Source organism: Cupressus sempervirens, chromosome 4 (genome assembly GCF_028749045.1).
Source record: "Cupressus sempervirens isolate cs-2001-9-10 chromosome 4, ASM2874904v1, whole genome shotgun sequence".
Lineage (NCBI taxonomy): Eukaryota > Viridiplantae > Streptophyta > Pinopsida > Cupressales > Cupressaceae > Cupressus > Cupressus sempervirens.
The window spans coordinates 470,774,299-471,062,656 of NC_143121.1; the positions used below are offsets into that span (position 1 = coordinate 470,774,299).

At 34.7% G+C, this 288,358-nt stretch overlaps 1 protein-coding gene and 1 pseudogene across 1 annotated transcript; one reads left to right on the plus strand and one right to left on the minus strand.

Annotated features, from left to right (window-relative positions):
- Nucleotides 1–135,098: 135,098 nt before the first annotated feature.
- On the minus strand, nt 135,099–135,746 carry LOC149562008 (uncharacterized). The gene has a single exon (XM_089825548.1). It carries the CDS (start codon nt 135,654–135,656, stop codon nt 135,483–135,485), a length of 174 nt encoding a protein of 57 aa, XP_089681674.1. The 5' UTR covers nt 135,657–135,746; the 3' UTR covers nt 135,099–135,482.
- Nucleotides 135,747–174,587: 38,841 nt separating this feature from the next.
- LOC149562009 (U-box domain-containing protein 24-like) lies at nt 174,588–176,083 on the plus strand (annotated as a pseudogene).
- The last annotated feature ends 112,275 nt before the right edge of the window (nt 176,084–288,358 follow it).

Below are 288,358 nucleotides of genomic sequence, written 5' to 3' on the forward strand. Positions count from 1 at the left end.
ACTCAGAATTCCATTTTGCGATGAGCAAAAACTTCAATTCTCTCTCATTCTCATGTTCAGATAGAGGAGGAGAGTATTCATGTTGGGAGATTTTCATCATTTTAAAACAATATATAATTTTATTTAGCAATTGGGTCTATACATAGTGTTCTAAAATGAAGCATTTTAATAACCACATCTCTTAGTTAGATAATGCAATGAGGCTCAATATACTAGGATAACAAATACAATGAGAGAAACACATCCATTGATAGTATAATAACCCAATCAAAAGAGCTAACACACATTTTATAAAAAAGAGACATAAAATGTTAATCCTACCTAATGTGGATAGTTTATGGCACGTAAAAGTGGAGACAAAGATATCGAGGGAGGGAAGAAAGAGGAAAATAGATAGGAGGGTAAAGAGAGAGGGAAAAGGTCTCTTTGAATGATCATTGATAATGTATGAAAGGTGTAATTTGTTCCCTTTCTTTATCAATAAGGATAAGCATTAATCTAATGCAATAAAGGAAGAAAAATTTTGAATTGTAATAGATGTGTAAATTGTATTTCAGTCATATATTCAATATTTGAGGTGGGGATAACGTTTTGAGGAATTTGGGTGAAAAAACCATATGCCTTGTTTATGCTTCCACATTTTGTATGCATTCTATTGACAAATTCAAGGGTAAGTATGATAATAGAACTAGTAGACAATACTATAATTGAAAATATTCCATGACAAACTACTTTTTACCATTATTGGGGACAATGATTAAGGGTGTTAATAGTTTCAATAGAAATCTTTCTCCATAATTTAGGAACCTCACTAATATATAGTATATAGATTGTGTCTACATTTATTTGGAATTTTTATACAAGTTATAATTTTACATTTTATATATATATATATATATATATATATATATATATATATATATATATATATATATATATATAGATGGTATGGTTGATTGTGTAGGTGACTATAGTGGTTGTTATTTATTTGATAGATTCAAATAATTTTAGCAATATGAGTTCATAATCTTCCAAATTAGTTGCAACTTATCTAAGCATTTTTGAGCAAATGATAAATACATTGAGTTGTATTTCTCTCTTATTGTTGAGGGAAGCTATAACATTACTAATTCATTACTTTGGGATGCGTGAAAATTTATTTCTTATAGATGCTCTCAACATTACTAATTCATTACCTTGAAATGAGTGAAGATTTAATTATTATTAGTCTTTGGTAATTATTCTAATATGATGACTTTCTTTAGATTATGCTTATGTTCAAAATGGTTGGTGAATTAGCTTGTAAACATGTTGAAAATTTGATTTGTGTAGTGCATACACACATTCTTATTGAAGCTTACAAAAAATTTGGACATATTTTTTAGGCATGTGAATTTTTAGTTAAATTGAAGAGTTAAATTTATCATATATATATTTTACAATAAAACTAGTGGGAGAATATATATAACATAATAAAGTTTTCATCGTTTAATCTAAAAACATAGTCTGCAAGGAACATTTACTATTGAAGTTGATGAAAGTTCAACCCCACAACTTCCAAGAATCATTGTGCATGTAAACACTTTTTACAGAAAGAGAGGAGAAAAGTTATGGAGGCTCAAACTCGGAGATCCACAGAAGATGAGATATTCTTGATGTGCAAAAAAGAATTGCAAATTATATTGAATGAGTGGATTTTATAAAGAGAGATCAATCCTTATGAAAGGGGATCAAAACCCTAAAACATAACTAACCTAGGTTGCATGATAATAATTAATGAAATAATTAATTATTATATGCCTAAATTTTAGATTAAGAAAATTAGAGATAATAAGTGACTTAATAATTAAATTAAATATTTAAATTAATAATACAATATATTATTACTACTACACCCCACCCCCCTTAAGATAAATTTAGGAAGTAGCTAAAACCTAAAAATTGTTGTTGAAAGAAAAAGCAAAAGGATCCTAGAAACAGAGGCTTAATCAGGTACCCAACCACAACAAAATATTTGTAAAGAGGAGAAATAACCCTACTCCAAGAAGAGATGGAAATATTTTTTTAGAAGATAGGAACAAAAGGATGATCAGGTAGAACACCACTCAAGCATGAAGCTACAAACATTGTCCAATTCTTGATTTGAAGAATCCCTACTAAATAGAACATGGCTAGGTAGAGAAGACTAAGTCTAAAGAGTTGATCAATCAAAGATGGAAGATATCTCTATGGACTCCAATTATAGGAATGGAAGAGTATCTATATGGTAAACTATCCATCTCACCAAAATGCATAGGTATCTAGCCATTGCAATCTCCTAGAACATAGGATCAAATATTGAATACATAGCTCACACTATTGAATCAAGAAAGAAATAGAACTAACATAACCCCTATATAATGTTGAGAGGTGAGACAAGAATGTTGAAACTAAATGCAATATCTCTTGTAGAAAGAATAGCTAGGAAAATTTAGAGCACAAAAGAAGTTCAAATGCCTATAATGGAATGTATCATCAACACATCATGAGGCTAATTTTGTGGATGCAACACTCACTTTACTAAGAAAGATGGAAAAAATAGTCAACATGAAACACCCAAAGGCAATTTATCTTAGTGTGTTTGCAAAAATGCTACAAAAAGATGTCAAAAAATATTAGAAGAGATATAAGGCTAATACAACAAATAGTACAGCCCATGAAAAATTATCTGAAGTAACAAAATTGATCCTCAAACCTAAAACAACAAAGATATCAACTAGAATGGAAAAATGCAAAAAATTAGATAGAATGTTCTTGGAGTAGGATCTAGAAAATAACTAGCATCACTGGAAATATTATAGAAATAAATTTCCAATGATATAATTTTTTTGAAAATCAAAGTCTAGATGCTCAAGATATGTCTCACGGAGTGCAAAATAGAACCCCTCAATTTAATTTCATAAATAGGCAACCAAATAGCATCAAAATTCTAAATAACCTACACCATGATGATGGGCTCAGAAAGATATTTCCAACAATATAATATTTTTCAAAAAATGCCTCTGGATACCCAAGATATGGCCAAAAAACCATCAATATCTTTTTAGAACAAAATAAATCAAACACATGATGGTTTGAAGGTTATTAGATTTTGGATCCAATACTAATGAGATCATCACATGTGCCTTGCTAACATCAATTATTAAAACATTTAGAATAACTGAGAGGGTTGAATTAGTCATCTTTGGGTCTAGATGTATAAATTCAACTTTTAAAAACTTTATAAAACTCAAAACAAACTCATAAACAATTCGCCAAATAAAACTATTCATCCCTATTCAACTCATTCATTCCATTTTAGTTTTTTTTTCTATGTGTGCCAACTAGCAAAAACTTATCATAGCTAACAATAAACTTCAAACTTTAAATATTAAGTAGCATAAACATGTTACAAACATCTACACAAATGTTTGACACTAGGATTTAACATGGAAAACTAATTTGCAAAAAAACACCAAGTAACATGCTACCACTTTTTCACTCTTCTCAAGTGAGCTCCATTAGGAGCCAACCCTCTTAGAGGTTACAAAACACATTGTTAGGTGTGAAATACCTTGTTAGGATTAGCCTTGTTAAATAACTTTAGAAAATTCCCTTATAATGCCACATTGCTAAAGGATTTATAAATGACAGTTATGCCAACCTTGATTAAAGGATTTTCTAGTGCTATAATGGTTAGAAAGTAGCAATAATTTTTGATTTAATAACATAAAATTCACCTTGAAAATTCAAATATCCATTCAACTCAATCCTATTTCATTGAATGGACTCCATCATTCTCATCAACTCTGATCTTCTTGGCAACTCTTCAAGCAATGCCACAACTCACAAAATTTGCACTTCTCTTTTGTAAGTCTAGTCTTTGATTGTCTCCACAAATTCCATTCCAACAACAACATAAAACATCTCAATAATATTTTTTATCCCTTTAACTATGTGCTCTGTATGTAAGCTATAGAATCAACAGACCACCTCCTCTTAAACTACCCTTTTGCCCAAGATTGTTGGCATTTTGTCCTTGATTAGCTTAATTTCCATATGCCATTACCTAACTCTCTATGGGATTTATTCCAACCATGGCCAATCTTATAATCTAAATCAATGTTTTCATGTCTTTGGAAGTGCATCCTTGCATCTATAGTATGGGCAATTTGGTGGGAAAGAAATAAGAAAATTTTTAGATAGACGTCATCTCCAATACCTCAATTTTTGGAAGGATTAGAGAGATCAATTGTTGAGCTTGTTAATGCTTCAGTAAGTAAATATAAGGGTAAACATGTTTTTTCTCCTTGGGATGGCTTTATTATTCAACAGTGGAAGGGTTTACTTTTCCCTCATCTTCCTGCTCCATTGTGTCCATCCAAGATAACTCTTACCTGTGCCCAAACCAAGTGGATTCCTCCAAGTGAGGGTTATTTCAAACTCAATTTTGATGGGGCCTCTAGAGGAAATCTAGGCAACTCTAGCTATGGAATAGTCATTAGAGATTTTAAAGGTCATGTGATTGTAGAAAAATCATCTTCTCTCCCGTAGTGTACTAATAACAAAGCTGAGGCCTTGAGCTTGCTTTTTGGTTTGGATCTTGCAAAATCACTTTCTATATCTAAGCTACATGTTGAAGGGGATTCATTAATTATTATTAATGCATGTATTAAATTTCATGTATTTAATTGGTCCATATAATATATATTACATCAAGTATGGTCTCTTCTTGATTCAATCTCTGACTGTTACATCATGCATACTTATAGAGAAGGCAATCTTTTAACTGATTGTCTAGCTAATTTGGGTACTGATAGGGTTTATATTAACTCTTTTCTTTCCCCATCTAACCTCCTTTATCTCCCCAACTTGGTTAATATTATGACAAAATAATATTTTTAGAATAAGGTTGAGTCCTCCTCATTTTTTATTTGATAACTAACCATGACTTCTCTATGATTTTGCATGTTTTTACTTTTATGGATCTCACTTGTTCTTTTGAGATATTATATGCAAGTTAGGGTCTTAAATTAGACTTACATTAGATGGCTTTCTAATATCATGGTCTTAATTGAAGTTTTGAATGTAGCTTAGGGATGGTAATCTCTATGACATTTTTCGCTGGGCTCTGAGTCTATCTCTAGCACCAATCAATGAATTGTATTCATACGAGTTTTGAGCTCTTTGTAATTACTATATTCTTGATTTGAGAATCTCTAGGACAAGATTCATTAGTGTTGATAGATATCTCTCTTGATGCAATATTTCTTCTTCTATATTCTTTTTTGTATCAGGCAATGACCAAAAATTTTCTTTTCTAGTTCTTTTCTCCGGGAGCTCTTTTGAACCAGTTATTGTTAATATAAATATAATGTTTCACCAAAAAAAAAACATCTCAAAGACCTCCTTAAATAGGTAGCTTTGGTTTTTTTCTACTTAAACATAACCATAGATCTTAGGGTTACAATTAGATTCAACAGGTTCAATGAATCTATCCATCTTTTTTCTTCTTCATTCTTGACACTTCTTGAAACTTCTCATGAAATCTAAGCCTTTGATACTTAAAAATTTATTTTCATGCATTAAATAGTCTAGCTTATCACATTTTAATCATTTCAAGAATTCAACTATGTCAGACTCAAATCTTGATTCTTTCACAAACTATTATTTTCTTGACACTTAGCCATAACTAGCTTCATCATCTCAATCATCATTGGATCACTCAAACACCAGTATACTATCTTACTTAGCTTACACTATACAACTTGGTCACTACTATCACTCAACATTCTTTGTTACTTAGTCATTACTAATACTTAGCTAACATTGTTATGCTCGGCAATGCTTGAGTTCCTTAATCTTCTTCAAAAACTCGGTTAAGCTTACTAGCTTGGTTTCTTCAATCAAATCTTCTCCTTCTCAACTAATATTTCTTCCTTTCTTAGCATGATGAAGAAACAATATGTTATCTTTTCAAGTACTAACTTATCAAGTGCTTATTGTAATTCCATCTCACTCACTCATCTCAATTCAACATGTCACTAGGTCATCTCATGATATCTTCTTTTCAAATCCTCTTCATCAATCAAATGATGTGGAACTCTACATTGTTATTAAATGTCTTACTAGTAAGGTTTGACATCAATGACAACATAAAATTTTTCCAACTCATTTTCAACAATCTCTTGATGTGTGCTTCCAACAATCTCCCCCTTTGGCATTGATTGAAACACCTTCCAAGTTACCATACAATCCAAAAAGTAATTATCTCCCTCATTGTTTAATAGGTATATCTTCATTAATATCTATAGCTTCATTATAATTCTCATCTAGCATCTATGACATGCTCCCTCATACATATATCAACTTCATTCTCTCATGCATCTTATGTGTCACTCCCTCTTGTTTCATACATCATGTATCTCCTTCTATGTCATCTCCCTCATCAGCTTGTTGTTGTGGTTCCACAACACATGCCCCGTTCCCTCAAAATGGGGACCCCCTACTTTTTGCAGGCCCTCAAACTCATAGTTTAGGATATGAAGAAAGTGTTAGAGTCAAAAAAAAATCAAAAACAATAAAAAATTTTAAAAATAAAATTAAAAAAAAGTGTGTCACCTGCGAGGTGTGCATTGCGCACCTGTGGACCTGTGCGTGCACGATCGGGGGTTATAAAACCCCCGCACCACATTTTAACTCATTATCTTTTTTTATTTTTATTTCTATTACTCACTAGCATTGTGCAAGGTAAGTGCACTTACTTTCTAATCGCGCGCTATGCCCAAATTTTTTTGCCAGTGCACTTCGCAAGTTACCATGCATTCGCACCATATTGCAACCCGCACAATGTGCCACCATGCGACCCGTATGCCCATGCCAAAACATGACCCATGTGCCTACACCTGGGCAGGTCTATAAAATCCCCATTGCCCAAGTCTTTTTTTATCTTTCTTTTTATGTTTGCATTTTCATTTTCTACCAATCCGTGCTCAAGGTAAGCGCACCTCATTATATGCTCTCCATGCCATGCTTGTACATGCTTTGCACCATGCTTAATTGCACCTAGCACTATGTTTGTGCATGCCTTGTGCTACGCTCACACGTGCCTCATGTTGCACTTGTGTGAGCTCTTTGTGTGGCACTCACACGCTTTGACCTTGTTGTGCACATGCGCCTATGCTTAGCGCAATCCATGCAACACCCAAAACAAAACATCATCCACCCATGCACGCCGCCTCTAAGAGCTAAAACCCCAAAAAAAAAATTAAATAATTTTTAAATAATAATAATAAATAATAAAATAAAATAAAAAAGACGCATTTTTTTCATCAACACTCAATTAGACATGAATTAAATGTTTTCTTTGTGATTAGTTTTTATTTTTGAGCTAATAAACATTTTTTCTCATGACGTGTAGAGATATAATGGCATCCACATCCGAAGAGAAAATGGCACCCAAGCCTATTATGTTCAAATTCCAAGGTGTGTTGTCAAAGTTGAGATTTCATAATGATCATGCAGAAATTAGAGATACCAACTTGGGACACACAAACTGGGGAGAATTCCTCAAAATCTATAACAAGCCCACTAAAAGGTCATCTTTGGTATCTACCTTGATTTGTTTCAGGTTAGTGAGCGCAGCTTCACATCCAATATCAATGTTGTCAGTGGAATTGATTATGACTTTAGCACAACACTTTATCCCTAATGAGAGGGTGGTTAAGAGCATGATAGGAGAAGTTGTATTAGATTTATGACCTGAAAACATTGAGGGGGTCTTCCACCTCCCAAGGGTAGATCAATTCATCACACTCTCCTATGAAGTAGTAGAAAGATGATATAGGGAACACCAGAAAAAGGTGATGGAAATCATCCAATCCTTCTACCTCAATGAGAAGACTCCTTCAGGAAAGATCATAGGGAAGGTAGACATGACTAGGGGATACATGAATGAAGATATTGGTTATTCCATCATCCTTTTAAGCAGAGTCATGGGCTTACTAGCAACTAGCCACCTCAGCACCTTCATGGTCAACTTCATTGAGACAATCAAGACGGTGAGGTTTCCACTAGATTGGGCCCCCACACTAAGTGAAAACTTGTGTGAGCAATTGGGGGTGGTTAAGTAGAAGAAGAAGTTCTATATGACTTCTTACATGATATATCTACTTGTAGCAAGGGCACCAAACTACATCAGTTTGTACAAGAGAGGCAATATGCAAGATCCTAATGCCTAGCCCTACATCATCTACCCTCAACTAGTGAGGAAGAAGCTCTCGGTGCAAAGAAAGGAGTATAGAATCATGAATGATGCATTCATTTTTGTGGTCATATGATTCATAGAGGGAGATTATGCAAAGAGGTTATTCGATGAGGCAAAAGCACAACTAATAGCTCTCGGGGCCTACTTCATCCAATTCAAGACATTCACATATTTGTAGGTAGTTGGTGCCACTATCAACCCCAAGAAGCTCCCTTGATATCCAAGTGACAAGCTAGTGCTATTAGAGATTTTCCAAAAGATTTAATCTACATATGAGAGGGTGAAGAGACAAAGGAGACTTTGTTGGACATGGCCCCTTGTCATTGGACCATATCAGGTCAAACAAAAGAAAGATATTCCATCCTTTGAGTGGGAATGGGAGAATTATCCCCTTAAAGAGTACAAATCCCCTATGCTCTATTTTGATAATATTGAGAGAGTGGAGAGTTTGGCTGGTAAGGAGTTCCATCATGAAGATGCCATAGAGGATAATTGGATGAATTCCACAAACTACTATGATGTTCGCATAAGAGACTATTGTAGGATGACTTTGTATGTAGTAGAGAAGGCTTTAAGCTTAACATTCCAGAGAAAATAAGGCAACAGGATTCGCGGGAGCTGTTGCACCCCCTATTCAACTTGAAAAAAATAGGAGAGAGGCCCATCATGAACGTTGAGCTTGACAGGGAGGAGGGTGATGATATTAATCATCGAGAAAGGCACATAGTCAGAATGACCAAGGATTGGATCAAGAAGCCCTTTCAACTTGATCTAATACCAAACATTGTTATCTTTCATGCTCAAGCCCAACCTGAGAGAGGTAGAGGGAGGAATGTTACAATTCCTACCTTTGTAGCCCAGTCTCCCATCAGGCTAGAGACACTATACCAACTTGACCGCTCAGTTGGATACTATCATCCTCTAGAGAGGAAAGGAAGGAACAAGAGGAAGAGGACCTCCCCTCAGAGGATTCAAGTAGAGAAGGGTGAGGTGCAAGTACCTTCCCAGCAATAGGAAGATGTACAAGAGTTTGAGGATACTGGAGCTACTCAAGTCCAGGATGACCCTCAATTCCCTCCCTTTGTGCCTAGTTAATCAAAAGAGGGAGAGAGTCAGAAAGTTCCTATTCCTCCTTCACAAGAAGAGCCAACATCCTCTTCTACCTCCACAAAACCAAAGAGGATCAAGATCTGAATGAAGAAAGGCAAAGGGTGACTAGGAGAGTGGTGCCTTTACTATCTATTCCTGAGACCATTTTGCAAGGGGAAGAGGAGGAAGAAGAGGAGATAGATGAAGAAGAGTAGCTACCCTTGCAAAAGAGAACCCAGCTAGCTAGAGCCACTGAGCAAGAAAGGAGAAGAAGTATCATGGGTACATCACCATCCACCCCAATAAAACCCCTAGAAGTCTCTTCTTTGGAAGATGAAGTACAATAGTGGGTGGATGAGCCAATTGAAGAGGGTGATAACATTTTCAAAATGTTAGATTTTGAATTTATGCATGTTGGTATAGAACTAGTTGGGGATACAATCAAGGATACTCCTATAGGTGAACCTCAACAAGAAGATTAGATGTAGATGTTTCCAAATTCACAGGGTCCTGATCTTAACCCCTCATCTCCACCACAAGTCATGGTGGTAGATAAGGGTTTGGTTACTCCTTTACTCCAAAGTTCAAAAGAGAAACAAATTCAGAAGGAACTATCACAAGGAGAGGAACTAGAACAAAGGGCCACTGATGAAGTGTTAAGGGAGGAACAAATGGTGGAATATTCTCAACCACCTTCTCAAGACACTGAGGTACAAACTACTAGGTCCACTAAAATAGAGGTTGAAGAAGAGGAGCCCTTGCAATAGGAGACAACTCCAAGGAGGAGTGATAAGGGGAAGTAGGTAGTAGAACACACCCCTTTGTCTTTGAAAAGAAGGTCTTCAGATGATTGCATCCCAAGGTGGCTCCAAAAGGAAGTAATGAGGAGTACTAGACATAAATTTTGTGCTTCAAAGGAAGATATTTTTGAGATTGCTGAGATTTTCAATAAACCTGAGTCCCCATCACATGAGGCAATACCATTGGTATTTGTCACTAGTACACAGAACCATGGTTTGTTTGCACAAGTGGCCATTCCTCTTGAATAAACGAATGTAGAAATCCTTGGTCCCAAATATTATCAACTCAAAGAGACCTTGCTTGGGAGACCTACACGGGACACAACCTGATTAATGGTGACCATGGGAATTAAAGAAGTCTTAAAGAGAATGGGGCAGGATGAGGTCAAACTCTAGACACTTTGAAGGTAGATCGAGATCCTAAAAGGATATTTGGCCAAAGTGGTTGGTTCTCTTGATCCTAAGCACCCCAAAGACACATTGAACAATTTTCTTAGAGAAGGGGGAGCTATGCATATGGATCCATTTTTGAAATCCTATCAATAGTGGTGGGAAAGTTTTGAGGAGAAAGGTATTTTTATTATCAAGGGAAATTTGAAGTTACTACATGCTATGTAGGAGAACGTGAATAAAATATTAGCAATTTTGAAGTAGGACTTCAGTATTATGGATGAAGTAATGGCCTAGAGTAAGGATTTACAAACTCTACAAGCCATAAAGGGACAAAGGTACTAGATTTTGATTGATGTATATATAGGAGAAGAGTTAGATATGATTGGTGATTGGATAGATAAAATAGTAGATAGCAATAAAGTAATGAAAACATTACATGAAGAGATTTATTGGTTGAAGGACCAAGCCAAAGAGTGAATTTTGGGAGCAAAGAAAGACTATAGTGATGCATGCTTGGATATTTTTGAAGATGAGGAATGAGAAAAATTGTTACCTATAGAGACAGTGGTAGAGAATTTTAGAAATATTTTTGAAGAAGTTTCTACTAATGAAGACATCCAACAGGCCTTTAGGACTAAAGAAGCATTGTTAGAATTTTATACTAAACTTGGCAATTTTTTTGATACCCAAATTGAGGTAGAAAATTATAGACAAAAGGTCAAAGACAAATATGAGGCTTTGGATTTACCAGATGCAGCTAAAATTATAGAGATTATAGAGAAGTTCAAGGGCAAACATCCAAACGTAGCTTTGGGATGAAGAAGAACAAAACCTAGATGCCAAAATTTTAATTTTGACACTTAGTAAGATTTTGAGATTTTGGACCATTTTGAGGTGTGCAGCTCTATAGGTACATAGCTTTGTAGGTCCACAGCTTCGAAGGTGTGCATTTTTGGAAAAGTTCTATAGACAGTCAATTGCCAGTTCTAAAAATAGAGCTTCCCATGCATCAAAAATGCATTTTGATGGAAGTTTAATTCCTAAAAATGCTCAACGAAGGATTTGCTTCCATTTTTGGTGCTCCCAGACACTTCCATTATGACTCAGAGTTTTCTGTCTCATAATTCTTTATTTTTAAACATGTAAAAGGCTCATGCATCTAATTAATAAAAAAAATATGGATGGAGTCTTGTCTAGCACTAGTTAGGTAGTTAATTTGTATATAATTAGTTTTTTTTATTAAATTAAAAGAATTTTATTGCATGAAGATATATCTCACCTCAGCACAAATTGAGGAGACGATTTCTTATAAATACCCCATTGTAATATGTAATGAGGGTCATCATTATTTTGCAATAAAATTATGCTTTTGGTGCTCGCATTTGGAGTGTAGTAATTCTTGCCTAAATTTGTCATTGTTTCGTGGATTTATTTTCATGAAATTGTGATTGAGCCAAAGCTTTATTGCTTTAGTTTCTGGTTGTGCATTTCATTATTTCTGGTGTTTGTTATGGTATTGATGAATTCTACTGTGTAACTAGCTTGAGAAGAAATCATCAAACTGTGCTTACATAACTTTTTGTCTCACATAAGCGCACTTTTCGTGACCTTGCAATTTGATGAAGGGTGAAACATCATATACTTATTAAGTTTCTCACTGATGATTGCATTAGTGGAATCGGGGATGTGCTACTCCTCCTTTATTGGTTATTTATTTATCTCTTTGAAATCTTAATTCATAGACGTGTTGTTCTCCATGTTTTATGTCTATTAGGAATTTTCAATTTCATCTTACTTTCAAGATTTGTTATTTGCTTTGCTAACCCACTTGTTAGAATAGAAGTTCATACTAGTTGTATTGCTAGCTTGCATTCATTAGAAAAACCATAAAAAAATACAAAAAATAGTTCTCTTGCATGTTTTATTTTGAAGCAGTGTGAAAATTCTTCATCTCATTCTGAAATCAAAATGCACTAGCAAAGGCCTCCTTGTGAACAATCACATTTATCTTCAATTGAATGGATTCTAGTAGGTCGCAAGATCAACCCAAAACCTTGGAGTTTATTCACAAAATTAGCTTTTCAAGAGAGAAGTTCACAATAATTCCTATCATTTAGCATTGTGCATAATGATAGCTCAACAGAAGTGGTGCTCGAAGGAGGGCGACACTTTTGATTCTCGAAAAAGGAAGGAAAATTTGTCAAAGTTTTGAAATTCTGCACTTTTTTGCAAAATTTTGCACTTCTCACAAGTTCAAAAAATTTCCTAAGTTTTATGAAATTTAGATGTGAAGGTGCATAGCTCGATAGCTCTGTAGGTCTATAGGTATGTAGATCCGTAGCTACGTAAGTGCGCAAGTGTGCAAAACTCTGTGGTGCGCAAAATTTAGTGAGGTGAGAAAGTGTGCTTTTGTATAGGTGCACTTTTTTCAAAATTGATGAAAACTAGAGGGTTCCGATCCAAAATCCCCTTTTTAGCTAGTATTAAGGTCTTCATCGAGGGCACACATGTTTCTTGAGCTTACCCACTTTTGTAAACCATGCAGTGATAAGGGAGTACCCCAAATCCAACCACTTCCATTCAAACTTTCATCATCTTCTTTAACTCCACCTCCACTCCAACCACCTGGCAAACCACCACATACTCCCATAGTTCCACCTCCACAACAGCCACCTTTAGGCCCACCAAATCCTTCAATGACCTTCTTTACAAATGTAGTAGACTCACCAATAAACTTGAGAGGTGTACTCCATGACCTCCCTAAGAATCCCAAGAAATTTTGTCCAAGGTTCATCTATGGAGAAACTCAAATTACTGAAGACCACATCAAAGTGTTCAAAGAAATTTGCAACCAAAATCAAATTTCCAATGAGGATGTGATCCTTCATTTGTTCCCCTACTCTTTGGGGGAAGTTGCTTATAATTGGTACATCAATTTGCCACCTGGATGTATTAGAGATTGGAATACTTTCAAAAAATTGTTCTAGAATAGTTCAAAACATTCATCAACCCAACCTTGATGCATCAACAATTCATATCAATCAAAAGGGACCTAGCTGAGATAGTTTCCCATTTCAACCATCACTTCTATATGGCATATCGCAAGCTAGAGGCACCTTACACTATACCAATTGAAGTAGCTATTCAGATTTATCTGAATGCCATGGATCCTCTTACATTGATCTTTCTAAGAAGGCTTCTTGCAATAGATATCGATACATTAGAAAAGGTTTTTGCAGAAGCAATAACTTTTACCAAGCAAGCCAATCCTAATAGAGGAGGATTGATGCTCCCACCTCAAGCTATCATAGCAATGCCAACATACCCAATTGGAGTACCTACTATTCCTGGTCTATTCATACTAGTGAATTTGGTTCCACTATAGAAAGTACCTGCTCCACAGAACCTAACATTGACTTACCTGGGGTATAAGCCCCCCAAGACCACTTTCTTTGACAAGAAGGCAATGGTTCCTACCGAAAAAAATAATAACTTCATTTTAGAATTTGATTAGATGAAAAAAACTATCACAAATGAACAATGAATTGACTCATCTTAGGTTGTCACAAGGATAGAATAAATTTCAAAGAAACAATGTCGGTCCTTACAACAATAACTATGGCTAAAGTTACAACAGGAACTTTAACAGAAACACAACAATGCAGGAAATAATAATGGGAAAAATAACTTCAATCCCCCTAATCGCAACAATGGCTTTTAGAGATAGAATTGATAGTGGAACATGTGCCCAAATAATGGAAGTATTCCTATTGAAAATAACAACAACAACATTCAGTATGTGGATGTCAATCAATATGACGATGGTCATAATGCACCTAGCAATGACATTTCATGCTATAATGGGAATCCAAAAATGGATCAAAGCTCTCAAGAAAGTGATAATTCTACTCCCATGCAATTTAATGCCATGTTGTTGGAATCCTATGACCCCACGCAAAAGCTACAGGTAGAACAATCAGTCAGTGAAGAATTCTCATTTCCATTCACCCAAGAACTTGACTTTCAGCATGAAGAAATGTTTTCGTTTTGTAGCAATAATTAGAATACATACAACCTGAGAAGTAAAAAGGAACATTTGACAGATGGAATTCCTCTAGCACTACAACCAACTCCTCCCAATCCAAGGGCAAGTAACAACCCAGCACCAATTAAACCACCAACTAGGGGCCAACAAAATTAGAACTAGGCCAATGTGCCAACAATACTGAAAAACCCTGCTTGGTCTACTAAAAGATACAATGCGATGGAAGACTTGAAATGAACAAAAGCCAATATGTCTATGTTTGACATGTTGCAAAACTATCTACAACAACGAGAGATGCTCATGAAGACTCTAAACCATATGAAGACTTTCCATAGTGTGACTACCACCCCTCAAAAGGTGGTGTCACAACAAGTTAACATTGTGGAGGCATTGCCCAACATGTTTAAAGACAATCTAGAGGTACCCCCATTTTTTCTCAGTATAAGGATATATGAGAAAAATATTCATAATTTCCTTATTGATTCAGGAGCTTCATGTAATGTCATGTCATTATCCATAGCACAAAAGCTAGGGGTTACCCCTCAACCCACTAACCAGGTAGTGATATAGTTGAACAAAACAAAGGTCAAAGTCATAGGTGTATTGAAAGATGTGTGGATATAGTTGACAGTCGATCCCTAGATTCAAGATTTCATTGATATTGATGTGTTTTATATTCCAAAGACATACAGATTGCTCCTTAGTAGAGAATGGACAAAGTGTCTAAGGGGGTGGTTTTCCATAGATTTCAACCAGCTTTGGTTTCCATGGAAAGGTTTGAATAATCAAATCAAGATAGATGCAAAGCCCAAGTTGAAAAAGATGATCACTGATTAAAATGCCCCTAATGAGGTAGCCTTCTTGCAAATAGATTTAGGTTCGTCTAAGGTCATGGTTTTCAATACTATGTCAATCGGGAAACCAAATGACCAAGATATGGACTCCACAATTTTAGCCTTGAAAGATGAGGTTGTAACACAATTCATAGACTAGATGAAGGCTAACCTACAATGTTTAGGAGAAGATCCCAGTCCCAATATTCTCCTCCTTCTAGGATTTTGTTATTTGCATAAAGTTAGTCATTTTGAGTTCAAATGTTCAACATGTCAAGAAGGAGTTGCTAGAGTGTTGACCCAAATGGTCAAAGTAAAGAAAGTTAATGATCCCCAAAAGGAACCTATTGATAATTATACTCCTAAATATGTGTCTAATATTGTTGAAGAGATTGAAGGGGAAACTAAATATTTGAATGCGTCATATAGTGATACCTCTTCAGATAGTTATGGCTTGTCTTCTCTTCCACCTGGAATGGTCAGAGTAAAAAGAAGAAGAAGGTATATAAAAGGTTAGGGATGGATTTTAGTGGTCATTTTCCCACTGCCAAAATTTGGAGAAATTCAAGAAATAATAGGTGAAATTTAAGACAAACAAGAAAAACACACACCTCCTCTATCAGGTATTCATAACAAAGAATCATCAAGTCTGCCTCCTAGAAAATTATTGTGGGTTCCTAAGAAACAATCCTTTAAAACTCAAATAAAAGAGAGATTAAGAACAAATAAGCACAAGGTCAGAAAACCAAAGAAAATTCAATTTGGACTCTCTGCTTTGATAGTTCCAAGTGTAAATTAGGAGCTGGTGGAGGTATCAAGCTAGTTCTCCCAAAAGGTAAGTCTTTCTACTCAACATACTGATTGCAATTCAGATGCACCAACAATGTTGCAGAATACAAAGCCCTAATTTGAGGACTTCTCTTTGCACTTGAGAAAGGAGTTACAACTCTCATCATCAAAGGAGATTCTCAATTGGTCATTTGACAGGTAAAATATTTGTACTCTTGCAATGGTAAGAGATTGATTGCTTATAGTAAAAGGGTATGAGACTTGTTAGATGACTTCCAAGCTTTGAACATAAATTCTATTCCAAGAAGAAAGAACATGGTAGTTGATGCCCTTACTATCTCAGCGAGTGTATTGCAACCCATTGAAGGAACAAAGTTGAAATGGTTTTCTATTGAACTGGTTGCTACTCCATCTATTCCAAACAATATCATGAACTTTCAAGTTTTTTAGGATGATCAACACATACTAGAGTTTATCATGTGGAGTGGTCACTTTAAGGGATAAGAAATAAATGACAACCCTGATGATGAACTAGAGGATCCTGAAATTCAAGATGAAGATGGAATATTGAACTTGAAGACCAATACTATTCCAAAGGGGATGGTTGAATTGGAACATATCTTTGATTGTGATGAATTGGTGCTCAACAAAAGAATTCTAGAAAAGAAGGTGACTAACGAATGCAATTCATACAATTTAGGAACAGAAGATGATCCCAAGAAGCTAAAGATTGGGAAAGTATGTAATTTGTAGGAAAGGGAAGACATGCTCAAATTATTCACTGAATATAAGGATGTCATTGCTTGGAGCTATGAAGATATGAAGACGTATGATCCTCAAATCATTAGACATGATATTCCCCTCAAACCAGATGCCAAACCTTTCTGATAAAAGCAAAGACCAGTTAATCCCATCCTCAAACCTCTAATACTGAAGGAAGTCAAGAAATTGTTGGATGCGAAGATTATCTTCCCTGTACATCACTCCACTTGGGTGGCTAATCTAGTTCTTGTAAAAAAATAGATTAGAGAGATTTGACTTTGTGTAGATTTTTGCAATTTGAATTTAGCCTCCCAGAAGGACAATTACCCATCTCCCTTGTTGGATGAGGTCTTACAAATTGTGATAGGTTAAAAAATGATGTCTTTCTTGGATGGATATTTTGGTTACAATCAGGTCATGGTTGAAGAGGAAGATAGACTAAAGACCGCCTTTATGACCAAATGGGGAACCTTCACCTACAGGAGAATGCCATTTGGATTGATTAATGAGGAAGCTACATTTCAATGTGCCATGGATGAAGCATTTAAGGGATTAATCAATAGATGCATAGTTATTTACATGGATGATTTGACTATCTTTTCAAAAGATCAAACTACACATATTGTTGACTTAAGATAGGTGTTCAATAGGTGTCATAAATATGGCATATCTCTCAATCCCAAAAAGTGTTCATTTGGGGCCACTAAAGGAAAACTCCTAGGTCATATCATTTTAGAAGCTGGCATCTCCATTGATCTTTATAGAGTTGAGGTGATTTTAAAGTTGTCACCCCTGAATAGTCAAAAGGAATTCAAGTCTTTCTTTGGGAAGATAAATTTGGTTCAAAAATTCATAAGTGGATTTGTAGAGATTGTCCATCCACTTAATAATTTTCTTAAGAAAGGAGCTAAAATGGAATGGGCCCCCGAAGTTAAGAGATAATTTGAGTATATTAAGGAAGCCATTTCCATGGCTCTGGTATTGGTTAGTCTCAATTACAACCTTCCCTTCAAGATATATTCCTTTGCTTCAGAACATTTGTGCATAGGGATTTTGACCCAAAAGAAGGAAAAGGAAGATGAAAGACCTATTGCTTTTATGAGTTTCCTGCTAAGGAATGCCAAGTTGAATTATTCTAACCTTAACAAACAATCTTTTTCTTTGGTTAAAGCAGTGAAGAAATTTCACCATTGCATACTAAGAAGTAAGGTGTATGCTATTGTACCTGACCTACCAGTAAAGACATTGTTGATGCAACATAAACTTGGTGAAAGATAGGGAAAGTGGATGGCAATGCTTCAAGAGTTTGACCTTGAGATCCAACCTATGAAATTAGTCAGAGTTTAAGGATTGTCAAGAATGATAGCTGATAACCAAGATGAGAATGAAAAGGAGTTTAGATTTGATCGAGAAATAGATGATGAAGACCAGAAGAAAATGATAGTATCTCAAATCAATATTGGCCAAGGTGTGGTGACAAACATTTGGTACTAGGATATCGTGTATAATCTCCTACATAATCAATGCCCAAGTTGGATGAATAGTTCATAGTGCAGAGGATTTAAAATGAAATGTGAGTCCTATATACTACAAGACAACAAGTTGTACAAAAGGAACTATGAAGGGATTTACTTAAAATGCCTAGTACATGAAGAAGTGAAAGAAGTGCTAGAACAATTTCATGACAAATATGGTATAGGGCATGGTTCAGCAAAAGTGACATCTCATATGATTTTGAGACCAAGATATTTTTGGCCCACATTGTTTAAGGACACTTTTGAGCATGTTTGCTCTTGTCATGTCTATCAAACAAGTGCTAACAAAGAAAGACACCCAGAAATGTTGTTACAACCTATGTATGAGATACATCCTTTTGCAAAGTGGGGGCTGGATTTCATTGGTCTGGTTGACCCACCATCATTGACTGGACACACCTACATTGTTACAGCCATTGATTATTGCACAAGATGGATAGAAGTAGAAACTTACAAGAATTGCACTAAAAAGTGGTGATAGACTTCTTGGAGGAGCACATTGTCTCCAAGTTTGGAATGTCATTTGCTCTTGTGTGTGACAATGGGTCTGCTTTCACATCAATATTTTTGACTCAATGGAAATTTGAGAATAAAGTTATCATCAAATTCTCTTCAAATTACTACCTACAAGGAAATGGAGTAGCAGAATTTATGAGAAAAAACATGATCATAGTAATAAAGCGATTGTTGAAGGAGGACCCCAGAGATTGGCATATGCAATTGAAATATGTCTTATGGACGGATCAAGTAAGGGTCAGGAATGCTTTGGGGACTTCCCTATATTTACTTTTCTATGGATAGGAGCTAGTATTTCCACTTAACCTTAGAATTCATGTTCTGAAGTTCATGAGTGGATATGCTAAAGATGATAATAGAGTACAAATTAGATTGACGAACCTTTTAGAGATGGATGAAAAATGTACAGCTACACTGGAGCACATGGCTAAACATCAAGCTGTCAGGAAGAGATGGTTGGACAATAGGGTCATGATAAATTCATTTAGGATTTTGACCTTGTTCTATTATGGGATAAGGCAAAAGAAAAGCTGAGAAGTCATACCAAGTTTCAACACTTGTGGAGGGTCCTTATCAGATTATGAAAATTCTCAAAGAAAATACTTTTAGGCTTAGTTCCTTACAGGGGGGATTTCTTCCCTTGCCCATAAATGGGAAATTTTTGAAGCATTATTTTGAAGCCTAAAAGGAACAAAAAATTAGTTAGATTTTATTTCTGCATTTACCTTAGATTTTTATTTCTGCGTGTTTTTTTTTGCAAGTGTGTTTTGCTTTCATGTTGTGTGTTTGCTTTTTGTCACGTGTTACTTTTTGAAGTTGTGTCAGTCCCAAGGGGTAAGGTGTACTTGAGATTTTATCTTGAGATATTTCATTAACCACTCTTTGGTTCTGATTTTGGGGAGAGGTATTTCTTTGTCAAAATATCTGGATGATTGTGTGTTTTATACCAACTAAGCAACGGATATTCCTTGTGGAAATAGGAAACTCTCAGTCCTGAGTTCAAGATTCCTAAACCAATGAGCTCTCAATGCTCTGCAAACTTAATAATTGATCATCTTGTTTGTTGTCCAATTAAGGTTGAAGGTAATAAGGGATGATTCAAATTCCAAGTGGTTCATACAAGAGGGGTCTTCTCAAAGGGTTACTAAGATCTTTGTTTTGCATGAGAGCTTCTAAAAGTTCTAAAAGACAAATGGAAGGGATGTTCACAAAAGGTCAAATCCAAGAAATGACATCGATGTCCTGGCTACACAGTATAAGCATAGTCAAGATATAGAATTCAAAACAAAAAAAAAGATGGTGTTAAGACTGAAGGATTTTAAAGAATTGGAATGGCAAAATGATACGATTTGAAAATGGAATATCTTTGTAGCCAAAATGTTGTTCATCAAAGAGTGACACTGTGAATCACATGGAAAAATTATTAAAAAAATTTCAAAAGTGTAAGAGAAGGTGACATCCCACTAAGAGCCCTTAAACTGATTCTCTCATCTAGTCAAACAAGTGATCAATGAATAACTTTCGTGAAGATTCTTAATGAATGAACTAGGGGGAGTGCAAGATTGTATACGAGTTGTCCAAAAACTTTGATAGGTGGCATCCTAAGATGTTGAAGAGAATGAATACACTAATCACACACTGAGCTTGAAGGTTTTGAATACTAGAATTTTGATTGTAAAGTCATCCAAAATATGCTCAAAGTGTTCAAAGTTTGATTGGTATTTGACATGTGCTGAGAGGGTGTTTGCTGATGAAGAAATGCCTTCATCATTTTCTTCCTTTTTTTGGGGCTATTTATTATGGTTCCACAACACACACCCTATTCCCTCAAAATGGGGACCCCCTACTTTTTTTGGGCCCTCAAACTCACAGTTTGGGATCCAAAGAAAGTGTTAGAGTCAAAAAAAAAATTTAAAAATCAAAAAATTAAAAAATTTAAAAAAATTAGAAAAAGAAAATTTTGAAATTAAAAAAAAAATGTGTACCACCCACGAGGTGCACACTGTGCACCTACACACCCCACACATGGCTAAGGGTTATAAATCTCCCCCCCCCTCCCCACCCCACCACCCCCCATGCCACATTTTAACTCATTATCTTTTTTCATTTTCATTTCTATCACTCACCAGCATTGTGCAAGGTAAGTGCACTTCACTTTCTAATCACATGTTGTACCCAAACTTTTTCAACCATGCACTTCACAAGTTACTACATGCCCTTACCACAGCACAACCCACATGATGTGTTGTCACACTACTTGCACACCTGTTCCATAACATGATCTGTGCACCAACATGCTGTAGTGTGATCCACGTGCCTGCACATCACGGGGCGTCGCACACCTACACATGGTCAGGGCTATAAAATATCGTCTATCCAAGTCTTATTTTATCTTTTTTTTATTGCATTTACATTTTCATTTTTTTCTGATCCATGCTCAAGGTAAGCACACCTCATTGTATGGTTGTTGTGCCACACTCACATATCATTTGCACTGCACCTTGCACATGCTTTGCATTGAGCTTGAGTGCACCTAGTGTTGTGCTTACGTATGTCATGTGTTGTGCTCGTGTGCACCTCACACTGTGCTTACACATGCCTTATGCATTGCACTTGTGCACTTTGACCTCATCATGCACATGTTCCTATGCTTAGCATAGTTTGCATAGCACCCAAAACAAAACACCACGCACCCACGCACACTACCTCCGAGAGCCAAAAACCCTAAAAAATAAAAAATGAAAAATAAAAATATAATTAAAATAATAAAAAATAATTAAATAAATATAATATAAAATAAAATTAAAAAGATGCATTTTTTTCATCAACACTCAATTAGAAATGAATTAAATGTTTTATTTGTGATTAGTTTTTATTTTTGAGCTAATAAATATTTTTTCTCATGATGTGCAAAGATATAATGGCATCCACATCCGAAGACAAAATGGTACCCATGCCCATCATGTTCAAATTCCAAGGTGTGGCATCAAAGTCAAGATTTTATGATGATCATGCAGAAATTAGAGATACCAACTTGGGACACAAAGACTTGGGAGAATTCCTCAAAATCTACAAGCCCACTAAAAGGTTAGCTATGGTATCCACCTTGATTCATTCTGGGTTAGTGAGCACAGCTTCACATCCAATATTAGTGCAGTTAGCAGAATTGATTATGACTTTAGCACAACACTTTGTCCTTGATGAGAGAGTGGTTAAGAACATGACATGAGAAGTTGTATTAGATTTACAACCCAACAAGATTGAGAGGATCTTCCTCCTCCTAAGGGCAGATCAATTCATCAGACTCTCCTATGAAGTAGTAGAAAGATGGTACAGGGAACACCAGAAAGAGGCAATGGAGATCATCCAATACTACTACCTCATTGAGAAGACTCCTTCAGGAAGGATCATAGGAAAGGTAGACATGACTAGAGGATACATGAAGGAAGATATTAGCTATCCCATCATCCTTTTAAGTAGATTCATGGGCTTACTAGAAGCTGGCCACCTCAGCACCTTCATGGTCAACTTCATTAAGACAATCAAGATGGTGAGGATGCCACTAGATTGGGCCACCACACTAGGTGAAAACTTGTGTAAGAAATTGGGGATGGTTAAGGAGAAGAAAAAGTTCTATATGACTTCTTACATGATATATCTACTTGTGGCAAGGGAAACAAACTACCCTAGTTTGTACAAGAGAGGAAATATGCAGGATCTTAATTCCTGGCCCTACATTGTCTACCTTAGCTGGTGAGGAAGAAGCTCTTGATGCAAAGCAAAGAGTATAGAATCATGAATGACACATTCATTTTTGTAGTCATCCAATTCATAGAGGGAGATTATGCAAAGAGGTTATCCGATGAGGCAAAAGCACAAATAATAGCTCTTGGGGCCTACTTCATCCAATTCAAGACATTCACATATCTGCAAGTAGTTGGTGCCACTATCAACCTCAAGAAGCTCCCTAGATATCCAAGTGACAAGCTGGTGCTATTGGAAATTTCCTAATAGATTGAGTCTACATATGAGAGGGTGAAGAGATAGAAGGTCGAATAGAAGCAAGATATTTTTTCCTTTGAGTGGGAATGGGAGAATTATCCCCTTGAAGAGTACAACTCCCCTAGGCTCTATTTTGATAATATCGGGAGAGTAGAGAGTTTGGCTGGCAAGGAGTTCCATCATGAAGATGCCATAGAGGATCATTGGATGAATGCCACAAATGACTATGATGTTCACATAAGGGACTATAGTAGGATGACTTTGTATCTAGTAGAGAAGGCTCTTAAGCTTAACACTCTAGATGAAATAAGGCACAAAGATTCACAGGATCTATTATACCCCCTATTCAACTTAGAAAAAATAGGAGATAGGCCCATCATGAACATCGAGGTTGATAGGGAGGAGGGTTATGATATTAATCATCAAGCAAGCATGTAGTTAGAATGACCAAGGATTGGATCAAGAAGCCCTTTCAACTTGATCCAATACCTAACACTATTATCCTTCATGCTCAAGCCCTCCCTAAGAGAGGTAGAGGGAGGAAAGTTACAATTCTTACCTTTGTGGCCCAATCTCCCATTAGGCTAGAGAGTGTATACCAACTTGATCACCTACTTGGATACTATCATCCTTTAGAGAGGAAAGGAAAGAAAAAGAGGAAGAGGACCTCCCCTTAGAGGATTCAAGCATAGCAAGGTGAATCACAAGTACCTTCCCAGCAACAAGAAGATGTACAAGGGTCTGAGGATACTAGAGCTACTCAAGTCCAGGATGACCCTCAATTGCCTCCCTTTGTGCCTAGCCAATCACAAAAGGGAGAGAGTTAGCAAGTTTCCATTCCTCCTTCATAAGAAGAGCTAGCATCCCCTTCTGCCTCCACAAAACCAAAGAGGATCAAGATCTAAATGAAGAAAAGGAAAAGGGTGACTATGAGAATGGTGCCTTTTCCATCTATTCCTGAGACCATTTTGAAAGGGGAAGAGGAGGAAGAAGCTGAGATAGATGAAGAAGAGTAGCTACCCTTGCAGAGGAGAACTCGGCTAGCTAGAGCCACTAAGTAAGAAAGGAGAAGAAGTATCATAGGTACATTGACATCCACCTCAATAGAACCCTTGGAAGTCTCTTCTTTGGAAGATGAAGTACAAAAGTGGGTGGATGAGAAAATTGAAGAGGGTGATGACATTTTCAAAATGTTAGATTTTGATTTTATGCCCATTACTATAGGACTAGTTGGGGATAAGATCAAGGATACTCCTACAGGTAAACCTCAACAAGAAGACTAAATGTAGATGCCACTGAATTCATAGGGTCCTAATCTTACCCCCCATCTCCACCACAATTCATAGTAGTATATAAGGGTTCAGTTACTCCTCCACCCCAAAGTTCAGAAGAGGAATAGATTCAAAAGGAACTATCATAGGGAGAGGAACCGAAACAAAGGGCCACCAAAGAAGTGTCAAGGGAGGAACAAATGGTGGAATATTCTCAACCATCTTCCTAAGACATTGAGGTACAAACTATTGGGTCCACTAAAATAAAGGCTACAGAAGAGGAGCCCTTGCAATAGGAGACAACTCTGAGGAGGAGCAATAAGGGGAAGGAGGTAGTATAACACACCCCTTTGTCTTTGAGAAGAAGGTCTTAAAATGATTGCATCCCAAGGTAGCTCTAAAAGGAAGTAATGAGGAGTACTAGACCTAGATTCCATGCTTCATAGGAAGACATTTTTGAGATTGTGGAGATTTTGAATAAACCCAAGTCCCCATCACATGAGGCAATACCGTTGGCATTTGTCACTAGTACATGGAACCAAGAGTTGTTTGCACAAGTGGTCATTCCTCCTAAAGACACAAATGTAGAAAGCCTTGGTCCCAAAGATTATCAACTCAAAGAGACCTTGCTTGGGAGACCTACATGGGACATAGCCCAATTACTAGTGACCATGGGAATTAAAGAAACTCTTTCTCACATTGAAATGAAACTCTAAGTCATCTTTAGTGAATCATAACAACAATGTAAAATGGATCTTAACATATATGTCCTAAGTGAAAATCACTGATGTACAGATCGATTAACTAGTAGCTTTAGATCAAGTTAAACATAGTGATGTTCCTAGCAATATTTCTTTATCACATTATGAGAGGTTTGGGTGATTTTCTAGGTCTAACTCCACAGACTATTAGAATGTTTCAATCATTATGTTGTAATAATTTAGAACTAGTTTCAAACATATCCATATACCCGATTATCATCACAAACTATGATCATAGTTGTTCTTAGTAGGTTGAATTTTATTTTATCCTTCCTAATAGCCTAGTAGATCATCCATAGTGTTTCATGGTCAAGTTCTTGTCTTGAACATTTTAAATCTCATTTCCATGTGGTCTTATCTTATCGACCTAATGTTACTAGATAGAGTGTCAAAATCTACATTAGTCTCCTATAGGATCCCTTAAATTATTATTAGTAAAAAAACAAAATGTAAATCGTAACTCACTTAACTCCTAACCATATTTATTTCATCTGAATCTAGAATAGGGTGCTAGTGTGGGCCTTACAAGGTGTTCCAACTGGTCTTGAATTTTCCATACCAAAAAAAAATTAGTATCTCCTTGATATACTTTGATTGTATAATGTGTATTCCACCTTTCTTTTGATAATCTTGAAACCAACAAAGAATTTTATTTCTCCAAACATTGATATCTAAAACTCTTTCTTTATTTTATTTGTTAAAGATTTACACAATGAATCTAGTCCTCCAAATATGATATCATCGAAAAAAAATTCAGCTAATAGTATATTGCTCTCAGATTCACTCTTTAAGTACAAACTAATATTATCATTAGTTCTTGGGAAACCAATCTATATCAAGTATGTATATAGTCTCTCATATCATGCTCTAGAGGCTTGTTTCAAATCATGCAAATATTTTCATATCGTATTTCTCTTGCTAGGCCCAAAAAAACCTATAGGTTGTTCAATGTAGACTTCTTCCTCAATTATACCATTAAAAAATGAAAACCTCACACCCATTTGATAAATTTTGAAACCTTTGTAAGAATCATATGCAAGAAATGTTCACACTCCTTCCAATCTTGCAACTAGAGATAATGTCTCTCCATAGTCAATTCCTTCCTCTTATGCATATCCATTACAAACTAGTCTTGTCTTGTTCCTTGTAAATTTTCCTTTCTCATTCAACTTGTTTCTAAATACCCAATTTTTTAAATCATATTCTTATCCTTTGGTCTAGGTACTAGTTTCCATGTCTTTTTCTTTTCAATTTGGTCAATATTTATTTTCAAGTGCATCATTGACTGCTTTGGGCTCAAAATTACACAAAAAATATGTATCACTCTTCAATCTATTTCTTGTCATGACTCTTGAATCTTTATCTCCAATGATTTGGTCTAGTGTATGATCTCTTCTTACAAATTTTTCTAGGATAGGTTCAGACCTTCTTACTTTTTGTGGTAGTTTAGTTGGTCCAACATGTTCAATATTTTCAAATTCCTCAAGCTATATATTTGGATGTATCTTAGGTTCTTCCATCTGATTGTGGATAGTCTCTATCTATAACTTGTCTTTAACATTCTGACGCTCAGAAGGTTGTTGATGCTTGGAAACACTCTTCTATTGAAACTCAACAATATTCTCAATTTGCAACACTTCAGCTAGTTTCTCATGTTCATGTATGGTACTAGGTTATACTTCATAGACATACACCAAATTTCTATAATCTTCAAATTCCTTCTTGCATTCCACTTAATTCTTCTCTACAAATTCATCAACTCTAACATTTGCACTTTCTATAATTTTGTTAGTGTTAGAATTTCAACACTTATATGCCTTTCTCTTAGTGGAGTATCCTAAGAATATACCCTCATCACTTTTTGCATAAATTTTTCCTTTTCTAGTATCTTTCAAAATATAACACTTTCTTCCAAATTCTTTGAAGTAATTCACATTAGGTGGATTACCATACCAAAGTTTAAAAGGTGTTTTATCAGTACCTTTCTTGATTCACACTTAGTTCATAGTATAAATAGTAGTACCTATAGCTTCTCTTTAGAATTTATGAACAACATTCTTCTACATCATCATTTATCTTTCACAATCCATAATAGATTTATTCCTTATTTCAGCTATGCTATTCTATGGTGGAGTTCTCAGTGCTGACATCATCCTTTGGATTTCTCTATCACTGTAGAATATATTGAACTCTTTGTAAATGAACTCTCCTCCTCTATCAAATATCAAGCATTTTAGGTTCTTACAAGTTTCCTTTTCAAATCTAGCCAAATAACACTTAAACATTTGAAAAGCATCATATTTTTCTTTAAGAAACATCACAGTCACCATCCTAGAGTAGTCATCAATAAATAAGATAAAAAATTTATCACCATAGTTTCTTTTCACTCCTATAGGACCACATAAATTAGTATGAATTAATTCTAAAACATCATTATAAGAATAGACTTTACTCTTGAAACTAGATTTTTCCAGTTTTGCTATTTTGTAATTTTTGCACATCTCCTTGTCGGGTTTTCTCAATTTTGTTAATCATCTTGCTCTCTTCTTTTTACTAATCTCAACAAGATTATCAAAGTTCACATGACACAAACTCCTATTTCATAGCTAAGAATCTTAAAATGGTGCAAATAGACATGTGTCATTAGATAGGTCTAGATAGAAAAAATCACCTCTGGTTTTCTTTCCACCTCCAATTAGTTCAACATTAGCATCATAGATTTTTCTTTCCTATTCTGAGACTCAACTCTATAACCTAAACTATTCAATTTTCTCACACTCAACAAGTTATATTTTAGACCATCAACCCAATAAGCATTATCACATTTGATCTTATCATTTAGTATAATTGATCATTTACCTTCCAGATATCATTATATAATATTTCCAAAATTATTACTACTTCTTTGGATCCTTCTTTTGTAGACATGTGGGAGTGGATGTTTAATAAGATTAATGGTAAACATATGAGATGGCAGACTCACTCTCTATCATTGGCAGGGAGAGTTCAGGTGGTTTAGAAGGTCCTCTCTTCTCATCATTTTTTTTTGCCTCAGCCTAGTTGTTTACTAAGACTCGATTTAGGATGATTGAAAAAATCCTCAGAGACTTCTTATGATCAGATGTATTGGGGTCCAAAAAGAGACATTGTGTTAAGTGGGATTGGTATTGTCTACCCAAATAGTTGGGTGGTCTAGGGATTAAGGATATTAAAACTCAAGGCATTGCTCTTGTAGCGAAGTGGATATTCAAAGCATTTTGGGGAAATGAACCTTGGAAAGTTCTGGTGAGAAATAATGTTGAAAGGTCAGTTATTAAAAAAGGTAAAAAATGGGATAAAATTCGTTTTTGGGATATTATTATGGGACATTTTAAGATGAAAGTGTTTGGATCTAAAGTATTCTCCTCTTTGTGGTCTACATGGACACAAGTGAGGGAGCTTATATCATGTAGGAATGCCAATAGAGTCCTCCTAACTACATTATTATTGATAGGTCAATCTGGTGGTGATTGTATTTGAATAATAAGCCTCTTTCTCTTCCTCAAAGTTGTTTAGCTAAAAAATGGAATGAGAAATATATCTCTCTTATCAGTGATTTGATGGTTAATGATACGCTTGGGTCATGGGATGAGATTTCTAGAAAGTTTGACATTCCAAACTCTCAAAGGAAGACATATACTCTTTTGTACAAAGCTTTATGCAAGGAGAAAGGTGGGAATTTTATAGATAGCAATTCTTTCATCAGAAATACAAAATGGAATGATGGTACTAGTATTGGTAATACTTGTATTAAGAAGACTTGTGATATGTTTAAAAAAGATCAATTTGTGTTACAATGTATAGTTAATTGTTGGGGTCTTAAATGTCCTTTCTCAAATTGGCATTTTTTCTTTGATTACTTTTGGAAAGGTCCATGTGAGCCTAAGGTTATTCATTTTAGATGGTTTTTATTGCTTAAGAAGCTTGCTATAGGGTCAATTTTGTCTTCCATTAAAGTCGATCTTGTGATTTGCAATTTGTGTAATAAACCTGAGAGCTTTGAACATGTTTTTTGTTAATGTATTTTTGCTTCTAAAGTTTGGGCCATTTTTTTTGGATATCCTATTGATTGGAAAAAGAACAATGGTTTTTCTTGGTTTGAAATCTTGGCTGGTTATGTGAAATCTTTTGACTTATCTCTTAATAGATTTTGGTTTTCTCTTACTGGTGAAGTGCTATGGTTTCTTTGGAAGGAAAGGAACAAGGAGATATTTTGAATTGTGAGAAGGGCCCCTATTGAGTTTAATCTTAAACTCACACATTTTTACATCATGTCATAGGTTTCTCCTTGCTTGGAGATTACAAAGCCCAGATTCATGAAGTTGATGCATGATGGCATGTTGTTGGTTTACAAAGATGAAGTTAAAGCTACTCATTACATTGAAAGATATCAAAATTTCCTTACACAGGTAGAAATTGAAGATCTAAGCAAACTCATGGAAAAGTGTCATCTGGATGCTAATAAGGAGATAATTACATGTGTTGGAACTTCTTCAGGACATATTCAGGAGACTAATCAGCCAGAGCATGTGTCTTAGAATGTATAAATTTATAGTCCATGTATTGTCTTTTAAGAAATAGTGGTATATCATATATGGTCCTGGTTGTTCATATTAGAAATTCTATGTAAGGTCTTTTAGTTGGGCAACTCCTCTCTCCAATTTAATATAAGTATTGAGGGTTGGCTATTTTTCAAAGTTACAAAGTGTTTTGGATGTTATTTAAACTTTTTTAATATAAAAATTATTACTACTTCCACTATAATGTACCAACTTTTCAAACTTACTTGTATCACCAGTCATATGATGTGAGCATCCACCATAAATTGTCCATATATCATACTTACTCACATGTGAGATTAAAGAAGTTTTCTAATTCATTTCATCTTCATTGGATTCATCTTTCATAGCAACATAGACAACTTCATCATTTTTAGTAGGATCACTTTCAGTAGTTTCTTTAGCAATGTAATAGGATTTCTTACATTTTCCCTTGTAGTCTTTATTAACTCAACTTTCCTTGGTACTTGTTTTCCTTACCTTCATCCTCGTCTTCTCTATCAAGACACCTTGTTTCAATATGACCAACTTTTTAACATGTAAAACATATAATAGGAAGTCTACCTTTGTATTTTTCCTTTCCTCTTGGTAGCATTTTACCCAATAATGCCTCACATTCATCAAGCTCATCATTTGGTTCACCATCACTATTCACATGTTTTCTTTTCTTCTTTCTTCTAGATCCATCAAGAGTCAACTTTTCTTTGAAAGCATTTTCAACATTAGTAGGTGTATAATCATCAAAATTAACCCAACCCAAAAGTTGTGAGTCTACCAGCTGGACTATCCAATGTCTAATCATTATTAGGTGTACATCTTAGTTCTTGTATTACAGAAACTCTAATAGCATAAATATGAAGTAAAGTTCTCAATACCTTTCTAATCACTATCTCCTCAAATATGATACCACCAACTCTCCTAATAGAATTCACCACCTTGTTAATTCTTCCAACACATTGTGCTACATTTTCACCTTCTTTCATCTTATGTCATCAAACTTTTCTCTCAAGCTTTATGCCTTGCCTCTCAACACATTTTTGTCTCTTCCATGGATAATTTTCAAAATTTTCTATATCTTATTTGCATTAACACATTCTTTCACTTCATTAAATTGAAAATATCTTGGGGATGGTGTTAGATCAATCATCATTTGGTTATGATCATGCTTCTCTTTCATCTACTCAAGTGTCGTAGGTCTAGGAACAACAATATACTCATTCTCCAAATAGTAGAGTGCGAAATATCCAATACCAGATCAATACATTTCATCAACCTTTTCCATGCTGAGAGAGAAGTCCTTTCTCAACTTGGGTATCTCTCTCTTATACATCTTTATCTTTATCTTTAGTCCTTCAAAATTTTCACAATACCAATTGTTAAAATATTTAGAGCAACTGAGAGGGGAGGTTGAATTAGTTATCCTTAGGTCTATATGTATAAATTCAACTTTCAAAAACTTTAGTAAACTCATAAAGAATTCACCAAATAAAAAAATTCATCACTATTTAACTTATTCATTCAATTTTAACGTTATGTTTAGTGTGTGCTGACTAGAAGAAACTTATCATAGTTAACAATAAACTTCAAACATTAAATAGTAAGTAGCATAAACACATAACAAACATCCACACAAATGTTTGACACTAGGATTAAACATGGAAACCCAATTTGGGAAAAACCACCAAGTAACATGCTACCACTTTTTTACTCTTTTGAAGTGAGCTCAGTTAGGAGTCAACCCCATTAAAGGTTACAAAATACATTGTTAGGTGTGGCCCTATTAAATAATTTAATCACCCTATTAGGAGTGGCCTTGTTAGAGGACTATAAAAAATTCCCTTAGAATGACATCTTGTTAAAGTATTTACAATGACTATTAGGTCAACCTTGATTAAAGGTTTTTCTACTACCACAATGGTTAGAAAGTAATAGCAATGTTTTATCAAATAACATACAACTCACTTTGCAAATTTAGATATCGATTCGGCTCAATCCTATTTCATTGACTAGAGTCCATCATTCTCATTAACTCTGATCTTCTTGGCAACTCTTCAAGTAATCCCATAACTCACAAAGTTTGCACTTCTCTTTTGCAATTATGTTCTCAACTTGTCTCCACAAATTCCAATCCAACAACAACATAAAAAATCTCGAGAACCTCCTTAAATAGCTAGCTTTGATCCTTTTTCCAAATTGAACAAATTGTAGATGAAAATAAGGGGTTTGGGACACCATGAATCCAACAGTAAGGTTTGTTTGGGCTTAAAGTGCACCAAAAAAAGTGACCCCCAAGATCCAATACAAAAAACCTCTCAAAAATAATAGATCTAAAAACTAAAGCCAACCCTCTCATAAAGAGAACAAAGGCATGAAAGTGTAAATCTTTGATACCATGTTGAAGTTAATGAAAGCTCAACCCCACAACTCCCAAGAATCGCTGCATGCAAAAACATATTATAGAATGAGAGGAGCAAAGCTATGGAGGCTCTAATTTAGGATCCACAAAAGATGAGACATTCTTGATGTGCAAAAATTAATTACAATTTGTATTGAATGAATGAATGTTACAAAGAGAGATCAATCCTTATAAAAGGATATCGAAACCCTAAAAGGTAACGAACCTAGTTGCATGATAATAATTAATAAAATAATTTATATGATTAAAGTTTAGCTTAAGAAAACTAGAGATAATAATTAAATCAAAATGATTTAATTAATAATAAAATATTTTATTACTCTTATAGTTATGATTGTAATAAATGAAAGATTAATATGAACTTTAAATGAAAAGATCTAGTTACATTAAGGAAAAGTAGTATTTTTATGATAGGGACTACTAAAGAATCATGCCTACCATCAAATTTGGTAATGATTCATTAATAATATCTTAAAGATGATTTAAGCTCATAAGAAAATTACTAACTATAAAAAAATTTATAAATATCAAAATCAAAAAATAAGTGCTCTTAGTCATGAAGTAGCAGAGAAATAAATTAATTATAAAATAAAGGATGTGTATAAATTTGAGAGAAAAAATATTGTTCCATTAGAAGTGATGGAAAATTTACAATATTAATATAGTTAAAATTTTATTAGAGAAATTTAGCCTTTTAAAATATGGGAAACTTTCAATATACCATTCATTTATAGATTAACTATTCCACACCAAACAAACAAAAAAATAAACAAATAAAATTTATAAAATTATTAAACATTAAATAATGGTTAGATTAATTATGTATAATATTTAATTAAATAAATTAAACAAAATGCAACCACTAAATACATTTAAAAATTGAGGAGCATAGTCTACTCCTAGAGTGCACACATATTCGACTATAGAAGGAGTTGTCCAATTTGAGTCCAAGGTAAAATTGTTGAGAATAGATTGAAAAGATCATTGTTGAGAGAGATTGTTGAAGAAGACTATGTGTTTCAGTCATTGTTTTGTCATAGATGTCAAACCTTCTATTTGTTGGTAAGACAACTGCTTATAAGATTCAAGTACAATCACTTATTTGATTGATGAAGAGGATTTGGTCAAAAGATGTAACAATAGCACCTAGAGGAAAGGTTGAGCTATAATTATGTAATGAAGTACAAGAATCAATTAAGAAAGTGATGACATGATGTATTGATAATCTACTTAAGGTTACAAAGGCTAGTTACACTAAGAAAGTCTAGAAGAACAAGTTACACAAAATTTGTCTACCAAGCTTGATCAAGTGGATAGTAGTGTCAAGCAAAGATAAAGCAAGGTGAGCACAAAAATAGTTGGAACCAAGTAAATGCTTAATCTAGTGTATGTTAAGAAAAAAAATGGATGTTGAGTAAAGTTTAGTTGATGTTGAGAACCATTTAACTTTAGTTTGTGCTGAGTAATTTTAGAATGGATGTCGAGCAACATAGCATGTGTCAAGCATCAAAAGCTTGATAATGTCGAGTTGCTACATTATTTAAAAGATCATGGATTTGATGAATCTAAGCTAAAAAGTAAGTTTTCTTGGATTGTGTGAACCAAGTGGAAGATAAGGTTGATGAGCTAGTGGCACATAATTCAAGGTAAACTATTTTTAGGAAAATTCAAAGTGGATTCTAAGAGAAATTTCTAGAAGAGATATGAGATATGGGGTAGATACATTTATCCTACCTAATCCATCCAAACCCTAAATTGGACAATGGAGAATGAGCGGAAAAATATCTTAATTTCCTATTTATGGGAATGGTTTTTCATGAAGCAATGTTGTCATGTGTGAGAACCTAAGGGAGACAAGGAATCAAGGGTTTTATTTCATCAAGTGGCCTAAGAGAAGAGTCCACAATGGCATGTTAAGCAAGAAGGCTTAAGGAGATGAATGCTTGAAGGGTGAACAAGCTATCAAAGCTACAAAATATGAAGGTCAAGTAGAAATAAAGATTAAACAATGATCTATAATCTACAAATGAAGTTATAAGTTGTATCAAATCAAAACCTTACTATTAATCTCTAACAATTGTATCAGTCTAGGGTAAATCCTTTGGATTAAGGTTGAACTAACAATCATTCGTAAATCTTTTAGTCAGGTGACATTCCAAGTGAATGGTCTAAAGCCCTCTAACAAGGCTTACTTTTAATAGGGTGATTGAAATCCTTTATCAGGGTCACATTCAATAATGTGTATTATAAGCTTTAACAGGGTTGGCCTTTCACATGGCATCACTTCAAAAGAGTGAAAAGAGTAGCATGTTATTGGTGGTTTATCCCAAATTAGGTTTCCACATAAATCATTGTGTCAAGTGTGTTGATGAATATGTTATGTTTCATGCTTTACATTTCTACAAGTTTTAAGTGATTGCATAATCTTATGGATGCATGCATGAGCATAAATGTTTTATGGGTTCATTAAGATATGAAAAGTTTTATTTATACATTTGGACCTGGGATAACTAATTCACCACCCCCCCCCCCCCCCCCCCCCCAATCTATTCTAAACCATTCCAACAAAAAATTGGAAGCACAAATGTTTGGTAGCTAACCCATTATTGATATAGGTGATGAATTTTTTTTGCACATTTAAGTCCATGAGAACTTCCTAGTACTATTCATACACAACATTTCATCCCTTCAATGATGTCATATTCCATCATTGACTTATAACATCAAAAATACAACTAAAACTCTTTTTAACTTGATGGATACAAATGTAGATATATATTCACAATCAACATTTAAATATTGTAATGGGTTATAGGGTTTTCAAGGTAATTGTTCTGCATGTAAAGAATATGTGGGAATAAAGGATATGCACAACTATCATTTTCAATGAGGAACACATTGTGTAGTATAAAATTTAAAAATAGACAGTAAAAGTAGGACAACATCTATGAAGCCAAGTTAGGCTCTTTGGATATGAATGTTTATGGTATATGTGGCTCAAGGGATTAAAATTAGTCTCTTTATTGTTATTTTTTTTCATCTTTTAGGTAGATTATAACCAAGAAAATGGTGCAAATACAACACAATTTGGATATTTTTAATAATCCAAATTAAAAAGATGTTGCACACTCTCTTTTTGTAGGCATTAAGAAATATTCCTCTTTGGAATGATTATTTTTGTAGATAGTTGAATTTTGGATGATGTTACCAGTGTTTTTCCAATTTAATCATATTTTTGTAATGAATTCATATTGATTTTCCATTAGTGAGGAAGTGAATGGAAAAATACAAATACATTGAGAATTTAATATGGTTTTGCTTATGGTACCTATGGACAAAGCTCCAAGTGAAGAATTATATCAGTTTCCATGGCCTACAAACTTATGGTGCTCAAATTGTGCCCTACTCTACTTAGGATTATTTAGTAGGGGATATTTGGATATCTTTAAAAAAAAAAAAAAAAAAAATTATTGGAATTTTAAAGCCACCTATTATGGAGCTACATTGATTATTTTCTTAATAAATTTTAAATTCTTAAAGCTAATATACCCAATAATGGAAATTTTTACAATTTTGGTGTATGGTGTTGGATAAAATTGCTAATTGTGTATTGTCTTTGATGATTACACAAATGTCATATCAGCCATCAGACAGAGTCTACCGAGCTCATATGGTTAGCAAAGCAATTTACAGTGTCTACTGAACGTTCCTGAACATTACACAGTAAGTTAGCTCTTACCGAGCTCACTCGGGCATCAAAGGATCTTGTAGTAGAAAGTTAATGTTAACCGAGCTCCCAAGGTTAACAAAGGGAAAGTCAATGTTTACCAAGTTCAATGTCTACCGAGTTCACTCAGTCATTGAAGAGAAAGTTAGATTTTATCGAGCTCACTCGATAAGCGAAGGAAGGTTAGCTTTAACCGAGCTCACTCGGTAAGCAAAGGAAGGTCAGTGTTTATCGAGTTAACTCGATCTCCGAAGGAAGTTGCAAGGTTTGTAGTGTTTACGGAGCTTCACTTGGTTAACACTGGGGAAACCATTTTAGAGTAGTGGTCACCGAGCTAGGTCGAGCAGCGAAGAATTTTATTGTTCTAAAGAATTAAGTTTAATTGTTTTGTGCAGCTGACTGATTTAATGTTTTCATTTGTTGTAACTTGTAATTGAGCCGACTTGACAATCTATAAGGTATATATGAAATGTCAAGATGTGAATTCATAAGATGTAAGAGTGTGGATGAATAAGAGTGTGAATGTATGGATATGGAATGAGCGAATATTGAATATATGAGTGAATGTTGAAGAAGGATTAGATATGCTTATGGAGCTGCAAAGTTATATTCGATTAGTGAGGATCTAGTGAAGCAAAACAGAGATCTTTATTCAGCAAAGATAAGTTGCATATATTTCATATCACTTCATTGTTTCTTTCTAATCATTGTAACATTGATTCAAAACCTCTTAACAGAGTTGGTTTGGCAGCCATTTTGTAAATCCTCTAACAAGGTGACAATTTAGTTGAATTGTTTTAAAGACCTCTGACAAGGCCACTTCTAATAGGGTGATTAAATCCTCTAATAGGGTCACACCTAATAGTGTGTTTTGTAACCTTTAACAGGGTTGGCTCCTAACAGGGCTCACTTCAGAAGAGTGAAAATTGGTATCTAGTTACTTGGTGGTTTTTCCCAAATTGGATTTCCACATTAAATCTGGTGTCTCTTGTGTTCACGTTATTTCTTTATGCATGCATGTTAATCACTTTAAATGCTCAATAAGTTAACAGAACATCTATCAAGTATTAGCATTCATTTGTGTGGTTACCGAGTATCAGCAACAACTATATTTTAAGACATCTTAGGATCTATGGATTTATTTTTGTGGTAACTGATTCACCCCTCCCCTCTCAGTTACTCCATCTCTATTTCCAACATATGGGTGAATGTGTTTTACCTAAAATTATGAATGTTCGATCTTATTTTTATGATACAACTAATAACATTTGTAATTAGATATTATAAGAGTGTATTCAGTTAAAATTTATTTCTTACATGCTTTCAGGGAAGAAGTCACCAATCACCCAATATAATTTGCAAGGTGATTGTATGAAGTGTAGAACTAAAGCATGTGTAAATTATTTTTTAATATGAAACATTGAGATGAAATTAATTAATATTAGTTATGATTGCATCTCAAAAAAATAGAGAAAATTGCATGTGAATAATTGTAGTATCTTTTCAGTTGAATCTAAGATCTTTTATGTGCAAAATGAATCATCTTTTCTAGTCTTTTAAGACATACATCAGTAGAAAGGAATGTATATTCAACTACTTTATATTTTTATAGATACATACCCTTATATTTCTCATGAGAGTACATGAAAACATAATTTGACTTCTTTAACTATTCCATGGAATCAAAATTTTGTCGCGTGAGTTTCTTCCCTACAAACTCTTAGTTCAACATTTCTTGTATCTACAATCCTAAAATATAAGCTATAAATTTAGGATTTTTTCTTTCTCTTTTAGATCATCTTTCTTTCAAAATTATATTGACCAATAATACAATTTGGAGAAGATGAGACTAAACTCATTCTATCCACAAAATCCTCCAACTTCCTATTAGATGTTTTTGTTGGTTAGTTTTCTGAATATTATGAACATTTATCTATTTTCCAGCATAGATTTACTTTTGGACTTTATTACTATATTTATGTAATTTGTTGCTTACTAGGTTTTGTGTTCCTATAAAAAAAAATTTACCTTTATGCAAAAAGAGTGTCAATATAAAAATGTATAGTTGGACTTGAGTTCAAATATAGTGAAAAGAGGAAACATGAAGAATGTAGATTACTGAGATTTGAAATGTAAGATCTTAGTGTTATATAGAAATGGAATTCCATTTCTAGTGCTATATAGAAATAGAATTCAATTTCTAGTTCAAGATTTTATTCTTTCCATGTAGTAATAAGCCTTTTATTAAAATATTTTTATTTAGATGTCCATTGCCTCCAAGACTTTATTAGGTAGTTGGGCATATTTTGTTTCCTCTATCTAGTCAATCTTGGATTGCATGGAACTCATATGTTTAACATGTATCTAACATCTAACCTAAGTTTTTTAGTTGTAATTACCCTTGTAGACATGTGTACAAAATTTGGACATAGATAAGACAAAAAAGTATCCCTAAAAGAAATGCAATATGTAAAGGATTGTGATCAGTATAGGATATGATTGTGATCACTATAGGATATGGACAAAATGACAATGAGAAACATTTAGATACTTCTAATAAAATTCAAATAGCATGTGTGAATCCAAATTATTTCCCAAGATGATTTTAGGTTCATTTGTAGAAGTTAACTCGGGAAGGTCCTCCAGCAACCATAAGGTTGTAAGGATGAAAAACTAGTTTAAATAAAAATGTGTAGAGAAGGCCAAGGGTATTGGGGTTTTCTAATTACAACCCATTTTTGGGAAATAACGTTGTTAGCATAAATGTTCATAGTATGCTTATGGGGGAGTATCCTAGTAGTGTATGAGATATGATTTAGAGGCAGTGTGTTGCACTCATCACAGATTTTTTCATTGATGTCAACATACCTATTATTCTATGAAGACTAGCATAGAAACAAACATATATTGGTTCTACATAGTTCATGTAATGCCCCACCCAAAGATCCTTGGAAACAAGGGTGAAATACAAGCCAAAATATTTTTTTGTACAAGTATGAATGCACATGGCAACATCATACAGGGATCACAACGATCGCAATAGAAGACTTCACCACAATCTCGGCAACCACCGAATCTCTGAATGCCACTACCAAACTGACACAAGCAAACAAAAGCCAACAATGACCATGCACATGATGAGGGCTCAAAGAAACAACCACTCATCAACAAAACACCAAGCTAGGGAAAATGCATAATCTTAAAATTTGGCTAAGCCTGAAATCCTAAAGCCCTAAAAATTGGCTAAGTCTAGATTTCTAAAGCCCTGAATTTTCCTAGAATTTTTATCTTATCTTGGAGAGGTCTAAAACCTATCTCAAAATATTTGTCACATATATTAAAATATATCTTAAGAATAAGTTTACATATATTTAATTGACATATTTAAGTATAAGGAATTAAATATATGTCAATTAAATATATGTCAACTTATATTAAATATATGTCAACTTATACTTAAACGATATATTTTAAACCCCTTAGAAAGATTGTTTTGAACTGGAAAGGTGTGAAATCCAATAAGGTATCCAAAACCAACTTTCAAACCTTCCTCGACCAAGCCTAACTGCCCCTTGTTTCTCACACGAGAAAGTGCATGGCTTTGTGTGAAGATTCGCAGCACACCACGTGAGGACTTGCATTCTCATGCCAGGAACTACCTTTCCACATGAGTGTGACAACAAAAAAGACTAAAAAGCATAAAAACATGAAAACCTCCACACCAAGGATTATCGAATCTGCGTAAATCAAGGAATGAACACTCGAGTGCAAAAACATCGAGAAAGAAGAACATCTATCCATCTAAACCATAGGAGTAAAGAACATACTGAAAGAAACATCACAGTGTATAGAAATACCTCTCAAAAACTAAACAACCAAACTAAGTATGTGGTTCCTCCCAACCATAAATAGCATCATAAGACCATCATGGATCCTAGTCATCCCCTGTACATAACATCCCAAGCCACCAATCAGATCGTCAATACTATCATAATAGGGGTGTCACTACTAAACATGCTACCAACATAAGCATAAGGAAATCTAACATGCTAGTAGTAAAGCATCAGATAATCCTACAAGTAGAGAATATCACCTATCACATGTTGATCATCATAATAAGGAAATCTAACATGCTAAGCCAATGAGCAATAGATAATCCAATACAGCAATTCATATCTTCTATTCATATGCTAAACATCATAATATGGGAATGCATTAAATAAACTAACATCATCTAAACATGATATCCAAGCATTCCAATGAAAGCATAAATCACAAGAAAGCATACTCTGAAACCCGAAGCATCAAGTGAGAACATCCAACAACGATCGCACTAGGACAAGATCGTCTCTGTACACCAATCCCTAGTAGTGGTGAATGTAGCTACACCTCCCAACCACGTGGAACCCATAGGTGCACACCCACCATTCTGATGGAGATAATGATCCAACCACAAACACACAAAACAACATCCATGGCTAACACTCATGTTAGACAATATGATGGCTATAACTAAGAACCTAAGACAATGCAAGGAGTACAGGTCCTAGTCAGACACTCAATAGGCTACTAAGTAGGGGCTGACATCATGGAGAGTTACTTGGCATCAACAAGCCCAAACTCAAATTGTGCAGATTCAGCATCCCTCAACGGAATGGCTCAGCACAGCATTTTATTATCTTAAGTTTTATTACCACTCACACATTTTATTTAGTTATCACTTATTTAAAAACTTCTTCAGTCAAATAGGAAATGGACACCAGAATGCATGATAGAAGCCCCCTCCATATGCTAACCTAACCTACCCATGCTCATCCTATGACAAGTACCCATGGGCATGCATATTCCCAACCCAACCCCAATGATCATAACTTATGAGAAATCCATGAAAGATCAAGCCTTGCAAGTCACCCAAAAAATGTATGCGCACGTACTTGTGTGTGGCGCACCACCATCATGAAGATCATAACACAATGACTAGATGAGGACACAATGCAAAAGATCACTCAACCAAAAAAAATTCAGAAGGATGGATTCTCCACGAATCCCAAAGACAATAAAACCACACAGCATGAAATCACTCAATTGGCCTCAATCTAAGAGTATGGATTCTACATGAATCCCAATGATGTGGAAAGACCAGACATTATGAACTCACTCAACCAACCTCAATCCAAGAGCATGGATTCTACATGAATCCTAGTGTCCATAAAGAAATAACAAGGGTCCAAAAGAAACCATAACAATAGGTATAAAAATCACTCAACTAAACACAACTTCGGGAGTACGAATGTGACATGCATCCCAATGCAACATAAAAGTACAATAGTGGTCTGACTAATATCCAAATGGATAATCCAAGTCCACGACCCACATTGTGCCAAGAAAACTTGAGAAAATAAGGTGGCATGCAAAATGAGGTAAAAACCCCAAATTTTGGAAAAACTTCAAAATTAAAACCCATTTGGCCTTTGGGTACAAAAACCCTAAAAATCCAAAAATAAACAAGTTCAGACACTATATGCAAAAATGGCCAGCATAATGACACAAAACCCAAAAGTCTCATCCCAAAAAATAGGGAAATGTTCATACCCAACCAATTGGGTAGAACCAACAAATAGAAATAGAGGGGAACACTAGTTCTCAGCCTCCTAACAAATGGTTACCAAAAACAAAAGCTGAAAAGGAGCTGAAACCATAAAACAAGAAAGTCCTACCTCACAGCCAAAAGGGCAAAATGGGAACCTAAACCATAAAATAAATAGCCCACAAAAGTATCTGAAAATTGTGGCAATCCAAGGTTTCCCTGAGCTAGATCCAATGAGCTCAACCTCACAACAATCCCACACCCATAGCTCCCACAACGAACAAAACAGTAAATCCTCATGAAGAGGATTTAGGGTTTTACTCTCCTACTTTCTAATTCAAAAGTGAGAAGTGAGGAATTAAATTCTCTTTTGGATATTTATTCACTTTTCAAGTGAATAATCAATTAGGGAAAATAACTAGCCAACCTAGTTAAACCCTGAATTGACCCAAACGAAAATAGGCTATTACTAGAAATAGGAATTCATTTATGGAAAAGCTGCTAGAAATTAAAATAAATCAATTAAAAAGCTTGCAAACCTAAAATCACAGAAATCTCCTTAACAACTTTCATGACAATGTGAAACTCTAAATGCACAGACACGTTCACTAGTCTAATCACATAATGCAAATGAGTTTGGGTTTAATAATCACCGAAAGGTCTAATTTAAACAATTAAAAATAAGGATACATCAACCATACAATGATGACATTGGTAAAATATGAATGGCTGCACCATTAACTCTATGTGTCATTGCTAGGGATATAAATCCTGCACACTAACCAACACAATCAAGTGCAATTGCATATAATAACATAGTCAAAGCAATAAATGCATTAAATCACCTAATTTAACCATTTATTTAATTATATTAAAATAATCTATTTACATCACTCACATTCGCATAAAGCATAAGAACATAGGAATGAAGTAAATAACCATAGCATTAAATCTATCACATAACATAATCAATGATATGTCCAAATACTAGATAACCAGATATCATCATAAAACACACTATCATCTCAAAATGGAATTATCATGAAAAATGATCAAATGAACAACATAGAAGTCTAAAATCTATGATACTGAAATCCAAATATAACATAAGTAACAAATATATCTTAGATCGAAATATAATAGGAAAATGTCCATAGCACATAACCAAATAATCCAACATGGACAATCCATTTCTAATCATATAAGAATTTAATAAAGGTTGATTAAACAACATAAAAAGGCACTTAAAACACATAAGCAAACATAGTCACAAACATGACTAACCACTACTACAGGAGCCTAGTCCAGTGTAGCATGGTAATAGTACACAATGCAATCTCTGCACACCTCTCAAGGTAATCATGGAACAACCTCATGATACTACATCAATCCTTGTAACCACTGGCACAAACCTCAATGAACCATAAATCACAACATAATCTCGTAAATCAGCCAAAGCATAATCAAAGCAATTGATGCAAAACATAAATCCAATCACCTCAATGGTGTAGACCACTCATGGTCCCAATCATGATCCATCACAACAAAAGATCAACAAGATTGCATCCATCAGGATGACTTACAAAAGTCGAATGGGAGAGGCACTACAGTTCAAGGATTGAAGATCAGCTCAACTCGATGAGGTGTCTCATCTACTTATAAATTGAACAAAGACATCCCACTTCTAAGTAAACCCATTTGGGGCTATTTATTTAGATCATTAGCATTTGAGATATCTCTTAATAGGCATAATCCTAGTGAGTTAACTTGTGACAACTTCTCCCTTGTTCATGTGAGTATTCTTCAATTTTTCTCTTAGAATCAACTTCCTATTGGTGGTAGCATTCTGGTACGGATTCAAAATGACATCCTATGTCTACTTTGTTGTATTTAACTCCACTATATGTGGAATAATATGGTCCTTAAATCCATCAAGGATTATCCTTCTCATCTTTGAATCTTCCTTCTTCTATATTGAAAGTTGTGTTAGATATATAGGTACAACTATAGCACTCATAACATAATCCTTGATACCATTCTCTTCCAACAATAAATAAATTATGGCCTTCCACACACCAAAATTTGAGGCACCATCCAATCTATCCTAATCTCTCAAACTAATTGAAGCCATCTCAAGTAATAAAAGAAAAAATAATTTCAAAGAGATCAAACTAGGTTTTATAAACCTTTGATTTTCTTTCCTAGGGAAAACCTTTTCTATGCTTAACACAACTCTGATACTTTTTGTATAGTCATTGATTATCAATCTCCTATCTATTGGCATAAGTAATTTACAATTTGTTAATGGAATAAGAAAATTTGTGTAATGTATTTTCAATGAGTTATATTATTTTTCATTGATGTCAAAAGGGTGACATATTATTTCATGTTGTTACTATATCTTTAGTAAGTCTATAGGTTGGAACATTGAGGAGCCGAGGAGAAAATTGGGAAGGCACCTTATTGGGTAATAGATGGAATGATCAATGGAAGCAAGTTTAAGTGATTAATTATCTTATCACATTATTAGAGACATTTGGCTTATTAGTGAAGTTATCTTTTATTAGTAAAGCAAGAAAGTCAAGTCAAGTTTTAGGTTATGTAATGTAAGATTGATCAAGAAGTTCCTACATGAATGGAGATATGTCTTTGTGACCATCAAATTTAGGTTTAGAGTTAGTGAAGTATAAGAGGGCAAGAAATGAGGGGAGAGAGAGAGAGAGAGAGAGAGAGAGAGAGAGAGAGAGAGAGAGAGAGAGAGAGAGAATAGAAACTAGAAGTGGACTAGAGCTATCAGATCATAGTAAGGAAAAAGGATAATAGTGAATGGTATGTTGTTATATTATAGAAATTCATTAGATCTCATGTAGTAAGATAGTACAAATTGAAAATCACTTTTATTTCAGTCACTTTCTTACCATTGTGTTAGTATAAATCCTTTAGAAGATTGACCTTAATCAGTCTTTCATAAAACCTCTAGCAAGGTGACATTATTAGATTAGAGTGTTGAAATCCTTCAACAAGGCTACTCCTAGAAGAGTAAATATCCTAATCGATATAGAGGAAAATCCTGTAACAAGGTACACTTAAAAGTGTTTTGTAACCCTTAATTGAGAAAGCTCCTAACAAAGTGTATTCCAAAATAGTACAATATTTTTTATCATTGTTCTCATACTATTTTTATCACACAAATAGATTTTCCACAAGATAAATCTTGGTGTTATTATTGTGTGGATGATTATACTATTAATATTGGTTTAAATGTTCACTTAACTATTAACAAAACTATAGGCACAATTGAATTTTATAGGTAAATTGATTGAAATTTAAAAGAGAAAAAGAAATTATTAATTTTGAAAATAATCAATAGTATTTGAGCTAAGAAACTATGAAAATAGTCAACCAACTGGAAAAATCACACTTCAAGCTTCAGAAAGTGAGGACAGACAATAAAGAAGAAGATATGTAGATGACATTTAATATGAAGGTTTAGTAGTAGAAGAAAAATATATAGAAGAAGCAAAATCCATGATTACAAAATGATTACCCAAAGGAAAAGGTATATACAAAGGAAAGAGTTCTATTGCATGCTAGAATTGTAGACAAATTAGTCAGTTTTTACAAATGTATCCTAGAAAATTGAAGAAAGAACAAAGCAGAGAGAAGAAAAACTAGTACAGAAAGATAAAACACTTTTGATAGAAGGGAAAGAATGCATGTTATATAGTTGAGGATGAAGATAATGAAGATGATGGAGATGAAGATGATGAGGAGATAATTTTTGTAGTTGTAAAAGAATAACCATTCATTAACAGTGAAGTTATCAAAGAAAAAAAGGAATTAATCTCACATATGGACAAAAATAATGATCATAACATTAACATTTGATGCACTCATCACATTACTAGATACAAAGACAAATTTGCATCTATGGAGTTATGTGACGAAGGATCAGTAAAATTTGGAAACAGATCACCCTGCACAATCAAAGGAAAAGGTACAATAAATCTACTTGATGATATTGTGTGTAATGAAATCTATTATGATGATAGTTTATAGTAAAATATTTTGACTATTTCTCAATTAAACAACAAAGGCTATGATTTTTAGTTTAGTAATGGGAAATGAAAAATATTTGAATAGAATGGAAAATGACTTGCTATCAGTGAATAGACAAAAGGAGATATTTTCAAGTGGCAACATCACAAGTTCATTTCCTAATTGCTAAATTTGAAGAAAGTTGGTTATGAAACAAGGTATTATATCATGTAAACTTTGACAATCTAGAAAATGTAAGCAAGAAGAAAAGTGTAAGAGGAATGCTAATACTAAACAAACTAGATAATGTTGTATATAAAAAATATCAATTTGGAAAAATGACTTGTTCAAGATTTTCAAGTAAATGAATACTCAACACAAAACCTATTGGATTTAGTCCACGTAGATCTTTGTGGAGCTATTGGTCTTAAGAACTATCATGGAGATAAATTCTTTATAATATTTTTTGATGACTATTCAAGGATGATGTCTAACATTTTTTTTAAAGAAAAAACATAATCATTTGATATGTTCAGAAAGTACAAAGATAGAGTGGAAAATGAAACTAGAAAAACATTAAAATGTCTTAGAAAAAATAGAGGAGGTGAGTTCACATCAAATGAATTCAGTTAGTATTGTGAAGAAATGGAATCAAAAGATAGTTGACAATACTAAGAACACCTCAACAAAATGGTAGTGTGGAAAGAAGGAATAGATCAATTGTTGAATGTGCAAGAATATTGCTAAGTCAGAATAATGTATCCTATAAATTTGGAGAGGATTTATGAGCACAAAATCCTATACTCTTAACAGCTTTTACAACTTAGAAAAGGATTAAACAAGACCCCATATGAAATTAGGTATGGAAGAACACCTAATGTAAGCTATTTTTGAATATTTAGTAGTAAATTATATATCAAGAAAGATGAATGGAATGGAAAGTTTGACACCAAAAGTGAAGAAGGAATATTTTGTGTTAATCAACCAAAAGAAAAGCATACAAGTGTCCAAAATTGAAGACAAATAAAATCATTGAAAGCACAAATGTGAAGATAGATGAATTTTCTAAATAGAATGAAGAAAATGGAAAAAGGAAGCTAGAGGAATAAAATAAGTTGATATACTTTGAACCTTAGAAAATAGGAACATAGAAAACAACTGTAGGGATCAATAAGAACCTATCAACAACACCTATCAATAGAATTAAACTAAAGAGAAGAATTTAAATAAAGAGACTATTAGACTAAAGAGTATAAGAATCAATCATAGCCTATCAAACATAATTAGAGATGGAAATGAAGGAGTATTGATCAGAAGTTAACTAAGAGAAAGGAATTCTACATGTTTGATATTGGAGAGAGAACCCAACATGATGAGAGATTCTTTGAAAGATGAAGATTATAAACAAGTTATGAAGGAAGAATGATCAAATTGAGAAGAATGGAACTTTGTCACTAGTTCCTAGACATAAGGACAAGAATGTTATTTTAATTAAGTGGGTGTTTAGAAATAAATTAAATGAAAGTGGAGAAGTGATTAGAAATAAAGCAAGATTAGTTTGCAAAGGTTATGCATAGGCAAAAGGATTGGATTATAGAGAGACATTTGCACCAGTTGCCATATTAGAATGAGTAAGAATATTACTAGCATATGAAACTTATAAAGACTTTAAATTTGATCAAATGGATTTGAAATCAGCATTTTTGAATAGAGTGTTAGAGGAAGAAGTCTACATTAAAAAACCAAAAGGTTTTTCTATAGAACAAGAAAAAGATCTAGTGTGTAGATTGCACAAAGCTTTATATGGACTTAAATAAGCACTAAGAGCATGGTATGAAAGGATACACTCTTATTTGATCATAATAGGATATTTTAGAACAAGCAATAATTAAAATTTTGATCATAAGACTAAAAGTTGAGATAGGGTCTTAATTGTTGAAATCTTTGTGGATGATAGAATATTTGAAGGAGATGAAGCATTAAGTGAGTCATTTACAAAAGAGATGAAGAAATAATTTTAAATGTCTATGATTGGAGAAATAAAATTTTCCATTGGACTTCAAGTACAATAAATGAAAAATGGTATTTACATTACTTAGTCAAATTACATAAAAGAAATGTGGAAGAATCTAAACCAGTGAGTACACCAATGGTTATCAGTGGTAAACTATCAAAATAAGATGAATCCAAGGAGGTGAATGAAACATTATATAGATTAATGATTGGGAAGATATAGTAGTAGACCAAACATAGCTCAAGTATTAGGAATTTTTTCAAGATTCTCATCACAACCTAAGGAATTACATTTGATAGTAGTTAAAAGGATATTTCAATATCTAAAAGGTACTCAAGATTTTGGTTTAAGGTATGAAAAGAAAGGAGAACTTTACCTTAAAGTCGATACAAATGAATTCTAGGGAGGCAATATTGATGATAGGAAAAGCACAAGTGTTGGAGGATTTTTCTTGGGAGAAAGATTAGTTTCATTAACTAGCAAGAAGCAGAACTACATATCATAATTGACCATAAAAACAAAGTATGTGGCAACTGTAATTAGTTGTCAACAAGTTGTATGGATAAAGAAAATTTTAGAAGGGATACAAGAACCAGTTGAAAAACCTATTTTTATACATTGTGAAAACACTAGCGTTATCAACATATTAAAGAATCCAATAATGCACTCAAAATTAAAGAACATAGCAATACAGTATCATTTTCTGAGAGAGAAAGTATAGAATAAATAATTTATAGTTGAATATATTTCAACTAAGGAACAAGTTATTGATATACTTACAAAGCCTTTTCCAAGAGAAATTTTTGATCACTTGAAGACAAAGCTAGGGTTTCTACCCCTATCAAAAATAAAAAAAGAAGATGTCATGTGCATCAGTTCATGAAAAGCCTAATAGAATATTTTTTGCATGGATAGACGTAGACAAGGGTTTCTCATGAGTGAGGTAGTCTAGAAAAGGAAATTAAATGAACATCATAATCAAAGTAAGCTTAGTAAAAGGTATAACACCTTTGGATTTTTTTCAAAGGGGGAGAGATTTGGTAATCAGGGGAATAGATATGAGAAGTAATAAAGAGACAAAAAGTTGAAAGAAGAATCCAAAAATATAGATCATATTGAATGGGGTAGATCAGTTTAGTGGCATTGGACTATATTGTTTATTCTTAGTTTTCCATCAATGCCAAAGGGGGAGATTATTGCCATGATTTATTTACAATTTTTTGATGGAATAAGAAATTTTTTGCATTGTATCCTTCATCAATTATACTATTTTTCATTGATGTCAAAGGGGTGACATTTTATTTCATCTTGTTACCATATCTTTAACAAGTCTATGGGTTGGAACACTGAGGAACCAAGGAGAGAATGGGGAAGGCATCTTATCAAGTGGCACCTAAAATGATCAACAAAAGAAATTTTAAGTTATGGATTATCTTATTAGATTATCAAAGATGTATGGCTTATTGGTGATGTTATTTTTTATCAGTAAAGCAAGAAAGTCAAGTCAAGTTTTAGGTTATGTAATGTAAGATTGATCAAGAAGTTTCCACATGAATGGAGAGATATCTTTGTGATTGTTAGATCTAGGTTTAGGTTTTGTGAAGTATAAGAGGAAAAGAAATGAGAAGGAAGAGAGAGAGAAGAGAATAGTAGTTTGAAGTGGGGAAAAGCTATTAGAGCATAGTGTGTTGAAGGAAAAAGGAAAATAATGAATGGTGTGTTTTCATATTGAAGAGCTTCATTAGATCTAATATAGAAAGATAGTATAAATCATAACCACTTTTTATTTTTGTTACTTTCTTACCATTGTGGCAGTCTAAATCCCTTAAAAGGGTGACCTTAATTGGCCTATTGTAAAACCTCTAACAAGGTAACATTCTTAGATTAGAGTGTTGAAAGCCATTAACAAGGTTACTCTTAGATGAGTAAAGATCCTAAAAAATTAGGAGGAAAATCCTATAACAAGGTACACTTAATAGTATTTTGTAACCATTAATTGGGAAAACTCCTAAGAGAGTGTATTCCATAAGAGTACAATATTTCTGAGTATTGTTCTCACACTATAGATTTCACCCAAAATTGGTTTCCATGAGATAAATCTTTGTGTTATTATTGTGTGGATGATTATATTGTAAATTTTGGTTTAAATGTTCACTTAATTGATAACAATCCTATTGGTAAACTATTCAAAAGTTAAAAGAGGGAAAAAATTGTTAATTTGGAGATTATTAACCCCCACCCCTTCTCTCAGTAATGTATCCTATACCTACATTATCTTATAAATATTATTTTACTATCAAAAATTAATTTGTAGCTAATATTGAAAAATAACATAACTGTAATTTTGAAAATAAAAAAGTATTGAAAGGAATATGTAATACAATGACACAAAATTTTGGGAAAAACTCTCCTTGGAAAACCCCCTAAGGGAAAACTAGTTCTATGGATGAGAAATAGATTAAGCTTTAGAAAGTTAAGAGTTATAAAATTCATTGCCTCTTATTGATAGAAATTTGATTTTCTTCCAATTCCTCATGTCAATATTCTCCCATTGTTATCCCCAATACTATCACTGCACCCTTTCTAACACTGCAAGACTATTTGACATTATTGTGAATTCATTTGTTAGCATTGCAAGAGATTCTACAAGTTATATTGTCCAAATTTCCACCAACCCCATTTTATATGACTTATTGGAAAATCAACATCTAAGATATTAAAAAACTATTTAACAAACCCTAAAAAAATAGTTTCTAGTTATTGACAAAAGGAGTTAATTAATAAATAATTGTCTTTACTCTAATAAATTTGTTTAGAAAGTTATTATTTACTAATTATTATAGAATAGACTAAAAATTGTCCAAGCTACCAAAACTAACATCCTTGTCTACTTCAACTATGGGAAGATCTTCACTATGCTAAGCTGAAGGGAGTACATTGGTTAACTAGACATTGTGGGATCCACAATTTACTGCTTGATTTGGCCATAAATGTGTTGAGACAAAATAAGTGCATTTTTTCTATTGAAGAATACTTGAAAGATTAAATTTTTTCCTAATGTAGGATTTTATTAGGAAAGAAATATACAAACAATGATGACATCTCAGAGACCCATCATGTTTATCTTTGCACATTCTTGTTGTCATAAAAATGGGGAATCACAAACACTTTAGTAGACTTGTTCATTGCTATGAGAGGATTACATGTTCTAAACTTGAGATAGACACAAATATCTTTATTTATTGAGAGCATTGAACATATGAAACTCCTCTCAAGGTGTTGAATATAGAGCATACATAAATCTTTGGGGTACCAAAGTGTGTGAGACATTTGAGAAGTCTCTTGTTTCTAACTCTGCAAATAGTTGGATGCAAGGAATTTCTAGTATGAATAAGTGAACTTAAATTCCTTGAGCATTTTTAATGTAATAATTGTGGTCACATGTGAAGGGTAATATCATAGATGGTCTCTTTGAGGGTATTGAGATCTAATCAGTTGTATCTCTCTTCTAAAGATTAGGGGGAATCCATGAGGTTAAAATATCTTTCCAAGATGGCTCATCTTCAAGAACTTTGAATAGTTGTTAGAGATGAAATGGAGTGGGAAGGGTTTTAAGAAGGGATCCTTCCACAACTAGTGAAGATGCATCATCTAGACATCTTCATTCAAGGATTAATATGATGGAAGCTTCAAAAGAATATGATAGCCATGAAATATTTGGAAAGTCTTAGACTAAAGAGGTTTATTCTTCCAAATTATATTTTTGGTCTAGGAAATCTCAAGGTACTCAATGTATATTAGTGTTATGGTAGAGATTATTCAGAGTGGGAAAGAATGCCCAACCTAGTGATTTTGAGGGTGTGTTTTAATGGAAGGTGTAGATAATTGCCAAAGTCATTTGGAAATTTTGGAGGGTTTCCAAAAATTTATGTATTGATAATAGAAGAGTTCAATGAATTGGAGGAGGGATCCATGGCATGTATTCAGGAGCTGCTTCTATTTTGATGTTTCAAAGTAAAGAAAATGGGAGGGGAATTAGAGAACTTGAAAAGACTCAAGATCTTCTATTATAAATATTTAGGGACCACTACAAATGAGGAAAAAATTCAAGGAAGGTGGAGAATATTGGAATAAAATCAAATCCAAATATTTTGAGGTAAATATTGTAACATAGGGTTGAAATATGCTTTTAAGTTGTAAACATTGCATTTATGTTGATAGCCATTTTCTTGTATATAATTCTTCCACTATATATTTTCTTACACTATTTTACCAAGCATATCTTTATTTATCAAAAATATATCCCTTTGACTCGTATTTCATAAAAAACCATTTAGTCATGGATAAAGACCAACCTTATGACAATGAATGTCTAGTAAGTAATTAATGTAATACCAAGAAGTGAGTCAACTAAGTCAAGGGTTGAATCCATAGATTAACTATTAAGTATAGAAGATTATTTATGTCACCTATTACCTACTCTATTTATTGCTAACGAGAGACATGATCAATACTTTTGGAAAGAGTTTGAACACTCATAATTGGTATATCATACATATTTGTATATCACCACTACCCACAACTTCAGGATATCATTTTCATAATATATAGTGTTGACCAATTCACTTACCATGTGTTGAGTTAGAACAATTAGTTAGATAATGATAAAATACCATATCCTAGATTAAAATAAATATAGAGAGAGAAAATGAGTCACTCCATAGCCCATAGTATATCTCACATTATGATGGAGCCTATTGGAATAATCATTTCAAATCCCTAACTACCATATTTACTAAAGTATTCAAATAATATGAGGTATATTATAGAATCTTCTTACATTTTGAAATCAAGCATAGAGTTGATGCCTACTTCCTAACCATATAGGATCTTGTGGATATGATGATTGACATTTTGGAAAGGGAAAAAAATTATATGAAATTACTTTTAAACTATTTGATGGAGAAAGAAAAAGATATGGCCTAGATGGCAAGTAGAAATGAAAACCATTGTCCCCTTTAGCCATAAGCATCACATTTTGGGAAAACTATTATGATGAAAATGAACACAAAAAGAAAATTCATAAGGAAATTTGTATAACAAAACAATATGCTTCATACACATAAAGATACTTTAGAAGCTTAGGTCATTGAGATGACTTCACTTGCTATGAATAGTATAAAATATTTAATGAAACTATCTTGGGTATTAGGGGACACAAATTTGAATTATTTTCATTATAAATATAAACAAAAGAATGTGCAATGAGAAAATAAATGGATAAACATGGTGTGCATTCCCCTACCTAATATCTCGCATTTACTCTACCATGGCTACAAAAGATGAAGACCACAAGAAAATATTACATGTATTATAATTCAAAACATGCCTTCTTATGTATTTATCTATGATAGTATTAAACATAATCATGAAAGACATGTTATGTGATTATAAGTATGCATGTGTACACAAAATTTTCTATTATGAATGGAAACTCATAATATGGTATATCATACATATAAAAAAAATTAATTAGTGAAAATGGATGTTTAAGGAGCCCTAAAACACTTTACAATTAGGTTTGAGTGGCAACCTAAAAACCTTGAAACTAAAGATAATCAAGACCACATACTAGATGAAACAAGTGTTAGATCATGGTGATTGATTAGAAAAGTACTGTACATACTTCATAAATTCTTTGGGGCTGAAAAAAATTGGGCCCTATTTCATCGAGATTTTGGGCCAACATTAATTATTAATTATAACCCAAGCGGTAAAAATATTTGTATAAAAGGGCTTAAGGTTAGGGATTGTTTTGTTGTTGTGATGCAAAAATTGGTTCTTGCAGTGGTATTGAGATGTAAGGGATTACGAAATGTAATCAGGCTATAATCACTGGATTGTAATAATATCAGACTTGCTATTTGGTAGACGTAGCCCAAGGATTGGGTGAACCACATTAAATCTTGGTGTCTTGTGTTATTTTCTGTGTGATCTATTATTTTTTGATATTGTTTATATTTGCATGTAATTGTTGTTTTTGTCTATGGTTTAATCCTAACAAAAAGATAGGACAAGACAAAACAACGTTGAGAAAAAATGGGAGACCAACAAGACAAGTTGCAATACATATAGTTACTACAATGTTTATGATTATCTTTCTTATGATTTTATTCTCTTTTATCATTCAATTTTTAACTTTTTAAAATAGACTAATTCAAATGATGGAATATTGATTGTAAGTTTTTTTTCTTGATTCCTAATGAATTTTGATGAACGATATAATTATTTCATATGTTACTTAATGTTGATTGAATGATTGTGGAATCCATAGATAGATGAGTGATGATTGAGGTATTGAGTAGGTGTTAATTTGATGTATTATTGAGTGATGATATAAAATGATCCTTCAATAATTTCTCTTATGTATTATTCATAGAATGGGCCCCACCATTCATACAATTTAGTTAGTACTTTTCATTTTGGCCTTTCATAGTAATGTTATATTATTTCCCAACTTTATATCCCTTGGGTGCCCTGCTCAAATGGAACCTTTTTCTCTTTCTATCTTTCAATGTGGCCCATAATCAGATCTCTTTATTATATTTTCCCATTGTGATGGTTATACTCTCACACATTTCTCATCCTTCAAAATAGTGGCAGCCCTTTCTCATTCTAGATTACCTATTGGAAGTTACTTCCTAACCATTATCCCCTTCTTCTTACTGCATTCCTCAATTCATGCACTCCATTTTATGTAGACAACAACTTCCATATATCTCAGTAATATCAATTACTATGACTACCTTATTTATGATGATAATTTATACCATGCTTTCTATAAGAGATAATGCACATTATCACATTGATTACTCATTTATAGGAAACGTGTTGAATGGCCTTAATTTGACATAAGTCCAACCTTATTCATTAACCTCTTTATTGTGTATTGCACACTTAAGTGACTATTTAGGGAAGACATATAAAACTAGAGAGAACAATAAAGATATTAGCTTATTCAACTAATGCTTAACACTCATGGCTCCATAACAATCATTGGTTCAACTGATAGAAAAAAATAAGATTTTTTAATTTGGCAATATACTTCTTACTAAGGAATCTTATAAAATGATCTACAATAATAGTTTACAACTAGTTGATGAAGTGAGGATATAAATGATCTCAATGGGAAGTAGAAAGATGAATATGTGTCATGTTTAGGCACAACCCTCATTTCAAGAACAATATTATAATAAATATAAAATTAAAAAGACAACATAAAAAATACTTTCTTTTTTTAAAATACAAAGTTACCTTTTTTACACAAAGACACTTCAGAAGGTAAGGTATGTTAGATAACTAGGGCGGGGGGGGGTTGGTCGAGGGTGAAATAGTTATAATCAGTTATACTACAAGCCTTTAAAACATTTTTCATAAAACTTAAACTCTTTAACCTTTTAGATCATTGTCTTGGTAAACATATCAAACATTCAACTTTATTTCACCAATAAACTATTAACTTAATATATCGAATATCAAAGTAAACTTTCCATATTATACCAAGTTACAACAATAAATAGTAAAAATGAAATAACATGAAACATAATAAGCATTCCCACAATTTTGACACAAGTATTTAGCATGGAAACCCTATTATGAGAAAAATCACCTCAGATTGGCAACCAAAAAATTTCACTCTTTTGAAGTGAGTTCTGTTAGGAGCCTACCTTATATTAAAGGTTACAAACACATTGTCAAATATGAACTTGTTAGAGGATTTTCACCAAAGATCATCTAGACCTTATCACTCCTAAAATGTCTATAGATTGGCCTAATCTAAAGGACTTACAAAATATTCAACTCATTGTCACCACACACTAGATTTACAATTAAGACTATTAGGTCCACTCAGTTTAGATTTTTTCTGCTACAATGATTAGAGAGAAATAGTGAAGTGATCTGTTAGAATTTGTACTACCTTTTCTTGTTTAGATATTTATTTTTTTCTATTTCTTTCCTATGTTTTTCCTTATGTTTCCTCTTGGAAAATCCACTCAATAACACATCAACTTAGCACTTCTCTTGCTTGATCTGCACAATGTAGTTCTGCTCTATTAGCCTCTGGCTATCAACTGTAATCACCAAAAATGAACAAGATGTTCATCCCTTAAATAAAAAACATTTTTCCACTTCATCATATATTTCCATATTTTTTTTCTTAATCACAATCACCTGGTCTCCATCCATCTCAAGTTCATTGAATCTAGACACTCTGGTAACATGCCTTCACCTAAAAATTTTGCTTCTTTTGAATTTATTAAATCTCCTTCATCATATCTTCTTTGAATTTCTCTAGTCATTGATCTCATAACTAATTGCGTCCTTATCCTTGAAACTTCTTGAACAAACTCTTTTATTTTCATCAAATGTCATCCTCGGATTAAATATTTTCTAAAAAAAAATTCCTTTTCATGCTCGGTTAACACTATACTTCACTCAACCAATACTAGGCTCAGTTAATATTATCCATCCTTCACTTCTCCACTAGGTACTCAGTGCCAATTGTAGCCTCTCAATTAATACTAGGATTCTTCATTCACCAACCAAACTGTCTTGCTTATACATGATCTTAGTCACTTCTTCAAATCATGTAGAACAATCAAACCAGCAGTATATTGTCAGAGACTAACTCATTAAGTGCCCACTGAGTACCAAGCACTTATCATCACTTACATCACCATTGTACTTTCTTCAAATCCTCTTAATCAATCAAATGATATGACACTACTAAATTAGCATAATGTCTCACTAGTTAAGGCTTGAAATCAATAACAACATAATAACTGATATGACTCTTTCACATACATTAACAACATTATTGCTTGGGGTTAACAAGGTCATTGGCATGACTTTAGATTAATGTTATGATTTATTCAAAATATATGATGGACCTATCTTTGTTATGTGTAGTTAGAGTTGGTATAGTGAGAATTAGAAAGATAAATATAAGGTCATGTAAGGATTCACTATATGGATAAAAAAAAATTTCCTTCCAATCATGGAAGGTTTTGGAATCCTATTGCTAAAGACATGTAGTGTTTTGATCATGTAAACTACAAATTTTCCTACGTACAAGACATGCAACACACCAATTCCATAAAACCCTAATCTATAAATGTATGAACAAAATTTATGTTTAAATAGAGTTATAACTCAAAAAAGAGGAATGGTTAAAACCTTATTATTTTTAACAATTTTATTAGTCTAATGTGTTGTCAATTACCCACAATATATAGCTTGCGGCATATGTACAATATATTGTGGGTTTTTTGTTTGCCGCTAAAACTCTTATGTATTTTTCCATCAATGACAATACCATAGTATTTTCATTTCATTTCCTAAGCATTATGTGAAGACATTTGATTTTTGTGTGCCCTCAATTATGTTTATTGTCAAAGGCATTGGATTCTTCACTTAAATTGGGTCAAATTTGATAACCATAAAATAGTGGCTAGAACCAATGATATTAACACTTTTATCATTTTTGACAAATATATAGACAAAAAATAATAAAATATTTTTTTCTTATTCATTCTTTATAGCACTTCTTTCTCTAATTGTCTTGTCATGTCTCCCTCAACAAAACAAACATTGTTTGTTTTCACTCAAAGTGTAAACCAAAAAATAAAAATTCTTTTATACTCTCTCAATACAATTGAATAAGAATGAGTAAGAGTAACAATAAAAAAATTATTATTCATTTTAATAATTATACAATAATTATTATTTTTAATTATTTTCTCTTTTTTTTTTTAGAATACAACTTGACTCAAACTACCTACAAAATTTGTGCAACATATATAGACTGTCATAGTTTTCCTGTAACAATTAGTTTTTTGGGTGGTTAGTGTTTTTTAATCATTTTCATCATGTCACCTACCAAGATCCATCATTCTATATCAAGCCATCACATCAACAGTAGTTCAAAGTTCCTAGCAATTATATGACATCAAATGTGTTCCTATATCATGGAATGTCCACTCAAAATTTTACCTTTATTTTTTCTTGTTACCCCACCCTTATGACCAAATGGCTTAAACATAAGATATTGAGACTTGATTCTCAGGCTAAAAGTGTTAAATAAACAAAGTTGGCTTAGTTTTTCCAATATTATTATTTTTCTTTAGTGTGTGATGTTTAAGGGTGGCCCCTTATGACAACTTGATTTCACATCTTTCTTTTTATTCACAAATTACACCGCTCATTGGGGTTTATCAAAGATGTCAGTGTTTGTTTAGCTTTCATATTTGCTTTATTTCTTGTATTCGTCAAAATGATCTAACTAGTGAGATGTAGACAACACAAAATGCATTGCAAGTAAAGAATACATCACTTGAATTTTTTTTAGAGAAAGAATTGAGGAAAAGGGAACATAGATTCATATGAGGAAAAGTTGAGGAAGGATCACATGTCTAATCAATTTAATGCTTTCTTCTTCAACTTTGAATTGGTGAAGCTATTCTCTTTAGTTTTTATATTGTTTATTTATCTTATTCATTTCTCCTTGAAAAATTCTAACTTGTGTACACTTAGGTACCAAGAAAAGCATCACAACTAAAGAATAGTTAACAAAAAATTCAAAAATATAAAGGGAAGAAGAGAATAGTGAACAATATTTCCTTGAATACTTTTTAAATGCTCATTCTTACATCAAATCCAAGCTTATCAAATCTAGTATTTTTTTTTTTCTATGTACCAAGTGACTTTATTTTTGCTAGTATTTAGACGAATTTGTTTTATGTGCATAGAAGCTTGAGAGGAAATTTTTAGTTCAATCTCATTTTTTTAAGATGGCCTTTGTAATTGGAGAAGCTCTTTTGGGAAAATTTTGTGAGATGGTCCTTTTGAAGTCCATTAGGACAATGATAGAGGTAGCCAATCTATCATGGCTCGACTTGATAGACTCCTATTATCTAGTACATTTACTGACTTTTGGACTTTGTTGAGTAAGTTGGATACATCTCGACTTAGGTCATTCTAATTTGAAGTTTTATTAGACATGATAATTGATAATTAAATGATTTATTTTGACTTATAATCTTGTGTTATCATGTTGTTATGATAATGATTTATTTAGTTATCCATATACATTTTGATAATAATGATGTAAATATTCTATGAAGTGAAGAATTTTGCATAACTATTTGATTAAATAAAATTATAATATGGTTTTATGGACTTACTAATGAGAATATCTAGTGGTTTGAGATGTTTTATAGGCTAAAGGTGGAGGTTTGGTTGAGGTAGAGGAGGATAGCTCCTCAAGGGGATGAGATCAAAAATGTATTGTTGCACATACCACTTAGTTGTCAAAGTTTTATATTTAACTTCAGTTCCTAATTATGTGTGTGCAAATGCAAATTTATTTTATTATATTAAGTAATCTTAATTATTGTCTCTTCATAATACAAATTTATGTTAATATTAAATGGTATTTCATTTTCATCGATTGAGAAGAGGTTGCTACTATAGATGCATACTTTTTAAATGCTCATCCTTACATCAAAGCCAAGATTATCAAGTTTAATATGTTGTTTAATATACATTTTCAAAAAGAGGGGATTTTGGGTTTGAAAAGAACAACACAAAGAATTGGAAAAGGTTTCTAGGAAAATGAAAGAAAACATAATAGAGGTTTCTTCTGGCTAAGTACATAGATAATTTGGAGGCTACCATAAAAAAAAATTTAGACTTGGCAACACATCAAGAAGAGCTAGAAATGTTAATGGGAAAATTAATCTAAGTTCCTCTTCAATTTATTTGAGATTAAAGAAAAAAGTCTGTATTTATTATTAATTTCCTTGTCATTATATTTTCCAAGTTTCTTGAATCACAATCTAATGACAAAACCTATTATACATACTCCAACTTCATTAGGAAGGGAGCATTTCTCTAATAGAGCTCTTGTTTACAAAGACTTATTTCTTTGTCATTTTTATCTATGGAAAAATTAATTATAAGCATACTTGGTATTTTTTTTAAGGAAAACAAGCTTGAAGGGGATCTAAAACCCTTTGACATTCCCAACTCATCAAAAGATAGACATTGAAACCCTAAGACAAAACAAACCTAAAAAGATAGGTCAAGTATGAAAGAAGATCTATCCCACTGACAAGAAAACAAAAGGACATGTTTTGAGAACATGGATCTGTACCCCAAAAACTCAACCTAACAATAATAAAAAGTGAGACTATCTAGCACCTATTGCCCAAGGGAAAGAAACAACATCAGCCTTAAGATTTCCCCTTAGATCCCAACTTGTGAGATCTAAGGGACATGTCAAAAGGAAGAGATGGTTTCCTAGAATTTTTATCTTTGATAGTAACCCATCCATCTTCCACCTTAGGTGCCTTGGCATATTAAGCCAAAAAATCTTTAGATGCAACAAAAGAAGAGCCCACCCCAATAGAAAAAAATTTCCCATCACAAGAGTTAGTAGCCTCCCTAGGGGAGCTAGTGACAACTGAGTCCACAAAATAATCCGCAACCACAAGGGTAGACCTAGCAATCTAAACTGCAATGATTGGTTGATATAATTCCACCCACCTCCCTCCCCCCCCATGCCAAAATTGAGCCATCAAGCTTAGTAGAAGAAGAGGGCACCTTTGGTAAACCCAAACTAGCACTGGCAAGACTAGCAGGAACACTACTAGCAATAGCACTCTAACCAGGATTAGCAACCATCAACTAAGCTTGAGAAGGGTCAATGTTACTTTCCTGACACTAAACAACAGTCGTGTCATCTATGGAATCTCACCCTTGAAGTGTAGATTTCTTGACCACTGAATAATGTTGCACTGAAACTCCGTGCCACTATGAGGAGGGTTTCTTGGACATCCCACACTTAGCTACAACATGTTCAATCCTATAACATTTTCTACATCTGAAAGGAAGCCCTTCATAATCCAAAGATTGGATCCAAGATCCAAATGGAGTTCAAAGTTTAATCTTAACTGGAAGACAATTAGAAGCATCAATATCAACAAGAATCCTTGCAAAGGTTGAATGCAAGATATCAGAAGAATTAGATTACACTATTAGGAACTCACCCAAGGCCTCACCAATACTCTCAAAAATAGAATCCTATCAGAGATGAAGAGGGAGGTTGGGGAAACATACCTAGATAGGCATTTTGCAAAAAGATTCAGAAGTAGGGTTGAAGGCCTTGTACCATATTTTTACCATAAGAGGGAAAAAAAATATCCCATGTGAAGAAATGATCACATAGAATAGTTTTCCTATCATCGGAATTATCAAATGTGGCAATAAAAAAGCCTTTCACCAGGGGGAAGATCCGGATAGATTTAGTGAGAAAAGTGGTTCCAAGTTTTTGACAATCCAAGCATGAAGCTCCTTAAGAGAAAACCTAAAACCATTGAAATGAAAAATAAATACATCCTTTTCTAGAGCCTCTTCCCTTTGCATAATCTCAAAAATAGTTTCATCATCCAAATCAACAAAAATAGATTTTTGAGTAGGAAAGGGTTTGGACACTGGTAGCTTAGTTCCAACCCCAAAACCCACAACTTTACAAATAGCCTCAAGATAGGAGGACCCATTGGTACCCCCCAAACCCCCCACAACAACTTCCTTCCAAGCCCTAGCCTCATAGGAGATTGCATCATCTATAGCAGAAGCCAACAGAGAAAGACTAGAAAAAGGAAAGCCCTTACTAGAACCCTCAACCGTTGAAGGAGGATAGATCAGGTGATAGTCATCCACCATAGTCCCTATAGAGGTAGACTTGGTCCTACTTGCAATGTCATTAGCGATCACAATAGCAAAAACCCCAATCTTATCTGGGTTGAACAATGAATTAACAACAACATGCAACATGCACGGCTAAGCTCGAGCACATGTAGGGATTTTTGAAATGGCCATGTGTGGGTGTGGATAGTGGCAGTGTGATCCTCAATTTGTTAGATGCTCCCTAATCTTAGAAACAATAATGTTATAATCTTGTTTGGTTGTTGGAATTAACAAATATTGCATTTGTCTTATATCCACAATTTGTCAAATGTTATATTTTTTAATTTGAAATTGGGTTTTGTTGAGCGGGAAAAATAAAATATTCAAATTTGACTTAATTCTAATTCCACCTCTTGAGATGGAATGAACAAATCCTCATTTCAAACCATAATTGGAATTTGAAACTTATATTCCAATTCTGATTTAACACATCTGTACTAAGAATTTTTTTTAATTAGAATCTTTTCTTACTAATTTCAATTCAATTCCCCAAACAAACAAGCCTTAAAAGTTTAATAGATTTCATGAAAGTTATAAATCTAAAAATGATTCTTCCCAATGACTTAAAATTGAAGTAAATGTTTATTTGTTTTTCTTTTTATAAATGCCATTGTGAAGGGTTGTGTTTGCACATTTAAATTTTGTTTATTATTTTTGAAATAAACGATATTAGGAACTTATATGTTTAAAAAGTGGATTCTACAGCTATTAGAAATTCTTATTTTTCAAACCCATAAGAAGCAAATGAAATACATTGGTATTGATGGTTTGAGTGTGAGTTTTAGTAATGAACAAAATACTTATTTTAAAAAGTGGATACCACTGAGTATGGGGGTTGATCATCAACCATATTTTTTTCTTTTTTCTTTTTTTCTTTTTGGACCTAGATGGAAAATAATGTTGATTGGTTAACTTCAGTCTTATTTTTGTTTGAGCCTTTCTAAACTCTTTTTACTTACATTAGAATACATTAAAAAAAATTGAGTGGTAGGAAAATATCTTGTAAGGATATTTAAGAATGTTGGTAGTTTTTTTTTAAATCAGTAGTAAGGTCCTTTGCAATTAATAGAAATTATGGTATTGAGTAACTTGAATGGCTCTTGTTGGAAAAAAAACATTGAATGTTGTGTAGATATAGATTAGTTATATGGAAAATAAATTTCAAACCTTTACATTTTCATCTTATATTAGAGAAAGGATACAAACTTCTTCTAATGTTTTTGGAAGATATAGGTATGAGAAAGATATATCTTTTCATCATATCCTTGTTGAGAAAAGATAGGTTCTTATATTTTGTAAATATTTTTTCTTTCTTTTTCTTAGCGTGGCTATGAGAAAGGAAACTTTAGGAAATGGTGCTAAAAATGGATTGGGTATGAAAGGGTAAAATTGATGTTTTTTAAGTGCTAGTCAAAGTTGGGTACTTAATTACTTTGGCAAAAATATTTATTGCATGTGTTTCTTTAAATATGTTAGTTATTATTTTAAATATTTCTATCACATTTGTGTTTAATTCTACTTAGACATGTGTAAAGTAGATGGTCAAATAGGCACACCAAATTCCTTCTGATCCACCAATACCAAGTTGCTAGGCTTATCAAGTAGGTAGGTGCACTCTTCATTTTAAGATGAGCCCTAGGAGAGCTAACCAATATATGGTTGGCCAGAAAAAATGGCTAAATAACAGTCTCAACTCATATTTGTAGATGGACAGGCACATTTGATGGCTTAGGAGATAGGGTTATGCATATGGGAAGTTCTCTAATGACATTATTGTATCACATTTTAGTTTGACCTTCATGATCTTGTATTTGTTGTAGGTATAGTAATCTATGTTGTACTTTTGTGATGTATTGATGCATGACAAGTCGGTCGCTATCCTTTGTGGTATTTGTTACTTTCATTGTATATTTTAGAATTTGTATGTTTGACTTCACATGGTTATCTATTTGACTTGGTCATTGTTTTATCATTAGATAGTTTGGTCAAATTATTGTATTTAATTTTATGAATAGAATATAATTTTAAGTTGTCTAGTCTTAGCAATAAATTGGCTTTAACTTATGTGTTTGACTATGAAAATATTATAGCTCTATACTTATGTGGAATTTGTATGAGAATTTTGATATTTACATATTGCATTAGATTTATGTTTAAATTCTAGGTCCTTGGTCTAATATTCTTAATTTTGGTATGTATGCTTGGTGCAAGATTTAATCACTCATCATAATGACCAAAAATAGCAACTGGGTGAAAACTAGTATTGAACAAAATAATGAGCCTTATATATGGCTAGATTATATATTGGCCCTTTTGATTGAAAAAGGAAACCTTTTATAGAGATAATGTAATCATATGGATCATCTTGAGGATGATTTAGTAGATACACAAAATGAGGAATCTTAGAGGATCAGTAGTTGGAAGCTTAGAGGAAAGAAGAGAAGGATAGGAGGAATAAGGAACCATTGAAAAGAGATGTTGATCATAGAGCTATTGATGTAGCTAATAACATGGTAGAATTACAAAAGAGATGAGAAAAGACCTCAAGGAGGTAATTCCTTCTACCTTTAGACCATTGGTGATGATGTTGAGGCATGGATTATAACAATGGAGAAGTATTTTCATGTTCAAAATCATTATTTTGAGTGTATGGCTATGTGGGGTACTTTTTGGTTGATTGGAGAAGGCATGAGATGGTTAGATAACAAGATGGAAAGGTAGATACTACAACCTATAGATATTACATGGAGAATTTCTTGGTATTATTCTATTAGACGTGGTTACCATACTTATTTTATGATTAGAAGGTGGTTGAATTTTAGAACATAGTTCAAGGTGTGCTGAGTGTTATTTAGTATCATAAGAAGTTGTGATTTGGTTAATTATGTACCTTAGCACCAATAGGATAAGTGATTTAGAACTCACAAGTTAATTCTTGGGTTGCATTTAGAGATTGGTTCAAAAGTTGATATGCATTAACCCGAGACCATGGACTTTGCTTTTAGAAATGCCCTAAGATAGGAACAATAATTATTGTAGGTACCTATAATAAGGATAACTCAAAGAAAAAAATGCTTCCTAAGTTTCAAGAGGAATTTTCAAATAGAAAATAGAAGGATGTTAAGTGTCAACATGTTTAGAGTGTGAGGCGAAGAAGTTGAGGTAATATTGGAAGGGACTCTAACAATAAGACTCTGATCAAGCCTAAGGGAAAATAGGGAACACAAGATGGTTTTTTTACTTGTGGAGGTGACCAATATGCTAGTGCATTTCTTTAATGTACAACCCATGGTACAGAGATGAGAAAGATCCACAAACTCAACATCAAATTCATATCGCAGTTGACCAAGCAAGTAGGTTTCTAGACCACACAGGTATTCAAATGGTTGGTATGATATTTGGTCATAATGTTTCCATTTTGATAGATATAGGAGCTATTGAATGATTTATAGATCCTCTAGTTGTATATCATTTACCATTTAGACTAGGTTATATGTCAGAACCATAACTGGTAGAACATAGAGTAGGGCTCAGGGTGGAGTAGTTTTTAGCTTGTAGTAAGTTGGAACTCCCAAATTTTCAAACACAACTAAACATCTAGGTATCCCCTTTGGGATCCTATGATGTCATTTTGGACATCAATTCATTGAATGAGCATAGAGGAATTATAGTAAACTATAAAGATAAGGATGTTAAATGTCGAGATGATATAGGTAAGCCTACAATAGTTTGGGGTGTGAAAATCCGTATTCAGATAAGATAGATTTATTCTAGCAACTAAAAAGGGAAAAGAGGAAGGGGTGCATGATGTATGTTTCATATGTAAAGGATCTTGATATTCCTCTTAGTATAGAAGATTATTCTATCTAATAGGAATTCCATGATGTCTTTCTAGAGGAATTATCTAAATTGCCTCCAAAGAGAGAGTTTGACTTCTTTATTGATTTGATGTCTGAAAGTAAGCCTCAATCCAAGTCTCTATACCAAATTATTACTACTGAGATGTATGTACTAAAGGTGTTGTTGTAGGAACTTTTAGATGAAGGGTTCATATGCCCTATTATATCACAATGGAGGGTCCCAATGATCTTTGTGAAGAAGGAAGATACGTTATGAGTGTACATTAATTACAGAATAGTCAGTCAGGTAACCTTCAAGAAAAAATACCCTCTTCCATGAATAGATGAGTTGTTAGATCAAATGAAGGGAGAAATAGTGTTATTAAGATTGATTTGAGATCTAGGTATCATCAATGTTGGATCAAGGAATAAGACATACCCAAAACTACTTTTAGGACAAGGTATGGGCATTATAAATTTTTTGTCTTACCATTTATTTTAACTAATACTCTGTAATGCCTAAAAATCATACACCTCATGTTAAATAAAAAATTTTATTGGATAAAATTATCACTTAATAAACTATTAATTAAATATTTTTCTCACAAATTTTTTAGACTATTATAACTCACATTGCTCTAACTTGTTACTAATAGTTTTCCTACTTGTAGTAGAGAATGCCAAACTCAAAAATTTAGAACCATAATATGATCATAAAATATTCAATATACTTGAACTATTGAAAATTAAATTTTAAAGGAGAAAGATCTACATTCTTAGGAGACATAAGCTATCCTTTATACCAAGTATAAATGTGATAGTTTTTTTTTGTTTGGTTTGATTAAGGTTTCACTATAATGTACATTAAATGAATTGTGTCCTACTCAAGCTTGTCTATTAGATTTATCTTTATCGAAAAAGAAGCATGCATCACATTACTAGATGCATTATAACAATATTCACCTGTTAAATTTAATATGATAAATAAAGGACTTATATGCTTAACTACTACCCATGCAAATTAGACACATTCAACTAATTAAACTTTTCCAAGTGTTGATTATATTTATTCATTAGAATAATGTTATCAAATAGAGAATGTGTTCTTGGAATAAAACACAACACATTTAGTTACTCTAGAATACTCATGCGATAGAAATAGTTTGATCACAAGGGTCCTTTATTTGAGAGTAGCAACCAGCGTAATACTAATATTAGAGTTAAAATTTAAATTTATAATATTTTTTAAGTAATGAGTAAGAAGTTAAAAAAGTTGAGACCAAATAATAATCATCAAAAGATTTAATATTATTAGTTTTAATTATTTTATGGAATATAGAATAAAATAAATTTTCATTCTACTTTTATGATATTTATGATAAATCTAGAGCATAATTTAATTACTAAAATTAGTAAATGAAGATAAAATGTAATAAATCTTCATTATATATTTGTGGGCAAAAATCTCTTCATAAAATGGAAAGTTTTCTTAGCTATTTATATAATAAACAAAGTGGATCTTCTATCTATTATTTTTGTTTTCATTTTAAAGAGAAGATCATGATTTATATATATCTTGTCTATTTTATAAAGTAAACAAAATATAGCATCTTTCTATTAATTAGAATAGAAAATATGTTTTTCTATTATTTTAACTTTAGAAAAACATCTCACGCTAATCTCTATCCAAAATGCTAAAGAGAAAACAAAGTCAAACTTTTTTTTTGCTAGATTCAAGAGAATGTAGTGATTTTTTTTTCCAAATTTGTTGTTGTTTTGGACTACAAACTATGCAGATCATGAAGATCAAAATTTTGAAAAAAAATATATGATGTTTTTTATTTTTTTTAAATTGATCAATTGTACAATTTAGATGGAAGATAGCCACGTCTATTAGTTATTACTGTGAGAAATGAAATCACAAACCTTAAAATTTCACTCAACACATGAAGGTGTTGAGTGATAGTTTTGTTGGGCAACCAAAGGGTGCTGAGTGACAGGAGGGTGCTAAGTTAGCTTGACACAAGAGGAAGTTGAGTGACCTCGACACTCAAAGGGAAACTCAGTACAAAGGAATGCCGAGTGAGCTCAACAACAAGCAATGCCAAGTGAGCTCGATAACCACTACAAAGTGGTCCTCAGTGGAAGTGGATGCCGAGTGAGCTTAGTAATAATTGCAAAGAGAAAACTCAATCAAAGACAAGACCGAGTGACTAGACTTAAAACCTAGATATTTTCACCATTAAAAATAGAGGACCGAAGTATGAAGCTTTCAACAATAAACTTCTCAAATATAATAAATAAATGAAGAATAATAGATTCAAGTATGCTTGCTTACTTTCTATTCAACTTTGATTAAAACTATTACAAAATTTAGGAGCATTTGGCTTCAACTAGAAAACCCTAAAATAACCTTGAAATCTTCAAATTTAAACTTACAAGTTACAGCTCTAACGATTGCATACAAAAAAGCTTGGAGCAATCACTGCTTCAAAGGACAAATGCAATAAACAACTAACTTACAAAATGACAAGAGAAGAAACATGTGTAACTACAGGCATGAAACAAACTTCCTTCTGTCTTTTAAATGACTAGATATGTTGATCAATTTCTTTCTTCTTCCTTCTTTTCTCTTCTCTGCAACACTCTGATCTGTTGAGCTTCTACTTCTTCAATTGAATGAATGAGACTAATTCATTCCTTTTGTCTCTTGCCAAAAAAAATTTCCCCTCTTTTCCAAATTTGAAAAACTCACCTACCCGCATTAAATTTTTTGATCATTCTGTTGGTTGTTAGGGTGGTAGGTGGGCGTTTGGCTCTAGGGACAAACAACTACAGCATTTAATATTTGAACACTCCCCATTTGTCCTAAGCCAAACAAACAAGGATCACTACTGATCCAAATCAACTACACCAAGACTCTCTCTTAGGTATAAAAAAGTTCCAATGCCTAAGGGCTTTGTAAAAATGTCTGGTAGTTGTTGCTCAGACTTGCAAAATTCCATTTTGATATCCCCATTCTCCACCAACTCTCTGATGAAGTGATATCTAATCTCAATATGCTTGCTTCTCCCATGGAAGAGTGGATTCTTGGACAGTGCAATTGATGAGCTCTTGTCACAATAAATTGTGGTTCCAACCTCTTGCCTTTCATTCAAATTTGTCAAGATCCTCCTTAAGCAAATAGCTTGACATGCTACTACATTTGCTTCTATCTATTTAGCCTCTACTTTAGATTGAGCAACAATAGGTTACTTCTTGGATACCCATGAAATAGCACCCGATCCCACATGGAACATGTATCTGTAAGTGCTCTTCCTATCATCTAAGCTTCCAGCCCAATCACTACCTGTATAACCAACCAATTTGAAATCATTTGTTGCAGTATACAAAATTCCAAATCCCTTGATACCATTCACATACCTTAGGATCCTCTTTCCCACTTGCCAATGGAAATCCTTTGGTGTTTCCATAAATTTGGAAATCAAACTTACTGCATGCATTATGTCTAGTCGAGTTGCAGTTAAATACATCAAGCTTCCAACCATACTCTTGTATAGTGTTGGATTCACACTTTTGCTACGATCTTCCTCGCTCAACTTCAAGCCTACTGTTGTTGGTGTTGGGGTTGCCTTACTATTGTACATTTTGAATCTCTCCAAGATCTGCCTTGCATATTTTTCTTGAGAGATGAAGATGCCATCATGCATTTGTTTTACTTCTATGCCTAGAAAATACTTCAAGAGACCTAGGTCTATCATTTCAAACTCATTTTTCATAGTCTGTTTGAACTCATCAATTAGGAAATTGTCATTTTTGGTGAAAATTAAATCATCAACATACAAGACAACAATAAACACATTACCATTTTCTACCTTAATGTAAAGTGTGGGCTCACCCTTGCTTTTGCTCAAGCCATTGCTCATCAAATATGAGTCAATCCTATTGTACCATGCCCTCGGAGCTTGCTTGAGCCCATAAAGAGCTCTTTTCAATCTATACAGCTTGTGTTCTTCACCTACAAGTTCATAACTAGGTGGCTACTCCACATAAACTTCTTCCTTCAATACACCATTTAGGAAGGTAGACTTCACATCCATTTGATATACCTTCCATTTGTGTTGGGCTACAATAGCTATGACAACACACACGGTTTCCATTCTTGCAACTAGGGCATATGTCTCATCATAATCTCTGCCATACTGCTACTTGTACCCCTTAACCATTAAACATGCCTTATGCCTATCTATTTTTCCTTCAGCATTGCACTTGGTCTTATAAACCCATTTCACTCCAATTACTTGTTTCTTGGAAGGCAATATAGTTAACTCCCATGTCTCATTTCTTTCAATAGCATCTATTTCCTCATCCATGGCATTAGACCATTTCTCCTCTTTCACAGCTTTCTCAAAATAAATTGGGTCACTATGAGAAAATAATGCAAAATTTACACTCTCATCATAATCTTCATCATGAGAAGAAGGTGGAGAAGTGTTGGCTGTTGACTGGGGTAGGGCCCTATCCCTAGCCTATGATTGATGTTTGATCTTTACTGATATTTTTCCCTATTCTATTTGAATTGCTGATTGTTGGACAAAGTTTGTGTGGGTTCTAGCTTTTGGAAATCTTCTGTAGTAGATTTTGGATTGGGGTTTTTATTTTTTACATAGTAGAGCCTGGGATTTCTTCTTCTTTGGTGAGAACAAATGGTTCTTCTCCAACTATGCATGCAATGAGATCTGAATTGTTTTATTCAAGGGAGAGCTCCAAGTTGAAAAAAGTTAATGGTTGTTTTCCACGTAGCCATGATCGCCATGTTTTGGTTATTCCTCCAATGGCTATAATGGAGGACATTGGATATTGGACCAAGCATGATTTGATATGCAAATTTCTTGGAATCCAGATTTCCCTATCCACTCTTGAGGCATGGATCCACCACTCATGGCAGGTGGAAGGCAATATGGAGATTATGTTGGCAGGGAATAGTTATTTTTTTGTTGTATTCTCTTGCATGTCTAATCGTGATCATGTTTTTGAAGGAGGCCCTTATTTCTACAACCATGTGGGGTTATTTCTCAAACCCTGGCATTCAAGATTTAATAATGTTGAGGATCTCCCTTCAATAGTGCTAGTTTGGGTTTGCATGCCTCGCCTTCCCCTGGAATTTTGGTGTGAAGACATCCTCTGGCAAATTGTTGCTTTGTCGGGAAAGTCGACTATGATTGCACATCAATCCCTTGATAAAAAGGTTATTTCTTATGCTAGAATTTATGTCAAAATTAATTTGAATAACCCATTACTAGATTCTTTGGAAATTTTTCTTGGGGCTTTTTTTTGGGTGCTGCAGTTAGATTATGAATTCCTCCCTTTCAGCTGTCAGATTTGTCATGAGTATGGTCATTTTCAGTGCTAGTACCCCTCTAACTTGACTTCCAAAGGAGTGGATGATTCTACAGCCGGCAATGCTAGTGGTTTGGTAGATACTACAGGGAAAGGACAATCTCAAATGGCTAATACTACCAAGGGGAAGAGTCTGCAAGATGCTTTAGGAAAGGGTAAGGCTCAAATGCAGGATAAGAATAGATTTACCCATGCTCGCCCTCGAGCTAAGGGGCATGGTCAAAAGAGGCCTTTGAAAGAAAGAATATCTTATTCATGTTTTAATCACTTTGAGATGCTAGATAGTATGGTTCTAGAGGAGGGTATTCCTCCTCCTATCTCTTCTGACCCAATTTTCCCAAATGAGGGATTTGTACCTAATGATGCTTGTGGGGCCTCCCAAGTTGTGGTATATCAGAACTGTGAGGTCCTTGTAGCTCTTGTGTCAGTGGCTCTAGTGACACTTGCAATGTTGGAGGATAATGACATTGTTCTGGCTGACTTGGTTAATGATGTGCTACCATCAGGTAAGGGTAAGGGATCTCCTCTCCCCTTGGGGTTGATGCACAGACCCTTTAAGTGGGTTTCTTTTACTCCCCCTCTAAGGAGTGGGCACGAAACAAACCAAGAGAAGATTAAACTCACAAGAGATATATTGATTGAGTCTAGGTCAGTGAAACCTATGGATGCTCATTTTCCCCATTCTACTCAATCATGATTATTCTCTCATTGAATGTTAGGGGGTTGAATAGAATCCCTAGACAAAAGGCTATTCAAAATTTGGTGGTTGATCATTGTCCTAATGTTTTTTGTATCCAAGAGACTAAGCTTTCTGTGGAGTCTATGGTCCAACATGCTTCTAGTATTTGGTATCATGGCCAATGCCAGTGTGTTGGGGCTATGGGTAGTGCTGGTGATTTGGCTATCTTTTGGGATCCACAAAAAATTTCTCCCCTTGGCTGGGTGTCTTCTCACTTAGCTCTCTCTATGGTGGCCTCTACTTTAGACTCAAGAGAGGTAATCATGGTTACTAATGTGTATGCACCTATTGATCTTGTGGGAAACGAGGAACTTTGGAGGCATATTCAATATGTTATAAATTTTCACCCTTATCAACCTGAGGTGTTAGCAGGGGATTTCAATTTAGTTTTAAGTCTGGAGGAGAAACAAGGTGGGTTGGCTAGACTGAGGCCTTCTTCTACTCTTCTTCAGTAGCACATATCTCTTTTGCATCTCTCTGATGTTAAGCCTTCTAATGGTCTCTATACTTGGAATAATTGAAGGTCTGGGGTTGATTCTATCTCGAAACATCTACACAGATTTCTTGTTTCTTGCTTCTAGATTAGTGGTACCCTTAATCTCTCTTAAAAAATCCTTGATTGGAGTGGTTCTGATCATTGGCCAATCAATTTTTTTTCTATTGGGGCTTTTATTCCAAAGCATCCTCCTTATAAGTTCTAGTTGATGTGGCTTCATGACTCCTCTCTTCATGATTTTGTTTTATGTTGGTGGAAAGAAGGCACTCCTACATATGGTACTGCTATGTTCTCATTTTCTAAAAGGCTTCAATATGTTAAAAGGCAACTCAAGATATGGAATAGACAATGTTTTGGAAACCTTCACTCTATGAAGAGGCTTTCTCAAGAAGATCTTGATGTCATCACAAGGTAGATTAGAGATCGAGGTTTCTCAGAGGATCTTGGAAGGGTTGAATCCCTTGCTTCTAAATCTCGAGAAGAATGGGAACTTCGAGACGAAATTTTTTTGAAGCAAAAGGCTAGAATTGATTGGCTCCAAGAAGGTGATCAAAACACTGCCTTTTTCCATAACAGAGTGCAATCTTGCCAGAATCAGAGCAATATCTCTTCTTTGGTTAATTCTCAAGGTATTCAACTGAGTTCCTTGCTAGCTTTGTTCCAAGAGGCTACTTGGTAATTTTGTACCCTCTTCTCTAAGGACTCTCCTCTTGTTGATAATGAATAAAATATTATTTTGTCTTGTATTCCTTCCCTTATCACTTAGGAAATGAATGATTATCTCATGCATCCAATATCTTTGGAAGAGCTAGAGGAGGTGGTCTTTGGCATGCCTAAGGGGAAGGCTCCTGGTTCTAATGGCTTTCTAGTTGAGTTCTTTTAGGAATTTTGGGACATCATTAATCATGATTTGTTGGATGTGGTTAGGGAATCCTATTCTAGCAAGCAGATGCTTCGAGCTTTGAATTCTACTTTCTTGACTCTTATTCCTAAGAGAGAGGTTGCTAATCAATTGGAGTTTTTTAGACCAATTGCCTTATGTAATGCGGTTTACAAAGTTATTACTAAGTTTATTGCTGAGAGAACTAAAAAGTGGCTTCCCATTATTATCTCAAAAGAACAAGGTGGTTTTGTTGCTAGACAACAAATTTTGGATGGGGTGGTTATTACTATTGAGGCTATTCACTCTATGGCAACTTCAAGTGAGAGAGAAATGTTTGTTAAGTTGGATATGGCTAAGGCCTATGATAGAGTTAAATGGAGTTTCCCAAGGAGCATTCTTCTTTCTTTTGGATTTAGTTCTGACTGGGTGAGTTGGACTATGAGTTGTGTTACTTCTGCCTCTTTTTCTGTTCTTCTTAATGGTCAACCTTCTTAGCTATTTGGTGCCTCTAGAGGCCTCTACCAAGGTGACCCCTCTCCCCATATCTATTCATCATCAAGGTTGAGGGCTTGGGTAGATTCATTAAGTATCAGTGTCCTAGAATTCTATTCAGGGGTGGTGGTGGGGTAATGGTTTACCTTCTCTTTCCCATCTTCAATTTGTTGATGATTCTACTCTTGTGGGTCTTGTTAGGATCAAGGATGTTGAAGCCTTTTGACATAATTTGGACATTTATTTTGCAGATTTAGGCCAAAAAGTTAATGAGCAAAAATCTTCCATTTACTTTTTTAACACTCCTGATTCTATTAAGCATAGGATTGTTGGTATCCTACAGTTTCAGATTGGGTCACTTCCTTTGACTTATCTTGGCATTCCTATTGCTATTTCTAGGTAGCCATGTCTCTTCTGGAAAAAATTGATTACCAAGATTTAGGATAAGGTAAATCATTAGACTCATAGATGGCTTTCTACTACTACTCAGGTTACTCTTCTTCAATCTATTATCCAAGCTCTTCCTACTTATAGAAGCATGGTTCAGGCTACTCCTATTTACTTTCTCAAGGAGTTTGATGTTCTTTCTTGGCAATTCCTTTGGAGTGGTAATTTGCATAGTATTAAATGGAGCTTGATTAGTTGGGAGACTATTTGTAGGCCTAAAAAGGAGGGTGGTCTTGGTCTTCAATCAGCTCTCTTGAGTAGTCAAGCATTGCCTGCTAAACTTTATTGGTAATGGTGCTCTGGGCAACATCAACTTTGAGATCGTATTATCATTCATGAATATTTTCATGGTGCTGATCCTTGCTCTATTTCTACGCTTCCTCTTAAAGGTCATGGCTCAATGGTTTGGCATACTCTAAAGATAGGTGCAGTGTTAGTCAAGAGGGGTTTGTTCTGGATATGTAAAGGAGGTTCTAAGGCTTTGTTTTGGTCTAATGCTTGGGATGGATTCCCATCCATATTATCCATGTACCCTCATCTTTAGATTCTTTGTGACTCTTTTCATGCTACTAGATGGGATAAAGTGGCTCATTACAAGACTCCTTATCAATTGGGACCTGTTGTTGGTTATAGATGGAAGCATTCTTCTGAGTGGCCTCCTAGAGGCACAGACATGGATTGTTAGGAGCTTTCTCAGATTCTAGCCTCTAGAGTGTGTTCCTCTTTGCTAGGTCCAGATGTTTTGGCTTGGGGAGGTACCTTGTCTGGTAAATATCATGTCTCTATTGGGTATCAAGAGATAACTAGACAATTATTTGGGGATGTTGAGGTCCCATAGTGGAAGCAAGTCTGGAATAAAGTTTCTTGGTCCTAATGCAATTTTTCATGTGGCTAGTGGCTCACAATTTCTTTCTTACATGGGATAATCTTTGTAAACATGGATTTTAGGGCCCCTCTTATTGTGTTTTGTGTAGTAATGGGGAGGAGTTTGTCTCCCTTCTTTTATTCCATTGCTCCTATTCTATTCAGCTATGGTACCTTTGGTGGAGTGCTTGGGGTTACTCTTGTAGGCATGCTTCCTCTTTGCCTAAGTTTTGGGCCCACTTGGGTAATGCTCCCTCCAAGTCTTCTCCTCTCCATGCTACTTGGATTGCTGGCCCATCATTCATTCTTTGGCATATCTAGCTAGAGAGGAATCATCAAATATTCTAAGATGTTTGGCTTGCTATTTTGCATCTTTGGTGGAAGATCTCACATTCTCTTCAGGAAACTATATGAGTGAAGTGTGAGCTAGATGGGGGTATGGATCCAGTTGATCTTGCTATAAGCAATCACCTCAATTTTCATCTTTAGGATGGGGCTACAGCTCAAAGGTTTCCTTCTGTGTCCAAGTAGCCACAGCATCAAAGGAAAGTTTAGGTGAATTGGGATGGGCATTGGAATCCTCCTCCCTATGGAGTTCTAAAAATTAACGTTGATGGTTCTTCTCAAGGGAATCTAGGCCTTGCTTGTATTGGGGGAGTGGCTTGATGCAATTCTGGTGATGTTAAATTCTTTTTCTCAGTTCATAAGGGTGATTACACTAACAATCTCATGGAAGCTTAGGCTATTTTATATGTTGTCAAATAGTGTTGCTTGCAGGGATGCAGTAATATTATTTGTGAGTCTGATTCCCAAGTGGTGCCAAACTTTCTTTCCTCATAGGAGCTTGAGGATGTTAGTTGGCAGCTGGCCATTGTTGTTAATTAGATTATTCTCTTTTCTACCTCTTTTCAGTTCATTAGGTTCACTTATATTCCTCATGAATGGAATAGAGTTGTTAATTGTTTAGCCAAATGGGCTTCTAGTCATGATTCGGGTTGGAATATTAGGGATAGGGGGCAACTTTCCTTTGAGATGGTGCAAGAATTTGATGATCTTGTTGCTCAAGATCGAGCTCCTTGTTGAGCTATCCTTGTTGTATTTCTTTTTGTCTTAATAAATTTGTACCCCTCTTTTTCCATAATCTTCATCATACCTTTCATCTTGGTATATCTCCCTTAGACTCTTGGTCTTTCTTGGAAATAGGGAGGTGAGAATGCAATTTGAATTTTTAGTATTGTTGCTACTACTATTTTGCATAGTAGCTTAGGGCTGTCTTGAATGCTTGGCATGTTAAGGGTTGCTTCCCTTTTTGGCTTTGTGTGCACTCTATATTTGCTACTCCATCTTCTTACTAATCACTAATGTCATCTTCTTCCTCTTCAATAGTAGGCATTTTACTTGAAGTGCTTGAGGATTCATCTACTGAACCATCCCATGACTAATTTTCAAGAAACTCCACATCTCTTGAAATGATGATCTTCTTGTTAATTGGATCATATAGCCTATAGGCCTTTGATTCATAGTTGTACCCTATGAAGATTCATTTCACACCTTTTTCATCTAGCTTTTGCCTTTGTTCCTTAGGCACATGTGCATATGCTACAGATCCAAACACTCTCAAGTGTTCAACTGTCCATCTATTCCTTGACCAAACCTCAAGAGGTATCTTGTCACGAACTAATTTTGTAGGACACTTGTTGATCAAATATATTGTTGTTGCTATAGCCTCTCCCCAATATTTAGTTAGGAGCCCTTTTGCTTTCATCATGCTCCTTGCCAATTCAACAATGGTCCTATTTTTCCTCTTAGCCACTCCATTTTGTTGTGGAGTAAAACTAGTTGTAAGCTCTTTTCTTATGCCATTTTTCCTGCAAAAATTTACAAACATATTGGAGGTATACTCCCCTCCTCTATTTGATCTATTGACTTTAATATAGTGTCCACATTCCTTTTTAGCCGAGGCTTTCAATTCAACAAATTTTTCAAAAGATTCAAATTTATTCTTTAAGAAATACACCCATGTCCTATGACTAAAATCATCTATGAATGTCATAAAATATGTACTGCCCCCAATAGAAGTAGTTTGCATAGGGCCTACCAGATCAAAATGCACCAATTCTAATGGTGCTCTAGCCCTTCTAGAATTTTCAAAATTAAAGAGAAGCCTATGTTGCTTACCCAATATGCAAGCCTCACACTTGTCATATGAATTTACAATGCTTGGCAAACCATCTACCATTCTTTTCTTGGACAACAAATTTAAACCAACAAAACCAAGATGTCCATACCCAAGATGTCAAAGCTTGTAGGTGTCTTTAATCACACTCCTAAGATTTGATTGATGGTGTACTACTGTACATGCATGCTTGGGAGGTGTAGCATTGACTTGAGAAGAGAAACATGTCTCTATTCTCAACAGAAACATTTGGTTCTTTGTCATTTGGACTACTACAAGTAATCTATAACTCCCATCCTTCTCATGAATGACACACTTGTCATTTTCCATCAGCACTTTGTATCCATTTTGAATGAGTTGTCCAACACTCATCAAGTTATACTTCATACCAGGGGCAAAATACACATTTTTTATTTCCTTCTTCTCACCTTGCTTGGTGTAGACCATAATAGATCCTTTTCTCACTATGGGAATGGTTCCATTATTTCCCATTTTAATTTCAGACTTAAAAGTCTTATCAATGAAAGAGAATAAACTTTCATTACCACTCATGTGGTTGCTACAACCACTCTCCAAGTACCATACCTCAGGGGTTCCTTCTTCACCAATGTTACACATGATGAAGGTTGTGGGATTGATTGCATTTCCCAGGTTCACATCAGCCACATTAACATTCTACTTTGACTGATCACCCTGTTTCTTCAAGCATTCACTTGCATAATGCCCATATTTATGATAGTAGTAGCATTTAACATTACTTTTATTGGAGTTGTAATTCTTCTTACCTCCTCTAGAGTTGTTTTGAGAGGTGTTTGCTCCCTCTTGGTTGCTTGCTCTTCCTGAGCTTTTTGCACCAACATTGCTTTGACCATTCCTTCCATGACCTCTATTTCTTGAGCCTCTACCAAATTCATTTCTTCCTCTCCCCCTACCTCTTGAATTCTCTTGAGCCTTAAAGGATTGCTCTTGGGATGTAGTTGCTGACTTATTTATCTGGTACTCATGGGTTTGAAGAGTTCTCATCAACTCATCCATGGTCAATGTGGTGAGGTCCTTTTCTTTCTCTATGGTCATGACAAGATTGTCATATTTATGAGGCAAACTCCTTAGTATCTTTTCTACAATTCTCTGCACATCATATTCTTCTCCATTTGATTTGAGCTAGTTTATCAAAGTGGAGATTCATGAGTTGAACTCTACAATAAGTTCATTGTCCCTCATATGAAGGTTCTCAAACTCTCTTCTAACCATCTGTAGCTTTACTACTCTAACCTTATCAATTCTCTTGAAGTTCGTATCAAGGATATCCCATGCTTCCTTTGCATAATTTTTTGCTGCAATCTTGGGAAAAACTATCTCTGTCATTGTTGTCTCAATCAAACTTAATGCCTTAGCATCCTTTCTCCTTGACTACTTCAATTGATTATTTTGATTGTTGGTAAGGGTAGCATACTAAGTTGGGTCTATCATATCATTGAACCCATTAATCACAAACTCCCATAAATCATTTGCAACCATTATGGTTTTCATCTTCTTTTCCCATGTATCATAATTTTTTTCATTAAAGGATGGTGGCTACTGCCATATCTTTCCTACATCTCTTGCCATGTCAAATATCCCAAAAAAAAAAATTCCCTAACTCACTATGGATGTGGGGCCTCAAGGCTCTAATACCATGTGAGAAATAAAATCACAAACCTTAAAAAATTTCTCGGCACATGAAGGTGTCAAGTGACAATTTTTCTTGGTAACCAAAGGGTGTCGAGTGATAGGAGGGTGTCAAGTGAGCTTGGCACAAGAAGAAGCCAAGTAAACTTGGCACTCAAAGGGAAACTCAGCACAAATGAATGATAAGTGAGCTCAGTAGCAAGCAATGTTGAGTGAGCTTGGTAACAACTACAAAGTGGTGCTTGGAAGAAGTGGATGTCAAGTGAGCTTGGCAATAACTGTAGAGAAAAAAATCAATCAAAGAAAAGATCGAGTGACCAAACTTACAACCTAGATATTTTCACCATTAAAACCAGAGAGCCGAAGTATGAAGCTTTCAATAATAAACTTCTCAAATACAATAAATAGAGGAAGAAAAATAGATTCAAGTATGCATGGTTTCTCTCTATTCAACTTTGATTAAAACTATTACAAAATATGGGAGCATTTGGCTTCAACTAGAAAACCCTAAAATAACCCTAAAATCTTTAAACTTTAAACTTACAACTTACAGCTCTAATGGTTGCATACAACAAAGCCTGGAGCAATCACTGCTTCATAGGACAAATGTAATAAACAACTAACTCACAGAATGATAAGAGAAGAAACATGTGCAACTGTAGGCATGAAACAAACTTCATTCTATCATTTGAACAACTAGATCTGCTAATCGATTTCTTTCTTCTTCCTTCTCTACTCTTCTTTGCAACACTCTAAGCTTCTACTTCTTCAACTAAATGAATGAGACTAATTCATTCCTTTTGTCTCTTGCCAAAAAAATTTCCCCCTCTTTTCCAAATTTGAAAAACTCACCTACTTGCATTAAATTTTCTAGTCATTTTGATGGTCATCAGGGTGGTAGGTAGGCATTTGGCTCTAGGGACAAATGACTGTAGCATTTAATATTTCAACAATTACTATACTTTTAAGAATTTATAATCACTGTTCAAAATATTTTTTTGTTCTTGTTTTTTATGTAGAATTATGGGAATTAGATTCTATGATGGCACACTACACTATGAATTTTCATTGACAAAAAATTATTCTTCCATTTTGCAGTCACATCTCCAAGGTTTTTAGTTTTAGTTTCTCTTCTTTCACTGGATATCAAATCTTTGTTGATGTGATTTGGTATTTTATAAAATGATTGTTTTATGCTCTAAATACAAAGAAAGAAAATGGTCCACTCAAAATTAATTAGTCAAATGCAAGTACATCAAGTAGAATGGATAAATGTACCAATTGTTCAATCATTTGAGAGGGTAGAGGGTCAAAGAAATCCTCACAAGCCTAAATTGCTTTAGCTCTGATATTGTCAATGTCAGACATTTAATGCATTTTGATTACTTTATAGGCATCAAATTCTAAATGGCATCCTCATTCTACAGTCAATCCAACTATGTACCCTATCCTTCAATGATTATTTAAGAAGAAACAATAATCTTCTAATTATATAAGTAAATTGTAATACAGATTTGAAATATAGATATGCACAACTCATTCATGCTTAGCCAAAAAAATATGTTGTGAGTGTAACAGGTTTAAAATAAATAAACCATCCCTTCATCACATGACTTCAAATAACTTGGTTTTGTGAACATAGAAGTTTTTCAAGACCTTCTCTAAGAATTGGCTAGCTTCCATAGTGTTATATTACATTTTGTGCATTTATTGGAAGAGCCAAAATTGTTTTAGCAGTAGGCTAACTAAAGTAATGAACATGATATGGAATCATAAGGCTAGACTATCATGTGAGACATGAGGTCATAAAGAAACACTTCTATTAATGATATCATTACAAATTATTAATGATATGGTATTATTGTAGATCTAATGGAAATATATTGTAGCTCCATAAATCCTATGCATGTATTCTAGATCCTCAATGTAGCTAAGACAGTGTGATCTCTGATTCTAGAATATTGTTTGTATTAGTTCTTTCATATTTTTCATCTTATGAATGTAGATTAACAACACAATATTTTTATGATGCATTTTTAGATGTGTGTGGACTCTTAATACATTCCCTTTTGAGATTAAGTTAGTAGTGAGTATGAGTCTTGTTGCAAAAGAGTAAAACTTTTGATCCATCACATTCTTACTACATCATTAACCTTTAAAAGGGAATTCCATTTCCTTCATGTTATGCATGATATTGGAAGAAATAAACTTCAATATCTCTCAATAAATATTTTTAACCAAATTTATTGAAATCCCTCTCTCTTTCCATTTCAAATCTACTTGACAAGACAATAGGGGAATAATATACAAATAATGTATGGTCATTGAAATATCATAGATCCTTACTTGATTTGTTTCTTCCTAAAATTATAAAAGTTAAGTTTGTCTATTCAAAATACTCATATGAACATAGATGAAGAATATAAATCATAAAATCATTAAAATTAAAGCTTTCCTTTTATCCCAAAGCAATACTTATATGAAAATACATTGAAAGATTGTTTAATATATGTTTTAAAGTAAGTGTACATAATTGTGGAAGTAAACATGAAAGAAATCGTGTTATCCTCTCATCCAAATGGCGTCATGAGACCTCAAGGGTCCTAGCCAACCCCCAAGAAAGTAAAGATATGGTGCACCATTATGATTAATGGTGACAAATTACTTATCCATATCACATTTACTCATATCACAATAATAGTTCTATCATTCTCTTTAAGAAACTATGTTTAGAAATAAAACATGAACATGAAATACATGCCAAACCTTAAGCATCAATAATAGTTCTATCATTCTCTTTAAGAAACTATGTTTAGAAATTAAACATGAACATGAAATATATGCCAAACCTTAAGCATCTAAAGAGACAAAAAACTTATCTTTCTATAAGCATTAGCTTGAGCTCCATATCAAAATGCAAGAATTTTTCATTCCTCTCCACTCTCTATCTCACCTTCCTCCACAAGCCATAAGTTCTCCAAAGGGAGAATGGGGAATGGCCTTATCTTCAATCTTTATAGGATATATAGGAATCACTTCCCTAAAACACTTTCCCCAACATCCTATCTCATCATCTTCAAGTCCTAAGAACAATATCACATGTTATAAAGGTCCTCCAACCCAAAGGTATTGACCCTAGGGACCTATTTTTGCACAAGGATTGATAAAATTGACCAAACAACACCATTTAATGACACATGCAAAGGTCCATAAGAGTTTCAATCTAACCCAAGGGTTTCAAATCCCTAACCTCTCTTACAATGATTCTCAATAAAAATAAATTTGACCCTTTATAATAACCCCTGAAAAGTGATAAATATATTCTTTATTCCCAACTATAGCATTTGATTTACTCCTACAACTTCATAATCTTCCTCATAGGGTATCATTTTCTCTCCTTCACTTGATCTATAAAGCATATTTCCTACACTGTAAAACCATAATTGTAATTAGATTATCATACAATAAGTCATATTATTTATTTATCCAAAATTCAATAATCATAAAAAAAAATTGATCGGTAATAGATATATATTATTAAATGGAAAGAGAAATTACATGAATATCATAGCCTTGCCTAAGGCCATAAAATACCTAGCATAGCCTCTTCAAACCCAAAAATCCATAGCACCCTTATGGTGCCTACCTAAACACAAAAACAATTCCAAGCATACTATCAAAAGAATTCCAATGCTACCAAAAACCTCCTACTCATAAGTACATGCAACCATATCATGCTTTTCTAAATTTCTTTCCCTTTGTATGTAAACATAGAGTCATATCAAAAGACACCATCTTTTCCTTCCTTCTCTTCTTGCCTTTAACAATGTGCCAACCCTCTTCCATCTAAGTTGCATCTGTATGCCAATCCATAGAAGAATCATAAGTTTTCTCCTCTGTAAAATCATCCTAGGCTTGCTCATCTATACATTCATTTTGTTCTTGGGAGAGACATCTTTCTACTTCAAAGTCATCCAAATCATGTGTCCCAACTGGAGATTTTTTTTCTCTTTTCCAACTGAAGTAGCAACCCCATCATTCTCCACTACCTCATCATCATTTCTCTCATTGCTAATGTTCTTGGATTTCTATTCAATCATCACCTTTGGCGGCATTTATTTTTTCTCCCTATAGACAACTTGTGTGAAGCTCATTTGATGTTCTTCCCTCTTTTCCATTGTATAGTGTTGGGCTTCAGCATCCTTCCATGATGTTTTTGGTTTCCAAACTCTTCCCTTGTTGCATTTGGTTGCAACATGTCTAATCTAAAAATAAATCCTACATCTGAAGGGGATCCCTTCATAATCCATTGGTTAGATCCAACTACCTTTTGACATCTTAATCATAATCTAATCTAGGAGCATCGCCACACTTTCTATTTCCACAAGAATTTGAGCATAGGTAGAGTGAAGAAGATTTGATAATCATTTGTCAATCGACATTAGAAGTTTTCCAAAAGAATCCCCTACTACTTCAAGACAAGAATCAAACCAAAGATGTAAGGGTAAATTGGGTAGCCTCACCCATATAGGAAATTTCTCAAAAACTTCCTTAGCTAGATTGAAATCAAGATACCATGGTTTTAGCTTCAAAGGAAATTTGTTTTCCCAACACCATTGGTAATCACACAAGATCCTATTTTTATCTTACGTGCAAGTTCAAAAACAATAGTAAAAAAACCTTTGGATGCATGGTAGATCTACACATAACCTTCCATAATCGATTTCCATTATTCTGAGATCCATTTGTGAAGATATTTCAAGCTTGGCCAAAAGCCTTTGAATCTCCCAATCAAACCAAGCTCAACAAAAAAACCCATATTGTGAACAATCTCTTCCTCCAACTCTGCCTCCAACACTATAGAGCAAGTCATTTGTGATGGAGAGATGGATTTCAAAGTATGTACTTCCTACCACACCTTGGTTAATCCCACACTTTGGTCATATTTTTGGACACCATCCATGTTCATCTTTGGCTCTAATGGACGAGACCTAACTTCTATCCTAGTTGTCGCACGAGATGGACCACCATCCACAAAACCATTAAACTTTGGGCATTTCATCCTCCATCAAAGATGCTCAATATCTAGACCAATTGCAGTGGGATTGTAGGAAATGAACCTACTACTACTATCAAATCATCATGGACTGCCTCCATGACAGGTGTACCATTCACAAAAAAAGGAGAAACCCTAGCCTCCATTCATCCTCTATAGTTGTGTGCCATAAAGAGACATGTGGTGGGAATGAGTTCAATAATCATAATGATGAATTATGTATTCACTTGTTTAACACAATTTCATATTATAATCATATCAATATTCCATATGTACATATATGATCATTGATTAATATTTTTCAATAAAACATATGGGAAAATTAGACATTGTGTATATCATAGTCAAAGATACATACACATGGACATAGAGAGTACATCCAATGAAATAGTCTTGTCACCATTATATTACCATTTCACTATGATATATATTAAATTAGGTCAAAAATTAGTACTTAATGAAGTGGGGTCTTACATTCCCTTCCCCTTATCTTTGAATACCTCCTAGAAGTCAACCAAATTTAGGGGATTAATTCCCCTCCTAAGATCTTACTTGAATCATTAGTTTTTTTGTTAATTTTTAATCTCATGCAATGTAGAAATCAAACTATGCTAAATATTAAGAATTTTTCTTCATTGACTTAAAATCACTTCAAAAAAATAGAAATAAGACCTTGAACAATGAAATAATTTACTCAAATATTAAAATATATTTTATGTTTTGTTGTGGTTTCACAATGTACGCCCCATTTCACTGAGAATTTGGGTCCCTAGTATAGGGCCTTAGTCCTTTTTAGGGTTTCTTATGGCATATTTATCTCATTTGTGTCTTTGTATGAAAACCTAGATGCTGGAAACCTTATTTCTAAGGGAGAAAATCAAGCTTGCATGTTGAGAGGCACACCAACGCACCTAGTGCACCTCACCAGGTGCACCAATGCACTAGTCATTTAGGGAAAAGTGTACATTCCTCTTGGAATGTACACAACAGTGCACCTACGCACCCCTCAAAAGGTGCACACCTTTTTTTTATTAAACATTACAAAAAAACTCATAAAAAACCTAAGCTAAGCCTTCATCTAGTATAAGGTCCACAAATGCACACCTATCTAAGGTGTGTAGCTACACACCTTACTTAGGATAAACATCCCTCTATGTCTTAAAGGTGTGCACATAGTGCACCTAGCACACTCCATGAGGTGTGTTAGATGTGCATCCTTATTTTTAAGAGCTTTGTTAATGAAAAGCACACCTCAAAGGTGTGCCAAGTGTGCTCTTTTTTGTTTATCAAAGGTTTGAATGAGGTTTTTTGCATGTTTTGTGATGCTTTTGCATACTTGGTTTTTTTTTCATAATTAGGGTTTGTTTAAGGTTTGATTTTCAACTCTTTCAACTAATGTTTGGTTCTTTGTGCAGATAAAAATGAATCCTTAACTTGTCAAGGTCATGTAATTTTTTACCTAGAGCTCAAAATTCAAAACCATTTACACTGTTGGAAAGCAGAACTAAAAATCTAATTTTGTTCCTAAAATAGTAATCCTTTAGTTACCTAGTTTTTGGGACTGATGAAAGTTTCAACTTGAAATTTTAAGCAAAAGACCTTCGAAAAAGCCAGTTAAAAAGACCTAGAAAATCTTGTGGAAAAGTTTCAAACATTTGATTGTTCTAAATAATCTAGATCACCTCGTCTCTGACTCGGAAGGATTGGGTTGTCAAAGAGAAGAAAGAATCAAGCAATTTACACTAAAGATCAAAGATACAGAGGTTAGAGACATGAACCAGAATAGGTTCTTCATCTTATGCAACTATTAATGACAAGATTACACACAGGTGCCTTAGGATTTTAGAAGCAGAAAGACTTCAAGTCTATGAAATTTTTTAGCGATGAAGAGGGTATAAATCACCAAAAGGATCAAAGTAAGTACATAGAAGTAATCTAAAATCCTATTTGAGCAAAACCCAAAAACCATTTTCAAAATTGAGAACTTTGATTTTTGGTGAAATTAGCACCTTGCATAAATTTTTTCCGAGGTGTGTTGGTGTGTTGGTGCATAGGTGCACTTTTCAAAGGTTTGCTGGAAGTTTTTGAAGAATTTAGAGGTGTGCCCATAGTTAACTACCAGTTCTAAATTTAGAGCTTTCCATGCATCAAAAATGCATTCCAATGGCAGTTTAAGTCCTACAAACATCCAAAGAAGGTTGAGCTTCTATTTTTGGCATCTCTAGAAACTCCTACATTGTCTGATAGCTTTCTTCTTTTTATTTTCTCATGCTTTCTTTTTTTTAAGAGATGTAAAGACTTGTGCACCCATTAATGATATAAACAAGGGTGGAGTCCTACTTAGCATGAATTAGAGAGTTAGTTTGTACATAAATAGATTTGTTTTATTAGTTGTAAGCATATGTTCACATAAAGGGATCTCTCACTCTCAACACAAATTGAGGAGAATATTTCTTATAAATTCAAGAATATAATATCTATTCCAAGTGGGCTGCCATTATTTTGATACAATAATATATGCTATTGGTGCTCGTATTTGGACTGTAGTGATTCTTGCATAAGTGTGTTATATTTTGTGAATGTATGTTCACAGAATGTAATTGAGCCAATAGTTTTATTATGTTATTCTACTTGTGTGATCTTTTAATTCTAGTGTTTTCTATGGATCTACGAATTTTACTGACATACTTAGTTTGAGAAGAGATCGCCATATTGTTCCTACATAGCTTTTCGTCTCGCATGGGAACACTTTTTGTGGCCTTGTGATCTGATGAAAAGTGAAACATCTTACAGTTACTAAATTCCCATTGATGATTGCATTAATGGAATTAAGGAAGCACTGCTCCTATTTTCATTCATTACCTACTAATATTTTCAAAGGCTTAACTTGCAAACATGTTGTTTCTATGGCTTATGTCCATTAGGGATTTACTTTTCAATTCATTTGCTTAAACTTCTTGTTACCCTATCTTTATTATTCTCTTTGCTAACACTTGATTAAATTATGAATGCATATAGTTGCATTGTTAGATTACATTCATTTAAAAAATAGAAAATACAAAAGCATATCTTTTTTGTTGTTAATTTTGAAATAGCAAGCAGATTGGTCATCTTATCCAAAATTGGTTTGAACCAACAAAGGCCTCTATGTGAACAAACACATTTATCTTCAATGAAGCAGATTCTAGTAGGTCGCAAGATTGCTTGAAACCTTGGAGTTGATCCCAAAGTAGCTTTTCAAGAGAGGAGTTTGAAAGGATTCCTATCGTTAAGAATCATGCAAAATGATAGCTCAACATGTTTCAACCCGTAACATAAGAAGTATGGTCATTCCAAGTAATATCATCCTAAGCATCAATGTGTGAAATAAGGTTACATAAGAGCATACTAATATATGGATATATCTTCCATTGTACATTTAGTATATCTCATTTCTAACTAAACTTCACTATTTATGTTGCAACATTTGAAATTCTAATATCATCATTTATTGATTCAAGATTAGGCTATATAATATGTGTCACATTTTTTATGTCTTAATTTATGCTTATTCCACATTATATTTTTTAACTACATCATAAGATTTTTGCAATATTGTTACAATAAATTAACACAAAACAATACAGCACAAGTCAAAGAGGCTTATAAGGATGGACTTTTATAGTGTTGATGTCATAGGAAAGGATGGTGTAATGAGGAAAAAGGTTCCTTATAAAAAAAAAAAATTTAAAGATTCCTTAAACACATTTTCTACCCTATACAACCTACCAAGAACATTTTTGCCAACAAATTTCAACAATAAGAGTGTAATGCCCCACTCGGGAACCCAAGAGAAATAAACTTAACATGTCACAATGTTTACTGAACTATTTTTTTAAGTTTAAACAACATCAAGATAACATTAATGCAGAAGCAATATGAACATACACATCAAACACACATAAGCAATTATAGATATGGTTTCAATTCCTCGAGGGTTCCTTCATGTTGAGTTACATTAAGAAATTTATATTAATTAGTTTAAGTTTCAAGTACAATGTCTCATGATCATAAAGAAATAATAGATACATAATCACATAAGTATAACTAATACAATGAAAGTACATCCAATAAATAACATCCACTACACATGTCACAAGGTATGTTCAGAATAGACACAATACATTAGAATACATGATCACATATATACATCAACTAAAAAGAAGTCTCTGAGATAAGAAATAAGAATGATAAAGGTACATCTTCTTCATTGAACAACCAACAGTTGGAAATGTGAGGAGGGGCCAAATGGTAAGAAGACATGACCTCTCAACTACATACTTACCTAATTAGGCTTCCACTCCTAGCATGTAGGGAAGATAATGAACGATCCACAAACAGCTAATCAAAATTAAAATCATTCCTAGGACAAGAATCCGAAAAGCCAAAACTACCTCAAAGGTAACACATAATACTTAAGAATCGTTTAAAACTACAGGTTTCAAGTCCTTGTAAAACCTAGTGGAACATAATGGTTTATCATTTATTTTCTTGTTAAGGGTTTTGCGTCCCCTTCAAAACTTGTTTTTACCTTAATCTAAAACACACACTACTTAAGAAGATAAGATTGACAAAGTGCAAGGTAGGAGAATCCCCAAAGGAGATGTCCTAGTGCCCACCTATATAACCACACAATAGCAAGAAGCAACAGTGCAAGATCTGATACCAAATACAATAATTTATTCATAAAATATAACTGATTACATGTAATATGCCTAGTAGTAAGGCCTTTCGAGTTAGGGCCAAATGCAAATAGAAATTAAAAAATCTATTCTGCAAGATCTAACAAGATCCAACTTACAAACCAATCTTAGCTAGTCCAAATATACAACTAGATAAGAACACCAAGAAGAATCCACACGTGTACCCTTAGGTTCACCAAGAGATCCTCTATTTCCTAAGCTGCAGCTCTAGCTCTTCAAATTCACATCCTTCATTCCATCCCAAATCAATCACTAAAAGACTCCACAAGACCCCTAATTATACCAATCTAAGCCAAAATCTTTCCTAGCAATTATAAATTATATAAAACTTAACATTAAATACTTGAAGAGCCCCAAGTCAGCCTGCAACACCAATATACTGTCTAGAAATTGATATCTAAGAAAAATTGCAATATCTCCTAGCTTCAATTGAACTAGAACTTGTGCTTTGAACCAAAGGTAGAGCTTTAGGTCCTCTACAACCCCTTAAATGCATAAAGGCTTATTCCTTAAGGATAAGTGGTCATCCATCCTAAAATTTAAGCATAGAAAACTATCACACAAAACTGCCAAAAATTGATACTCCAAGAGAATTGTCATATCTCCCAACTTATGAGGAATTAGAACTTGCGCCTTGGAAAATAGATTTTAATCTAGGCCCTATTCAATCCTTGAATATGAAGCATCTTATTAATTATGAAAAATTAGTTAAACATTCTACAACACACACCCAGAAACCAGAAAAACACAGTTCCAGTAGCAAGGTAAAAATAGTTCAGACTTCAACTCTATCCATCCAATCTCTATGCATTCATGAGAAAAGGTACTCCAAAGTCTTTTCAATATCTAAAAGTTAAAATGGAAAATAAGAATCTTAGTTCTTCATCTCATCAAAGGGACAAAAAGCTATGGAAAAAGAAGTTCACACATGCAGATCAGAAGGAGGGGTCTCAAAAGAATAGTAAGAATGTTGCTACTCTAAAGATTGATGAGAAGAAAGGAGATCCTAAGAAAAAACCATCCACAATTTCTCAAAAAGATAATGTTGTTTTTCCTAGACCTAATATCTTGGATCAAGATCCTAAATCTATAGTTGAGGAAGAATCTGCAAAGATTAAGGATATTCCAGTAAGAGCAGGCTTAAAAATTCTTGTTAAGCCCATTAATAGTCAAGAGAATGTGGATACTCATGTTCTTGTAGGGTCTTATGTCTTACAGTAGAGTAAGCCAGTGGAAGTAGAAGGGATTGATGTTATTCAAGTGATTAAGTAGATGGAAGAAATAGTGGTTATCCCTACAAATTTTGGGAGGGAAGAGAGGGAGGCTATAGAATTCAGGGTCAAAAATTTCTTTGAAGGCTATGGTGGCTTTTGACTCAATAGCTCTTCAGATTGAGAAGGGTAATCATGTTGAGTGGGAGGATATTCCTAGTACCCCAAGGAAAGTAACTATTTCTAGGTCACTGGATACTAAATTGGAGAAAAAAAACCTCTTCATCTCCAAAGCCTAAGAAGAGAAACATTAGAGAGCCTTCTTTGGCTTTGCTAGTTAAGACTAGAAGTAGTAGCAAATCAAATGTGGAAATAGTAGCAAGAAGAGGTAGAAGGTCTGAAAAGCAAGCTAGAGAGGAGGAGACCAGAAGATGTCTGGAAAACAAGCATTAGAGAACTCTTTTGGAGTGTTCTACTATTGTCAAATGAAGATTATTTCATGGAATATAAGGGGACTAAAAAGTGCCCACAAACAAGAAATTATAAGGAACATGATCAGAGATCAGAGACCAGATATAATGATGATCCAAGAAACAAAGATGAAGAAGGAGAGTTTGGAGAACATTAAATTTAGTAACATCATGAGTGGTGAAGCTTCACACTTAGAGGGTGCATCTGGAGGACTGCTAACATTATATAATAATAAGCATTTTAGATTTGAACCAAAATATAATGATGGTAACATTCTCTTTTGTAGAGTCTATCATATGCATTCTAATGAAAGCTAGTTTTTTCTAAATTTATATGCTCCTAACAACAAAAGAGAAAGAAAAAATTATTGGTCTAAAGTAGGAGAGCTGGTGTAGACTAGTAGCTTAAGGAAAGGTATTATAATGGGAGATTTCAATACTCCACTTGTGGATGAGGAGAAGATGGGTGATTTGGCATTGGATTGGGATAGTAAATAGGACCTCTCTAGTTTTATAAATGGCTTGGCTTTTTTGGATTTGGATCTTATGGGAGGTGTCTTTACTTGGTCTAACAAAAGAATTAGACAAGAGTGTATTCAGGTCAGATTGGACAGAGCATTAATTTCTCCTGATTGGTTGTAGTCTTTTTCTTATAAGTTATCTTTGCTTCCTAGAGTTGGCTTTGATCACTCTCCTATTTCCCTTTCAATTGTTCCTATTGAACCAAGAAAGAATTTTCCTTTTAAGTTTGAAAAAATGTGGACTTCTCACCCAGATCTATTAGAAAAAGTGAAATTCTGGTGGGGATTGATGTGGAAGGTACTGCAATGTTCAGAGTTACTAGAAAGGTGAGTAATGTGAAGAGGATGATTAAAGTATGGAACAAAATGAACTTTGGTCATATCTTTCATGATAAGAAGGATTTTTTTGACAAATTAACTTCAATTCAAGACAATATTCAGTAGGAAGGCTATCATGAGTTAAATGGGGAGGTTGAGTTGACTATTCTTTCAGATTTGCATAATATCATCAGTAAGGAGGAAAAGTTTTGGAGACAAAGATCAAGGATAAATTGGCTCAAGGATGGAGATCAGAATACAAAGTTTTTTCACCTTTCCACTCTTAAGCATAGAGCTAATAATAGAATCTTGAGAATCAAGAAGGGGTAGGTTTTGTTATCTAAAGATAATAATATCTCTATTGAGGTGGTGTCATTCTTCTCTTCTCTTCTGTCTTGGGACCCCTTGTTATTAAGGGTGGACCAAGATGATATTGTTTCATGTATTCCTCAGATTATCCAAGCCCACCAGAACAAAATGCTTCAAGCTATTTCTAATGCTCTAGAAGTTAGAGAAGCTCATTTTTCCTTGCCTACTGATAAATCTCCAAGCCCAAATGGGTTTCCTACCTTCTTTTTTCAAATGTACTGGCAAGTGGTTATGGAAGATGTGGTGAAAGCTATTCAGGAGTTCTTTGGAGCTAGAAGTATTCTTAAGGAGATAAATTCCACTTTCTTGGTCCTTATTCTTAAATCTCCTGGGGCTAATTCTTTAGATAACTTCAAACCTATTAGTTTATGCAACTCTTTTTATAAGATTATCTTGAAGGAGCTAACTTCTAGGATGCTAAAAATTCTCCCTCTAATTATATCACAGCAAAAAACTAGCTTTGTCCTTGGAAGACAGATCTTAGATTCAATAATGATGGTTCATGAAGTTATTCATTCTATGGAAGCTGGTAAATGTGAAGATATGCTACTAAAACTAGATCTCTCTAAAGCCTATGATCAGGTTGACTGGTCTTTTCTTGGTTTGGTCCTTCAGGCCTTTGGATTCAATCAAAAAGTCTGTAAGATTATCTCTCGGCTTGTTTCAACCTCTTCTCTTTTTGTTTTGGTTAATGGAGCTCCTTTATACTTCTTTAAACCTTCTAGAGGTCTTAGACAGGGAGGCCCCGTCTCACCTATTCTTTTCATTGTATTGGCTGAATGTATTGGTAGACTTATTGAGCGCAAAAAGAAAGACAATAGTCTCAAGGGGATCAAGCCTTCCTCTAAGTGTGACCCTTTCTCCAACTAGCAATTTTTGGATGATACAATAATGAGGGGGAGGCTTTTTGTTAAGGAGGCTAAGGCTATAAGGGAGATCCTTGATATTTACACCAAAGGTTCGGGACAGCCGAATAATTGGGATAAGAGCTCGATATTCTTTGTTAATGCCCCAAAATCTAGACAAAGAAAAAATGCTAGGATCCTTGGCTGTAGAGTGGGAAAGCTTCCCTCTTCCCACCTTGGGCTCCCTTCAGGCTCTTCTCCCCTTAATTCCTTTTGGAATGGGATATTGGATAGGTTTAGTAAAAAGCTGGTTGGTTGGAAAGGTGCTTCGCTCAGCCAAGCAGGTAAATGTCAATTGGTCAAATCTACTCTACAGAACATACGTATATATGCTTTGAGCCTTTTTGGGATTCTAGTGAGATTTTTTGAGAAAATAGAAAAAATTTAGAGAGACTTTTAATGGACTAGCCTTGAAGGGAGAAAAAGGTATCCTCTTGTTTCTTGGGAGAATGTTTGTCTCCCAAAGAGGTATGGAGGTCTTGGCATTAGGAAGTTAACCCACCTCAATAAGGCTCTTCTGGCTAAGCAATTATGGTGTATTTTCAACAGCACTGGAGAATGGAGAGATATCTTGGTAAATAAATACATCAGAAGGCATTCTCTTCATTTTATTCTTAACAATGAGGACATTCCCAAAGGGTTGATCATTTGGAATGGTATTGTGAAGGCCAGGGATCTAGCAAGGGCCAAAGTTTCATGGAAGTTGGGCAATGGGGAGGATATCCAGTTCTAGTCTAATAGTTGGTTATTTCAAGGTCCCCTTATTAACAATCCTATTTATGAAGTTTTGGTGAATGAATGTATGTGACAATTTGGGTTGAAAGTTAGCAATTATAGGATTGGCCAGGGATGGAGAGATCTTTCCCTAATATCTGAGGATCTAAAATGAATTATGATAATGTTAAACTCTATGGTTCTAAGTAACAAGAGAGATGAAGTGATTTAGGGGGATAATCCCAATGGTAGTTATTATGTTGCTTCAGGCTATAACTCTCTTTAGTGTTTAAGAGAGAAAACCCCTTGGGCAAATTCTTGGCTCCTTGGTCTTATTCCTAAGATCAATATCTTTTATTGGCTTGCCCTTCAGAATAAAATTCTCACTCAAGATAATCTTATAAAAAGAGGACATGTTATGCCAAATAGATGTATTTTATGTAAAAACTAGCTGGATTCAGGAAACGATTTGTTCATTCATTGTGTTTATTCTAGGGAGGTTTGGGAGTTCCTAACCTAGGATTTAGAGGTTAGCTGGTATATGCTAGACAATCTTCTAGACTTTTTCAGTCAATGGAAAAGTCTATTTAATTCTTTTGTTTTGCAAGAATTAAGCACCTAGGTTCTACCTCACTTTTGTTGGAGTATCTAGAAGGAAAGGAACAATAAAATTTTCAGAGATAGAGAGGAGACAAATTTTTTTCTCGAGAGGAAGATTTATAAAAATATTAAGGAAAATTATCAAGTTAAGAAGGGGGGAGATATTGAAGTTGGTGGCAAAAAGATGGAGAAGGAAAAAGACAGGAAGCCAAATGGCTTCTTCCCTCGGAGGGATGGTATAAAGCCAACTTTGACAGTGCCTCAAAGGGAAATCCTAGCCCTTCAAGAAGTGATGGAATAATAAGAAATAACTTTGGTGAGGGAGTCATGGCTTTTTCTCTTCCGCTGGGAATTTAAACCAATCATTTTGTTGAAGCCAGAGTAGCGTACCATGTGGTTGAACTGGCTTTTGAAGTTGGAATAACTAAGCTTTGGTTAGAGGGGGACTCTAATAATATTGTTAATTGTATAAATGGAAAAACTCTTCCATCATGGTCAACTGCCAATTTAATTAAAGAGACACGTGACGCACTAGCTAAATTTGAAATTGTCCATGCCACACATGTCTTTAGGGAAGCAAATCCTATTGCAGATTAGTTTGTCGACAGAGGTGTGGGAGATGACAAGTTGATTATATGGCAATCGGGAAAGAATATTCTAGTAGAAGCCAAGACCCTTATCAACTTGGAAAAAATCTAGGGGTGTACGATGGAGATCTAATTGCAATTATGACTATTAATGGAATTTGGCGAATGAGTACGAGTCATAAAGGCTTTTTTGGATATCACAAGTAGCTGAGGTTATCTTTGTCTTTTTGACACATTTTGTGGGTCAAAATTTTCATTTACTGCCTGTGTTTTTGTAAGGTAATTTATTTTGGCACTCTTTAAAGGAACAAAGCCAAAATTTTGTCTGTGAAGGAGTTGCAGAGCTCGGAGTATATGAGAATTGTAGGAGCTAAAAGTGAAGAGATGGTGGGAGAACACTGCAGAAAGGAGCCGATGGCATAAGTGGAGAAATGGAGAAATAGGGGAAAAGTATGGAAAAAGCTGGAAAAGGGGGGTGTTGCAAATTACATTACAAAACTTCATGGGTTTGATCCTTAGGTCACCAACAGCATGGTGAAATCATGGAAGAATGACAAGGTTAAGGTAAATGATGTCTCATTTATGATCACAGAGGAGGTTGTCACTGCAATTACTGAGATTCTGATGGAGGGTTTCAAGTTTTTTAGGGATAAAAAACTCTCTACCAATGGAATGAAGGATTTTGTGAAGAGCACTGAAGAAATGAATGAACTGGTTAAAAGCGAGACATTTTATGTAACAGAATCCATCAAGAAGCTCTGGAGGTATGTTTTGCATGCTATCATTGAATATATTACTCTGGATCCTAGGTTTGATCAAGTAAGAATCCATCATTTCATTCTTCTAAATCATTTTCGTCATGATAGTAAAATTTATTTCTCTTACTATTTATTTAACTCCATGAGTAAGGCAATTTCTAGTTTTAAGAAGAAACCAACTATCAACCCTGCTCTACATGAGGGATTGTTATTGCTAATCCATGAGCACTTCAAAGCTTAGACAGTTAGCAATAATCCCTCACTAGAAGTAGAAGCTGACAATAGAGCTCCAACTACTCTTCTGATTCTAATGACATTTAGAGAATAATCTCATATGGTGAGGGGAATGATTCTTCTAGAAAGAAAATTAAGGGTCAAGTTAAGAATTTTCCCTCTGTAATAACCCCAAGAAGAAATATTCCAAGGGACCATTTCCAAATCTATGGTAAAGATGAGATGGATTATAATGAGGATAAGGAGGACATGGCTTCATATAATGAGGGTAAGGAGAAGGAAGAGGAGAATATGGAAGAACATGCAGGGAAGAAACAGAAGAGGGATGGTACGGATGATGAGAGGGTTTTGAATTAGGGGTCAAATGTTATGGTTTTCCCTCTCTCCCTTGTCCATCCCCAATCTCAGCTTGAGGAGAAGGAAAAGGCTGATATAGGTGGTAAAGAGGGGGAAGTGCTTGTCAAAGATAGGAGAAAAGCTTGGAGGAATTTCAATGTTAGGACTACAAAGATGCAAATTTTTAGAGAAGCTATGAATCCTTAGATTTTGTTGGCTAACTAGGAACAACTCCAACTTGAAGAGGTCATTGACCTAGCTATTTTGGTTATCACTATTAATGCTAGGGAGACGAAAATGAATCTTTTGAACAATGCTCGTAACAGCATGATTGATAATTTTAGATCAATCAAGTGGTTATACCATGAGCTTGAAGAGGTTAGAGAGAAGGTTGGTTAGTTGGAGGGCAACATGAAGAATACAGATAATGAGAACCAGGAGGAACAGGAGGAAAGAGTCAGTCTAGCAAAGAAGAGAATAAAGAATTTGGAAAACTACAATCATAACTTGGCTAATCAGATGATTTCTCTCCTCAGTTAGATCAATGACAACTTTCTCTCCTTAACCAGTGTGCTTAAAGACAGAGGCTTGCTAGCTAGTGAGGATGGTAAGGATAGAGGAAGAGCCAAGTCTAATGAAGATATGGCTATTGATATCACCTATACCAGTTTGGACCAGGATACGTAGAAATCCCAAGAGTAGATGGTTGAGGAGAACCAGAAGATTTATGAGGTAGCCCAGGCCATACAAGATCTCGAGAGGAAGAATGAAGAGTAGCCCTCTTGTTCTGTCTTTTTTTTTTTTTGTTGTACCTTTTTTGGCTTTTGGTCTTGGCTTTTGCTAAGTTCTGTTAAAAGACAGTTTGTTTTTCTAGCCTTTCTTTTGGCCTCTATTGTTGGATGGGCCTTGTACTTATTATCAGTCGTTAGACTTGCTTTTTATCTAGTTGGGCTTCTATTGGTTTTTTTTATCCATGTTTATGTAGCTACTTTTGGGTTTCAGGGTCCCTATAAAACCTATTGATCTTATCAAAAACACATCCCTAACCATGAAAACATAACTCCACCAAAATCCAAGCTCGATGCCCCTCAACACTTAACCAAAATTCCTCCAAACATGTAGGATTACAGGCAAGCCTAGGATGCTCCTACATCAAAAACCCCAGGTTCAAAAAGATGTTTTAGTAACTGGAAGAACATCTTCTATGATTTAGCACATAAATCTCAAACTATTTCTTCACATACATCTCCTCCAAGTCTTCAAATTGCACACACTTTCCCTTGTTTTTTGGTTTCTTCTTCACATCCACCATAGGTGTTCCATAGGTCTACTTTCCATGCTGATATCTAGCCTTCTTAGAATCCACCAACTCAACTTGGCTACCAATACTCAGGTTCCTCCTACTAAGCTCTTCATTCTATAAAGGAATTATGGAAAACTTCCTACCACCTTTCTCAATAGTAAACACAATCATGCACAACTCTACAATCATACTACCAAGGTCTACCAAGTAACACATTATAATTGTTCATATCCATAATATTACACAACACTTGATCCTTATATTGCCCAATCTAGAAATCAACAAGGCATTGCTCCCTCACTTCCAAAGCATACTCACCTTGCAAATAGCCAATCCTATAAGGATAAGGATGTCTCACTCTCTTCAAACCAAGTTTCTGAATCATCTCTTCAACAAAAAGGTCATCAATACTATTTCCATTCACAATCACCTTACAGACTTCCACTAGACTTACAACAAGTCCTGAACAAACTAATCCTCTAAGAAGAATCCAATGTCCTCTCACCAATCAGTACTCGTCGAGCCAAAAAACTCTCTCCTTGCTCAGGCTGACTATCCTGGACCACAACCTCATTCACAATATTAGTTGTCCTCCCAATCAAACATTCAAAAGATCTACGCCCTTCTTGACCATACTTAATATAATTACCTTTGAACCCACCTCCACCTATCCTTCTTTTTTGTTCAATAGATTTTGGTTCACCTTCTATTTTTGGTTTAGCTTGTGCTAAACTATCTTACTTCTCCTTCCCTTGGGAACTACCTTGATTCTTCCTCTTTAGCTTCTCTTCTACTCTCAAAGCATACTGACAAGCATCCTAACTGAAGAAATATTCAGCATACCAACCTCATCCTAAATATTGAATCTCAAACCATTAATATACCGTGCAATCTTCTCCTTTGACAATTCTCTATAACCAAACCGAATAATCAACTTGTAGAACTCCTCTATATAATCCTTCATGGTCATATCTTTCAATTTTAGATTCTACAACTTCTTAAACAACTCAAGTTCATAATTATTAGGAATGAACTTAGCCTTCAACTTAGTCACCATCAATTTCCATTTTGTGATCTTCATTTCACCTCCCTCTTCTTTGTCTCTTTGCAGTTCCTTCCACCAAAGAGTAGCATGTCCCTTCAACTTAGTTTGTGCCAACCTTACTCTAAGTGGATCCTCAATATCCTCAAGCTCAAAGTAGTCTTCCAATTCACCAATCTAATCAATCAGGTCTTCGAGATTCAGAGTACGTGAAAAATTAGAAACCTCCATCTTATGGTTTAGCTTCAACTAAGATCCAGGTTGAGCAATCTGTCTGACCCTATTTCCCATAGGTCTCTCCACACGATCAATTATATCCTTACCACTTGATCCAAAAAATTCAAATTATTTAGCAACATCTTCATAACCATCTTCAGTACCCACATGTCTAGGTACACCACCTAAAGCACTTACAATTTCAGCAATCATGTCACTCTTCATCAATGCAATCTCATATCTGAATTTTGCTCTCATCTTCTCTAAGATCTGTTCTTCTACAGCGTCACTAAGATCATCAATCACCCTAGGTTCCAATATTCTTAGAGGCATCTTCCAAAATTTTATCAAACCCTAAGAAAAAAATCCACCAACAGATCAAGATCAACTCAGATCTACTTCTCCAAGCCAAGTCTTGGTGCAAACTGCCTCAACTTAGGCGATTTGTCTACACACTCAGGAACAACCTTCACTCTAATACCACTTGACACAATGCAAGGTAGGAGAATCCCCAAAGGAGATTTCCTAGCCCCCATCTATATAACCACATAGAAAAAACACAATAGTAAGAAGCAATAATGCAAGATTTGATACCGAATACAATAATTTGTTCATAAAATATAACTGATTACATGTAATATGCCCAGTTGTAAGGCTTTCTGGATTAGGTCCAAATACAAATAGCAATTATAAAATCAGTTCTACAAGATCAAACTTACAAATCAATCTCATCTAGTCCAAATACACAACTGGATAAGAACACCAAGAAGAATCTACACTTGTACCCTCAAGTCCACCAAGAGATCCTCTAGTTCCTAAGTCGTAGCTCTAGCTCTTCAAATTCACATCTATCCTTCATTTCATCCCAACTCAATGACTAAAAGACTCCAAAATACCCCTACTTATACCAATCTAAGCCACAAGTCGGCATAGAAATTACAAATTAAATAAAACTTAACATTAAATACTTGAAGAGCCACAAGTTGGCCTGCAACAGTAATTAAATGTCCAAAAATTGATATCTAAGAAAAATTGTGATATCTCCTAACTCCAATTGAATTAGAACTTGTGCTTCAAACTAAAGTTATAAATTTAGGTCCTCTACAAACCCTTAAATTTTCAAAGGCTAATTCCTTAAGTATAAGTGTGCATCTATCCCAAAAGTTGAGCACAGGAAACTATCACACAAAACTGCCATAAATTGATACTTCGAGAGAATTGTCATATCTCCCAACTTATGAGTAATTAGAACTTGTGCCTTGGAAAATAGATTTTAATCTAGGAACTATTAAATCCCTAAAGTTTTAAGCCTCTCATTAATTGTGAAAAATTAGTTACATAGTCTACAACAGGAACCTAGAAACCAAAAAAACACAATTCCAACAGCAAGGTAAAAATAGTTCAGACTTCAACTCAATCCATCTGATCTCTATGCATTCATGAGGAAAGGTACTCCAATGTGTCTCCAAAACATCTCTAAATATGAAAACATAACTCCACCAAAATCCAAGATCGATGCTCCTCAACACTTAACCAAAATTCCTCCAAACATGCCGGATTGCAGGCAAGCCTAGGATGTTCCTCCATCAAAGATACTCCAAAAGAAAGAACACTCAATTCAATACCAACACTGCATAAAAAGAATTATACATATATCAAGAATCGATCAAATCACCAAAATCATAAGATAAATTCAATGAAAGATATCCACCTCAATTCAAGAACCACATGACAAAAGTACAATATCCATAAACCACCAATCACCATCAATGAAAGTAAATAACCACATTAAATACATCGAACAATAAGTACACCACCAATAAAAACACCACTAGAGGAAAATACAAAAAATAAAAAGGAGACTTAGGCTACATTCTAGGGAGTGTCATTGCATGGTCAAACTACTTGAGTCACCCTAGACTGGCCTCTCAATAGACCCCAGACCCTCAAGCATTGAGTTACTCTAGACTGGTTACTCTAAACCTTGGACCCTCAACACAACACATGTGGAACCAAAATATCCTCTCATAAAGACAAGGGAAACCATTCATAATTTCATCCTATTCCCATCCTTAGTCTATACAAGCACTCAAGACATGGGTGAGGCAATATCTCTAACTTATCCTTTTAGTGTGTTTCCCAAAACATTAATTACTAGATTATCACTTATTACATAACTTACAATAGGTTGCCCTAGCACTAACCGCTTCGGGTCCTAGACCCATACTATAAGCCACTCCCAAAGACATGTACCTTGACAACCTCTCCTAAGAACATAAAACATAGTTGTGTCCCATACCACAACACCCATAATGATTGAACTTGGTTCTTTAATAGGCAACCTAAAAATAAGTTGGTTCTCCCAACCTAAGTAAACAATAATTACTCATCAAAATAAATCTCATGAACATAAGTCTCATTTCAAGCATAAAATGCATCATGACATCCAATCATGTACACATAATATTAGAAAATACAAAAGCCTTTGGTGTACGTCCTATTAGGCCAACTAACCAACTCAAACCATTTACGAAATAAACCAATAAACTAACACAAAGAATACAAAGTTCAATCACATGTTTTTGACAAACCAATCTCAAAGTTTAGCTAAGGCATCAAACATAGCTCTTCATAAGATGATAAAACAATAATATTTTGTATAAGAAACTTCTTGTTCATAAGCCCGTAAATGCAAATATAAACAACTCAATTAAAAAAAACAACAACAACTAACAAATATCATGAAATTTATTACAATTTCAAACAATTTTAAAAGTATTAAATATAATTTTAAAACTTAATATTATAACCAAACCTATTATAAATTAGATAATAATATATAAGAAATATCATTTATTTATAAAGACAAAAACTCATTTATAACTAACTAAATATAACTAATTAAAGCACCCAAATAATAATAACACCATTAAAAAAAAAACCAAACCCTTTATGGTTCACATGCCCATCTAAACCTTAACTCTCTTTTTATAAAAGAGAGACTATCACCATCTCCCACTCCCCCTCATTTACAAATAAATTAGTAAAAAGGTAAAGGTTGCATTTAATGCGAGCCTAATATAGGGTTTTTCTTAAAGCATGTCGAATGTTGATCACTAAAAGGTGTGACGTGTTAGCGCATGTCCCACTCTCGCCCACCCATGATTTTTTTGGTGTTGTTATTTTATTTTTTATAAAAATAAAATTTAATTTCTTATTATTATTTTTATAAAAAAATTTATGAAATTTTTTTTAAAACAATTTGTATAGCTACGAATTTGAGCATAATTTCTAGCAAGTTAAATTTATTTATTTTTATTTTTAAATACTAATGAGTAGATTTTCAAAACAACAAATTGTAAGATAGATCTAAATTTGATCCCAATCAAACCTAGTCAGAAAAATTCATTTTCTCTCTAAATTTTTTCTATAGAAACTATTAAATTTTTTAACTCCATTCATACAGATCTTGGAAAATAATCTAGAATAAAAATTAGGATTCAAGCACCTAGAAAACATGAAGCAAATAGATCATTTGAAATAAAATTTTCAACCTTGGTTTTTCAAACCCTACCTCATGCGAATGCTAATAATCTGGCAACTTATTGAAAAACTTTGCTGAGATGAAACCCTTCAAGCTACCATAAGTTTCTTCTTCTCCCAAATCTAAAATTTGCTCCCCAAAAACATGTGTATGTAATACTGATCCTTAAAAACTCTAATATAGAACTCTAATTACCTTTTAGGGTTTCTATCTTCACAACTCTAAAATTATAACTGTCTTATTTAATTATTCCTTTCATGCACACTTAATTCACTTTTTAATTGAAAATGTTATTTTATTTATTTCTCCACTTTTGTTATTTAAAGTAAAAACATAAAAAGACATTTATTTATTTTTTAATTAATAAAGATAACTTAAGCCCATTATTTAAATGCCACTAAATTGTTTTAAATATTTATTAATTAAATAATAATGCTACATGATATTTAATATTTAAATTTTCAAAAAAAATTAATGTAAATTTCTAAATCAAGATTTTAAATTAAATCTTTTAATTTAACAGAAAATCCATTAAATCCCAATAATTTTAAAGATGTGAGATCAGCCTATTTTAACATTCTTTTTACTTTTAAATTAAATAACATCTAAAAATCTAATATCAATGATCGATCCAAGAATCATAAATAACTAATCTATCAGGAAAATCACCAAGTCAAACCTCAAGAAATGCATAAGGAAAATCAACCAAAGCAAGAATCAACCACATATGCACAAAATACTCATGGATTTTTAAAATGCTAGACAGTTTGTTACGAGTCCTTGCAAGACAAGTATTTAGACTATATCTAGGATTGGATCTGATCATTATCTTCACATTCTCACCATTTGAGTATTTGTAATAGTGCATGCTCATCCTGGCAATTCAAGAAAGTTGATGCCCAATTTCTGTATCCTACATAAAAGACGAGATGTACACATATATAAATATATCTAAATCAAATAGGCAATGGCCAAAAAAAAGATTTGAAAAATATGCACACCATACACATGCAAGTATGGGGTAAGTATCATAATAATCACAAGTAAAGCATCAAATGCTCAGATAAAATAATGCATCGTTATGAATATGAAGTAATCAAAATTAAAGCAATCTGACATTTCTATGAAAGAAATTGCATTTATTAACTACGAATCATTAAATAATCATTAATGCACTAGTAAACATTGTTGATCTCAGAATTATTTTGAGTTGTGAGTGTCTATACACTTAACTCATTTACTTAGTTCATGCCAAACAAGTAACATATGCTAAGCACAACATATAAGTTAGAGCATGTTGAGTAAATAATGAGTGTTGATTCACTCAAGTGTTGAGTTGACAATATGTGTTGAATGATTTAGGAGCCGAGCAAGTAGTGCACGTTGACTCATTCAGATGTTGAGTGATAGTATTTAAGTCAATATGTGCTAAGCACTAGGGACTTTAGTTGTCGAGTAACACAATTTTTTCATAGTTGTTTGTATTGGCACAAACTACTATGTAAACCATTTTTTAGCCAACTTAAAGATCAAATTACAATATTTTGCTGATAAGGATGAATCTTGAGTTGGAATCCCAGTGTATTACATGCACCCAATCAGGTAAAGGGAAGATTTAAGTAGCAATATGGATGAATCACAGTCATTGATTCATACCTAACCATAAGTCACCTAGGTCTTCTTAAGAAAGAAAAACCCTAAACTTTCTATGAGCATGAAATAGAATGAATGAATGATCAAGGAGAGCTTTGCATGCACAAACTAGGACATTAATGGTGACCAAAGTATCATGATCTAAATTGTATTACAAAATCACTTAAAGGAGAAAGAGGAAGGAAATAGTAAACAATAGAGAGACATTTGATCAAGAAGGATCAAGTACACAACATGATAGAGGTGATCTATCATCAAGCATAACAATGCTAATCATAGGATCAATGTTGAAACATCCTAATAGGTGAATCAATTAAATCTCTTAATAGAGTAGTCCTAACAGGCTGTATTCAAATCCTCTAACAAGGTGCTTACTTAATTCTGAGTTGAAGTCCTTTAACTAGGAACACTTCTAACAAGTTGTTAAAATCCTTTAACAATGTAAGACCTAACAGTCTTTCTAAGCCTTTAACAGGGTAGACCTTTCATAGGATAGATCATATTTCATGGTCAAACGTTGTAACCTTCATTGGATACACATTATTACTGTAGTAGTGAAGATTTGTGGGTGTCATCCCCACCATAGTTTTACGTTCTCATTGGAGGGTTTCTAGGTAATCATATCTTGTGTCATATATGTGTGAATACGTACTTACATGCTTTAGATACATATGCTTTACATGGTATTTCAGTTTACTTGTTATGGATGTGTGGTGAATATAATCAAGAGGTATGTGAGATTGATATTTAAAAAGGATGTATCATACATCAATTCCAAGGATTTGTTTCCAAAAAGATTACATAAGTATGAATAAAGATGCAAAGTGTTATTAGGAATCAAAGAAAAATCTTTAAGTTTTCTCAGTTTTTCATGTTATTGTCGATGCATGAAAAGTTTCCTATGGTTGCCAAGTGAAATGCAAGTGGATGTTGGGCTAACAAATTGGCTAGTTGATGTCGAGTGAATGGAAAGGCAAGTGGATGCCGAGTGGGCCATAAATTAGTTGATGTCAAGCTTACAGTTTTGTAAGCACTTAGCATTAATTGTAGTGTTTTAAAGGGCTATTTGATCAATTTCTTCTCATTTAACATCATTTGAATTTGAGAGAAAGAAAGAAGAGTTAAAGGTTGTTGAAATTTGATTGAAAAGATCATTATTGAAGAAGGGAGATTGTTGATAAAGAATGTTTTCAATCATTGTTTTGTCATTGATGTCGAACCTGCTATTTGTTGGAATGACAATTGCTTATAAGATCCAAGTACTATCACTTAGTTGATTGATGAAGAGGATTTAATCAATAAGATGTAACAAAAGCACCTAAGGGAAAGGTTGAGTTATGGTTTTGTAATGAAGTACAAAGATCAATTAAGACAATGGTAAAATGATGTATTGATAATACACTTGAAGATATAGAGGTTGGCTACACTTAGAAACTCTAGAAGAATAAGTTATAACAAAGTTGTCTACAAAGCTTGACTAAATTCATTAGTGGGTGCCAAGTAAGTTAGTTCATGTCGAGCAGATTATTAGTAAGTGTCAAGTAAATGCAAAACCTAGTGTGTGCCGAGTGAAATAGAAGGTATTGAGCAAGTTCAACTACTGATCTAGTCAAAATGTAATAGGTGTCAAGCATCAATAAAACTTAGTTGATGCTGAGTGAATCCACAGTAGGTGTCGAGTAACATAATATGTGTCGAGCATCAGAAAGTCAATAGTGTCGAGCTATTGCATTATTTGAAAAGTCAAAGATTTGTCAGATCTGAGCCAAGAAGTTTGTTACCTTGAATTTTGTGAACCAGATGGATGATAAGGATGTTGAGCTTGCAGTACAAAATTCTAGTTTAACCATTTTTAGGTGAATATAGGTGGATTCCACATGATGTTTCTTGAAGAAACAAGAGTGGAAAGATTAGAGCAGGAAAAGTATTCCAAACTCCTACTTAAGGAGTTATAGGTCAAGAAGCAAAGAGAGATGGGAGAGAGAGTGTGGTGTCAAGGAAAAGGCATTGAGAGGGAGGAACAAAATATTGAAACTCTACTTTGATAAGTGGCCACAGAAGTGATTGCATTGGCACAACGAGCAAGGAGAATCAAAGAGACAAAGCTTGAAAGGAGGTCAAGTTGTTAGAGCTACAGAGACTGAAAGCCAAGAAAATTTGTGAATTGAATTGAGATCTAAAATCTACAAGTTATGTTGTAAGTTATATCAGATCAAAAGCCTCTATTGTTACTCTCTAGCAATTGTATCAGTTAGGGAAAAATCCTATGGACTTAGGCTAGTCTAACAACCATTAAGAAATATTTTAACAAGGTGACATTCCAAGTGAATATTCTAAAGTTCTTTAACTAGGCTCACTCCTAACATGGTGGTTGAAATCTCTTAACCAAGTCAAATTTAACAGTGTGTTTTGTAGCCTTTAACAGGGCAAGCCTTTCACAGGGCATCACTTCAGAAGAGTGAAAAACAAGGTAGCATGTTATTGGTAGTTTTTCTCAAATTAGGTTTCCACATAAATCATTGTGTCATGTATTGAATTTTTCATGTCTTATTCCTGCATGTTAATTTATCAGTAACTTGTTAAGAAGAATGTTTAGCTTGAATGCATGGTTAGTTTAAATGGGCTCACTATACTTAGTGAAAAAGTTTTATTAGGACATTTGGACCTTGAATAATTGATTCACACCCCCCCCCCCCCCCCCTCTCTCAATTATTCTAAAGCATTTCTAACAATTGGTATCAGAGCCATTTGTTGATTTGGTTTAAAGGTACTAGAAGCAGAAAGATCAAGATGTCTAAGAGAGATGTTCCCAAGCTCAAAAAAGATAACCTCACTCCATGAAAAAGTTTAATGAAGTTGTACCTTAGATCAATAGGTGATTATGCACAAACCTCAATCATAGTGGAACATGTTGATCTAGCCGGTGTCCCTATTGCAAAAGATATGAACAAAAAGGAGCACAATCAAGCAATGTTGGAGATTGCCTCTGCTCTCAACTATGCTAAATTTGATGACATCAAGGGATGTACCTCTACATTCAAGATGTGGAAAACATTGACAAATATTTATGGATGAGATTAGAACATCCAAATAGCTAAAGCAGAAAGCCTCAGAGGAAACTTTGATGACATGAAAATGGAGGAAGGTGAGAACATTGCTCAATATGCCTCTAGAATAAAGGAAGTAGTAAGTGCAATAAGAAGTGTGACTATTCATTTAGAAGATGAAACTATTATTAGCAAATTTTTAAGAATGTTGCTCCCCATCTATGCTATTAGAGTATCAACCATCCAAGAGTTGAGATGCATACCAGGAAACAAACTAACTCTTGAAGGAATAATGGGAAGACTTACTGCATTTGAGTTATCCAACTTTGATAACTACAGACCTGAGCATCTTGAATCTACTTTCAAGGCCAAGTTGTTGTTGAATGACACTAAAGAGGTGAAATAAAAGAAGAAGAAAAGTAAGATAAAATATGCATCCAGTAACAGCAACACAGATGAAGATGTGGAACAATTGGAAGCATTGTTGGCTAGAAGATTTCACAAAGGAAAAGGTAAATTCAAAAGTAAGCTTCCTATCATTTGTTTTAATTGCAATGAAGTAGGACATATTGTTGCAAAGTGCACATAGAAAAAGAACTACAGAGAAGGCAACAAGTACAAGAATAGAAGAGAAGATGATAGCAGATATTACAAAGACAAAGGCAAAAAGTGCTACATTGTTGAAGAAGAGAATTCTGATGAAAATGATGATGAGGTAGTCTATGTAGCTATGAAGGATGAGTCAGATGAAGATAAGGCAACAAAATTGGTAACCTATGTAAACAAGAATGATAGGTGGATCATAGATAGTGGATGCTCACATCACATGACAGGAGACAAAAATAAGTTTGTTACCTTAACTTAGTAGATGGAAATAGTGTTAGATTTGGAAATGGTGCTCCATGTCTAATCAAAGGAAAAGGTTCCATTAAACTTACAAAGAAAATTTCATGTGATAATACATATTATGTTGAAGGATTGAACTACATATTGTTGAGTGTGTCATAGTTAGGCAATGTAGGATGCAAAGTAGGATTTGTAAACAAAACTACCAAAATCTATTACACTGATGGAAATCTGATAGGAAAAGGAGACCAAACTAGGAGTAATATTCTATTTTACCTAGATATGGAAGATGTTGCCTATCTTATTGTAAGATTTGATGATGTGTGGCTATGGCATAAAAGGGTATGTCATGTCAACTTTGATAATTTGATTAGCATCAACAGAATGAAGAAAGTTAGAGGATTGCCTGAACTAAAGAAGCCTAACAATACAATGTACAAATAGTGTCAGCTAAGAAATATGACCAAGTCAAGTTTCAAAAGAAAAACCTATACTTCCAAAGAATTATTAGAGTTAGTCCATGTTGATTTATGTGGGCCAATAGAAGTGCAAAGTTACAAAGGAGACAAATAAATAATGTTTTTGGTTAATGACTACTCTAAGATGATGGTTTTCATGTTCATAAAACAATAATCTAATGCATTTCAAATTTTTAAGTGGTATTTGGCCAAGGTTGAGAAAGAAATAGGAAAGAGTCTGAAGTGCCTAAGATCAGACAAAGGAGAAGAGTTCACATCAAAAGAATATGAGAAATTATGCAATGATAAAAGAATTAAGAGACAAACATCAGCAGCTAGAACTCCCCCACAAAATGGAATTGGAGAGACGAGGAATAGATTAGTGATGGACTATGCCAGAATATTAATGATGGAGAAGAATGTTCCTCTAAAGTATTGGAGAGAAGCTATCAGTATAGTTGTCTACACCTGGAATTGAGTACAAATCAAGAAAGGTAAAAATGCAACACCTTTTGAATTATGGTATAGTCACTCACCCAATGTAAAACATTTCAAAGTGTTTGGTTGTAAGTGTTATATTCTTAAAGAATCTAGAAATAGCAAGTTTGATGCAAAGAGTGATGAAGGTATATTCCTTGGATACTCCACTAGAAGTGAAGCATATAAATGTTTAAATACTAACCCTAACAAAATTGTGGAGAATGCAAATGTAAACTTTGATGAGCATACAGAAGTTCAAGTTGATGAATCCATCAAGAAACCAGAAGAGTACATATCCTTTGTATTTTTCTATGAAGGAATGCCTGCTAAAGAAGATGTTACCAATCAAGTTGGGAATCAGCAACAAGTTTTAGTATCTACCAAGTCACAACTAATGAATGTCGAGTTACATTCAAAAGCCAAGTTGCAGAATGAAGATAATGCATATTATGACTCTGAAATTAGTACACATGAAAGAGATGATGAGCTACCTGAAAGAGATGTGCATAGTGACTCTGAATCTAAAAGACCATACATGAAAACAAGGAGAAAACAAAGGCTATCAAAGTATGTGAGAAGACATCACCCTGCTAAAAAAATCATTAGTGACAAGGAAGCCAGACCAATGACAAGAAATGGACTAAGAAATGAATCATGTCTACTAAGCAAGATTGAACCCACAATAGTGAAAGATGCACTACAAAATGAAGATTGGTGTAAAGTTATGGAAGAGGAGATTGAGAAAATAGAAAAGAACAAAACTTGGACTTTAGTTCCAAGACCAACTAATAAGAATCTGATTGGTACCAAGTGGGTATTTCAGAACAAGCTAGATGAGAATGGCAAGATCGCAAGAAATAAGGCTAGACTAGTCTGTAAAGGTTATGCTCAAGAAGAAGGATTGAACTATGGGAAAATATTTGCCCCTATTGCAAGGATCCAAAGGAGTAAGAACTCTACTTGCATATGCTTCTTACAAAGGTTTTTAAGTCTACCAAATGGATGTAAAGTCTACTTTTCTGAATGGCATACTGGAAGAGGAAGTCTACATAGAACAAGGAGAGGGATTTTTTGATGACAACAACAAGGATATGGTTTGCAAACTACATAAAGCACTCTATGGTTTGAAACAAGCACCTAGAGCTTGGTATGAGAGACTTCACAAATAACTTGTGAAGATAAGATTTGAGAGAACAAATGACAATAGCAACTTGTATATCAAGAAAAAAAAAGGTAAAGACATTTTGATATCTAAAATCTTTGTTGATGATATAATATTTGGAGGAAAAGATGCACTATGCAAAGATTTTCTTGATCAGATGAAACATGAATTTGAGATGTCAATGTTTGGGGAAATCAAATTCTTTGTTGGATTTTAAGTACATCAATTGAAACATGGCATATTTGTGACCCAATCAAAATATATCAAGGAGATACTCAAAACATTTGGCTTAGAGGATTCAAAACCAATCAGTACACCAATGATAACAGGACATAATTTATCCAAGAATGATGAATCGGCTGAAGTAAACCAAACAATGTACAGATCAATGATTGGAAAGTTATAGTATGTTGTAGACAACAGACTAGACATTGCATTATCTATTGGAATAGTGGCAAGATTTTATACAAACCCAAGAGAAAATCATCTTATGGCAGTAAAAAGAATAATGAGGTACCAAAAGGAACAGATGACTTTACCTTATACTACAAGAGGATTGAAAAGTTCAAATTGAATGCCTACACTGATGCAGATTGGGGAGGTAATATAGATGATAGAAAAAGCACTAGTGGAGGAGCACTCTTCTTAGGTAGAAGATTAGTCACTTGGACTAGCAAAAAGCAAAGTTGTACCTTACAATTCATAGTTGAAGCTAAGTATGTCGTTGCTACCATAAACTGTACAAATATTGTATGGATCAAGCACCTATTGAAAGGAATGAAGGAAGAAATAACTGAGCCTGTGATACTCTATTGTGATAACACAAGTTCCATCAACATATCAAAGAATCCTATGATGCATGCCAAAACAAAGCACATTGCAATTAAGTATCACTATGTAAGAGAACTAGTGGAAGACAAACAAGTAAAGATAGAATATGTCAACTCAAAGGAACAAATTGCTGACATCTTCACAAAACCATTACCTAAAGATGTGTTTGAGTATCTTAGAGGTAAGTTAGGGGTAATACCCTTACCCAAGGTTGTTTGAGTAACAGCAAGAATGCCCTACATCAAATGAGTGATTGTTGAAATGACATAAATTGATGCAGAGGATACTTACTTTAGGTTTTGCCTGAAGTAATTAAAATACTAAAATTCCAAACAAGTCACAGGCAAGGTGATAAAGGGAGAAATTAGAGTTCCTACAAATGCTACGCTTGCATAAATAACATATCTTTTGGCATTGTTGTCAAAGAGGGAGAAATAGCATAAACTGATCAAATCTACAAAATCAAATGTGATAGCAGAAAGGAAGGAGAAAGAAAATAGCAGCTAAGAGAGAGAAAATAGCACAAATAGAAAATTAGGATGACAAGATCAGAGAGGGAGTAGAAAAAAAAAGGAGAAGATAGTGTATCAGCAAAAGAGATATCCCTAAAACTTTGAAAGAGGGAGTTACAGAATTCAGAGCGAGTCATAAGAAATTCAAAGTTGCTGATAGAATGAATAATTTTGGATACAAAGTTTTCTTTTTGGCATTTGACTTACTGTTCTAACCTAGTTAGCATTTTGATAACTTGGTTGATCAGTTTGGTTTGCCATCAATACCAAAGAGGGAGATTGTTGAAATCTGATTGAAAAGATCATTATTGAAGAAGGGAGATTGTTGATAAATAATGTTTTCAATCATTGTTTTGTCGTTGATGTCAAACCTGCTATTTGCTGGAATGACGAGTGCTTATAAGATCCAAGTACTATCACTTAGTTGATTGATGAAGAGGATTTAATCAATAAGATGTAACAAAAGCACCTAAGGGAAAGGTTGAGTTATGGTTTTGTACTTATGATTTTGTAATGAAGTACAAGGATCAGTTAAGACAATGGTAAAATAATGTATTAATAATACACTTGAAGATACAGAGGTTGGCTACACTTAAAAACTCTAGAAGAATAATTTATAACAAAGTTGTCTACAAAGCTTGACTAAATTCATTAGTGGGTGTCGAGCAAGTTAGTTCATGCTGAGCAAATTATCAGTAAGTGTCAAGCAAATGCAAAATCTAGTGTGTACCGAATGAAACAGAAGGTGCTAAGCTAGAAAAAATGTAATAGGTGTCAAGCATCAATAAAACTTAATTGATGCTGAGTAAATCCACAGTAGGTGCCAAGTAACACAATATGTGCCAAGCATTAGAAATTCAATAGTGCCGAGCTACTACATTATTTGAAAAGTCAAAGATTTCCCAGATCTAAGCTGATAAGTTTGTTACCTTCAATTTTTTGAACCAGATGGAAGATAAGGATGTTGAGTTGGTGGTACAGAATTCTAGGTTAACCATTTTTAGGTGAATATAAGTGGATTCCACATGAATTTTCTAGAAGAAACAAGAGTGGGAAGATTAGAGTGGGAAAAGTATTCTAAACTCCTACTTAAGGAGTTACAGGTCAAGAAGCAAAGAGAGATGGGAGAGAGTGTGTGGTGTCAAGGAGAAGGTGTTGAGAGGGAGGAATAGAATACTAAGAATCTGCTTCGATAAGTGACCACATAAGTGATTACATTGGCACAATGAGCAAGGAGACTCAAGGAGGCAAAGCTTGAAAGGAGGTCAAGTTGTCAAAGCTGCAGAGACTGAAAGCCAGGCAAACTTTTAAACTGAATTGAGATCTAAAATCTGCAAGTTATGTTGTGAGTTATATCAGATCAAAAGCCATTATTGTTACTCTCTAGCAATTGTATCAATTAGGAAAAAATCCTATAGACTTAGGTTGGTCTAATCGCCATTAAGAAATCCTTTAACAGGGTGACATTCCAAGTGAATGTTCTAAAGTCCTTTAACCAAGCTGACTCCTAACAGGGTGGTTGAAATCCCTTAATTGGTTTACACTTAATAGTGTGTTTTGTAGCTTTAATAGGGCAGGCCTTTCACAGGGCATCACTTCAGAAGAGTGAGAAACAAGGTAGCATGTTACTAGTGGTTTTTCCCAAATTGAGTTTCCACATAAATCACTGTCATGTGTTGACTTTTTCATGTCTTATTCATGCATGTTAATTTATCAGTAACTTGCTAAGAAGAATGTTTAGCTTGAATGCATGGTTAATTTAAATGGGCTCACTATACTTACTGAAAAAGTTTTATTAGGACATTTGGACCTTGAATAACTGATTCACACCCCCCCCCCCCCCCTCTCAGTTATTCTAAAGCATTTCTAACAAAGGTGATCTGGAAATTTTATCTGAAGCGTTTGCAAGAGATTTAAGTAGTTGTTCAACATCATTTCATCAAGATTTACAAGGTATTTATCATGTACTGAGCTATGTTGTTTCTAATTTCGTAAACCCTAGATTTATATAATGGCGTATAGTTCTTCCAAAATGAAAGGTGTAGAGGGAAAAGAGGTTTTTAATGTTCAATCAATTAGCAGTGAGATAAAACCACCTATTTTCAAGACTATTCCAGACATAGCATACAAATAAGATCTCTCTAGTGCGTTACCTATGAGACCACCCCAAGTTTGATGCAGAGCATCTTGACCATTCGCATTATAAGGAAGTTCATAATGTCATAATGTTTCAATCCTTTTAATTTCATGGGACCATGTCAAGAAAGGGTTAAAATCCCTAAAATTGCATTGTAATGTGTTAAAAGAAAACATTGTGGGAATGTTTTAAAGAGCATTGTAATTGATAAGCTTGTAGGCAAATAGGTTAGTTTTATAACTACCTTAGCATCTCTTGAAATAGAGAAAAGTGTAACTGAATCAAGAGAGAAGAAAAAGAGTGGGAAAACAAAGAGTTATGAGAGAGAGAGAGAGAGAGCAAAGGATTGAGTGAAGAGTCAGCTCTCTAGCTGAAGGCCAGAGAGCCATGCATGTTATTTATGTTATATGTATTTCGTATTTTGAGTTGCTATAGATCAAAGTTTGTAAAACTCACTCTCTCTATCTTTTCTCTTGTTATATATTTGTGCAAATAGTTTTACTTATGCAGTCAGTATTTATGATTTGTTATTTGTGAATGAGAATGAATTAGATCCTGATGATAATGGACATTAAAGTAGACAGATTTACATTTCATTTGTTTTGAAACTGTGATAGAATTCAGTGTCAATGTGGGGGCTCTATCTTCCAAACTAACCGTTGGATCTTTCTAAGATTCAATTATGTTGGTGATAGGCTAATTGCGCTACTCTTCACCGGAGAGATCGAGGTGTTTTGATCTTGTTCAAAAGTTATACCCCTCTGAGTACGGGTCTATCCAGAAGATAGCAAGGAGTCCCAAGTTGGACAACATTGGTCCCAATATGGGGGGCATAAATTCCAACCCAACTGTTGGATTTTGATGAGTTTCGGATATGTTGTTAATAACCTAGTCCTCCACAATATCACTAGAGCGATCTTTAAAATATTACTTGGTATGAAAGTTATAGCCATTTTAGTGAGGGTTTATAAAACTGTTTGAATGTGGATAATTATATATTGTGTTTGGTCCCTTGTTTCTTGTGGGGTTTTGATGATACAGAACAGTTGGTAAATGGAAGATAATGTCAAGTTGGTGCTATTTTTTATTGAATAACGAAATATTATGAACCTCCACTTCAATATCTGTCATGGAAGATCAGTGAGATATGCAGATTGAGGAAGATAGAAAAGAGTTTGCAGTATTGAAAGACTGGATTAATGTAGTCATACATCAAAGTTGTAATGATTCAAGATGTCAGAAAGTGTTATAATTGTAAGATTGGGATTATTGGTGACATGGTAATCAGAGAGGGGTATGGAAGATTATGTGAAAACAGTGTGTTGAGGAAAGAATTTAAGATTGTAGAAAAGAAAGGGTTAAGCCGTGCCCTAGATTTCCCTAACGTTTTCAAAATTGAGTGGGTCAAGATTGTTTTGAGGAGAATTTATGATAGCTTTGTGTGGTTAGATAATGGACCAATAAAAATCACAAAGAGGATAATTCATAAGGTAATAGGGTATCAAACCCTAGATCAGCCAAAGACTATGAGAAGTGAGTCCAAAGAAGTTATTGAAAAGAACACAGAGGCTATGTGGATCATAGAGGAATGACCGTAGACACAATCACAAATCCCCTAATAGCTTTTGCAGTGAGGGTAATTGCACATAAGTTGTATCAATCAAGTAGATTGAACAATGTACCTTGCATTGTAGTGGATACAAGATTATGAAGAAGGATCATGCATGTGATCTTGCCGAGCTACAACTACAACAATTGATTGAAAAACTAGGAGCAATAAGGAAAACAGAGAGTGCTTAGTATAAATTTGGATCTATTATGGTATGTATCTTCCTTTATGTATAGAACATATTTCCTACATTTGGTAATAATGCATGGAAGACAAATAGGTCTATTGCAGTTCAAATAGAAAAGTTCAAAACAATTAGGTGATAACTTTGAGTCAGTGATGACTAGTTATTTTGAGGATTTCAAACAATCCATGAAGAAGAGATTAAGGATTCCAGTGTCATTAGTGGAAAAATATTATGATGATGTTTGTTTCCTAGTTGATGTTGATCACACATTTGTTCAAGCAGCAATTCCTAGAGTGTGATAGCTAAGGCCATTAGGTTATGAGATTAATGTTGATAAGACCTCTATAGCAATCATAGCATTACTTGCAGAAGAAGTGGACAAAGATGCCAAAGCTTTTGTTAACTATGAGTTGGCCAAATCAAAGATTACAATGGAGTTGAAGACTACTTTAGTGATTATGAAGAAGGATAAACTGGTGAAGAAACTAAAAGAAAAATTTGGTGAAGGTGCTAAGGAGGATGAAGAAGAGGAAGAGGAAGAAGAGGAAGAAGATACTCAGATTCAAGCACCACTAGCATTGACACAAGGTCATGGTGAGGATTAGTAAGAGGAATAAATAGAGACTGTAGAAGGTGCCAAGGAAGAAGAAGTCAAGGAAGCACCTATTCCTACTGATTAAAAGAAGAGAAGGGCCAAGGAACAAGCAGTAACAAGACCTAAAAAGGTTGCTAAACCGAGTCAGCCCAAACCAACAACATCTACCACAAGGGCCAATACATGAGTCATTGCAAAAAAGGCTAAAGAGAAAGCCAAGCCTAGAGAGCAGGGAGGTGAAGCACAGAAAAGACCTAGAAGAAAATATGTTTCTCAAGCTGAATCTGATGAGGAAAGGACTAAATCTAATGACAACAGCCAATTCCAAGTGGTGAGTCATAATCCATCTTTAGATTTGGATAACTTATGTGAGAATTTTAGAAACAATGTTGATTTATTGGGTTTCTCTCACATTGATTTTTAAATCTTGGAAAAGTTGAAAAGAATCAAGTGGAGGAGGCAATATATGTCATGATGGCTACTTTTTAAAAAGCTCCTCTAGAAATTGCCAACTCCATACCTAAAAGTCTATATGAAAGTGTTGAGCAAAAATGGCACTATTGTTTAGATACAGAGAGGAAAATTAGGGAGATAGCCCTCACTCAAGTTATGCCAGAACTTAGCAACGCACAAATATCTAAAGCCATAAAGAAATATGCTATTAGAATTGTTCCTAAGTATAGGGCATTCAGCATACTACAGAACAACATAGAGGATGTTGTAAAGAAGTCCAAACAAATGTGGAAGATCACATATGGACTAGTCACAGTCAAAGAAGGTGAACAAAAACCTATTGAGGTCAAAGATGATAAAGATGATGACAATGAAGAAGGCACAATTAAGGGAGGCACTGATATAAATATAGATGATTGGGAAACAATTGAGGAAGAAAAACAACAAGAAAAAAGTGTACAAGATACACAAATGCCAAGTGTCAGCCCTCCACAGATAATAAGCGTAAGTGTTGAAATTGTTACTGTAAAGGATGTTTCTTATCCTATTGTTCAGAACACCAATCCCCTAACAGAGGAAGATCTTAAAAAGATACTTGACCAATCCACACTATAGGCCAAACTATGTGACAACCCTGTATTGGTAAGTGTAGATGAAATTTAGAAAGTAGTGACTATAACTACAAGGGAGGAGGTGAAAACACAAGACCTACCTACAATCACTCCTCAAGTGACTAGTGTAAACCTTCACAACCCTTGGTTGTATATCAGAGGAAGGAGACAACAGAATGCACTATTAGCACACACACAGATGGCACTCCAGTCTCAAAGAATGTACCAGAAGTTGCAACAAAAAAGGTTGAGACAATTGGAGAGGATAAGGTGGAAACACTAGTCACTAATGAGACATAGAGTCAAACAGGTCAAGTAGATTCACCTGCACCTTTAGCACAAGAACAAGGTGCAATTCAAATAAATGAGGCAAAAAAGGACAAGCCTAAAGAGACTAATTTGACACCCAAGCCGAAGGAGCTAGCAGCAATTCAAGCACTGGTAACTTTACCAGAATCTGACACTCCTTCCAGTCAAACTCTTTAGAGGCCAAGCATAGATGCAACACGTTTGCAATTCTCAATGTTGAGTACTAGTTCATACAAGGCAGAAGAGGCAATAACCTATGGAGATGTTAGCCTAGATGAAGAAATTATATTGCCCAAGTTTGATCTTGCAACAGTAAAAATTAAGCACATGGGTACACTTCAAGAATCCATAGCAAGAAAGAAACATCAAGAACTGCTCAGAAGGGAGCATAGGCAGAAGCAAGATTTGCTTGATATCAAAGACATCTTCTTAGATGCATTCAGTTTGCCTACTCCAGATGAAACAAAGCCAATCATTGAATAATTGACCAACATAGTAGAAAGAGTAAGTGATATAGACCTTGATACTAATGTCAAATTATTATAATGGTCTGAGAAGAAGTTTCAAAGTAAAGTAAATGAGAAGATATCTAGTGAAATAGCACTTACACAAGTTGCATTGGCAACTAAGATAGAAAGTGTGAAGAAGGTACTAGAGAACATTTTCTCTCTGTACACCAAACTATGTAATCCTACACTCTTCACACAAGAAATAAGGAATCGCATCTTGAGCTTGGAAAGTCAAATGTAGTCATTCGGAGCTAAATTTCCCATGACTCTAGCTCAAAGTGAGAAACACTTTAGGACCCTATTGCAAACCCAAAGTCAGTTAGCAGCACTATCTACAAATGAAGCCAACATAAGGGCTAAACTAATAAGCATCCAAACTACATTGACTCCTAACATGGAGATTCTACACAAGGAGTTAGGCTATGCAAAAACTCTTATGAAGAAAGACCCTAATCTTTATACATTAGATGGCCTAGTACACCTTGTTTTTGAGCTAGCCATCCAAACTAAGTCTTTGGATGTAGCTTTTGACAATTGGGATGTCACTCTTAAGATTATTCTTGAGGTCCATAAATCCTTTTTGGACAAATACACTATCATTGTATGACCCATTGACATTAGTGTCAAAAAGGGGGAGTAAGAGCTATTGAGCAGAGAGAGCAAGAATAGGAGAGTAAGAGAAAATGGGGAGTAAGAGCAGAAAGCAAGTGAAAGAGTATCAATTGAGGCAAATCTACTCAACAGGAGAGATTTTGATACAGAATACAAAACAAAATAGATCAAACAACTTAGAGGGAGTTATGAGATTTTTGAGGTATAAGTAGTTGTAAAATTTTGATATTTTTAAATTTTTTATAGAAGTTGAATAGTCATTTATGTTATGCTCGTAAGAATAAGAGTATTAATACATAACCAAGTGTTTTTGACACTCATGTCAAAGGGGGAGATTGTTGATCTTAGAATGGTTTTGACTAGTGAGTGTCTATATTCTTAAGTCATTTACATAGTTCATGCCAAACAAGTAACATATGTCGAGCACAACATATGAGTTAGAGCATGCCAAGTAAACAGTGAGTGCCAAGTCATTCACGTGTTGAGTGTCTCAAGTGCTGAGCAGATAGTATGTGCCAAGTGATTCAGGAGTCAAGCAAGCAGTACATGCTGAGTCATTCATATGCTAAGTGATAGTATTGAAGTCAATATGTGTCAAGCACCAAGGACTTCAATTGTCCAGTAAAACAATTTTTCATAATTGTTTGTATTGGCACAAACTACTATGTAAACCATTTTTGAGTTGACTTAAAGATTGAATTATGATATTTTAGTGATAAGGACAAATCTTAAGTTGGAATCTCTATGCATTACATGCACCCAATCAGGTAAAAGAAAGGTTTAAGCAGCAATATGGATGAATCACATCTGTTGATTCATACCTAACCCTAAGTCACCTAGGTCTTCTTAAGGAAGACAAAGCCTAAACTTTCTATGAGTGTGAAACAGAATGAATGAATGATCAAGGAGAGCTTTGCATGCACAAAGCAAGACATTCATGGTGACCAAGGTATCATGATCTAAATTGTATTTCAAAATCAGTTAAAGGAGAATAGAGGAAGGAAACAATGCATGTCAGAGAGACATTTGATCAAGAAAGATCAAGTGCACAATAGGATAGAGGTGATCTATCATCAAGCATAAGAGTGCTAATCGCAGGATCAATGTTGAAACATCCTAACAAGTGAATCAATTAAATCTCTTAACAAAGTAGTCCTAACAAGCTATATTGAAATCCTCTAACAAGGTGTTTGCTTAATTATGAGTTGAAGTCCTTTAACAAGGCACACTTCTAATAGGGTGTTGAAATCCTTTAATAGTGTAAGACCTAACAATCTTTGTAAGCCTTTAATAGGGCAAGCCTTTCACAGGGTAGATCATGTTTCATGGTCAAACATTTTAACCTTCATTGGATACACTTTATTACTATAGTAGTGAAGATTTGTGGGTGTCGTCCCCACCCTAGTTTTACCTTCTCATTGGAGGGTTTCTAGGTAATCATATCTTGTGGAATATATGTGTGAATACTTACTTACATGCTTTAGATGTATATGCTTTACATGATATTTTAGTTTACTTGTTATGGATGTGTGTTGAATATTTTATGGGTCAAATTTTAAACCACTGATTCACCCCTACCACCACCTCTATCTCAGAAGTTTACCTTTCCTATTGTAATTCCAACAAACACAATCATTAAACAACACATGAAATATAGTTAACTAAGAAATTATTACCGATATATATATGCAATCCAAGTTATGAAATGATATCATATAGTTGAAATCAAATATCTCAAAACCTAACAAAAGTTTGGTAATAGGCCTAAAAGAGTTTGGCAATCATAAAAGAAAAGTGAACTACGGGTGGGCATTACAAAGAGCCTCAACAAATAAACATCAAATCCAAGATATAATTTTGAAAAGCATATTTCAATAAAGTAAAACTCATGAAGGCTCATATTTGTAAAATCTTAACTTAAAATAATTAAAGACATGTCCTTGAGGCAAATAGGACCATCAAACTATAATTTGGCTAAATATCCAAATGCATTTTTTTGTTTGTAGTATCAACAAAAGAATACAATTCACAATAATATAACTAATTTAGAAATATGCATTCTACCAACAATCATTAATAGCACTCGATGCGACCTTATTAAGATCACTCATAGGGAGAAGAAGAATCTGGCATACAGATGTAAAAACTAGAATGCATGCAACAACAACTCTCAACCCAAGGCTTCCACAAAGTCATTGACTCAAAACATTGGGTGAAGGTGGACCAAGTACGCATGAGGACAAAGCTACAAAAAATATGATACCAATGCCTTCAAAAGGCTTAAACATAACTTCTTCCTTTGCATTTTACCCAACTCAACACATGACCCTTATGACCCTCAAAGAGTCTTAAGCTCAAAATACACTTATGATCCTCATTTATAAACAAATGTTAGCTACATGGACCCCATAATCCATGCTTATCTCTCTCTTCCTAGAAGACTCTACATTCTAAGGATTATCCAACTTAACCCTTCACCCCCAAGGCTTCTCTTCCCTCCCAAGGATGAGCTTAGCCTTGCACTCCAAAAAAAAAGAACAAAGCTTCAATAAAATAACAACAAAATATCATGAAGGCTAGGTCCAAAACACATGCATACGAACAACAAAATGCATTCAAGTCAACAAAATTGCTTATCTTAACATACATGAAAATAAAAATCCAGAAAGTGGTAAAAATGAAACCACCAACAAAATAATGTGAACATCTACATCATTACATTCATATAAAACTTTCACAAAGGGTTCCATTCCGTAATTCACCCATGAAATCCACCATACACCTCCCCAAGTTGGGTAAACAAGTCATTATCTTAGAATACATCACATTTACTCTTACAAATATATTAGGCATCTCATTTACTAATTACTTCGCATGTCACTACGCATATATTTTCAAATGCTTCCACATATAGATCAACCCCATAAGCATATTATAATACATCACCAAAGGGTTTTCACATTTAGTTACCAAAGGACTTCTACTATAACATACTTTGGCTCAGTTTTACTATTGTATCATGGTGATTAAGCAATGAGACTCATTTGGTTGGTAATTTAATACTGTACTCTTTAATCTCCTCCAAATTTTTATGTGTGTGTTCTAGGAATCTAAGGTGGTAAAAGTCACATTACTCTATCTAACTTAGCCTTGTATAGTTTTTCTATTCAAAAGAAAGGTCCTTAAGAGTTAATTAATTTTATCATCCAAGTAAAGTAGTTTTCTTTAGCATTTCATGCATCTAATATAGGATTTGTCCTCTATCCTAAGTCATATCTTTACATTGAAAGGGGTACCTTCAAGATCAAATATTTTGAAGATATAAGATAATAATTTATAGTGGTTCGTACATTTCTTACAATATAGTTTAATGGCTTGCACTACTTAAGACAATATTTCCAATATCTATCTATTATTTTGTTCTTACCATGATTTTTCTAGAAAGAAGGGATCTTACATACAATACAAAAGGTAAGGGAATGAGGTTTGTACTAGAACAAGGAGATACTATACACAGTGTAAGGGTACCCAATTCTAAAATGGTGCATTTGTGAACCCTATGATTTATTCTTCCAACAAGAATTCAAAAAATCCAAGTGTAATCATGTATGTCTAAATGTATATCTATCAAATAACTATATCTCTCAGACCTTTAAATTACATTTTGGATTATCAAGAGTTCTTGTTTTCAGCATCATTTTTTTTTCTAAGCATCTAGCTTTTAATTATCACTTTATTAATTTTAACATTACTCACTTGATGGAACATAATGGTAACATTATAAGGCCATGCCTTTGGCTCATTTTGCAAGTTTGATCCTTATACAAAGGCTTGAGGGACACTTTAATCCTCTATATAGGCCAATGTCTCATTTAATTTATCAACAATATCTTATTTCATTCATTTCAAGTCAAGATTGGAATTTCAATGTTATCCTTCTTGAGTTGTTTACGTAAGTTTATGATGATCATCATAATAAATTATTAAACTTGAGTGTACATCTCATTTAGTAATTAGACCCAAGAAATGTCCTAGTGTTGCAACCTGGCTTTGATACCAGATTGTAATGCCTTAAAAATGTACACCTCATATTCAATAGTTTTTTTTGTTGAATAAAATTGTTGCTTAAGAAACTATTAATAAAATACTTTTCTTAAAGAGTTATTATACTATTATAGCTCAAATTGCTCTAACTTGTTACTAATATTTGTCTTACTTGTGGCAAAGAACGTCAAACTCAAAACTTTAATACAAAAATATGATCATAAAATATTCATTATACTTGAACTATTGAAAAATAAATTTTAAAGGAGAAATCTACATCCTTAGGAGAAATAAGCCATCCTTATACCAAGCATAAATGGGATAGTTTTCTTTTGTTAGGTTTGATTAAGGTTCCATTATTATGTCTATTAAATAATTTGTCTCCTCTTACTCAATCTTGCCTATTAGATTTATCTTCACCAAAAAAAGAAGCATGCATCGCATTACTAGATGCATTATAATAATATTCACCTTTTAAATATAATATGATAAATTATTAGTCCCTCCATAAAGCGATGGCATGCTTAACTACCATCCATGCAAATTAGACATGTGAAAACTAATTAAACTTTCCGAGTGTTAATCATATTTAATGATTAGAATAATGTCAATATCAAATATAAAATAGTGTTCTTGGAATGATACACTTAAGCACAATTAATTACTCTAGAATACTCATCCCACATTTGGATTAAAATAACCTTATTGAAATAGTTTGATCACAAGGGTTAAATTGTTAAATGTCCCTTATTTTGAGAGTATACTTATATTAGAGTTAATATTTAAATTTTATAATATTGATAAGTAGTGAGTAAGCAATTTTTAAAAATGAGATCAAATAATTATTGAAGGAGATCTATTATTATTAATTCTAATTGTTTATGGAATATAGAATAAAATAAAATTTATTTCAACTTTTATGAAACATATTATAAATCCAAAACATAATTTAATCACTAAATTTAGTAACTTTAGGATAAAATGCAATAAATCTTCATTATTATTTGTGGACATAAAGCTCTTCATGAAATGGAAAGATTTCTTAGCTCTATTATATTTGTTTTTATTTTAAAGAGGAAATACCCTCTTCCACTAATAGACAAGTTATTTGATCATATGAAGGGAGCAACATTATTCTCTAAATTTGTTGTCTTAACGTTTGATTTGACTAATGCTCCTCAAGCTTTCACAAACTTGATAAATAGTGTGTTTGGGGATTGTCTGGATAAGTTTGTGCAGGTTTTTATTAATTACAATTTGATTTACTCGAAGAATATGGAGGAGTGTGAAGAGCACTTGCAAATAGTCTTACAATATTTTAGAAAGAGAAAAAATATGGCAAGCTATCAAAATGTTCTTTCTATTAGAAAGAAATACAATACTTGTGACACATCATCTTGACTAATAGAATTGCAATATACCCTACAAATATTAAAGCCATGCATAAGTGGCTTGCTCCACAGAATGTGATCAAAGTTAAAAGTTTAATGGAACTTGCAAGTTATTATAGGAAATTTGTGGAGGGATTCTCCAAAATTACAGCTCCTATTACATCCCTTCAGAGGAAAGGGAAAAGATATATGAGTGGACAAATGTATATAAGCAATAATTCCAACTGTTAAAATATAAAACTCACATCTGCTCCTATCTTGTTCATACCAAATCCAAATTAATAGTTTATAGTGATTATAGATAGTTCAAATGAACGACTTGGAGGTGTATTAATGCAACATGGAAAAGTAGTGTCTTACGAGTCATAGAAGTTGAAACCGTATGAGGTGAAATATGCAACACGTGATTTAGAATAGGCTGTCATACCTCATGCATCAATGATGTGGAGGCATTACCTTTTGGGGAATCACTTTAAATTAAAAATATATCACATGGGTTAGGTGTATATCTTTACGCAGCCTAACCTCAATGTCAGGTAGAGACATTGGTTAGAGTTTCTGAGTGAATATGACTTTGGCATTGAGTACACTAAGGGGAAAGAATAAAATGACAAATGCTCAGAGGAGGAGGCGCATCTCTACTATCTTTACTTTGAGGACAAGATTGAGAGAGCATGTGTCACAAAAATCTTCCAAGAGATGACCATTATGAGATGATCAAATCAGCTTTACACAATTATCCTAGTGATTATCGTTTTGACAGATACACTTTTGATGATGGTGGTATTATGAGATATCAAACAGGTTGTATAATCCCAATTGCATAAAGTTGAGGAAAGTAGTATTAAAGGAGATGCGTTGTACTCCACTTTTAGGACATCTAGGGGTAAACATGATGATTGCCAATTTGAGGCCATTGTATTTTTGGCTAGGGCTTAAGCATGATGTGATAGCTTTGATAGTCCAATGCTTAAAATTTCAATGCGTCAATGTTGAGCATGTCCACCCAACTAGACTTTATGCCCACATGGTATTCTAGATTATCAAATAGCAAGTCATCGACGTGGATTTTATCCAAGATTGTCACATGAAATGACACAAACATGATATTAAATCGATTGTAATTGACAAACCAACCAAGATAGCTCATATCATTCAAGGGAGTCTGAGAGATGGATCATTGGCTTTCGAAAAGAAGTTTGTGTAGGAGATTTTTCGATTACACAATGTGCAAGAGACTATTATATCTAATAGGGGCACTCGGATGACATCAAGGTTTTGAACAACCTCGAATGCTTCCTTGGGTACACAATTGAACTTCTAATACAAACTATCACCCACAAACAAATGGGTAAACTAAGCGAGTAAAATAGGTTACTTGATATGTATTGTTTGGATCAAGTACAAGTCAAACGAGTATCTTCTTTGGTGGAGTTTGTATACAACTCTTACAATGCTTCATAGGGAATGACACCATTTGAGGCATTGTAGGAGTAGAAGTGTCACACTCCTTTCAGTTGGAATAGAATCGACCATAGGATCATTAGTGGTCCTAATATGTTGAAAGCTACGGAGAAACAAATGACTCTAATTCATGGTTGACTGAAGAAAACAATTGATCGACAAAAGAGTTCAGCAAATAAGAACCACACTTTCAGATAGTTTCACAAAGGGGACAAAGTGTTTTTCCATGTGAACTATTTCTTGTCTCTTTGATTTTTGCATCAGTTACTTCTCTCCCCTTTTTGATGTTGATGCTTGGTCTACAACTCTAATTTGTTTTTGTTCCTTATTCTCTCTTGTATCATCTAGATCACATAGGGTAATCCTAAATGTGATGAATAAAACTCCAACGCAATCTACCAGAAGAATGAAAAAATAAATGAAAAAATAAAAAAATCAAATAATATACAAAGATTTATGGAAATTTACTATCTTTAAAAACTACATGTTATAATCTTTTTGGACATATGTATTAAGACCTTGACAATTTGGCATCCATTCATTCTCACTTTATTTTTGCCGACTCAACAAAAATAAATTAGATTCACATAAGTTTTGTCGTGTTAGCATTGACATATTGTGAAGTGTTGGTGTTATTTTATCTTTACAGTTTGAACCACCCAAGGTGCTATTTTTAATTAAATCTTTAAATGAGGATAAGGTCTCTTATTTGTAACCTCGTAAAATAAATTAGAACCGCGTAAGTGTTGTTGTGTTAGCATTGACATATTGTAAAGTGGTGGTGTTATTTTGTCATCACAGTTTGAACCATGCAAGGTGCTATTTTTTATTAAATTTTTAAATGAGGTTATGGTCTCTTATTTGTAACCTCATGGATTCTGGGTCAAAACATTACTCTTTTATATATATAATTTGAAATCTTCTTAACAACTTCATCAAATAGGATTACTATGCCATTCAGTACAAATGAACATTGTCATTTAGATAAAAGAGGTAGATATTGAAACAGTCGAAAGAATCCTCAAACTGGGAAGGGGCAGAATGTAGTCCTAATACAACTATTGCATTAGCAAGCAAGAATTTGAAGTGGGATGTCACATATCCATGAGCTTACTTAGAAACTGTATGCTTGATCTGCCACAATGGTCACAAGAGCATGACGTGTTCGTGCTTGCAAATAATAATGAGGCTAGCAAAATAAAATTCAAAATTCCTTGTGTTTACAAATTGCAATTTAGGGATTCAAGAAAGTTGATTTACTGTTCGTATGTTTTATTCAAAATTCCTTGCTTTCAAACTGCACTTGGAATTCAAGAAAGTTGATTTAATATCGGTATGTTTTTATACTGCCACGCAGTACGCGCTGTGAAACTGCAAAACTCAGTACCCCTGAAACAGGATTCAAATGGAAAAGGATTCAGATGGAATTATATATACACCTAGATAACCAGCTTCAATTTTGGTTACTGACACTTAATATTCTATCTTTATGTAAACCGTAATTTTTGTTAATTAATGGACATTTTGAGGCAAAAAATCTATTTATCCCGCATGCAGAAAACTAAGTATTTAAAAAGCAACGAGATATGATAGATTTTTCGGCATTAGAGCAGGAAATTTTGGGGTGAAATGATTTTTTGTGTCTATGAAGACCACATACAGCCAAGTGAAATAACCTTACTGCACTAAGACTTTGGTAACCTGATTTGAAGCCCACGTCTACTGAGAAAGTTCTCTTCAACTCTGTACCAACTGAATCTGTCACTCGATACAGCTATGGTTTTGTTTATTTCTTCATTTCCGGCAATTATATCCTTTCTTCCAAATTATATTGAAAACAAAACATTTTTTACTCTTTAAAAAGGATGAACGAGGCCCCAGACCTACGATTTACCGTTGAGCACATCACATGATAGCAGCCACCAAAACTAATGTCGTGATTTTTCAACCTAAAGCACTAAAGGTAAAAAAATAAAATTAAAAAGTTTCAATACGAATATGCAGACCCGCGTGCAGAACTTTGGATGTGTGAGTGATAAACGTAAAATGCTTGAGAAGAACTAGGGAGTTGAAATGGAGTTGAAGTGGATATTAAATAGATCCATAGGGATCAATTTAATTTCCACTTCAACAAAATTACCGCTACTTTATGAGATCAGAATAACACATCTTCTACAGGGATGCATCTCCGTTTGCTCCTGTTACATTTTGAACCCACGCCCTGCGCTAAATTCCTATTTAAATATCTTTTCAAGGATTTTAGGGGTATCTTTTGAATATGCTGTTTGGGTTTTCACTTCTCAACCCAAAAAACGGAATCGGGGCGAAAAAGGCAAAATGCATTACAATGACTAAATATATCAATGGGTGCCGAGGACAGTATTCAATGTTATTCACATTTTTTAAAACTGAGGATGGAACCATAAAGAGATGCTGATTATCCAGGAGAGTGCGTGGATCTGTTCGTAACTCTTCTCCAACTACTCAACAGAGGGAATGATTAAAGAGATTAAATTTCCACAATCCATAGCAAATAAACTGATATATTTCTGGATTCGATTGTGTAAAGATTTTTTACCATCAACGTTTCGAATCACACCAATTGATCCATCATCAGGATGAAGAGAGCAAGAGATGTCAAACAAAAATATAACACAGTAATAAAAAAGATTCACTGGAAAAGTTATTATATGTTGCTTATAACTTCATAGATAGTGATCTCCGTTCTTTCCAAAAGTCTCGTTTGTCGTGTTCGAAAGCAGAAACAGCTAATCAAACAACAAACTAAAACTTCATAGACAGTGCTCTCTGTTCTCTCCAAAAGTCTTGTTTGTGAAGTCGGAAAGCAGAAACAAAAAATCAAAAAACAGACTGACTGATAGTCTGACACTCATTAAAAACAAATCCAATACTAAATTCTAACACGGCAGTTTCACAGAGAAAGATTTGTAAATAGTCTGAGCAAGTTCTGAGTAAAAGACAGCAAAACTTCTGCACAGAATGGTCAAATGGAATTATAAGTGCAGCTTCCTTTCACATTTTTAGCAGTAGTAGCTGAGCTGCTGAACCATGTACATTCATTTCCTACAACGGCAAATAGAGTTTTTCCCAATGCTACCATGGGCCAATATACTTTCAAGGAGTAGTTGAAAACCTTCAACACTCCTCTGAGGTAGCAACCAAAAAGTCCCCTAAAACTTTCTTCACAGGCTACTATTTCTGCATCTCCATACTTCTCTACTTTTCAGGGGATGATGTGGGTTATCATAACCCCCTCCTTGTAAATGCCTGTTTGACACATGCACATAATACCCCCGTTATACAGTGTCTAGTTATATTTGATGTCCCTAGATGAACCCCAGAAGACATTCCCTGTCATGCTGGCAGTCATGTACTCAAACCAGATACTGGGATCAACAATAATTTGTCCACGAGGGGGTTTCACCTACAATGATGCTCCTGTATGATGAAAACTCACCTTTAATGCCAGTGGGGGTCATTCACTAACAGTCTGAGATGTCGATATAGTGGTTTACCTAGTTTGGTATCAGAGTCAAGGTCTCAAGGTTGGGCCCTGCAATGTGCGGTGGCCTATAATGGCCCTTACTAAACCCTGACAAATATTCCTTGTTCATGTTGACAGTCATGTACCCAACCTCTGGTAGGGCCAACAGCCATGTCCATGAGGAGCTTCATCTATGGTGGTGTTTTGGCAGAATGAAAACCTCACCCTTTTCACTGATGGAGACCATTGACTACAACCCAGACTTTTGGCATAGTGGTTGTTTTTTATAAGGACCCTAATCAAATATATGATTTCTACCCTCAGTGATAAGAATTACAGTATTCACCTTTATAAAATTTATCATAATCCCAAACAATATATTCTGAATTTTAACACAGCAGGGTTTCTTTTCACAAAATTATAACCTGAAAAGTCTTCACCAAATCAGAAACATGCGTGTATTTCAAATGCAATTCAATCTGTGTAATTACAAGTTTCAAGTACCAATGACTATGTTAGTACAGAAATAATTTACCCCTGGTTGTATGGATCCTTCTGCCATCACACCTAATCATGGTAAAGCTCTTGGGGTATGGTTGAGATAACTCATTGCCTGGTTTCTAAGTGACGATATGCCAATATGATGTGAATCCTACAAATTTTCGCCCAACTCTAGTATGTCACTAAATATAGGTGATGGTGCAGCTGTAGGTGACCCTTGAAAAGAAAAGAAACCTCAACGTCAGCATGGTCCATCAGGTTCAACAAAACCCAAACAAGAAAATTCATCTGCACAAAAAAAGGGTGGTCTTATCTGTGGGGAGAAGGGACAAAATCTCCAGGAATGCCAATAGAATATATTCACCACTAGTGAATCAAGCCAACAAAAGCCTTAGTAGAATTCTCAAGGAGAAGAATAATCCATGGTCAAATTAGCACAAGCAACAAAAAAATATTACTTCAAGTAGTGATTCTATATGAAGTTTTGCATTTGATCAGACCTGCATGCATGGCTGCTCAGCAGAGGCATCAAGCCTGAGAGCAACCCAGCCAGGCAAGGGCCACCACAAAAAAGTATTTTTGCTACCCAATATGAAAGCGCATCAATATAGGCTGAAACCTCTTCGACTAAAAGAGCCAAGCCCTGAGGGGTGTCCATTCCGCCAAATTCGCCTGGGGTACGATCCTGGCCTAATCCCTTTTAATGTCAGAGTCTTGAACTTAGCAAGACCTGATTCCTGGTGGGCTCAGTTGGAACCATTCAACTTTCACAGAAGACCAAGGACCTATTTTTGGTATGCTACAAAGTTTGAAGCCTCCACTTCTAAAATTCCTACTTGGTATGTGAATTCTACTGCACCTAGACACATAACAAGAGTTCCAACAGTGATACTACAGCCTCACCCACATCAACTTCATATGAGCAAGTTTCACATGGGTGATGATGCTTCATAAGGCACAAGTATCAAATTATGAAGGTTCTTTATGCTCCTGAGCTCACACGGAACCTTCTCTCAAATAAGTTAGTTTTCTCATGACTAAAAAGTTGAATTTGACACACATAATGGTGACACTGACAAACTATGTCCCATCCAGGAGGAGACTCACAATGATGCAATTATTGCTCATGCCTCAGAGGTTGATAAAATATTTCAATTGGTCGATGTCATCCATGATAGGGACACTCTAGGTTTTAGCTATCTCCATACTTTTCTTGGTCTTCTTGGTTAATCTTGGTCTCCTCAAAGCCCTCACAAGACTCAAATTCCCCAATGGGTGCAATGAGTTCAATCAACAAGATTCAACTTTAGGGTGTCCTACCAATTCAAAGGATTGCTCACTCTTGCTTACCAAAACATACTATCTCAACATTCAGACTTCCATCTGCAGGAGTGTGGAGACTGCAAATTTCATCTAGGAGCCTTGGAAACAATCCAAAAAGATCAGCTCTTGTCAACTTTTTACTACTGATCTCTCAGTTTGTGCAAATTAGGCCTACAAGCATTTTAGGTCTCCAATTAGCCCTTTGTTTTGGATTTTTGGCCATTAGATCAAAATTTTGCCAAAGAACCATACAAACAAATTCCCATTAAAGACACCCTTTAGGAAGATCTACTAGACTTTGTAGGTCTTGGGTCACTCCCCTTCCATACGGTGTCAAACCCTATATTGAGTCTTTATAGGCTTATTTATGCTTGAACTCAATCAGTATACTCAAAGGCTACTCAAATGGATTCACCAATGTCTGATCTCGCATCTAAGGCTTGTCTAGAATCCTTGCCACACCCAAGTCATTGGATTGTGGTTTTCAATCCACTCCTGCAAGAAATGATAAACTGATACTCCACTCTCCTAGCCGAGCTGCTACTGTGCTCACCTAGGGCATGAAGTTAAAAATCAAGGATTGCAGTTTCTACCTTGCTACCAAAGCCAAAAAACTGTACATAGGCAAAAAACCTGTACATGGTCTCCTCTCAAAGACCCCCAATGGCCATGAAAATCCCATGGTGGAGTTTCAAGATGGAGACATTATTTGGTCAAAAACCCAATCCAGTCCAGTGAACAGCACTGTGAGGTTTTGAATTTACTTGAACAAGTAAAACTATACAAAATGCAACACTAGAGCACACAATGAAAGAAGATACACTAATGTAACTATGTACATTAACAAAAAGCCATTTCCAATTAATAACACGAGTTGCTTGTGCTGCAACTTGACCGTACAAGATAAACCAGAAAACTATCAGCACTTTGCTAGTCCAACTTGCTCAAATGGAAACTAACCTTGTTACATTGCTACTCAACATGTTCCACGTGTTTTTGAGCACCCATAACTAACTGGACACAAAATGCAATTTCTTGCCAAAAGTTGTCAATACAATTTTGCAAAGTTGCAAAGTTGTCATGAAAACATTTTGCAACTTGAGCAACTTTTGCCTTGTCAATGCACCCATCCAACTTAAGAGTGTAGAATGATGTCTTAAGCCATCTTGGACATATCTAGCCCCTGACCTCCCAACCCCTATGACAACATTTTGCACATATTACGCAATTTTGGCATAGTTGACAACTTTTTGCCCAAATGAGCAACATTTTGCCAAACTTGGGACAGCTCCATTCAAACATTACAAACTCAACTTAAATCACCTATTGGACTCTCCCATGGTCCTTATTCACCCCATGACCTGTCTGAGGCTTTACAAGCCAAAACTTTCAGGGCTTTATGACTAAACCCTTAGGCTCTCCTGCACTAATCCATGAAGTCATGGTCCTTGCTGTAAGAGCATATTCATCCACTACTCTTTGGCACAGAAGATTTGATCATCTTAGTTTTGAGCATCCTCTTGTATTGAGTATCAAGACAGTGAGAGGACTTCCCCCTTAAGCATCTCCTAACAGGGTTTCAGCAAGACTCCTATGATCCCAATCTCTACCATAAAGAACAAGAGCGGAAATGATTTAACGTATATTGCCAATCTTGTCATTATTGGTATTCTTAGCAAATGCTTGCAGCAAAAAGAATGATCTAAATTCCAATGATCATTCAACATGATAGATCTTGGATTCCTGCATTATTGTTTTCCACTTGATATATGGCAAAAGAATAATCAAATTTTAGTATCTCAAATTAAATATGCCAAGACATTGCTCAAGAAATTTTAGATGGAAGAATGCAATTTCATGTCAACACCCATGGAAACAAGATTGCAACATTCCAAACATGACCTATCACCTCAAAAGAATGATACTCTTTAGTGCCAATTAATTAGTATTATCATTTACATAACATACATTAGGCCAAATATCAACTATATCTTTGACAACTTGTGCCAGAACCTTAACGTCTCACATTACAAAGCAAAAACAAAGTTTCGAGATTCATCCATGGAAGTTAGAATATGGTCTGGAATATAAGCATAATGAACATTTTTCTTTTCAAGGATAAATGAATGCAAATCAGGAGAATCATTGGATGACAGAAAGTCTACTTTGTTTTCTTTACAGGATTTGCTCTGATGTCATGGGGAATTTTAAGGACCCACTATTGCATAATCTTTCATAGAATAAAAGATATTGCACTTCAAGTTGAACTATTTGTGAATAAATATGGTTATGTTGCATCTTCAATAGAATGGGGGTACATATTACACATGCTATAATTTTGTTCTATGACAATCATCGAGTGTTGAAAATTATCTGTGATTCAATTCTTCATAAGCTCAACAAATCCATTGAGGTTTAGTGTCACGATATTTCTAAGCATGTCCAACAGTAAAATATTTGACTACAATATTCTTCCACTCAAGAGCAATGTGCTAACATCTTTACCAAATCTCTTGTATCGATGAATTAAAAGCTTTTCAAATATTCTTGAACTGTATTCTTGAAAATTGACATAATGATAGGGGATTAGAAGAATTATATTATCAATATAATATAAACAAAATATTATAACACATATTTAATAAACTATTACATCATTATATCAATAATTGTGGTCAGTTTTTAACATATGTCATTTGGTAGTTTTATGCCTATCCTAATCAGTTGTGCTTTTAACTTACTTTTCTTTATAAATAAATTGCAGTGTACATTCAATAAAAAGACTTGTTATTTTATTCCAAACTTCATTACCATTAACTCTATGATAATCACAAAATACATTGTCATCATATTATTTAGGCATAACCCTAGATGTATCCAATGGGCAAATAAGATTAAGTGCAATCATATGTACATTAAGGAAACTTTTACCCACCTTATCCAGAGGCTGGCACAGCTTTGTAAATCTTCTAAAAAATTGAGGTTTAAAATTTAAAACATCTGAAACATTCAAAACATGATGAGTAGTGTACTTTCTCTTGTTCATCGCTACCCTTCTGAAAACCATTTTACTTTTGAGACTTGATAAGGTAGGAAAAAGGAGTGTGAAAATAACTATGTACATTTGCTACTGATAACTTTAATTCTGCATTTCTCACATAAACACATAAATCCATAAATGATTTAATAACCCTATTAAGAAGTTAATTTGTCAAACTCCAAGAATTGATCAAGGTCGCAAATAACTCAGCATCACTTGGAAAAGAATTTCTCTTGTTTGTCACGACCCTTTTGAAAACCACTTTACTTTAGAACTTAGAAATGTAGGAAGAAGTAGGAGCGTGAAATGAACTATTCTTAAGTAAATTTGCTAATGATCACTTAAATTCTGCAATTTTTCACATTTACACATAAATTTAGAAATGAAACATACCCATTAAGATTCTAATTGTCAAACTCAACAATTACTTGCTAGACCTTTAACAGTTAATGAAGGCCACAGGCAACTCAGTATTAATAAGGGATAAAAAATATAAAAAGCTCACCATGAGTTAATCTTAAAAATCACCACACTCGCAAACAAACAAATAAAGCTCACAATTTTTAGATTTACCTCACAAACAGTAAAAGCCAATTTTCAAAACAAACTTTTAACATGTTACCCACAACTAAGAAAATCATAAGTGCTATTTCACTGCCACTGTAAATGCCTCTTCAAACACCCACTACAACTCTCAACTACTAAAATAAGATGCTTTAATCCTTTTGCCCACGATTGTAAATGCCAAAAAGGTGATCCTTCTGCCCTCGATTTCAACAAAATTGTGATTGAGAAATCATCCCTTACCACTGCAAATGCTTGCTGACTTCCAATAAAGAACTAGTTTACTTGGAGTGCTTGTGCTATTTCACAACAATGGCTTTCAGTTCTTGCAATGTTCACGTTCCTATATGCCAAGAATACTCACACTTGGATATGCAATCTCAATACTGTTCACATGCAGATGTGCAATCTTCAAACAACTATTGGATACATGCAATTTTTATTGATATTGAAATTTGATGTTCATATGTAATGAACTAGTGTTTTTTCTATGATGGGTATTGAACTCTAAATTTGACCTATATGTATTAAGAAAATCAATAATACGCTCCACAAATTCAGTAATATGCATATTTTTTGAAGAACAATTTTAAAATTATCCAAATTTTTAACATCTGATATATTTGCCAAGTTAATACTGAGTTTTTCCTTAAGTTTTTGTCCGGTCCCAAGAATTTTAATGATTTTGGGTCAGCCGATTGTTGTCAGAGTCCATATTTTTCAACTCTGGTTAAGATACAATCTTGCGATTGAACCCTATATCTGCAGAAATGTCCTGCACATTATTACCCATCAGAAACTTGTTCGCTTCAGAAAATTAAATGTGTCTACAACTTGGTGGTATCTACAATTACTGTTGGAGTTTGCCAAGTAACGTATTCTCCTCAATCAAACCCCCCTTCAACAGACTTGGCGATTTGAACAAATAGCTATGCAATCTGCCTACTCTAACACAAAGAAGATGATAGCTGATGATGTGGTGTTGTGCTATGATGCTCACTAAGCAATGATGCAATGATTAGAAATATAGATGCTAAATGGATCTTGGATCTTGGTTGCTAAAAAGTAAATTAGTTTCATCCTTTTATAATATCCTAGCATGTAAATCGCACATTTTTCACCCATATCAACAAGTAACACTAGCAGGAAGGGAGTTGGCTTGAGCATTTTAAATATCAACCTCAATGATTTAAGGGTCAAATCTGCGACTGCCAATCCAAACCAGGTTTGGCACTTGCAGAATTGACCTTGGTCAGGGAATGGACAATATGCAGATACAAACTAGATCCCTAGGAAAAATGGAATAAAGTTCGGGCAAGGCTCTAGTTAATTGAAACTTTTACACAGAAATGTGCCACTTATACACTGCTCATCGCACTTGGGGCAAGCAGATCAAAGCAATCCTTGAACAATGCGACAAATAAAACGCATGTAGTTTTCACCACTATAAAAACAATATCATTCATAAATAAAAATGACAACAAATAATTTTAAGATCTAATATGACTGCTCGGTGCTCTGACATCCAGTTGGAGGCATAAAAGTTAAACAGGATATTTACTATTAATTCTGTTTTTCTATGACGATAACAATAATTTCAGAAGACTGCACAAAAGCACAGAGTTTTTCTTTTAATTAAAAACTATATAATTTAGGATCCATAAACAGAAATACTTCTGCAGATTAAAAATTACCTTTCATAAGTTTTTTTTTTTAATGTCAAACTTGAAACCAAACAAGATTGAATGAGAAAACAACACAAAGTGTGGTGGATAAATGACAAAAGCCATTAGCTTGTTAGATTTTGACTGACTTCCTAAAAACTAAAATATGTGTGGCATCAAAGAAGAAAGATTACCCTATAAACAGAATAGCAGATGCTTAAATTTAACTGTTTAAAGTTACGTCATATTTTGAAATTGACTAGCAGCTGAAATCCATGCCATACTTTTATCTTCACAATGTGATTAATTGACATCAACTGAAAGTCGGGCAGATAGTCATTCTTTTTTTCCCAAATAGCGTGACTAAAAAAACATTCTGCCCTTACAACTGATTTTTAAATACCAATTAAGGTGCACTTAAAATATAATTTAAAAAATTTAATCATGGATGGTACATGATTGGGCATCCGTAACTTCTCGAGTTCAAATACAAGGGAATCTGACATAATATACTGATCGTAGAGCACAGCCTTTACCAAAATATATTATTAATCACTGTTAATTGGGTGGGGTTTACTTTAAGCGAGACCAAACCCCAAATTTCCATTGCCAAATTTGAAAACAAAATAACAAATTTTGAATACAAGTATTGCAGATACGAAAATCGAGAGCCTGGCTCCTGTATCTGGAATAACACGGTATGAGCATGCTCAGCTAGAAAGTGAATAAATTAGCAGAAAGAGAGATGATGAGTTGAAAACCTAGGTGGGGTGCGCTCATTGAGGGTCATCAGGCTTCTTAGGCTTCCGGTAGTTTTCTTCCATATGACGAGCAATGAGAAGGCCAGTGTTGATGAGCTTCTGAATGTTGGGGACATTGTAATTCTGGGCCAAATAAACGCCAAACGCAGTGCCTGCCATCAAATGGATCCCGCTTCGTAATAAGCCCATCGCTCGCTACAAAATTGTAGCCAAAACTCAGAAAATTAGCGAAGGCGCTTCATTCTTGTGGGCACCTTTTCCTAACGCGCACGTATCTTTTAATATTAAATCTATATATTTTAAAAATATATAAATCTCCTACTTATCAAATATATAAATGTGAATAGGATCAAGTTAAAAGGTTTTCAAGGAGTTTATTAGTCCCTGCCTTTTAAAAGGCAAAGACTATTGTTTTCACCTAGATTGTAGGTATTAATCTGTTCCTTTAAAAATGTCCGTCAACAATATAAGCTAAAAACAATTTTTAGTAATTAAAAGTTTTTTCTTATTTGGTCATATTAATTTTTGGGGGTTTAATTACTTTCAAAGCAAAAATAAAAGAGCTATTTTCTAACACACATTATTCAATAGTAGAGCTCACAATGCGACAAAATGGTGCGTCAGACTTAAGTGCTAATGCTCTTTCATCGGTATTTGTGTAAAAAAGATAAAGCTATATTTGTATGGTGTAAATTCAATCATAACGGGCAAAGTGCATGTACACCACCAAGCACAACATTTTTAATGATTTTTCAGTCTTTTTGAAAGTAAAATGTGTTATCATTTTAGTGAGTAAAATTTTATACCATTTTGCAACTCATCGTGTGCCAATGAAATGTGTTAGGTATAAACATGGAAGTGAAAAAATAAATGACATTCTTGAGTTGGCCATTAATGCAATTGATTAGTCCTAAATGGATCAAATTTGGTTGAAATCTTAGCTTTTTAAGTAATAGTTGGTGGAAAGAAACCACACCTACTACAAAAACAAACAAAACAAAATTTTAAAATTAATGTTACATAATATTAAAAATTTAGTTGATGTAATTAAAATGATTATTTTTCCAAGCTCTTTCAAATAAAAAATAACCTAACTATTTAATATTTTTAGTAAATATGATATATGAAATTGTCATTAAACAATTTAAAGATAATATCTTTAAAAGAAGATTAATATTTATAAATTAAATTCATTTGATATTTATAAATTTATAAAATATTCAAATAATCGTAATATATTGTATATACTATATATGATTTAATTTTTTAATTGACAACTGATAGTTGTAATTTATGTAATAAATTAATTTTTGTTGTTACAATATTATAAATTTTAATTGATATATCTTAGAATGTAAAAAAGCATCAAATTTATTTTTCACTGTTTCAACTCCTTCACATATTGAGTATGAGTTTTACATTATACATCTTCTACTAAAAAGCCAATTAGTAAAGGTTACCCATTCCATAAAAATAAATTTGAGTTAGATCTCAACTCCACCCATTTTATATTACATCTTTTGAAGTTTTCGCTTTGGTGATGACACAATCAAGGAATATGCAGAGATAAATCATTTTAATCTATTGTCAAATTACATAGTTGATAACATTGACTTCTACTAGTTACCACCAATTCTAGATTTGCATGCACCCTCGTCTTTTTGGACAAAACTTTGTTAATAGAGTCTTGAACCACACAATACCATATATCACTATTAGATTCATAGGTTTTGAACAAGTACCAACCACATTTCTTAGTGTATCCATCACCTTACCAAAGCCTTATATAACAAAAGTGAATATGGAAGATATTTCTAAATTTATGTTACATGGAGACTTTGTAGCCATAAACTCTTCACCCAAAACTCCCTATATATCATATATATAATCTACTTAACATATCACTTGGCATGATTTAATCATCAAAAACATTATGGATCTAACTCAATCTATCCTTCACACTAATCATTATTTATTTTAAAAATATAAATGCTTGTTGTAGAAGCTACACAAAAAATGGCTATAACAGCTTGTTCTAAAAATTGTAAGACTTGTGAACCAACCCTACTCATACTTCTTCCAACTAGTAACTTTTGTTTACTCACACATCCACCAAAGTTGAGATAAAATTAATTACAAAATCAATATTTGATGCTTAGAGTGGTGTTATTGCATTTTATGTGTATTTTTGTACAGTAACTATGTTTTAACTATTGAACAAATTTATGTTTCATTTTTGACAAAAGGCAAGGACTCAAGCTCCATGAGAGCTCTTCTTTTATTGGTCAAGTTAAAAGGTTTTCAAGGAGTTTATTTTATAATTGATGGTGTAGTAGATCAATTTCTTTTTTGTTAAAATTAGTATATTTAAGATTTTTTTATTTAGTTTTTGAAATTGTGTGAATTAGTTTATAAGTAGCATTTATTTATCTAATTTGATGCATAATATTAATTGTCAAATATTTGAATATAATTTATTTTTCCTTTCACATATTTTAAAATGAAGTTTAAAATTTAAATTTAAGCATTGGCAACCACTTCAAGAGTTATTGTGAGAAACCTAGTGCACATTTGTGTTAGTTTTTGTGCAATTTTATTGTATTTAAAGACGTTCACTTTAAAATAGCATACGAATATTTTGAGACAATTCAAAGAAATTAATACAGAGTATTTATGAGAGTGTTCATTATCAAAGCATTATAATACATTATGTTCATTTCATGCTTGCTTATTATCATCTATCTTGATCTATCGTTGTTGAATTGCTTCAATCAAGGATATAACTAGAGATAATATGCCCCTCTAATTCAATATATTCCTTAAAGATTTTTTTAAACATTATCAATGTCTTACCAAAATCTAATATTAGAAGTGAAAAGGAAATATGAACCTAGAAAGACCTATGAGAACTAGTGTGCACCTTCAATATCCTTGGACTTTCTTTTGATCTAATTTTAATAACTTGATAAAAACACATTATACTAAGCCATTAAAGAAGAATGGGCATAATTAATTTTTCATCAATTTCTTGAGCACATAATACTAAGCCATGAGAGAAGAATAGACGTAATTAATTTTGCATCAATTTACTCTTACAAGAAAGATAATGAAGTGTTCAAATCTAATTTAAAATTTTGACAACATAATGACATGTAAATTAATTCTTCAAGGACAAGAATGAAGAAGAATAGGAGAAGGATGGACAAAAAAGAAGAAACAATTATATACATGGGGAAAATCCTTTTGGGTAAAAAATTCACCATTTCAAAGAAACAAACCAACATACTAATCAACAACAACCTATAAAAATCACTTACAAGCTCTAACACTTTACATGGAACCTACATTTTTTTTTTCTTCTTATATAAATTTGACAACATAACCTGACAGAAATATTTTACTCACTGTTCACTCAAGCCCAACACAAGACACATAATATATGGAGATTTACAAGTTTGAAGTGTCTTCTAGATAAAGACAAAAAAGATTAATGTCCAAAAGCATGGAGCACATTTTCAACCACCTCTAAGCATGCAAATGACATGTGTATATCATTTTCTAACCCCTCTTATATACCCCCAAATATAGGTGATTATTTTCTTCGTGCAACATGTCTTCTAACACTTGTCCAACCTATCACATAAAATATTCATAACCTATTGTGAGAATTTTCCATACAATAATAACTTACACAAGTTTCTAAGATGCTAACACATTATAAAATATATCTACCAAAGTGGGATATAGAGAAAAAAATATGTTAGGATAAGGTCTTGTATACCTTGCCTAATGTTTATAATGTATTGATTATTATCTTTTGGTGCACCTAGCGGAAGCTATATGGACATGTATCACTAGGAATTAGCATTCTTGGGGTCACTCCATGGTTTTCCAGTGACAAATTGAAGGGGCAAGTTGCATTAGTAAACTAGTGAATAATATCATTATGAGAAGTGGTCAAATTGCTTCATTTTCATGCAATATTTATCCCATGGGTGGTTTATTCACCACCTCCTGGTTGAATAATATTTATTAAGCATGGTTTATTCACTACTAGCTTATACACCATTTGAATATTTTTAGTTGTAATTTCACCCAATATTTCTAGACAAATGTAAGAAATCATTGATGGACACACATGCATTTGCCAATATTGACTCACAATTTTCTTAATTTCAAGGGGTTAGATTTGCAACAACATTAATCATTTTGTTCTTTAGGTTATATCTAATTCACCCTTGCTATTATTCAATGGTAATGCCATCTCCATAATTTGCCTTCAAATTTAGAATTGCACTGGCACAATCCCACCCACATTTGCCAAATTTATATTCCCTAATTATAGAATGGTGTACAATATGCCAAATCTTGTTTGATAGAAATACAAGAGAAGGTGAAATTTTACAATTCATACCTTATTTGGATTGATCGACACTTCTACAAGCTCTAGACACAAGTTTTTGAGGAATCCTTTAGATGCTTAGTTGTTGAAGGACCTTGTCACTATGAGAACTTAATAGTAAATGAAGAAGGATATACGATTGATGTTAATGTTTTTCATTTTGAGTTGTAAGATATTTTGTAGTTTACACCATGTTCATATTGGTCTACGATTCTAGAAGCTTTGAACAATAGTTTTTGAGAATTTTTTTAGCTGTTGTGTCATTGATAGACCTTGTCACTATCAAAACTTAATGATAGGTGACAGTGCTCTCCATTTTGATCTGTTAATCTCTATCATCTTGATTTCAAATTTTTCTTGTAGCTTAGTTGTTACAAGTTAGTTTTTTTTATTCTAGTTTGTTATTATTTATATGGCATGCATTGTTACAAGAAAAATTATCTATTTATTTTTCCTATTTTTATTTGTTACTATATTTCATAGGAATCAAATTCCTTCTTATATTTTTTGCTTGTAAGATATGTCAAGAAGTAGGACTCTTGGAACTATCAGAGAGAGGCCATTGAAATGTAGAAATGATATTATAATGTCATACTTTCGCAATCCATCAAATAGAGTTGCAACATTAGCACTTTCACCCAATGTCTCTATCATAGGGAATGTGATGCAAGAACATCTTGGGTACTTTGGCAATCTTGCATCAACCAAAAAGATTTCATAATTTTTGCTTGCCAAAGAGCATAACTTGTTCTTGTGTTCTTCAACTAGACTAAAGAGAATCCTCTCCCTCTTTTGCATGTCTGACTTTCTTAAAATGTGACCTCAACATATTATTTCCTTGGTCTCCTGGTTTTTTATAAAGTTGTCAAACTAAGCTATTATGGGTATTTGTTTCCCTATTTGAAGGTTAGGTTTTTAGGAAATTTTCTTTTAAAATTAAAGAATATGCTTATGAGTATGTCTCTGAATTTCATAGTGTAAATCTTGTATCTCTTATTGATCTTATGAAAATTAGTCACAATTTGTTTGTGAAGATGCCTACTTAGGTTAAGTGTGGCGTGGTTTTGATTAATCTAGTAGGTGTCATACATAGCACCACTTGGCATGTTGTTCTCCCTACTAGAGTATTAGATTCTATACATGACCACCATTATTGCAAATCTCATCTCATCACTTGGAATATCATTTATAGTGCATGCTTATCAATCTTCATGGCCTCCATTTAACTTTACTTCTTTGGAAACTATAATTTTTTTTATGTTTAGTTGTACCCCAAAGCCATTGAAACATGTAACTCATCAAATCACATCATTGACATCACAACACATGGCTTATTGATTTAGACTAAGGGAATGGTTTAAAGATTTTACATTTTGCACGTAACTCCTTAAGATAAAATAGCTTAATTTGACATACGAGTCTCACTACCAACTAGTGAGATCACAACCTCATTAGGCTTGGCATCTACAACCTCATCAACTTTCTTCATCCAAGTTTTGGAGCAGTCCTTTATGGGACATTTTTTTGATGTGTAGTCTCTAGCAAGATGTCATGTCTTGTTGTGGTTGTAATAGGTCATACACATACCTCTCTAAGGTCTTGAGTTATATCTTTGTCCTAAACCTAGCTTGTAGTATATTGTGAAGTGTCCATTGTTTCCATAGTTTGAGCGTACTTGTGTGATGAACGTGTTCCTCCCAGAGGAGCTTGTTGACTTAGGAGATGACCAATTTGATCTTTCTCTAATCTACAAACTTCAGCCTTGTGTTCATGATTGTTATAATAGTAACACCATCTATTAATCCTTTTATCACTAATGTGAGATCTACATTCTTGTGTAGTGTGGCCATAACGATGGAAGTTACAATAGTATCCATTAAAGGAAATTTAAATATTAGGTGAGACTTGTATGTACCAACATACAATTAAAGTATCTTCTATTATACTACAACAATAACAAGTAGGTTTCTTAGGTTCCTACCTTTAGCTAATGTCCTCGCTTAATTCTTGAAGTTTTTTTCTTTGCTCCTAGATGACTCACCTTTCTTGGTCTTGTCATTGCCTTCATATCCAAGATTGGTGGTGCACTTGGTCTTTCTCTAAGCTTTGAGTTTCTCATCTATCTTCTCAAAGTTGTCATTAAGTTTTTTCATATTTTTATTTCTCTTAATGGTGTTTGTTAACTCTTCACTTAGATTGTGGATCTATTGATACTTTTATTTCACATCTTCCTTAGTCATTGTCTTGGCCTCTGGTGCTTATTTTAGTGTCACCTTTTCATTCTCTTACATTTTAATTGCATTGCCTTTTTCATCTTAAGCTTGAATCAATATCACTGTGGTTTCTTCTTTTTCTTTCTTCTTTCCTACATTAGTTTTGGTCAACTTCTCATTATCAGTCATGAGATCAGTAATGGCTTCCTTTAGTTCATTTGACCCACTTTGTTCCTCAAGTTATTGAATTATTTCATGACTCTTGCTAAATTTCTTTATTAGTTTCTTTCTATTTTTCTAAAGAAACCCTTATTGGATACTAATTGTTGGTCCCAATCAATACTGAGAGGGGGGTGAATCAATACAATTTTTCCAACTAGTCTATTGAGTTATCACACTAATTATTCTAACTACCAGTTATTTTACCAATAGAAAAATGGTGAAAGCAATAAAATAAAAGTATAAAAACTCACACAAAAATGCATACATCAATGACACATTTTTTTGTACGTAGAATCCCTTGATGAGAGGATGGAAACTATGGTGGGAGTTATATTCCCAATAACCTTTTACCATAGATAAAAGGTTGCTCAGTTAGAGTCTACAATTGTTCTTTTTGAGAATACATCCAATTATGAATGATAACAACCTATTCCTTTTAAAGGTACCTTTTAAAGGATATTCAACACTCCTTCTAGAAGGTACCTAGTTAAAGGATTTATAATATGCTTGCTACTAAAGTATGCCCAATTGAGAGCTTATAAAATGATGAAAATGGTAAGAATGTAATCAAAATGGTTGATCTAAATAAAAGAAACACCTTGCCTTGTAGATCTCATGTGTATACCTTGAAGATACCTTGATCTTTTCTTATTGTATTGGCTTTATCAATGATCATTTTTGTATCATCATTATACCTTTCTACTTAACTCCTTCCATAGTTCCTCGACTCCCTCTCTAGTTGTCTTCTATGATCAAACTATCTCTTCTTATACTCAATAATGTCAATAACAACACTTCCGATAATAAATTTTCCAAATTATTATGTTCTCCATCGCCTAGTTGCCAAAACCATAAAACATTCCACACAAAGTTGATGCATTCAAATTTTTAATCGTATACTTGAGTTGTTCATAGAAAACCCGTGATACCTACTAGTAGGGGTCTAGACTATTAGCTCTTCTAGTCCCTCTGTAAGCCTATAAATATCTTCCATCCTTGCATCCTTCCATCACTTCAAATGTGTGTCTATCATATCAAGGTGTTGTGTTTGTCCCTTTGTTATATCACATCAATGGTGACTCATCGTGTTGTCTATGTCTTAAATTTTTTTCTATATGTGTGTTTGTTTTCTTGTCCTCAATACTTTCTTGATTTTATCGATATGGAGGTCTACTAGTGGTCACTGAGTTTTTATACCCTTAACTTCTTTTGGTCTCCAGTTACCAGTCAATGACAACACCTACTGTGCTAAGTGTTAGCATCACCAATCTACAATTATCATGCCAATGAGGCTTTTAAGTCCAACATCATTAGTATTACTATCCATAATAATGGATATAGAAGTGATACTAATTACCACTAAGACACAAAATTATTTCCTAGGTTATTTGATGGACAAGTGGATGATACATCTGATAAACATAGACAATGACTTGGTCCTTGGTGTTATAAAATGGATTTTGGGTGAGTTTTTTTCTAAATGAGGATTGGTATGGTAGGTTTTCTATTATATTTAGGTAATATAAGGGAAGGTATTAATCAACTCACTCATGTCCTTTTTTGGGAACAATTACATAGAGGGTTTGGATGATGTTTTGGAAGCTACTCAATATGGAATTGGATTTCTACTTACCATTAACCTAAGGGCCCGTTTGTTTGCTGGAATTAACCTGGAATAGGGAAACGGGAATAGGAAAATTGGAATAAATCTATTCCAATTTTGGTCCAATGCAAGAATAAATCTAATTCCAAAAAATACTTAGAATTTGATTTATTCTCATTTTGGGCCAAAATTTGAATAGATTTATTCCAATTTTCCTATTCCCATTTCCCTATTCCAGGTTAATTCCAACAAACAAACAGGCCCTAAGGGTTTACTTGGAGAAGGAAGTGTTAATATCAGATTGATTTTGAAAAAGTAGTGACAAAACACTTAGTCATTATTTAGAAAGGAATAGTGTAATCTGAGTGTAGAGTGCATACTGAGTGATTAGAGTGAGCCAAGAAATTAGTGCAAGCTGAGTGATCAAAGAATGTCAAGCTTAAGTGTTCATATAGTACATGTCGAGTAATATGATAATATGTATCAAGCACTAGTAGGTGCTGAGTAGTCAATGTGTGTCGAGTCATATAGGTGTCAAGCCAACATAAGGAGTCAAGTAAGTAGTATGTGTTGAGTGATTTTAGTGTCGAGAAAATAGAATGTGTCGAGCTATTTAGGAGTCAAGTATCAATATTTAGAGCATATTAAATTTCGAGCATCAATACCTTTTGATGCCAAGTGAATAGTTTATGTCATAGATTTGTGTAATGGGACAAACTTATATGTAAACCATTTTTGGCCCAACATAATCATAATTTTGATTATAAGAGATAAGTATGGAGTCATATTGCATATCCCTATGTAATGCATGCAACCAATCAAATTGAGGGAAGCATTAGGCAACAATAAGGATCAACCAAAGTCACTAATTTTTACCTAATCCATCACCAACAATGTTTATTTAAGAAAGTAAAACCCTAAAAGGTTTATGGATGCACGAGGAGATGAATGCTAAGAGTTCATAGGGCATTCATGGTGTTTTAGATGTCCATCACAATGATATACATTGTGGAATCAGTTTGAGAAGAACAAAGTGAAGGAGTGAAAGGATAGAGGAGACATATCTGATCAAGAGGATCAAGGTTTAAATAGTAAAGAGGAGATTTAACATCAATCAACAAGGTGCTAGCCGAAGGATAATGGTGATGAATCATTCTAACGAGTGATACAGAGTAAATCTCTTAACTGATTAGTCCTAACAGACTATTGTAAATCTCTTAACTGAGTGCTTGCTTTATTATAAGTTGAAATCCTCTAACAAGGTGAGACCTAACAGTCTTTGTAAGCCTTTAATAGGGTAGATCATAGCTTATGATCAAAATATTATAGCCATAATTGGCCACACTTTACAACTATAATAGTAAAGATTTACAGGTGTCATCCCGACCCCAATTTTACCTTCTCGTTGGAGGGTTTTTGGGTAACCAAATTATTTGTGCTATGTGTTAAATTTTCAGGTAAATTATTTTTGAGGTTAAAGTTTTAAGTGCTGATTCACCCTCCCCCCCCCCCGCCCCCCCCACCTAGAACTTACTTTCCCATTGTTAATTCCAACAATTGGTATTAGAGATTTGTTCTCTAGAAAGGAAAGTTTGACAGCTTTGGAGGTAAGATCTTAAAGATAGAAGTCTACAAATTGGGAAAGACTATTGAGAACTAGAAGATTGAAATAAATTTTTCCCTACATCAGCTCAAGGAGGCAAGAGATGAATTTTAGCGTTCATTGAAGAGAAGAAAGGAATTGTCTATTCAGAAAAATGACACTCAATACTAAGAAGAAGACACAAGTGGATTGTTTGAGGATAGAAACTCAAATGAATTTGATGCAGGTATTACAAATCTGATGGGAAAGAATGGTGCCCTAACTGAAGAAGTTAAGAATCTCAAAATAGAACAATAAGTACAATCAATATTGCTATTTGATGAGATAACTAAAATGAAAAAAAAGCCGAGGAAGACAAAGTCATGATTGAAGAAGACAAAAGAATATTGACTCACAAACTTGAAGAGAAGACATCATATGTGCAAATGATTTCTAACATGTAATTGGATACAATGAATCATTTGATGCTTGCAAACCATGAATTGAATGGAAAGGACATTGAGATCAAAACCCTAAAGTCACAGAATGATCTACTGAAAAATGAATTAAGAGTAGAAAAGGAATTCATTAAAAGATTCAACAAACCAAGTGAAGCCATAAAATACTTTGAGAAATGGATGGAATCATCGAGACCTAATAATGATACCGTTGGATTGGGACACACTAATAATAAGGAAGGAGAATCATCTAGAAGTGGTGAGAAAAGGAATAAGAAAGGTAAGAATAGTAAACTTGCTTGTCATAATCGTAGAAATTTGGGTCACACAACAAATGTTCGTAGGAGAAAAATTTCCAACCAAAATCCTAAGTAGAAATATAGAGGATACTGCTACAACTACAACAAACAAGGGCATTAGGAAAATGAATGCAAGACCAAGACCATGAGCACTCAGTGATTTGAAGGATATTGTTTAAATTATTAGAAGTATGAATGCATATCCAAATCCAAATGGACATCAAACAAGCAACCTAAGGTCCAACATCATGGAAATTCTTACAATTGGGATTACAATACAAATTATAGTTGTCACTATTGTCAAAAATATGGACATGTTCCTAAAAATTTCATAAGGATACATTTTAGAGGCAACTACAATAGATGGTTGAGTGAGATTACATGCTTTAGTTGTCTCAAGAATGGTCATGTTAGTAAAAACTATCTAACAAGGTCACTATTGTGGTGTCCACAAAACACGCCCCATTTTGCACTAGGAATGGGGACCCCCCTACTTTTCCCCCTTTTTTCTTTTTTCAACTCCTAGACTCACAGTTTGAGAGTCGAGAGAAAGTTGTTAGAGTTAAAAGTGTTTGAGTCATTGAAAATTTGAAAAAAAAGAAATTAAAAATTTTAAAAAGTTGAAAAAAATTCTAACTCTAGAAAATTCTGAAGTTGAAAAAAATCCAACTCTGGAAAATTCTGAAGTTGGAAAAAAACACTAACTTTGGAAAATTCTGAAGTTGAAAAAAAAAATCCAACTCTGGAAAATTCTGAAGTTGAAAAAAAATCTAACTCTGGAAAATTCTAAAGTTGAAAAAAAATATAACTCTAGAAGATTCTAAAGTTGAAGAAAAAAAATCTAACCCTGGAAAATTTTGAAGTTGGAAAAAAATCTAACTCTCAAAAATTCTGAAGTTGAAAAAAAATTAACTCTGGAAGAATCTGAAGTTGAAGAAAAATTCTAACTCTGGAAAATTGTCACTTAGAAGAATTTTTTGATTTTTGGGTCTTGTCACCAAGGTAAAAAAGGCATCCTTAACTTGTCAAGGTCATAAATTTTGACCTAGAGCTCTAAATGTAGAACTGTTTACACCACTGGAAAGAAGAACTGAAGATCTAATTTTCAATTCTTAAAATAGAGAGCCTTCTGTTGCCTAGTTTTAGGGACTGACGAAGGTTTTGACTTGAAATTTTGAGCAGAAGACCTCCGAAAAAGCCAGTTAAGAGGACCTAGAAAAACTTGTAAAAAAAGTATGAAAAACTTTCAAACATCTAATCATTTTGGATAATGTGGGTCACTTGGTGGGAAGGATAGGGCAGTTGGAGAAAAGACAAAGGTCAAAGATATAGAGGTTGGACACATGAAGCGGAACATGTTCCTCATCTTATGCAACTATTAATGACAAGATTCAATGCAGGTGCCTTGGGATTCATTAACACATTTGACATTGATTTGTGACAGCTAAGTGTTGCAATTACAACAACAATGTGTGGCCACTGTGACAGTAATAGACGTCATTGTTTTTTAGTCATAAATTACGACATCTATCCTCTACCATTGTAATTACGACACCTATCCATCGCTATAAAACCACTTTATTATGGCACGAACCTCGTTGCAATGCTTGTGGCGTACGTCGCAATTGTGACATTCCCCTCAAACATTCTGACGAGGTAACGACGGCATCTGGCGATGGGGTCGATGTGGTGGCGTCCCCAACGTCTGTCACAATTCTTTCCCTGGACGTCACAATTGCGATGTCAACGAAAAATTGCCACGGGGGGTGGCGACGGCATCTGGCGATGACGTTGTTGTGGCGGTGATGGCGACGTCCGTTACAATGCTTGCCGCGAACGTCGCAATTGCGACGTCACTGCAAGCATTGCAATGGTGCCACTGTGGTAGTGATGCCAAGTCTGTCGCAATGGTTGGGGGAATGTTGCAATTACGACGTCAGGAATTGCAACAGGGTCGTTGTGGCAACGACGCCAACTGTCATCGCCGCCACAGCGACCCCGCCGCAAGCATATTCAGTCTGCTGCTTCAGCCACAAACATATTTGCAAGTTTGACAAGTAGAAATATATCTCCATTTCTCACATTTATTTGATGAATTTCAAAAGTATAAGGAAATATTGGCTACAAGGATCTAACGTTGAATCATTGAAAAAGTTTGAAGTAATTCATCTTTTCATGATATTTTGACTTCATTATCATTGCTCACATCACAATTCCAAGAATGTCTAACAACCATATCATTAAAATTACCCACAGAATCAATTCCCTTTATTTCAGATTCCTGCTTCTTAACATTATTACTAGACCCATTCGATGTGCATCCATTACTTATGGTATGACTTGACTAGAAGACATTATTTGTTTGAATACCATTGGTTCTTGGAGGCACCATTTGTAATGCAGCATCATGATCTGCTGATGATCTAGATTTGCTACATGACTGGCTAGAACTTGAGTTCTTTTCTAGACTTTCTGAAATGAAATTGACATTTGACAAATTTTCTACCTGTTGGGGTATCTTGTTTACACCTGCAACACTAAAAGAGATTGCTGTCATTTGGAAAGAATGCATGTTTTCTGTCACCTAGGGGGCATATGAATCTTGTAAGTGGTTTTCCTTTGGATGTCCAATGTTCAATGACACCCTCTTCTTTAGTTTAGAGCCATTATACTGAGATTTAGACCCACCTATTGTTTGAATGCTTGTTTTCTTATCTCGTATATAGAATAGCATGTAAGCTTTCTAGGAAAGCACACTTTTCTCACTGACTGAATAGACCTAGAGTACGAAATGTCATAAGAATAACTTTAATCAGTCTAAGCAACTTCAGTATAACTAGTGTTACCGTATAAAGAAATGGTTCTACATAAAATTGTAGTTCTTTTGTGTATTTTGTTATACACAAATTATAATGAGCTTGCTCCACAAAATTAAACATGTCTTCACAATTGTAGCAAATGTATACCCGATTATCATCTAAAGCATGCCAGATGCCTGTGGATGAACGAATAAAGCAGAAATGCATCTTCACATCCATTTGGTGAATGCACCATCCAAATTTAGTAAATATTAAAGGATCAAGCATTTTTGAGGTTATATAACTTCAATTATTTGAACTAAGTGAGGATATTATTTTAATAGAGGCAATCTTGTTTTCTCTCAAAAAAACATATGGATATGGACAATAGGCCACTGCCTCAAGGGCCAAGGATGAGACAAACACTATAGTCCAAGAATTCTTCACCTAAATCATAGTCTGATCAGGAAAATCTTAGTCTATAGTGATAAGGGCTAATAATATTCACCCAGGGGACCTTTTGTCTCCTTTCCACTGTAAAACAATTGCAACTTGAGAAAGTTCAAAAATGAAGGTTTGACTCAATTTGTACAAAACCACTATACCCCAAAAAAAAAAATATTGAAAAGCCTCATACAGAAATATCTTAGATTATTTCTAGGGTAAAGTGGCAAGGAATGATATTGTTATCATAGGTCTTTTTAGGTTTTAATGCACAACTACAACAATTTTAGTCATATATGTGCTATTTAAGATTTTAACAAGACTTTATGCTAAAGCTTATAAATGATGGCTCTTTCTATGAAGAGTTTGGTCACATATTGGCTTTACAAATCTCGTGTTGGCCCTGTAAGTGCCCCAAAAGCAACTTTTCTGACTCAAAATAACATCAAAAAAATGCCTCAGCAAACTATATGACTACATACAAGCGAATGTAATGAGAAATTTGTTCTTATGAACCACTACTTGTGAAACATGGGTCAAGAGTTGAATCTTGTTAGCAATATCACAATATAAGGTCAATTTTACCAAACAAATCTTGAGAATATTTTTGATGTTCAATATGGTTCAATGAAGTTTAAACATGGGTCATGAGATATGAACTTTAGTTAACCACTAACCACTGCTCATTGAAATATGGATCCCTATAAGTTGAATCTAGATAAACAAGCACAAACTGATATAGTATAGAGCACCAAATATTTGAGTAATCTATAAAAAACACAAGATTGTAAGAATTCGGATATCTTAATTAAATGCAGAGATAGCAAAATTTGACACACTGTAGAAAAAAAAAAACCTTGAAACTGAATTCAATTTGAGAATAAGAACAAGTAAACATGAGAAGGTAACCATTAAAAGTGAGGTGCTAAAGATACATCATGGAAATTGGCACTTCTTATTGAAAACTCAGAAAACATGTAATTTATGTCATTCACAAAAGAAGTCATATAGTCTATTAGTTACAATTTCAATACAAAATTAGAAATCATACCAAGGATGTTTTCGACGTCCTCCACAAAGCCCATGTTAAGCATTTCATCAGCCTCATCAAGGACATGAAATTTCAATGATTTCAAGTTTAGACTGCCTCTCTCAATATGATCCTATGTAAAGAAATCGAAACATTTTTTTTACCAATGAACTGTTACATATCAGGAAAGTAGTTAATAAAAGCTACTCACTTACCTTGATATGACCTGGTGTTCCAACAACAACATCTACACCTCTGCATAGTGCATTCTCCTATGGACCATACAGAGCACCTCCATACACACAACATGTATTAATGCCAACAGATCCACCATAAAACTCAAAATCCGCATGAACCTACATATCAAAAGTCATCATACAGAGTTCCCAGATTTGCCGATGTAGAGAAATTGCCAAAGAAAGAACATATTTTCAAAATATTAACATAATCAGATAGTTTATAGGTCAATGTTGACATAATACCTATTTTGCAAGCTCTCGAGTTGGAACCAAAATAATCACACTAGGTAGCTTTCCATAGGACTTAAATACGAAACACATCTGATAATTGATAACTTAATGACAATTGTCAAATGTCAATAAAAAAGCAAATTGATTTATACATGTGCAATCTCCACAAAGAAAACAATAACTTGCAAAGAAAAATTGAACAAAATATAAATGGGAAAATTGATTCTCTTTTGGACAAAGGTATGCTACTATAATAGGAGTACAAGGCCACAAAGGACATAGAGTATAGTTCATCAAAATAGTGGACTTTGAAACTCTAAAACAATGAAGAATATCTCATCACTTTTACAACTCTAAAATAATGAAGAATAACTGATCATTATGGTAATAAGACATCAACGTCACAACTCATAACATAGAGAGTACAATTATGACTGTCAGTGACATTATGCAAAAGATGCAGTGACCACGAAACCATCAAAAAATAGTGGCATTGAACATCAAACTAAAATACATATGCAGTCATGTGCTATAGAAAAAATAATCTAACCGTCGACACTAACGACATAGCAAAGATAATGTCTGAAAATAATGGTCATGGCAAGCAAGTAGGCATGTTGTTTTACAAAGGCAAAGGGGTACGAGTATGTTGTGATAAACCCAAACCAATGTTACTTGAGTCACAGTGATCAATCTAAATATAAGTTTGAGAAATATGTTAAGGAAATACTATAGCAGTAAGCTTATGAAATACAATGAAGTCATTGATGCATCAGTGATGATGCATCAATGATAAAGGGAGTGGTCCCCAAGAATAAGAAACTAGTGATTAAAGAAAACACATAGTTTTTGATAAGGTAAATAGGTTTTAAGGGGTCCTGAAACCCATAAGTTTAACAACAAGAAAGGCTGAAAATAAGAGAGAAAACGCCCAGCCAAAACATAAGCCTTACGGCTGAAAATAAGCCCAAAGGCCCAGCCCGAAACAACTGCCCACTAAAAAGGCCAGAGAACCAACTAGAAAAACAGAGACCAGACAAAAAGCCAAAGCCAGGAGAAACAAAAACCAAAGGACAGAGACCCAACCTAGCAGACTACTTCTCCATCTCGAGCATGGTCTGGGCAATCTTTATTATCCATAATTGCATTGGATTTGAGCCGTCCTTCCCAAGATTTTATCTTGGTCGATAAGCAACTTTGCCTCCGTCGGAAAATCTTTTTCGGCATACTAGGTCAGATTATTGGTGGCGTTAACGCCTTTATTAGCAAACCAATCAGTGACTGGGTTTGCCTCTCTGTAAACATGAGTGACGTGGACCTTATCGAACTTTGTGAGAGTGGCGCAAGTCTCAGCAATTATGTTCGCAATCGTCCACGAGGGAGGGGAAATACCATTAATGGTATTAATAATGTTTTTGGAGTCCCCCTCAAGCCAGAGTTTAGTAATCCCGGCTTCAAAAGCCAACTTGACCACCTTACTCGCAGCTCTTGCTTTAGCCAGATGAATAGTCTAGATTCCCAGCGGGGAAGCAAAGGCAGCTATTCCCTCCCCATAGCTATTTCTTATGATTCCACCGCAACCTAAAGGGCCTGGGTTACCCTTAGAAGCCCCATCAAAGTTGGCTTTTGACCAACCATCTGGGGGGAGAAGCCAGCTAGCATCCTGCCTTTTGAGGTTCCTGTCTTTTTCTTTAGCTATCTTTCTGTCCCCTTCTTCTTCTTCCTCCTTCAGTGCTTGGAGATTTTCCTTTATATTCTTCGAGACCTTCCTGCCAAGGATTATAGCCGGCTCCTCTCTGTCTCTAAATATTCTATTATTCCTTTCCTTCCAAATTCCCCAGCAAAAATGGGGTAAAATCCAGTCCGAGTGATCCTGCCGACCAGCAATCTTACAAAGACCTTTCCACTGATGGAAAAAATCCATGAGATTATCCGGTTTGCACCAGAGGGTTTCATTATCATGTGTGATGACATTCCACACCTCCCTGGCATAGTCACATAAGATGAAAATGTGATTTTCGGTCTCAGCCTGATTCTTACACAAGGGACATCTACTGGGCATAACATGTCCTCGCTTCATGAGATTGTCATGAGTAAGGATTTTGTTCTGAAGAGCCAGCCAGTAAAAAATGTTGATCTTTGGAGTGAGACCCGAAATCCAAGCCTCCGCCCAAGGGGCCTTCTCTTTTAAGCTCCAAAGGGAATTATAGCCTGAGGCAACAGAGTATCTTCCATTGGGATTATCCCTCTAGACCAGCTCATCCCCCAAATTGATAGGAATCATGGAATTGAGCATAAGCATTATAGGAGTCAAGTCCTCAGAGATGAGGGATAGGTCACTCCATTCCTGGCCATTCCAATAATCACAAACTTTGGACCCAATTTGATCAGTACAAGCTTGCATCCATCTCTCAAAAATAGGGTTATTGATAAGTGGATCTTGGGAAAGCCATCTATCCGACCAGAACTGGATGTCCTTCCCATTTCCCAATTTCCATGATATCCTGGCCTTAGCCAGGTCCCTGGCTTTCATGATCCCATTCCAAATGTTCGATCCTTTTGGGATATCTTCATTAAAAAGGGTGAAAAGAAGAGTGGGTCTTCTAAGGTACTTGTTTACCAGGGTGTCCCTCCATTCGTCGGTGCTACTGAAGATCTGCCATATTTGTTTAGCTAGGAGAGCCTTATTGAGGTGGGTGATCTTTCTAATGCCCAGACCTCCGTACCTCTTAGGGAGGCAAACCTTCTCCCAAGCAACAAGAGGGTATCTTTTCTTCCCTTCATTACCATTCCAAAGGAAGTCTCTCTGGATTTTCTCCATTCTTTCAGCTATTTTCCCCAGAATTCCAAAGAGGCTCAGGGCGTAGATTGGTAGATTTTGAAGAGAAGATTTGACTAAGAGGCATTTCCCCGCTTGACTAAGAGAGACCCCTTTCCAACCAGCCATCTTCCTGTTGAATCTGTCCAAAATACCATTCCAAAAAGACTCCGGGGGTGAGGATCCCAAAGGGAGACCAAGATAGGTAGAGGGGAAAGAGCCTACCCCACAACCCAGAATCCTGGCGATTTTTGTTTGTCTAAACTCAGAGGTGTTGATGAAAAAGAGCGAGCTTTTGTTCCAATTAATCAGCTGACCCATCCCACTGGAGTAAGTATCAAGAATCTTCTTCAGGGCTCTGGCCTCTTTGACAGAAGCTTCCCCCCCCAAGATAGTATCGTCAACAAATTGCTGATGAGTAAAGAGAACGCAATTAGAGGAGGGAAGGATCCCTTTGATACAAGCCTCACGCTTTCTACAGTCTATAATCCTTCCTAAGCATTCAGCTAAAATGATGAACAAAATGGGTGAAAGGGGGTCTCCTTGTCTGAGGCCTCTGGAAGGTTTGAAAAAATTAGAAGGGACTCCATTAACCAGAACAGCCAAGGAGGAGGTGGACACCAATTGAGAGATAATTTTGCAAACTTTACTGTCAAAGCCAAAAGATGAGAGGACCTTCCCAAGGAGAGACCAGTCCACCCTGTCATAAGCTTTAGAAAGATCCAGTTTGAGAAACATACCTTCCCGTTTGGATGCCTCAAGAGAGTGGATGACTTCGTGCACCATCTGGACAGAATCCAAAATTTGTCTCCCTGGAACAAAACCCGATTGATGCTGCGAGATTATCAAGGGCAAGATCTTGAGCATTCTTAAAGTGAGAACTTTAGAGATGATCTTGTAGAGTGAGTTACACAGACTAATAGGTCTAAAGTTGTCCAACGAGTCCGCCCCAGGGGATTTAGGAATGAGAACCACAAAAGTCGAGTTTAGCTCCTTGAGAATAGATTTGGCTCCAAAGAATTCCTGGAGAGCCTGAACAACCTCTCCCATGATCATCGACCAGAACCTTTGGAAGAATAAAGTGGGAAAACCGTCCGGGCCTGGAGCCTTGTCAGCAGGCAGAGAATAGAGAGCCTCTCTAACTTTCGAAGCATAAGGAATAGCACAGAGCTGTTTATTATGGATAGGTTGAATGAGCTGAGGGATACAATGTAACAAATCCTCCTGGTCCAAATTGGAAAGCATTGGGTCCTCAGAGAGAAGGCTAGAGAAAAAGAAAACAGCTTCTTTTGAGATGGCAGATTCTTCAGTTAACAGCTCCTGCCCTTTTCTGATACCATAGATCCTGTTACTAGCACGGTGCTTGAGGGTGGTTAGGTGAAAAAACTTAGTGTTCCAATCTCCTTCCTTTAGCCAGGTGATCCTCGATCTTTGCCTCCAAAATTTTTCTTCCTTATTAATAATGTTATGAATTTCAGACAGGGTCTTGAGCTCCGAAACCCTGTTGGTCTTAGTGTAGCCTTCCTTCTGAATGCAATCTTGGATAATAGTTAGATTATCAAATAACTCTTTCTTTTCATGGAAGATATGACCAAAATCAAACTTGTTCCAAATTTTAATCATCCTCTTCACATTGCTAAGTTTTCTGGTGACTCTGAACATGGCTGAGCCCTCCACCTCTATCCCCCACCATTTCTTGATATTATCCAGGAGGTCAGGGTGAGAGGTCCACATTTTCTCAAACCTGAAAGGATGGTATCTCCTGTGTACCAGAGGGGAAACTAAAAGAGAAATGGAAGAGTGGTCCGAACCAATTCTGGGAAGCAGAGATAGTCTGCAGCTGAAGGATTGAAGCCAGTCCAAAGATATAAGAGCTCTATCCAGCCTAACCTGAATGCAATCATGGCCTTTTCTCTTGTTTGACCAGGTAAAAGATCCGCCCTTAAGCTCTACGTCCATAAGGGCCAGATTATTTATGAAGTTAGAAAGATCCTGTTTACTTTCCCAATCCGGGGGCATACCTCCCTTTTTCTCTTTATCTTCTAGTGGTGTGTTAAAGTCTCCCATGATTATACCTTTCTTAATGTCACAATCTTGCACCATATTACCAACTTTGGTCCAGAAGTTTTTTCTATCTCTCTTATTATTGGGGGCGTAAATATTCACTAAAAACCAGGAATCATTGGTGTACAAATGTTGAACTCTGCAGAAAAGAATGTTATCTTCATCATACTCAGCTACTATATTGAAATACTTATCATTGAAAAGTAACAGCAGTCCTCCAGACGCTCCTTCAGAGTTAGAGGCTATGCCCTTCATGCTATTGTTGAACTTAATATTTTCCATCCTTTCCTTCTTAATTTTAGTTTCTTGGATTAGAAACACATCAGGCCTTTGGTCCCTTATCATATTTCTAATAACTTCTTGCTTGTGGATTCCATTGAGTCCACGAATATTCCAAGATAAGATCTTCATGATTTAACTACTGAACATGCTTCCTAGATGGTGCGCTGCATACCATCCTTAATGTTTCTTCTGGCTTCCTCTTTCCTGATTTCATTCTTGTTTTTCCTTCCCACTAGGTTAGATTTGTGGCTGAGATCAGCCTTGGCCTTTCTTCTAGTAGAAGGGGGAGATACCGGAGAAGGGTCCCTGCTATTCTTCTTCTTTCTATTCCTGACTTCTGTCCAGGGATTCTCTTCTCCCTCTAGTCCTTTGTCCAACCAAGCATCAATTCTTGCCAAATCTTCCATTGTCGATGCAGACAGCCTCTCTATGATTTTGTTTACTATTGAAGGGGGGGGACAACACACCGGGTTAGGGTCCTGGGACATGGGTTCCTCCTCCTTTAGTTCTTCCATGGAGTTCGGGACAAAGGATAGTTTCAAGTCATCCTCCTGAGAATCCAGAGGGGGAAGATTCATATTTTCACCTGTCTCCTCAGGTTTCTTCTCAGATTCCTTCGCATTGGGGAGAGGTGTTGAATCGTCTTTCACTCCTTTCTCTTCTCCCCCTCCTACGTTTCCATTCGCCCGAGGAGGCCCTGATTCCTCTTGGGGCGCATTAGGAGCAGTATTTATTTTTCCTTCTGTCTCTCCATTTGCCTTGACTTGCGATGCTTTTGTCCTCCATTCTTTTTTGGGATCTAGAGAATCTTTTATCCCCCCTTGTGGACGAGCCTTTCCCACCGTACTCTTCCCTTTGAAAAGTGGGCATGATCCAGCCTTGTGGCTAGCCTTCTCACAATGGAAACAAGCAAAAGGCACACTTTCATAGTCAATCTTTTGAGATCTGTTTCCTAGACGAGATTGTAGTTCTAAAACTTGAGGCATGTCCTTGCCTTCAATGACTCCTACACAGATTCTTGCGTAGTTCAATCTTTTCTTAGCTGCTGTGATAGGGTCAATGGAGAGGAGCTCTCCAAAGGTCCTGGCTATGCCATCAAAGACATCCTCATGCCAATATTCCAAAGGAAGTTCTGGAAGTCTTAACCAAACTGGAACCTGAGATTGGAAATCATTGTTCAAATCCAAGTTGGATGTCCATTTTTGCAATATTAGGTTGGATCTGCCCAAAGACCAGTTCCCAGCACATAGTATACGGGAAAAATCTTCCGAGCAAGAGAACTCGAAAGACATGAAGCCTTTGGCCATAGCAGTCACTTCTACATGCCCTTTAAGGTCCCATTTTCTCCTGGTAAATGTCCTCACTACATCAATATTAGGTCTTGGCCCTACAAATTTTCCTACCAGAGTGTTCGCCATGCTTAGGATATTGTGGTCAATAATTTCCCTAGGGATTTCCAGAGCAAAAATACCTTTCTCCTTATCAGATTTGTCAATGACTTTTGGGAAAGACGATTTACCTGATGGTTTTATCTCGAATAGATTTGACCAGCATCCCCATGCCCCAGACGGCCCACTGCCCACATGGGGGGGAGGGGGAAACTTCTCACCTGGATGGGGCAACATAACCTGTGGGTCCCCATCCTTTGAGGCATCCTCATCTTTCCCCTCTGTTTCCTGCCCTGCGCTTGCTGCATGCCTTGCTGCATGCCCTCCTGCAGACATGCTCTCCTGTCTCCCGCTTTTCTCCAGATTGAGTTAAAATCCAATTCACAATGATAAAAAAAAAAAAAAAATACTTGACATGAAAGAACATGTCTATAAAACTGTTATTTAGTCATAAATTTATTAGAGATTCATAATATAGAATACCCAAAATGGATTCACTCCAGATGCATTCTTCACAAAGTTAATAAGATCAAAAGAGAAAATATTATCTCTTAATAATATGGTATTTCCACTGACATTCAATGTCTTCAAATTTCAAACTCAACATTTATCGTTTGTAGTGTCAGTTTATTTTCAACATGAATAAGACATTGAGACTAATATAAACTGAACTCAAGAAAGAATCAAGTCCAAAGGGATTGTGATGACCTGGAACAAAATACTCTTCACCATATTCTAGAAAATAATGTTCTAAAACAATTTAGGGTGCACCTTTGAGAGAAGGACCTAGATTCATATCTCTATTACTGAATTTAGGAGACCAATTAACATTATTTGAAAACTTGATTAGCTATAAAAAGTTCTTGTTTGCTAGAGACACTTGAAAGATTTTCACCATTCTCCCCATAACCTCCAATTGCGTAAACAAGACCATCCAACACTACATAAGAAAATTCATAGTGTGCTACATTCATTTATGTTAGTTTGCTCCGTCCAGCACACAGTCCAGTACCAAGGGTTTATCAATCTGGCATTTCCTTATGCCAGAATGGAGTTAAAGCCTAAAGATATATAAAATCCAATCATCTCACAACCTTAAAAATATCTCATCTAATCAAATTTAATGCCATAAAACATAACTATTTATCTAATTTTAGTTACATTCAATTCACCATAATACCTTGCAATAAATAAATTCCACACATAGGCTGATATGTAGTGAAAAAAGAGAAGTCGAGGGGGATAGAGAACTCCAATATTCAAGTCATTTACTACCCAATTAATTTGGATTATCTCCTGTTTCAGATGATCATCACCTAATTCCTTCAGTCTGGGCCTCTCCTAACAAGGCTTTTGTCACCTCATAAAGATAAATTGGATCAAGCTATCAATTTGATTATTGCTTCTTATATGTGAAACCTAGCTTTTCACTCAATTAGCCTACAAATGAGGAAAAAATATGCACCAAGAAAATTATATTACAAAAATAAGGAGGAATAAATCTGGCTAGAAGTCACTCTCTCCTCCTGAAACTCGTCCAAGAATTGAACAAATGCCTCAAGTGTCAGATAGCCAACCTATTGGGGGAAACTAAAGCTTTTAGGGTGAAACCAATCATGTTTGTTGAAAAAATTTTTAGCACTTCACAAATAGTAAGGCCACAATTTCTACTCAATATAAATATCATAGAAAATACTATCATATGCTTACTAGGTTTTATGAGCAATAGAAAATCCTCATTTCTACTAAGCATGCCCGAGTGACTGGTGTAGGAGCACCTCTATGAGGGACCTCCCCTTCTTTGTTTTGGTGTATGTTGTGAATGCCAATAGCAATAACAATCCTCCTTGTGATGATTGACTCAAGTTTTGGTTGTGACTAGGCTAGGTGATAGTCCTAGAGGTCTTCTAAACTTTATGAATGTGTTTTGCCCTTTAACTCAAGCAAAATGTCTATTTGAGGATTTTGGGATTATTTTTAAAAATGAGCATAGGAGTTAGTGGTTAGTGGGTTTGTAATGCAAATAAGAGCTTTATAGGACCTAGAAATAATACATTAGGATGAATGATCAAATATTACTCAAGCAACTTAATGTTGATCAAAAAGCTGCTAGCAATTTTTGCCTTGTAATGGAAAAATGGCCAAAGAGGCTTGTCACACCCTAAGAACCTAATAATCACTCCTAAACCATCCTATTTAATGCTTTGAAAACCCTAATGTATGGGCAGTTTTTGTTTATCAGAGGTTTGGAAGTTGTGTTGTAGCAGACTGGTTTTTCTAAGAAGTGCAGCAGTCACTGTTATGACTGTGATTTTGTGGTTTTGTGAATATAAAAGTGTTTTGTGGAAACTTTGAAGGTTTTCTTTGCTTGTTAGTGTTTATGTTTTGTATGTGGAAGTTAATTTAGTTTTCTTTTACATTTGGTGTGTCATATTTTGTATAGACAACTCTATGTATTAGTATTCTGCTAGTTTTGGAGAGTTTCATGGAAAATGGGGCCGTAACTTTCTTATTCACCGTGGGTTTTCCATGGGAATGTGGATATTGAAGGTGCAAACCCCAATGTATATTGTTACCAGTGCAGGGCCCTTAAAGAGATAGGCAAATAGTTGCTTAACAAAGCCTTAGGCGAGTGTGACTATACTCGGATAGGTTGCAACAGTAGCAAAAAATGTGCTACAACAGGTGACTGGTGAAAAGTCACAACCTGCCCTTTTGAGGGAGTAAAAAGGAATATGAGAACATCCCAAATACTAAAGAAGGAGGCTTGCTAAGAGGTGGAAGGCTAAGAAAAATCCTAGGAGTTTGGAGAGTTAACAAAACCCTCAAAACCCTCACTTTTGGCCAAGTACATTGTACAGCCTTTTGGGTACCTGAGACCCCAAAAATCTTTTAGAGGGGATCAATCTAAGAAAGTGTTCTTTTTTTTAGAGGTACTGAATCTTTGATTAAAAGGTAAAACTCCCTACAAATCCAATGGAGGGCTAATTAGGCCTATTCTATTAGCCTAGTTTCCAAAGAAACTATCAAATCAGGTGAATGGGATGAGCAGGTGTAAAAAATGTTTCAAAAACATCTTCAGTTCTATTAGATCTCCCTCTTGAAGTGTGTAATAGCATAGGGAGTAGAAAGACCATTTTAACCTATATGAGGTCTTAGTTGTTAGAATGTAAAGCAAGAAGGTTAATGAAGGAGAGTGTGAAACTTGGTGGGAAGGTTAGGCAGGCCAGGGGAAGTCCTAGGCAGGATAAGGAAGCCTATTACATGTTGTTTTACTTTTTATTACTATGCTCAAGATAAACTCCTTTGACCTGTAGTTAATCTCCCTGTTCTAGATAAATTGCATGTCTCACTTTCCTCTTCTATTCCTATATTTTCCTCACTCAAGGAAGACACTTTTGACAAATACCTATTCGTTGGTACCTACAAAAGGGAGAGATCTTAGAAGACATCAATCTTACTATTGATAAGTGTATTAAATAGACTATCTATAAGGAGTATTGACTTATACCTATCGATCCATGAGACTGTGTGGGATGCTCCTAAAAGGGATTCAGTTTCCTACAAATGTAATTCAATTATCGTGAGCATAATCACATCATAATCATAATCACATCCATCATTAGCATCACATAAAAATTAAAAACATTAAAAGTACACAATATAACACTTAAATCAGGCTCACATTATAAACCTACTAGGGAAGTAGGCCTAGTGAAGAGCTAAAACTGGGTTTTTGTATCAGCTGATGAGTTGAGGGCTTAGTCACCTTGGGGACATTCTATTTGAAGTTGTTTGATGTGTGTGGAGGTGGAGGAAACACCTAGTTAAGGTGAAGTCAAGTTTGGCGCCTATTGAGGCATTGTGAGCATTTGATAGTTTGTTGATTAGATTGCTTGGATGAATCCATTGGATGGATTAAGGGACATTCATGGGATTATTCCAAAGATGTAGAACCTAACGTGGCATAAGGATTTGGTGTGCACTCTAATAGGTTATGGAGTTGGCTTGGATCAAGGAGAGGGATCTTATGAAGATGCTTGGTTGGTGTTGTGAGAACACTATGGAAGTCCCTCTTGTTATGAATGATTGCAAGTCCACCTAGGGTCTCTACATCACCTATAGAGGTAGAATTATTAACCAAAAAATTGGGTAAGCACTTATATTATGTTTTCCCTATGAATTTTATTCTAGGTACAACTCCCTTTTATAGATATTTAATGAATTCCCTTTTCTAAAATAAACACTTACAAATGCTTTTGACCTAAAAGAAAATAAGGCTCAATACATTCACGCATCAATATGTGTTTTAAATAGTTTTATTTAATTAATTTAGATTAATAATTAATTTAGATTAGTAGTATTCTATTTGTAGTTGAAACTTGTAGCTTTTAAATAGATAATGAATAAACTATGTAACCATATATATAAGACAAATATATTTCTATCAAGAAATGAATATTAAATAGATTAAGGATTGATGGCATACCTCTAAATTTCATCATCATCATCATCATCCTTGTCATCATCATCATTGTCATCATCATCATCATCATCCTCGCCATCATCGTTGTCATCGTCATCATCGTCGTCGTCATCGTTGTCATCATCAACATCATCTTCATCAACATCAACATCATCTTCATCATCATCATCAGTAGCATCATCATCATCATCATCTTCTTCTTCTTCTTCATGACAATTTGTGTTAGGAACATCATCCAATAACTGTCGATCGTGATCACCATCTACATCATCTTCTACTTCTTTAGTATCTTCTTCTTCCATCGCATTATACTTTATTGGCCTTCCTCTTTGTTCATGTCTAACAACAAATGACCAACCCAGTTTATGTGGAACCTCTGAGTAAAATACCTGCTCACATTGGCTTGGAAGAACATAGGGCTCATCCCCAACTGGATCAAACGACCTTGTATTAACCATTGTAAATCCATTATCATGTTCAATAATAGTTCTATCAGGATCATTTGGATTAAGTCATAGCCTATACCATTTGACAATGAAGAGTACTAATTTGAAGGAACTAAAGTCACACTCAAGTATATCATCCAAAATGTCATAGTATCTATTTTCAAACTCTCGAGGATGTAAGTCATTTCTAGATGAAATATTAGTCACTTGAAAGACTGCAGTTATTCCTGAATCACAAGTTTTCTTCGTGTCATCCAACACTTTGACGCAAAATTTTTGACCATTATAGAACATAGCCTTGTGGTGTTTATCCTGCAATAATATGTGAAACATGTCAAAATTATTGTATCATGAGTTGATAAACATACAAGTGATTAATAAATTTGTACATACTTGGAAATCTCTTAAACCACGTGCTAAATCTATTTCCCTTTGCATAGCATTGAAACCTCCATTACGATGAGCTTCTTTAACCAATGAAGATACACCTTCCCATGTTAATGTCTGAATAGAATGTTGACATCGTTCAATCCATACTGTCATCCAATCAAGATTGTTTGCAATATGCAAATGTAGTGCATCCCACTCTCAAGCACCTGTACAAAAAAAAAAATAGACAACTTACAACCAATTTACTTTGAAGATTAAGAAATAATTTATTACAATAACATCTTATAATTTATTACCTCTCACTTTCCTCAATGTACCTTTCCCCATCAAGTACTCCCCTTCCAATTTTTTAAAAGGCTCGAGATCCCAAATGCGATCTAAATGGATATTTGATGCAAACTTAGGAAGATATTCAGTAATGTACACCATAGTCTGGTATACCATATATCCCTCTACCATAGAACCCTCAAGATGTGCTCTTTGTCGAACCAAAGCCTTCAAAGATTTCAAGTGCCTCTCAACCATCCACATTGACCTACTGTGTATAGGTCCAAACAATTCAATCTCCTCAACTAGGTGTATGAGGTAGTGTTCCTATGCATTGAAAAAAGTTGGAGGTAGACACTTTTGCATTTGACACAGTAAATGAGGAATTCTTCTCTTCCAATAGTTTATATCTTCTCTATGGATTTCTTTAGAAGACAACAACCTACATTAAGAGATTCAAGTCACAAAAAATATATAGATACGAGACTTTACAAAATAATATACAATAGATTACATAGCAAGAAAAAAAAATCACGAATATAATTACTATATACAACAAATTGAACAGATATTACTGCTTACCTCATGTATTTTCCAAGATCATATATCACTTGTTTGATGTTATTGTTGAAGGGCTCTGGGAGAGATAGAGGAAGCACGTACTACAGTAATTATAAACCAATCATTTCATTGTTTTCTAACATAACATAATGAACACTACACGTAGTTTATGAATATATTGTAAATATAGAAGAACATAACTTACCTTGATGAAAGTATGCCAATCATGCATTTTGAGCCCTTGCCCAAATTCACTTTTTTTTGATATAAGATTGTTTATGTTCGCAGCAAATCCTGTGGGAAATCAAATTTTTCGTATGACTTCTTTTATGGCATCACTTTGCTGCTCTATTAATAACCAAGGAAGGGCACTTATATTAATCTGATCTCTGTTGCTATTTGAGTGAATGAAATTCTTCAATGCATGATTGGATTCATGAATGTTATTACAAATTTTGACAAATTTTCTTTGTCAAGCCTTCCATCCAATATTTTCCACAATGTCTCTGTTATATTCTTTCCAATATGCATAGTATCAAACAAATTCACAATTTGTAAGTGCTCGTAGTAGGGCAACCTACTAAATTGTCTGGGATAGCTTTTTAGTCCCTTTGGAAGGTTGTCAGTACTGCCTTGACGACCTTCACAATCATCAATTACACAATTAGTAAACAAAAATCACAATAGAAATATATAAATTACAAACATAAACCATTAGGTGGAATGACATTACGTCGATGATTAATTCTATTATATTCCAACTTCCATAGGCAAGGTGTCATTCTTCGTGGCTTTGATGTAGTCTCTTCTTTCCCATTGAAAAGATGTTTTTCCGTACTTTGATACTTATGATTCCTATGGAGGAAGTGTCTACACTCATCAAACACTTTCTTTTCTAAACTTTTTGAATGATGAGATTTCATCTTTGGACCACAAACTAGACATGCAAATTTTTCCTTTGTTTGAAGACCTACAAGATAATGATATAATTGGATTATTAAATATGTTGATTTTTATAATTAGAATTATCATGCGCAACTTGAATTCACTATAACATACCACAAAAATGTGTTAGCCTTGGGGCATCATGTATTGTCCATGCAAGTATTGCATGGAATTGAAATTGTCTTTGTCCTATTGGTCTAGACACGTCATACATAGTGACACCGTTCCATAACTCCACCAACTCATCGATAAGAGGCTCAATATATACATTCATATCTTTAACTTGATATTTACCTACTTGAATGAACAGTAACATTACATGATTATTGTGACCATTTTACTGCAAGATTTGTAAGTACATGTAAATTAATAACTATCAAATGATAAGATACCTAGAACAATCATTGCCAACATAATGTGCTCCCTCTTTATTGACATCCACGGAGGAATTTTATTGTTGATAACAAAAACAGGCCACACCGAGTAAACAGATCTCATCTCTCCAAATGGATTGACACTGTCCGCTGCCAATGAAAGCCTGAGATTATGAGGTTCTTCTTTGAAGTGTTTCTGCTTTTCCTCTATGTGCATAAATGCCGAACCATCCGTAAGGATTCAAATAATGTCATCTCGACTTCTATTGTGTGCATGATAATCCATAAATTGAGCCAAGCTACTACACCTGAATAATTGTCGCATCTGTGGAATAATGGGGATGTAACGAAGAAACTTTTGAGGCACCTTTTTTTTTAGTCGATCTGTTTGTTATCTACTCATATGACATACAGGTCATTGTGTTGCAAATTCATGTTCTTTATAATATATAATATGATCATTGGGACAAGCATGTATTGCTTCATACTCCATTCCAATATCTTTCATAACAGCAGTTAATTCTCAATATGAGCAAGGTAGAATATTTGATGATGGTAACAAAAACTCGCCTATCAATCTACAACAAAAAATATAAGTTGTTAATGTAATCACCTAAAAATGGTCATCTAGACTATTAGCCCCCTTTTCAGCATTTTGGCTAAATTAATTTAATCATTTATCTAGACCAAATTGCTAATAATCAATTTATTTGATTATAACCTATAGTTTGACTATGCTATCCTAAGTTCATTATTTGATTAAAAGAACATGTCCCCTTTTAATTAAATAAAAGACCCCATTCTTCTAACCCACTTAAAGTGCACACATAAAGTCCTTTTTCTATTTTGAAATTAAAAGAAAAGGCTTTGTGACTTTTGTCTTATATGACAAGTTAACTTATATTCTATTGGTTGACTTGTGTGTGCACATGGATCACTCCTCTTTTCAAATTCCACCGTTGATCATCCACCATCTTCATCTTGATCTCTACCGTCCGTACAACTTTAAAAGGGAGAGAGCTTTCCCCTCAATCAATCCATATTTTGAATATTGTTATGCTGCAGGTTTTCTAACAGGTTTCTTTGGAGCTTTGTGGAGAACTTCTATTTCTTGTCTACATTCTCTCATACCATAGCATTTTAGCTTAGATTCATGTTGCATGTTAGTTTAGCTTCTATTTTGCAATAATCTATCTCACATAGCTTAATATTTGGATTGTAACACTCTCATCCATGCTTAGAATAGCTGCACTTTTCATATTCATTCTAGTTTAATCTTTAGTTGCATTGCATTCTTGAGGAACTCCTTGAGACATTTGCATTCTTGCATCTTGTCTTTGGAACCTCCCATTGCATGGTTTACTAGCAAGAAGAGTATCTCTAAGGCTCATCTGAGAGCCTTCTTATTCTTGAAATATACTCTCTTGCACTCTGTGGATAGGGAGCTCTAAGCCAGCATCCGAACATTCCAACTCATGGAATCGTTTGGATAGAAGGATTTAGAGTGTGACACTTTCGAGTGTACATTTTTGGTGCCCACCGTGGGTTTAAAATAAAAATGTGCCTCGGTGAAAACCACTTCTTGTGGCACCTTGGTAGCAAAAGTAAAGAGAAATAAATGCATCCTACGATGAAAACTACATCTTGTGGCACCTTGGATAAGTACCATGATGAAAACCTAGTAAACGAGCATCATGCGTAATTCTTCCATCATCCATCTATCCCTTCTTCTCTCTTTGATCTTGATAATGTTGAGCTATCTTTGCATTTTGGCTATCTTATCCACCAGATTTTCTATTGTGCTCTCCCATTCACTCATAGCCTCTATCTTGAGCTTTATTTTTATTGCTCTATCCCATTGCTATACTATCTAGTTGACCCCTTGGTCTTGATCATAATAAATGAAACGTGGTTCTCATAGGTCTCATGACATGGCTACTCTTTTGGACTACAAACTACATGCTATCTTACTCATTGGCTTCCATCGCTTATCTTATATGCTATCCTACTTGTTGGCTTCACCGCTTATCCTACATGCTATCTTGCTCATTTCTTCCATTTCTTATCCAAAACCTACTTTATATGGCTATCTTTCCCTAGCTTGGGTACTCTTGAGGAGTGTGTCCTTAAGGATCACTTTCACTTGCTTCATACTCCTTTCTTATCCATCTTTGTCTATCCACCAACTTTCTGCTCCATCATGTCCTACACCTTGCTAGACGTTGGAAGAAAATAATGTGATCTTTCTTAAGAACTAGTAATCTCTAAAACCTTCTAAAAAATCCAAAAAATCATATATCTACGATCTTGAAAAAATTCCTAAAAATTAGAAAATGTCCTAAAAAAAAAAAGATCATCGTAGTGAAAACCTAGCAATAGACACTTTGATGTATCACCAAAAAAAAAAAACAAAAAAAAACTCCTGAAAAAATATGTCAAGTGGTGAAAACCTGGAAACAGGTGCTACTTGAAACCCTTGCACCTATGTCTATCAAACTCAATCATCCACTTTGCTACACATTTCCTAGCTTGGAATTGTTTCTTGTCCTCATCTTGGGGGCATAGCTACTTAGCCCATTGAGGTATTCTTGTGCATTAGGGTTCTCTGACAACTCACAAAACAATGTTTCTCAACACTACCCCCACCCACTTTGACATCAAGTGTTTTTCAACACTTTATAGATAGTTTACCTACGGTCTCCGATGTTGCGATATTTCTCACTATCAGAATCAAGTCTGGAAGAAATGGCCAACTGACTTACACACACGCACTTTAACACTTAAACGACTGAGCTATGTTGATCTTTATCTACTTTGTGTGTTGTCTATGATGATTTCTTTGCCATGTGTTTCCTCCCTAATAGTCTTTCAAGGATGTCATTGACTAGAAGACTGGGGGCATGGGACATATTTTCTTGATTTCTACTTGTGGGTATACTTTTGTTTTTCTATAGTGTTGTAAGCATTTATGCTAGTCCTATTCAACACGTTGACTTACAAATGTATCATCCTTGACTGTTTTGCAAGATCGCACTCAGGGTTTATCCTAGCGCTTATGCCTTGATACAAGTTTAATCTTGCTAAATTAAATTTAGGGAATCTAATTGTACAGTTATCTTGACTTACATGTCTCTGATGCTTAGATTGGATTTCCACATACCTATCTAATATCGATCATATTCATATCCTCATAGTTATAGTAGTGATGGTTGTATGATCTCATGATGTCCCTAATAAATGCTCAATGATGAAATTAAGAGTCTAAATGTTATGCACTTCTTGCTGGTAAACCACTTTGCATATTAGCTTGCATTTTAGGTTCATTTTCTAGCTTAATCTTATATTCTTGCATATGGGGAGAGCTCTCTCTTCATCTTTTTGTGGACATATCGGCTAACTCGTTTCATATATTTCTTTACTTTCTTCTTGTTCATGTCTTTTCACCTTCTTAATCTTTCACTTCATCTCATTTCTATCTTATCATCACATTATATAAAATTTTGACCTATTAAATAATTTCAACGTCCTAGATTCATTTTTGAGATCGAAATCCAAATTCGAGTTCATCTTGATGTTCAAAATTGTCTTTTAAAATTCTACTTTCTTCTGAGCAGTTAGCTGACCTTTTGAGGTCTAATCTCTAAATCATCACTGGGGCATCTTCATTTCTTCATGTCTTAATCATTTCCATACTTCATATCTACTTCAATTCACTATTTCATGTCTAAAATCACCTTTCTACTCATTTCAACCTAATTTTTATGCTATATCCTTCAAGGTCAACTCTAGTCAAACTGGGGCATTTCATCAGTTTCTTATAGTCATTCTTGGGTTCTAATCATTTATCTATCATATCAAACATTGCTATATCTCGATTTTCTCATGTCTAGCTACTTTCTACTTCCTCTTACCTCATTTCAATTTCGATCCCGAGGCGGTAGAAATACTCTATCACTGATTGCTACAACTATCTATTTCTTAGGAGCATTTGTTTGACCTTATCACTTGCTCTCGATCTATTCGCTTTGCTAGATGTTAGAATTATTTTTGGATCCTAACATCATCTTCCTAATGTTTAGTACTACCACTATCAGGCTGTGCATTTAGGACTTGCTATCTATTTCTGCATTTCATTCTTTGGAATCAGATATCTATATCTATCATCGCCTACTTGGCTTCAATTTTCTTTGACATAATGTGTTCCCAGATCAATCACGCATTAGTCAAAGAGGTGCAAATGTAATCACCTAAAAATGGTCATCTAGACTATTAGTCCCCTTTTCAACATTTTGGCTAAATTAATTTAATCATTTATCTAGACCAAATTGCTAATAATAAATTTATTTGATTATAACCTATAGTTTGACTATGCTATCCTAACTTCATTATTTGATTAAAAGAACATGTCCCCTTTTAATTAAATAAAAGACCCCATTCTTCTAACCCACTTAAAGTGCAGACATAAAGTCCTTTTTCTATTTTGCAATTAAAAGAAAAGGCTTTGTGACTTTTGTCTTATATGACAAGTTAACTTATATTCTATTGGTTGACTTGTGTGTGCACATGGATCACTCCTCTTTTCAAATTCCACCGTTGATCATCCACCATCTTCATCTTGATCTTGACCGTCCGTACAACTTTAAAAGGGAGAGAGCTTTCCCCTCAATCAATCCATATTTTGAATATTGTTATGCTGTAGGTTTTCTAACAGGTTTCTTTGGAGCTTTGTGGAGAACTTCTATTTCTTGTCTACATTCTCTCATACCATAGCATTTTAGCTTAGATTCATGTTGCATGTTAGTTTAGCTTCTATTTTGCAATAATCTATCTCACATAGCTTAATATTTGGATTGTAACACTCTCATCCATGCTTAGAATAGCTGCACTTTTCATATTCATTCTAGTTTAATCTTTAGTTGCATTGCATTCTTGAGGAACTCCTTGAGACATTTGCATTCTTGCATCTTGTCTTTGGAACCTCCCATTGCATGGTTTACTAGCAAGAAGAGTATCTCTAAGGCTCATCTGAGAGCCTTCTTATTCTTGAAATATACTCTCTTGCACTCTGTGGATAGGGAGCTCTAAGCCGGCATCCGAACATTCCAACTCATGGAATCGTTTGGATAGAAGGGTTTAGAGTGTGACACTTTCGAGTGTATAGTTAATATAAATAATATTAGTGGTACATTATTCACCCTTTGTTAACTATAAAGACATATATGACATACCTTAACATATGTGACATTGTTATGTTGGATAAACCATTCATAACCTTCAAGTTTAACAATAACAATACAACAGAGAGAAGAGTTGTTTGGGAGTCTTTGTATAGGGGCTCAAACTAAATGTGTCATGGATCAATGTATTTATACCATCCTCTTCAATTGTGTTTTCTAGCCCATGATCGTCATCTTCCATGGGATCATTATCTTCACCTTGGATATTTGCACCTCCATGTTCCTCCACTTCGAAAACCATATTCTTCAGATTGTTGTGGTTCATATCATGTACTTCCCTGGGAAGATCAACCTATATAAAATTGATTAAAATAAATAAACCATGATCATCAACTCATCATGAAGTTATTTCATATGTATATAAATTGTTAAAATGATATAATGAACGACTTTCCAGTGGATGATAGTGATGCCCCCCTTCAATGTGACCATTCTCCCTACAATGTCTCTTAACTGTTTTGATTAGCAGTCTTCTATGGTTTAAGTCCTTACAAATATTGCAAGGACAATAACATTTTCCATCACGTTTTCTTTTCAAGTTAGACCACAATCTAGTGATTGTCTCCCTATTTTGTTCTTCACTTATATTATTTGACATGATCGATCTTTGTAGGAAGCAAAAATTGGGCTATAAAAACTTCGGTCTACAACTTTCACAAACTAAGCAAAACTATCAAAAGTACACAAATCATCTTAGACCTAGCTAAATACTTTAATATTTTAAAAATACTTTTTTTGACTTTATTCCTAAGATTATTTGTAAAACTTTGACCAACCGCTTGAAGGTCTTATTTCAAGAGACCTTACAACATTAAGCCACTAAAAGCAATTTCAAAACATATAAGCTAAAAGTCTAGTTAAAATATACATTAGAATAAAAAATATACAATTTTCATACTCGAGCATGCAGCTATAACTCATGCAACAGTTTTCTTGCTTAGCTGTTGAAGCTCTCCAGCAATCAAATTATACAAACTAGAAGGCCAAATAGAAATTTCAAAACATATAAGCTACAAGTCTAGTTAAAATATACATTAGATTAGATTCAACAATAGCAAGCAATGTTATTCAGAATTAGATTCAACAAACCTTAGCAGTGTAAATAGCCATCTCCTTTAAACTGGACTCCAGACACGAGGGGGCATTCACATACTCTTCCCCTAAAGGTATCCTAAAGAACAAAAGCCACTATTCTTGAGTTTGTGAATTGCACCTCGAGATGAATGAAGCTTAAAAAGAATGAAAATTGTTTTCATACATTTAAATCAGGATGTAATATTTACTCATAAGTATATACCTTTCAAGCACTTAAAGTTGTTGTTATATGTGTTGCAAGAAAAGAAGAAGTTTCAAGATAAGTTTACATTGCTGTTATATGTATTGTAGGAAAAGAAGAACTTTACATTGCTTTAACTTGCCATTGATGAGTATCATCTAAGAATTTTACCAAAATTTTCCCAGAAAATTTTATCAATTTTGCCTCTCCATAATTATACTTATTAAATAAAATAAACCACACAATTATCGTTTACTACAGGAGAGTTATGTTCATATGTTAAGAGACAATTCATTTTCTGTTATGAAAATTTGGGGATGCCAAATGCTCTCAAATCTATTATATTCACTTTTGTTCTAATTTTATTACAGTGAATTTCAATGTAAATTAAGGTTATGCTTTTTCTGAAGAATAATATTGAATGGTCTGTCACAGGTATGTGCTTCATCACTTGGTGAGATTTCTGCTAAGGCTCAATTAGATGAGAGAGCCATGATTGAAGAGCCCTCAAATTCTGTAGCCACTGATATGCCAACCATTCGTCCAAGTGCTACTGAGGAACATGGTGAAGTAGAGAAACCAGAGTCTTCAAAAAAACCAAAGGAAATGAATGAACCACTTGAGGAAGATGGATGCGAGTTAGGTAAGGTTGATTCTAGTGAAAAAAGACTTGAAATTTTTGAAACTCCCATGCAACAAGATATAACTGAAGAGGTTGAGATGCACCTGGTGGAAAAGCAAGAATCTCCAACCATAGTTCAATCATCAATTGAGATCCTGTCTCGGAGTGATGATGTTGTGAAGCAACAAGAAGAAGGGTTGCTAATTGTGGAGCTAGTTGCTGGAGCTGATGGTAATGCTTCTGCTTCTAAAGAACTCGAGTCTCAAGGGGTACATTCTGGTGTTGATGTTTAGAATGAAAAAAATGTGATAGATAATAGTGATATTCAATGTAACAATGATATCAACAATGCTTTAAGATAGTACACATCTCTTAGATAGTGAGATATCAATAAAAGACAATGATGCTCAATAGATGTCACTGCTATGACAAGCAAGGTCTTTTATATTACAAAGATCTTGAAGATCATAAGAGCAGTTAGGAGCAGCATTATGAAGAGTCGTGAGAAAAGGAAAGAAACTAAGAAATGAAGACAATATCAAGGGCACTAATGAAAACATCGAAAGAATGCGATAGCTGTTAGAGACGATACAAAGTAGATGAAATACATTTTTACACAAATGTTTCTAGTATAGGAGTTCTTATAACAGTTTTCCATTTTTATTAACTTTCATTATATAAATGAAGATCTATCTAGGCTAAATTGCTTGCAAAGTAAATCTTTATGATTTTGGTAAACTTACTATTAGTAGTTGGGTAATAATGGCACCTTACATCAAATGTAGGATGATTATGTTGATCTAGACATCCATGGAAAATATTGTGACTCAGAGGGATTTTACATGAATATTAGGTCCTAAATGATATTTACCACTATAGAATTTTGACAAAAAAGTGATGGTCATGACAACTCAGACAAAAGGATGTTCAACAGAGCATAAGGTCTCGTGAATATTATAGCAGTAAGAAAGAGATAATGGAAGGCACGTGTCTTAGAGACGAAGATACAAGTTTGTATAAGAGCAAAGCATTACATAAAATAAGACAAGAACATTGTTTTTGAAAAGGCGAATACTAAAATCTAAAAGGAAAGCCCAAAAACGAGAATTCCAGTGCAAAATAGTGATCAACAAATTAAAGGACATCAACAGTCAAGAATCATGCAATTAAGATAGTAAAAAGAAAATTAATGGACAAGAACCAAGTCATTAAATGGTGCTCATTCAAAGACAAACACAAGTGTTGCAAAACACTAAAACAGTGAGAAGCAATTGGAGATATCTTGAGCAGAGATCAATTAGAAGTCATCAAAATCAGTCACTATTATCTAGGAACAATGTTAAAGGACAGTGATAAAGAAATACGACATTAAAGGACAGTGATGAAGAAATGTTGACACACTTTTATATGTATGTTCAGTGAGCACAGATTAAGAACAATGGTAAATGTTGAAAATAACAAAATAGATATGTCATCAAATGGAATCCATAACAGTGACGATAAGACAGTGAGATGGACTGTTATAGAAACTCAGAGATGATAGGACATGACAAGATATACATTTACCATTTTCTAGAGGAGCATCATCATCAAAGGTTACAGAAGAACTATCAACAATGATATGAGTAGATGTAATGACATTAAAATAGCATGATTGCAATTAATTTCAGTGAAGAAGAAGATCAAAACTATGATAAATATTAGAGAGCATGACTCATATGATGATGGGTAGAAAGAGAGATAATTTCACCTTTTTGTTAAAGGTATTTAGAGTGTTTGCAAGATGATTCACTATCCTTGGATACATTCATAGCTTTTATTTGAAGGATATTCACCATATAATGATCATCAATTTACTGTCTTGTCTAAGGGGTCCAAGCACTAATGTCAAAGACCATTTTCTGTTAATAATGGTACAACACTTTTGGTGAAGATACAATATCTATGATTGTATGAAACGATGCTCTTGGTTACACAAAGTAGACCTAGAAATGCAGTAAGAATATTATGATGGCCATCAGACAACGAAGAGCAATGAGGTGGCCAAGGGTAGAAACAATGTGTGTGCCATATAAAAGCAGCAATAATATATGTATAAGAGAAAAAACAGTGATCAAACAATGTAAGGAAACAGTGAGTAGATATGCATCCAAATAGTGCTACTGCAATGAAAAAAATAGTGACATTAGAGAGAAAGAAAGTGGTGAATATACATGCAAAAAAATGATTGATGTTTGTAGGCGCACTTTTAGTACCCCTATTTTGAAACTTCAATATGTGGTTGTCCTAAATCTAGGTTCCACTAGTTTACTAGTCTCTTGGTTGATGAAATATGTAGACAATATTGTCAAGGTCTATGCAACATCTATGGTAGAGTTGGAATGGTATAAAATGCTTTGCAAGGATAAAAACATTGGTTATTATGATTCTTTCAAAGAGTAGGATGGATGATTGTGCCACAGATTTTGGGCAAAGCCCTAGCTATATATCTATTGAACTTCATAAGTTTAAGAGGGATATCGAGGAAGCTGAAAGGGAAAAGGAGCTCCAGGATGTCTAGTATATGCAGTAGGTCATGGCTATTCTTTCTCAAGCAAATGCTAACATGGCATTAGAAACCTCCTGCAAGCATTTCCTGGAATTGAGGAGAGTAGTTAGCAGATCTCGGGAGAATTTCATTACTCATGAGCCATATTCACATTTTAAATGTCCTCTTATAGGGAAAGTGATGAACGATCCAGTTTTGATCTCAACTAATAATTCTTTTGAGATAGAAGCAATTGAGAGTGAGTTTGCAAGAGGTGAGCCAAAGGATCCCCTTATTGGTATAGTTCTCCCGAATTCCATTCTTATACCAAACCAAGCCTTGTACTGCACTATAAATCTCTGGAGGTAGCAAAACTATGTGGCAAGGATTTTGAAGGCAAAGATAAAGTTGGAGACAAAATTATGTGCCGAGCAAAAAAAAGAGCACTTGTTGATCTGTCAAAACTCTGCAAAGAGAGTACAAATGATAAAAACTGGATAATTTTTGAATCTTTACTTCCATTAATATTGGGAGCTTTGAAGCCTAATGATAACAAATTGAAGGCACTTTGTTTTTCAGTTTTAATGGCAGTTGTGGAAGACAATAACCATGGGAAGGAAAAACTTGTTGAAGCCAATGGGCTTAGTAAGATCATTAAATGTCTATTCAATGACTTGAGCCCTGACCTCACAAGGGTTGCTATAAACTTCTTGTCAGAGATGACAAAAATATAAGAATATCCTGGAGTAGCTAGGCCAACAACGTGCTGCTATTTTGACAATTGTTATGATTTTAATTAGGGGCAATCATCCAAAGTTGATGATGGATATTGAGACTATTCTCAATGAGCTCTCTTATGATGGAAACTCATACAATGAAGGAAACATAAGATCAATGATCTAGTTTAATTGGTGCAAATCCTTTGCCCATTGCCTTTTAAGAGGTACGGAGGAATCCAAATTGGGAATGGTCAAAATGCTCACACAATTGCAGCTCGTTGACAACAGAAGAGAGGCCTTGATTCAACAAAATGTAATTGATGCTTTGAAGCTGGAGGGGTTCCTTTGCTACTTGTCTTCTTAGAGAAGCCTAATTTGAATATGAAAGTCAAAGCTATAGCTGTTCTAATAGATTTAACTATGGAGCATGGAAGATCTTTTCTTCTCTATGATGACAAGACACCAATAGAAGCATGCAAGCTTGTTGAAGCCATCATGGGAATTCTAACTTTCTGTGAATTACCAATTGTAGAGAATTCGATGAAGGTGTTGTTATTGTTGATGAAAGCTTCAGATGATAGTGATGTTGCAGGATTGATTGAGGACAATGATAATAACCTTCAAACCATTCGGGTTTTTATCAAAATGGCCAAGCCTCCCTTGCAATATCAAGCTATACAACTGGTTTTTTAATGTGCAGAGATTGATGGTTTTGTCTAAATGGATTCTTAGCATGTTCAAAATGTGGCTGTCACATTAAAGCAGAGAATTTGGAGTTGAAAAAGTTCATGTATCTATATCTCATTAATCATGCAAAGAATATCATGCTGATGTTGAAGGTCGAGAATCAGGAAGGTGTAGTCATTTTCGATGAGATTGTGAAGGAGTTAGATGCTTTCATGGTTGCCCATGGAGATAAATGACATATCAAGAAATGGTCATGTATTGGTAATATTTATGCTAGGAAGAGGTAGGCACAAGATCGTGTGTTGTCACTTATAAAAATTCAAGATCTTGTCTTTTCATAAAATTTGAGTAGAGAGGAGTCTAAAGTTGTTTGAGAACTTAAGTAAGTAATGAGAACTATTTTTAGGAAGTAGAAGGTAAGGGTTGATTGGCTTTAGGAAGGAGATACAAATATAGTCTTTTTCTATAATTATGTGCAAACTTATAGTTAAAATAGGATTTATATATCTACTTTGGTTAATTTAGATGGAATTTATCTGATCTTTTCATATGTTTTGTCTCAGAAAAATCTATGTGGTACTATTTAGAAGATCCATCCCTACTAAGGATGAGGGGAATGATGCAGAGATGGGTAAGGGCTCTTTATCAACTATTAGGCAATCTTGCCAAAAGATCAAATTGCAATCCAAATTGACAATGTTCCTTAGGGCTACTAATGGCTCACATATACAAATACAAGGACTCTACTTCATGAGGGTTCTACTATGGTTTCCAATGTCCTCAAACACCTAACCCAACCCAAAAAGTTCACTCACCAAGTTAATGGTAAACTAACAATCAAATGCCATTAGCAAAAATAAAGCCGAGTTCTACAACCTTTTGACCATTATTAGAGCATGTGGAATTAGAGTTGTAAGCCTGTGAAATATTTGAAAGGTTTCTTTATTAAATGTGGAATGGGAGTTGTAAGCATATGAAGTATTTGAAAGGTTTCTTCAGTAGATGTCATCTTGTGGGACACATGTTTGTATGAAGTATTTGAAAGGTTTCTTCACTATATGTCATCTTGTGGGACACATGATTGTTTTATTCTCATAAACTTAATCTATGTTTGTGCCAAATGGGAATTTCGATGAGTGGATGTCCATTAAAGCTCATGCCAAATTTAGAAGTTTATAAAGGTGACGTAGGAGCATAAGTGGTTCTTGGCAATCTTGAATCAACCAAAAATATTTGCTTTGAGTTTGTTCCTTTTCATTCCAGTTCTATCTTTCTTTCAACATTATTTTGAATTGGCTGGTTTTCTCATGTAGACCTATTTGACATGTTCCTAGCACTGTGGTGTAGGAGGACCTAGGGTTTGGGCTAAAACCCCAAGATATTCTAGCTTGTAAATGATCCTAGTCTGGTCATTAATGAATAAAGACTCCAAGAGGGTCTAAGTGGTGTGTCAGGGTAGTTTGTGTGTCTTTGTGATCCTAGCTAGGTCATTGATGAATAAAGACTCCAAGAGGGTCTAAGTGGTGTGTTAGGGTAGTTTGTGTGTGTTTGGGAAAAAGTTGCCAATAGGTGACAAGAAATTGCCAAGTTTGGAAAAATGGGATCATGCCAAATGACCCTACAAAGTGTGTAATTGTTTGAAAAGGATGGAGACATGGTTCATGTAGTTGAGGAAGGTATTCTGCATCGATTTAAGGTGATGGTAGGTTGATAGGAGTCAAGATGCTGAAAAGTTGTAAAGTTTTCATTTTAACTTCAACATTTGGGCAAGATTTTACAAAATCTCTAAAGGTGGTTATGGGTCAGTTCCAAAAGTTGGAACATGGCAGTTGGAACATGGTTTTTATAGCTAACATATAGAATGAATAGTTCTTAACATAGGAAAACTTATGGGGAAAATAATAACAATATCTCAAACTAACATATAATTGATTAAAAAAAATTACAACCCTACATTCTTGTATGCATAACAATTAACATTAAAAAAAAATGGCGATATGTAAATACTAGACATTGGCAGTGAGACCCTTCTTCCTGCCAATCACCCTTCCTTCAACTAGTTGCTCTATATAGTACAAAACCTAGGCTTTCCCTGGAATGTGGTTAATGTATGCTCGAGATTCTGGAGGAAGAAATGTATGTTTGTTTCATAGATGGTACTGGAGGGTTTCGTAGCTGGTACTGGAGGGTACTGATCAAAATCCAAATTCTCAAAGCATTCGACCAATCCCCTTGCCCATGCCTTAGTAGATAAGATCTACCATAATTACTCCACACCTAGCAGAATAGATTCAAAGTGCAATTGCCACAACGTCTATCCACATCGCCATTTTATTGAAGAATTATGCAAAATCAAGATGGTGCTTGTACGAGCTTTGCTTGATGTTGAAATCGAGAGCACCCATAATTCTAGTGTTGTTATACGATGTGAAGCCTTGTGACCTTCGATGGATGGACAAAAGAGGACCTTATGTTGAAGCTTTGACAATGCACCAGACAAAGGGGAGATATCACTCCAAAACCATTGAAAACTAGAAATAGGCTCTGCATCAACTTTCCTATCTCAGTGGCTTTGAGCTCGATGCCTGTAATGGGTAAGATGGCAAGGACCTTTACACTCTTCTTCACTATGGCCTTGATGAGGCTAAGATATGCACTCACTCCTCCAAACATTGAAATGGCATATATTGTATATGCCGCCACACAAAAACCTGCATTCCAAATGTTTTTTTTTTCAATTTTAGCTTGACGACGTCGCAATTGCGACACCTACGTTGCCTAATGTCGTAATTGTGATGTCATCGGGCTATAATTGAAAAAAAAAAGCCAAAAAAACATAACATTTGCCCGCCGTCGCAAGTTGACCCCTAATGTATTAGTGATTTTAGATTGAAGAATAGAAGGAGTTCAAGTTTATGAAAGTGATTGTCTATAAAGAGGGTATAAATCATCGAAAATGGGTAAAGTATGTACACAAAAAGTGATCTAAAACCCCATTTGAGCAACACCCAGAAACCATTTTCAAAATTGAGAACTTTAATTTTTTGGCAAATTGAGCTTCTGAGGTGCACATTTTTAGGAGGTGCACGCATTTTCAAGAGGTGCACAGGTTCACATTTTGGAGGTGTGTAGGTCCACATTTTTGAGGTGCACAGGTGCGCATTTTTTAGCTCCATAGCTTTGCATTTTTGAAAAAGTTCTGCCAATAGTTAACTGCTTGTTCCAAAAATAGTGCTTTCCATTCATCGGGAACACATTCTTACAACAGTTTAACTTTGACACATGCCTAGTAAAGGACCGACTTCTATTTTTGGCACTTCTAGATACTTCCACTTCAACTCGGAGCTTTCTTATTCTTTCTTCTCTCATACTTCTTTGTTTTTCAACATGTAAAGGCTCATGCATGCAATTAATGAATAAAATATGGATGGAGTCTTGTTTAATACCAGTTAGATTATTAGTTTGTTTTATTGTTTAAAAGCATTTTATTACATGAAGACACTTCTCACTCTCAACACAAATTGAGGAGACAATTTCTTATAAATACCCCATTGTAATATGTAACAAGGGCCACTGTTATTATGCAATAAAATTATGCTTTTGGTGCTCGCATTTGGAGTGTAGTGATTCTTGCCTGAATGTGTCATATTTTTGTGAATTTTGTTCACGGAATTGTGATTGAGCCAAAAGTTTATTGTGTTGTTTTTGGTTGTGTGATCTTTTAGTTCTAGTGTTTGCTATAGATTTATGAATTCTGCTAATGTAACGAGCTCGAGAAGAGATCATCAAATTGTGTCTGCATAGCTTTTTATCTCGCATGAGTGCACTTTCTATGGCCTTGTGATTTGATGAAAGGTGAAATATCATATAATTGTTAAGGTTTCTCATCGACGATTGCATCAGTGGATTCTAGGAAGCACTACTCCTATTTTCATTGGTTTCTTATCAATTTATTCAAAAGCTTAACTCGTAGCATGTTGTTTTCTATAGCTTATGTCCATTTAGGATTTCAATTTCATGTTATTTTCTTTCAGTTTTGTTATTTTCTTTGCTAACTCCTTGTTAGAATAGGAACTCATTTTAGTTACACTGTTAGAATTGCATTCATTAAAAAACCAAAAAATACAAAAATATTGGTCTTTTGTGTGTAATTTTGAGACAGAAAATAGATTTACTTCATTCTATGTTTAAATCAGAACTAGCAAAGGCCTCCTCATGAACAATCACATTTATCTTCAACTGAGCGGATTTTGGTATGTTGCAAGACAAATACTAAACCTTGGAGTTGATCCCAAAAGAATTAGCTTTTCAAGAGAGGAATTGCATAATGGATTCTTGCCATTGACCTCATGTAAAATGACTACCCAATAGAAGTGGCACTAGAAGGAGGGCCCCTTTTGACTCCTGGAAAGGAAGAAAATTTGTCCAAGTTTCAAAATTTTCGTACTCCTACAGTAATCTACGCTTCACAAAAATTCAAAAAAATTCATGAGTTTTTGACAAATTCAGGTCCATAGCTACGTAGGTCCGAAGATCTGCAACTTTTCAAGTGCGCAAAACTCTGTGGTGTGCAAAATTAAAAAAAGTGTACTTTTGCAGAGGTGCTCTTTTTCTAGAATTGATGCAAATTGGAGGGTTTTGATCCAAATCCCCCATTTTAGTGAGCATTAAGATCTTCACCAAGTGCACACGAGTTTCTTGAGCTTACCCACTTCCACAAACCACGCTATGATAAAGGGATACCAAAAACTCCACCCATTCATATTACACATTCCAACATCATTGTTTGCTTTACATTCTACTTCACACATTTCCGTCATTATGCACCATGTCTTTCTTCAATGCCCAAAGTTCACCTTTGAACCTAACTAGACCATTACATGACTTGCCCAAAAATCCTGAAAAGTTTTGCCCATAGTTCATCTATGGAGAATCACGAATAACAGAAGATCATATTAAAATATTCAAGGAGATTTGTAATTGAAGCCAGATTCAGTATATGGATGTGGTATGCTGCCTTTTTCCTTACACTTTAGGAGAAATGGCATTCAATTGGTACCTCAATCTGCCACCAGCATCAATAAGGGATTCAAACTCTTTTGAGAGCAAGTTTCTAGAATAATTCAAGATCTATATTGATCTAGCTCTCCTATATCATCAGTTCATCTCAATCATAGTTTAATCATTGCTTCTACAGGGTGTATCAAAGAATGGAGTTTCCTTACATTATACCACAAGAGGCTACCATCCATATCTATTTTGGATCAATGGATTCATTAACTTCTATTTTTCTAAGAAGGCTCCCACCTAGAGACATTGATACCATTGAAAAGGTCTTCAAAGAGGTTGTTGCATTCTCGAAGCAGGCTACTGCTGCTTTAGTGCCAATAATTACATATTCAGGGTATGAGTCTCAAAAGATTGATTTCTTTGAGTGGAAGGCAACTACATCCATTGAATAAGAAAATAATATGGCTAGAAATTTTAAGGCCATGAAGGAGATGATGTCTCTTTTATCCAATGAACTCATCAAAATAAAGTTGAATTCTTCAAGAGACCAAGGCAATCATCCAAGACAACTTGCTAGCCAAAGCAATTATTCCCAGAATTAGAGCAGAAATTTTGGCCTTTACAGTAATATCAACAATGAGAATAATGGTATTAGAGGTACGAGAGTAAGTAAAAATGGATATGGGTACAATGATGTTTTGGATCAGCCTCCCCAAATCATGGAGAAACAACCTTTGCAGTTTAGTGCAATGATGTTTGAATCATATGATAAATCTACAAGAGGACTAAATAATGGTGATGGTTAAGAGAAGTTTGTGTTCCCATTCAATGAAGAAATTATTCCAAGTCTTGATGTCTCAATAAGTGTGGATATGCCAAGAAATTTTGTGGGTGTGAAATTTTTTGAAGTTCTGAAACTCCACGAAGTTGCAAAAGGTGATGAAAATGAAGAGGATCCCAAGGTTGGTGAGATTTTTGAATTAGAAAGTCATCAAGGAGAAGATATCAATTCTTCCTATTGTGATATTGATTCCCCATTGAACAATGATAAGATACCTTTGTTAGAATAAGATTTGTCATTAGAAGAGATGGATAGAGTGCTCAATTTGGTCTCAAGCTTGATTGAGGAAATGTATATTTGTGGGTATTCTACACATATATCAAACCATGCAATAACTAAATCATGTAGAATCCATCCATTTGGGTTCCATTTAGAAGAAAGTTGTCTTGATTTCTTGTTGGCTTGGGAGATTTCAATGGAGGGAAAGTATGATTTTGAACCAACTTCTTTGGGATGTGAGGGAGAAAACATTTTGATTCATGATAGTAATGAATCCTGTAATTCGAAAGGAAGGCTGACGATATATTTTTCTAGTCCAAAGGAACCTAAAGTGTTTCCATGTGTGAGTGGAGTTGTGAACCATGAGATAAGACCACCAGAAGGAGAAATTAAAATGTATGAGTGTACCCCTATGGTGGGGGACTCACTGGATTAGGTGATATCTTTTTGTTATCCCCCTCAGTTTGATGATTTTCAATTTAAATATGATGCTAAAGGTAAGAGAGCTTTTTTTTGGATTAATCATGGTCATAAAGAGTTACCACAACTTCTAATTTTGTGTAATTTGTGCTCGGGATTTGAACCAAGATTGTCCAAATTTTATTTTTTCGAGTACAAAGACAAGTCAACATTTTTTAGAACTATATGGGGGGGTTCATTAGTATTGCACATCATGAGGAATCTACTGAAAACCACCCCACATTCTTATTATTCAAGGTTTTCTATAGATAAGTTTTTGTTTTTTGTTTTTATTTTTATTTTGCCTAGTCTTTTTTAGTCATTCTAGTTCGGTGTTAGTTTGCTTTGTGTCCAGTATTTTGTTTCTTCTTTTCTTGTTTTAGTCATGTCAGTATGGGGGTTAGGTGCAATCAAGATTTTATCTTGATGTTTCTCATTAACTACTCTTTTGATTCCAATTTCAGGAAGAGGTATTTCTTTGTCAAAATATTTGGACAATTGTGTGTTTTATACCAACTAAACAACCAACATTCCTTGTGGAAATAGGGGATTTTCAGTCTAGAAATTAGGAGTCTAGACCAACAAGTTGTCAACACTTTGCAAATTTAAAATTTGATTGTTTTAGGTGCTATTAAATTGAAGTCAAAGATGACGAGGGACGATCCAAACTTCAATTGGTTCAAATAGGAGGGGTCTTCTCAAAAGGTTGTTAAGATCATTGTTTGACGTGAGATTTTCTAAAAAGTTCTAAAAGAGGAATGCAAGGGATGTTCACAAAAGATCAAATCCAAGAAATGACATTGATGTATTGACTACACAGTCTAAGCATGGTTAGAATACAGAAGAAAAAAAAAGAGAAAAAAGAAAATAAAAAGAAAATGTGGTGTTAAGATTGAAGGATTCTAAAGATATGAAATGGCAAAAGATACGTTTTCAAAACAAAGTATCTTGTATTCAAAGTATTGCTTCATCAAAAGTAACATTCTGAACAACATGGAGCAATTATTCAAATAGCTAGAAAGTTAAATGAATTTTGCATCTCGCCAAGAGCCCTCAAACTAATTCTCTCATCTGGTCAAGCAATTGATCGATGAATTTAGAGAGATTATGAATGAATGAGCTAGGAGAAATGGAAGATCTTTTCTAGTTGTCAGAAAAATTTGATAGACTGCATCCTGAGATGTTAGAGGGAATGAATACACAATGTACACACTGAGTTTGAAGGTTTCAAATTCTGAGATTTTGATTCTAAAGTCATTCAAAAGACACTCGAGATGTTCAAAGTTTGGTTGGTGTTTGACATACGTTGGAAGAATGTTTGCTGATGAAGAAATGCCTAGGTCATTTCTTCCTTTTTTTAGAGCTATTTGTTGTGGTGTCCACAACACACGCCCCCACCCCCCCGACCCCTACTTTTTCTTTTCTTTTTTCTTTTTTCAACTCCTAGACTCACAGTTCGAGAGTTGGGAGAAAGTTGTTACAGTTAAAAGTATTTGAGTGATTGAAAATTTGAAAAAACACAAACAAAAAAAATTATAAAAAAATTTAAAAAGTTGAAAAAAAAAATTTAACTCTGGAAAATTCTGAAGTTGAAAAAAATCTAACTTTGGAAAATTTTGAAGTTGGAAAAAAAACTAACTCTGGAAAATTTTGAAGTTGAAAAAAAATCTAACTCTAGAAGATTCTGAAGTTGAAGAAAGAAAATCTAACTCTGGAAAATTTTGAAGTTGGAAAAAAATCTAACTCTCAAAAATTTTGAAGTTGAAAAAAAATCTTACTCTGGAAGATTCTAAAGTTGAAGAAAAATTCTTTCTCTAGAAAATTGTCACTTAGAAGAATTTTTGGAATTTTGAGTCTTGTCACCAAGGTAAAAAAGGCATCCTTAACTTGTTAGGGTCATAAATTTTGACCTAGAGTTCAAAATGCAGAATCGTTTATACCGTTAGAAAGAAGAACTGAAGATCTAATTTCAATTCTTAAAATACAGAGCCTTCAGTTGCCCAGTTTTAGGGATCAACAAAGGTTTTGACTTGAAATTTTGAGCAGAAGACCTTCGAAAAAGCCACTTAAGAGGACCTAGATAAACTTGTAAAAAAAGTATGAAAAAGTTTCAAACATTTGATCATTTTGGATAATGTGGGTCACTTGGTGGGAAGGATAGGGCAGTTGGAGAGAAGACAAAGGTCAAAGATATAGAGGTTGGACACATGAAGTAGAATAGGTTCCTCATCTTATGCAGCTATTAATGACAAGATTCAATGCAGGTGCCTTGGGATTTTAGATTGAAGAAGCAGAAGGAGTTCAAGTTTATGAAAGTGATTGGCTATAAAGAGGGTATAAATCATCAAAAAGGGTCAAATTATGTACATCAAAAGTGATCTAAAACCCCATTTGAGCAAAACTCAGAAACCATTTTCAAAATTGAGAACTTTAATTTTTTGGCAAATTGAGCTTCCGAGGTGCGCAGCTTTGCAGCTCTATATATGCACATTTTCAGGAGGTGCACATTTTTGAGGTGCACAACTCTGTAGCTCTGTAGGTGCACATTTTTAGGAGGTGCACATTTTTGAGGTGTGCAGGTTTGCATTTTGGAGGTGCGCAGGTCAACACTTTTGAGGTGCACAGGTGCACATTTTTAGGAGGTGTTTTGAGCTCCACAAGTCTGTAGCTCCGCATTTTGAAAAAGTTTCACTGATAGTTAACTGCTTGTTCCAAAAATAGCGTTTTCCATGCATCAGGAGCACATTCTTATGGTAGTTTAACTTTGACACATGCCTTGTAAATGACTAGCTTCTATTTTTGGCACTTCCAAACACTTCCACTTCAACTCGGAGCTTTCTTATTCTTTCTTCTCTCATACTTTTTTTTTTTTCAACATGTAAAGGCTCATGCATCCAATTAATGAATAAAATATGGATGGAGTTCTGTTTAGTACTAGTTAGATTGTTAATTTTCATATAATTAGTTTGTTTTATTGTTTAAAAGCATTTTATTGCATGAAGACATCTCTTACTCTCAACATAAATTGAGGAGACAATTTCTTATAAATATCCCATTGTAATATGTAACAAGGGCTGCCATTATTATGCAATAAAATTATGCTTTTGGTGCTTGCATTTGGACTATAGTGATTCTTGCTTGAATGTGTTATATTTTTGTGAATTTTGTTGATGGAATTGTGATTGAGCCAAAAGTTTATTGCGTTGTTTCTCATTGTGCGATCTTTTAGTTCTGGTGTTTGCTACAAATTTACGAATTCTACTAATGTAACAAGCTTGACAAGAGATCATCAAATTGTGTCTACATAGCCTTTTGTCTCGCATGAACACACTTTCTATGGCCTTACAATTTGATGAAAGGTGAAATATCATACGATTGTTAAGGTTTCTCACTGACAATTGCATCAGTGGATTCTAGGAAGTGTTGCTCCTATTTTCATTGGTTTCCTACCGATTTATTCAAAAGCTTAACTCGCAGTGTGTTGTTTTCTATAGCTTATGTCCATTTAGGATTTCAATTTCAAGTTATTTCAATTTCATGTTATTTTCTTTCAGTTTCGTTATTTGCTTTGCTAACCCCTTGTTAGAATAGGAACTCATTTTAGTTGCACTGTTAGAATTGCATTCATTAAAAAACTAAAAAATGCAAAAACATTGTTCTATTGTGTGTTATTTTGAGACAAAAAATAGATTTACTTCATTCTAAGTTTAAATTAGAACTAGCAAAGGCCTCCTTGTGAACAATCACATTTATCTTCAACTGAGCTAATTTTGGTACTTCGCAAGACAAATATTGAACCTTGGAGTTGATCCCAAAAAGATTAGCTTTTCAAGAGAGGAATTGCATAATGGATTCCTTCCATTGACCTCATGTAAAATGACCACCCAACAATCACTAGGACCAATAAATGAATTTAGTAAAGGAAAAGAAAAGGTTAATGTTGAGAAGGTGAAGGTAAAGATGAACAAGACATGGAGAAAGAAGGAAGATTGCATCACACCAAGTTCAGATGAGGTCACTTCATCCAATGGATCAGGTGATCACATCACCTCCAACTAGGCAATTAAAGGTATGTGTGGAACTAATATTTGAATTATAAAATTATGCATCAGTTCCAAATATCTAAGTTTTTAAAATAATATATATGCATGAATTAAGATGCAATGAAGAAGTTAGAAGTAAGAGTTATTTTATTGATATATTGTTTTCTATGTTGTTGCCAAGTTTGAAAAGAAGTATAGTTATTGTTGAGTGATGGAGAAAAGCTAGTATTAGCCAAGCTCACTATGTTAATCGAGTTTGTTGAAAATCCTATGATAGTCAAGCTTATAGTTGTATAAGCACTGAGCATTTCACGACACATTTGAAGGGTTATATAGTCAATTTTTGACTCATTTGTACTTACCAAAGTTTGAATAGCATGAAGAGCACGAAGGCAATTGGCAAAAAGAGATTCAAGTGTTTTTAGACCAAATCAAATTACTGCTCGACACCATTCTATAGATTGAAGAGGTATTTAGCTTGTGCCAAGTTATGTTGTTTCATTTTCTTGCAAACCATAGTGAGTTATTATGGAAGCCAACTCTTCAATAGTAGTTAGGAACGAGGGGAAGGAAAATTTCAATGTTCAATTGATTAGCAATGATGTTAGATAACCTCCATTTTGTCCAATACCTGAGATTGCATATAAGGGATACCCATCTGGTAGTTGTCCATGATACTGCCAAAGGTCCTAATGATTTAGGATGTATGATGTTGTTGTACTTGTAAGGTAGGAGAAGTAGGAGTCATGGAGATTAGAGAAATTTACAAGAAGTTATGTGACAATGGAGTACTGAAGGAGGAAAATAAAATCATCGAGAAGACATGGTTGATGCATGCCTTAGACTTTTCTTAGGTTTTCAAAATTGAGCGGATTAGGATTATTTTGAGCCATATACATGACAACTAGATTTTGTTAGAGGATGGACCAATTATGATTTCAAAGAGGATTGCACATAGAGTGATAGGGTATCCTACCCTTGTCTAACCAAAGACTATGCAGAGTGATGTAAAGGAGGTTATTGAGAAGAACACAAGTGTTATGTGAAAAAAGAGAGGGATGTCAATTGATATTATTTTATATCCCATTGTTGCCTTTGTAGTTAGAGTTATTGCACATAAGTTCTTTCAAGCATGCCGATTGAACAATGTTTCCTATATGGCAGTTGACTTAGCCTAGAAAATTGTGAAGAGAGATCATTCCTATGATCTAGGCGAGTTGCAACTACAACAACTTTTAGAAAATTTGGAAGCCATAAGGAAGGCCGAAAGTGCATCTTGTAAGTTTGGTTCTTTGATTGTTTGCATATTTTTCTATGTGCAAAACACATTCCCCACCTTTGGAAAAGTTGTTTGGAAGACCAACAGGTTAGTAACATAGATTGTAGAGTTTATTGAACAACTTGGAGGAAATTTTGAGTTAGTGATGACAAACTATTTTGAGGATTTCAAGAAATCCATAAAACAAAGATTAAGGATTCTTGTATCATTAGTGGAACAACATTACAATGATGTGTGTTTCCTAGTTGATGTTGATTATACATATGTGCAAGAAGCAATACCTATTGTCAGATGGTTAAAACCCTTTCCATATGAGATAAGCGTGGATGAAGCATCAACAACAATCACAACCATTTTAGCAGAGGAAATTGACAAGGATGCAACATCCTTTGGAAACTATGAGGATGCCAAATCAAGAATAACAATAAATTTATAAACTATCTTTATAATAAGAAAGAAGAATAATATAGTGAAGAAAATCAAAGAGAAGTTTGGAGAAGGAGTAGAAGGAGAAGAAGAAGATCATGATGATGAAGAAGAAGATTGTCAAGCACCACTAGAGTTAACACAAGGCCTAGGTAAAGACAAAGATGATGATGATGAAGGTGTTGAGGAAGAAGAAGCTAATGAAGCACCTAAGAAACTAAGAAGAAGAGGAAAGAAAAGAAATAGGAAGTGAAGAAACCAAAGATGACTATGAAGCAATCACAACAAAAGCTAGGTGTACCTTTAACAAGGTTAAGCACAAGGGTAGCCACTGCACAGGCCAAAGAAGTTTCAAAAGTCAAAGAGAAGAGAGCAAGTGCCACAACAAAATTGAGCTATCCTACTAAGAAGTTGAGGAGATTGTACAAACCTCAAATGGATTCAAATGATGAGATGACAAAATCATATGACTTAGGTCAATTTAAAGTGGTAAGCCACAATCTTTCATCTGACATTGATAATATATGTGAAAATGTCAAGAATAATGCAGATTTATCAGGCTTTTTGCATATTGGTTTTGATAAGCTAGGGAGTGAGGATAAGCATAATCTTGAAGAGGCTATTTATGATATGATTAGCACTTTTAAGACCACTCCACTATAAATTGTCAACTCTGTACCTAAAATTCTATATGAGAGAGTTGAGAAAAAATGGAAGTTTAGTTTGGATATCGAGAAACAAATTAGAGAGGCTACCTTAGCCACAATCATGCCAGAATTTGACAAAAGAAAAATTACAAAGGTTGTAGATAAGCACAAAGGGAGATTTTCTCCTAAGTACCATTCCTTTAACATTTTGAAGAATAAGATAGAAGAGGTGGTAATCCAAAACAAGTTGTTATGGCAAGATATCTATGGGTTAACCACCAAAGCTATAGAAGAGAAGGGAGAGCTAGAAAAGGAAAGTACAACAAAAATAACAAAAACATTTGATACAATAGAAGAATTCAAGGATGACATAGCTAAAGAAGAGCAATAGGATGTATAGGACGTACAAGTTTCAAGTGTCAGTCCCCCACATGGGAACCAAGAGAGTCAACATGACTTAGTGAGTATTAAAGATGTTCCTAACAATACATTACAAAATGTAAATCCTTTAACAGAGGATGATTTGAGGAAACTACAACAAAACTCTACCAATGCATCTATCCTATGTGATAACCCAATATTGGTGAGAGTGGATGAAATGCAAAAGGTAGAAGTTGCATCAGTAGGGGAGGAGCAACAAGTTACATTACATGTGGCCCCACCAACTAAAGAGTAAGAGAAGAAGGAATCACAAGATCTAAAAGGAGATCAAAGTGTAAACCTTGAACATAAAGATGACACTAGAACTAGACCATTTATAATGCTAAAAAATTTCATTTAGATGAAAGAGGCAGAAGCACAACCAATAGGTATATCACTACCAAGCCTAAATAGTTCAAGTTCACCATCCATAGTGATTATTAACAAGGATAGAACAAAAGAGAACAAGGGTAAGGAAGCAAGTCATGTACCTATTCCACCATCATAGGTGAAGTTTAAGAATAAGGAAAAAAGATCGAAGAGCCCAAGTTAACTACTACACTAGATGAGACAATTTTCATATAGACATTGGCAAATTTACTAGTCTCTACAACTCCTCTTAGTAGTCACACTCTTCAAAGGTTGAGTACACATGGCCCACCATTGCAAATATCAAGGTTGAGTTTCAGCGCACCCAAGAGTGTTGAAGTTACATCATTTTGGGATGTAAGCTTAGATGAGGTGATTGGGATACCAAATTTTAATTTAAACACAATCATAAGTGAAGAAATGAGCATTCTTCAAGATGCTCTACATAAGAAGAAGAGGTAATAAATCTTAAGGAGGGAGCATAAGAAAAAGCAAGTTTTTCATGAAATTAAAGATATATTTATTAATGCTTTTAACCTCCCAAAAATAAATGAAGATAAGCCTATTATAGAGCAACTTGTCAACATAATGGACAAGATAAAGGATGAAGACCTAGAATCTAATGTCAAATTATTAGAATGGTCTAAAAGAAAAATTCATACAAAGATTCTATAAAATATATCTAGTTCCATTGCACTTAGATAGGTTGATCTAGCAATCGAGATGGAAAATGTCAAGGTCTTAGAGAACATTTTCTCTCTATACACTAAGCTATGCAATGTTGATCTATTCACTAAGGAAAATCAACAAGCTATTGACAAACTGTAAGGAGATTTGAAGCTTACATGTAGCACACTAAAACTATCTCTTGGTAATAGTCAAATAGATTTCCATAGGCTACTAACAACTTGGAGTAGGCTTATCGAGTTGCAAGCAAAAGATGCCAATATCAGATCTACTCTGATCAGTATTCAGTCCATGTTGACACCTCACATGGAAGTATTACACAAGGAACTAGCCTATGCAAAAACATTGATGAAGAAAGATTCTCATCTTCCTACTCATGAAAGCTTAATTGACCTACCTACTAATCTTGAAATATAGATTCATTCATTGGATGCAACATGTGATAACTGGGATGCAACAATGAAGATTATAATGGAGTTGCACCACCTATTCCTAGATAAACACACTATAAGTGTACAACCCAAATGACAAAATTATCAAAAAAGAGGGATACGAAGTCTTGATTCTGATTCTTTTGTGAAATTTTGAAGAAACTTGTCAAGGCAGATATCTACTTGGTACGAGTAATGAAAGAAGATGTTAGAAATGCTTTAGAATAACTGAGAGGGGGGTGAATTGGTTATTCAAGGTCCAAAACTACCTAATCAAACTTTTTCACTAAGTATAGCAAGCCCATTCAAACTAACCATGCATCCAAGGTAATACTTCCTACTAAGAAAGTTACTGATAAATCAACATGCAAAAATCAAACCTGAAAGATCAACACATAAAATAGTTATTTACATGGAAATCCAATTTTGGAAAAACCTCCAGTAACATGCTACCTTGTTTCTCACCCTTCTGAAGTGATGCCCTATGAAAGGCCTACCCTGTTAAAGGCTACAACACACTATTAGATGTGACCCAGTTAAGGGATTTCAAACACCTTGTTAGGAGTGTGCCTGGTTAAAGGACTTTAGAACATTCAACTTGGAATGTCACCCTATTAAAGGATTTCTCAATGGTTGTTAGGCCAATCTAAGTCCATAGGATTTTTCCAAAATTGATACAATTGTAAGAGAGTAACAATAAGGGCTTTTGACCTGATACGACTCACAACTTAAGTTGCAGATTTCATATCACAATTCATCTCACAACTTTGCCTGGCATTCAATCTCTGCAACTCTGACAACTTGTCCTCCTTTCAAGCTTAGTCTTCTTGAGTCTTCTTGCTCGTTGTGCCAATGCAATATCCTCTCTATGGTCACTTATTGAACTAGAGTCTTTGTGCTCTGCTCTTCCCTCTCTATGCCTTATTCTTGACACTTTAGACTCCAACAAAATCACTCTCTAACCACACTCTCTTTGATTCTTGACCTGTAATTTCTTTAGTAGAAGTTTGGAATGCATTTCCCGCTCCATTCTTCCATCTCATATTTGGGTTTAAATTGATTAGGTAAGATATGATCTATTCTTTTCCTCCATTTTGTTTCTTCTAGAAACATCATGTGGAATCTACCTATATTCGCCCAAAAATAGTTAACCTAAAATTCTATGCCACCAGCTCAACCTTCTTATCTTCCACCTGGTTCACAATTCAAGGTAACAACCTTATCATCTAAGATCTAGAAAATCTTTGACTTTTCAAGTAATGTAGTAGCTTGGCATTATTGCATTATTGGTGCTTGGCACATACTATGTTACTTAGCACCTACTGCGGATTCACTTGGCACCAACTAAGTTTTATTGATGCTCGACACCTATCACATTTTCTTTGCTTGACACCTAAACTTTGGTCAGAACCTATTGTTTTCTTGACATCTAAACAATTTCACTTGGCACACACTAGATTTTACATTTGCTTGACACTAATAGAAAATCTGCTTGGCATGAACTAACTTGCTTGGCACCCACTAATGAATTTAGTCAAGCTTTGCAGACAACCTTGTTACAACTTATTCTTCTAATGTTTCCAAGTGTGATCAACCTTTGTATCTTCAAGTATATTAACAATACATCATTTTACCACTATCTTAACTGATCCTTATACTTCATTACAACAACATAACTCAACCTTTCCCTTAGGTGCTTTTGTTACATCTTATTCATTAACTCTTCCTCATCAATCAACTAAGTGATAGTACTTGGATCTTATAAGAAATTGTCATTCCAGCAAATAGCAAGTTTGACATTAGTGCCAAAACAATGATTGAAAACATTCATTGTCAAAAATCTCCCTTCTTCAACAATGACCTTTTCAATCATATTCCAAAAATCTCCCTCTTTGGCATTGATGGCAAACCAAATTGATCAACCAACCAAGCTAATCAACCAAGTTATCAAAATGCTAACTAGGTTAAAATAGTAAGTCAAGTTCCAAAAAGAAAACTTGTTGCCTTTTATATCTCCCCCTTTGCTGATACATACTAATTCCTCTGATATGCTCCCTCTTAGATTTGTCATCCTAATTTCTTTGCTTCTACTTCTCCCTCTTAGATATTTTTTCCTTTATCCTTTCTTTTTGCTATTTCAACAAATCTCCTTATTACACATTTGATCTTCTTAGTTATTTCTCCCTCTGTACACCTGATCCTTTGGATTTGATCAGTTTTTGCTATTTGATTAGTTTCATGTCTCCTTCTTTGACAACAATGCCAAAACGTATTACCTCAACATCCTATCATGCATATGTACCATTTGTAGGCACTCCAATTTCTCCCTCTGTCACCATGCTTGTGGCTGATTTGGAATTTCAGCAATTTAGTATCCTCTGCATCAATTTATATCATTTCAACAATCAACCCATTTGATGCAAGGAAATTTTGTTGTTGCTCAAACAACCTTGGATAGGGGCTTTACCCCTAGCTTACCTCTAAGATACTCAAATGCATCTTTAGGTAATAGTTTTGCGAAGATGTCAACAAGTGTTCCTTTGAGTTGATATATTCCATCTTCACTTGTTTGTCTTCCACTAGTTCTCTTACATAGTGATACTTAATTGCAATGTGCTTTTTTTTTTGCATGCATCACATGATTCTTGGATATGTTGATGGCACTTGTATTATCACAATAGAGAATCATTGGCTCAGTTATCTCCTCCTTCATTCCTTTCAATAGGTGCTTGATCCACACAATATTGGTATAATTGATGGCAACTATAACATACTCAGCTTTAGCTGTGGACTGTGAGGTACAACTTTTCTTTTTGCTAGTCCAAATGACTAATTTTCTTCTTAAGAAGAGTGCTCCTCCATTGGTGCTTATCCTATCATCAATGTTACCTCCCCAATTTGCATCAGAGTAGGCATTCAGCTCAAACTTTTCAATCCTCTTGTAGTATAAGCCAAAGTCATATGTTCCTTTTAGATACCTCATTATTCTCTTCACTGCCATAAGGTGATTTTCTCTTGTATTTGCATAAAATCTTTCTACTATCCCAACAACTAATGTAATGTATGGTCTTCTATGGACAACATACTTCAACTTTCCAATCATTAATCTATGCATTGTCTGGTTGACTTCAACAGACTCATCATTCTTAGATAACTTGTGTCCTATTATCATTGGTGTGCTAACTGGTTTTGAATCCTCTAATCCAAATGTCTTGAGTATCTCCTTGATATATTTTGATTGGGTCACAAATAAGCCATGTTTTATTTGATGTACTTGCAATCCAACAAAAAATTTAATTTTCCCAAACATTGACATTTCAAACTCATGTTTCATCTAGTCAGCAAACTCATGTTTCATCTAGTCAGCAAAATCTTTGCATAGTGCATCTTTTCCTTCAAATATTATATCATCCAGAAAGATTTTTGATATTAGGATATTCTTACCTTTTTTTGATTTGATGTACAAGTTGTTGTTGTCATCTATTCTTTCAAATCCAATCTTCACTAGATATTTGTGAAGTCTCTCATACCAAGCCCTAGGTGCTTGTTTCAAACCATAGAGAACTTTCTACAATTTACAAACCATATCCTTGTTGTTCTCATCAAAAAATCCCTCTAGTTGTTCTCTATAGGCTTCCTCTTCCAGTATACCATTAAGAAAAGTAGACTTTACATCCATTTGGTAGACCTTGAAACCTTTATAAGTAGCATATGCAAGTAGAGTTCTAACTCCTTCCATTCTTGCAATAGGGGCAAATGTTTCCCCATAGTTTAGTCCTTCTTCTTGTGCATAACCTTTGCAGACTAGTCTAGCCTTGTTTCTTGTGATCTCACCATTCTCATCTAGCTTGTTCCTAAACACCCACTTGGTACCAATCACATTCTTAACTGTTGGTCTTGGAACTAAAGTCCAATTCTTGTTCTTCTCTATTTTCTCTATCTCCTCTTCCATTGCTTTGCACCAATCATCATGTTGTAGTGCATCTATTACTGTCTTGGGCTCAATCTTGCTCAACATACATGACTCATTTCTTAGTCTATTTCTTGTCATTGGTCTGGCCTCCTTGTCACCAATGATTTGATCTACAGGATGATGCCTTCTCACATACTTGGATAGCCTAGGTTCTGTCCTTGTTTCCATGTTTGGTCTTTCAACACTAGAGTCACTGTGCATATATCTATTAGGTAGCTCTTCATCTCTTTCATGTGTACTAATTTTAGATTTAGAATGTGCATTTCCTTCATTTTTCACCTTGACATCTGATTGCAACTCAACATTCACTAGTTGTGATTCAACAGATACCAAAACTTGTTGTTAATTCCCAACTTTATTGGCAGCTTCTTCTTCATCAGGTATTTCTTCATAGAAGTATACAAAGGATTTATACTCTTTTGGTTTCTTGATGGATGCATTATCTTCAACTTCTGCATGCTCATCAAAGTTTACATTTGCACTCTCCACAACTTTGTTAGTGTTAGCATTTAAACACTTATAGGCCTTACTTCTAGTGGAGTATCCAAGGAATATGCCTTCATCACTTTTTGCATCAAACTTACCATTCCTAGACTCTTTAAGAATATAACACTTACAACCAAACACTTTGAAATGCTTAACATTAGGTGAGTGATCATACCATAGTTCAAAAGGTGTTGCATTAGTACTTTTCTTGATTTGAACTCAATTTAGGGTATAGACAGTTGTACTTACAACTTCTCTCCAGTACTTTAGTGCAACATTATTTTCCATCATTAAAGTTCTGGCACAGTCAATCACTGATCTATTCCTCCTTTCTGCAATACCATTATGTGGAGGAGTTCTAGGTGTTGATGTTTGTCTCTTAATTCCTTTATCATTGCATAACACCTCAAATTCCCTTGATGTGAACTCACCTCCTCTATCATATCTTAAGCACTTCAGACTCTTTCCTATTTCTTTCTCAACCTTGGCCACATACCACTTAAACATTTGGAATGCATCAGACTTTTGCTTCAGGAACATGATTGTCATCATTCTAGAGTAGTCATCAACAAACATCATTATGTATCTATCTCCTTTATAACTTTGCACTTCTATTGGACCACATAGATCAATATGGAGTAACTTTAGTACTTCTTTTGAAGTATAGGTTTTTCTCTTGAAACTTCACTTTGTCATCTTCCCTAGCTGACACTGTTTGCACATTGTGTTATCAGGATTCTTCAATTTTGACAATCTTCTGACTTTCTTCATCTTGCTAATGCTAATCAGAATATCAAAGTTGACATGACATAGCCTCTTATGTCATAGCCACACATCATCAAATCTTACAAGACAAGCAACATCTTCCATATCTAGGTAAAACAAGTTACTCCTAGTCTGGTCACCCTCTCCTATCAGATTTCCATTAGTGTCATAGATTTTGGTAGTTATGTTTTCAAATTCTACTTTGCATCCTACATTGCCTAATTGTGACAAACTCAGCAGATTATAGTTTAGACCTTCAACATAATATGCATTATCACATGATATTTTCTCTATAAGATTAATGGAACCTTTTCCTTTGATTAGACATGGAGCATCATTTCCAAATCTAACACTATTTCCATCATATTGAGTAAAGGTAACAAACTTACTTTTGTCTCTAATCATGTGATGAGAACATCCACTATCTATGATCCACTTGTCATTCTTGTTTACATAGGTTACCAGTGTTGTTGCCTCATCTTCATCCGATTCATCTTTCATGGCTATATAGACTACCTCATCATCATTCTCATCAAAATTCTCTTCTTCAATAATGTAGCACTTTTTGCCCTTGTCCTTATAGTCTCTACTATCATCTTCTCTTCTATTCTTGTACTTGTTGCCTTCTTTTTAGTTCTTCTTCTATGTACACCTTGTAGCAATATGCCCTACTTCATTTCAATTGAAACAAATGATAGGAAGCTTACCTTTGAATTTACCTTTGCCTCTGTGAAATCTTCTAGCCAGCAAAGCTTCTAACTATTCCACATCCTCTTTATCTATGTTGATGTCACTAGATGCATATTTCATCTTTCTTTTCTTCTGCTTTGGCTTTACCTTTTTAGTGTCCTTCAACAATAGTTTGGCCTTGAAAGTAGATTCAAGGTTCTCTAGTTTGTAGTTGTCAAAGTTAGATAACTCAAATGCAGTAAGCCTACCCACTATACCTTCAAGAGTGAGCTTGTTTTCTGGTAAGCATCTCAACTCTTGGATGGCTGATACTCTAATAGCATAGATGGGGAGCAAGGTTCTCAATACTTTGCTGATAAAATTTTCATCTTCTAAAACACCATTAGCACTTCTTATTGCACTTACTACTTTCTTTATTCTAGAGGCATATTGGGCAATGTTCTCACCTTCCTCCATTCTCATGTCATCAAATTTTCCTCTGAGGCTTTCTCTTTTTGCTCTTTGGACATTCTGATCTCCTCCATAGATATTTGATAAGGCTTCCTACATCTTGAATGCAGATGTACATCCTTTGATGTCATCAAATTCAACATAACTGAGGGCAGAGGCAATCTCCAACATTGCCTAATTGTGCTCCTTCTTTTTCTTCATATCTTCTACAATAGGGACACCAGCTAGATCAACATGTTCCATTGTGATTGTGGTTTGTGCATGATCACCTATAGATCCAAGATGCAATTTCATCAAACTTTGCCATGCAGAAAAGTTATCTCTTTTGAGCTTGGGAACTTCTCTCTTAGGCATCTTGATCTTTTCTGCTTCTAGTACCTCTAAACCAAATCAAAAGATGGATTTGATATGAATTGTTAGAAATTATTTAGAATAATTAAGAGGGGGGTAAATCAGTTATTCAAGGTCCAAAACCGCATAATCAAACTTTTTCACTAAGTATAGTGAGCCCATTCAAATTAACCATGCATCCAAGCTAATAATTTCTACTATGCAAGTTACTAATAAATCAAAATGAAGAAATCAAAGATGAAAGATCTACACATAACACAATAATTTATGTGGAAACCCAATTTGGAAAAAACCACAAGTAACATGCTACCTTGTTTCTCACCCTTCTAAAGTGATGCCCTATGAAAGGCCTACCCTGTTAAAGGCTACAACACACTGTTAGATGTGACCCAGTTAAGGGATTTCAAACACCCTATTAGGAGTGTGCTTGGTTAAAGGACTTTAGAACATTCAACTTGGAATGTCACCCTGTTAGAGGATTTCTCAATGGGTGTTAGGCCAACCTAAGTCCATAGGATTTTTCCCAAACTGATACAATTGTAAGAGAGTAACAATAAGGTCTTTTGACCTGATACAACTCACAACTTAACTTGCAGATTTTAGATTACAATTCATCTAAAAAATTTTCTTGGCCTTCAATCTCTTTAGCTCTGATAGCTTTTCCTCCTTTCAAGCTTAGTCTTCTTGAGTGTTCTTGCTCATTGTGCCAATGCAATCTCCTCTTTGTAGTCACTTGTCAAACTAGAGTCTCTATGCTCTATTCTTCCCTCTCTATGCCTTCTTCTTGACACTTACACACTCCATCAAAATCACTCTCTAACCACACTCTCTTCGAATTCTTGACCTGTAACTTCTTAAGTAGAAGTTTGGAATGCATTTCCTGCTCTATTCTTCCCTCTCATATTTGGGTTTGAATTGATTAGGTAAGATACAATGTATCTTTCCCTCTAGTTTTTTTCTTCTAGAAACATCATGTGGAATCCACCTATATTCACCCAAAATAGTTAACCTAAAATTCTATGCGACCAACTCAACCTTCTTATCTTCCACCGAATTCACAAAATTCAAGGTAACAACCTTATTGTCTCAAATCTTGGAAAATATTTGACTTTTCAAATAATGTAGCAGCTCAACATTTTTGAAATACTTGTGCTTGACACATACTATGTTAATCGACACGTACTATGGATTCACTCGACACCAACTAAGTTTTACTGATGTTCAAAACCTATTACATTTTCCTTGCTCAACACCTAAACTTTGCTCGACACCTACTATTTTCTCAGCACCTACTATTTGGTCAACACCTGAACAATTTCACTTAGCACACACTAGATTTTACATTTGCTTGGCACTAACTAAAAAATCTTCTTGGCATGAACTAACTTGCTTGGCACCCACTAATGAATTTAGTCAAGTTTTGAAGACAACTTTGTTACAACTTATTCTTCTAATGTTTCTAAGTGTGACCAACCTCTATATCTTCAAGTATATTAACAATAAATCATTTTACCATTGTCTTAACTGATCCTTGTACTTCATTAAAACATCATAACTCAACCTTTCCCTTAGGTTATTTTTTTAGATCTTATTGATTAACTCTTCCTCATTAATCAACTAAGTGATAGTACTTAGATCTTATAAGCAATTGTCATTCCAACAAATAGCAGGTTTGACATCAGTGACAAAACAATGATTGTAAACATTCTTTGTCAACAATCTCCCTTCTTCAACAATGATCTTTTCCATCATATTCTAACAAAAGAAACATAAATGAAGTATTTACTTAGTGGGAGTAATAAGGTATGGAAGATAGACAATAGTTTTGCAAATTTTGAAATTTTGAAGTTTTGTATTGAAGCCGAGAAACAAAGATACATTATCTAACTTATGCATTAGATAAGGATGTATATGTCATGACAAAGTATTTTTTCCACTCATGTCAAAGGGGGAGATTATTAATCTTAGATTGGTTTTGACAAACTAGTGACAAAACACTTAGTCATTATTCAACAAAGAATAGTGCAAGTTGAGTGTAGAGTGCATGCTGAGTGATCAGAGCAAGCTGAGCAATCAGTGTGAGCCAAGTGATCAAAACATGTCAAGCATAAGTGTTTACATAGTACATGTTGAGTAATATGATAGTATGTGTCAGACACTAGTAGGTGTCAAGCAATTAGCGTGTGCCAAGTCTTTCAAGTGCCAAATCAATGGGAGCTAACTAAGTAGTATGTGCCAAGTGATTTTGGTGCCAAGAAAATAGAATGTGCCAAGTGATTTTGGTTCCAAGAAAATAGAATGTGTCAAGCTATTTAGGAGTTGACTATCAGTATTTAGAGCACAGTGAAGGTCGAGCATCAATGCCTTTGGATGCTTAGTAAACAATTTATGTTGTAGATGTTTGTAATGGCACAAACTTCTATGTAAACTATTTTTGGGCCAACATAATCACAATTTAAATTATAAGAGATAAGTATGGAGTTATATTACACATCCCTATGCAATGCATGCAATGGATCAGTTTGAGGGAAGCATTAGGCAGTAATAAGGATCAACCACAATCGTTGGTTCTTACCTAATCCATCACCACCAATGTTTATTTAAGAAAGGAAAACCCTACAATGTTCATGGATGCATGAGGAGATGAATGCTAAGAGTTCAGAGGATATTCATGGTGGTTTAGATGGCTATCACAAAGATATACATTGCAAAATCAATTCGAGAAGACTAGAGTGAAAGAGTCAAAGGATAGAGGCGGCATATTGATTAGAAAGATCAAGGTTTAAATAGTAAAGAGGAGATCTGACATCAAGTAGCAAGATGCTAACTGAAGGATCATGGTGTTGAATCATTCTAACAAGTGATACAGAGTAAATCTCTTAATTGGGTAGTCCTAACAGGTTGTTGTATATCTCTTAACTGAGTGCTTACTTTATTGTAAGTTGAAATCCTCTAACAAGGTGAGACCTAATAGTCTTTGTAATCCTTTAACATGGCAGAACTATCACAAGGTAGCTCCTAGCTTATGATCAAAACATTATAGCCATAATTGGCCACACTTTACAACTATAGTAGTGAAGATTTGTGGGTGTCATCCCCACCCCAATTTTACCTTCTCATTGTAGGGTTTCTGGGTAACCAAATTATTTGTGTTATGTGTTGAATTTTCTTTATGCTATGGATGTGATGTATGGTTACTTATTTCAATTTACATGCTATGTAATAAGATAAATGTTAGGTAGATTATTTTTGAGGTTAAAGTTTTAAGTGTTGATTCACCCCCCTCCCTCTTTGAACTTACTTTCCCATTGTTAATTCCAACAAGAAGTAGTGGTTCCTTTACTACCATTCACTTAAAATTTCTATACCAAATCAACTATTGAGCACCAAAGATAAACTAGACACATGCTAGCTTTCATAAATAAGCTCACTAGCCTTGATGCATACTTTGAATAAGGATAGACAGACAAGTTTTGAGTATTTATTATTTATTAGCAAGGATTGGTTTCGTTGGACAATGATGAGCCATGAGAGAAATAAATTAGCATCTCAAACAGGGAAGGAGAGGATGATGATGAAGAAAATTTCAATGTGTTGAAAATAATTGGTTAATTGTATATTGTCTTTGATGTTACACAAAATGTCATATCTTTACCAGTTAGTGTATACTAAGCTCACTTGGAAAATGAAGAGATTTTCCTATGTCTATCGAGCATTCTAGTGTTTTTCAAGTTCTTAAGACAATGTCTACCAAGTTCACTTGGGCATTGAAGAGAAGTTTGCAAAAGTTGAGTGTTAACTAAGCTCACTTGGCTAACAAAAGAAAAGTTGGATGGAACCATTGTTAATCGAGATCACTCTATTACCAAAGGAAGTTTGCAAAGATGCAATATTAACCAAGTTCACTTGGTTAACATAGGAAAATCATTTCAGTGTTAGTGTCTACCGAGTAGGGTTGGCTAACAAATAATTTTCTTGTTTTGACATATTGAGTTTAATGGATTTGTCTATTGGTTCTAGCCAAGTGAGAAGATGAATATTAATTATTCTAAGTTGTATTCAAGCTAATTAACTTGATGCAGGATAAGGTATAAGGTCAAGTTGAGGATTACAAGAGTAAACAATAGGAAAGTGTGGAAGATAAGAAGATGTTAAGAGGAAGTGAATTGGAAGGATAAGTAGAATATCCTTGAGGAGCTACAAAGATACATTCGATTAGGAAGGATCAAGTATTTGAGCCAAAATTGAGATCTGAAATTAGCAATATAGTTGCATTAGAAATCAGGTATTATCATTGTTACTCTCTAACCATTGTAGCAGTGAACTAAATCTCTTAATAGAGTTGACTTAACAGCTATTTGTAAATCCTCTAACAAGGTGGCATTTCTAGATTAAAGTGTCTAAAGACCTTTAACAAGCCCACTCCTAATAGGGCGATTAAATCCTCTAACAAGGTCACTCCTAACAATGTATTTTGTAACCTTTAACAGGGTTGGCTCTTAAAAGGGCTCACTTCAGAAGAGTGAAAAACTTTCATGCCCAAAAAAAGGGGCAAACACACACCAATAATTTTTTTATTTTATTTTAAGGTTAATAATCCACTACATCAAAACATGCTACACTAAATAGGTTACAGAGGGTTAAAGATATGGTAAGATTGAGTTCAAGTCTGATTAGTTTATTAGAGTTCTAGGGTTAAGATACCGATTTGTATTAATGTTCATAATGATAGTTATAAGATGAAGATAAAGTGCATAAGAGTACTTTATTTGTACTTCTAGGTTTAAACACATAGATGAATTTGAACAATACTTCACGATGGTTCACAGATGGTTGGGAACACATACTCTGCTAAGTTTGAAAAGCCATAATATGGTTTATATAGGAACACTTGTTCCAGGTTGGATAAGTTGAGAGATGAAACTATAGATTTATGATTAGGAAGGTATGATATCATGTTCGACACACATTTGATCAATAAAAAGATACATTAGGTTTGATTTTTTTTCCTTACACTTTTCCATTTCACTAGTTCAATCTCCTAGGTACTAATCTGCACTTAACAGGTTACTTGACAGTATAATATAAGTTAATTCCAATATTTAGCAAAACCTATGAGAAATTAAGCATACACTAATCTTTTTCCATTCAATTCATCCTAACATTTAAATCAACCTTTAACATGAATCTAAAGATAACCTACAAGCCACAAATACATGCCTTGTCCTATAGAGCCTACTAACATGTGATATTACCATATACTAACCCAAAAACCCTCTTTAAAATAGCTTTTATTATATTAATACCATTATCGAAAGATAACTACTACAAAATAATACATGATTCAACAAATATCCAATCATTAATCAAATTTAAATCATCAGTTGTCATCGTAACTCTTCAGCACAAATAACTTATCAATTAATACATAACCACCAACTAACACTTATATAGAGAAATAATCCTAAATCCAATCATATTCTAAACATGAAAACTAATAATAAATTAAAAGAGAAACTAAGCAATATTTATTTATAACTAAAAATTATTACCATCCTAACCTACACTTACTAAAACACTATGATCAAATCTCTCTCCTTATAATCAATCCTTATTCACTCACTTAAAACTTGAAAAGAATATTCTATATGGAAAAAAGAACATTAATTACTAATTATTATTTCTAAATTTCTAATAATAATCATCATCTACTAACTAACTTACTTCTCCTAAACTACCTTATAACCTACCTACTTCATAAACACTAAAACTTATGACCTTAGATATTTTGTATTGAAAGAAACTAATTTACAACCAAAAAATATTATAGAATGCTAAATTAAATTAGCAACTAATGACATATTAATACTAACCTAAATCTCTAACTTAACTACCTCTAAGCCAAATCACAATCTAAATACACCCTAAGCCTCCCTTCCACCTAGCATCTTATCCATTTATCTCCCAATAACCAATGTTATTGGAGCACTCCCCCATGACCAAGCAATGGTGCACCAAGTATATAATGTGTTGCCCTAGGCTTTCAAGGCCATTCCCTTTAGTATGTGCACCCACCAAGGTCAAGGCATGTTGGCCCAAGTTTTCCACATGCTGCCCAAGGTGAGATTGCCATAAAGGAATGCATGGACACAAATTTTGGAGTTTGAAAAAGGTAAGATGATTGTGGTGATATGAAATTCATTAATGTTTAATTTGACTTGCTTCCTCTTACCTGCACCCAACATTGGAAAGGAGGAAAGTGATTTGATCATGATTATTGCAAGGTATTAGATTCACCAACCATATTTGCATTGACTCATATAAGATGTACACCCTTTTTGATGGGGAAAGGTGTGAGGTGGGGGTAACACTAGCCAAGTGGCACGCATGGGTTGGTGCGATACAGATGGTATTCAATGCATGGAGGGAGGACTTTAGGATGCAATTATAACATTGATATCCTTCTTGACTTCATTTATGTTAATTTTCCAAGTGCCAACTTGGATAAGGATGATAAGAGTTGGGGTGGGGACCATGTATTATCCCATCCCCTTTCTTTCTCATTTGTCCACAAGATATTTAAATGAGTGAGCAAGTCTATTGTGTTTATCTTTGTTTTATTTATTTATTCTATTTCTATTTTAAATATGAGAGTAGAATATAATCTGTGATTTTTCTTTTGAAGCTAATAATTACTTGCCCATACATTTTTGAGAGAGCTAATATGCTCTCCTAGAAAAGTGTGATTTTTCATAATTCTTATTTTCTTATATTTCTATCAACTTCTAATATAATGGTTTAATTCATTTGAGTTGGATCATGTATTAGAATACTAATTAAGATATAGGGACTAAGTTCTTAATGTTTTATATAGGATTACTAACTAATAGTATATCATTTAATCCATTAAATAAATAACGTCAAATTCCAAGCAATTTATCATATCCAAATATAGGTTAATCCAAAGACTCTGTTTGCAATCTAATTTACACTTGATCTCATATTGAAATTTCATAAAACATATGTAGAGTAATATAATTTCATGCTTTCATCATTTAAATAGTTTACAAGGGGTCAATTTTACTTTTACTATAATGTAAATAAAAAATTAAATAGTCATGTCCTTTGATTTCATTTACTAACAATAACCATAATGAGAGGACCATTAAAACATTACAATAATCCAATGAAACATTTCTATTTACTCCTATTTAAGGGACTATCATTTTTTTTCTAAACAATAGTGGGCTAGCCACTTCATATTTATTTTATTTTTATTTAAAACTTGACTCAAGGACTCCATCAAGAAAGAACCAGGGAAGAAAACCAAAGATCATAATCATTTTAGAGTTAAGATTAACAATAACTTATTACAAAAGGATCATTATCTCGAGGAGAAATCTCTCAAACATTTGAATTGTTCAAACAACAACTCTGAATTCTTTCTTGGCTCCATATCAAGGTAGCCACTATGAAATCTACAATTTTCATCAAAGTAACCATGGAGAAATTAAAACTGATGGGGAGACAAACCGATTTAACATGAAGACACATTCAACCCATTTACTCACATCCTAGGTTTACACAATAGGTTCATCATCAAACTAGACTAGGGAGAAGGTGGAATTTTTCTAGGTAGGAGAAGTTGGTTAGAACACTATAACAGATGCCCTTTCAAGACTATAATCACAAGAACTTCTGTTCTTTCACTTTTTAATTTTCTAAAATAAAACCATGATTTGTACTAATGAGTAGGGGCCCATAGCGCCCTACTCTCTCCCTCTCCTCCTCTTGAGGTGAGACTTTGCACTACTTAGAGTCCAACTGAAGCCCTCCTCCCATACATGGCCACTTCTGCCCTATTTGAGGGTGAGTAATGACAACACATCCCTTGAAATTTCCCTCAAAAATCAACATATAAAACATGAAGGAAAACATTTAAAGAAAACCCATCATAATCCCATCCCTAACATGTTCATTATACATACGAAAGCATACACATGTAGAAACCTACTTTAAGAAATGAAACACAACATGAAGATATAGACTTTGAAGGATTCTTATCTTCACAAATGGTTATGGCAAACTAAAATTTGAGAAGAGCTATCCTTCTTCTTCTTTCAGTCCTGACTTTAGTCTCTAAATTTAGAGGTTGGGTGAACAATCTTCCACCCTCAAATCTACAGCTAAATAGGTTCCTAACTCAACCACCTAACAACTACAATAACTCTCCACTTGATTAAGTGCTTCTAGAGTATTCTAACTTAACCTCATCATTAAGGAAAACTTCATGGTGGAGTATAACTTTTCAAACTCAAGGTGAAACTCCAATTTTCGCACTAAAGAAAAAATGAGATATTTGGGTAGTCACAACAGTCAACAAAAGGGGCTAGAGGGGTGAAAAATGCCCCCAACCCATACATATACCCCATAGGTACTTAGTTTTCATACTTTTTGGCCTCTAGGACTATTTAGGGACCTATTACATTGCATGAAAATATTTGGACTTTCTAAAAATCTTAGGAATGCAAGATTATCACTAAACCCTAATTAAGGTAATTAATCTTGATTACTAACTAATTAGTATAAGGTTACTAACATAGTCCAACATGGAATATTGGGCTACTCAGCTAACCCTAGTTATCATGCTGATATGCATATACAAATTATGAGTGTCAAGTAACACTATAAAATCATTGTTACAAAACATTAAACACTTTATAATTATAGAATGATACACACATTCAATTTAAGATACAAATAAAATATGAAACAAAGGGGTCTGAATCTTTCACTAGACTCGACCCTGGTTTCACAAACTATACATAGGGTTTAGTTTTGATTCTTCATTAAATTTCCCAGCTAATAATCCTGCACACTTCATTTCACACATCACTAGTTTGAGAAAAATCACATGTATATATATTTAAAACATATTTGGATAATCACATTAGTAAAAACATCACTTTTATTTGAATAACCCTTTCTCATTTCTGCACACATTTAATCATCAGTAATTAAAAAATCAATATAACATAAATTATACATTAATTCACTATTCGTAGTGCTATGGCTTCCTGCTCCAGAAAATTTTCAAACCTCCTTGCGTGCGCTATGAATATTCTTGTTTCTACCTCTGTGCTTGTCGCTACAGACTTTCCTCTGTTGCCTTTAGGGCCTGTTATGTTGGATGATGTTGTTGGGAGTGGGTAGGCTTCCCTCATGCCCTCTCCTGGTAGTGTTAATTCTCCCTCCATCCCTATTGTTGCTATGGCCAAAGCCAGTTATGTGCCTTCTCCTGATGGTGTCCGTGTTCTTGTTGTTTCAGCCCCACCCAGTGCCTCTATGGGTATTTTGGCCTCATCTGCTGGTCCATGGGGTTGGGCTTCCTCATATGTTGATGTGGCTACTTTTGAGGCTGGGTTGCATGACTTTGCTCCTCCTGCGAGTCTCTATTTCAGGCCTTCTCATTCCCATGAGGCCTCTCTGGTGAGTGTCTCCAGCCCTACCAGGGTTGTTTTAGACCCAAATATTGATAATGATTTTTTTTCTACGACAAAGGACTTCTTTGCCCTAGTTGCTATTTTTCATTTTTGAGGTTTTTGGCCCTCTCTTTATGTTCTTCATGCATGGATCTCCAAGCATTGGGAACCACTCTTAGACAATGGCGTTCAAATCTTCTCGATTGCTAAAGGATTCTTCATTGTCAAGTTTGCATTTGCTGAGGACCAGAAGTCTATTATGTCTAGTTCTTTCTCTTGGCAAGGTCATTTCCCCCTCATGGCCAAATCATGGCATATAGACTTTGACCCACTGATGGAGTCCTTCAACAAGGTTCCTATTTGGGTTAGGCTTCTGAATCTCCCTATGCATCTCTGGCTTGACTCTATTTTGGAATTTGTGGGGAATGCTATTGGTAATTTTTTGTTTGTGGACTTACTACTTCTTATATTCTCCATTCAACATGTACACACATTCTTCTTGAGCTGGATGTCTCAAAGGGCCTCCCTGAGCATATCTGCTTGGCCTCTTCATGAGGCTCCTAGACTCTAAGATTGGAATACAAAGGTATCCCCTTCCATTGCAGGAAGTGTCATTTGATAGGTCACTTGACTATTCATTTCTTTTCTTTGAACAACAAGATGAGGCATCCTCCTTCCTAGTGGCATGGGGTCTCCTCTGAGAATTATATGGTGCACAAGTCCAATCCTGAGAATGGCTCTACCCTTGAGTCTATTCTTGAGGATGGCTCTTCCCCTATGGCTAGTTCTCCAGCTGTCACTTCTTTGGGGACTTTGAATGCTATGGATGTCCAACCATTAGGTCTGGATCCTATCCCTTCCATTGTACCTAACTTGGCTACTTTCCCTAGCCATGGTGGGGGCCTATCTTCTTTAGTTTCTCCCATGTAGATTGATCAATTGGGTGCTTTTGCTTCCCTTGGCCTTCTCTCTACTTCTTCTAGGGACTAGCTTATTGAGGCAACAAGAGTGGAGGAGGGATGGATTGTAGTAAAAAGAAAGAAATCTATGACTTCTCTTCCTCCACTAGATATGATTCTCAGGTTAGGCAAGGGAGTCTCTAAATCAAAGGGCAAATCGTGAGCTCCCTTTTTGTGCTTGATTTTAGGTGATGGAGCCCATTCTTGGATTCTTTAGCTCCTTTTTGTTGGTGATAGGTTTTGTCACCATGGTTACCTCCTTTCCTAGAGGGTAACCAATTCCATCTTTGGTTCTATGCTTATTGAAAATACTAAGCTTTGTACAAGGCTTCAAGCTCCCTTCAAAACCTATTTTCCTTAATCAAAAACTTATTCATTAATTCAAATTGAAGTACTGGAATAATCATCATTAGGCATGCATATACCTAAACATTATAAATATCACTAATAAGGAATATTGAACTATCTGAATGTGTATAACGTAATCATTGAGGTACCATAATCAACATCATCATCATCAAGTGAAACACCTTGTATCATCATTAGTGCAAATTAATGTTTAAACAATTGAGATAATGTAGTAGTTCTTGAATCACTGAGTATTTAAAACATGAATGTATCAACTGATCTCAATTTCTATTAGGACATCTAAACCATAAAACATTACTTCATATCGATTCCAATATCCTATAATAGATTTAACAGAGAAATTCATATTTAATAAATACATGCAAGGAGGGACCTTACAAAAATAGTAACTAGTTGCAATTGGTTTTTTTTCCTAATTGGGTTTCCACATTAAATCTTGGTGTCTCTTGTGTTCATTACTTTTATGTATGCAACTAAGTTAAGTAAGGCTAATAATAGATAATATCTTAAGATTTTCATATTAAGTATTTTCCAAGTAATAGTTGTTATTTTAGTTCTTACCAAGTTACAACATATTGTTAGTGTTAACTGAGTGCTTGTGTGTTAACCAAGTTACAACAGTTTCAGTAGAGTTTATATTTTGTATTGACATCTATGGGATTTGGGATTTATTTTTGTAGTAACAGATTCACCCTTCTCCTCCTAGTTACTCCTCTTATATTTCTAAAAATTGGTATCAGAGCATTTGGTGCTTGTAGAGAAGGTTTTAAGGACCTAAGCTAAAGATCAATATGTCTTATGAAAGGGAGATCCCCAAGTTGAATAGAGATAAATTCAATGCATGGTAGGAACTTATCAAGTTGCACTTGGAAATGATTGGTGATTCAATTTTAAATTATATGAACACCAAGTATGTGGCACCTAGTGGAACTATGACTATTGAAGAAATTGCACAGAAGAAGAGCCATAACATTATGATGATTGATATTGCTTCAACTCTCAACTATGTTGAATTTGATGACGTTAAATACTGTGGAAATGCTTATGAGATGTGGATTAAGTTGAAAGCCATCTATGGAGGAGATGATAATGTAATAAGAGCCAAAGTTGAAAGTCTCAAAGGACAATTTGATCAAATGAGAATGAGAGAAGATGAGAACATTGCAAAATATTGTAATAGAATAAAAAATGGTGTATGTGCAATCAAAGCCTTAAGAGGAAAGATTGAAGATGAGATAGTGGTAAGTAAGTTTCTCAAACCACTTCTTCCTATATATGCAATCAAAGTTTTGGAAATTCAAGAGATTAGATGCAATCCAAACAATGATATAACTTTGGATGTAGTAGTGGGAAGATTGACTACATTTGAGCTAAATAACTATGATAATTATGTTCCTAGTTCTAGCAATCTTGAGTCTGCATTTGAAGCCAAGTTGTCACTCAAGAAGAGAGCTACAAAATCTAAAGGAAAACAATCTAAAAGTGAATAGGAAGAAAGTTCTAATGGTGATCTTGAAGCCATTGAAACACTGCTTCCAAGAAGGTATCCCAAAGGCAAAAGAAAGTACAAAGGTAAAATTCCTTTAATTTGTTTTTCTTGTGAAGAAGTTGGTCACATTGTTGCAAGATGTCCAAAAAAAGAAGAAAAAGATGAACAACAAGTACAAAGGCAAGAAGAATTTCAAAAGCTACAAGGACAACAAGGATAAAGGTTAGAAATCTTGTTTCATGGCTAAAGATTCAAATAGTAGTGATGATGATGAAATGGTCTACATTGTTGTAAAAGATGAATTTGATGATGAAGAAGATAAAATGGCATATATTTATCATGTTAGCAAAAATGATATATAGATTATTGATAGTGGTTATTCAAATCATATGACTAATGATAAAACAAAGTTTGAACAAATGGAACACTATGTGGTGGTAGTGTAAGATTTGGAAACAATGAAAGATGTTTCATAAAGGGAAAATGATGTATCACACTAATGGGTATGTGCAGGATCATGGTGTGCAAAAAAGTGGCGATATGAAGAAAATAGAGTTTGAAAATGTCTAAATGCATTTCAAAATATGCTTTGACTTTTTTCCACCCATCTTGATACCAAAGGTAAAAAGTTAGGACCAAGCCTTATTGGGTATCTAATATGAAATTAGATACTTGATAGCTGTAACTTTGATTTTAAAAAAAACCAAGTGCTTTTTTACATTGCATTTTGTTGTTGTTTGAAGCTCCTCTTTCTGATATCCGATCTTAGAATGAATATACGATATCAATGAGTATTTAAAAAATATATATATTTTTTGAATGAATTTTATTATAAATTAGTTATTTATAATTGAATTTGTTAATAATTAGGTTTTTTTAATAGAAATTGTTGAAATTTAGGTTATTTTTAATAGAAATTATGTTTTGCAAATTACTAGGTATGGCTGACCAAAATGATGATACTGAGGCAAGAAATAATGTTCCTCGTAAACCTCCACCAAACAATCTAGTGCCCTCTCAAAAAATCCCACCAAACAATCCCCTACCCCCTCAAATCCCTCCTTGAATTGAAGATTTGATATTTGAAAATCTCACCGAATAAAGGGCTTTGCAAACCAGATATAATATTGTACACACATTAGCTCCTATGTTATACATGTTAAACACCATAATGGATAATATTGAAACACTTACTAATGAACAAAATGCCTCTCTTCATTGGCATGATGAAATGCATGCCATGTTTGATGATGGGTTGGACTATGATGAGGTTGCGGCCCTCAATATAAGTAAAGATGATTTGGTTTCCCTTTTTGCAAACCCAAAAATTAGTAAACAGTTGACTATAAAAATCCCAAACTATTAATTAAATGGTGCACAAATGAGGCTATGCGTGTGAACTTTTAGGATTGTTGATGGATGGTTTTTCACATCCCTCCACACAACAATTTAGAAGTGCCATTTTATTTCCTTACAAAATTGTATGTAGAATTTGTGTTGGGCCTCAAGGTGAACTATTAGAGCATAAAGCCCAACATGGGTGTAAGAGGAGGAGCTTCTCAGGATAGACCCTTTGCCTAAAGGAAGAAAATTGGAACTTTTGTCCCCCATCCTCCAGTGCAGCATCTTGATATCATTACAGAGGCTAGCTCTTAGACTATTAGAGCCATCCATAGATTGAGTAGCCAATTGATATCTCAAGCTAGGTCAATGCTACCTCCCTATGTTGATGATGTTGGTGCAAATTCATCATCAACAAGCTCATCACATGTTTTTGTGCCCCATACTTGCATAATGTGCAAGAATATTCGTCTAGGTCCTATAGGTGATTTTTTTGAGTACCAATTTGTATTTGATGGGGATATACTAGACACATGTACAGAGGCTACACACCTTGACGTGAGAGAGGAGGGGCATGCAGAGGCATGGACTCCTTTTGTGTCGGTACATGTATACAATTTTTTTTTATGACATATGCAATTTAAAGTTAATCTTTATAATAGAGAAATTTTAATTTTTAACCCATACTGACTTATACATGCATGTGATCTTCATTCATGTTTAGTTGATGACTAAAGAGGAGCTCAAACAGGTTGATGATGTCACACTCTTGGCTATTTCATTTGGCCTTGAGATGTCTATGGTACATTATGCTGCGTTTTCATTGTTTTTTCTATTTGACATTATAGCATATTTTTTTCTAATCTTTCTTTTTTCTTGCAAGTATCACTTGTCAATGGGGGACAGAGTGTGGGGCATGAGGCAGGACCCATTGAAAAGGGACAGGTAATTAGGTGTTTTCTATTTGATTAAATATTGATGCATTCTTGTAAATTTTTTGTGGTAATGAAATTTAGTTACATTCTTTATTGTATAGAGCATGGCTACTGGTGATAAGCCCATGCAGATTCCACATCATAGATGCTCTTGCATTTCCATTCACACTAAGAGCCCCATTGTATGTATAAGTATCATTTATTTTTTATTTTCCTTATTTTCATAAATAAATTCAAAGCTGATTTTTGTGATATTAACAACTAGTATTTTTTATCTCATAGGAAACACCTAGTAGACAAGAGGTTGGACGACAAAGTTTTGTATCTTTGCAGATGCAACCATTATATCCTGAGGAGGAGTCAACATAGGTAAGTTGTAGTTTGAATTCTTGATTAGATGTTATAAATTTAGCATGCTATGAACTATAATTTTATAGTTTAAGTCATAGATTCATCTAACAAACATATTTGAACATACACAGGCCACAATCAATGAGGTACAAGCATTGCCAAGGACATATGAGAGGACTCCTGATTGGCACAGAAGGTCGATGAGAGAGGTATTTATGATGAAATTTTAATACTATAAATCTTCATTAAAAAAAGATCATTATGCATTTGAGTAATTCAATGTTAAATACAAAGAATCATATAAATTTAGTAGTCTAACTTTGGGTTTTCCTTTTTTGTTTATGTAGGAGACATCCGATCCACCTAGTGCAACAAAAAGGTTGCATTTTGATCATCCACCAGTAGCCTAGCATAGTGTAGTTGTCATAGGATGCATCATGAGATATTTTGAGATGGCATATGCCACATTGTCTACAAAAACATTGATATTATACACATTTTGATGGCATGATTAGCCACATTTTGTATATGGATCTATGTATTTTGATATATATTTGTGTAATTTATCTATGGATACATGAACTTTGATGTATATATTTGTGTAGTTTGTATATGGATACATGTATTTTGATATATATTTTTGTCATTTATGTGCATAATGACATACATATTAATTTAGTATAGTATTGTTACATTTATCGTGGATCACGTGTATTGTTCATGTTTATGGAATATCATTCATTTTGATCATGTTTGTTATATTCGATCCAAATGCAATAATTTGTGAATAACATTTTAACAACCTTTATTATCAAATTTTGATGCAATGTTTAATTTGAAATTATCTTTGCAATCCACCTCCTTCACCCTGGTACATCAACTTTATAAAGAAAAATGAGAACAAGTGCTATTATGAGACTTTACTACACATTCGGCTTACCATGCCCACATGAAATTTTAGCAATGAAAGAAAGATTCAAGGCTTCCATCAGCATCATGACATTGATATGTATGAGTTTCAATCAACCAACTCTACAATAACTAAAAATCAATATCTCAAACAAATTTTAACTAGATGTTGTTGTTAGCATAATAAAATCACAGTCATAGCAAGGTCATTTCACACCTTATATAGGTGTTTCCAACTTTTTATGGTCATGCTCAAACCCCTAACTGACTCTTTGCACTCATTTTCAACTTTGCAAGAAAAAGTGAAATTTTGAGCAATTTTTTCTATAACTTAAAATTCTTAATTAGACAATTTCACCAAACTTGCTAAGGGGTCCTATTAGGTTGATTTAGACATTCCAAGATGGTTTTTGACCCTTGTCAACTTTTCTAACACTTTGGTCAACCTAACCCTATTGAGCAACTTATAGGCATAACAACAACCTAGGAGCAAAAACCTACTTAGCAACTAAGTTAACCTTACCTAAGGACCTAATAGGTCTTATTAAACCACTAGTCATGTGGGTAGCATAACTACAATCCAAAATGAGAAGAAAAAAACACTAGGTACAAACTAGACTACCTAGGTGCTCTTGCACCAGGGTGGTCACAGACAATGGAGGCTATCTGCGGCCAAAACAAGGGTGTCAGTAGGGTTCGCCTACCCATTTATAGCTAATGGTTTTGATGATTCGATGTCAAGATCAGCGATTTCAAAGTTACGCTATGATGCATCTATAAACTGAGGCACACTACGAGTTTTTGCATTGAGTGAGATCATTGTGCTGAATCCAAATAGAATGTGATCTCTCAAAAATGAGATAGGTTATTTAGGCCTTACCATGAGTGTCATGTAGCATTTGATGTTTCATCAATAGCCCTCACGAGCTCCAAGTTACAACCCTCAGAAGATCGACCTTGATACACACTTAGAGCACCTTGGAGACTCTTCAGTATGGGGTGGCCGCGAACAATGGAGGCTCTTCATATTTAGAAGAAGGGCATCACTAGGGTTCACCTACCTATCTAGATCTAATGACATTGATGATTTGATGCCAATATCAACGGTTTTAAAGTTACACTGTGATGCCCCTATGAATTGAGGCACATTGTGAGTTTTGGCATCGAGCGAGATCATTGTGCCAAATCCAAACAAAATGTGATTTATCAAAAATGAAATAGGTTATTTTAGGTCTCAACATGATCATCATGTAGCATTCAATATTTCATCAATAGCTCTCATGAGCTTAGAGTTATGACCCTTAGAAGATCGGCCTCAATGCACACTTAGAGCACCTTGGAGACTCTTAGGTACAGGGTAGTCACAGATGATGGAGGCTCTTTGGGGCTAGAGCAAGGGTGTCACTAAGGTTAACCCACCCATCTGGAGCTAATGGTGCTGACAATTTGATGCCAAGATTAGTAGTTTAAAACTTACAATGTGATGCACCTATGAACTAAGACACACTACAAGTTTTGGCATCGAGCGAGATTGTTGTGTTGAATCCAAATAGAATGTGATCTCTCAAAAATGAGATAGGTTATTTTAGCCCTTGGAATAAACATCATGTAACATTCAACATTTCATCAATAGCCTTCATGAGCTCTAAGATACAACCCTCGAAAGATCGACCTTGATACATACTTAGAGCACCTTGGAGACTCTTTGGTATAGGGTGGCCGTGGATGATAGAGGCTCTCTGTGGCTAGAACAAGGATGTCACTAGGGTTTACTTGCCCATCTAGAGCTAATGCACTAATGATTCAATCCCAAGATCAGAAGTTTTAGAGTTACACTATGATGCACCTATGAACTAAGGCACACTGCAAATTTTGGCATCGAGTGAGATTACTATTCTGAATCCAAATAGAATTTGATCTCTAAAAAATGAGGTAGGTTATTTTATGCCTCAAAATTATTGTCATGTAGCATTCAACAGTTCATCAATAGCCCTCACAAGCTTTGAGTTATGACCCTTGAAAGATTAGCCTCGGCATGCACTTAGAGCACCTTGGAGACTCTTCGGTACGAGGTAGCCACAGACGATGGATGCTCTCTGTGGCTAGAACAAGGGTGTCACTAGGGTTCACCCACCCATTTAGAGCTAATGGCACTAACTATTTGATGCCAAGATCATCAGTTTCAAAGTTATGCTATGATGCACCTATGAACTGAGGCACACTATGAGTTTTGGCATCGAGCGAAATTGCTGTACTGAATCCAATCAAAATGTGATCTCTCAAAAATGAGATAAGGTATTTGAGGCCTTGGCATGAATATTATGTAGTATTCAAAATTTCATTAATGGCCCTCATGATCTTTGAGTTACGACCATCAGAAGATCGACCTCGACATGCACTTAGAGCACCTTGGAGACTCTTCAGTATGGGGTAGTCATGGATGATGGAGGCTCTCCATGGCCAAAACAAGGGTGTCACTAAGGTTCACCCATCCATTTAGAGCTAATGGAATTGATGATTTGATGCCAAGATCAGTAGTTTCAAAGTTACACTATGATGCACCTATGAATTGAGGCACACTACTAGTTTTGGCATCGAGTGAGATCGTTGTGCTGAATCCAAATAGAATTTTATCTCTAAAAAATGAGATAGGTTATTTTAGGTCTTGGCATGATCATCATGTAGCATTCAACATTTTATCAAATTCCCTCATGTGCTCTGAGTTACGACCCTCAGAAGATAAGCCTTGACACACACTTAGAGCACCTTGGAGACTCTTCGGTACAAGGTAGCTGCGGATGATGGACGCTCTTCACAGCCAAAACAAGAGTATCAGTAGAGTTCACCTACCCATCTTGGAGCTAATGGAACTAAAAATTTGATGCCAAGATTAGTGGTTTCAGAGTTAAACTGTGATGCACCTATAAACTGAGGCACATTGCATCAAGTGAGACCATTGTGTTGAATCCAAATAGAATGTAATCTCTCAAAAATGAGACAGGTTATTTTAGGCCTCACCATGACCATCTTGCAGCATTAAAAATTTCATTGATAGCTCCCATGAGCTCCGAGTTAAGACCCTCGAAAGATCAATCTCGACACGCAGTTAGAGCACCTTGGAGACTCTTCGGTATGGGGTGGCTGTAAACAATGGAGGCCCTCTATGGCTAGAACAAGGGTGTCACTAGGGTTAGTATTAAGCAAAAACATTATTTTTTTACATCTCTCAAGTTTTTGGCATTGGGCATAGTGCAAGTTTGGTGTTAGTATGTATTAAATCATCATTTTTTAGGCCCCTCCACATAAATTTCATTAAGTAAAATCCTCTTTATTTATTACATTAAATCAACAAGTTTACATTTAAAATATCTCAAGTGTTTCATAATTATTACATCAATACACAACTACCAAAAATCATAGTGTCAAAAATAGTAGTGTCAAAAATCGTAGTGTCAATAAAAGTATTGTCAAAAATAGAATAGATTTTTCTTCATTCTGCTCCTTATTTAGTTTTTTATCTTCATGCATGGCTACTCTTCATGATATACCTACATTCCAATATTATAAAAAATATTAGTAATTGTTGTGGTGTCTACAACACATGCCCCATTCCTTGCTAGGAATGGGGACCCCCTACTTTTTTCGACTCTCGAACTCATAGTGTGAGAGTCGGGAGAAGAAAATTTGATTAAAAGTTAGAATTTTAAAGTCAAAAAATTGAAAAAAAAGAAAGAAATGGAAAAACACAAAAAAGTTAAAAAATTGAAAAAATCATAAAAAATTAGAAAATTGAAACCCAAAAAAAAAATTAATTGAATTGTTCACGCGCATGCGCGTGCACGGGCGGGATGCGCGTCGCGTCCTAGCACATGCACTGAGGGGCGCTGTGCACCAGACTCGACACGAGGGGTTATAAAACCCCCCAAAACCTTATTTTTGCACCATTATTTTGACAAAGTTTTGCGCCCTTGGTGATTCCTCCGCATTAAGGAGACGTAAGCATTATGACGCCTTTTTCATATTCACGCCCACACCCGAGCAATAGCGGCGGTGCCTTTTACATATGCACACCCATGCCCAAGTGGCAACAATGACACCCTTTTCATTTCTTGCTTGTGCCTGAGCGGAGGCGGCGATGCCCCTTTTCATATGTGTGCCCACACTCGAGTGGCGACGGTGGTGCCCCTTTTCATATGTGTGCCCACACCTGAGCAACGGCAGCAGTGCCCTTTTTCATATGTGCGCCCACGCCTGAGTATAGATGATGGTGACTTTTACATATGTGCACATACGCCTGAGCAGTGGGGGTGTGTGCCCATGCTCGAGTGATGACGATGGCACCCTTTTTCATATGCACACCTGTGCTAGAGTGGCGACAATAGTGCCTTTTTTCATATGCGCACCCATGCCTGAGTTGCGACAGAGGTGCCCTTTTCATTTTCTCACCCACGCTTGAGCGGCAACGGAGGTGCCCTTTTCATTTTCTCACCCGTGCCTAAGCGCTTCTACGAAGCTTTTTACATATTCGCACCCGTGCTGCTCTTACAACTCAGTGCTGGGCACAATAAACCCTAGACACGCCCGCGACGCACCTCTCATGCCTAAAGCACATGCCCACACCCATTTTTTAATTTTTTTAATTTTATATGTTTAGAAGTTTTAAACTTTCTTTTAAAAAAAAAAAATAAAAAAAATAAAAAAATATATTAAAAAATAATTTAAAAAAAAAAATATATATATATATATAAATAAATAAATAAATAAATAAATAAATATATATATATATATATATATATCCCCAAAGGGGGACATTTTTTTTACCTGTGTTTTTGCTTGTACGCTATCTATGGACTAATAATATTTTCTCTTGCAATGTGCAAGTAACGTAACAAGATGGTGTCCACATCTAGAGTAGCACACAAGCCAGTCGTATTCAAGTTCCAAGGCATACTTTCAAAATCAAGATTCCACGATGATTATGCTGAGATCACAGATACTGACCTCAGACACACGAATCTAGGAGATTTCCTAAGAATTTGCAACAAGCCAACAAAGAGGTCAGCCTTAGTATTTGCATTGATCCATTCTAGATTAGTGAGTGCTGCGTCACATCCTGTGTTAGTGCAGTCGACTAAACTAATCATGGCCCTGTCACAACACTTTGTGCCTGATGAGAGGATGGTCAAGAGCGTCAAAGGGGAAGTGGTATTGGATTTGTGACCTGATAACATTGAGAAGGTTTTCCACCTACTAAAAGCAAACCAATTCATTTGACTTTCCTATGAAGCAGCTAAGAGATGGTACAGGGAGCATTAGCAAGAGGACCTTGACATTATACAATCCTCGTACCTCATTGAGAAACCTCCTCGGGGAAAGATAACTAGAAAAGTGGATATGACTCGAGGATACATGAAGGATGATATTAGATACTCTATCATTCTCCTAAAAAGAGTCATGGGCTTACCTGCAGTGGGTCATCTTACTACATTCATGGTCAACTTCATTGAGACCATTAGACATGCAAGGATACCATTGGATTGGACCACCACACTAAGTGAAAACTTGTGTGAGCAACTGAGGATGGTGAAGGACAAGAAGAAGTTTTATATGACTTCTTATATGGTGTACCTACTTGTAGCGAAGGCAATGAACTATCCTGGTTTGTACAAGAAAGGCAGTATGCAGGACCCCAATGCCTGGCCATACATAGTCTACCCTTACTTGGTGAAGAAGAAGCTCTTAGTGTAGAGCAAGGAGTACATAATTGTGAATGATGCATTTATCTTTGTGATCATTTGATTCATTAAGGGAGATTATGGGAAGAGGTTATCTGATGAAGCCAAAGCATAGATCATGGCTCTCAGAGCCTACTTCATTCAGTTCAAGAAATTCATGTATCTTTGGGTAGGTGGTTCATCCATCAATCCTAAGAAGCTTCTGAGATACCCGAGTGACAAGTTGGTACTATTGGAGATCTCTAGGCAAATTGAGTTCACCTATGAGAAGATAAAGAGGCAATGGAGACACTATTGGGAATGGTCATTGGTCATTGGGCCATATCAGGTGAAGCGGAAATAGGATATTCCAACCTTTGAGTGGGAATGTAAGAACTATCCTCTTGAAGAATACAACTCTCCTTGACCATACTTTGACAATGTGGGTAAAGTGGAAATCTTGGCAAGAAAGGACTTCCATCATGAGGATGCCATTAAAGATCATTGGATGAACGCCACAAATGACTACAATGTCCACATCAGGGACTATTATAGGATGACTTTGTATTTAACAAAAAAAGGCTCTCCATTTGAATATCCTTGATGAGATAAGGTTACAAGACTCTAAAGAATTACTGGATCCCATATTCAATGCAGATAAAGTCAGTGCAAGTTCCATTATGAATGCAGAGGTTGATAGAGAGGAAGGAGATGACATTAATCATCAAGCAAGACATGTCATTAGAATGAAAAAGGATTGGATCAAGAAACCTTATCCACTTGATCCAATTCCTCATACTGTAATCTTCCATGCACATGCTCACCCAGAAAGGGGTAAAGGAAGGAAAGTCACACTTACTATCTTTGTGCTCCAGTCTCTTATTTGGCCAGAGACAGTCTACAAGTTTGATCACCCAGTCGGATATTATCACCCTCTAGAAAGGAAGGGAAAGAGGAAGAGAACCTCTCCTCAGAGGATTCAAATAGAACAGGTTGTAGAACATGTGTCTTCCTAGTAGCAGGAATAGAGCTCACAAGAGCCCAAGGTATTGGAGCTACTCAAATCCAGGATGAACCTTAGCTACCTCCTATTGTGCTAAGCCAACTAGAAGAGGGAGAAATTCTAGAAGCCTCCATTCCTCCTGTACAAGAAGATCTCCCTTCTCCTTCTGTCTCCAAGAAACATAAGAGGATCAAGATTAAGATGAAGAAAAGGCAAAGGATAAGCAGAATATTAGTACCTAATCCATCTATTCCTAAAACTATTCTAGAGGAAGAAGAAGATTAGGAAGAAACAAAATCAAAAGAGGAGGAGGAATAGGTACCCCTACAAAGAAGAACTCGATTAGCAAAAGCTACAGAGTTAGAAAGAAGAAAATGTGCCACTAGTACCCTGCCATCCATCCAAGTAGAACCATTAGAACTCTCTTCTTTGGAAGATGAAGTGTAGCACTAGGTGAATGAAAAAAGGGAAGGAGGTGAGGATGTTTTCTCCATGATGAATTTTGATTTCATGCCTATAGGTACATAGTTGGTTTGAGATAAGATTAGAGACACCCCTATAGGTGAACTCCAATAGGAAGACTGGATGCATATGCCACTAGATACACAAGGTCTTGATCTTACTCCTCCATCTCCACCATAGGTCATGGTGATAGATAAGGGTTCAGTAACTGCCCCACCTCCAAGTTTAGAAGAGGAACATGTTCAAAAGGAAACATCATCATAGGAGCAACCATAACCAAGGGCTACTGATGAATCATCAAAAGAGGGATAGTTAGTAGAATATGCACAAGAACCTTCCCAAGGTGTTGAGGAGCAAGCTATAGGATCTACAAAGATCGAAGCTACAGAAGGAGAGTCCTCACAACAAGAGACTCCAAGAAAGAGTGATAAAGGGAAGGAGGTAGTTGAACACACCCCTTTGTCATCAAGAGGCAAGGTCGTAGAGAAACACATCCCGAGATCTTTCCAAAAGGAGATAATGAGAAGTGTTAAGAATCAATTCCATGTTTTAGAGGATGATATTTGTGATATTGCAAAAAATTTGAACAAGCCTGAGTCTCCATTACATGATGCAACGCCATTCACATTTGTCACTACCATACAAAACTAGGATTTATTTGCACAAGTGGCTCTCTCTCCTAAAGGGTACAGATGTAGAAGCTGTTAGTCTTGAGGATTATGAAGTGAAGGATGTTATGTTGGGGAAGCCTACGTCGAATTTAGCTCGATAAATGATGACCATGGGATTCAAAGGGGTTCTCAAGAACATGGGACAAGATGAGATTGAACTTTGAACACTTCGAAGGCAAGTTGAGATCCTAAAAGGATATCTAGCCAAAGTTTTTGGTCCTCTTGATCTTGAGCACCCTGAACAGATTCTGATTACCATTCTTAAAGAAGGGGAAGGTGTATGGCTCAATCCATTTTTGAAAGCTTGTCAGGAATGGTAAGAAATTCTTGAGGATAGAGGTGTTACCACAATCATCGGGAATTTGAAGTTACTACATGCTATGCAGGAGAATGTGAATAAGATCGTGGCAATTTTGAGGCAAGACTTCAGTATCATGGATGAGTTACAGGCATGGGGCAAGGATTTGTAGACTCTACAAGCCATAAAAGGGCAAGGTACCACACTTTGATCGATGTATACACAGAGAAGAGCTAGACTTGATTGATGATTGGATAGAGAAGATAGTGGATGGCAATAAAGTAATGGAAAAATTACATGAAGAGATCCATCGACTCAAGGACCAAGCCTGAGAGTGAATTTTGGAAGCAAAAAAATTGTATAGTGATGCATGCTTGGACATTTTTGAAGATGGAGAATGAGAGAAGCTATTTCCAATTGAGGTAGTAGTAGAGAATTTCAAGAAGACATTAGCGGAAGCATCCAATGATGAAGATATCAGACAAGCCTTCAGGATAGAAGAAGCATTATTAAAGTTGGACACCAAACTCGAAGACTTTGTGGAGAGTCAAACTGAGGTGGACAAGTATAGAAAGAAGGTCATGGACAAGTATGAGGCTTTATAAAATTACTAAGATGATAGAGAAATTCAAGGGAAAACATCCAAGCATAGCTTTGGGATGAAGAAGAACAAAACCCAAATGCTAGAATTTCAATTTTGACACTTAGTAAAATTTTACGATTTTGACCCTGTCGAGGTCTGCAGCTCCACATTTTCATGTAGCTCCGTAGGTCCATAGTCCTGCATTTTCATACAGGTCTGCAAGTGCACAAGTATGCAGGTCCATAGCTCCGCAATTCAGATGTACATCTACAGTTAACTGCCAGTTCCAAAAATAGCACCTTCCATGCACTAGGAACGCATTCTGACAATAATTTAACTTTGACACATGCCTAGTGAAGGACCAACTTCTATTTTTGGTGCCTCCATGCACTTCCACTTTGACTGATGGATTCCTCCTACTTTCTCTCTCATGCTTTCTATATTTTTGACATGTAAAGGGCTCATGCATCCAATTAATGAATAAAATATGGATGGAGTCCCTCTAAGCACCAGATTAATTATTAGTCTATATATATTTAGTTTGTTTTAATGTTTTAAAAGCATTTTATTGCATGAAGATATCTCTCACTCTCAACACAAATTGAGGAGACAATTTTTTATAAATACTCCATTGTAAAATGTTACAAAGGCTGTAATTATTATGCAATAAAATTATGTTTTTGGTACTTGCATTTGGAGTGTAGTGATTCTTGCCTGAATGTGTCATTATTTTGTGAATTTTATTCATGAGATTATGATTGAGCCAAAGGTTTATTGCATTGTTTTTTGTTGTGTGATCTTTTAGTTCTGGTGTTTGCTACAGATTTACGAATTCTACTGACGTAATGAGCTTGAGGAGAGATCACAAATTGTGCCTACATAAATCTTTGTCTCGCATGAGCACACTTTCCATGGCCTTGTGATTTGATGAAGGGTGAAACATCATTCGGTTACTAAAATTTCCCATCGATGATTACATCAGTGGATTCTAGGAAGTGTTGCTCCTATTTTTATTGATTTCCTATCGATTTCTTTGAAAATTTAACTCGCAACATGTTGTTTTCTATAGCTTATGTCCATTTAGCATTTCAAATTCAAGTTATTTCAATTTCATGTTATTTGCTTTGCTAACCCCTTGTTAGAATAGGAACTCATTTTAGTTGCATTGTTAGATTGCATTCATTGAAAAAACTCAAAAAATACAAAATATTGTTCTTTTTTGTGTGATTTTGAGATAGAAAATAGATTTACTTCATTCTGAGATCATAGTAGAACCAGCAAAGGCCTCCTCGTGAACAATCACATTTATATTCAACTGTGCGAATTTTGGTATGTCACAAGACAAATACTGAACCTTGGAGTTGATCCCCAAAGATTGATTTTTCAAGAGAGGAATTGCACAATGAATTCATGGCATTGACCTCGTGTAAAATGACCACCCAACAATAACTTATTGTATTAAAAAAGATAATCATTGGTTCACTGAATCATTATGAACAAAATAACATAAGAAGTGAATATACCTAGTGGAGTGTTCCAGTAGGGTCCTCTCTCTGTTTTAGGGTCTCCAATAGGGCTTCATGATCAACATTAGTAATAGTAAAAAGTTCTTTTACTTTTGGTCTTCCTTGATGCTTCAACAAATTTACATTTGTTGCTATAATAAGATGCAAATATATGAGAATTGTTTTGTACTTCTGATAGTCTTTGAATGCAGGAATTCCATTCCTTCTAAGCATGTAGGTCCACAGCCATGTTCTAGTGACAACCACTGAACTAGTAGGATATGTGAATCCATCGTCATCTATGATTGGTTGTGCAAGCTTTTGTTTACCTCTTACACAACATGCTAACCAATAATCTAATTTCTCATCATTCCCCTATGGTGCAACCAATGCAAAGACATGTCTTGGATGAAGAAGACTTGATAGATGGTTATACTCAAGTGAACTTTCCATGTCATCATTTCTGATAGAGGATATGATAGACAATGGAGTAAGATAATGTGGAGCCCATCTGTCCACCCACTCTCTTGACTCACAATGATCCCAATTACACTAAAAACAACTAGGAAAAAAGCAAGCTCGCTATCGTGTTCAAATGGTCCATGTACTAGAATCAAAGCTCTAGAATGAATGTATTTTTGATGAGTCTCTCATTGTAGCACAATCTAATCTACCAACTATGGACCCTTCTTCAACCAACCAAAAGAACCTGTGTACTACTAAATCAAGAGTCCCCCTTGTGATAATGCTAAACTACACCAATCAACAATGCTACAAGAATAAAGAAGCTTTGCTCCTAAACTTTTAATTACTCCTTAACTAAAGCTCTCTTCACACATTCCCCTACTCCATCATGTTCCCCTTTCTCATCCCCAGACTAAAAAAAACTCCAAATATGAGGCACCACCCTCTCTATGTGCATCCTACACAACCAATAAAACATGCAAGCATTCTTGAATTGACTTGCACAATTATCTAACCAAATGGTATGTCTATCCATACCAATTGCATGCTCCTACAAGAAATTAAAATAATTATTGAAATAATGTTGCACAAACTCATCAAAGTGAGATCTATCATCACTCATATAAAAATGCTACTCTCTAATAATCTTCTGATTATCTTCTGCACTATCAAGGGCATGTCTATATGTTATGTGGATGAAAATAGCAATCTAAATGGAGTTGTAATACTGAGATTGTGTCTTATTTTGAGGCTACAATGTGTAGCTCTCAACAAAGTCAATAATTGATATAATAGTGTCAATGGGAAAAGTCTCCTTACACATTCTAAATTGCTGTTCCAACCACTGAGACCTATAACTATGTCTTGCATACTTGTAGAAAAGATTTGTCTTGAAATCTAAAATAAAAATACCCACATTGATTTCTTTCTCAACCAATTCACATATAAAGCCCCCACTCCCACTCTTCAATGTGCATTTCATTGTTTCATAGACCATTTTTTTTACTATTGCCTTCCCAAGATCTTGTTCTCACCCCTTATGGAAACATGTGTCAAACTTAGATAAGCCACCACATTCTAAAAACTTCTCATTTAAGCAATTATTTCTTTAAAAGAAACAAACATCAACTCTACGACATAAAAATTGATCTAGCAAGTCTCTTGGTGATTTTGCAAGACCACTAGCACCACAATTTTCCAACATTTCTTTACTATGCAAAGTAGAATGGATGGAGTGTAGTAGTTTATGGTGAATAGAAAACTCAACATGATATTTACAACAACATGTATTTTGAATTTTAAGTGGCACACAATAAAATGACTTCAAAGATTCAAAAGCCCTTTGTGATAAATGAATTATTGGATGATTCTCTCTAAATTGTTTGAATAACATAGTTTGACTTACCTCCAAATAATGTTTAGGATGTGGTGTGCGGTCTTTGATGCTAATTCTCAACTTTAACACATCTTTAGCATTGGGTGATACTCTTAAGATAGAGTGCCAAAATTGTGCAATTTCTTTCTTCACATCATCGGATAGCTTCTTATCAAAATGTGGAAGTCTCTCACCAAAAGCCCATATTTCATTTTGAAGAGGATCATCAATTCTCTATCATCTTCTAAGTGCTCTTCTCAAAGCAGTATGATTTAGGTTCAAGTCAATACAAGTTTGTCTCATATATCTACCCTTTATCAAATGATGACTTACCAAAGAGGTTGTAATAATCCTTCGAGAAGCTCTCTTATCTTTCTCCTTGTTGTTTTTCCCAATGCTATTGAGATCACTGAAAAGATTCTTCACAATAATGACATTTCTTTCCAATTTTTTATTGACATGAATATTTAATTTGGAAAGCATAGGGCTTTTCTTTTGCATCTTTAATAAGTGCATAAAAAGTTGACATTGCTCCACCACTATCTTGTTGTTGAAAAACATCCTATATAGTCTTGAAGCCCATAACTGAATGGTTCTTTCTAATTTTTTGCCTTTCAAATTGGTAATAATCATTTCATCAATTTCAATTATCCATTTTGGTGTTCTAGAACCTTCATGTGGATTATAATTAGGCGATATGTAAGGTTTCTGTGCATTGTCATTTTTGACATTGTCAATCATGTAATTGACATTATGACTTGGTAGCATTTCATTCTCCAAATTTTCATTCTCTAAATTTTCAATCCTAACATTATCGTTATCAATTGTTACATTTACATTCCCCAACTACACATATTCATTATCTAACTCTATGATTTCACCTTCAATCAATACATCATCAACTTGACTCACATTTAACATACCTTGTCTCTTCCTTCAATGATTTAGCTTGTGTCTTTCCCTATATGCTACAATGTATTCATTTGATACCTTTCTTTTCCATTTAGTCATTCAACGACTACTGCTCCCCATTCAAAAAATAATATCAGACACCTAATCCTATATTATCAAACCTTTTTCGATCGTATGGGCCCCAAAAAGTCACTTTTCTCAAAATCCATGAAAATGGCCCGCAAAAAGCATGATTATCGAGTATGCAGTGTAAAGGAATATGTTGGGAAAATCATGCTGGTATATCGGGTATTTGATATCATATTAGGTATTCGATATCGAATCAGATACTTGATATGAGATCAGGTACATAAAATTGATTTCCAAATTTTGGAGGGAAGTGAACAAATTTTATGGGCAATGTATACAAATTTGATTATTATATATGATTAATATATATGATTATTATATTATATTATTATTAAATATAATATAGTAATATATATTATTATTTATATTATGACTTATAAATATAATATATATATGATTATTATGATTTTTACTATTATTATTAAATATAATAACGTAATATATGTTATTATTGTTATTATTATTATTATGACCTATGATCCATTTGGTTGGTTCGAATGCATCGAAATAGGTCATAGGTTAACCTATGACCCCTCTTGACATATTTGATGACAATGTATGTCCTTAGGGGCCCTAGGCCCCCTAGGAACCCATTTAGTTGGTTTGAATGCATTAAGAGGGGTCCTAGGTTAACCTACAACCCCTCTTGATGCATTTCATAACAACATATGTCCCTAGGGGCCCTAGGGCCCCTAGGAACTGATTTGGTTGTTTCCAATGCATCAAACGGTGTGATAGGTTAACCTATGACCCCTCTCAACACATTTCATGAAAACATATGTCTCTAGGGGACCCATTTAGTTGGTTCGAATGCCTGATGCATTTCATGGCAATGTATGTCCCTAGGGGCCTTAGGGCCCCTAGAGACCCATTTTGTTGGTTCGAATGTGTCAAGAAACTTATGACCCCTCTCGATGCATTTCATAACAACGAATGTCCTTAGGGGTCATAGATTAACCCATGACCCTTCCCAATATATTTCATGACAACATATGTCCCTAGGGGCCCTAGGGACTAATTTGGTTGGTTCCAATGCATTTCACGATAATGTATGTCTCTAGCTAAGGCCCCCAGGGGCCCATTTGGTTGGTTCAAATGCATTGAGAGGGTTCATAGGTTAACCTATGACCTCTCTTGATGCATTTCATGACAACATATGTCCCTAAGGGCCCTAGGGCCCCTAAGGACCCATTTGGTTGGTTTGAAATTGTCGAGAGGGGTCATAGGTTAACCTATGACCCCTCTTGATGCATTTCATGAAAATGTATGTCCTTAGGGGCCCTAGGGCCCCTAGAGACCCATTTGGTTGATTCAAATGCATCGAGAGGGGTCATAGGTGTATATGCTACTTTAGTATGCTAGAAACACTAATTTAATGAAAACAAAAGCATTAACATTAACTAAATCAACATAACATATAAGATAGACAAAGAGAAGCCACTCAAATGAGAATATGAACCATTAAGGTGCTCTCTCACCTAATCTAAATATGAGAAATATAAGAAATATGAGAAATATGTTAGCAAGTAATACTAATCTATTCAAAAACAAAAGCATTAACTAGCATAAAAATCATAACATATGAGATAGACAAAGTGAAACCCTCAAATGAGAATATGAGCTATCAAGGGGCTCTCTCAATGAGTTTGTTCTCTTGATTTGGGGATGAGTCTAATTTGGATATGAATTTAGGATGTGTGCTCAAGGTTCTCAAACTAACTTCAATGGATTCTTGGTATTTGGGTGTGGGGTTTATGGAAAAGTATGAATTTAGGCTTCTCAAAAGGGCATTATAACTTTAGCTCAAGGATTGTGATGAAATGGCTTGGGAGGGGATCTAATTTATAGGCTAAGGGTTTGAGGGCTAAGATTAAAGGATGGGAAAATGGTTAAGGAGGGCTAGGATTGCATGAGAGGAGAGCACATGGATTGTGCTTCCTTATAGCTAACTGTCCAGAGGATTGACGAACTGACTCAAAACACACATGCAAGGATTGCCCCAGTATCACACATGAATCTTGAAAGAATTAGAGTGGAACCGACATTGGGTAACCCACAAGTAGAAAAGAAAAACAAACAAAAGACTATATCAAGACCTTACGCTCAGATTGCCCCATTCGCAGTATACCGTGATATGAAAGATCGTGGCAACCTTGAGGAGGGAACAAAAAGATTGCTTGGAAAAGATACTTCAAGATCGAAAAGGGAAGATTCCAAATCAAAAGAAAGACAAAATCCAAAAGAGAACTGTTTGCCAATGAGATGGGTAGGATGAGGTACTAATGGACCAAGATCAGACATGAGGAAAGCTATATCCTACAAGGATCTATCGAAGAGCACCTAAGCTGATGGATCTGGATGGGTGATGCATCTGGAAAGCTAAAAAAAGAAGGATAACACTTTGGTGACAGGAGATCTAGCTAAAGGATGCATTGGAATAGCTAACCAAGGGTTGTGCAATGTGTGCAAGATGCTGATCAAGGAGGAACTGACACGAAAGTTGGATAGATACAATGGTACTAAGATAAAGGGGATGTACAAGCTGACAGACCAACTTATGTTACAAATATACAAGGGGGTTCATGTTTTGGTTTTTTTGATATGGAAATGTTCGTGAAGGGTGGGATGTTTGCAATAGTTGATAGGCAGATAGGTAGATGGTTTGCAAAAAGCTTAAGGAAAATGGGATTCTTTGTGTGCATGTGATAGGATACAAATTAGGATACAAGCTTTGGTATATAATACAAGCTAGAATATGGTACAAGCTTTTGGACAAGATTTGGATATACAAGCTATGATACAAGATTTATAAGCTGGGGTACAAGATTTACAAGCTAAAGTACAAGATTTACAAGCTATACAAGAGGTATTTACAGGCTTCATTAGATTTTGGATATTTGGTTGGAACACCAAGGGAACAAGCAGGTGTTTTATGGGATGGTGGTGAATGGATGAGGGATAGGACAGTGATAGATAATGGATTAGTCATAGTACACAAGGCGCCTAAATTATCAAGTTTTTACCAAGGTACCTATCCAAGGTGCTTGAATTGCCAAGTTTTCACCATTAGATGCTTATTTCTCTTTACTATTTTTTTTTTTGTATTTTTCAAAAGCGGGGTATACCAAGGATCTTCAAGCATAAAACTTCTTGAGATGAATGATGTTAGCAGGATCATTCAAGAGTTCTCCTTCCAGTGTAGATAGCTAATAGGCTTTGGAGCCAAAGGAGGCAGTGACAACATAAGGACCAAGCCAGGTAGGTTCAAACTTGCCTTTCTTTTCTCGATCGGCTTGGACTTTCATATTTTCTTTGAGGACCATGTCGCCCGGCTGAAAGTGTCATGGAAGCACCTTCTTGTTGAAATTCCTTTTGAGATGAGTTTGATAGATTGTGAGATGATCATAGGCTTGTTGTTGCTTCTCATCTAAGAGATCTAGCAGGGTGAGCCGAGCTACTCTGTATTCTTCATCTGATATTTTCCCTCGCAAAGATATGCACAAGGAGGGAAGTTCAACCTCTATGGGTAGTACTGCTTCAGCACCATAGACTAGGGAGTATGGAGTTGTGCCCATGGATGTATGGAAGGAAGTTTGATAGGACCATAGGGCTAGATTTATTTGTAGGTGCCAATCGCGGCCAAAATCATTGACAACTTTCTTTAGGATTTTGAGGAGGGTTTTGTTAGTTGCCTCTACTTGGCCATTACCTTGTGGGAAATATAGGCTAGAAAAGTGGTGATGGATGCGGAGGGAAGTGCATAGTTCTTCCATGTTGAGATTTTCAAAGTTACCTCCATGGTTGGTGAAGATGGTCAATGGGATGCCGAAGCAGCAAACAATGTGGTACAAGATGAACTTAGAGACCTAAACTCCTATAGTTGAGACTAGGGGGACTGCTTCCACCCACTTAGTGAAATAGTCTATAGCTATTATTATCCATTTATGTCCATCAGATGAGAGAGGTGTGATAGTTCCAACTAGATCAAGGCCCCAACAAGCGAAAGGCCAAGGTGGTGCAATAGGCTGTAGATCCTATGCTAGAGCGTGCACAAGATTTGTGTGCTACTGACATGGGAGACACTTTCTGACAAAGTCACAAGAGTCTTCTTCAATTGTAGGCCAATATTAGCCTGCTCTAAGGATTTGTCATGCTAGGACAATACCACTCGTGTGGGCACTGCAAAGTCCAGAGTGTACTTCTTTTAACACCATCACAACCTCATTTTCATCTAAACATCGAGAGAGGTATCGTGATAACCCCGACGATATAGAGTATTGGCTATGATAACATAACGGGATGATTTTCAGATGAGGTTCTGGCATTGGGTACGTGTGAGGTGAGGGGATATGATACCATCATTAAGGTAAGCATAAATCTCATGGTACCAAGGGGATTGGGGACTAACCAAGATACAAACATAATTTGAGTCATCATTCGCATAGGTAGGTGTGAGGAGCTACTTGACTAAAAACTCATATTGTGTAGCTGCTTGGGGAATTTCCAAGAGTTAGTTGATAGTAGCCATAGAGTTTGCTACTTTTTTCTTTATTCGAGGTACTTGTGTAAACTGAAGGTTTGTAAAATGCTGGGTTAGCTGATCAACTAGCTCTTTGTAGGGTAATAGCTTTTTATCTTTGGTTTGATATTCATTTAGGGCTTTCTTGATGATGAGCTGAGAATCACCAAAGATTTGTAACTCAGTGATGTTCCATTCTATAGCTATCTTTAATCCTACTATGAGAGCCTCATATTCAGCTATATTGTTGGTGCTAGGGAATTGTAGCTTGAAGGATTTTGGAATGTAATCTCCTTGAGGTGTGACCAACAATATTCCTACCCCTGACCCATGAGATGTTTATGAGCCATCAAAATAGAGTTTCCATGGGGGCTGTTCTTCAATTAGACATATATGCTCATCTGAAAATTCTGTGATCAAAGGATATGTATCTACTAGAGGCGCATTAGCTAGGTGATCTGCTATAGCTTGCCCTTTGATTGCCTTTCTATCCACATATTGGATGTCAAATTTGCTAAGGAGCATAGCCCATTTGGCCAAACGGCCTATAAGTGTTGTTCTGGAGAGCATATACTTGAGAGGGTCAATCTTGGAGACTAGTTGGATGGTATGAATTAGCATGTAGTGGCAAAGCTTTTGAGTTGAGAAAAAAACTGCCAAACAAGCTTTTTTAATAGGAGTATAATTGATTTCATAACCAACTAGGGTTCTACTGATGTAGTAGATGGCTCTTTCTCTGTCGTAATCATCAAGCTGTGCTAGAAGTGCCCCTAGAGCAGTAGGCATTACTGATATGTACAAGATCAAGGGATGACCAGGAACTGGTGGAACCAAGATAGGGGGATTGGTGAGATACTGCTTGAGATGATCAAAGCTGCGTTGACATAAATGATCCCACTTGAAGTTTTCATCCTTCTTTAGTAAATGTGCAAATGGCATACACTTATCTACAAATTGGGAGATGAAGTGTCGAATGGATTGAAGCTTTCCCTAGAGAGAGCAAAGATGTCATAGTGTTTGGGGAGGAGGCATGTCTAAGATAGCCTTGACCTTCTTGGGGTTGATCTCTATACCTCGTTTAGAAACTATAAAGCCTAGAAGCTTGCCAGATGTGACCCCAAAGACACACTTCTTGGGATTCATCATGAGATGATATTTGGCTAACCTATCAAAGACTTTGTCTAAGTCAGCAAGATGATCCATGAAGGTGCGATATTTAACCAAGATATCATCCACATAATCCTCAAAAATGCTATGGATGAGATCATGAAAAATGGATGTCATAGCTCTTTGATAGGTAGCCCCAGCATTCTTTAGGCCAAAAGGCATCATGTTGTAACAAAAGGTTCCCCAAGGGGTAGTGAATGCTATCTTATGCTGATCATCTTCTACAATATTCATTTGGTTATACCCAAAAAATCCATCCATGAGGGAAAAAATCTCATGTCCAGCTGTAAGATCTACAATCATATCTATGTTAGGCAAGGGAAAATCATCTTTTGGACAAGCTTTGTTAAGATCTTTGAAATCAGTGTAGATTTTGATGTCACCAGAAAGTTTAGTTACAGGGACCATGTTGGAGATCCACTCTGAGTAGTTGATAGGTCGGATAACCTTAGCAGCTAACATTCTTTCTAATTCAGCTTTGACCAGTAATGCCACCTTGGGGTGCATTTTTCTAAGCTTTTGTCTGACGGGCTTGATCTTTGGATCGACTACAAGATGATGAACTACAAGCTTTGGATCAAGTCCTGGCATGTCCTGATATGACCATTCAAATTGTCCAATGTTCTCTCTTAAGACCTCAAAGAGGAGGTTAGCTTGGTCTTGTGATAGGGATGCATCAATGTGAACAAGTCTGGGGATCTCTAAAGAACCAATGTTGACTTCTCTTGTATCCTCAATTAGAATAGAAAACACCTCTGGTCGATTATCTTTAGGAGGCCATACTAAATCCTCATGTTCTACTTGTGACTCTGGATTTTCTTGCTGAGGGGTTCTCTTCACTGCCTTAGCTAGTCTTGGATTTACCTTAGTTCCAGTTTTGGGTGTATCGAAACTAGGTTGGGGATTTTCTCCAAAATACCCCTTGGGATCTAGCTTATAGATATAGGCAAAATATAGCTTTGTTTTCTTGTGAGGTGTTTTAGCTCCCATGAATCTTAGAAGTGCTTCCTCTGATGTGAACTCATCAATGTGTATGACACTTGGTTGGTCCCAATCTATGAGTTATGGATGGGCGAGTGGTAGGTCAATGAAATGGATGGATAGTTCTTGGAGAACAGAGTCTCTGAGGAAGATTTGGTCTGGGATATCATCGTAGGTTCTCTTTTCAACTTCCTTAGGAATGTCTTTGATTTTGACAAGGTCACGGTGACTATTCGAAAAAGTGTGACCGTTCTCATTGGTGCCCCCAGTTGTGGCTATGCCAAAGCCAAGACATGACTTTGATTCCCACTTGTGTGCATCGATGGGGCACTGCATGCCTCTTTCTTCTAGTCCTAGACCACCACCTTGATAGTTCCATTTGTCAGTGATGAGCTTATGTTCTTGGAGATACTTTTGGCTGAAGTGATCAAGGCATGCATGATTTCTTGGAGGTGCATCCTTATGTAACCAATTGTTGATATCTGGAGTGAGCTCCTCATGAAGAGGGATTTTTGAGGATACAAAGGTTGTTGGGCCAAACTATTTGTATCGAGGAGGTGGAATCTCCTTAGCTTTGTGATATGTCAGTCGTCCATGGGCGTGCGGATCAAGTGGGAGTGCCCCGACAAAAAATGCATCTAACAGACTATACTCTCCACAGCCTTTGTTATTGATCTTCACGGTAGATAGGGTGGAGGCGAGGATGGTTTTTGGGTCATTACAAGTGTGGGATGAGCTGGCAATGGCTGTGCCGATATCAATTCTAGGGAAATGGTTTGTATATGTGGCTTTAATTGCATTACAGTAAGCAAAGGGTTCTGGATCGGCATGGATGGTTACCTCAGTGCCCTGATGCAAAAATTTGGCGCACTGATGGTAAGTGGATGGAACAGCTTTCATGGCATGAATCCATGGGCGATCGAGGAGGATGTTGAATGGTAGGTTTAGATCAATAACATGGCAGAGTGTTTCTTGGATGAACGGCCCAACCTTGATTGGCAGCAAAATAGTTCCTTCTGTGGTTCTTTCCAAGTTGTCATAAGCTTTGATGGTGATAGCCTCACTGATGATATCTACCTTAGTATACCCAGCTTGTTTTATGAATTTTAGGGTGCAAATATTCAAGGCTGATCCATTATCTATCATTACTCTTTTTACGGAAAAATTGGATACCATGATGGCTATGCAAAGTGGAAGGGTGTGATCTAGCTCGACCACTGGTATGTCAGTGGGTTTGAATGATAGGGCACATGAGGATGAAAGGTTTCCAACAAGATTACAAAAATCATTAGCGTTGATATCTGAAGGGACATGGGATTCTATGAGAGCATTGTCAAGGATGCTTTTGTACACAGGACTAGTGCAGAGAAGGTCTAAAATGGAGATTTAGGCTAGCATGTTCCCAAGGTGTTCCAAGATATTGTACTGGCTTTTTGATGGAGCTGATGGTGCTAGTGAAACTGGTGGGCCTATGATGTTAAATCACGCTCTTCAAGTGGTGACTGCACACTCATTTTTGGTCCTTAGATATTGATAACATTGACAGAAGGCTCTTTCTCGGATATACAACCTATGAGGCTACCATAATCTATATAGGATGAAGTTTGGTCATTGTTCTTCCCATGCTGTTGGTTTGGCTAGCGGTTGTTGGTATTGTTGTTGTTGGTTTGGATAGGTGCTTTTTCAAGATTTTGGTTGTTGTGAGGAGGAAAAGCATTTTGATAGATCTGTAAGCCTGCATTGGGAGAGGTTTGGGCACCAATGGTGATTTCTTTCTGATCAATGAGGGCCTGCACATAATCTTTCAGTTTCATGCATCTGAGGGTGGTGTGACCTTTTACCCTATGAAATTTGCAGTACTCATTATCTTTGTACCATGCTGCTTTGGATTGGCTTGGGTCAATTTTCTTGGTAGGAGGAAATTTGATGAGCTTTTCCTTAGTCAATTTCTCAAAAATGACATCCAAAGGTTCACCAAGGGGTGTATAGTTTCTAGGTGCAGGTTGGAATCTGGGCTTTTGCCCTGCAACTACATTGATGGCATTAGCTTGATTGCTAGACCCTTGAAAGTTGGGTCTTGGATTGTGGCTTTGATAGCTTTGGTGATTCTACTATTGGCAGTTGATAGCCTGTTGATTGTTTGGTTGATATGGTGGGTTGGACTAGTTTTGAGAAGGACCAACAATATTCACATGTCTGGTGTCAGTGATGCCATCTGTTGCAACATGATTGTTTTTGTTCCAATACCTAGACTTGTCATTGGAATGTGATTGATTTTGGTTGTCTTCTTTGTAAATCTTGACCACACCATCTTTAATGAGTCCTTGCTCAAGGATCATTCCTTTCTCTTTGATATCTTTGTAGGTCTACAAATAGTTCATGGTCATGTGGTGAGCCAAGCTAGGATGGGCATTATCAATAAACATTTTCACCAAATGGCACTCTGGCAAGGTGCAAGATATGCGGGTGGTAAGGGTTTTCCATCTTTGCAGATATTTAGGAAGGCTTTCTCCACCTTTTTGCTTAGTTTGGACAAGATCAACTAGTGATAGCTCTGTTTCAACAAGATGGGCATATTGGGCTACAAATGCCTCAGATAATTCAGCAAAATTTTTAATTGTGCCATAGGGGATTCTATAAAACCATTCAAGAGCTGGTCCAGCCAAGCTTTTGGGAAAGAGACGCAAGAGAATTATGTCATCATATGCCACTTCTTGGCAGTGCATGTAAAATTCTTTGATATGTGTGACAGGGTCTCCTTTTCCTCTCAATTTGTCAAATTTGGGTGTCTTAAAATGCTTGGGAAATGGTGTCATGGTAATGGCTCTATCAAATGGGTAAGGACACACATTCTCAAACTTGAAGATTTTTGGATCATTTCCCTCCTGGATATTTTTCAAAGCTGTCTTCATGGCTTCCCATTCTGAATTAATGGGTGATGGCTGGGTGCCCCCATGTAGGAGTGCCTTGAGGTAGGTATGTGCTAGATGGGGCAATGGGATATGGATGGCTTTGAGGTATGGGCTGGTAGGGATTGTACATGGCTTGGGAAACTGAATGGTGGATGATGGGTTGCTGAGGTGGAGGTGACACATATTGCTGCATGTGTTGTGAGGCTTGCTGCTGGTATGGGATTTGAGGTTGGGATTGAGGAACATAAGCTGGCTGTGGGATAAATGGATTGCTTTGTGGAGGTAAGGTATAAGATAGTTGGGAAGCTTGGGGAAAGGATCAGGGAGCTTGTGGAACTTGACTTTGGATTTGAGGAGTTTGACCAATATATGTGGGTTGTACCCCCATTTGGGAAGGTATCATGGCAAAGGAGGCCAAGTAATTGGTGGTTGGTGGTGGTGGATTTCCTCCTAGAAGTGGCATAGAAAAATAGTTGGTAATAGGAGGTAATGGATTAGTTGGTGGTGGAGGTGGTGGGAATTGAAAGCTTAGAAATGGAATTGATGGGATTTGATAGCTGGGTGGCTAGATTTGAAAGCTTGGTAGAGTGGTGGCATGAGCTTTGGTCACTTGAGAGCTTGGTAGAACATTGGTAGTAGCTTGTTGGGTTTGATAGCTTTGTGGAGTGAGGGTAGTAGCTTGTGGATTTGTGGCTGATGGCACTGAGCTCCAAGGTCCTAGTGGAAATGATGGAATTGTGCTCTGAGCTGAGGTAAACAAGCTGGGGGTGATGAAAGGTTGATTACTTGGCCCCATGGGCGGCATCTCGGTTGTATATTGCTGAGGTTGGCCAAAGATACTAGCACTGATTTGGGAGATGGGTGGATTTGGAAGGCTGGGTTGGAGAGAAGCAGCAACAATAGTGAAGGGACTTAATGGTGAGGTGTTTTGGGCAAAGGGGGTTTGGGATGGAGTGGTATGGACCAATGGTGGAGTGGTGGTGGCTAGATTGGCTTGCGGAAGGGAGATTTCAACTTGAGTGGAGGCTAGTATGTTTGGGTCTATTGGATCATATGGGGTGGGTTGAGGCTCTTCTTTTGGCACATATTTAGGATAATTCAAATCATAAGAGCCTATGGGTGGTGGGAGTTGTCCAAACAATGGGTGAGATGGATCTGATAAGGGAGGAGGTCTTCCAAAGTCGAAGGCTCCTATGTTGTCCCTTCGAAAGTTAGCCATGATTATTTCTTTGTTCTTGTCTATAATGGTGTTCACCAATACTGCATTTCCTGGTTGGTTCATGAAAGCTTCAATGTTAGTAGGTGATGGTATAGTGTTCTCTGGGCTGAAGGATTGTTGATTGCTCAAGGGGATTTGTTTGATCCAAATGATAGGGCTCCATTGTTTCCTTCTTCTTCTTGGCTAAGTGAGTGACGGGTGGCATGAAAATGCAAAATGTTCCTAAGGATGAGATGCAACAATGCTGATGGATGCAAAAGGGGAAGGCTTTTCTATGCAAATGATTTCCTAGGTTGAGGCAAAGCTATATGACAAAACCTAAGGAGGATTGGTTTGGGGATTCTAACTTCAAAGATATGTTGCCAAAGCATGAAAGATCTGCTTTCCTATGTGTAAGCTTGGTGGTGATTGTGTCAACTTAAGGATAGACTAATGATCCTTTAGAAGAACACGAGATTGACCACTTGTCGATCCCAACCTTTAGCTCAACGTGATGAGGGATAATAAGTGACAAAGCTAGATTACCCTAGACAAAGTGTTGTCAAAGGGATAATCTTAGTGATATTGGTGGATTTGGAAGATGTTAGGAATGGAAAACTTTTGGCAAGGTGACAACAATTTTGAAGGCTTGGATGTGAAGTTTTTGGATTGTTGGCTAGATGGTTTGGTTCTAAATGAGATGGATGAGCTAAAATGCTTAAGGGGAGGACTAAAGATGGCTGGCTTAATTACAAGGATTACTCTAAAAGGGAGCATATGCAAGAAGATGTGGAGAAACAAGGGGGTCTAATCATAGAAATCATGCCTAGTTGGTAATGCATAAGCAGGGTTAACTCCTAGATGCTGGCTAAATTTGATAGTTTGATCTAACCAGGCTTCTTGAAGGGCTTCATTGGTAGCTTTGTCTTCTACTTTGTGGAGTTTGGCAATTCGAGGGCTTGGTGTTACTTCCTTCTTCTTAGCTGCAATTTCTTGGTATACCTGAGATGGCTTGAGTTTGGTTTTGTGAAACTTCTGTTTGGGTTTGGGTTGTTCTGACATAAATTCCTAAATCTACTTGGCTTTGAGAGATCTCAATTGTTTTGCTTCAACTTTTTCAACTTCTAGAATAGGGAGTGACTACCCTAAGTGTGCCCTAAGCTAGGATTGACCAAGTTTGGTAAACATTCATTCAACAAATAAAAAATCAAGCAGTAGATAGGAATAACCAGATAGAAGTTTTGAATTCTCAGAATGTGATACTTGCGCCAAGGAGTGTGTATGTTTTACAAATGTTTTGATTAGTCACTTCAAACACATTAACACCCTATATAGTTATCTGCAAGGCTGATAGTTGGTTTAGCTAGGGAGTCCTCGATATACCCAAGGTATGTAAGGCTCAAATTTGTAGATGAAACCAAAACAATGTCACACAGCCGAGAGGAGCAGTAACCCACTTCTCCTCTTTCACTTCTCAAGGGTATAAAGTTCCTTGAGGCTTAGCATGAGTGACAAAATCTTGATCCCAAGAGAGGTGTCTTTGGATTCACCTCCCGATCTTTATACTCCGCTGGAACGCTGGAGTTGAGGTCATCCCAAGAGGTGATGAAATCTCCAAGCAGGCCTCCTAAAATTTAAACAAGATTTTGGATCCTAATCTTATGCACCCAAGATGGCCTCGAAAGATGACAAGGGGAGTGAAGACTTGGATGATCTTGGGCTAAAAGACAGAATTCTTTTAAACTAACACTTAAGTTTTTCTAATCTAGACCTTGCAAACACACATGTTTAGGATGCAAATGTTCAATTCCAACTTGAAGCGTTAACAATAGTAAAATCGATCGAAGAATGAATACATCAAGAAGATTTAGGGTCAACAAAAATAAACTCACGTGCTCAGAGGCCCTCCACATCAAGTATCGATTGATTTTCTTTAAGACATTCAAGATTTATATGTGAGTTTATTTTAAGCCCAAAACAAAGATGTGTGAAATTTGATTTCAAGCGCGCGCCTGAAAGCCCTCCACGTTAAGATTTGTTCAATTTTTTCTATGCCCAAATGAAGTGTTAGTGAGACTAATTCTCATTCAAGAGATTTTCTAACTTAGAAAAAGCACTAAAAACCCAAGTGAGTGGAGTTTGATTTGCGTGGAGCACTTAATAACCTCTTAGGTAGACCCATCCCCATAGATGGCGCTGAGATTGCAATCAATGGTTAAATTGATGGGTGATTAAAGAGGGCGAGTCCAACTACAAACTCACTCAAAGCGTCTTTAATTAGTTTTTGTAACTTAGGAAATTTCTAAAATGTGGATTCTTTTTATGCCCAAAATTGAAGTGTGAGATATTGCAATGGTTAATTGATCATTTGCATTCAAGATTGAGTTTGTTTGTTTTAAGCATGCATTCCAAGAAAGGTTGATTTTAATCCATGGCAATCAAGATTATGTTTGAGCAACATTCATTCAAAGGAAAAATATTTAAACATTCAAGTTTGTTTTAAGAAAAACTTATAAAAAACATGATTAGTTTTGTTGCTCCAACCTGCAATGCGACAAAAAGCAATTTGATTAGTTACCCAAAATCTTTCAAAATGAAAGCTTAACTATGGAAAAAAAAAATTAACTTTTTTTGTTCTTTTTGATATGCGTAAAAATGCTTAGAATGGTTTATATCGTACGGAACCACTAAAAGTCAAAATTTGATTTATACTCTTTTTTTTTTGAAAATGATTATGATGATTAAACCTACAGAAAACAAGTTAGAATAAAAACATGCACTAGAAAATGTTAAAAAAATGAACCAACCAGATATCAGAGCAAACCCGTGGCTTAAGAATGCATTCTTGCAGTCACAAGAATGCAAGAACTGTCAGCGGGAACGCAACAAATGTGAAGCAAAGTTTTGGTCAGATGGACAAGGCGATCTTGTTGGAGTTCCTGTTCATGGGAATGACAATCTCACTTCTCTCAAGCACATTCCTGCAAGCAAAAATGATGATCCCGTTGGAGTTTGATTTCGCAGGGATGCATTCCCACAAGATTCCCAAGGTGTGAGAATGCCAAAAAAAATTGGTGAAAACTTAAAATAAAACCAGGGAGCTCATTTTGAACAGAGCGATCCCGCTAGTTTGTGTCTTTTACAATGTTCCCACAACGTGGGAATGGCAGTTTCGCAAAAACATTACTGATTACAGATGAAAAGAATATAGTTCACATTCTCGCAAGTGGGAATGACAATCTTGCTATTCTCAGGCACGTTCCTGCAAGCGGGAATGCCGATCTCCCTGGAGGATTAGTCAGTGGGGATGCAGAGCCAAGTGCAAGATACATGGCAGAGGCTGATTTGTGATGAAGTGCAAACTCGCAGTCACGGGTTTGCATTCCCATGGGAGAGTAGCAGCATTCTCGCATTGCGAGATCACGTTCCTAGGGTCGCAGGGATGCAAAAAAAAGTTTTTTTCTGAAGGTTGACTAGGTCAAAACCACTTATAGGGTTGTATGCACGTTCCTATGGTAGTCAATAATACTCTGTAAGCAAAAACCACAAGACAAAGACACAAAACTTAAAGCACAAAATGTTAGTTTCCCATGGTTAGTAAAAACATGAAAAAGTATGTGAAACTAACAAAATAAAGATTAAAATGACCCTTGCGGGGTCCCACCGGGCGTGCCAAAATGTATATGCTACTTTAGTATGCTAGAAACACTAATTTAATGAAAACAAAAGCATTAACATTAACTAAATCAACATAACATATAAGATAGACAAAAAGAAGCCACTAAAATGAGAATGTGAGCCATAAAGGGGCTCTCTCAATGAGTTTGTTCTCTTGATTTGGGGATGAGTCTAATTTAGATATGAATTTAAGATGTGTGCTCAAGGTTCTCAAACTAACTTCAATGGATTCTTGGTATTTGGGTGTGGGTATATGGAAAAGTATGAATTTAGGCTTCTCAAAAGGGCATTATAACTTTAGCTCAAGGATTGTGATGAAATGGATTGGGAGGGAATCTAATTTATAGGCTAAGGGCTTGAGGGTTTGAGGGCTAAGATGCAAGGATGGAGAAATGGTTAAGGAGGGCTAGGATTGCATGAGAGGAGAGCACATGGATTGTGCTTCCTTATAGCCAATCAGGGAGTGACACATGTCACAAGGTGAGGGGATGGAGGAAAGGGCAAGGATGAGTCAACAAAGGAGGCTCAAGGGATAATATCTTCATAAAGACCCTTCATAATGGCTTGTAAGAGCAATGAATGAGTTTGTAAGAGTCTTTATGGCTTTGTAAGAGCATTCAAGGCTTAGTGGTTGGGATATTTTGGAGGGAGTTGAGATTGTTGACTTTGCTTGGCTTAGGAAAGTCTTAAGCTTACTTAGGGAATGTGATAAGGTTAGGAGTGGGATTAGAGGTGATTTAGGATTAGACTAAGCTTGTTAGAGATGTGCAAGTGGATGGCATTCATGAGGGTGGGTGAGTTAGTGGCTAAGCTAGGTTAGTATGGGTGGATTGGGTGGATTAGGCTAAATGGAGGATTAGGGATAAGTTATGGGCTATTATATTTGAGGGTTTTATTTATTAAAGTGATTTTAATAAGTTTGGAATTTTGGAATTAGATAGGAGAATAGGATTAATTGATAAATAATGGGTTATTTGATTTATCAATTAGGACTATAGATGATTAATTAAATTAATCAACTAGGGGATGTCAAAAGGATTAATTAAAAAGGAATTTAATTAATGATGCCTTTAGAGATAGCTAAATAAGATTACCGAAATGATGTAATCAGATTTAGGTGTCTACAATAGCTCTCGATGCATTTCATGATAGCATATGGTCCTAGAGGGCCTCTAGGGATGCATTTAGTTGGTTCAAATGTGTTGAAAGGGGTTGTAGGTTAACTTATGACCCTACTTGATGTATTTCATGACAATGTATGTCCCTAGGGCCCCTAGGGACCCATTTGATCGGTTAGAATGTGTCAAGAGGAGTCATAGATTAACCTATGACCCTCTAGATGCATTTGACGAAAATTTATGTCCCTAGGGGCCCTAGGGCCCCTAGGGACCCATTTGGTTGGTTCGAATACCTATGACCCCTCTTGATGCATTTCATGACAATAGACCAATTTGGTTGGTTCGAATGTGTTAAGAGGGCTCATAGGTTAAGCTATGACCCCTCTCGATGCATTTCATGAAAACATATGTCCTTAGGGGCCCTAGATGCATTTGGTTGGTTCAAATGCATTAAGAGAGGTCATAGGTTAACCTATGACCCCTCTTGACACATTTCATGGCAACTTATGTCCTTAGGGGCCCCTAGGGATCCATTTGGTTTTTTGAATGCATTTTGATGTTAACCTATAACCCCTTTTGATGCATTTTATGACAACATATGTCCATAAGGGCCCTAGGACCCCTAGGAATGCATTTGGTTGGTTCAAAAAAATTGAGAGGGGTCATAGATTAACCTATGACCCCTCTTGATGCATTTCATGGCAATCCATGCATTTGATTTGTTCTAATGCATCGAGAGGGGTTTAACCTATGACCCCTCTCAACACATTTCATGAAAACGTATGTCCCTAGGGGCCCTAGGACCCCTAGGGACGCATTTGGTTGGTTTGATTGTGTAAAAAGGGGTCATAGATTAACCTATGACCCTTCTCAATGCATTTCATGATAAAGTATGTCCCTAGGGGTCCTAGGGCCCCTAGGGACCCATTTGGTTGGTTCGAATGCATTGAGAGAGGTTATAGGTTAACCTATGACCCCTCTCAATGCATTTCATGACAACATATGTCCCTAGGGGCTCTAAGGCCCCTAGGGACACATTTGGTTGGTTTGAATGTGTTAGAAGGGGTCATGGGTTAATCTATGAGCCCTTTTTGACACATTTCATGACAACGTCGGGCCCCTAGGAACTCATTTGGTTGGTTCAAATGTGTCAAGAGGGGTCATAGATTAACCTATGACTCCTCTCGATGCATTTCATGACAACGTATGTCCCAATGGCTCCTAGGGTCCTTAGGGATTGATTTGGTTGGTTCCAATGCATCAAAAGGGGTCATAAGTTAATCTATGACTCCTCTCAACACATTTCATGACAACGTATATCTCTAGGGGTCCTAGGGCCCTTAGGGACCAATTTGGTTGGCTCGAATGCATTGAGAGGGGTCATATGTTAACCTATGACCCCTCTCGATGAATTTTATGACAACATATGTCCTTAGGGGCCCTAGGGCCCCTAGAGACCCATTTGGTTGGTTCAAATGTGTCGAGAGGGGTCATAGGTTAACCTATGACCCTTCTTGATGCATTTGATGATAATGTATGTCCTTAGAGGCTCTAGGGTCCCTAGGGACCCATTTGGTTAGTTTGAATGCGTTGAGAGGGGTCATAGGTTAACCTATGAACCCTATAAAAGCATTTTATGACAACATATTTCTCTAGGGGACCTAGGGCTCCTAGGGACCCATTTGGTTGGTTTGAATACATTGAGAGGGGTCATTGGTTAACCTATGACCCCTCTTAATGCATTTCATGACAACATATATCCCTTGGGGCCCTAGGACCCCTAGGAACCAATTTGGTTGGTTCAAATGTGTTGAAAGGGGTCATAGGTTAACCTATGTACCTAGGGGACCCAAGACCCCTAGTGATGCATTTGTTTAGTTCAAATGCATCAAGAGGGGTCATAGATTAACCTATGACCCCTCTCGTTGCATTTCATGACAACATATGTCCCTAGGGGCCTAGGCCCCTAGGGACCTGTTTGGTTGGTTCAAATGTGTCGAGAGGGATCATAGGTTAACCTATGACCCCTCTTGATGCATTTCATGATAATGTATGTCCTAGGGATGCATTTGGTTGGTTTGAATGCATTGAGAGGGGTCATAGATTAACCAATGAGCCATCTTGATGCATTTTATGACAACATATGTAACCCATTTGGTTGGTTTGAATGCATTGAGAGGGGTCATAGGTTAACCTATGACCACTCTCAACGCATTTCATGACAACATATGTCCCTAGGGGACCTAGGGCCCTAGGGATGCATTTGGTTGGTTCAAATGCATCGAAAGGGGTCATAGGTTATCCTATGATCGCTCTTGATGGATTTGATGACAATGTATGTCCGTAGGGGCCCTAGGACTCTTAAGGATGCATTTGGTTGGTTCAAATGCGTTGAGTGGGGTCATAGATTAACCTATGACCCCTCTCAATGCATTTCATGACAACATATGTCCATGGGGGCCCTAGAGCCCCTAGGGACCCATTTGGTTGGTTCAAATGCATCAAGAGGGGTCAAAGGTTGACCTATGACCCCTCTCGATGCATTTCATGAGTATGTTCACCCCTAAGGATGCATTTGATTAGTTTGAGTGCGTCGATAAGGGCCATAGATTAACCTGCGACCCCTCTCAATGCATTTCATGACAATGTATGGGTGCCTAGGGACCCATTTGGTTGGTTTGAATGCATTAAGAGGGGTCATAGGTTGACCTGTGATCCCTCTCAATGTATTTCATGACAATGTATATCCCTAGGGGCCCTAGGGCCCCTAAGGATGCATTTGGTTGGTTTGAATGTGTCAAAAGGGGTCATAGGTTAACCTATGACCCCTCTCGACACATTTCATGACAATGTATGTCCCTAGGGGCCCTAGGGCCCCTAGGGATGCATTTGGTTGATTCAAATGCATCAAGAGGGGTCATAGATTAACCTATGACCCTTCTGGATGCATTTGATGACAATGTATGTCCCTTGGGGGCCCTAGGACCCCTAGGAACCAATTTATGTTGTCATGAAATGCGTCAAGAGAGATCATAGGTTAACCTATGACCCCTCTTGATGCATTTCATGACAACATATGTCCCTAGGGCCCCTAGTGACCCTTTCAATGCATTCTCAATGGGTCTCTAGGGACATATGTTGTCTTGAAATGCATCGAGAAGGGTCATAGGTTAACCAATGACCCCTCTCGATGCATTTCATGACAATATTATATTTAATAATAATATAATACTATATATTTTAATATATTAATAATATAATATTGTATATTTTAAAATAATAATAATATATTACTAGATTATACAATAATTATAACCATATATATTACTAGATATTATATTTAATAATAATAATAACAACCATATATATTACAATATTATATTTAGTCATAATAATTATTATATATACAACTATATTATATTTAATAATAATAATCATAATGATATGTAATAATAATAATAGTGCCCACACTTCCCAAATTTTTGTTTTCCTCTAATATGGGTCGTTTCCCTCCAAATTTTTGAGAATTTGAAAATTGGTACTTTTTGGGTTCCCGATTTCATATCGAGTATCTGATTTGTATTTGGATACCTAATTTGAAATTGGGTATCTAATTAGGCTTGATATTTACCAAACTTATTTGGTCAACTCAAAAAACATGTTTGAGAAGGGTTTCACTAACATTTAGACTTTGAGTAGCTTGACAATATTATTTTCATCAAAATTCAATGAAATGAAAAGGGTTTTTTTATTATTTTCACCAAAATTCAATGAAATGAAAAGGGTTTTTTTATTATTTTCATCAAAATTCAATGAAATGAAAAGGGTTCTTTTATAACACTCTGAAGATTCCATTGATATAATTGCTCTCAAATTCTAAGTTTGATAAGTATTTATTAGTTAATTTTAAATGAAGATGGTTGTAAAGTGTTGATTGACATACTAATTGAAAAATAACTATATTTTTCAAATGGTATAACATTTTTGAATTCAAAAAATTGCGTCACATTCTATGCTTTGCCTATTATGAGGAAAAATATAAATTAATTTGGTAAAGTTTTCAATTAGTTAAGGTGGCCACACACGAGAGTTATTTTATTCTGAAAAAGATATAGTAGAAAATTCATATTTAATTATTTGTTTGGAATAAAAATACCCAAAAATGTGTGTCACATCCGGGCATGAGTCTACTTTTTATATCTATAATTATATTAAAAATTATTATCATTTGATTTTGATTAAGGTGGTTAGAAATACACCTACCTTTTATTTTATCCCTAAAATTTTTGTAGTACTGCATTAAAATCCAAACTTTTGACCAATTAAATATTTTTTTCTCCAAATAAGGCCTACTAGTTTAGAAACTGCATTCAATTTCCTATAGATTATTTTCTTAAAATTTTTTGATATAAAGTGTAGAACCACTTTAAAATTTTGTGTCAAGTTGACATAACCCTGATGTGCTGGTTTTTCACTACCACTTAAGGCCATAGTTTGGTTGACCATGATCCTGCACATACCCTAACCAATGAACTTAGATGTGATAATGCTTATTCAATTGAAGGACTTAAGCATAATCTATTGAGTGTGGCACAATTGGATAAAATTGGATTCAAGGTAGAATTCATGAATGGGAAGGCCAAGCTGCTAGATGGAAAAGGAAATCTAGTTGGGTCTTGTAACCAAACAAAAGGTAACTTATTCTACCTAGATCTTAGTGAAAGTTCATGTTTCATTGCTCAAGTAGAGGAAAGATGGTTATGTCATAAAAGGTTGTGTCATGTGAATTTTTAAAACTTAATCAAGATAAGAAGAAAGAAAAGAGTGAGAGGTATTCCTAGTTTGAGGAAACCTTATATGGGCCTATGCAAAAATTGTCAAATTGGTAAGATGGCCAAGACAAGTTTCAAGAGAAAGAACTATCATTCTAAAGAAGTCTTGGAGTTGGTTCATATAGACCTTTGTAGACCTATTGGAACTAAGAGCTATAGTGGAGATATGTACTTTATTCTTTTTGTTGATAATTACTCTAGAATGATGACTATAATGTATCTAAAAGATAAGTCTGAAGCCTTTCAAAAGTTTAGATGGTATCTAGCTAGAGTTGAGAAAGAAACAACAAAGAAGCCAAAGTGTTTGAGATCAGATGGAGGAAGTGAATTCATTTCCAATGAATTATGCACTATAAGAAGAATCAAAAGACAGGTATCCACCCCTAGTACACCATAGAAAAATGGTATAGTAGAAAGAAGGAACATATCTATCATGGATTGTGCAAGAACCTTGATGATAGAAAAGATTGTTGCAATCAAATACTAGAAGGAAGCAATGAGTGCAATAATGCATACCTTGAATAGAGTATAGTAGAAGAAAGACTCAAATAAAATGCCTTATGAGCTATGGTATGGCTACAAACCTAATGTAAGTTAATTTAAAGTATTTGGTAGCAAATGTTATATCTTGAAAGAGACTAGAAAAGGTAAATTTGATGTCAAAGGTGATGAAGGAATATTCCTAGGATGTTTTAGTAGAAGTAAAACACACAAATGTTTGAATCTGACTACTCATAAGATCATAGAAAGTTTGCATGTGAGAATTGATGAGTTTGTAGAAAAGAGTGAAGAAAGGAGCAAAAAAGAACCTAAAGATTATAGAAAGCTTATCTACTTTAAACGTGATGCATTGCCTAATCTAAAACAAAGTTAGTAGAATTCACCTCTTGAGTCCCCAAAAATCTTTAGAAGTACCCAAGTTGCAACCATTGCAACCCTTGTCATATTCTGAAGGACTCGAATCACAATTAGAGGCTACTGAGTTGCAACTAGTGCAAACCGAGAATAAAGGACCCGAGTCATAAATAGTGGGACCCAAGCATAATACGAAAGATCATGGTGAGGCAAGTGGAACAAGTTCTATATCCAAAGTACCTTTGTTAGCAAGATATGTCAAAAGGCACCATGCACCTGATCAGATCATTGAAGATGAGTTAGATGGTAGCATGACAAGGAACAAATTGAAAGGTACATGTTTGCTTATTGAATTTGAACCTAGATCAGTTAAATATGCTTTGGATAATGAAAGTTGGATTGAAGCAATGAATGAAGAGATAGAATAGATAGAAAGGAATAAGACTCGAACTTTCTTTCCTAGACCCAAGGATAAGAATGTAACTGGCACAAAGTGGGTTTTTCAGAAACAAGTTGAATTAAGAAGAAGTTTCACGAAACAAAGCAAGGTTACTATGCAAAGGTTATTTTCAAGAAGAAGGTATTTATTATGGTGGAACTTTTGCTTCTATTGCAAGATCAAAAGGTGTTAGGACTCTACTTGCTTGTGTTACACATAGAGGATTTAAAGTTTATCAAATGGATGAGAAATCTGATTCTTGAATAGGAAGTCTACATAGAGAAACCTAAAGATTTTGTAGATGCTAACAAAAAGGATATGGTTTACAAGTTACACAAAGAGTTGTATGGTCTCAAACAAGCTCCCAGAGCTTGGTATGAAAGGCTTCATAACTATTTGATTAAGATTGGTTTTCAAAGGACAAATGATAAGAACAGTCTTTACATCAAAGAAGGACCAGACAAGAAGATTGTGTTGGTAGAGATCTTTGTGGATGATAAATTATTTTCTGGAAATGATGATTTGTTAAAATATTTATCAGAGGAAATGAGTAAGGAATTTGAGATCTCAATGTTTGGTGAAATGAAATTCTTTGTTGGCCTATAATTTCAGCAGAAGAAAGATGTTATCTACATTAATCAATCTAAGTATATCAAGGAGATACTGAAGAAATTTGGAATGGAGGATTCTAGACTAGTTGGAACACCTATATCTACTAGACACAAGCTTTCCAAATGATGATTCCAAGGAGGTAGATCAGACCACATACAGATCAATGATTGAAAAACTACAATATGTAGTGCATACAAGGCCTGATATTGCTCTTGCAATTGGTATGGTGGATAGATTCTCAACTAATCCTAAAGAAAATCATATGATGGTGATAAAGAGAATCACCAGGTATCTGAAGGGCATTGAAGATTGTGGCTTATGGTACAAGAAAGGAGGAAACTTTGATTTGAAAGCCTTCACTGATGTTGATTGGGGGCGGGAAGAGCACCAGTGGTAGAGCATTCTTTCTTGGTAAAAGAATAGTGTCTTAGACAAACAAAAAGCATAATTGCATCTCTTAATCTACAACAGAGCTAGAGTATGTTGTTGTAATAGTTAATTGTTCAAATGTTGTTTGGTTCAAGAAAATATTGGTAGGTATGAAGGTAGAAATCAAGGATCTAGTGGTTATCTTCTATGATAACACTAGTGCAATCAATATATCAAAGAATCTAGTGATGCATACGAAGACCAAGCCCATTATAATAAAATATCATTTTTTGAGAGAATTGGTGCAAGACAAAGAGGTGAGATTGGAATATGTGAATACTAGAGAAATTTTTTTAGCCATATTCATCAAACCATTGCCTGAGTATGCATTTTTGTATCTAAGAGGTAAGCTAGGGGTTTTCCCCCTATCTGAAGCTCACTAAATGAAGTTTAGTGATGCATCAAATAGTGCATGTTGAAGATCAGTCAAGTTGATGCAATAATGAAAGAGAAAATTTCATATGAATCTATACATGAGGTACATTGGAATTCACTATATATTTTCTTTGGCATAAGATGTCAAAGAGGGAGAGTTATGATGTCATATTACATAAATTTTCTAAAGAAATAGAGTTTTTGTTTGAAGATGTCAAATAGGAAGAATTTTATCTGATATCAAAGAAGGAGAACTTGCAATCAAAAGATGTTGAAGATAGAAGAGTTTGCCGACAGAGGGAGAAACTCAAGTCAGAGGGAGTTCACACTGATAGAGGGAGTTCTCATGAATTATAATCATAATGAAACTAAGGATATTATCCTTACTATTATTTTTCTTTGAAATTTTATTATATCATGACATGTTGTGTTGCCATCAATGCCAAAGGGGGATATTTTTGAAAATAATTGGTTAATTGTATATTGTCTTTGATGTTACAAAAAATGTTATATCTTTGCTAGTTAGTGTATGTCGACCTCACTGGGGCAATGAAGATAGATTCCAATATCTTCCAAGCATTGTGATATTACTATCAGGATTTAACTATGTGATTTTTGAGTCAAACTCATTGACCCATATTTCATGAGTAGTGATTTAACATGAATCCATCTCTCATGAGAATAAATGGAACACTTAGCACTCATTGGATCTAGGTGATGCTTACAAGGGTGAAGCACTGGGACTTCCTGGGAGGTCACCCATCCCAATACTACTCCAACCTAAGCACACTTAACTACGGAGTTTACTCCATGGTTAAACCCAAAGCTTGCAACCCCATTTGCAAAACCTTCACCAAGTGTTGTGACTTATGAACCATTCATTAGAAAGCCCCTTAAGCTCATCAATTGATAAGTAGGAGATAATTTCCATAGCAAGTCAAATTGTGATATTGCTATCAGGATTTAACTGTGTGATTTTTGAGTCAAACGCATTGACCCATATTTCATGAGTAGTGATTCAACATGAATCCATCTCTCATGAGAATAAATGGAACACTTAGCACTCATTGGATCTAGGTGAACAATTGTTAAGTATTTTCCAAGTAAATAATTGTTATTTCAGTGCTTACCAAGTTACAACATATTGTTAGTGTTAATCGAGTACCTGTGTGTTATCCGAGTTACAACAATTTCAGCAAAGTTTGTGTTTTGTATAGACATCTAAGGGCTTTGGGATTTATTTTTGTAGTAATTGATTCATTACTCCTCTCTTAGTTACTCCTCTTATATTTCCAACAAAATGTTGATTCTATAGGATTGGATACTAACCAATCTCAGTCATACTTATTGCAAAGAAAAACGATAATCATTTTCTTATTTTTTGAATATCAGAAAAATCTCTAGTAATGATGCATAGATATATACTTATACAAATTATCATCTTGTGTTATATATATGTATATATATACACATATATATATATATATACATGCACACATATATATGTATATGTATATATATATACATGCACACATATATATATGTATATATATATACATATACATATACACATATATATATATATATATGTATATATATATATATGTATGTATATATATATATGTATATATATATATGTATATATATATATGTATATATATATGTATATGTATATATGTATATATATATATATGTATATGTGTATATGTATATGTATATATATATATGTATATGTATATATATATATATATATACACATGCATACATATATATCTACATATATATGTATGCATGTATACATATATATGTATACATATATATGTATACATATATATATATATATATATATATATATATATATATATATATATATATGTATACACACACACACACACACACAAACACACATATATTTGTATGTATATATATGCTCCCTCTTATGTGAAAATTATTATTTATTTTAATATACATTCATTATTCTTACCTTCATATGTTTATTTTTATAATTATTAGAAAGCTAAAAGAAAACACTTTCTCGGTATCTTTTCCATGTCATTATGACTTTCAAGTATAAAATAATTGATTTTTTTAGAATTAATAATTGGAAAAATTTTCACTTTAAAAAATATGTAAAAAGAAGAAAAATTTCCACTATATACAATAACCAATAGAGAATCAAAGTATACTTGTCTCTAAAAAGGGATAATAAGTCACCTAAAATGAATCCAATTTGAACCTTAGCATGCTTAGCTTTAATAACAAACCTAGTCACTTTACCATATATGAGCATGTTGATATATTTCATCACATTTGTAATGTTTCTTAGTTTTGTCTCATGATAAAATAAGTCATTCCAATAACCTACACACCTCCTTGGTATACCTACCTTCCAAACATGTGCTAAATGCACTCACAAAAAATACCAAGACCATACTATTATGGTTCCACAACACATGTGCCATTGTCAACTTGAGAAATGGGTACCCCTACTTTTTTGGCTCACAAAAGCTCGTTCATCAGAATAGGGTATCTTTGAAGGTGGCTCAAGGAATTAAATTGTTTTAGTTTGGGTTTAGGAGTCTGCTTAGCTAGCATCATTTTTTTAAACCCCTAACACTAGTATATTTATGTTCATCTTTTGTGTAGGTCATCATGGCATCCTGATCATCCATAGCACAAAATAATTACCATGGTATTGCATGTGCATTTTCCAAATAGGCACCTTGGGATTTCAAATAGAAGAAGTAGAAGGAGTTCAAGTCTATGACAATGTTGGGATATAAAGAGGATATAAATAATCAAAAAATAAAAAATAAGTGCACTAGAGTGCTCCTAGACCTCGTTTAAGAAAAACCCTAACATTATTTTCAAAACTGAGAACTTTGATTTATCTATGAAATGAGTATCTTGCACAATTCCTTGAAGGTGTACAAGTGTGCATTTGCACAATTTGAATATTTGGTGAATGAATTGTCTCCAAAAGGTGTGTAGGTACACATTGTAATTTTGAGATATGCATAAGTTGAAGGGCTCTAGAAGGTGCGCACTTTTATAAGTTTTGAAGAGAAAAGTACATAGGTGCACAAATAGACCTGAATCATTCAAAAGATTAAAATAATTATAGAAGAGTAATCTAAAACCCTATTTGAGCAAAACCTGGAAACCATTTTCAAAACTAAGAACTTTTATTTTTTGGTGAATTGAGCACCTTGCACAATTCCTTGAAGGTTGGCACATGCACAATTTGAAGATTTAGTGAGTGAATTGTCTCTTGAGGTGCACCGGTGAACATATCTAAAACATCTAGAGCTCCCTCACCCTCTCGCCCCCAAGGTCTTGAATGTTACCTTGTCTTTCTTGTCTTCTGCAGTAGCTAAGATTATAGTTCATGATGGTAGAGTATGAAGCTTTAGACTTATTATCTCCTCAAGAAATCATCTTTGCTGTCCAAAAGTTCAAAGGGAAGCATCCACACACCATTTTGAGTATAAAGGGGAAGAAAACCTAGATGTTGGAAATCAATTTTTGACACTTAGAAGAATTTTTGGATTTTTGGATCTTGTCACCAAGGTGCGCATGTGCACTTTTCTCAAAGGTACACCGACAATTTTTGAAGAAGAAGCAGTGCACTGACAATTAATTGCCAATTGTTATTTTAGAGCATTCCATGCATTAAAAAACATTTTGATGAAAGTTCAACTCCCACAAATGCCTAGAAAATGTTGAGCTTCCATTTTTAGAGCTCCAAGAGACTCCCATATCATCTCATGGCTTCTATCTTCTTATCTTTTCATTCTTTTATTGTTTTAAGTCATGGAAAGGATCATGCACCCATTAATGGATATAAAAAAGGGTGGAGACCTACTTAGAACCATTTAGAGAGTTAGTTTTCATATAATTAAATTTATTTTATTAGTTTTTAGCATAAGTTTTCATTTTAAGAGCTCTCATTCCTAACACCAAGGGAGAAGATGATTTCTAATAAATACATGGATGTAATATGTACTCCACACTATTATTTTGATGCAATAATATATGTTATTGGTGCTCTCATTCTGAGTGTATTTATTCTTGCTAGAGTGTGTTATTTCTGTGAATGCATGTTGATGAATAATAATGGAGCCAATGATTTTGTTGTGCTAATTTGATTGTGCAATCTTTTAGTTTTGGTGTTTGCCTCATGTTAAAAAATTTCGATGACGTAATGAACTGGAGAAAACATCATCTTTGTTCTTGCATAGTATCTTGTCTCATTTGAGCACACTTTCCATGGCCTTGCAATTTGATGAGACATGAAATATCTTTCGGTTCATATTACATTCCAATCGATGATTGCTTAGTGGAATGGAGGAAATGCTTCTCTTATTTTTATTAGTTTTCTACCTGATCTTTTCGACAATTTAACTCGCAGACGTGTTGTTACTATTTATTCCTTAATTACTCTATCTTTGTCATTTATTTTCTAACACTTGGTTAAAATAGGAATTCATCTAGTTGCATTAATAAATTGCATTCATCATAAAACAAAAAATACCAAAAATATATCTCTTTTGTGGTTACTTTATCAAACATCAAATCAAATAGATTATTTTAAATTATTTAAAACCAACAAAGGCCTCCTTGTGAACATACACATTTATCTTCAATTGAGCAAATTCCAATAGGTCACAAGATCACCAAGAACCTTGGAGTTGATCCTTGATTAGCTTTTCAAGAGCAGAGTTTGAAAGATTCTTGCCATTCAACATCGTGCAAAATGACAACTCAACACATACAAATATCCTTCTTAAAGAAAGAAGACACATTTTAGTGCTTTGTAGAATATAAAGTAGTCTATCTACCCTACTCTATCTTATCAATTTAAATAAATCATAAAGATCCATTAACTAAATTCTTGAAATTACTTCTTTTGTGGCCTAACTTCCTATTTTTCTCATAAATTCTATTTAACATATACTAGGAAAAGGAGAGTAAGTAAACATGATATTTCTTAAAAACTCTATATGACTTAGGAAAATAATATAAAAATCAATGGGAATGTTGCTTCTTAGTGGAGAAAGAAAAAAACATATTTACCCCTAGAAAAAATTATTTACATTCAAAACTTGGCACAACCAGAGGTAAGTCATGAGCTCACTATAATGCTAGATATCCAATAGGGCCTCTTGCAAGAATTAGGGGTTTATTGCCTCAAAATTTCTACACAACCTTGCATCTTCTTTATCAACTTGAACTAGGTCTAATAACTCCATGAGAGTTCATCTACATAATTTTTAATTTGTCAACATGTTTTTTTCTGAGTGATGCATACAATATTTCTAAGACTTCCCAAAATTGAAAATCATCTTCCTCTTAAATATTATATTTTTTTAGTAGACTCTTCCTACCCTAACCATTGGTTTTCTTTTGGACTTCAGAAATTTGATGGTGTTTATCTATATGTAGGCGTTCTCCTTCTCGATGGGTGCTAATATCAAGTTCATTTTTTGGTAAAGCATTGGATACCAAAAAATAACTCAGTTAATTTTTTTATTCTTACAAACCTATAACTACCTTGAAATTTATATTATGCGACCCTTTTGAAAAATGAGAGAGTTTTGGGAGGTCAACCTAAGGAGGAAAAAACTTATTTTTTATAAGATAAAGAATAGTGTTACAAATTATGCACCCTTGGTCTCCTCATAGTGCATAGCACAATATTTTTCATGACATGGATTAACCACCTTTCACATCTTCTATAATTATGTTTCTTGTATCATACATTAAAAGGTTGATCTTTTGGTGCATGGACAACCAATAATTAATATCAAAGTTGAGGTCATGGATTTGAGTCCCATACTTGCATTGGGGGGATTATTGTAATATTTTACCCTTTGTCTCACTTAACTTCCTCTAATATCTTCTATAAGTCCAGTGGTTGTATTATGAATTAAGAAGTCAAATTTTTGGTTCAACAATAGCCAATAAATAAGTCTTTTTAAAAATAATGGTTTCCTATTTGGATTCATATGTGGCCCATTCATGTGGTTATTTATTAATTTATTTTTCTTTGGGATGTTTTATGACCAAAAGAGTATAATGGGTTTTCTCTTTGACTTTCTTTCTCTATTATTTATGCTTCTCATTGGAAATAACAAAGCATGTTTCCAATATTCTCCTCATTAGGTTCCTTTTCTTAGTTTATGTTTGGTAAAATAACATGTTTGAGATTTGTGAGTTGCCAACTAAGAAAAAATCACCTATCTCTTTCCATAATAGACCATAGAGGAAAGAATCCAAATGTTTTTCTCTAAAAATTTGGCGTCTTCAGGAAAAAAATAATGGTTTGGTATTATCATATTCTTAGGGATAACATGCAACATCACAAAGTATTAAACAAATGATTTTATAAATCTAGAAGACCAATGAAAACATTAGGTCTTTGGAGAAAATGCCTTCATTTTGGTCCCATCAAGCATGTAAGTTAAAATAATTAATCCTTAAGAGACTCTCTTAAATAAGACAACGAAGATGTTTCACAAGATCCATTGCACTTTGAAAATTAACTTGTAAGATTTTAGATTTTTTCTTTTAATGTTGGGAAATTTTGAGAATAAGGAGATGGATATTTACTTTCAATAAAGTTCCGCACAAAAAAATGTTCAAAATATAACATCTATACTAGATTTTATAGTAACTAGTTTTTCTGGAGAATTAATCTTTAAATTCAATTCAAATATTTTAGAGGCACATGGAGGAATAAAAATCTTGTGTGGTTCATAATTGTTTAGAACAAGTGGGAGACAAAAAGAAAAAAGGTAATAAAATAGGCCTAGTGCAAAGGAAATTATCACAAAATACATTTATTGTTGCTATGCTTCTGGATATATGATTGTGTAAGAGTTTTTTAGTCAACATTTCAAATCATACTCTATAATCAATATCTCTTCCTATCCTTTAGTTCCTTCTTCTACTTTCTTCCCCTTCGTTGGAGGCCTCTCATAAAATTGCTAAAATTCTTCAATAAGGGGCCTTAATGTGCCTCAACCCATTTTCTATCTTGAAGAATCGTGTGTCATCTCTTAAAGACTTGAGGTACATTATGTCTAACTTTCAAGTCTATAAATTTATTTTCTCTTGTGGTTCATTGTACATTTGTAATGAAATAAGTAGCATAATAGAGGAAATATTATGAAATATTATATAAATACTTGATAATAGATGAGATTGATAGGCCACTTTGAGGGGGAAATCCTCCAAATATCTCCAATGAGAATGCACTTCACAATATGATGATGAGAGAAGACTCACAACCTCCTATATATACCTAATTATGTTTAGGTTGAATAGACACAACCCTTCATAACACCTAGGCCGACTTACCTACCTAAATTATAATATAATAATGATAACATGACTTAATTAAGGATTAAGATAGCCACAAGTTGACTATTCATAACCCTATATACCGCTCTCTTGAAAGAAGCATTGTCCTCAATGCTAACTGAGTGTGGATTCTTTTAAATGAATTCCTAATCCTCCCATGTGGCCTCTTCAACTATTAAATTCTTCCATTGGATGAGATACTGAGTCAAGGTTTTGTTCCTCAGCTTCTTCGTGCATGTTTGAAGAATGCATTTGGTTCTAGTATAACTATTTGAGTAGGAATATTCTTCCCAATTACCTTCTTCAAACAAGAAACATAAAAAACTTGATGTATCTTTGTTGTTGGTGGCAAATCAAGCTTGTAAACAACACTACTAATCCTTTGCATGATTTGATATAGTCTATAATATCTTGGAGACAACTTATTATTCTTTTTTTTTTGCTTCATTGAGATTTGTTTATAAGGCTGCAATCTCAAGAAGACACAATCCCCAACTTCAAAATTTCTTTCACTACAATGTTGGTCCACTTGTTGTTTTATTCATTTTTTTGCCATAGCTAAATTCTCCTTGAGTCTTGAAAGTACTTGTTGTTGATGAAGCAAGTGATCCTCTACTACTTGAACTCTTGGTGACACCTTTAATGATGATGTGATGGAAGGAGGATGATATCCATAAAGTGCCAAAAATGAAGACATTTTTGATGAGCTATGAAAAGAAGTATTGCACCACCATTATACAAGAGGTAGCCAATCTACCCATTGAAATTATTTTTTTGAAGTGAAACAACATAGATATCCCTCCAAACATTTATTAACCACCTCAGGTTGCCCATTTGATTGTGGATGATATAAAGAACTATGAGCCAATTGAGTACCCAAACATGAGAATAAATCTTTTCAAAAGTGACTAGTAAAGATAGGATCACAATCACTAATAATGTACCATGTAACTTTTGGATATTCTCCAAGAAATTTTTTGCCACTATAATTGTTTTAAAAGGATGTGATAATGAAATAAAATGTGCATATTTAGTGAGGCGATCAACTACTACCATGATGAAATTATGACCTTTAGATTTGGGGAGCCCTGTGATGAAGTCCATGGATACCTCTTCCCAATGTTGGCTAAGAATAGATAAAGGCTGCAAGAGACCTAGTGTCTTAATTGTTTCTCCCTTATTTCTTTGACAAACCAAACATTTAGCCACAAAATTTTGAACAACAAATTTTAGCCCTTCCCAAAAAAAATCTTGCTTGACCCTATGATATGTCTTCAAAAATCCTAAATGACCACCAATTGGGGACTCATGTAGTTCTTTGAGAATCTTGTGTTTAAGAGTGGAACTCTTGCAAAGATACAAGTGCTCTTTATACCAAGGAATACCCCCCTTTAAACAAAGCTTATCTAAAATACTAGGGTTACTTTTTATTTGCAGGATGAGATTACTTGTTGCAACATCATTTTTCCACTCTTCTTTGGCTTCAACCACCCAATTTTTTTGTAATATTGAAAGGACACACAATAAGACTTCATCTTTTTCATCCTTCCTGGAAGTGCATCAGCCACAATATTTTCCTTCCCTTTCTTGTATACAATTTCAAAGTCATATCCCAATATCTTAGTGACCCATTTTTGTTGCTCTTCTGATGATAGTCTTTGTTCCAAAAAATATTTTAGGCTATCATGATATTTGTTAACCTTGAAGTATTGACCCATTAAATAAGGCCTCCATTTTTTAACTACATGAAGGATTGCTAAAATTTCCTTCTTGTAAATAGGTTTGAGTTGATTTTTACCTTTTAATTGATGACTCTCAAAAGAAATTGGTCGACGTTCTTGTAAGAGAACTACTCCTATCCCATTTCCAAAAGCATCACATTCCACAATGAATTCCTTGGTGAAGTCTGGAGTGGCAAGCACTAGAGTTGTACACATAGCCTTCTTCAATTGCTCAAATGATACATTAGCAGATTCATTCCAATGAAAAGAACCCTTATTCAATAGAATTGTAAGGGGTGCTACTATACAACCATAATTCCTCACAAATCTTCTATAGCATCCTATCAATCCCAAGAAACCCCTCAACTTCTTAATAGTTTTTGGAATAAGCCACACCATGATTGCCTTAATTTTGTTAGCATCCACCTTTACTCCATGTGAGATTATGTGTCCCAAAACTCCACCTCCTTAAGACCAAAAGAACACTTGGATGGATTAGCATAGAGTTGATGATCTTTGAGTAATTGTAATGCTTGATATACATGCTACAAATGTTCTTCCCAAGTCTTGCTATAAATTAATATATCATCAAAAAATACTAACATAAACTTTCTCAAGAACTTCTTGAAATGGAATTCATCAAACTTTGGAATGTAGATGGTGCATTGGTAAGACTGAATGGCATTACCAAAAATTCATAATGAACTTCATGAGTTTGAAATGTTGTCTTACAGATATCTTCCTCCTTAATCCAAATTTTGTGATAACTCAATCTAAGATCTAACTTGGTAAAATACATAGATCCATTTAATTCATCTAGAAGATCATAAATGACTGGAATAGGAAACTTATCTTTAATGGTGTACTTGTTGAGAACTCTATAATCTGGACACATATGCCAAGTTTTATCCTTCTTACGCACCAGCACAACTGGTGAGGAGTAAGCACTTTGGTTATGTCTGATAATTCTTGCCTTGAGAATTTCCTCAACAATTTTTTCTATCTCACTTTTTGGTATGTGTGGGTACCTATAAGGCCTAATGTTTGGTGGTTGATTCCCTAGAACTAGTTGTATGGCATGGTCAGATCCCTCTTAGGAGGAAGTCCTTTAGTTATTGCTTGTAAATCTGGATGAGTAAGAGAATTAGATTGAGAGACTTCTAATGAACATAACTAGGCTAAAAATCCATCTGCACCTTTCTTAAGAAGTTTTTGCATTTGATGAGAACTTACCATCTATGGGGATTTTTCCTTCAATCCCCTTAGCTCCACTACCTTTCCTTGTGATTGAAATCGCATGAATAGTTCTTGGAAGTTCATCTCAATTGTTTACAATGTAGTAAGCCATTCTACTCCCAAAACAATATCTACTGCATCCATGGATATCACATACATTGTGGTATCAAGTTGATAATCTCCCATGGATAATTTGATGCTATGATACTTCCTTGAACAACTAATTGTGCCCCCATCTACAATCAAAACTTGAAACTCTAGGGCTGGATATAAAAAACAATTTAGAAGAGTTGCCAACTTTTTGTTGATGAAATTATGAGTATTGCCTAAGTCAATCAACACTATTACTTTTTGCTTCTTTAAGAAACCAACTACCTTAAGAGTTTGTGGTGCACTAAAACTTGAAAGTGCATGACAAGAAATGATTGGTTGAGAATCATGTTATTCCTCACTTGACTCCCTATCCTCCTTTGGTATGGGCTCATCCTCTTCTTCCTTACTTGGACCTTCAATATAAAACAATTTCTTTTCACTACATTTATGTCCTCAACTATATTTGCTATCACAATCAAAACACGACACTTTTTCTCTTTTCTCCTCAATTTTTTGTGGAGTCAACCTAGTAGGTTGAAGAAGATAAGGTGTTTAATATCCTTTGTCTCTTGTCACATTAGCCCCCTACTTTCTAGAAATCAAGAACTTCTCCTCTACCCTGCATGCCAATATAAAAGACTCATTTACTGAACTAGTACAAAACATGTGTACCTCATGTTGAATGTGATCCTTGAGACCACCCAAGAATAAATCATTCAAGTTCTCCTGTGTAATTGTATCCACTCTTAAAAATAGATTTTGAAATTGTTGAATAAAATCTTTAACTGGTTTTGTTTGTTGAAGCTTAAAAAATTGGCTAAAGAAGTTTTCTTTCACACTATTGCTATATTGTGCTTGGAGTTCTTCTATAAAAATTGACTATGATAAAGTGAGACCCTTTTTCCTCCTATGAGTACAAAGCCAATGATACCAAATGAATTGATCTAGTTCTAGTTGTCCGTATGGGATTTGATGTATTTCAAAAAAAATCTCCATTTGATTTATCCATGTTAGAGGATCCTTGCCATTTGATTTATCCACCTTTGGAAAAAAATTCCTGGATCTCATAGGGTTAATAAAATTTATGTCATTATTAGTTGACTTGAAGGTTTCACCTTGATTGCTTGAGAGCTTCTTCCTTGTTTCATTCATATAGGTGCTTAAACTACTTCGTATATCTGATTTATCTCCTCGTAGGTCACACATATCCTTCTTAACCTCTTCCTTGAACTTACTAAATTCCTCATTGGGCTTACTATCCTCTGTTGCTTCCCAATCTTGATAAAAGGATTTCCCTAGTGTGGTAGAATTCTTTTTTGCCTCTTGTTGGAGGCCCTGTCATGATGGAAACCAATATTTTTGAAATAAATCACACAAATGAAATGTAAATTCTCTGATTTATTTATTTTTTACTGTAACTTACTTGGGGAAAGAAATCCTTAGAAAAAATCCCTAAAAAAATTAGCAAATTTGTTGCCTTGAGAGAGAATATCTTGCTTATTTTTGTTTTTCAATTTCTCCAAGCTTTGAATTTAGGCTCCTCTACTATGTATTGAAAAATTCAATACAAGTTGTACTCCAATTTGGTAGGATGTGAGAGATATGAAGATCTCAAAAAATTGTGTAGAAATAGTAATTCTACAATAATTTCCTCAAATTTGCTCCAATTCCTCTAAATTTTGGACTATATCTTCCTATAATATGTTCTTCAAAAACTCTTTAAAAATCTTTGAAAAATTTGCTAAAATCTAAAAATTATGCTCTTCACAAAATTGCCCCAATGTTGAGAAAAAATCTTGCCTCTATGGTGCCAAGATCATGCTTTGATACCACTTGTAATGAAATAACTAGCACAATAGAATAAATAAAATGAAATATTATTTAAATACTTGATAATAGCTGAGATTAATAGGCCATTTTGAGGGGTCAATCCTCTAAATATCTCCAATGAGAACACACTTCACAATATGATGATGAAATAAGATTCACAACCTCCTATATATACCTAATTATTCTTAGGTTGAATAGACACAACCCTTCATAACACCTAGGCTGACCTACCTACCTAAATTATGATAACATGACTTAATCAAGGATTAAGATAGCCACAAGTTGACTATGCATAGCCCTATATACAATAATATTAAGGGCATAACAACATTGGTGAGAGGGGTGGCTCTTCAATCAATAGGATTAAGGAGCATTTTTATAACATCAAGCATAAGCATGTGTACATGTCAACTTTAGTAGAGCACTCCTTCTCTACCAAGCATCACAAATATCTTGAGAGTACCCAAATCCTATTCAAGGTGGACAATGTCTTCAAGAAAAATCTCAAAGAGGCCATTGGGATCTATAACTATCCCTTGAATATTAACCATGATGAGGGATTGTCCTTAAGCCCTTCATGGTATCTCATATTATCCTTCCTCAATGACCATTGTCACTCTCTTTTTTAGCTTCTCTCTTCTATATTTGAGCCCCCTCCCTCCAAGTTTCCTCATTTTCCTCTTCTGTTCTCTCCTCTTCTTCCTTTCTTTGGCCATGTCTACTCACTCTTTTCCTGAAAGGTGTGCTTGGTTGGTCTCCTTTTGTTTGCATTTAGGTTGTAATTTCTTTTTGTTTTTTCTTATTAATATTGCTTTGGTTTCTACTTTATATATATATTTTTTGAAGTTCTCTTTTCTTCCTTTTAGGATATTTTTATTTATTGTTTTACCTATTTATTTATTGTTTCCTCTTCCTTTTTGGTTTATATTTTTGTCTCTTTCTATTTTATTTGTCTTTTAGTTCTATCATGTGCCTTTATTTGATTAGCTTATTGATTTTAGATCTTCAATTTGTTTCTAGTAAAGATATATAACTAGTTAAGAAACCAATTTTTTTTTTACATTTTAATATCTATATCTATATATATATATATAGATATATATATATACATATATATGTGTGTGTGTGTGTATATATGCATATATATGTATATATATATATGTATACATATATGTATATATATAGATATGTATATATATATATATACATATCTATATATATTATATATGTATACATATATGTATATATATATATATATATGTATACATATATATATATATATATATATATATATATATATATTATATGTATGTATATGTATATGTATATGTATGTGTGTGTGTGTGTGTGTGTGTGTGTGCGCGCGCGCGCATGCGTGCACTTGGTTGGTCTCCTTTTGTTTGCATTTAGGTTGTAATTTCTTTTTGTTTTTTCTTATTATCATTGCTTTGGTTTCTACTTTATATATATATTTTTTGAGGTTCTCTTTTCTTCCTTTTAGGATATTTTTATTTATTGTTTTACCTATTTATTTATTGTTTCCTCTTCCTTGATGGTTTATATTTTTGTCTCTTTTTATTTTATTTGTCTTTTAGTTCTATCATGTGCCTTTATTTGAATAGCTTATTGATTTTAGATCTTCAATTTATTTCTAGTAAAGATATATAACTATTTAAGAAACCAAATATTTTTTTAAATTTTAATATCTATCTATCTATCTATCTATATATATATATATATGTGTGTGTGTGTGTGTGTGTGTGTGTAGGTGTGTGTATATATATATGTATATATGTGTGTGTGTGTGTGTGTGCGCGCGCATGCGCTTGGTTGGTCTCCTTTTGTTTGCATTTAGTTTGTAATTTCTTTTTATTTTTTCTTATTATCATTGCTTTGGTTTCTACTTTCTATAAGTTTTTTTTGAGGTTCTCTTTTCTTCTTTTTAGGATATTTTTATTTATTGTTTTACCTATCTATTTATTGTTTCCTCTTCCTTTTTGGTTTATATTTTTGTCTCTTTCTATTTTATTTGTCTTTTAGTTCTATCATGTGCCTTTATTTGATTAGCTTATTGATTTTAGATCTTCAATTTTTTTCTAGTAAAGATATATAACTAGTTAAGAAACCAATTTTTTTTTATACATTTTAATATCTATCTATCTATATATATATATACATATATATATACATACATATATATATACATACATACATACATACATATACATACATACATACATACATACATACATACATACATACATACATACATACATGCATATATATAAAAATATTTTGTATTTATATAATATTTATAGATAAATGCAAAGGTCTATAAGAATTTTTCTAAGGTAGTGAATGCAATTGTCAGGATCTATAAGCTCAATAGTAGCTCAACAAGAGAGACAAAGTGATATGATCCTCAAATGACTAGATTCAATGATGATAAACTTTTTTTTTTTCTACTTTCTTAGCTCTCTCTTTAACATCCTAATGATGGATATAGAGTATGATCCGAAATGTTGATGCTAAAAAATCTTACACAATCTTACCTAGAAGCTCGAATATAGGATAAATAATCAACTGATAATGGATAAATGCATCATAGATGTGCCTCAATATATAGGCAATGCATGATAACTAGGAGTGATGTAAGTGATAACCTACCAACTAGACAAGGTGTAATCACATGTTTAGAAAAGGTGGATCATCCTCCATTGTATAACAAATTATGTGCACCATGTGCAATAATGAGAGGATGGTAATGTGATAAGAAGACAAAGGTAGACCTTATAAACAATGAGGTGTGACACAAAAGCTAAGTGAAAATGAATTTCTCCTACACCATGTACTAAAATAAAATGCAAACTCCTAGGTACCTACATGACAACTAATATGAAACTGCATTATTCATGATGGGTCCTAGCTACTATGCCATATAAGGAACCTCTTTTTCTCCTTCCCTTTTTCTTTTCTTGCATTACCAAAGACTCTTTTTCTTTTTATGAGAGATATAGGTTTGTCTCTTTGTGTCATGGAAAAAAGGTCTTTCATTTCTTTGATAGAACTATCTATAAAAAAGAAAAGCTATGGATTCATATAAACAAAAAAAATACCTGTTTTACTTTTTTTATTAGCTATGGGTCTAAATTCTAAAGATATTTTTAACTATAAGAATGTTAAAGCATTTTTCCAATATTCAAAGGAGTATTATACATACAAGTATGATTGGTATGGCAGGAAGTGGAAAGCTATTTTGAAACTTTATAAAAAACTTTACATAAGTGATGAAAATGAAGAAGAAGGATAAGAAGAAGGAGAATTGGATTTTGAGTCTATATATGAAAAAGTAACAACAGTTTTTTGAAAAAAATGTTTATTAGGAAAGATTGGTCGATGAAATCTGAATAAAAAACTAAGTCTTGATATACCTAAAATCTCCTTGTGCTTCAGGACCATAATAGCAACAAAGAATGTGCCAAACTATTAGGAGGTGTAGAAACTGTAGCAGTTAAAAAATTACAACCTTCCAAATAGAAGTTGTCCAATCCGTGAGTATACCACAAAGTCACAAAAGTTGTGCCTATGAACCATCCACCTAGTGCAAAATAAACACAAGGAAAAAGCAATAAACTGGACCAACCCACAAAAACAAAACGGTCTCTACATAGCCAGTCATCCATAATATCAAATAAAGTGTGTTCCTCTTCGGAAGACTTTCCAAGAGCTATAGTCATAGTAATCCTCCTATTTAACTATTTCAACCTTTTTTGAACACCCTATTCCATAGAATCAAAGGGTATACACTATTTTACATTGAAATATTTATGGATAATTTTTCATCCATCATCCCTTTCAATAAATCAGGTTTTGAAGATTCCTTATTGGCATGAATTTTATATTGAAACCAAATTACTTATATATAGTAAATGCATGATAATTCAAAGTTGTTTCTATTTCATTTTTTTCTTATCTTTTTTTTTTAAATCTCAATTCCAATCTATTTTCTATTGGTAGAATGATTGAGATAAAATGTCTTGTACAAACATAGTAAGAATGTTTGGTATGCCATAATCTAATTATGCTTTTAAAGATAAAAGGAAAATATTTCCATCTAGAATTCAGACTTGCATATCCATTTTTTTGGAAAGAAAAAAATCATTCAACAGAAGATCCAATTAACAACCAAATATGAGAGTATTCAAATAATGTCAATTGATTGAAGGTTCACTTTCAAAATCTACCTCAATTTTCAATATAAGAATATCTTATATTATTAATCAATCAATGGGTTAGGTTCACTTACTTCTCATTTTTATTTAGTTTTCATTTAGTTTTAAAGTAATATATTTACTAATTTCCATTAGTAATTCTTCAATGAAAAATACAAAAGTGAAGTAGATTATGCCTAATCTTATACTATTCCTCATCTTATTAGTAGTGAGATATAAGAAAAAAAGTTCTATCTAAATTATATATTTTAGTTCTCCTCAATTATATTAACATGTTCTATTCCATGATAACAAAAAGAGGTATATTGCAGCTTTTTTGTCTTAGTCAAATAAATGTTAAAAATAACAACTGGGCTTTATTGCAAGGAAGATCCCTTTATCTGGCTTAAACCGATGACCTATGCCTTACCATGGCATTACTCTACCCCTAATTTAAAAGGGCTTTTGACCATTTCATTACCAATGGAGAAGTCTATTACATATTTGATAGATGTCAAATAATGGGATCAATAATAGAACTAAATTAATTGAATATAGTTATATTGTCGATCCTGACAACACAGGAAGAATATTAAATAATTAAATATGAAGAAAGATTCTTTTATATTGAAAAATTCCTAGGGATTTGAATATTAGAACAATAGCCCCTATCGTCTAGTGGCCTAGGACATCTCTCTTTCAAGGAGACAATGGGGATTCGATTTTGCCTAGGGGTACTAGGTAGGCTAGGAAAGTCATTATAGTACCTAATTAGGTACTATAATATGGGTTTTGAACAATGTTTGCACAATAATGTCAATTAGGGGATCTTAATGATTAGATAGTTGAAGCATAACCATTTCATTTTTACTCTATAAGATGAAGTCAACGAGCTCAAATTTGATCGACTTATTCATGGAAGATATTGGAAGCTTATGCTTAGCTATTAATGTCAATGTCTAGTCACTCTATCATATTTATATGCTATAGATGTGACTAAATTGAGGTTTAGCTCATACAAAAGCCTTGATCTCAAGTGAACTAGGATTGGAGGGAATGTCATAGAGAACAAAAGAAAAATGTTTTCTCAATGCAAGTCTTTACCCCATTGAATGAATCCAATCTGATGTGATTGCTAGATAAAATTGGCAATGTTGACAAGAATGAATGAATGAATTTAATAATGCCCACAAGATCAAAGAAGTGGATGGGACTCACAAGACAAAATATTAGAAATTAAAGTGTTGTACAACTTGTCTAAATTGGTGGGGAAGATTTGGTAATAAGTATGTCCTTGCAATGTGGATTGATGTTTCTATATGATGATTGCAATGTGGGTCAAATGCAATCTTCTTGTTCATGTATCCATTCTATTGCACTAGAATCTAAGTTGTATGTGCAATTACTAGTTCCAATGTACCAATGTATGATTGAGTTATGAGTGGGTTGATAATAGGTTGATGTGTTGTAACTAAGATCATATGGGAAGATGTGTCATTGTTGAATGGTGGAGGAGTGGGAGGATTAACCCTATATATGCTAGTATGTGAATATTTAGCCAATAATCCAATATGCATGCTATTTAAAAAAAAATGCCCACAAGAATGCAACCAACACTTTTAACCATTGATTGGGACTTGACTACTCAATTAACCTTCACTTTAATTAGTCTATGAGACTTGTCAAGACTCAGTAGAAAGGTTGAACATATGTGTATAGATCCTTCTTGATGTTCACCAAGAATTTTTGTAGATTGACAAATTATAGAGGGCTATAGGTCACATAATTTTTCCCAAACTAATTTGAAAATGAAAATCGGTCGATTTTTTTTCTTAAATGAAAAATGTTACCCAATTTACTAGTTAGACTATCCAAGTTTGATTTTCTAGAAATATTTGACTCAATTTTGAGTTTTACTTAATATAGGAAAATTCATAAACAAAATTCATCAAAATGGTCACTCAAATGCAACAATGAGGTTAAATGTTTCTTTAGATGCTCCCAATAACTGCTACACCTTTGGATCTAAATTGTAGCCCTCCAAAATGTGAAATAAAGATGTTCTCCAATGACTAACCAGTGAAACTATTCTAGATCTAATACCATGAAATCATTTGCCTAAGATGAATGAATGAAAATGTTAAGATCTAGAAGCTCAATAGATACCACAAAAAGAAAGACAAATTGATATGATCTTCAAATGATTAGATTTAATGATAATCAATAATTATCCAATAATTGGTGAATATATTAGAGATGTGCATCAATATATAGGCAATGAATGATAATTATAAGTGGTAAAAGTGTAACCAATCAATTAGACAAAGTGATATCACATTTCCACTATAGGTGGATCATCCTCTACTATGTAACAAAGTATGTGCAACATGTGCAATAGTGAGAAGTTGATAATGTGATAAGAACACAAAAGTGAACTCATAAACATAGTGAGAGTGTAATGCCCACCCATAGTTTTCTTTTCTATTATATTTACCAAACTCTTTTATGCATATTTCATGAATGTGTTAGTTTCAAGGATATTATATTTATAGCTATGACATTATTTCATGACTTGGACTACATGTACATCAATAAAGAATTACTTAGTTGATTATATTTCACATGTTGATTGATGATTATGATTACTAGCACATTAATGATGCTTTAATGGTTTTTATTATTAAATGTGGTTGCTTTCATGATGATGTCAGATTATGAGTTTTCATATTTGAATATGGGATGATTTATACTCAAGACTTATTATAGTACTCACCCCATACTTGCATGTGTATGGTGTGTGTGTTTATTTTACTTTTCTGTCTGACATGTCTAATGTGGTTAAGGGAGGGAGTCATAGTCATTTGCTAGTCGAGATCTACATGATGTACCACTCTCCACCATTTCTTGTTTAGCTTAGATATATATGCACATGTACATGCTTGTATTTTATATAGTTTTGCAGGTACTAGGCATCAAATTCACCAAATTTCCAAGATGAGCGTGCCCTATCATAATAACTCAATGATAAGAATGGCGAGATAGTGTTCAGATCCAATCCCAACCATAGCCTAAATACTTGTCCTGCAAGGAGGACTCATAACTGACTTTCCACTCTTTAAACCTATGAGTTTATCTTTGTCTATGCTGTTTGATTTTGAGTTTTGGTAATGTTGCTTGTATGTGAATTTCACTATGTGATTTATTACATAAATAATTTAATTATAATATTTGGGTTAATCATATAATATTGAGAATTAATCAATATTATTTGATTAAAAAGAAAATAGTAAAATATGAGAATATTTAATTAGTAAAAAACTAATTGAATGTATACTTTAATTTAAAAGAATAAATTTAGAAGTCTAAATTTAGAAAATTAGTTAAAGAGAAATTAGAATATGATGATATTTAATTAATTATAAATTAATTAAATATGTACTTTAGTTTAAAAGATTTAATTAAAAAGTCTAATTTAAGAAGTTGCATTAAATTTTATTTTTATTTTTATGGATAGACCTTTTCCATTAATTAAAAATTTGAAGATACATATTCACAAAAAAAGGGGTTGGGGGATACTAGATCATCCCGCAAGTTCAAACGGCCCAAGGTCAAAAATCAACTATTCATCAAAAAAACATATATGAGCAAAACATAAAACTTCAAGCTGCAAGAGCAGTACCAGCCGAAGGAGGGTCTTTATCATCAAAATCCCATAAATCCTTGGGGTTATTGGTTGGCTCAGGAGGAGCCCAACCATCAGCAGCAATAGTATCTTGATCAACCTCTTTAACTTCTTAAGCCCTGGGAGCATAAATGACAAGATCCAGCCAGGGGAAAGCCTATTTGGGGTCACAGTGAGCAGATGGCCAACCTATATCAATGACAATAGGGGGAATCAATAGGGACCAACCCAAGCCTAGCCTCTAAGGAGGCAAGGCCAAGAGCTGATGGCCACAAAAGCTACCATTTGGAGAGTGGCGATGAGGTTGCAACCTAGGGGTCTATGAGTAGTGAGAAGAACTGATTTAGCCTCATCAACGACCACGAGGATGAGTATGATCACCAAAAAAAGTATCCAAAGGTACTCAAGCAACTGTACAAGGGGTATTTCCCTAGTGATCAAGTAGCTCCTGCAGGTGAGCCACTTCCAACATGACTTTGTCAGTTTGTACTTGAATTTGCAACATGACATTATTACATATATGTGGTTTAGAGTACATTGCAACATTAAAATCAAGAAATTTGTGAGAGAATAAACAACATTGCAATCTTTCTAGATTGTAAACAATATCTCCATTCTAAAAGCATGCCAAATCTGGGCATATCTAAAAGGGAGTCTGGGAGCATCACTCAAAACCACCATATACCAAGTGAAGGCCTTCTAATAAAAAGGCCTAAAAAAATCATAAATCTAGAGCCAACAATTTTGAGCTCTTTTGCAAAACCAAAAAATATGCAGAAAGTTATCAGGTTGACATCAAAAAAGGCATCTAGGATCTGGGACTCCCAAATGTTGAAGCTAAGGACCCAAAGGAAATCCCTAGAAAAGGAGACATTAGGAAAAGTGAGCAATATTTGGCTCTATGATGGTATTATAGATAGTGGCAAATCTAAGACTCCAAGTCTTATGCGAAAAATGAAAATGCCAATGCTAGTTGAGAGTATCAATCATCAAAAGATGGGGCACCAACCACCGATACCTCAGCCTGGTTGTAACTAGTCATTGGAGTAACAGGGTACCACTTCTAATCTTTCCAACATGGGCAAGATGAGTGAATTCCAAGCTTGTGTAATAGATTGGGAGGAATCGCAAAAACTAGAAGATGAATTGTTTGTCGATCTGGATAGATAAGCTTATACTAGACCTACAGATCCTCCCATGACTAAAGACTCATAGTAACCCTTGATAATAAATCTTTGTGTATTTTAATGCCCCTATGAAATAATTGCAAAGTAATAGCTCCTTGAATCTTGACTAAAGGCACACCTTGAGTGGAAAACAATGGTGACCACCAAAGGTTTTGTTGGTTCATTGAGAGCTCATCTCTAAATCCATTTCTAGCCCAATGAAGCCAAAGCTTGAGGGCTTCCCAAGATTTCCAAATTCTCTTAGTAACAAAAGTTCCCTGAGTCTAAATAGGTTCAGAAGTCATAAGAAGGGTTTGAAGACCAGTCCCCTTCCAAACCAGATAGTTAATCAAAAATCCTAAAGAAATACAATGACATAGTAAATTTTTCTAGGTCTCATCTCTACAGAGAGCCCACATGGCCCACTTTCCATAGAGGGCTATCCCCTATTTGTGGGTGGAAAGAAAACCAAGGCCACCAGAATATTTGGGCAAACAATAGAAGTCCTAGGCAACTCTTTCAAAGCCATGATGCACAACACTAGAGACCCAGGGAAAGCCCTTGAGAAGATGTTCAAGCTTAAGGTATGAGGCTTTAGAGGGAGCCCAACAAAAAGAATAGTACACATTAGTAACAAGAATTTTGGAGCATATTTGAAACTTTCCTGCAAGTGAGAGGGGCTAAGTGATCCAATACTTAAACTTCTTCTCAATTTGAGTAAGCACAACATTCCACAGCTCCATAGGAGATGCTTGAAAAGCAAATGGAATGCCCAAAAATTTAAAATTTTCACCATGTTTGACCCATTTCCATCCATACTATTGCAATCAGTGAGTGTTGGGAAAAAAATATTGATAGTAGCAAAGGGTTTTGTGCAATTGGATAGCAGACCCTAAAGCAAGGTAAAAAGTATCCAGATATTGCAAAGCCTTAGCAATATTCTCCTCATCCTCAATCAGAGTGAGAAAAGAATCATCTACAAAATGGCCACTGAATAGCTAAGTGGTCAACTCTGGTAAAAAAATACCACACACCAGACCTTGGGAAATGGCATTGGATAGAAGATAGGAAAAGCCCTCAACTACCAAAACATAGAGAGAAGGTGCAAGAGGACAACCTTGATAGATAGATCTGAAGATCCCAAAAGCTTTAGACTGATGACCATTAATGGTGATGCAAGTAGAGGCATCCCCAAAAAGCATCTACTCTAACTAAAAAAATACTAGGCCGAAGCCCAGAGCTTGAAGCATAGCTAAAAAAGGGTCATTCAATTAAGTCATATGCTTTAGAAAAATCAATCTTCAAGAATAGGGCCTATTGTTTGGAATGCCTAGTCCATTCTATACCCTCCCAAATAGCAATAATGTTGTCCAAAATATACCAGAGTTTGATAAAAATAGTTTTTTTAGGTCAAACAATTTGATGGAGAAAATGTTGAATTTTAAGAGAGATGGCCTTGGCAATGATCTTGTAGGAGACATTCAACAAGGTGATGGGCCACCAATTGCAAATTTCTTCAGGATCGCCAGCTTTAGGTATGAATTTAATATTCCCTTAACCCAATGAATTAGATTTGTATGCTTCATGATAAACATGAAGCAAATCGGGGCCAATGTCATCCCAAAGACCTTGTAGAACTCACAAGGGAAGCCATCACATCTAGGGGCTTTGTCATTAGCCATGGAGAGGATAGTTTCCTTTAAATCTACAAGCATTAGCTTTTTCTCACAAAAGACATATTGTTTAGGAGCAAGCCTATTAGGAGTAACATCAAGGTAGGCTCTTAACACTTTATCACATGCAATAGAGGGCCCTTGACCTGTAAAAACTTGCTCATAATGCTGCACAAAATCCTGGAGAATATTCAAAAAGTCAGTGAAAACCTGTTGATTTTCTCAGATTGTTTAATACCCATTGCAGAATGCTGAGCCCTCAAAGCACTAAAAAATTCTTTGGAAGACTAATCCTCGACCTCCAACCAATGGAGACAGGTCTTGATCTAATCTCCCTAAGTAGCATAATTATTTACAACCTATTTCTAGTCCCTAAGGTTGGCAAGCCAAACTTGGAGATCTGTATCAAATGGATTCATGGAAAGAGCCTCAGAGGCCATATGAAAATCAAGAGTAGTGGCTTCATAAGATCTCCTACAATACATACCTAGTTGTCTATCATAAATGCAAAGAAACCTTGTAGTATGGAGGATAAAATTATTCCACCATTGAATTCATTTAACATGACTGTGGAGTTGAGGCTTAAGATTTGAGACATGTAGAATGTGAGCAATAGTTAGAAAATGGGCCAACAAAGAGGTGTTGATGTACAACTAGGTTTTACTCGGGCAAGGCTAAGCTATCTACCAAATGATAGAAAAGAGAATGGGGGAGTGGTCTAACAACATCACATTAGGTAGAGAAGTGGCAAGTAGGAAATATTTTTGAGAAAAAGGAAAAAAAGGACTGTGTAGAAAACATAGCCCTATCAAGTCTCTTTAAAACTCTGTCTAACCCAGCATGAAAATTAGACCAAGTGTGCCAAATCCCATCTAGGCAATGGCGAATAACATTAGGATCATAAAGGCCTAATTTGTTTTGCATGTAAAACTAGGCCTCCTGCTCACCAATTGCCCACCTAAAGAGTAGAAGACCTTCTTTGTCAGAGACCAACTCAACCATGTTGAGGTCCCTACAAAAAAAACTCATGTCACAGGCGGCAAATAATCTGCCAACCAATGCCATAGATGTGAATGCTCAACAACATCATTAGGAACATAAATGTTAACAATACCAAAAGAATGATTCTAAAAAAATAACAAGATCCAAATCACCCAATGAAAAGGGTCATAACCATGCAAAACAATAGAGGAAATTAAACAAGGGGAAAGAAGAGTAACAACACCACCTCGACCAGCTTCATGTTGAGAAGGAAAAACAACACTATCCAGCCAAATAACATGACAAGCTAAGGAAATAAGAAACCCAAAAAACTCTAACTTCTTGGAGACAAAGAACATCAAGATTAAATCGATGCTTGGTATCATGAACAAAATATTTTTTGGGAGGTCTATTAGCCCCTATACATTCTAGGAAAGACAATTCATGGTAACCTAGCTTGCATGTCATCCTCATCCCCAAAAGACGAGAAGTTGTTATGCAAAAAAGAGAGAGACTCAAAAGAGGGGTCATCAATATTGATGAGCCTCTGAAGCTTCTCCCATTATCAAAAAAATCCTCACGTCCATTTGGGCTATAAGACTAGTATAACTTTTGATGGGCAATCATTGATGTCGCTTGCAGTGTGTGAGTCTAAAGAGGACATGGATCTGGGGTAGGAACCCCCACTATCCCCTAGTCATCATGGTTTGAAATAGGAGGCAGAGGGAGCAATGGAATAGAGGAGTCAACTGGTATCTGGCTTGAGCTAGTTTTACCATGATCCACAAGCAAAGAGTTTACCTTAGCCATAATCAAACCCTTCCCTTTTTTCACCAGCATAGTCCATTCATCTTTCTTGGTGGTTGTAGCAGGCTTTTCTTTTGAAGCTAAGGGATGGTTACATTCCAACAAGGGACAATCTCTAATCTTATGTTCAACTAACTAGAACTGATAGTAGGTATTCAAAAGGTTGAGCTAGAGCACCTTCTAAGTAAAGGTGGTACCACATATCTAGATTTCCACTAAATCTTTGAGGTCCCTAGATAGGTTGACCTCAACACAAACCCTACGTTGGGGGTGAGCATAGAAAAACTTGTCTAGTTCAAGGCACACAACCTTGTTGATGGTTTGTGCAATAGCGGGTAAAAAATACCAGCAAGGAATGGGAAGCCCAAGAAACTCCACCCAAATGGGCACCTTAAGCTTTCATTCATTGAAAACTGTAAAATCTTGTGACTAGCATTGAAAAACCAAGAGCGATGACCTGACAGTCCAAGGACCTCACACAAAAACATTGTCAAAGTGAAAAAGAAAAAAAGTCTTTGATAAGGCTTTGGAGACCTTAAAGGTGAATGCCCTATGGTGCCCAAACTTTGGAAACCCATTCTCGCAGTGTGCTTTTAGGAGTATGACTCAAAAAAAACCTAATAAGGGTTTGTTGCTCTAACCATGTGCATGCACTATCGAATTCCTTAGCATTCAAAATAATATCAAGAGAGGAATTATCCTATGAAACACCTTGGGAACAAACTTGTGTAGGTGTTTGGTCAGTGGAGCCATTATCTCTAGTAGCAACAATAACTCTAGCACCAACATCAACTACTAGGCCAGCGAAGGCTGAACTCATTATAAATAAAATCTTATTTCTGCAGTAAATGTGTTGTGACAAATAGTGGTAACCAACAAGGATTTAGACAGAGGCCATATAAACCCTAGAAAAGCTCATCTATCAAATCCCTTTCTCTACCATTAAAACATAATTAGAATATTAAAAGATCAAAAGATTAAATATTGCTTTAGTATAATTATTTATTTACTAATAATTAAATTAGAGTTGCATTTAAACAATGAGGTTTGATTATTATTATTAATTTAAATAATACACTATGTTTTAATTTGTGTTTGTACTAATTAATAGAGGAAAAGATAATAAATAAATAAAATTAATTAAAAAGTTCTTTAAGTGTGCATGAAAGGGTTAAATAATAACAATTTATTTTAAGGAGAGGTCTTTGCATTTTTAAAAATTGGAAACCCTAGGTAGAGTTAAACTCTTTATTAGGAGATTCAAGCTCATTTATACACATACAAAGTTTATAAAGAAAAATTTAAAGTTACAACAAAAAGAATTGTTGAAAATTTCGGGGGGTTTGGATTTGCACGTGTTCACAGATTGTCTCAGATTTTAGCTGTTGTTTTGAGGTAGGTTTTGAAAACCCAATATAGAATTTTATTGAAAGATATGTCTACTTTGTGTCTTTTTGTGTCCTTGCATAATGCTTAATAATTTACTATATTGACTTTTGGATAAAGAATTATGTTGTATATTTTGAAAAGAAAAAACTTATTAATCAAGAAAACATGACTGTGGAAAAAATTGTAAAAAATTATTATGACTGTATTCTTTTAAACCTATTTCTAATTTAGGAAAATTTTGATTATGGAAAATTAGAAGAAAACAAGAAATTGAAAAGTTGGGGTTTCAACTTTAAATTTGTCATTAAGATCTTGTGATTACCATGAATTTTCTAAATATAGATATATATTATTCTTACATCTAAAATAATTATTGTAAAATTGGAAAAAACAAAAGATTAATTAAGAGGAAAGCATGTTGTAATAAACTTATGCATGCATGTGAAAAAAAATATACTAAATTAGAAAATTAAGCATATTATGGCTGCATGATTTAAGAGATCAAAGGAATGTGAAAATAGTGATTGCATGTTTATTTTTATTTTATAAAAATATAATATAACTTTTAGAATTTTTTTAAAATAATTTTTTATGATTAATTATTAATTTCAAAAAAAAATTAAAAATATTTTTTAAAAATATTTTTGAAAAAATAATAATATTATTTATTAATTTCAAAAATTAAATAAATATTTTTCATTTAGTTAAAGTGGATATTAGTATTAGTGATTCTTTAAGTCTAGTCAAACTCTTAGTTGCATATAAATGATTTTTATAATTATTAATGCAAGATCAAAGTTAATAAATACATATTTATAATTTTATTATATTTTAAGTGAAGTTCTAGAGTTCACTTTGTAACCATCTAGTTAATAACTATTTGACTTTATGAAAGAAATTGTAAATAATTCAATTAAATTTATAATTTTATCTCTAGTTGCATTATGAATTAAAGGAAAAGTAAATATTAATATTAGACTTAAATAGAAGGCAAATTAATATTTTAGAAATGAAATTGATATTAATATTTAATCTAATAATATACATTTATATTTTTGAAATATAAAGCAACCAAAACAAGGGGGTCAACCCTTACAAACAAAATGCTAGCAACCAACACATTCTAGCAAAAACAACCAGGAGGCATTATTGCAATAGAGAACTACACTAACAACCAAGAAACTAACATCTAGCAGAGAATTAACCATACTAAATTTACAACTATAGTACTAACCATACTATGATTGTTCAAAGCATAAACTTTTGGCATAAGAAAACCAACCCATCCCAAAAACATCACACTACCATTTACATCTATCAGTGTAATATCTATTCTAGTGTTGAAGACTATAGTACTAATCATACTATTAAAGTTCAGAATATAAAACTATTGGCATAAACAAGCCAACCCAAGTCTGAGTAACAACTATAAACTAGCAAACCAGATAGTAGCAGAAAACAAAAAAAAAAACTAGGGTCATAAAACCCTTAAAGGCTACCATATTATTTCTCATCCTTTTCCTTTCCTTTCCCAACTAGAAGCACCCTAGCCCAATCCTTAGTTAGAAACTTATCGAGGAGGTTGTTATCCTCCATGTCCAGCCTCGTTTTGTCCTTCTCCTACACTAGCAATTGGAGGGTGGTAGTAGCAGCATGGATAACCTTTAGTGAAAATTTAGAGAAGGAGTAGAACCCCTCCTCTAAGGATTTGACCCTTTTTTCCAGCTATTCCTTCTTCTCATTGAATTCCTCCTCTTTGTCCTTGTTTTCTTTTTCATCATTTTTATACACCTCTTTATTCTTTGTCAATGGCTAGTTCTCATCCTGCAAAACCTAAGGGTTAGTAAAAACATTATTTTTTTCCTTTACCAGAGAGAAGATGGTGATAGGGGAAGTGTCCACTTTGTTGCTATCCTCACAGAAGGTAATAGGCTATAGGGTAAAGCTCATTGAAACATGTGTAGTCTTAGTGGTATTGACATTACCAACAAACACCTAGGTATTACTAGTAAACACTTGGGTATTATCAATATAGTTTTCACTTTTTTCTTTCTCCTCATTCCCCTTTTCTCTCTTGGAGTTAGAATGTTTCTCCTCCTCCAACTCTCTTTCATTATTTTCTAAACTCTCCTCCTCCACCTCATCAACCCTAAATCTATAGCCTTTTGTTTATAACTTCCCTATGTTTTTGTAAGCCTTCTTGACCTTCTCCTACCCTTTCCACCTTCTTTCTCTTTCGAATCCTCAATTTCCACCTCCACTAGTTTTTCAATTTTGATTTTTTTACTACCCTTTTGTTCAATAACTACTTCTAGGCTTTTGTTTTTCTTATTTTCTCTACTAGGGGAAGGGTGCAGAGTGTGGATTCTAGTACCAATGCTGGTACTTGATAGGGAATTCTAGTGGTGGTACTGATTGTCAACCACAACCCTAGGGGGGTAGAGGGCAAGATGAAACTAGTAGAGTCTAAAAATTTGGCCCTGGTGGATGATGGTAAAATTATTACCCTTACTTCTCTTCTCCCTAACATCACTAATCATATCCTCAAGGGAATGTAATAGAAATAACATAATAGAAATGAAGTCTCTATTTCTAAAATGGTTTAGGAGGGGGAAGTGATAATGGTAATAAACACCAAACCTGCATTCAAGTGTGAGGTACTTCATTATCACTAGATAGACATCTTCCCATGGAGCTGCTAGCTTATCCCTTTGGAAGCCTCCTCTATAGAAAATAGGTTCTTCATCCTTTGCAAAAAAACTATTCATGTTGGTCTTGTTCATCATTTTCGTAACCTTCTTCCATTTCTTCCCCTTTATGGACAACCCAATAGCCATTGCAATAACATCCTCATTAACTTGGATTGTAATACCATTTATGGTACCCTATGGTCATTACACCCATTCACAAACTAAAGAGAACAATTTTTGTCATACCCTGCCATTGCCTGCATGTAAGGAAGAAATACCCCTTCTTTTAACAAGAACTAGGTTGCCATCCTATCTTTGAAATTTTCTATCTTTGTTTGCTCCAGTCGATTCAAATCTCCACCCATTTCTTCCCCACTAATTCCTAATCCATGAACTTCAGTAATTTGCATCTAAACCTTCTTTCCATCAATATTTCTATCAAAAGTGATTATTAAACATCAACAGCACAAAAATAATGCAAATAACCTCCATAGGATTTTTAAACTTTTTGCAAGCAAGTTTTTGGGGCGCTTCAAAATCTCATTCATTTTCATTATGGGATTCGTGCGTACTTAGCATCATTACTCTACCATCTTTGAAATCTCTAACAATATCCATAATTATATCTTTCGTACTTTCAAAAAGGAAATAAATTAAATTTTTCATTATGTTGCCATAATGGTGAAGTAACTCATATCTCAAATTGCATCTATTTATTATCCAGTTTGTACAACGGTGTCTCATCATCTTTCCCTTATACTTTTTTATTAAATTTAGCAAATTTCACCTTCCTAGATATAATACTTCCAAAATTGGCACTGATCTTTATTTGTCCAGACATGCTTAATTTTTGTTCCCCCCCCCCCCCCCCCCCCACTTTCCCTACAGATCAGGGTCTTAATTTCCTCATTTAGGATATCCATGCTTCTCCAACATGTCATTTTCTTTAATTTGAACCCAATGGTAGCCACAACATCCGCCACCATATTACCTTCCCTGTATATGTGCTGCAACTGAACTTTTTCCATCTTGTTTATGATATCTCTAATATCCGTGATGATATTTTGGATATTTCAACCAGGCTGAGAAGCTCCCTTTTCCATATCAATTATTTATTTGGGGTCACCTTCTTTAGTTATTTCCTTTATTTTCATTTCATTGATCAATTGTAAACCCCAAAGTAGAGCCATTACTTCAGCCAAATTATTACTTCCTCCACCATTATTCCTAGAGTAGACTAGTAGTGCATCACCATTTGCATTCCTTAACACTCCACCTATTGCCCCTATTCCCTTTCTTGCAGCACCATTGAAGTTTAGCTTAAGTTGTACTATTTTTGGTGGTTTCCATCTTGTCGATTGCCTCTTTATAACCTTAGAATTATCAAATTGGTTAAAATTCCATTGAATACCCCACTTTTTTGCTATTTGGCATTCCTTCCTACCTGGTTCTTCCTTCGGTGTCTTACATTTGGTAATCTTTATATTTTCTTTTAGAAGTTTCTCCATAATTCCCATAACTACCTCCTTAGGTCTTTCCTCTTCCCGAAAGATTCTATTGTTTCTTTCTTTCCATATGTGCCAACAGATATATACATTTATGTTATTAATTAATCATTTATGATTTAAGATTATTTAAATAAAAAATATGGTAATATTACATGATATTTTATATGTAATGAGATTGGATAATTAAATACTTATTGATTTAAACAAGTATATTAGCATAAAAATTTAAATGTATATTCATATTTTACTTCTAAACACATCCTTATGACCCAAACTAAATAAGAGAAATTGATGAAATTAAATCATGTGGTTGAAAACTATGTGTTTTCTAATATTCTATTTATAGTCTTGTAATGTTTATTTTCATGATGGTTTTTCTTTGTAGGTTGTTTAGTTGGCCAAGTTAGGATGTGAACTAGAGGCATTTTTGAGATTTCTTTTATGATTATTTGATTGAATGTCATGATGAAATTTATTATTTGAATTGAGATTTATGTTTTATGAGATTTATGCTATGGAGCATTAGTGAGAACTTGGGTTTTGAGAACCAATGTTATTTTTAGGTTGTCTATTAAGGAACCAAATTTTATCAATATTACTCTTGTGGTATGTGACACAATTGTGGTTTGTGATTTTTGGGAAGGTAGTCTAGGTGCATGTCTATGGGAGTGACTTGCAATGAGGACCAAGGCCCAAAGTGGCTGCCAAGATAACTCATTGTAAGTTCTGTAGCAAGTGATAATATAGTAATTAAAATATCTTTCCTAACCCTTTTCCTTGAGACACACTAAAAATATAAGTTAGAAATATTTGCCTCGTCCATGTCTTGAGTGCTTGTCAAGGGTAAGGATGGGAATGAGATGATACCTAGTGAGAGGTATGACTAGTTTCCCCATCATCATGAGAGGGTATTCTGGTTCTGCATAGAGTTACTAGGGGGTCGAGGTCCTGAGAGATTACCAAGGTAACCTTAGAGTTGGCTCATGTGATGACACTCCATAGTATGTAGCCTAAGTCTCCTTCATGGTTTTTTAAAAATATTTTCCTCTGGTGGTATACTTGTTGGATATTACTTTTGATGGTGTATTTATTGTAATTTATTTTAGATTACGGTAAAAGCAAGTTTTGAAGGGACCCCGAAACCCTTTAACAACTAGAGAAAAGATATAGCAAAAAAACCACCAAGAAAGAAGTCCTGAAACCAACAACAAAATTAGGTTTTACAGGGACCTGAAACCACTAACATAGTCCAAAAAAAGAGAACCCAAGTTTTACAGGGACCTAGAACCACTAAAATAGTTTAGACCAAAAACCAGTACCAAGTACCACGTCCAAAAAATAGGACTAGAACAAGACAAAACCAAAGAACAAAAACCCAAGACAACTATTGCAGCTCCATAATCATCTTGACAACCTCTTTACCAATCATAGTAGTATCCTGGATGGAACCAATGGCCAAAGCAACATCATCTTTCAAGGCTTTCTTCCTCGAGCTCTACCTTATTGTTTTGCTTGGACCCTCAAGAGATATAATTTCTTCATTGACTCTTTTGCCAAGGCTCGAAGTAGCAGCACTGATACTAGATGTGACCTATTCCATCCTTGTTCCACTTTCCTTGATAAGCATTCTAAGATTTTGCTCATAGTTTTTGAGTTTATTAGGAATATCTCCCATTTGCTCTTCCAACTAGTTGATTTTGGCACGGTCGGTATCCTAGATGTGCTGTAGAGTTTCCATTTTCTTCTTTAGCCCCATCAATTCATTATAAATCCAAGAATCGACATGGAGAATGGAGTCCGCTTTGAGCTTGGCAGAATGTAGGAAGGAGAGCTTGGTTTCCCTCTGCGGAGAATTGGTGATATCATCTGCAAACTCATGAGGAGGGGAGCCAACCATATCTACATGTTACTCATTGATTGGGTGTCATTTATTGTTAACAATTAACTTTTGTCAATGAATGATTGGTTATTCATTGGTAGTATTTTTATTGTTGGAGTTAGTGATTGGTGGTTTACTTTTATTAACAATAGCTGTTATCTATTGGTTATTGTGCTTGTGGGACTTGACATTGATTTGGAGGTGGTTGTATCTTTTTGGTTTTGATATTTTATTTGTACTTGGTATCAGTTGTTGATTTTGGTATGTGATGTTGGTTTGGATGAGTGTCCTTTCAATTTTGATTATCTCTTTTTCTTTAGTAGTTCATGTTACCCTTGATGTAGTTTTGACTATCAAGATTCCTTACCTAGGATTATTTTATGATCTAATTATCTATGCATGGATTGTACATTATCTCTCTTACACAGTGGGAGTGAGAGCCTAATTAGGTGACCATGCAGTTGGGAGGCAATGTCTTCTTACCATTTGGGTCCTCCTTAGATTGATAGCTATTGCATGCTCATTGGTGTAGTTGCATCCTTTATCATTCTTATTCATATATTGGAGACTTCTATTCAGTTGATGTATATATGTTAACATGTATCTTGTATATTGATATACTTGTATCTATTCTTGTATACCCTATGACATGTGCAGTGGATGTTATTCATTGGATGGATTTTCATTGTATTAGTTGTACTTATGCATTTTCTTATGAGTTAATGTATCTATTACTTCCTTATGATTTATGAACATGACTAAAGACTTAAACTAATTGATATAAATCTTTCTTAAATGTGTCTCAACGTGAAGGAACCCTTGAGGAATGAAAATTGTATTTGTAATTTTGTTATGTGTACTTGATGTATATGTATATATTACTTCAGTGTTAATTTCAATTTGATGTTGTTTAAACTTTTAAAAAAATAGTTTAGTAAACATTCTAACATACTAGGTTTACTTGTTGGATATCACTTTTGATGGTGTATTTATTGAGTTGTTACTCATTGATTGGATGTCATTTATTACTAATAATTGCATTTTGTTAATGAATGAGTAGGTATTCATTGTGATGCAAAAGCATCCTAAGTTGCCTTGTAATCCTACACTTTTGTTCATTCTGCCAGTTACTACCAAGTTCTCAGTAGATGCCAAGCATTTAGTGGATGTCAAGCTTCCTAGTTGATGTTGAGTTCATAGTTACTGCTGAGTGTTCTTTGGTTGCCAAGTTTGTGTAGTTGTTGAGTGATCTTTGGTTGTCAAGTTCATGTGGTTACCAAATATTTGTTTAGATGTCGAGTGTTAGTATTTTGTGGAGCCTTTGTTTGTTGAGTTGTCTGTGTCTGGTTCTAGTTTGGGCTGACCTTGCATATACTTAATTTTGATATTGGTAGTTAATATTTTATATGAGTTTACTTGTGGTTGTGCAAGCATTTAATGTAAGATTTAATTGTTTGATAGGCCGACCTATGGCCACACAAGTATTTAAGGAGATCTAGGATTGAGTTTTAGGGATAGAATAGTTAGGATGTAAAAAAAATGTAAGCCTAAGTGTCTGGAAATTTGATTTGAAGCTGGACCGTGGATTTAAATTTATTTTGCTTTTGGTCATAACCTAGAAGACCTTATAGCTAAGCATGTATGCTGATTATTTGATGAATCAATAAGTGTCTTCTCTTCTTCCTCCTTTGGTTGTTGTTCTTTTTGTTGTGTTTCTATTGTATTGACTCTTGCAAGGTGGTCTGGATAGATGGGTGTGCCTTTGGCCCTGGTTATCTCATTCCTCCCTTGTGTCAAGTGGTATTAAAGCTCCAATTTCATCCTTGTAGAGCTCTAAGAGAACTTGGTTGTGGGGTAGCAGATCTAAGGATTTGACCTACGACTTGCAGAGGGTTACAATCTTGCAAGAACCTAATTTGTGAAGATGGTTCAAGGTAGAGGAAATGTTGATAATGCAATGTTTGATACATTGAGACAAATTGAAGCCAAATTAGATGTTGTAGAGGCCACCTAAAGGAGAGGTGCACACCTTGATGATGTGAGTGAAGATGAAACAATAGCACCAAACCCTAATCTAGAACATAGAGAAGATCAAGCTGAAGAAAGATTGTTGAGAGTACTGTCTAAGGAAGTAGAAGTTGTTCCTTATGATAGAAAATTGGATACCAATGTTGTATTGGATTGGATATCTGAAATGGAGAATTTATTTGATTATGAAAACAATCTTGATAATAGGAAGGTGAAGATTGTAGTTACAAAGTTAAAAGGACATGCCTCACTATGGTAGGAGCAATTGCAAACTAATAGAAAAAGGAGATGAAAGGAGAAGATCATGACTTGGGTGAAGATGGCAAAAAAAGTGAAGAAAAAATTCCTTTGTGTTGATTACCAAGTTAGCTTGTTAAGAAAGATGTAGAATTTGAGACAAAGAGACATGACTATGAAGGAGTATATTGAGGAACTCAATAGATTGGACATCAGATCTGGACATGTGGATGATGATGTTGAGAAAATTGTAAGGTACATAAATGGATTGAGATCTAGAATTAAAGATGAAATAAGTTTTGTGAAATTGGAAAGTGTGGAAGAAGCATACCAATATGCCTTGAAAGCTAAGGAGATCTTAATAAAGAAGCATGAATAAAGACAAAGAGGTAGAGGTGGTAGATTCTAGAGAGGTAGAGGTATATCTTATGGAGAAGGTGGTAGAACTGATAGTTCTATGTAAGATAAAGGGAAATATAAATGGAAGAATGATGATAAAAGTGAGTGCAGAAGTGATAGTTCATACTAAGGACGTACTAGTTCTTATTGAGAAAGAGGTAATTCTTATTCTAGAGGTGGATTTCATGGTAATTTTTTTAGATGTGGTAAAGAAGGGCATATATCTTTTGAATATAGATCCTTTGAAATTGGGCAAGGTAACAAAAATGTTGTGATTCAAGGAGATGATGAGGGTTCACCAAGTGGACCTAAGGCTAGAGAAAAACCGATGGTGAGAAGAACCTTATATAATAAGGGAAGTGATGAGGAACCTATTTTAAGGAGAAGTCTTTTCAAAACCAAATGTAAGATCGCTAGAAAATATTACAAAGTGATCATTGACCATGGAAGTTCTAAAAATTTGGCATCATAAGAGTTGGTTACAAAGTTGCAATTACAAAGGTTGAAGAATGGTAAACCTTGTCATATTTCATGGATCAAAGATGAGCATAAGATATTGGTAAGTGAGCAATGCCTTTTAAAGTTAAAGATTGGACATTATTTTGATGAAGTTTTGTGTGATATTATGCCTATGGATTGTTGTCATATTTTGTTGCGTAGACCTTGGCAATATGCTAGATTTTCTATACATTATGGAAGATCTAATCAATATACTCTTTGGGTGAATTGGAGGAAGCAAATAATTATACCTTTGATTGAAGGTCCAGATGAGGTTAATTGTACTACAGTGAAAATTTGCATGGTTGGGAAACAATTTGAAAAAGAAATGAAAAGGAACCAAGTTTATTTTTCTATAATTCCTAAAAAACCAAGTTGTGTCAATAGTAACTGAGTGCCAAAAAATAGTGTTAACTGAGTGTTAGTCAGTAATGACTGAGTACTAGAAGAAATTGTAGAATTGCTAAATGAGTATAAAGAGATTTTTGTAGAGGATAGACCTAATGGTTTACCTCTAATGAAAAGTATAAGTCATTGTATGGATCTGATTTTTGGAGTTAGTTTGCCAAACAAAGCACCATATAGATTGGCACCTACAGAGAATGAAGAACTTAATAGACAAGTGCATGAGTTGTTGTAGAAAGACTTGATTAGAAAAATCTTGAGTCCATGTGATGTACCTATTCTATTAGCACCTAAAAGGAATGGAGAATGGAGAATGTGTACTAATTCCAGAGCTATTAACAAGATCATAGTGAAATATAGGTTTCCTATGCTAAGGATGGATGACATAATGGATTGTTTGAGTGGAGCAAAGTATTTTACAAAGATTGATTTGAAGAGTCATTATCATCAAATCAAAATTAGAGAAGGTGATGAATGGAAGATTGTTTTTAAGACAAAGGACGGTTTGTATGAATGGTTGGTTGTGTCTTTTGGTTTGAATAATGCACCTAGTACTTTCATGAGGTTGATGAATGAAGTTCTATCAAAAAAATTGGGTATGTTTGTGATTGTCTATTTGGATAACATTTTGATATTTAGTAGGACTAAGGAAGAACATCTTGAGTATGTTAGACAAGTATTATAAAGATTAAAAGAGGAGAAGTTGTTAATTAATTTGAAGAAGTGTTATTTTATGCAAGAAGAGATTTATATTTGGGATTTGTGATTTTAGTTGATGGTTTGAAGATGGATCTTGAGAAGGTTAAAGAAATTTTGGAATGGCCTACACCTGAGAATGTGGGTGAGGTAAGATCATTTCATGGTTTGGCTAGTTTTTACAGAAAGTGTATAAGGAATTTCAATTCTATTTTTAATGCTATGACTGAGATCATGAGAGGAGATATAAAGGAATTCAAGTGGACACATGGAGCTAATAATAGTTTTGAGACTTTGAAACAAGAGGTTGTTGAGTTACCTGTATTGGCTTTGCCTAATTTCAATAAGGTATTTCAAGTTAAACGTGATGCAAGTGGTAGTGAAATAGGAGTTGTATTGAATCAAGAAGGTAAACTTGTTGCTTTCTTTAGTGAAAATTTGAATGATGCTAAAAGGAAGTATTCTATGTATGATCAAGAGTTTTATGCTATTGTTCAAAACTTGAAGAATTGGAGACACTATTTGATTCTTAAGGAGTTTGTGTTGTATACTGATCATAAAGCTTTACAATACTTGGGAAGTCAACATAAGTTGAATCAAAGACATATGAAGTGGGTTGAGTATTTGAAAAATTTCACATTTTCTATCAAACATAAGAGTGGAGTTACTAATATATTTTTTGATGCATTGAGTAGAAGATGTTCTTTTTTTACTAGGATGAAGGTTGAAGTTCTTGGTTTTGATGAAATGAAAGAATTGTATTATATTGAACCTAATTTTTTTGAGGCATAGGGAGAGTGCAAAACACCAAATTTGATAGATCACATAAGTAAATATGATGAATATTTCATTTAAGAAGGTATGTTGTTTAGAGGAATTCAGTCGTGTATTCCTAGAAGTCCTATGGGAGTTGATTTGATCAAGGAAAAGCATAGTGGTTGATTGGCTAGACATTTTGAAATTGATAAGACATTAAATTTGATAAAGAAGAAGTATTATTGGACACAAATGTATAAGGATTTTCAAAAAAATTTAGAGAGTTGTGGAGTTTCTTAAGTTGCAAAAGGAGTACGTTAGAATACTGGTTTGTATACACCTATTACTATTCCTAAGAAACCTTGGAGTGACATTAGTATGGATTTTGTTCTTGGATTGCCTAAAATAGTGGAGAGGTAGGTTCCATATTTTTTGTTGTGGATAGATTTTCTAAGATGGCTCATTTCATACCATGTAAGAAGACATCATATGCTAAGCATATTGCTAAATTTTTCTTCAAAGAGATTCTGAGATTGCATGGACTACCAAGAAGTATTATTTTTGATAGAGACAGTAACTTTGTTTGTTATTTTTGGAAGACTTTGTGGAAGAAGATGGGTAATGACTTGAAGTTTAGTTCTACATTCCATCCACAAATAGTTGGACAGACAAAGGTTGTGAATAGAATCATGGGTAATTTGGTGATATGTCTAGTTGGAGATAAGCCAAGTAATTAGGAGATGGTATTGGCACAAGTTGAATTTGTATATAATAATTTTATGAATAGAATTATAGGGAAGACACCTTTTGAGATTGTTACATGAATTTAGCCTAGAGAAGTATACAATTTGAGGGATGTTGCCAATGAAGAAAAGAGAAGCGTTGCAGGACAAGAATTTTCTGATTTTACAGAGTCTTTGCATAAGGAAGTGAAGTTGAGGTTGGAACAAAGTAATCATCAATATAAGGAGAATGCCGATAATTCTAGAAGACATCATGATTTTGAATTTGGTGATGAGGTGATGGTTCATTTGAAGAAAGGAAGATTTATTGTTGGAACATATAGTAAGCTAAAGATGAAGAACTTTGGACCTTGTAAGATCCTGAAGATGTTTGATTGTGGTAATGTATATGAAGTTGAGTTACTTGATGACATGGACATATCTACTATATTCAATATTACTAATTTATATAAGTATCACGAGTCAGATGATGAGGTTTTTGTATCATATGCTTATCCTAAGAAATAGATTAAAGAAGTTGAAAAGGTATTGGATCAGAGAGTTGGTAAGAGCACAAGAGGAAAAGATTATTATGAGAATTTAGTGAAATGAATTAATAGACCAGTTGAAGATGCTACATGGATTTCTCAATCTAAGTTGGATTTAGCTTAGATTGTGACACTTGCATAATTTAGG

Excerpts from the sequence above, each read along its gene's own strand:
- LOC149562008 (XM_089825548.1), bottom strand. The coding sequence starts at position 135,656 with ATGGGCTTATTACGAAGCGGGATCCATTTGATGGCAGGCACTGCGTTT.